Source organism: Ochotona curzoniae, unplaced genomic scaffold (genome assembly GCF_017591425.1).
Source record: "Ochotona curzoniae isolate NIBS_2020 unplaced genomic scaffold, NIBS_Ocur_1.0 contig_4838, whole genome shotgun sequence".
In the NCBI taxonomy this organism is placed as follows: Eukaryota; Metazoa; Chordata; class Mammalia; order Lagomorpha; family Ochotonidae; genus Ochotona; species Ochotona curzoniae.
Genome location: NW_024466399.1, coordinates 873,629 through 1,117,421, shown reverse-complemented (window position 1 = coordinate 1,117,421; position 243,793 = coordinate 873,629). Strand labels below are relative to the sequence as shown.

Below are 243,793 nucleotides of genomic sequence, written 5' to 3'. Positions count from 1 at the left end.
CAGACGAAAGAGCCTGTACAAGCTGCCCTCCCTACCAGGGCAGCCAGTGGCCAGAGGTGGCAGTACAAATTGCATTTACATTGCTTCCAATTAAAGATCCAGTTTCTCACGCACCCTAGCCACATTCTGAGTGTCCACAGGCCACAGGGCTGTGTTCTAGAATATTCCCGTCTTCCTGGAAAGTTTTCCTGGATCGTGCTGCAGGGGTAGAGAGAATGACAGAACCGCCTGAAGAAAACACTCACAAACAGCCCCAAGGCATGGTCCGAACATGAGCGGCTGCATCATATTATTTTTTTATTATAAAGATTAATTTATTTAACTTGGAAGTCAGAATTAGAGAGAGAGAGGGAGAGACAGAGAGATGCTTCGCCCACTGGTTCACTTCCCAAATGGCTGTAATAGCCAGAGCTGAATTGCTCTTAAGCTGGAAGCCAGGAGCTTCCTCCAGGTCTCCTACATGGGCCATCCTCTACTTCTTTCCCAGGCCACCAGCAGAGAGTGGGTTCGGAAGTGGAGCAGCTGGGCTTGAACTGGAATCTACATGCAAAGCTGGTGCCACAGGCAGCGATTAGCCTACGAGGCCACCACACTAGTCTCAGTCTGGTTATATATATATATATATTTTAAGATTTAGTCTTTTTTAAATTTTTATTGGAAAGGCGGATATACAGAGAGGAGAGACAGAGAGGAAGATCTTCCATCTGATGATTCACTCCCCAAGTGAGCGCAACGGCCGATACTATGCCGATCCGAAGCCAGGAGCCTCTTCCGGGTCTCCCACAGGGTGCAGGGTCCCAAGGCTTTGGGTCGTCCCCGACTGCTTTCCCGGGCCACAGGCAGGGAGCTGGATGGGAAGTGGAGCTGCGGGGATTAGAACCGGTGCCCATATGGGATCCCGGGTGTGCAAGGGGACCTTAACCACTTGCGCCACCGTGCCGGGCCCAGTCTGGTTATATTTTAAAAGACATGTCAAGTGATTTCCTCTAAATGTCTAGTATATTACAATAAAGAATAAATTGGGAAATGTATTAATGTTATGCTCCAATAAACTTTTCAACATGTTTATGAGGATTAGATGTCGCTTCACTGAAACTTTGTCCCTCCTCATTTATTCTGATGGAATGAGTGTGTTAAGCATGAGGGGTAAGCAGCAGGGATTTGGGAAGATGGCAGGTGTCTTAGTCCGTTTTCTGTTGCCTTTGAGGAATTCCTAACCGGGGTAATTTATCAACAGTAGATGCCCGTGTGGCTCATGGTTCCAGCAGCTGGAAAGTCCAGGATCCAGGGCCTGTCTCAGGTGAGGACTCCCTGGCTGTGCCCGCTCGTGACAGACAGAAGGCGTGAGAGAGAACAGAACGCACACTTTATCAGGGTCCCACCAAGTCACGCAAGAAGACAGCTCTCCTGACCTCATCATCTCTGTGGGTTCCCATTTCTCAACACTATGGCACTGGGGATTCTGACACCTGAGTCTGGTGTTGTGATGGGGTGGTTGAAGCCTTTACCTGCAGAGCTCGCTTGGATCCTGGCTGCTCCGCTTCCAATCCAACTCCGTGTGCAGGTGCCTGGGGAAGCAGCAGACGGTGCTTGGGCCCTTGCATTTTGCATGGCAGTCCTGACCAAAATTCCAGGCTCCTGGCTCTGATCTCATCCCATTGCAACTATTTGAGGTGTTAAACCAGTGGATGGTTTTTCTTTTGTGTCACTCTACCTTGCCAAAAAAGATAACACTCGAATTAAAAAAAAAAAAAAGTCTACTTGAAAGGTAAAAAGAAAAAGAGAGAGAGAGATCCCCCCATATGCTGGGTCATGTGTGGAAGATGGCCTACCCACCCCTAAACGGCCAACATGGCCAGAGCTAAGCTGGTCTAAAGCTAAGAGCTTCCTCAGGGTTATCCATGTGGGCGGTAGGACCCAAGGTCTTGGACCATCTTTTGTTGTTTTCCCAAGGTATTAACAGGGAGCTGGATTAGAAATGGAGCAGCTGGGATTAGAACTGGTACCCGTACAGGATGCCTGCACCGCAGGCTGGAGCTTAGCTTGCCTGCCCTCGCCTGACCCCGCCCCGCCATGAACTTTGGGGAGCACACGGGCATCATAGCCGCAGGCTTCTTTTGACATGGTTTATTTATTTCGACAAGCAGTTTTCTCTCTTTTTAAAATGAGGGTTTATGTATTAAATTATTAGTGAGGAAGCAAAGAGGATCTATTTCATTGCCAATGTGTCTTTACCCAGTGGCAGTTTTGCAAAGGATACCTAAGCAGTTCCTCTGAAACCCCGAGAAAACCAGGTCAGGGGTCACGCAGAGTGGGGCGTCCGTGATGTCTAATGAACCTGTTTCTTTTTTTTTTTTTTAACAGAGATAGGAAGAGGCATTTTATTTTATTATTTTTTTAAAGATTTATTTTTTATTTTTGTCACAAAGTCAGACATACAGAGAGGAGGAGAGACAGAGAAGAAAATCTTCCATCCAATGATTCACTCCCCAAGTGGCTGCAACGGCCGCAGCTGCGCTGATCTGAAGCCAGGAGCCAGGAGCTTCCTCCAGGTCTCCCACATGGGTGCATGGTCCCAAGGCTTTGGGCCGTCCTCGACTGCTTTCCCAGGCCACAGCAGGAAGCTAGGTGGAAGTGGGGCTGCCAGGATTAGAACTGGTACCCATATGGGATCCCGGTGCGTTTAAGGCGAGGACTCTAGCTGCTAGGCCACTGTTCCAGGCCCAACCCTATTTCTAAGAGCAAGATGATACACTTGTTGCCTTAGCTTCTCAGCTTCTCATTTGGGCGACTCACCCAATGGAAGATCCTCATCATCCATTCTCTTGTTCACCATCCCACCTTTCCCAAAGTCCTGAGCCTGGACCAGATCAAATCCACGAGAGGCTTCTTCTGTGAGTTCAAGATCATCTGGAAAGAAGTCACAATGAGTGCACGTCCCTATGATAAGATCTACCACGTATCTGGACGTAGCTGCGTCTCACCGTATCGGCATCCTTGGATAACGGCGGCACATCACAGCCTGTATCACACGTGGTCGCAGTAGAGGGTGTGACCCGGGCAAGAACACATTCACAGGAGTATGTGAATAACACAGGTCTAGAATGCGTTGCTACACACATTATACAATATAACCCAGGTGTTAGAACACACAGGAGTACAATGTGTCATTATATACACAGGTGTTATTCACATTGTAACACTGTCAGACTTGGTACTGATAACAAAAATAAAAACAGATTTCCAGAAGATGGCAGTAAAGTCTCTTCTAAAATACAAAGTTGAAACCAAAAAATTGATGACTATTTTCTGCAGATGGGAATACCATGCTTTGACGAAAAGGTGCCTTTTTCTGATTTAAAATGAAAGCATGGGTGGGTCGTCGAGACCCCCTGCTTGGCGGCTTTTTGAACCCAGCACAGGAACAGCAAGAAGAAACAGCAAACTTGGAAGTGATGAGTTCACCCAATTTTCCCTAAACCTCGATCCTTCCCACCCTGATCAACCATGTAATCATTATTAAAAAAATAAAATAAAAAAAAAATGAAAGCATGAAGTAAGTTATCCCTGGCTCCAGGGCCTACAAATAATCAACCCCGAGTGTTAGTGAAGGCAAACTGATGCCATTTAAGGTAAAGAAGAGGAAGAAGAGCTATGAATGGTGTTTGCCGAAAGTCTGACTTCCACACTACTGGTTCAGTGTCAAACCTCTGGGACCCAGATCAGGCTTCCGGTTTTAGCTCTGCCCAGGCCTGGCTGTTGCAGCCATTTGGAAAGTGAATCAGAAGATAAATTGTCTTTCTGTGTAACTTTGGTTTTCAAATAAAATAAATAATAATTTTTTTTTTAAAAGAACAGTAGCAATGGAGTCTGTTCTACACACTGGAAATCTTCGAGGGAGAGCTGCTGTGTAGGAATGACACGTGCAAATAGTTACCCAACCCTTCCGGTGCACCTGCTATGGTTATGACAGTGGGTTATGGCAGTTAGCATTTAGTCATCCATTGGCAAGGTGAGAGAGAACTCCTGTTTTGTCTTTTTCACCTCTGGGGAAAAAAAAACAAGTGGGATTTTAGGAACTAACAAGGTTAAGATACCCTAGAGTAAAAGGAGAATTTGAGATTCACATCTTGGGGGTCTGCCCCTGACTCCTTTGCCTTGGATGCTAACTGGTGTATTGTCACCCGTGTGGGCAGATGTTAAATTGAGGGTTACCGTAGATACATTGAAACAGTCACTGCATATGAAAACGAGTCTCACAGCCAAAGGGTACATTTCTTTCTTTCTTTTAAAGATGTATTTATTTATTTGAGAGGCAAAATGACAGAGGGAGAGGGAATGAGGAAAGGAAGAGGGGGAGACAGAATTTCTATCTGCTAGTTCACTCCCCAGATGGACTCAGTGAAGCCAGGAGCCTGGAACTCCATCCGGGTCTCTCAGGTGCTCAGAAGGGGACCAAGCACTCAGGCCGTCTTCTGCTGCTTTCCCAGCTGCATTGACAGGGAGCTGGATCAGAGGTGGGACAGCTAGGACTCAAGCAAGTGCTCATTTGAGAGCTAGCATCATAGGTTGTGTCTTAATCCCCTATGCCACCTTTTCAAAGCGATCAACAGTGTTTTCAAATGCTTTGGTCCTTACCACTTTGGGGGTGAAGGATGGCAGCTGGGATTTATAGGAGATGGGTAGAGAGTAGGCGGAGAGCATGGACCTAACTTTTAGCTGTATGGTGCCTAACTCGGCATTATTTTCCCTGTAGAACAATTGTAATGTGCTAAGCTTTGTTCCCAGGTCAGGGCATGCGCAGCTCACTATGGTCCCTGCAGTCTCAACGCTTTTGCCACACTGTATAAAATGGAAGCTGATTAAATCATGGAGTTCTTAATCCGCTGGCCATCAAGTCTGGGGGCTACTTGGACCTATCTTGGATGGAACCTGTTGGATGCTCCATTGTTGCAATGTACTAAGTCAGAAATGTGTTCACTCCCAGCTCAGTGCATGTGCAGTCCTGTCCTTAGCCTTTGCTTCCCTACACCAAATGACACCTTATTTGGCTCTAGGTGGCGTACTCGGCTGTGAAATTCACTCTATTCCTGCACTGCCTGTTTGGGACCTGCTGTTCTGTCTGCTCCTGGTAAAACCAAACAGACCAGCAGGACAGGCAGTTCTTTGGGCTGACCTCCTGAGTTCCTGGGTAACACCCCTTCCTACCTTGTTGCTAGTGGGGTTCTGGCTGCCAGTGGAGTTCAGATGGCTGCTTGCTGAATGCTGCTGGGATATTGGTCACTGCAACACCACACTGTTGTCCACTGCTTTCCTGTGTCTGTCAGTGTCCAGGTGCCCCCACCATCCTTCTGTCCTCTCCTGTTTCCTGGAACGTGCCCTCTCTGTTTCACCTTGGCTAATGATTCTCCATTTGTTTAAATGTGTCCTTATCCTATTCTGCCATGTTGATTCCCCTCGGAAGGGCATATTCGTGCAGGCGAGTCTAAGGACCTCAGCCAGGCAACCAGAACCCCCTGCAGATTACCCATCCCTGCAGCTCCCTGCCCACTTCACAGGTGGGCCCAAGGACACGAGCCAGGCCACCCAAGCCTCTCCAGATGCCCTACCTCCAGGGCTCACAAACCCAGCAACCACCTTACAGGGGCCTAGGTCAGGTGACCTTAGCCCCTCTGGACCCCAGACCTCTGGGGCTCATGAATCTGGTACCCACTGACCCCAGGCTGGCATGACTCACCTCACCTCAGCATCCACTATCGTATTGTGCTTACTGGCTCAGTACAGTCTGTCCCCATAATCCGCCTCCTGCTAACAGCCTGGGAAAGCAGCAGAATATGGCCCCTGTTCTTGGGCCCCTGCCCCCATGCAGGAGACCCAGAAGAAACTCCGGCAGTCTGGCTTTGGACCGACCCAGCTCTAACCATTGCGCATTGTGGCCATTTGGGAAGTGGACTAGTAGAGGGAAGATCTCTCTTTTTTTTTCTCCCTCTCTCTGTGTCTCCTTATCTCAAAGTAATTCTGGCTTGCAAATAAAAAGAAACAAATCTTTTTTCTTAAAAAAAGAAAAAAGACTGTATTTGTATTTGTTGCTTCAAGTCCCTTATGTTTTATCCCACAAATTTGGTCAGAAAAGCCAGGGACCTGCTTTTTCTTAAGGCACATCATTCACTCCCAGGCTGCCCGAGGGAACAAAGGCAGTCAGTTTTAGAGTCCCGAGTTGGGGATGAGCAGTGCACAAGCGAGCTCATGTGTGGGCCTCTAGTTGGGTCAGAGTGTGTGTGTGTAGCCTTGCTTTGAATGGTCGGTAATAATGGGCCAGCATGTTTCCTTTGGAATGCCAAAAAGCTGGGCTTTTTCATTGAGGCTTGATCCAATTCCTGAAAAACCTGTCAAAGTCTGACTGTGAAAATGCTGTTACAGGAGCGGGAAGGGAATGTGGAGGTTGGCGACCAGGAGCTCTGCCTCGGGGGTCTTGCACAAGCTCTCAGCGCAGAGGCCAGCATCGAGACGTTAGGTATGGTAACTAGGGACCATGATAAGGAATTACAAGCTAATGACTAAGAAGAGCCACTGGAACCTGAACAATCTACACTAAAGGCTGCTAGCGATGAACCTCACGGACCATCTCACAGCACCTCCACTGGACAAAACCTTCATTTCTTACCCACCAGGGCATGGGGTGGACAGATGCTGACTTGCCTGTGCAAGTCTTCATCTGGAGCTGCACTCCCAGGATGCAGCGCAGGAAGCAGAGTCCTGTGGACCTCAGCTGACTTCCTGGAGCGGGAGCATCCTGTATGCTGGGGTCCAGGGCCCAGCCGTGCTGCAAGGCCTGGACCCCGACTAGCCCCTTTCCACCCAGCTCTGCTTCCTTCCGGTCAGGTTGGAGAACTTGCTGACAGCAGTGCTGTTCTTTTCCTTGTAGCACCTCCTGCTCCACCAGGATAGCAGTTGTCTCTGTTTCAGGGCCGGAGGTTTATTTGTTTATTGTTTTTTAATTTGTTTGAAAGTCAGGGTTACTGAGAGAGAGAGAGAGGTGGAGAAGGAGGAGACAGAGAGAGAGAGAGAGAGAGAGAGAGAGAGCTCTTTCAGCCACTGGTTCTTTCCTCAAAAGGCCACAAGGCCCAGGGCTGGATCAGATGGAAACCAGGAGCCAGGTGCTTTAGTGCAGGGGCCGAAGTGCTTTGGCCATCCTCCACTGCTTCTCCAGGTTTATTGTCAGGGAGCTGGATCAGAAATGGAGCAGCTGGAACTCCAACTGGTACCCGCAAGGGATGGTGGCATTGCGAGTGGTGGCTTTACCAGATAGGTCATAGCACCAACCCCAGGGCTTGAGGTTGTAACATTCGGCAACATCTTAGTTTTCTACCATGGAGAGTTCAGGGTTGCATTCGTGTATAGAAAAGATGACTTGGGGTTTTACTTTTTATTTAAATGATTAATATTCAGACCATTTAGATACAACCTCAACATTAGATATATGAAGGTTTCTGGCAAATCTTTTTTCCTTTTTAAAGTGCCCCAGTAGTTTTTTAACTGTCGGTTGTAACAGGTCTATGAACTTACCAAGTAAAGTACTTTCACTTTAGCTGAATTGATACACTTGTGTTTGATTTCTTCTTTATGTGTCTCAATGTGTCTGACTAAGCAAAATCCTGTCGCTAAATAAGTTGAATCAATTTAATCATGTTTAGAAGTGATCCTAAAGTGCCCCTAGGGTTCTCTTGGATGATCCAAAAGGAAATAAGAGATTAAGAAACTCTAATCTTAGAATATTGTCTCGGTTGTTTTCTCACCTTGCTTTTACTAGCATCCACATAGTTATCTCTGAGATGGAAAGTGTTGAGCATTAAACATTACTAACTGAAAACCATAAATACTGTGGTCTATTCTCTGAAAGTTTCATATAAAGTGGTACTTCAAAAGTTCACACACACACACCCCAAATGGAATTAAAAGGTATATGTTTAGGGCCTGGTGCGATAGTGTAATGGTTGGGGTCCTCGCCTTGAATGCGCCTGGGATCCCATATCCCATATGGGTATTGGTTCTTGTTCCAGCAACTGTTCCAGCAACTCCACATCCCATCCAGCTCCCTGCTTGTGGCCTGGGAAAGCAGTTGAGGACGGCCCAAAGCCTTGGGACCCTGCACCCATGTGGGAGACCTGGAGGGAACTTCCTGGCTCCTGGAAGTGGCTCACCTTCACTGTTGCGGCCACTTGGGGATTGAATCATCATTGGAGGATCTTCCTCTCTGTTTCTCCTCCTCTCTGTATATCTGCCTTTCCAATAAAATAAATAAATAGACAAATAAATCATATATATATATATATATAGACACACCAGTATTGTGGTGCAGAGGGTTAAGCTGCTGCCTGCAGTGTCAGCTTCCTATGTGAGCAGCAGTTCAAGTCCTGGCTGCTCTGCTTCCCATCCTTCCCATCCAGCTCCTGCCGATGTGCCTAGGAGGCAGAGGACAGCTGTCCCAGTGCTTGGGCCCCTGCCACCCACATGGGAGATTGAGATGAAATTTGGAGCTCCTGGCTTCTGTCTGGACCAATCCCAGCCTTGTGGCCACTTGGGGAATGAATCAGAAGATGGAAGATCTGCCTTCCTCTCTCTCTGTCTGCCCTTCCATCCTTTTTGTCCATCCTTTTTGTTCCATCCTTCACTATGTGAAGTTAAATAAATCTTTTTTTTTAAAATGAATTTATTCTGGATTGCAGTTTTCTGGAATCAGACTGGTCCATTTAAGGTTCACATTTATTTTTAATTTATTTTTTTTTATTTCAAAGACAATTACAGAGAGACATGGAGAGGAACACACATACACTCACACACACACACCCCTTCCATTCATTGCTTCACTCCCTAAATGACTGCAAGAGCTGGGGCTGAGCCTATCTGAAGCTTGGTCCTCCCCTACTGTCTTCCCAGCTCATAACAAGGGAACTGGATTGGAAGTGATCTGCCAGGACTCAAACAAGTATCCCCATCAGCAGCTTAGCCTGTTCTGCCACAGTGCTGCTCCAAGGCCTGACTCTTTTCTGTGTTAAGATTTTATGTGAAAGGTAGAGTGGCAATGAGAGGGAGGGAGAGAGCGAGAGAAATTTACCTTTCATTTGCTGCCTTACTCCTCAAATGGCTACAACAGCCTTGTCTGCCTCCAAGTCAGGAGCAAGGAGCTCCATCCTGGTCTCCTACATGGCGTGCAGGGGCCCACACAGTTGCATCATCTGCCACTGCTTCCCAGGTATGCTAGCAGGAGGCTGGATCAGAAGTAGGTCATCCAGGGCTTAAACCAGCACTTCAATATGCCCCACCTTCAGGCGCCATACCTGGACCAGGTTCTCATCCTCTGCCTACCTTTAGCAAAGATTTGGGGAGAACCAACCTTTACACGGGGCCCTTTGGAGGACATTCAACAATGAAACTGATATCCACATCATAGGAATCTCTCGGGGTTATTTCCAAGAGCCCTTTGGGGTAGAAGGAATTTCGCTCCCCTACTCAAGCAGCCTGCGTCTGAGGATTCTGCCTCGTGTCCTTTGTATCATGAGCGCGTGCCACTCACTGATGGGACCGTGGATCTTCCCAGCCCTGTAAGAGCTCGTGGGTGTGTCTGGACTTCTGCTTTCTGGGGATTCTCATTCCTCCTTACAAGATACTGGAAGCTTGGGCCCCAGAGTGACAGTAGTAGAAGCAGGTGGAACCTGTAAGAGGTGGGGGTTAGAAGGAGGGCCAGATCACGGGACACCCACCCTTGCTGGACTAAGGTCCAGGGTGAGAGAGGGGGTTAGGTCATACAGGTCTGAATCAGTTGTTGCAGGAATGAGTGGGGACACCACCCCTTGTTTGCGGCCTCTCTCTGGTGCTGCTCAGTACCCAGGTATCCTGCCGGGTGACACTTTCCAACAGGTCAGGACCAAGCACAGAGCCCTTCCGGATGCACTTGCCCCCTGGTGAACTTCCTGACCTCTAGGGTACTAAGCAACATACACTTCTTTCTTACCTACCCAGCCTCTGGGTATCTTGTCAAAGCAACGCCTAAGACACCTGCGCAGTTCAATAGCAAGCCGAGGTCTTGCAGGACCTCCTCAGCGCGGCCCTGCCTAGAGCCCTCTCTCTGCACTCCGCCAAGAAACCGGGCTCTGGGGGAACTTTCCCATTTGACTGCTGCCTGTAGTTCGTCTGCGTCTCCTTCCTCAAGGATCACCAACTGGGATTGATCGAAATAGAGGTCACCGCTTTCATTGTTTCATGGGGGAGAGGAGAGGGAGAACTTCTAGTTGTTTAGGAAAAGAGTTCAAGTATTTTAAGCCAAGAAAGGACTATGGTGTTTTTTGTTGTTGTTTGTTTGTTTGTTTTTTGCCATGAGTGTAAAAGGATAAGCATTTTTTAAGCTCAAGCATTAAAGTCATGATGGAAAGTCATGGAAAGCATGGAAAGTCAGATTTACAGAGAGAAAGAGAGACAAAGATCTTCTGTCCGCTGATTCACTCCCCAACTGGCCACAATGGCTAGATCTGAGATGATCCAAAGCCAGGAGCCAGGGGCTTCTTTAAGATCTACTGTGCGGGTGCAGGGTTCCAAGGCTTTGGACCATCTTCAACTGCTTTCGCAGCCACAAACAGAAAGCTGGAAGGCAAGGGAAGCAGCCGGGATATGACGGGTGCCCATATGGGATCCTGGCACATGCAAGATGAGGACTTAAGTCATTGGGCTACCGCATTGGGCCCAAGATTTTTTTTTAAGGAAAAGATTCTTTTAAAAAGATTTATTTATTTATTCTTTGAAAGGCAGAATTATATAGAGAGAGGAGAGACAGGGAGATCTTACATCTGCTGGTTTATTTCCCAAATGGCCACAATAGCTGGAGGCGAGCTGATCCGATCTGCAGCCAGGAGCCAGGTCTCCCACTTGGGTGCAGGGACTCAAGAACTTGAACCGTCTTCTGCTGTCTTCCTAACCATTAGCAAGGAGCTGGGTGGGAAGTGAAGCTTCCAGGATGAACTGGTGCTCACTTCGGATGCTGGCATCACCGGCAGAGGCTTAGCTTGCTATGCCATGGTGTCAGCCCCAATAATTATGTTTTAAATTTATTTTTAAATTTGAGAGGTACAGAGAAACAGAGGAAGCCTGAGTGCTCCCATTCACTGGGTTACTCCTCAAATGTAGCCAGTCCTTGAAGAAGTCCCCTCTGCAGATCGCATACAGCAGCCACAAGGCATTGCAGAGGCCCATCCTGCACCTACGACAAGGTTGGCTATCTGAGTCTCGCTGCTCCCAGCAAGGAGACAATGGGGCCAAGTGCTCACCTTGCTGGGAATTTTTTTTTTTAATGCCTCTCTGTGAAGTTCTGAGTTTTCTGGTTGTCATAGCAACGCTGTGGTCTCCCAGATGCTGTGTTACTCAATTAAGGACATTACAGAGATCACCTTCGGCAAGGAGCGGGGCCAGGGCGTGAGGCTTCATGCCTTGCAGTGTGCTACCCTTGGTAGGTAACACATGGAGGATGTGTTCTGTTATCTGGAAGTTCCAGAATGAGGCTGTTACTTTGGCCCTTCGGGTGGGGTGGGTATTTGATGTGCAGTTACGACACTGAGACGCAGAGTGCCCAGGTCGAGTCCCAGCCATCATCCCAACAGAAGGCTGTAAGTGATGGCTCCAGTGCTTGGGACTCTGCTGTAGACAGAGCTCAGGCCTCACGGAGCTCTGACTGTCAGAGGCTTTGTGGAGGTCAACTAGTGGCTGGAAGATCTCTCTGTCTCTGGAACAAATAAATTAAAAAAAAAAATTCCTTCCTTCATCATGGGTACGGTATTTTTGCTCTGAAAGTCTCGCAGAGGGGAACAAGGCTGTGGCACGGTGGGTTAATGCCGGCATATCACACTGGAGATGTGTCTCTGCTTTCAAGCCAACTTGCTGCTAGTGCACCTGGGGGGCAACAGATCATAACCCAAGTCATCGGGTTTCTGCTAGTCACTTGAGATACAGAGTTCTAGACTCCTGGCTTCTGCCTGGTCCAGCCTTCGCTAGCGTGAGCATTGGGGAGTAACCTGGAGAAGGAGCAATCCCTGTGTCTCTCCTTCCAACACTGCCTTTTCAATGCATTAAGCATAAATAAATCTTTAAAAAATTTTCTATCTTTATATCCTTTTGATTGCTTCTGCACAATAGATCTCTAGAAGCAGAGTTGTTAAGTCAAACGATATGTACATGTTACATGTTGATGTGTGTGCCAAATACAAATTTACGTTAAAGATATTAACCAGATTTATTTTCCAGTCTAGAATTGAGCAATATTGCATTCCATAAAATGGAGCAAGAGATGTTATAGGGTGCGAGAGAGATCATGCCAGACAAGTCTAGGATGTATTAAGGAGTTTTTAATGAACCAAGTTTGGTGATGGCAGGGCCCACTAAAAAATTAGAAAACGACAAGTCACGTGGCAATCCAGTCTGAATCAAAACCCTGAGAGGCATAAACAGTCGTTGTGAAATGTGCCCGTTAAACTGAAGAGCGATACTCCAGCTTGCCCAGCAATGTAAGTTACCCTAAGAGACCTGAAGCAAAGAACCCGGACACACCAACCCAGATGCAGACCTCACGTTTCCCTGGCTTTTCTGTCCACATTGCATTGCGCTGGACCTCAGCTCTCCCAGACTTCCAACAGCACACACATTAGAAACACAAAGCAGCTTAGCACTGCTGTCTTCGCTGACACACCCAAGCAGTGAACAGAGGGTGAGGAATACAGACACACAGGGGCCCTGCTCAGGGGACACCTGTCCTCAGGGTCGGTCCAGCGGAAGCCAGACAGCAAGCAGGGACTGGGGAGTGCCAGAGCACAGAAGCACCACAACAGGAGAGCGAGCCCCTCCTTATCAGGACCTTTATGGGAGCTTTGCGGGGGGTAACAGTTATACAATGCTGTAATACTGCCCCTCTCAGGTTACCGGTGATAATAGGTCATTTGACTCTCCGGTGGCCAGAAAGGATTATGTTGGTGGGTGGGGAAGGCACGGCTTCCAAGCTCCTGACCTTGTACTAGCTGCCTAAGAGGAGCTGAGCGTGAGCATGGTGCTTGGTTTTAAACACAGGGTTATCATCAGGCTACTTCAGGTACTTGTTGAGGACTTCAGGGCATAAGGGACGTGAACTTCACTGTCATGATGATTGAAAGGAAACCGAAAGGGGGGTTGGTCGGGGAATTTTGGCCACCTCTCTGTCACTTGATTTTATTTTATTAATTTTTATTTAAAAAAAAATGGTCTCAATTTTAGTTTTTGATAATTTTTACATATTTGATTAGGGTGTGAAGGGTCAAGGGCTAGAGGAAAATGGGTGAGATAATTGTTTAACATTCTCTTTTTTTTTTTATTCCTGTATCTGGGGGAAGGGAAGAGAGAAGGGGAGAAGCCACACCCAGCCTCCCAACCATCCCAGGGTCCCAGTGTGGGGCAGGCTCCGAGGGCACTGCTCAAGTGTTTTTGACAATTCAATAGTTCTGTATTGTTGCCGATCTTGCCACTCTAATCATGATGAAATCTCTCCCCTTAGAGTTTCCGTTTGCCCAGGTGTTCACTGCCAACGTTTTGCTGGGGTAGTTGACCGATTTGTTCTGTCCTCCCTCCTCTGTTTTTTTATCAGGTGGCCTTCGCAGGTTCCAGTACACTGTCATATCCTCCATGTGCATCTGGGTATGCTGTCCACCGCTTCTTCTAAGCCACTGAGGCGGCCCAGCTGTGACACATGCATTCCACGGTCAGACCATGGAACCTGCAATTTTCTCCATGGTTGGGGTTCTGAGTCCAGCGGTTCAGTTGGGGGGATTCCCAGATGGGATGCAGGTGCTGCACGTGGAAGTTTAGCCTATGCTGTGCCATGGGTGCCTGCCATTTTGTGCTTTTATTGGTTCCCCGGTGATTGATGTGGTGCTAGTCCACTGTCTTGGCATTGGTTGGAGTGTCTGCATAGAAATGAGATTATGATGGAGAGTGAGAGCTTCGGCCGGATGCCTACAAGCATATAGCACCTGTCCAATTGTTGCCAGGGAGCCTCAGGAGGAAGCGTTGACTTTTTAAGCCAACAGTTGTCCAAGGAAAACAATGTTGTGGGGGTGAGGGGTGGAGAGAAGGAGGGGCTGAGGGGCAGAGGGGAGGAGGGGAGAGGGAAGGAGCTGAGTAGAAACTGTAGCAGCCTGCCAGTGCTACACCAGGAGACAGATGCCTTCTAGTCTTGTCTACTCCGAGGGAGCAAGTGAGCAGGGAAAGCAAGAGCCCACGGCCGGCTGCTCTCCCAACAGTAGGCAGGGGCCTTCTCTAGTCCACTGCCAGGGCAAGAATGTAAGACACCAGCTAGCTGCCTGCCTGCTTCCCACACTGTAGTGCCCGGGCTCCACGACACCCAGCTCTGCTCGGATTCCAGCATCCTGCCGACCTGCAGCCTGGACAGACACTGTGGCTCAAGTCATTGGGTCCCTGCCACCCAGAGGGGAGACCTGGGGTGAATTTTTGGTTCCAGCAAGGCCTATGTCCCGGATGGCAACGTTTTTTGGGCATTTGGAAGTTAACTAGTAATTGAGAGTTATCTGTCTCTCACTGCCTCCCACCCCATAATACTCTTGTAGGCTTTTTGACCCCGAATATGGCAGCAACCTCAATTCTTGTCTCTCAGGAAAGAATTTCCGTGCGGACACAGCTTAGTTTTAAAGCAAGATTTATTAGAAAAGTTGAGAAAGGAGACTCCCGTCCTAGTGACAGGAGGGGGCTCTGAGATGGAAAGGACCCTTACCCCCTGCCATAGTGCCAGGAGGAAAAGCAAAATGGTGGGGAAAAGCATCTTTTAAACCTTCCCCTGAAAGATGTTTCTCCATAAACAAAGAAAATTCCTGGTTTCCATGGTACCTGGCCTTGGGACGAAAGGCCAGAAAGGTGTCACTGGCCAACTCCCTTGGTCCCTTTTTAATGATAAAGAGGTCAGTCTGAAGCCCTCCCCCTTGGCAATGGCCAGAGACAGAATGGGGCTGAGGCTTCAGGTGGGAAATTGATATGCTAATATCGCCCTTGTCTCTTGGGGAAGCGTGTTAAAATATGCACTTGTCTCGGGAGAGAGTGCTCTGGTGAATCCAAGCCATGGTGGGGAAAATACCCCTTTCTCTTTGAGAAAAAACGATGGCTTGGGGACCCAGGGTGCCCTAACTGCCTACTGTCCAGTCTAACTCCTCTCTCAGTACTACGAAATGGAATGAAGAGATAAACTCACGTGGCTTGAAATCTTTTGGAGCTGTGCATTGTTTTTCATAAGATTTTAATGACTTTTTTTTGGGGGGGGGGAGTCCTCGTGTTTATGGGCTTTAAAAAAATTGTACCAAAATAAACTTCTTTGTTTCTCCATGTTACAGGATCCTAGTTCCTTGAGCAAACACTGATACATCTCAGGATCTGCATTGGTCAGCTGTAGCGCATTAACCCAAGTAGCTGCTATACAACTAGAGATTCTTTTTTCTAAAGATTCATTTTATTTTTATTTGAAGCCATATTTCAAGAGAAGGCGCGCGCGCGCACACACACACACACACACACACACACACACACATCTCTTCTATCCGTTGGCTCACTCCCAAAACGGCTGCAAAACTTCAGCCGCTCTGAAGCCAGCAGTCAGCTTACTCCGGATCTCCCACGTGGGTGCAGCGCCCCGAGGCCTTGGGCCATCCCCCTCTGCTTTCCCAGGCCATCAGCAGGGACCCGGCCCAGAAGTGGAGCCCCTGGGACAAGAATCGCGCCTCTATGCGTCGCTGGCGCCACTGGGCTGAGGATTAGCCGACGGCACCCCCTGCCAGCCTCTTCCATGGACATTATAAAGGACACTGACATACATAAATGATAAAATAGAAAAGTTACTCTTTCTTTCCATTCACTTGCATAAAGGGCTTTGACAAATGTAAAGGCCTTGGGGAGGTGGGAGAAGAGTGCGTGACTCTTCTGTTACTTATCTTATTTCCCTTAAAAAAGGGTTGATGCATTTAAAGTTTACTGACAATTTGTGGCATTTCCTTCAAAGTCTAACCCCCTTCCTCTAAGCCTTCTCTTTCCCGGTTTCTGACGGGGATACACGCAACAGGAAGAGCTCAGTTCATCATAGTTTTTGCTAGGCCGGGGGCAGCGGGCAACCTGGCACGTTTCCCTCCAGCGCGCGCCTACACGTCGTGCTCTGGGTCTGGCTGGCCGCGCCCCGCTTCATTTCCTCTGTCTGGTCAGCCTCGGGAAGGAGGAAGTAGGGCGCGCGTGCTCACGGCACGTGTGCTTCTCTGCCTCCCCTCCTCCCCGCAGGTCCCAGGCCTCAGTTCTCCCGGGAATCGGGCGGCACCCCTGATGTGAGCCCAGCGCGTCGTTCATGCCTGCGCTTGCGGGGTGCGCAGGGGCGCCTGCACCTTCCACAGTGGCAGTTCTCGGGTAGCTTTTCTGGCGTGCTTTCGCGTTTGTGCTCAAGGGCTCTGCCACGCAGCCCGCGGCCGGGGAGTGTCCCTGGGCGCATCCGCCCAGCCCAGCGTGCGCCCCGCCTCTCCAGCGGCCCGGGTCCACCCCCGGCGCCCGCGGAGCCAATGGGCCAGGAGCACGCCCTCCACCCTGTCCCTAGTGCCCGCCAGCCCCGCCGGCCCCAGCGCAGCTGCGCGCCTGACACCCGGCTCCGCGCTTAGTTTTCGCGCTCGCGGTACCGTGTCCGGGCCCAGCCTGACGCCGCGCCATGGCGTCCACAGCGGGCAGCGAGGTGCTGATCGTTGGCAGGTAAAGAGCTCCCAGCCGCTGCCCGCGGAGCCTCGGGGAGTCGCCGAGGACGCGGTGCCCCGCGAGTGGGTGGGCGCCCATCTTGTTCCTGAGCGCGGTGGGAGCAGAGTCTCTCGGCCTCCCCGCTTGCGCCCCTGGGGTTCCTGCTACACAGGCAGAGCTGGCGTGGCCCCGGGCCAGCGTCTGGCGGATCAGCGGTGGGTTTTGCAGGTGGAAGCTCCTTGCAAAGTTGCTTCTTGTTTCGCTTGGTGCAAGCTGCAGTGGCTCTGCTTTCGTGGAACCTGTGGAATGATGTTGGGGCTGCCAGCAAGGCCGTTTGAACATGCTCGGCATTACGTAGGAGCGAGGCGGATTGTGACATCCGGCCTTCAGGAACTGTGCCCTAATTCCCAGTTTACGAATAAGAAAACGGAGCTTAAGCAGTTTCCCCAGCTCGCGGTGAGATGAGGGGACTAGGAGCGTGCAGGGAAACAGGTGCACGCCCTGGGGACCCGCACGTCGCGGGTCTGTTGGGCATGGGGTTCCCAGGAAGTCCTGCAGGTGTTTGTGACCACACCGGGAAAAGCTGGAGCCGGCGAATACGGCCAGGAGGTCACGATTTGCTCTCTGCTATTTCTCGACTGGCTTCGGTTGCTTCCATCCCCACTCTTAGAACTTTCGCTATTTTCATTTTTCAAAACGAACGGTTTTGCGGAGCTTTCCATTGATTACCTATGGCAGCAATCTATTGAACGGTTACTACTTGCTATTGATATTTCAAAGCACCATATTCGGGCTGGTATTGTGGCCTAGCCGTGTAAGCTCCAGCTGATACCGGTTCGAGTCCTGGCTGCTCCACTTCCCATCCGGCGCCCTGTTAATGTGCCTGGAAAAGTAGTAGAGGACAGGCCAGACCCTTGGGACCCTCCACCTGCGTGGGAGACCCGGATGAAGCCCCAGACTTACATCTGGCCATTGCAGCCTCCTGGGGAGCGAACCGAAGGCATGGAAGACCCAACTCTCCCTCCCTCTCTTTGTATGATGCTGGCTTACAAATAAATAAAGTCTTCTTTTTAAAAAATGTGAGGTGTTGGCTTGAGTGCCTCCCCATTCTCCTCCTCCCCCCATCATTTGCAGCCCTGTTTGAGGGTCATTTCCAACGTCAGGGTTTTTCCTTTAGAGCCCAATGTTGCAGGGCCGTGGGAGGCTTGTCAGCTTGGTCAGCAGTGGGGTTAACTGCACCTTGACCTTTACAGACCCAAGGGAGCTCGTGGCCAAGTAGTGAGGGAGTAAAGAGTGCACTTTGCTCCCGTTGCAGTAATCAGGCTTGTCTTGGATTTGAGTTATGAAGGTCAAGGGCTGGAGTTTGTTTTCCGTTGTGCCTTGCCGTAGCACTCGGCCTGTGCCGGATCAGTGGCAAGTCGATGTCTGTTTGGATTGCACAGTTCTCTGGCAGTGGGTGGGTCAGCCTGCAGAGGAGGGGCTGCGATTGGCAGTTTATCTCTGATTCCTTGGGCAGGGGTTGATAAGGAAGTAGCGTATGGTGGGCACAACGCAGGGACCCCAGGAACGACACCGTGCCTTGGTTTGTGACCGTGCTGTGTGCCCACTCCCCTGGGTGCCTCCACGGAAACCCAGCTCCGCCTCTAGGGTCATGCAGGTGTCAGCCCCTGGTGCCAAAGGGCTGTCTCTTGAACAAGGGGTGCTTGGGGCGTGAATTAAACCCTGAATTGGTCTAAGTGTCAGTCTCTTCGCTTAGAACCCATTGAGTGTTTCTCCCCTGTCAATGTCAGTTTGTAGATTCCCTCTGGAAAACACTTGGTGCAGCTTGTCAGTGAATTTTATCCCAGCCTCACTCCTCAAGGCATTTGGCATTGTTGCCTGGGACGCAAGGAGCTTTAGGGGAGAGAAAGCCTTGCCTGTAGGCCAGTGAGAGCAAGAGGAGGGAAGGCCTTGTCACGGACTGGGGTGTCGCGAAGACAACCTTGCCTTGGAGCGGTGTTCTCAAGCCGGAGTATCTATGTGTGTGTATATGGGTCTGCCCACGTTTAGGCCTCAGCTGGTCTAACAGGGACAGCTGTCTGGGAGGAGGGCCATTTGCAGGTTGCTGCTGCCCGTTCGCCCATGCCCTTCTCAAGACACTTGCTCCTGCTTGAGGTCCTCCCCTCTGTCGCAACTCCTGCACAGAACTGCAGAGAAATTCTACCTTGGGGACTGTTTTGTCACCAGATGGCATGCCTATGTATTTAAACAAGGATACAGTAGGGGTTCGGTTTTGTCTTGTATCAAGCGAGACATCCCATAAACCGGAGTATCCTTTTTGTGAGTGCAAAGTTTCACTTTGGAGTGACTATATACATTTTATATAAGAAACTCCCTGAGGCATGAGGTTGCTTTATAGTGCTATATGGCAAAATTTCCTGACAGTTTTCCATTCACACACAGACACACACACACTGCTGTGGTTGTGTCTGGGCTCAAATTTAAATGTGATTTTCCTAGGAAATATTTAGTAGGTCTTCCTGGCAAGTTTTTCCATAGATGACTTAGATCAAGCGTATAGGAAATTTTGCGCAGTGAGTAAGTAGCCGTAGCCCGGGAAGGTACTTTTCAAAGCATCCGGGGCTCCGTGTGTAGCCCAGTGGTTCAGCCCTTCCTCTTCCCTCTCATGGAGCACCAGCACATGGTGCCGGAGTCTGCCTGCTTTCCTCCTACCCACATAGGAAACCTGGTTAGAGTTCCCATTTTCCTGTCCCAGCCCTGACCATTAGGGGCATTTGGGGAATGAACCAGCAGAATGAGAGTCCCTCTGTCGAACAAATCAGTTGAAAAGCAATGCATCTAGAGTGGATTAATCAAAAGCGTAGTGGCATTCATTAAAGCGCAACTCTTTTTTTTTTTTTTAAAGATTTATTTATTTTATTGGCAAGGCAGATATACAGAGAGGGGCAGAGACAGGGAGGAAGATGATTCATTCCCCAAGTGAGTGCAACGGCCGATGCTGTGCCGATCCGAAGCCAGGATCCAGGAACTTCTTCCAGGTCTCCCATGTGGGTGCAGGGTCCCAAAGCTTTGGGCCGTCCTCGACTGCTTTCCCAGGCCACAAGCAGGGAGCTGGATGGGAAGTGCAGCTGCCAGGATTAGAACCGGCGTCCATATGGGATCCCAGTTCGTTCAAGGCGAGGACTTTAGCCGCTAGGCCACGCTGCCGGGCCCTAAAGCGCAACTCTTGTGTACCTTTTGCTGATATTCAGAAATGAAATAAATGACCATTTGCCTTACTTTTTGGTAATGATTAAAGCTGATGAATTCAGAGGCTTGAGGCCTGCCAGGGTAGTCAGGATGCTGAGAACTTTAAATGCCCACATCGCTGGCTCTTATTGTGTTGTATGGATCATGAAATTTGCCTGCTAATGTGCCTGAGAAAAATAGTGGGTGCCAAGTGTTTGGCACCTGCACCCTCTGGGAGACCTGAAACTGCTGGCTCCATCTCTGGCCTTTGTGGCCGTCTAGGGAGTGAACCAGCAGCTTGAAGATTTCTTGACTCTTCTCTTCTTTAGAACTCTGCCTTACAAACAAGCAAATAAGTAAAAAAAAAAAAAAAAAAAAATTGTGGGGGAGGCGGGCTGGTGTGATAACCTAGTGGATAAAGTTCTCGCATTGCATGTGCCAGGATCCCGAATGGACTCCAGTTGGTGTCCCCGCTGCTCCACTTCCTTTTCCAGCTCCCAGCTTGTGGCCTGGGGAAGCAGTCAAGGACGGCCCAAAGCCTTGAGACCCTACACTCAAGTGGGACACCTGGAAGAAGCTTCTGGCTTTGGATCAGTTCAGCTCCGGCCATTGTGGCCACTTGGGGATTGAACCAGCGGATGGAAGATCTTCTTCTCTGTCTCTCCTCTCTGTAAACCTGCCTTTCCAATAAAAATAAATAAATCCTTAAGAAAGAAAGATTTTCAAGAAAGATTTTCAAAGAAGTTTTTTTTTTTTTTTTTTTTTTTCTTAAGAGGAAGAAATTGCCCACCATGTGGGAGACCTGGGTTGAGTTCCTGGTTCCCAGAGTCTGACCCAGCCCTGTAGTAACAGCATTGGAACAGTGAGCCAGCGGATGGGAGCTCTCTCAGACTTTGCTGCCTTTCAAAATGTAAAAATAGAAACAAAAAAAAGTAGGTGTAATTATATTTGCTTGCATACTTAAAATACACTATTTCCACAGGTAATTAATGTGTAATTTTTGGCATAAAATGGCATACATATATATGCGTATATATTGCATTGAATCTTCCAAACCCATGTATATTTGCTTGAGCAATCCTCTTTTTGTTTGCTCTGTAACCCCTTGATCATATGGGACATATGGGACAAGGCTGGTTCAAGCAACGATACAACTTCTGTTGACCAAGAAAACAGGTCTTCAGAGAGCCTCCTTCTCTCTCTCTCTCTCTCTCTCTCTGTTGCTCACCTTGCCATACAGTCTCCTTGGGAAATTGTGGGAGGTTTGCTTAGCGAGTGGGACTCATTTCACACTCCTGTGTAACAGGTCTTTGACCTTTGGCTTTTATAGATCAATCCAGGCTCCCCACCCTTCTGGCTTTGATAACCTCCAAGCACCTCCCATTCCCCTCACCTGGAATCTTCAGCTCCAGACCCTCTTCCTTCCCACTGTGTGGCAGGGACAGGATGTGTGGTGACTCAGGACTCAGAAACACCTATTGTAGCGTCAGGTGCTCGATTAGATGTGGCTGAAAGCTTTCATAGGTGTGGATGACATGGGTCATTTTGTGGGGTTGGGGTATTTCCTTAGTATTAGTGTTTGAAAGAGAGGGAGAGACGGAGAGAAAATAGAAATGCATTTATGGATTTAACGTATGTGCTGTGAAATGTAGAAATCGTTAAGAGTATAGGTGTTTTAAACATCACAGAGTGAACCCACTCCTGTAACCTCTACACTGCAGCTATTTTTCATCCCAGAGTTAGGCTGCATTAGTGCATTTTTATGGTTAGAAAGAAATCACTCAATGGTTGGACTCTATGGAATGTCCACAGGGGGAACAATATTTTGAAGTCCATAGCTGGCCATTTGGGAGCACACATTATGTTCTTTGGCCTTTGAACTCAAAAAGTTAAAAGTTTGCAGGTGGCTTTCTACAACCCTGAGAGAGGGAGAGGGGAGGGAGAGAGAGAGAGAGAGAGAGAGAGAGACCTGGAGCTGTATCTGATACTGTTGAACTAAGCTCTAGAGTGTACGTGCTATAACCTAGAGTCTACCTGGTTGATCAGCATGAGTCCAGAGTTCTGAGAAATAAAAAATTCATATGGATATACTGTGTACACAGCATGTTGCATAATTGTGAATGATTTCACTGCTGTTAGCTATGGCATTGAAGTGAATCCCTGATAAGGAGTTTGAGTAGAAGCTATTGAGTTCACCTGCTGTAGGACCTGACCCCCTGACATGCGGTGGGGGAATGGGGGCTGAAACATCCTCTGTGGCATGTTGCTGGTTCCACCAGAGCCCAGGCTGCTGGCAACAGTGGGCTCTGCTTGAGGCTGAAGTTGTAGCTGTGGATAAAAGGCAGACAGAAGCTGAGTCATTACACTCCGCCCTGTCCCCACTCTTCTGGCCCCCTTTCCAAAACAGCTCGTTCTGTTACTGCAGTGGGCCACCACCACATGGGGTGGTCCAGCAGCTTCCAAGGCAAGAAGCTGCCCCGCCACTGGTTCCTGTGTGCACCCAGAGGACCTGCCACTCCTGGGTCAAAGATAAGGGACCTCGCTAGACCCAATGACTCCAGTGAACAAACAAAAACCAAATTCATGCTGCCTGATGGGCATTGCTCTCCCAGACCCATGCACTTGGACAAACTTCACCGTGTTTTTCATTAATGTACTTTGATACCCATTATGAGCAATCCAGCAGTTCACAGCAAACATGTTAGCTTCCAGGCTTGAGAAATTAAGGGTGGTAGCAAGGTCTTGCATTTGTCCCTTGCCCCATCTTATTAAAATGGGGCCAGAGGGGGATAAAACTGCCTTCAGAAGATAGCCTACTGGGGGACCAAGGTTGCCCTTGAGACCCAAACTCCAGGAATACAAACAGACGGACCATCAAAACTGAGATTGGGAGAATGTAGAAAAATATGTTTTGAGGGCCAGTTTTTTGGCCTGGTAGGTAAAGCTGGCTGGCGCCTGCATCACCGGTATTCCTATGGGAAATGCAGAAAAAGTTGGCTGGGTCCCTGTTGCCAGTGCGGGAGACCTGGAAGAAGCTCCCAGCAACCTGTTCCTGGCTATTGTAACCATGTAGGGAGTGAACTGCTAAAAGATCTCTCTCTTTCCCTCTGTTTCTATAACTGTGACTTTTTCAAATTAATAAGTAAATCTTAAAAAATAAAAGTTTTTTTTGCTGATGTTGTGGTGTAGAACATGAAGCCACCACTTGCAATGCCAGTTTCCCGAATTAGAGTGTTTTCAAGTCCTGGCTTCTCCACTTTTTTTTTTTTTAAAGATTTATTTATTTTATTGGAAAGGCAGATGTACAGAGAGGAAGAGAGACAGAGAGGAAGATCGTCCATCCGATGATTCACTCCCCAAGTGAGCACAACGGCCGGTGCTGCGCTGATCCGAAGCCAGGAGCCAGGAACTTCCTTCCAGGATTCCCACACGGGTGCGGGGTCCCAAGGCTTTGGGCCATCCTCGACTGCTTTCCCAGGCCGCTAGCAGGGAGCTGGATGGGAAGTGGAGCTGCCAGGATTAGAACCGGTGCCCATGTGGGATCCCAGTGCGTTCAAGGCAAGGACCTTAATCATTAGGCTATCGCGCCGGGCCCGGCTTCTCCACTTCTAATCCAGCTCCCTGCTAATGATCCTGGAAAGCAACAGAAGATGGCCCAGCTCCTTGGACCACTGTCCCCCGTGTCGGAGATAGATGGAGCTTCTGGCTTCAGCCTGGCCCAGCCCTGGCCACTGTGGCAATCTGGGGAGAGATCCAGTGGATGGAGGATCCCTCTGCTACGCCCTTTCATTTTGTCACTGTGCCTTTCGAATAAATCTAAAAAGCAGATTTTCTAATGCAGTAAAAGGTATCTATCCAGTTGCCATCTGGTGGAGTGGGCAAATGTTATCCAAACTCAAACTCAACCTTTTGCAGGATAAGTTAATGTTTATTAAATTAAAAAAAATGTGTGGGGTCAGTGCTGTGTTATAACAGATAAAGCTGCTGCCTACAGTGCCAGCATCCCGAATGGGTGCTGATTTGAGTCTCTGCCAGTCCACTTCCCATCCAGCTCCCTGCTTATATAGCCTGGGAAAGCAGTCAAGGACGGCCCAAAGCCTTGGGCCCCTGCACCCAGGTGGGAGACCCAGAAGAAGCTCCTGGCTTCGGATCAGCTCAGCTCTAGCCGTTGTGACCATCTTGGGAATAAACCATCCAATGGCGGATCTCTGCCTGCTCTTCTCTCTCTCTTTCTCTGTAACTCTGTTTTTCTTTTTTTTTTAAAGATTTATTTTTATTATTTTTTTTATTGGAAAGGCGGATATACAGAGAGGAGAGACAGAGAGGAAGATCTTCCGTCCGATGATTCACTCCCCAAGTGAGCGCAGCGGCCGATACTATGCCGATCCGAAGCCAGGAGCCTCTTCCGGGTCTCCCACGCGGGTGCAGGGTCCCAGAGCTTTGGGCCGTCCTCGACTGCTTTCCCAGGCCACAGGCAGGGAGCTGGATGGGAAGCAGGGCTGCCGGGATTAGAACGGGCGCCCATATGGGATCCCGGGCGTGCAAGGTGAGGACCTTTAACCACTTGCGCCACCGCGCCGGGCCCAACTCTGTTTTTCAAATAAAACAAGTTAATCTTAAAAAAATGTGTAATTGCGGTAAATTACACTAAAAATGTGCTACCTTTGTAAGTTTACAGTTCAATAGTGTTAAGGACATTCACATCATTGTGCAACCAATTTCGCGAACTTTTTCATCTTGCAAAATTGAAACTCTGTACCCATTGAATAACAGCTCCTCATTTCCTTCCCCCACTGGCGCCCAGCATCCTACTTTCTATGAACTTGACTTTTCCAGGCGTCTTATGTAAGAGGAATCACATAGTATTTGTCCTTTTGTGACTTGCTTATTTTGCTTGGCATGCTGTCCTCCAAGTGGAGTCAGGTGACAGCTGTGTTTCTGTGTAAAGGCTGAGTTGGCATTCTTGCTGACCATTTAAGAGGCTGAATGGACCAGCAGTTCTTTGTTGTCACTGCCTCCTCAGCAGCCAGTGTGGTTTGTGTCCCCTCTTTCCCCTCTAGTGAACCAAATCTCGTTATTGCTTCGTGTGTGTGTGTGTGTGGCAGGAGTTAATTTTTTCTTTAAGATTTACTTGTTTTTATTGGAAATGCAGATTCACAGCAAGAAGGAGAGACAGAAAGATCTTCCACCTACTGATTCACTCCCCAAGTGGCCACAATGGCTGGAGCTGTTCCAAAGCCAGAAGCCAGGAGCCTGGATCTTCTTCCAGGTGTCCCACAGGGTGCAGGGTCCCAAGGCTTTGGGTGGTCCTTGACTGCTTCCCAGGCCACATCAGAGAGCTGGAAAGGCAGTGGAGCTCCTGGGACACGAACCGGCGCCCATATGGGATCCTGGGTATGCAAGGAAAAGACTTTATCCACTAGACTACTGCGCCAGGCCCATGGACTTGATTTTTAAAGCATGTTCTCATACGTTTATATATTTTTAGATGTGACGCACCCATTTCAAAGACTTAGGGACGTCTGTATGTGTTAATGATTTGGGGGTATTCCCTGTGCTGTGTGCCTGTCCCTGCAGTCAGATTTGGAGCATTTTTAGCCTCCAGAGTGACAGTTACTCCCCGTTCCTCTAACGCCCGATCTTGGGCAGTCCCACGTCTGCTTCCTGTCTCACGGAGTTACTTATTCTGTACCTTTCCAGCAATGTGTGGCCTGTGTCCACGACTTTCGCCTAACTTGATGCTTTCAACATTCACCCATGTAGCGATGATCAGATTGTCTTCCTAGCTGGAGTGTGGATATGCCACATTCTATTTATCTGTCGTATCAGTGGATGGCCATTTGGGTTATTTCCTATTAGCTATTATGAAGAAAGCTACTATATACTTTTCATGTACAAGGTATGCATGGACATAAATTTTCACTTTTGTTGGGTTTGGAATATAATTGTGGTTACATATATTCATTAAAAAAAACACTTTATTTTGTAGATAGAATTTACATTTACAGAAAAACTAATGCTAGCACAGAGACCACCACAAACAACACTGCCTGGGTTTGTTTCCCCTCTTATTAACATGTTACCTCTCAAAATAATATTGGTAACTAATAATAATATTAGAAGTTGCTAATGAGTCAGCGCCTTATTGTATAGTCGCAGCCATACTTGATTCAAACTCACAGTTTTTAGCTTGTATGTTTTTTTTTTAAGATTTTTTTTTAATTGGAAAGTCAGATATACAGAGAGGAGGAGAAACAGAGAGGAAGATCTTCCATCCGATGATTCATTCCCCAAGTGAGCACAACGGCCGGTGCTATGCCAATCCGAAGCCAGGATCCAGGAACTTCTTCCGGGTCTCCCACGTGGGTGCAGGGTCCCAAAGCTTTGGGCCGTCCTCGACTGCTTTCCCAGGCCACTAGCAGGGAGCTGGATGGGAAGTGGAGCTGCCAGGATTAGAACTGGCACCCATATGGGATCCCAGTGTGTTCAAGGCGAGGACTTTAGCCGCTAGGCCACGCTGCCGGGCCCTGACTTGTGTTTTGTTTTCTGTCTCAGGATCTCGGCTGGATTCCTCTGGATGGTGATGGTTACTCAGACTTTCCTTGTTTTCAGTGACATTAACAGTTGAAAAAAAAAATGTTAATCCCCAGCTGTAGGCAACTGCCCAGGTTGTATTGTACCTCAGCCAGTGTTACACTCCTGGGAGAAAAGCAGCTGATAGCCGGCAGGCATTCTGGGCCTGGCTGATGCCAAATTTGTGTTAACTATACCAGCATATCAACATAGTTACCTATTCTAAGTTTTTAAAAGATATGTGGGGGGATTGTGACCGCTGTGGGTGCCAGCCACTGCCATTGTGCCCGCCATGGGTGCATGGGTGCATGAGTGCATGGGTGCATGGGGGTCCAGAGCTGCGGGTTCCCAGGAGGCCTAGGGAAGGAATAGTGCCAGTGGGGCATGTGGAGACATGGGGGTCAAGCTGAGACAGCCAGAGTGAGCCTGGGGTTTCTCCATGTGCTTGGTCCCAGGAGGGGAGGGAAGTGTCCTAGATTAACAGGCAGCTGCAGTGTGCTGGTGGATCAGGCCTGGAGGACTTTGAATGGGCTATGAACCAGAGTGCGTGGAGGGGTGAGGTCCCAGGGCAGCACACATGCCAGCAGCTTGGGACCCTAGTGGGCAGGCAGAGCTCTGGGCCAGCACACCACCAGACTGGAAGACGGGGCTTCAGAGACTGGGTTGGGGCACAGGGACTGTAGGTAGGTGAGGGGGCCGAGACCAAATGGATTGGAGGGGGAATGGAGGAGATTTCCTGACAATAGGGGTCAGACCAGTGCACCAACCCACATAGGAGACCTGAGCTAGGCTAGTTAGCATTGACTACCGCTGACCACTGCTCACCAGTGCACACTAAAGCTAGGGCTGGGGGCATAGCTGGCATGATTAGATCACAGTACCTGACAGTGACAGTTGGTATAGGGGATGGGTGATGTTAGGTTGGGTCATGACACTAACCACCATATGAGAGAATCAGTTCTGGGGGCAGACTCTGTAGAGGATATGTGGGTCCACTCCTGTGGAACTGCAATTTCCACTGCTTTGCTGAAGAGCTGGGGGTGGTGATGGGCTGAGCTAGGCAAGACCATGGAATCCTCCAACACTCCTGGATACTGGGGTTGGGAATAGGCTGGGCTAGTCTAGGTTGCAGGGCCCACAGGCACACCCAAGTGTGGGAACTTGGTGGTCCGTAGTTTCTGCTGGTAAGCATGTGATTCAGGCCAGGCAAGGTAGCTCCACCCATGTGGGCCATGCCAGTCTGGGCTGCAGCACCCACTAGCACACATGAGACTTGGAGGGAGGGGTGCGAGCCTGATAAGGAGGCAGCATGGGCTCCCCTGCCGGGCCACTGCTCCCACTGGCGAGGGTGAAAATTGGGACTGAGGGCAGAGTAGGCCAGGCACAGGGCTACAACACCTGCTGGCCGGCATGAGAACTGGGTTGGGGGAGAGCCAGGCTGGGCTAACTGAATGTACACATTGGTGCATGCATGAACCAGAGTAAGGGCAGGCTGGGTGGGCTGTGCTGCAGCATCGGCTGGCAAGTGCTAGGACTAGGGGCAGATCTTGTCAAGCTAGACTGCAGAACCACCTGGGAAGTAGAAGATTCAGGACTGTAAATGGGCTCAGTAGGGAAACTGTGGCACCTCTCTGTTGGGCTGCAGCTCGCATTGGTGAACATGAGAACCGGGGTTGGGGAAGGGCCTGGCTAGACAGGTGGTAGTACCCGCTGGCATGAGTGTGAGCTGGATAGTGGAGTCAATTGGGCTGAGCTAGACTCATTGATGTGTACAAGAGCTGAATGGGGTGTGGGACAGACTGGGCCAGTCTGTTGTACAGGAACCAGAGCTGGGGGCAGACTTAGTGGGGTTACTTGGGGATCACTGCCATTAGGCTGCTGTTGCAGCTGATGTACATGAGTGCCAAGGGTATGGCGGACAGGGATGGTCTGGCCTGCAACACCATTGGTTTGTGTAAGAGATGGGACTGTGGACAGACCTGACTAAGCAACTACAACCACCAGTGTGTGTGTGTGTGTAGACTGCTGTGGGTGATGGACTGAGCTGGGCCATGCACTGGCTGGTACACATAGGAGTCAGGTCTGGGGTCACCTCTGGTGAGGTTTCTTGGGAGGATGCTACCAACTGGACCGCTGGACTCAGAGCTCCAACCACAGGGAGAATCATAGGATCTGTCGTCTGACTGTGGAGTGCACGGGTCAAAACTGGGTCTCCTCAGTTGTTGAAGGCTGTGCAGTGGACGGCATGCCCAGATGTACGTGGAGGACACGACAAACATTTCACTGAGGCCTGCAGATGCCTAGTACCGTGGAGGGCGGAACAAATTAGACAGCTCTCCTGGTCAAGCTTTGACAGCAAGTGTCTGGGTGAGTGAAGATTCTAAGGTGGATTATGTCAGCCGATGAATCTTGGCAGGATTTCCTCAACCTTGGAACAACAAAAGCAACCGCCTCTCAGAACTATCAGAAGCACTTAAGCAGCACCCTTGGAACATGGTCCACAGCAGGGACCTTGAATGACACTGGGTGGCCAGTACTGATGTGGTACCGGCCGTGGCTCTCTCCTCCTCTCCCCTCTTTTCAGAGGAGATTGGGTGCAGCGTCTTGTCCACTTTCCCTCATTTCTCAACCTTCCCCAGTCTAGTCAACCTCGTTGGGGAGCAGAACAGCCGCATGAAGATGTCTGGAAGTCTGCTCTGGTCTATTCAAGCATTTATTTGTATCGGCATGGACTCATGGACAGATGTACGCCATACTCGATGTGATGTTCTGGTGTTGCTGTGTTTGCTTTGTGGTGTAAGTCAGCTTTGGCCAGGTCCAGTGGACTCTAGCCAGCCTGCTTTTTTAAAAAAAAAAAAAAAGATTTATTTTTATTATTTTTTCATTGGAAAGGCGGATATACAGAGAGGAGAGACAGAGAGGAAGATCTTCCATCCGATGATTCACTCCCCAAGTGAGCGCAACGGCCGATGCTATGCCAATCCGAAGCCAGGAACCTCTTCCGGGTCTCCCACGTGGGTGCAGGGTCCCAAAGCTTTGGGCCGTCCTCGACTGCTTTCCCAGGCCACAGGCAGGGAGCTGGAAGGGAAGTGGGGCTGCCGGGATAGAACCGGCGCCCATATGGGATCCCGGGCGTGCAAGGTGAGGACCTTAACCACTTGCGCCACCGCGCCGGGCCCCAGCCTGCTTTTAATAGGGCCGCTGTGATATAGGATTGTTGGGTTGATTTATCTTTGAGCATCCCATTACTTTCTGGTGCTCCCAGCGCCTCTAAGCTCCTCTTGTGTCTCATGGTTTAATGTGACTTGGCCATTTCCCCGAGTAGTTTAGGTCCTTTGGTAAGAAGTCAGGATGTGGGCTCCAGGTGTGTTCTGCACATTTTTTTTAATTTTTAAGACTTATTAATTAATTTGTTTTTGAAAGGCAGATCTACACACACACACACACACACACACACACACACACACACATCTTCCATCCATCACTCCCCTTGTGATCACAACGACCAGAATTGAACTAATTTGATGCCAACAGTCTCTTCTAGGTCTGCCATGTGGATGCAGGGTCCCAAGGCTTTGGGCCATTCTCTGCTGCTTTTCCAGGCCATAAGCAGGGAGCTGGATGGGAAATGGAGCAGCGAGGACATGAACCGGTGCCCTTATGGGATCCTGGAGCTTAAAGGGGAAGGATTAGTCTATTGAGCCATCGTGCTGATCCCTGCACATTTGTTTTTAACCGTTGGAACAACCCTGTGTTAACTGGGATTCTTTTTTGTTTCCATTTTCCAGTAAGGCTGAAGTAGCAGGTGCAGTTTAGTTGCTAAGAGTTCAAGTTTAGTGGCTAAGGCTCAAGAGGCAGGTTCCTGGGCGTCATCAGTCCCCACACAGCTCTATAGGACATGTGTCACGGTTTCCCCAGGCTTGAGATGCAAATCACAGCATTACTTAGCTTGCCGAGTTGCCCTGAGGGTTAACTGTTCCGTGGTGCCTGACCCCACATCTGTGCTCACTCGTGATGGTGTTAGGTTTGGGGACGGGGAGATACAGCTGCCCTGGATGTGTCTGGTTTCAGAATCCCTGTGGATATACCAACATCTGAGGGTGCTCCACTGTACAGGGATAGCGTAGCATTTTCACGGAGCCTGTGCAGTTCTCCTCCGTACAGATTCCCCTCTGGATGCCTCAGGGAGCTGCCTACCGTGTAAGCGCTGCTGTGTAAGTGGCGTCTGTACCATCCTCCGGGACTGTTGGGAAGGACAAAAGTCCGTGTGCGTTTAGTTGCAGGCACAATTGTTGCCTAATATTTCCCGCCATTGGTTGAATCAGCAGACACAGAACCTGTGGGTGTCGAGGGCCACTCAACTCGTGGTATGTGACTTGCCTAAGACAGTGGTCCAGTGCCTTTTGCCGCCAGGACACCCGTTACACCTTGATTTCTGTCCTAATGTCCCAGTGCGTGATCAACACCTGCCATGTGCGTGGGCTTCCTGTGGCAGGCACACCAAGGGGGAACCAGATAAGTGTTGAAATCATCAATGGCATTAGCAAAAGGTTTAATTGCACGCCTGGGATCCCATATGGGCGCCGGTTCTATCCCGGCGGTCCAGCTTCCCATCCAGTTCCCTGCCTGTGGCCTGGGAAAGCAGTTGAGGATGGCCCAAAGCTTTGGGACCCTGCACCCGCGTGGGAGACCCGGAAGAGGCTCCTGGCTTCGGATTGGCATAGCATCGGCCATTGCACTCACTTGGGGAGTGAATCATCGGACGGAAGATCTTCCTCTCTGTCTCTCCTCTCTGTATATCCGCCTTTCCAATAAAAAATAAATCTTAAAAAAAAAAAAACTATCTGAAGATGAGAATGCTGAATAATTTCATGTTTAAAATAATTTATTTTGGAGTGTTGCATAATGAAAGAGTTCTGGGGTACAAATGCAAACGCTGCTATTGGTTAAGTTCATGTGACTCCTTTCTTTGCTTTCTTACCCTCAGTGGGCTCATTGGGCGAAGCTGGGCCATGCTGTTTGCCAGCGGAGGCTTCAAGGTCAAGCTCTATGACATTGAGCAGCAGCAGATAACCAACGCCCTGGAAAACATCAGGTGAGCAGGCAGCACCCTCTGCGAGGAGCTGAAGGGGCCCCCGGGTGTCTGGGTGGTCCCCGAGGCTGGCTGGGCGTGTCTGCGGTTTTACTGTTTAATTTGGGGACTGTTGCAGTGTCTGAGCTTAGAAGTGGCGAAGGGGAAAGTGCTAGAAGGGCACAGAGAAACCCGATGTGCAGCGTGGGCTCCCAGCCTCGCCGTGCGTGGGCCTCTCCCCTCTGCTGCACCCGGAAGGGCTGTGACTTCCCGCCATTTCCCTGGGGGAGGTTGAGTCTGCATCTGGCAGGTGCTGACCGGAGACGCCTGGCCACCCACTAACGTTCTGCGAGCAGAGTTTCTTGGTCTTGTCTGGGCCGGTGGATCTGATGATCCCAGGAGCGCACGCGTCTGGACGATCATCAGAGGTTTAGCATTGACGCAGAAACGGAGGTGCCTCGCTGGGTGCTGCTGTCACAGAGCTGGCAGAATGGAGGAGCTGACGGAATGTTGAGTGTGGACGCTGAGTGGCTAGGAGGACAAGAAGCAAAGAATTTGATGACTGTATTTCCTGCTTTTTGAAAAGATTGACCGCACAGGGTCTGTCAGGCTACAGATGTGAAGAAATTATAGGAGGGTCCTTGAGAACGTTCAGGACAGATGCGGTGTCGCAGTGTGGTGGGGTTCAGCCAGCCGCGCCTGCATCCTCTCTTACACATAGTACCTGCTGTGAGTTCTGGCTGTTCCATGTTTTGTTTCTTTTCCCATGAGAGTTTATTTCCATTTGAAAGGCAGGTGTACAGAGAGAAGAAGCAGCAGGGAAGGCTAAGCATGTAAGTCTTTGTGCCCCTGCACCCACCTGGGAGAGCTGGAAGAAGCGCCAGGCTCCTGGCTTCAGACTGTCTTAGCTCTAAATGTTGCGGCATTTGGGGAGTGAGCCAGCAGACAGAAGATCTCTCTCTCTCTCTTTCTGTGTGTAATTCTGCTTTTCCAATAAAAATAAATACATCTCTCTTTTTTAAAAAAAAATTATTGATTTATTTTTATTGAAAAGTCAGATATACAGAGAGAAGAGACAGAGAGGAAGATCTTCCGTCCGTTGGTTGGTTCACTCCCCAAGTGGCTGCAACAGCTGGAGCTGAGGCAGTCTGAAGCCAGGAGCCAGAAGCTTCTTCTGAGTCTCCCATGTGGGTGCAGGGTCCCAAGGCTTTGGACTGTCCTCGACTGCTTTCCAGGCCACAAGCAGGGAGCTGGATGTGAAGTGGAACCTCTGGGATTAGAACCAGTCCCCATATGGGATTCTGGTGCGTTCAAGGCAATGATTTTGGCCGCTAGGCTACTGCAACAGGCCCTTTTGAGCACTTTTAAAATCCATTCATGGAAGGGATATGAATACGTAAAAATGGCTGTTTCTTTCCTTTTCAAATCTAGTTGAAAACTTTCATATTAGAATACTACTTTGTTTAATTAAGAGCAAGTGTGCTAATGTCACTGGTAACCAATTAGATCAAACTTTTAGTCTGTAGTTTTTTTTTTTTTTTTTTTTAAGATTGTTTTTACTTGAAAAAGTTACAGAGAGGAACTGGCACAATGGCTCCACTGGCTAATCCTCCACCTCCAAGTGTTGTATCCCATATGGATACCAGTTCATGTTCTGGCTGCTTTACTTCCCATCCAGCTCCCTGCTTGGGGGCTGGGAAAGCAGTGGAAGATGGACCAAGACGTTGGGCTCCTCACCCACATGTAAGACCAGAAGAAGCTCCTGGCTCCTGGCTTCGGGTTGGCTCAGCTCTGGCCATTGTGGTCATTTGGGGAGTGAACCAGTGGATGGAAACTCTCTCTCTAAGACTCCTTCTCTCTCCGTAACTCTTCCTTTAAAAAATTTTTTTAAAAAAGTTAATGGTAAATGCATATTATGAAAATCCTATGCATGAATTTCAGATTGATTTTGCATTAAACGAAATGTATCTGTGAGAATTCCATTTTTTCCATGAACTTGAAAAATTCATTTATTTGAAAGCTAGCAAGACAAAGAACAACCTTTTATCACTGATAAACCTTTTATTACTGATTCAGTTCTGGTTGTAACAGCTGAGACTGGGCTAGGTGACAGCAGGTTCCCAGAATGAATCGGAGTTTCCCAGGGTGGCGGGGGGGGGGGGGGCGGGGGGGGGGCAGAATTAAACACTTGAGCCAATCGATTGCCTCCTAGGGCGAACGTTAGCAGGAAGTGGAATAAATAGCAGAGCTGAGGCTGGAGCCAGGCGCCCTAACGTGACGTGCAGGTGTTTAAAGCACCGTCTTCACTGCTGTGTCACAACCCTACCCTTCGAGAATGTTTTAAATCTGCTTGCACATTTAAACTAGATTAACCGAAACATGCAGGACTGGTTATGCTACTTTGGCAACAAGCAAGGATCTTGGGGGGGTATCAGATGACTAGCTTCCGCTTTCTTCTCAAATGATTGGTGGCACCCAACTTCAGGCAAATACAGTTGAGTTGTGTCGTGTTGCCCAGCCACACTGGGGGAGGGTGTTGGATTCTGGGTCTTGAATGAGCTGGGGTTAAAGCGCCCAGCTTCCCGTTCTGAAATCCAATCTCCTGCAGTACCATTCCCATGCAGAGAATTCCAGTTAGGGGGTTGGGACCAAATCTTACTGTTGCAAATATTCGCATCAGCGTGATGACTTTTTTTTTAAAAAAAATATTTGTTTTATTTATTTGAAAGCAAAGTCAGAGAGAAAAAGAAAAAGACCTTCCATCTGCTGGTTTACTCCCCAAATGGTTGCAATGGCTACAGCTGGGTCACTCTGAAGCTGGGTCTCCCACATGGGTGCAGAGGCCCAAGCACTTGAGCCATCCTCTGCTTCCTTCTCAGGTCATAAGCAGGGAGCTGGATGGAAGTGGGGCAGCCAGGACATGAACCGGTGCCCATATGGGCTGCTGGCACCGCAGGCAGCAGCTTAACCCACACACCACAGCATCAGTGTGAGATTTGCTTCCTGGAGCTTTGTGGTGCTGCTTTGGTCAGTGAGCAGAAGTTGTCAGCCAGCAGTTCAACCATGACGGAAGCTGCCGTGTAGCTGTGTGGTTGTATTTCGCTTGTGCTCCTCAGGTTGCCAGAAAGCCAAGGCTCAATGTCCCTGACTACATGTTAGGCAAAGGGACTGTCAGGAGACACACCTTTCTGTTGAAATGTAGACCCCACCTACCTACGGGGGATATGGCCCAAGATCTCCAGTGGATGCGTGAAAATACAGACAGCCCCCCAATTCTGTGTTTGATGATGCTTCAGAGAGTTCACAGGAAATGGACCTGAAAGATGTTTGGTTTTGGTGCAAGAAAACAGTGAAACCCGGGTCTGACGTGGTGTATCGGGCCAAGCCACTATCTGTGATGCCAGCATCCCAGGTGGGTGTTGGTTAGAGTCCAGGCTGCTCCACTTCTGATCTGGCTCCCTGCTAATGCGCCTTGGAAAGCAATGGAAAATGTCCCATGCCCTTGGGTCCCTGAAGAAGCTCCTGTCTCCTGGTCCAGCCCAGCCCTGCCAATGCTGCCATCTGGGTAGGGAGCCAGTGGCCAGTGCCCCTGCTCGCTCTCTCCGTAATTGTAACTTTCAAGTAAATATTAGATTCAAAAAAATCTTGCATACTGTTTTTCGTGTGTAGGTTGCACTCAATGACAGATGAGCCACAATCATTAATAAACCATGATAACAATGTCCTGTAATAAAATGGGAAGAGAGTCAAGGTGAGTGTTAGTATTTGTGAGCCACGGTGGACTGCATGGAACTGAAACCGCAGCCGCGACTGGAGGATGGTCCCTGATCGGGTCTGGGGGCCCGACAGAGCAGCACAGGAACTGGTGCCCCACAGGTGTCTCTCCTGTCAGCCTGTGGGCTCTGGGAGCCAGAGCCCCGTCCTTGCCCTCTCAGGCTGCATCCCTGTCCGGTGTCCACCATGGATGCAGAAATGACCAGCACGTCTCTTTGTCCCCTCAGCCGAACTGGACAAGAACTTTGAGTCACAGGAGCCTTTCTAGAGTCGCAAAAGCTACGAAGGTGTTCTTTATGTGAGTGAGAGGCGTGGGGTCCCCCATCCCCATGTGCACGCCCCTGATGCTTGGGAATGGGACAATGGGACACGGGGACCCAAGTGCTCACTGCTGCCGCCAGGAGCCGGCACGGGGTACTGCGGCTCAGCTCTCGCTGTGGGTGTCCGGGCCGCTGGCCCATCCCATACCCTTTATTTCCTGCCGTCTGTCCCACCGTTCGGATTGCCTCACATCCTCTACTCTGATTCTAGTTGATGTTATAGGGCAGCAAATAGCACGTGGTTGAAATTTTCACTGCTTCTCGTGGACAATTCCATGTGTGTTAGACCTGCTCAACATAAATCTTCTTAAATGGGAACAGTGGTCCAACTTGCTTGGGGATTTGTGAAAATGGAACTTAAACTGGATACAGTTGGTCTTTTTAAAGATGAAGACATGACAAAAGACATTACTAATCAGCAGCTGCACCATACCAAGGAGTCAGGGAATTGAAAGCAAACAAAACAAAACTGAAAGCCTGTCTTCTAGGATCAGCGTTGTCTTTGGCACAAGAAACTTGACACTCGTGTGTTAGCGTTTACACTGGAGAGGTAGCTTGCCTTGGGACGTGGTGGTAACAGGTGTGCCGCCCCATTGTCTTGTTCTCCATTCTGTACGTCATGCTTAGCCCATGTTAAGTCTCATGAGGGGCTGGCGTGGTGGCATAACAGGCTAGTGCTCTGTGTGTAGTGCCGACATCCCATAAGGATGCCAGTTCAAATCCTGGCTTCACATCCAGTTCCCTGCTTATGGCCAGGGAAGGCAGTGGAGGACGGCTCAAATCCTTGGGACCCTGCACCCGTGTGGGAGACCCAGGAGAAGCCCCTGACTTCGGATTGACTCAACTCTGGCTGTTGTGGCCATTTGGGGCGGGGGGGTGTGGTGTGTGGATAACCAGGAGATGAAAGATCTCTCTTCTCTCTCACTCTGTTTCGGTAACTTTGACCTTGAAGTAAAAATAAATCAGTCTTTTTAAAATACAGAAATTTGGAGGTTGACAGCAGTGTATTAGGAGCAAAAGTGGGAATCAAACAAGCGTGGCTGCGACGTGGCCCGTCTGTCTTCTTGTGGTTGGAGCTGGTCTCATGTGCACACAGCACACGGGCCTTCCCAGCCTCGAGGGGCCTCCCTGCTGTGCCTCCCAAGCCCCAGGGACAGTACAGGACACCCTGTCCACCAGTGTGCTGAGCTGGGAAGGCCACCACGTGGTCCCCCTACTCTCCCAGCCGTGCGTCTCTGCAGCCATCGCTGCTCCACCGGGCGCAGTCTCGGCCCTCAGCTCCGTCTGGAGATGACTCAGCTTTCTGCCCAGGCTGGGAGTTAATGAACCATCTGAGATGATCTCCGGAATGAGGTGGCCGCCCTGTGTGGCTGTCTCTTAAGTAAGTAAACCTGTTGGCCCTGAATTCAGGGTTCCAGGTGCCCCGGACACTGGCTTTTCACTTACTGCCCGGCCCTTGGCCCTGGCACAGACCTAGGTTCCATTTGGGTCCCTGTCCCTCTGGGTTGGCCTGTTCTCCTGGCCCGAGACAGTCTCCCACCTACCTTTGGCCTGGAGGATTATGATGGGTCACACACAGCCTGGATCTCCCCATCAGTCCACACTCCCCTTTGCCATGTGACCTGCTGCCTTCACCCATCAGCGTGGATAGGGCCTGTGCTGGCTGATGGGATGTTAGCAAGCAAGACGCAGCCCTAGATGTCCCCACAGCCCTCTCTAGGCTGGCCACACACACACACACACACACACACACACACACACACACACAGACAGCCCACCTGCCCTTGACATCTCCGGCTCCTGTGCAAGCATCCACAGCTGCCCCAGTCACCTGCTACAAACGGAGGCCACGTGGGTGAGCCCAGCTCGTTTCAGCCGCGAGTACCACACTCCCAGACGGTGGCAGTGAGTGGTAAGGTGTATCCATTGCTGGCTCCTTACATTTCAATGGTTAGAAATATTAGAATATTAGAGTGTTAGATGCAGATAGCCCAGGACCAGGCAGGGCCCCTCTGGCTGGGTGACAGCTCGGTGAAGGAACAGGAAGGGGAAGTCCTTGTGTGCGGAAGGGGCCGTGTGGAGGGAGGTGCTGCTTTCTGGAGAGAGCTTGCTCGCTGTGTGACCAGTGCAAGTCTCCTCTGCCCTGCCCCTGTGGACCCCCTGGCAGCCACAGCTCTTGCAGGTCCTGCAGCCTCAGCGTCACCACAGCCAGGGCTGAGCTCTAGCCGGGAAAGCCCTGGGGGACAGACCACATCTGGGCCTGAGCAGGTACCAACTGAGGCACTGAGACTCGGTTCCCTCGGGGCTGGGGACCGCGGCTGATGCTGGAGTCTGGGTGGACTTGGTTTGTCTTTCCACAGCCGTTTTCCTCCTGGGTGGATTCCACGCCATTGGAGGTGATGGTAGCTGGGGGCCTTGATCACCGTTTATTTGAAAGGCAGAGGGACAGGGAGAGACAGAGAGGGTAAGAGAAAGAGGGCGGGATCACCCATCTGCTGGTCCACTCTCCAAATGGCCACAACAGCCTTGGCCGTTTGGAGCCTGGAACTCCATCTTAGCCTCCCACCTGGGTAGCAGAAGCCCCCGACAGGTGCATCAGCAGAGAGCTGCATGTTAAGTGCAGTATCCAGGGCTCTGACGTAGGATGCTGGCATGAAAAGAGGCAGCTTCAAGCCCTGCACCGCACCATTAGCCCCATCCCCATCTTAAAGGGGGCAAAGCACACATCAAGTTTTACTGAAGTCCAGCCACGTGTGCAAGTTACGCTTGTCTGTAACTGCTTGTAGTCTATAATGAGTAGCCGTGACCAAGACCAGGTGACTCCCAAAAATGTAAAGAAAAAAAAAATAAATAAAAAAGATTGGTGATATTTGAGTGCTAACTGGTATACCAGGATTCAGGAGAAGTTGAGCAGTTGCAGTTACCCGGATAGTGAATGTATGAGAAAAGCAAACATTCAACAGAGACTTAGAGGTCAAATTCCAGGGATGCGTGTCAGGTGGAAGAGAAAGAAACCAAGTGTGTTTGTGACCGTGGGAAACACGATAACAGCGAGAGTACTGTGGAGCACACGTGCGTGGGCAGGCTTTCTCCAGCGGTTTTGGGGGGATAGCGAGGAAGCAGACGGAACCACATCTGCCTGTTGCCAAACAGGAGCCTGCTGCGTGGTACCAGGGGGGCGACTTGATGGCTGCTCCGTGGACCGGCGAGGCCGGGCACCACGTGAGGTCAGAGCGCCCGAGGGTCAGTCTGGTTGTTCACCCTGGCTTATCGCTGTGTTCACAGGTCCCCGAGTCACTTGGCCGTCATCAGGACAGTTCAAACCATTGCATCATTCCCCCTATTTGTTGATTTTGCTTCTCAAACACAGGTAGCTTTGCTTTTTGTGGTTTGTGAGAGTTATTTCAGGGAACTTTGGAAAAGTTCATGGGAAAACAGAATTCAAAGCCACGTGGGTTTTGTTCATTTGGGTACAAAACATTTTGAAATCAACACAAAGGTTTTTCATAAATTCCCCCCCCCCAAAAAAAACCTTCCTGTATGTGTAGATTTCAACATTTTCCTTGGGTACCAAAAATAAATGGCATCTTTACTTTAAAAAAAAATTCTTTTTTTTTTTAAGAGGCAGAGCCACAGAGCACTCTCAGCCACTGGTTCACTCCCTAAATGCCCACAGTGGTCCAGAGCCACAGGGAGTAAGGGCCGGGCCTGCCACGTGGGAGGCAGAACCCCAGGGGTTTGAGTCATCACGCTGCCTTGCAGGGTGTGCCTCGGCAGGAAGCTGGAGTTAGGGGCTGGAGGTGGGGACTGGATCAGGCTGCCCCACTGCTGGGGTGGGCTGGCTTGGGGGTCAGGCCGAATGCCTGCGCTCCCCATGCAGTCCCATTCCCTTGGGCTTTAGGCAACAGCCTTCATGTGTGCTCAGTGCTTGACTGCAGACCTGGGGAGAAGGAGACACCCCTGGGAGCTACTGCGGGTTCCTCAGGGAACAGGTGGGAGGTGTAGGTGTCCCTGGGAGCTACGTGGGTTCCTCAGGGAACATGTGGGAGGTATAGACGCCCCCCTGGGACTGCCCCAGGAAGTCAGGGTGGACCGACATGGAGAGTTCTGGATGTTATAGGGACCTTGGCCTTCATCCCTTGCATTTGTGCAAGTGGACAATGTAAAATGTTTGTGGGAAATGTAATGAAAAGACAAGTCTATTTCCAGAAAGGTGATTTGTTTTTGAAATCCACACATATGAGGGGGTCCTGAAAAAGTTCAAGGGCCTGGTCTGTTGGGAATGGACGCATGGACTGCGTGTGTAGATGCCTTGTAGCGTGGATGTGTGTGTGCATGCGGGGACAGTTATGTGCTATGGATAAGTTGAGGTGGTTGTGTGTATGGGGTGTGAGGTGTAGCATGTGTGGCATTTGTATGTTGGAGTGTGGTACATGGATTGTGCACATAAATGGTGCACACACGCTACATGAAGGGCATGTGTGTAGTGTGTGCTGTGTGAGGTATGTTGTGTATGTGGTATGTACAGTGAGTGTGTATGTTTGCATATGGGATGTATGGTGAACGTGTATGTGATATGAATGAGGAATGCATACGTGTGCTCAGTGTAACATGCTACACGATATATGTTCCATGCAGTGTAGCATGTGGTATACATACATGTAATACGTCACACGTGATACATGTGTGTTGTGTGTATGATTAGGTGTGTGCAATGTAGTATATATGATGACTATATGTATGTGTGTATAATGTGGTGTGCTGTGTGACACGTGTGTATGCTGTGTACAATGTGTGTGTGTGAGGCAGTGTGCTGTGTGGCACGTGTGTATGTTGTGTGTGTGTGAGGCAGTGTGCTGTGTGGCACGTGTGTATGTTGTGTGTGTGTGTGTGAGGCAGTGTGCTGTGTGCATGTGTGTATGTTGTGTGTGTGTGAGGCGGTGTGCTGTGTGGCACGTATGTATGTTGTGTGTGTGTGAGGCAGTGTGCTGTGTGGCACATGTGTATGTTGTGTACAATGTGTGTGTGAGACAGTGTGCTGTGTGGCACGTGTGTATGTTGTGTGTGTGTGAGGCAGTGTGCTGTGTGGCACGTGTGTATGTTGTGTGTGTGTGAGGCAGTGTGTTGTGTGGCACGTGTGTATGTTGTGTGTGAGGCAGTGTGCTGTGTGGCATGTGTGTATGTTGTGTGTGTACAATGTGTATGTGTGTGTTGTGTCCTGTGCTTGCGTGTGTGCCTGTGTGTCTGTAGTGTTGTCACCTGCTCCAAGTACTTTATCTCGGCCCTGGTTCTCACAGCCCATCGTCCCTGCCCTTCCTGCGTGGAGATGGGGGGCTCTGGTTTCTGTGGCTCTAGGAGGTGGTCCTGGGCTGGAGCCCTCTGCACCATCTCTGCCTGCTCCCCCCGCTGCCACAGCCTCTCTCAGGCTCTCCCAGGCAGCCTCTGTTTTCCCACCTGCATCTTCCTTTCCATGCCTGATCCTGTCCACTCCACCATGTCTCATCTTCACCACGCCTCTTCAGTGTAGTTTCTGCCTTTTATTTGTTTATTTTTAAACAAACTTACCTTTTATTTGTGCATTTATTTATTTTGAAAGGCAGAGTTACAGAGAGGAGAGACAGAGATCTTCTATCCATTGGCTTATTCCCTAAAAGGCCAAAATGGCTGGAGCTGCCCTGATTTGAAGCCAGGAACCAGGAGCTTCCTCTCAGTCTCCCGTGTGGGTACCCAAAGTCTTGGTTCAACTTCCACTGCTTTCCCAGGCCAGGAAGGTGAATTGGAACTGGAGCCGCTGGGGCATGAAGCAACATCCACATGGAATGCTCGTGCCATAGTCAGGGTGCCCATTCTGTCCAGGCCCCTGCCCCAATTGCAGTAATTTGAACTCCCACCCAGAGTAGAGGGTTCTGATTTCACCACTAACTCTTCAAATTTTTTTTTTCAAATTATTATTATCATTTTATGATACAGTTCCATAGGCCCTGGGATATCTCTGTCCGCTCCACAAGATCCCTCCTCCCACCCACTGAGTTCCGCTATATTATCATTATAGTATAGTTCTTCATAGACAGTCCTATGTCCATCATTGCGGGCATGGACAATGGCAGAGAGTCCAGCATCCTATTGTTACGATGTAGTAAACAGTTTCATTGGGAGTCCACCTTTGGAAGTAGAGATGCATACTGCACTGTATCCTCACATCTGGATATGATAGTCTCCATTACACAGTTACTGTACATCCCCTTAAGTGAAAAGCCACAAAACAAAATCAACAACAGGAAGAGAAGAAGAAATTAAAAATGCCGTGAAGTTAAATAACATGTTACTGAATGACTAATGTGTCATTGAAGAAATTAAAAAGAAAGCCAAGAACTTTCTTGAAGAAAGTGATGTTACTGTATGATCTATGAGTCAGTGAAGAATTTAGTGAGAAAGTGTTATGAAAAGGTGAAATTAAATAAAAAATCAAAATCCATGAGAGATAGTTTCTGCTGATCTTTGTTGGTGAGATATGTCTCCTGTAGGCAACAAATAGATGGGTTTTGAGTTTTTGATCCAGTTTACTAATCTATGATGTTTGATTGGTGAGTTTAAGCCATTTACATTCAGGGTAAATACAACTAGGTGGTAATTTGGTTCTGTCATTTTAGCAATGGGTTGTTCATTGGTTGAGTTCTCTGTTGTCATTTTACTGGGATGTTCTTCACATTTGCCTTTGGTTTTGGGAGGCGTTATTTCTTTCCTCTGTCAAGAGAACATCTTTAAGTATCCTTTGTAGGGCAGGTTTGGAAGAAGCATTTTTGAGCTTTTCTTTGCTGTGGAAGAATTTTATTTCATTTTCAAAGACAAAGGAAAGTGTTGCTGGGCATGTTATCCTGGGCCGACAATATTTTGCTTTTAGAATTTGGAATATGTCACTCCATTCTCTTCTTGCCTGTAGAATTTCTTGTGAGAGATCTCTTTTGTGAGTTTAATTGACATTCCTTTATATATCAGTTGATTTTTTTCACGTGCACATTTCAGGATCTTTTCCTTATGTTCAATTGAAGAGAGCTTGATGATCATGTGTCTTGGTGAAGATCGCTTTTGATCAAGCCTGTTGGGAGTTGTGTGCCCCTCCTGGATCTTGTTTCCCAATTCTTTCTCCAGATTAGGGAAGTTTTTCCTTATTTTTTCATTAAATACTTTTGTAAAACCAGCCTCTCTTTCTGCACCTTCTGCGACTCCTATAGCTCTTATATTTGGCCTTTTAATAGTGTTTTTCAATTCTTGAATACTTTGTTTTCGGCCTGATCCAGCTCCACTTCCAGCTTTCTGATTGTTTCCCCCTGGTGACAAGAAATACCTTTCAATTCTGAGATTCTTTCTTCTGCCTCCTTTATTCTATTTTGGAGACTCTCCACTGTAGTTTCAATTTTCTCCACTATATTCTTCATTTCTGATATGTCAGCTTTCATTTGATTCATTTCCAGTGTGACATGTTCCTTGAATTCCTTGGATGCCTGCTTTACGTGCTTCTCAGTGTTGATAAGAAGTGTTTTATAACACTTTATAACAGGCGTTTTGAATTCTGTATCCCCCATTTTCTTGATGTCTTCCTCAGTTAACTCTGAGGTTGGCAAAGGGTTTTGCTCCTTTGCAGGGGAGTCTTCAGTAACATTCATTGTGCCTCTGTTTCTTCTTTCGCTCTTGGTCATTGTACTTCTGGTTATCAGATTCTTCTCCTTGGGGCGGGTTTCTAAGCTCTGTCACCCACAGGTCTACAGTTCGATTTTACTTATTACAATTGGTACACGGTTCTTTGTTTGCAGTCAGTTGTGCCACTCCCTCCAGGTCTGGGTTTTTATGTTAGATTTTCACCATGGACTCTGTAGCCCCAGCTCCCGGCTCACCACTCTCCACCTCCTGTGATATTGTGCTGAGGCTGCACCATTGTCTGTACAGCCTTTCTCTCACTTCTTGTTGGAGCAGTTCCCAGGATTAGGGAGACACCAGGTGTCCTGTATAGCTATTTTGTTGGTGGTGCTGATGTTGCCAGAACCTGCTAGATGTTCGGTCTGAGGGCCACCCGGACTTATTTTGACTTGAACGATGCCAGTAGGTATTATTTTCCTGTGGGACCAGTGCAATGCGCTGAGCTCAGTCAGTTTGCTCCCAGCTCAGCACATGCGCAGCTCACTGTTGTCCCTGCAGTCTCAAAGCCTTTGCTACACCATACAAAATGGTGCCTGACGTGCCACTACTTGAGTTCTTGATCTGCTGGCCATCCGGTCTGGGGGCTACTTGGACCTATCTTGGGTGGAACCTGTAGGATGCCACGTTGATGCAGTTCACTGAGTCAGAAATGAGTTCACTCGCAGCTCAGCGCATGCGTAGCACTGTCCATAGTGGAGTTCAGATCGCCCCTCGCTGAATGCCGCTGGGGTATCAGTCACTGCAACACCACTCTGTTGTACCTGCTGCTTTCCTGTGTCTGTCAGTCTCCAGGTGCCCCTCTGCTGTTGTTCTGTCCTCTCCTATCTACTGGAACGTGCCCTCTCTGCTTACACTGCCTAACGTTTCTCCATCTGTTAAAACGTGTTCTTGCCCTGTTTTGCTGTCTTGATTCTCCCTCCACTAACTCTTGGAGTAAATCCTCCTTTTTAATAAAACTTCACAAACAAATCTAAAGGGTAAAACAAACACTCATATCCTATTTTACAGAAAGGATTGTGAGCACTTGTCCAATTTTCCTTAATTTGGGGAAATGCAAATACTGAGTTGTGTTGTTAGGCTGACCCCTACAGGTAGATCTGGCACACTGCAGCAGTTTACCAGGCAAAGCGCAGCAATATTTCAGAACGTGTGTGGCTTTTGAGGTTCCTACAGGTAGTTAGAAGTTCTCTGGGTATTTTTGCGTCTCTTCTTCAAAGCTCAAGGCAGAAGATCTTTCAAAATGCTCAGTCTTCTGCTTTGGAAAGGGTCTAGCCACTGAGCACAGCGGCTGGGTTTGGTAGAAGGCATGTAGATTTGAATTTCACGAGGAGGGGTCTGTCTGGATATCCTTGTGGAAACCCCTCCCAGCTCCTGGCTGGGCTTTTGCCACAGCAGGCCCTGGGGTCTGCATCTGCATTTTTCCAGCGGCCAGGTGTGCACCACAGCTCTGCCTTCAGGTCCCAGTTTGTCTGCCTAGCCCAGGTGCAAGGGCCCCGAGACCATCTGCTTCTTCGCTTCTTTGTCCAAGTCTTGTGTGCAGAAGGCCGGCGTTTGTAGCTCTTCCTGCCAAATTCTGTTTCCAGGGGCTTTCTTTTTGTTTACTTAAGAATGACAGGAAGCAAATGATGCCAGTGGTGGTAGTTAGTTCCAGATGACCGGGGGAAAAAAAAAGACATATGTGTTCTGTCTGCATTTTTTTTTTAAAATTAAAATAAGCTGTGACAAGAAAAATAATCTTAGAAAAATATTACTTGCAGGGGGCCCCCGCTGTGGCTACAGATTCAACCTCTGCTTTCAGTGCCGGCATCCCATATCGGTCCTGGTTCTAGTTCCAGTTGTTCTACTGCTAATGGTCTGGGAAATCAGCAGACAATGGCCCAAGTTTTTGGGCCCCTGCATCCTTGTGGGAGACCAAAAGAAGCTTCTGGCTCCTGGCTTTAGACTGGTCCAGTTCTGGCTATTGAGGCCATTTGGAGAGTGAACCAGAGATGGAAGATCTCTATGAACCAAATGAAAGTGAGATGTCTCCTCTGGTTGTGCTGATGGGTGGCGTGGTGACCAGCCAGGCGCGGTGGCTGCTGTGGGTCTAATGTACAGAAATCCCATGGCTCACAGCTGAGTGCTCACACGTGCAGGAATCTTCAGCCCTCAGCCCCTGTGATGCTCCACATCTAAGGGGCACTGGGTCTTGCCTGGTGGGTAAAGGGAGAGATTCTAGGCTTCTTTCCCCATCCCCCAAGCTGTGAGGATCCGCTGTGGGACCCCCTGCAACAGTGTCCTCGCTGTCACATGATTAGCAGTGGGTGGTCACGTGATAGGGCTCAGGCCCGTATGGCGGCCCCGCTGCACCTGTGCCGGCCTGTCTGCCTTTGATGGCGCTGCCCAGTGGGTCTTCACCTCCTACCATCCAGTGGCCATTTGGCTCAAGGTGCCTGGTCAGCCCACAGAGCTTGTGACAGGTTAGTGCTTGTCTCAGGCTTGTGGGAGCCATGTGCTGTGATTCAGAGGTGTCCCTCCAATGTTCCTGTCCCCACATTCCTATGTTGGGCCCTGGGAAGTGATGCTGAGGGCATGAGGGCCATTAGGGGTCTTGCCAGCGACCCTATGCCTCCCACCCATGGCTGGCTGCCACGCAGTATGGCAAGCAGGGGCCAAGCCGCTGATGGTCCTGCACTACCTGAAGGATGCCTTCTCCATAGCACCACCTGCCCCGTGGTTCTGCGTTACGGAAGCCTGTGTCTAGGGCAGGGATCCTGGGGTACCTGGAGGGGACAGTGAGAGAGTGAACTCATGAGGACACTGACGCCAGTGCGGCAGGCTGAGCTTGCTGTGTCACGGTGCTTGCGGCAGTGGGTGCTGCTCACCTGCGTCTCCCAGCTTTGACTCTGGCAGTCGGCCCCATCTTTGGGCGTTGGTTCCTTTGGCATCAAAATAAGTGGGCAAGACTGAAAAACAGAAGAAATATTCTTTCTGGTTGGACGTGTGTTATGAGTATTTCTAGTTGTTTTGAAAGCCAAATGGACTTACGTGGTTTTATTTTTTACACGTGGTAAAATTGGACATCAAAGGAGTTGGCGTTAACATCGATAGTCCTAAAAACCAGTCATGTTTGTCTTCTCTACATATGAGGTGTTCCCAAAAACTCGTGGGAAGATGGTATTAAAAGAGAGGCTAGGGCCATTGTGGTGGCGTGATGAGTTAAGCCATTACCTGTGTCCCACGTGGATGCCAGTTCATGCTGCATTCCTGATCCGGCTCCCTGTTAGTGGTGTGGGAGAAGCAGAAGATGGCCCAAGCGCTTGAACCTCTGCCACTCACATGGGGGACCCAGGTCAGTCTCCTGAGTCCTGGCTTTGCCTTCACCCAGCTCTGGCCACGGCAGCCATCTGGGGAGTGAGCCGGCAGATGGAGGATCTCTCTCTGTCTCTGTAATTCTTTCAAATAAATAAAGCTGGTTTTAAAGATTTATTTATTTATTTGAAGGATTACAGAGGCAGAGGTTAAGTAGAGCCCATCCCTTACGCCTGGGCTCTGGCCCCGATTCCGGCCTCCTGCTGCTGTGTGCCCTGGAAGGCGAGGCTGGAGACCTGGGCTGTGCTCAGCCGTGGCTGATGTAGGGGTTAAGGGGAACCAGCAGAGGGCGCTGTTTGCATCTCAGAGTCCAAAACATCAGGGAAAATGTAATGAATGTATGTGTTTCTGTAAGCTTCCCAGGGAACTGGCTCTGTTTTCAGGATCCACACTGATCCTGTGGGTCTCTACCCCAAGGAATCTGTTTTGCATAATTGTGGGAAAACGTGCGCGCCCTGGAGGTAGCCTTTACCTCTGAGGGCAGCCCCTTTGTGCTCATCCTCAAGATTTCTCCCAAACCAGGGAGTCGTTAGGGTTGTATATGAAGCAGAGAATATATATATTAGAGAGAGACAGAGAGAGCGCGCAAGCGAGCACTGCCATAAGTCGGTTCGTTCCCCAAATGCTGGCAGTGCCAGGGAGCAGGTTGGTGCTCAGAGCAGGGGCGCTAGGAGCTCCACCCAGGCTTCCCACGGCAGGGGCAGGGGCCCCGTGACTTGATGTGCCAGTGTGGTCCACAAGGGCTTGCATTTGTAGGAAGGAGAGGCAGGAGCTGGCTCTTGGAATCAGACCTGGGCACTTTGGTGTGAGACTCAGCCATCTTAACCAGCAGGTTAAACACCTCCTCCGGGGTTTTTAAAGCTATATTCCGCCAGTTTTCTTCCAAATTAATTTATATGAGGCAGCTCTCAAGATAGTGAGCCCTGCTCCTCTTGCTGTCCTTGCAAAGTCGCCCACCAAACCTTGAGTCTTGGAGAGGTTCTCTCTGGCCCCCTCTCGCTAAGGTGCCCTGTGCCCTCGGTGGCAGGCAGCTTCCTCGCTGTGTCATGCCAGCCTGATCCCATTGCAGGCCTTCAGCTGATGGGCACGGGCCACTGAAAGACACATGTAAATGTTATCTGACTTCCAGCAGGAAGCCCACGGCATTCCTTGCAAAGCAAGGCGAGCGTGTGTGTTCGTGTATGTGGCCTGCCTGATTGACCTGGCGTTGCAGGGTGGCGCAGTGGTTAAGGTCCTCGCCTTGCACGCCCGGGATCCCATATGGTCGCCAGTTCTATCCCGGCAGCCCCGCTTCCCATCCAGCTCCCTGCCTGTGGCCCGGGAAAGCAGTCAAGGACGGCCCAAAGCTTTGGGACCCTGCACCCGCATGGGAGACCCGGAAGAGGCTCCTGGCTTCGGATCAGCATAGCATCGGCCATTGCGCTCATTTGGGGAGTCAATCATTGGACGGAAGATCTTCCTCTCTGTCTCTCCTCTCTGTATATCCGCCTTTCCACTAAAAAATAATAAAAATAAATCTTTTTTTAAAAAAAAAGATGTATGTAGGGCAGGGCTACACGGGGGACACCGAGTGTGAGATCTGCCATTCAGTGGCTTACTTCTCTGATAGCCACAGTGGCCAGGGCTGGACCAGGCTGCTGCGTCCGGGTCTCCCATGTGGCTGAGGGGCCCGAGGACTTGGGCCATCCTCTGCCGTTTTCCTTGCTACACCACGATGCGGGGGGGCTGTTAATGGGCTCTGAGTTGCCGCCCTCTCTTGAACAGGGCATACCAGCATCTCTTCAAGGCTTGGCCTTCCATTCTTTGGATGCTTGCCCGATGCAGGGCTGCTGGCTGGCTTTGTGTCCACGTTCCCTTTTGAGTTGTTTTTCAAGCTCCCTGCTGTTTCGCGTGGTGGTTGCATCACGCCACCAGCTCAGCAAGGCTGCTCAAAGCATTCCAGTCCCCCCCACCCCCCTTAGCCAACGTTGGTTTGAGTGCTGTGATCCTGCAGGGGTGGTGGTGGGGTGCTGGTGAGGGTGGCCATTGTGATTTGGGGTTGCGTCTTTCCCGTTAGCGCCGTTGAGCCCGGTCTGCGTGTAGACGTTTGTCGGAGGCCTCGCAGTGACGGGTTGTCTGCCTTTTTGCAGGAAGGAGATGAAGGCGCTGGAGCAGGCGGGGTCTCTGAAGGGCTCGCTGAGCGCCGAGCAGCAGCTGTCGCTCATCAGCGGCTGCTCCAACCTCGCCGAAGCGATAGAGGGTGCTGTGCACATTCAGGTGAGCGGGCCTGGAGCGGCTGGGCAAGGCTCCCCGGGCGCCCTGCGGATGTGCAAGCGCGCGGTGGAGAAAGCCAGGCTCCCGGTGCGCGTTCTCGTTCAGCTACTGTGACTTGGGGGATGTTGAGGGTTTTCAGCCTAGCTTCTCTGGACTAAGAACACTGTATCATTATATGAAAGTTATCATCTTGTCTTAAGAGTTGGCAAAATCGTCCAAAAGCAAGTAAGGCTTTCCCTTGCATTTAGGTATTTTTCAACAAAAACTTAACAGAAGGGGAGTCCTCTCCAGCACGGTTTGTGTGGCTGGAAGCGTTTGGGGAGACGAAGCAACAGCTGCTGCAGGTCCGGCCCGGGACAGCCTGGCGCCCTGTCCCCGGCTCTGTGGGTCCTTCAAACACTGTGTGGGGCATGGAACTGAGAGATAAGCCTATTTTGGATGCAAACTGTCTTTGGAATTCGTGCATACAAGGTGTTTTTGGAGAAGTTCGTTGCAAAGTACATCTGAGAAACAATGCTTGGGTTCCAGCGAGATAAGCTCTTTATAAATTCTCCCTTTCCACGAACTTTCTGAAGTCTCCTGGACTCCCCCTGTCGCCCCCTCCCCGGCCCCTAGAAGCCCATCCCCACCCAGTGCGTGCCTGAGTCCCAGGGTCCAGCAGTGACAGCTGAGGGGTTCCATGAGCCCTCCTGTGAGTGAGGAAGGCACTGTCTCGTCCCCCACGTGTGTGCCGTGTGTCCCGAGAGCAGCACACCGTGACAGGATTCCAGGCGAGGCGTGGGGAGTCCGTGGAGGAGCCTGCTGATGGCCGAGTCAGGGCGGGTGCAGAGGTCCAGGTGGTGGGCTGGGGTGTGAGCGCGCGCTCAGCGTGGGCCACCGGCTTTGGGCTCTGACATTTGTCTGGTTCTGTGTGGAAACGGAAGCCAGGGCAGGGCCTGCTTGTCCATAGCTCATCCATGTCTAGCAGCTGGCCCTGTCCCTCTCCTGCTGAGTTCTTCCGCCTGCCCTGCCTTGCCCGGGGAGGGAAGGGCAGTTTGGGTTTGTGGCTCCTGGCAGTGCAAGCCTTGTCCCCTGGGGCAGGGCGGGTGGGCGCCCATCCTGCGGCCTGAGCCCCTTTGCACCTGCACCCCGAGGATGACCCCTGGGCGGGGGGTGTTGGCAGGACTTGCCTCAACGCCCTTCTTTCTGGTGAGCTTCACGACAGGTGCCAACGAGATTTAAAAAAATCAATTTCAGGGCCAGCTTCACACAATTGTCCTTTATGGGGACAGATAGTGGAATCCGGCCAGGTTCAAGTCCCTTGTCTAAGACTGGGTAGCGGTCTTATGAACCTGCACGCAGCGTCCTCTACTGCTGGGGTCATCTCCAGCCTCAGTGGCTAATTCTCAAACTTCTGGCTACTTTCCCCCATCTGTAATATTTTACTTGTGGATCCAAAGCATAACTACATGCTGTGTTACCTTTGGTTGAGAGACAGAGAGAGAGAGGGAGAGAGAGAGCAAGGGGGAGAGAGGGAGAGAGAGAGAGCAAGGGGGAGAGAGAGAGCACGCGCGCGCGCGCGAGAGAGGGTGGGGAGAGAGGGAGAGAGACAGGGAGAAAGAGAGAGCGAGGGGGAGAGAGAGAGAGAGGGAGAGAGACAGGGAGAGAGAAAGAGGGAGAGAGAGAGGGAAGGAGAGAGAGTACTTCTGTTCACTAGTCATTCCCCAGATGCCTGCGACAGTCAGGATGGGCAGGAACCACTTCTTGGTGCCGTCATTTGCTCCTTCCTGGGTCTGGCAGGGAGCTGGGCTCGGGGTTCAGAGCCAGGGCGTGGGACCCAGGCACTCTGCTGCCGGGTGCATCTTCTTGCTACCTGACACACACACTGGGCTGTTTAAGAGATGTTTATAAAGCTTACTTAGAAGTATTTTTTTTTTTTAGCAATAGACATTGTAAAATTCTAAGAATAATTCTATGTTAAAGTTTATTGTTTCTGCATTTCGCTTTAAAAAATTCTAGCAGATTATTTGTATAAGCATCAAAAACTAGCATGATGGAGTTAGCTCAGACCAAATACTGGTTTTTTTCAAACAGTATATGCTTTTTGCTGCTGCTGCTGCTTTTTTTGGTTAAGATTTACTTTTGCTTATCTGAAAGGCAGAGTTACACAGAGAGAGGAAAAGAGAGAGACTGGGGTTTTCCATTTGCTACCTCCCAGACGGCTACAATGGCAAGGCCTGGGCCAGTTCAAGCTAGGGGCCAGGAGCATCTTCCAGGTGCTTGGGTGCAGGAGTCCAGGCATTTGGGCCATCTTCCACTGCTTTCCCAGGCATATTAGCAGGGAGCTGGGTCAGAAGGGGAGCAGCTAGGACTTGAACCAGCACCCACATGGGAGGTGGACATCACAGATGGTGGCTTAACATGCTACACCACCCCAGCAGCCCTAATATATTATTTTTCAATAAGTGGAGAACTCTTAGGTATGCGGAAATAACGATGACTTGAAGGTGCATTTAGAGCAAGTCTGTTTAAGGAATAATTTTAGGGAAGGATATGCTAATTCATGTGTGCAGAGTGCTTAGCGCTGTGCTTGGCACACAGAAACCACTCAGTAAATGGTAATTATTTTGTAACAAGGCCACCTGTATGCAGTTTTGGGAGCAAGCAAATGACACATCTGTGGCGTCCTTGTGTGTGCGCCGCGCACGGCACGTATTTCGCTGGGGTCTGTGTTCCTTTGAGGATGAAAGGAATGCCTGTTAAGGCGTTTGGGTGCTGAGCAGGACCGATGGCGCAGGGCGTGCAGGGCGAGCAGCACGGGTAGAGGAGACGTTGATACACTTCCTGTAGGGCCTTCGGTTCTTCAGACGGGTCTGGTCTCTGGGCATTACCCAGAGTGATGGGCAGAGATGCCGGTGACTAGGAGGTTTGGGAAAGGTTTAATGAGGGTGGGAGCTGAGCTTGTCTTGGACAAGTGGCTTTGGAGGGGCCAGGAGGGTGGCAGGTGGGGACTGTATATCAGCCAGAGGTGAACAGAGGGTCGGTGTTTTGGCATAGCACGTTAGGCAACTGCCTGCACCTCTGCCATCCCATATTGGCATCAGTTCTAGTTCTAACTGCCCCAGTTCTGATCCAACTTCTTGCTAACGTGATTGGGAAAGTACAAGAAGCTTCTGGATGCTGGCTTCAGACCAGTCCACTCTAGCCATTGCAGCCATCTGGGGAGCGAACCAGTGGCTGGAGGACTCCCCTCCACCCTCCCAAACTCTGCCTTTCAAGTAAATGTTTTTTTTTTTTTTTTAAAGTAAGAAAGAGCTGACCAGAGGAGGAGGTAGAAGGGGCCTGGGAGGGAGGGCAGAGGCCCTTCCCGAGGGCTGCTTTGCTGTTTGGGATGTCACAGGCTTGCGTGGGACACATGAAAGCATTGTTGCGGTGCTTCCTGGGAGAAGCCAGGCCCGGGTTTCAGTCCCTGTGCAGGCTGGACTCCTGGAAGGAGAAGTTCAGAGGAGGGACAGGTCAGAACAAGCGCCCGTGGCTCATTGTGGCGGGCTGGCTGGGGCCGGGCTGAGCCCACGCGGCTCCCTCCTTGGCCCGGCCTGTTGGGTCTTGCGAGTCTCGCATGCTGGGGTCTTTCCTTGAAGTTGACCTAGCAAGGAAACCCAACCCCCTAAACAGCATGCACCTGCTAGAATGTGAGATGCTGGACAAAAATAGGGTGATGTTTCTAAAGAGCCACCACTGTTGAAAGCACACTGAAAGAATGAAACCCATGTATTCTGAAGAAAATTTGGGAGAATCTGGCTGAGGTCCATTAATCCACAAATATTTAGTCTTTTTGTGTGCTTGTGTTTCTTGCTATTTTCCCTAACCTACTAGGGAGTATAGTGTACGTAGAATATTGCTTTTTTTTCTTTAATGGCTTTAGGGCATTTGTTACTCTGTGGTTTGCATAGAGGTGTAATTTCGGGGCATAAATAATAGTGATTATTAACATTCAGTGTTATACCTGGAAGAACCTTCTAAGAATGTTCTTAGCTGCCCTTCCGAAAGCCTGGGGCCTCTATTGCTTCCCCTCACACCTGATTTTTTTCCTTAATTATTTTTGTATTTTACTTGAATCTAAGAGAGAGATAGAGATCTTGCGTCAGCTGGTTCACTCCACCAATGGCTGCAGTGCCTGGAACTGGACTAGTCAGAAGCCAGCACCCTGCAGGTGTAGGGGCTGAAGTGCTTGCACCATCCTCCATTGCTTCCCTAGACTGTTAGCAGGGAGCTGGATCAGAAGTGGAACAGGCACTCAAACTGGCGCTCATATGGGCTGATGGTGCCCTAGGCTGAGGGTTAGCCCGCTGTGGCACTGTGCCACCTGAGGGGCTCCCCATGCCCACACTTCATTTTAAATGATTTATTTTATTTGAGATGCAGAGCAGCGGGCAGCAGGCAGACCCCTAGCCTCTGGTTCCCTCTCCAGATGGTCACAGTGGGTAAGGCTGGGCCAGGGTGCAGCCAGCAGGCAGGGATCCCATGTGGGTCTCCCACGTGGGTGGCAGAGTTTGGGCACATTAGCAGGGTGCTAAGTTGGGAGCAGAGTAATCAGGCTGCAGGCTGGCGTTCCCACATGGGATGCCAGCATGCAAGCCCTGCTTTAACTCCCTGGACCCTCCCACATGCCCATAGAACTTCTTCCATGTTTCATTTGAGCAGGCGTGAACTTCTCCCTGGCTGTATCCGCCTATAGCAGTTCTTGTAGGAGGATGAATTTCAGCCATCTGGAAGCATTTTTTTTTTAATCCAAAGAAAAGAAGGAAAGAGAGAGAAAGGAAAGGAAGGAAGGAAAGAAGAATGGACAGAAGCAAAGATGTTCGTTGTTTAGAGAATTTTCTGAAGGTAGGAGGCTGAGCTGCGGCTCCATGCACACATGGGCGTGCACAGAAACACAAGTACACACAGCACACTCTCACTGCTTGCCGCAGCTGTCCAGCTAGGATAAGGCCCTGCACGGTTTGCTGTGTCCGGAGGGTCCTGGCCGCAGAGAGGTGAGTGTGAGGCTCCCCAGGCCGGCTGTGGCTCTCCAAGCGCGACCTGGAGGGCCTGGGCCTGAACTGCAGGGGCAGGCGAGACCGAAACCTGAGTTTCTACAACTTAGTGTGATTTTGAAATCCGATCTGCCTGGCAAGAATATCAACTCTATTAGAAAACTAAGTTTATTCTGAAAAGGCTGTGTGATCATCAACTCTTAAAAAAATGCACATTACGGACCTGGCGCAATAGCCTAGTGGCTGAAGTCCTCACTTTGCACACACTAGGATCCCATATGCAGGCCGCTTCATGTCCTGGCAGCCCCGCTTGCCACCCTGCTCCCTCTTTGTGGCCTGGGAAAGCAGTCGAGGATGGTCGGTCCAAAGCCTTGGGACCCTGCATCTGGCTCCTGGCTTCGGATCAGCACAGCTGTGACCATCGCGACCATTTGGGGAGTGAATCAGCTGATGGAAGAGCTTTCTGTCTGCTTTTCCTTCTCTCTATGTATCTGACTTTCCAATAATAATAATAATAATAATAAAGAATGGGGGATCTGGTGCAGTAGCCTGGCGCCTAAAGTCTTCGCCTTGCATATGCTAGGATCCCAGATTGGCACTGGTTCTAATCCCGGCAGCTCCACTTCCCATCCAGCTCCCTGCTTGTGGCCTGGGAAAGTAGTCGAGGACGGCCCAAAGTCTTGGGACCCTGCACCTGCGTGGGAGACCCAGACGAAGCTTTTTTCCTTTTGACTAGTCACAGGAATGGGAAAAGGACATAAAAACATAATCTTTATTATCTTGAGAACTATATTTCCATTTTTGATAAAATAATTGAGTATTTTATAAAATACGATACAATTTTATACTCTCAGTGCTAACTTCCACATGAGAGAAAGTATGTAATATTTGTCTTTCTGGGTCTGGCTCATTTCACTCAGCATAGTAACATTTTGGGTAAAACCCCGAACGCACAGGCAATGAAAGCAATGGACACACGGGATTGGATGACACGAAGACGCTTCTGCGCAGCAGAGAGACAACCAAAGGAATGGGAGACAGTGTTTTTGAACTATGCATCTGGTAAAGGGTTAATGCTAGCATATGTAAGGAGCTGAAGAAACTCCATCACAGCAAAGCAGAAATCCTACTCAGAAACGGGCCAAGGAGGCGAGGCGGCGTTTTGCAACGGAAGAGATGCAGGTGGCCGGAAACGCTCTGGACCACAGGCCGTCGGGAGAGGCAGCTGGAAACACAGTGAGGTGTCATCTCACTCTCGCAAGAATGGCGGTTATCCGAAAGCCGAAGACGCGCGAGCACTGGCGAGGGGGTGCAAAAGTGTCCTGGTACGCTGCTGGTGGGAGTGCAAAGTGGCACAGCTGTTACGGAAAACAGTATGGAGACTGGTCAAAAAAAACCCCTGAAAATGGACCCCCCGCCCCCGCACAGGAGCTAGCTGTCCCACTTCTGGGAATGGATGCGGAACCAAGCAGGTGTGGACCAGATGAAGGAAATGTGGCTCGTATTCACAATGGAGTCTTGCTCAGCCATCAAAGGAGGAAACTCCGATCTCTGCAGTGCAACGCGTGGGACGAAGGAACTTCTTTTGGAGAATGTCTGTTCATCTCCTTTGCCCGTGTCTTACCTGGATTGTTTGGTTGTTGTTGAGTGTCTTACCAATTCTGGCTATTAACCCTATATTAGAGTCCCCGATGTTCTAGTTAGTGTCTGGGTTATCTCTGATTCTGATTGCTATGTGTCAGACAAGAGGCAGTTTTTCTTGCTTAACTTTTTTTTTTCCTGCCCATCTGATAATTTTCCGTTTAGTGGTGACTTTGTATGCAGAGAAGAGGGGAGCTTGAGGTTCACAGCTCTGCCTGCAAACCCACCAGGCTGATGATTCCTGCTGGATGAAGCCAGTTAGCAAGCTGGCTGTTTCTGAAGTCCCCTTCCACCTACCAGCAACATCACATGCCTCTTCTGCTGGCTTCTTTTTTCTTAGCGTTTCTCTCCCTGGGTTTCCAACCTTCTCTTTGGCCTGCCCTGTGGTGGGATTCGCTTCAGAGGCAGCTGCTGTTGTGCGGGGCAGCGTCCATCTCTGGCGATCTGTGCTTGGACCTCAGGATGGAGCTTGCTCAGCACTCCCGTCTCTTCTCCCATGGCAGCCTCTTTCCCCCCTGCTGTGTCTTTGGTGCATCTCATAGAGTCGAGTCTCCTTCTGTCCCTCTGGGGTCAGATGCTTCTCAGCCAGGTACTGTGGGCATCCTCCTTTGGGTCTGGAGCTGCCCAGTGCACTGTAAGATGTTTACAGCATCCCTGACCTCTGCCCACCCCTACTCCATTTGTGCCCACCTGAAGTGTCTCTTGACCTTGTCCAGTGGCCTCTGCCTGGTCCACGTCTCTAAGGGCTTTGGCACAGGATCCATGGCCTAGGGCAGGATCTTCCTCTCCCCTGAGGGAGGACCTTCCTTCTGCCCTTCCCACTTTGCACCGGCTCTTCACCCAGGCCCTGGGAGAGCAAGTTTCTGGCTGTCCCGTTCAGGCTCCGTGTGGGAGTCAGAGTGTGTGTCACACGCAGCTTTGCAGCAGTGGAGACCTGGATGCCATGCCGCCCCCGAGGCAGATGCTGGCTGCTTTTCTGATTGTGCCCGGGGAGCCTGGGAACCCCTGAAGGAGAAGTGGTGCTGATGGGAGTGAGTGCTCTGTGATGCCTGCCCTCCAGGCAGCCTTCAGCTACCCGGAAGCATCGGCGCTGCCCTCTTGGCTGCCCGTGTCTGCAGCAGGCGGCCCGCCCAGCCTCTCCTCGGAGTGTCTCGCTTCGGATTTCAGCCTGTGGTCCTTGACCCACTTACCAGCAGTTGTGCATTGTGTGGTTGTAGTTACCCAGCGGTCAGCCATGGCCCCCCAAATACTAATGTCTGTGCTGATTCTTTTTAAAGGAAATGCATTTGAAAGGAGAATTTATTTCAAAACAAGAGAGAAAGGTCCTTATCTGCCATCCATCTGATGCCTGCAACAGCCAGGGTTGGGCCAGACCAAAGCCGGGAGCTGGGAGCTCAGGTCAGGTGGAGGGACTTGGATGGAAGGGACTCAAGTCTGTCTGTGCACCATCATCTGCTGCCTCCCAGGGCGCTCATTAGCATGACGCTGGAATGGGAAGCAGAGCTGGGATGCACACGCAGGCGCTGCGGTGTGTGGTGCAGGGGCTCCATATGCCAGCGTTGGTGTTGACTCTTTGAAGACAGATGGCACTCTATTTCCATAACTTTCGCAACAGTACAACTCAATCCAGGCTTGCCTCCAGGCGGCCTGCTGAATCTAAGGACTGGAGCCATCTTTACTGCCTTCAGAATCCGCATGAGCAGGATGTTGGAGTCAGCTTGCTAGGCAGGCATCACATCCAGGCGCTCTGGACTCGGATGCATTGTTCTTGACTGGGGTCTCTAAACCACCGGTAGGCCAAATGACTACCTCCCCCATGGACGGCTAACTTGGTTTCTGAGCTAAATATGGAAATGAATGAGGGGAGACACTATCGTCCGAACTTAATTGGAAGCGCAGTGTCCTATTGTGAAGGTGGCCTGGGAATCCTGCCACACCAGCAAGATCGCTGCCTCCACGCTCATTAGCTGTGCTAACCGGAAGTCCAGGTGCCCCTTTTGCTTTAGAAGTTGTAGGCTGTTAAATTAACACCCCAGGTCAAAACAAGTGGGTGTCTGAGATAAGCCTCTGTTTTATACAATCGGCCAAATGGGATAAATGCAAGCTGGCAGGATAGTTTTTTGATTTTAATCAGGTTAAAAGCATAGTAAGTTCATCTGGCAGTTGCCATGGCTTGCACATGCAGTACTTGGAGAACAGGTGCTTCCGCAGCTGTCTGCTGGCATCCGGCAGTTAGTGGTTGCTAGTTCCTGAGGCTGCTGGATCCTGGGTGTACAGGGAGCCTGCCTAGATAAGGAGTCTATCTGGGAATGTAGTATTCATGAAGATCCAGGATCCTCTGAGGCAGCACTTGAGCTGGTGCCAGTCTCAGGGTCTTGGCGTTGGGGGTGAGCACCGTGGAACATGTTCCCTGTTCCCTCTGCTCACCTTGGCCATTTGCAAGTTTGTGTTCAGAGGCTCATGGCTTGGATCACTGAGGAAGGAGCCAGAAGGACCTGGGTCCACACGGTGATCCCTGCTACCCAAGGGAAGCTGCTGGAAAGTTGCAGGTGCCGATTGGCTCAGGGTATCACGGGTGGTCCACCTGGGATACTCTGACAGCTGCTCTTGTTGTTGTGGCCGAGGGAGCAGCCACTGCCTGTCCCCTCCAATGGCCCATGTGTGGGGGAGGTGGGAGATGTTGTCTGCCCTCTCAGGGTCCAAACCAGCCCTGCCTGGGCGCTATGTAGGGTGGGGATGGAGGGGACCCGGTCTATTGTACAAACCATCCCCAAGGAGCTCTGACTGCTGCTTGTTCCTATGTTACCAGGGTAGGGTGCGGGATTTATATTTGCTCGTAACTTTGAGTGAACTGTCTCCCTTGTTACTTATTTGGGAGCCTTGTCAGAGCCCCCCAGGACCTTAGACCATTCTTCTTAGTGAGCCATCCACTTCCCCCATCCCGTGATGCTGTGGTAGCTGCTGCGTGTTGATCCCTGACGGTTTGCCAAGTCCTGGGCCAGGCACTTCACATAGAATGATGCAATTCAGTCCCTACTGTGACTTTTCTGTACCCTGTCCATTCTCCTGCCCCACCTCCAATAGTTACCACCTCTATATCTTAAGAATATTTGAAAAAGGATTTAATCATTTAAAGGCAGAGCGAGAGAGCGAGAGATCGAGAGAGCGAGAGCAAGAGAGTGAACCTTTTGTCCAAATGGCCACAATGCCTGGGACTGGCTTCTTGGGAGGTCTTCTGTCCATCAGGCCCCGAGACCACCAAGGAGGGGTGAGGCGACAGTGAGCTTTTGCAGCAGAAGCATTGGAGACAAACCAGTAGTGAAGGATGTCCATTTATTTGAGAGAAGTCACAAGCTTATACAGGAAAAGGAGGCAGGCAGAGGAGTGGTCCTGACAGTACTTCCACCCAACAACAACAACATTGTGACTGGCTAACAGATATGTCTGTCTCTCTGGATCCACCAATGGAATTAAAGATCAGGAGGCACAGGAAACTGTATCTCAGGGCAGACTTGTTGCCTGCTGAAAAGCAGGATAAACGTGACATTCGGCTTCCTAGAGTTGTTTATAATGAAGTTCTAGCAGAGTAGGGAAGAGAGACTGGAGAGGCACAGCCCTATGCTTTTGGTAGCCACCGGAAAGCCCCAGTCACAGAGGAAGAGCGAGATCTTCGTGTTTATGGGAAATCTAGGAAACAATGTCTTTTTCATCCATCCAGTGGAGATAACAGATTGAGCATCCTTAAAGTGAAATTCTGAAATCCAGAATGTTTCCAAATCGGAAGCTTCTCTGAGCTCAGACGATGCTGAAAGAGAATTCCATATCTGACCTCATGTGTGAAGTTCATTTCAGGGTGACTGCATAAAGGTTTGTGTGAAACATGGTGGATTTCCTGTTTAGGCCTGGGAAACATCTGAAGCCCATAACACACCTGGTCCCCAGCCTTGCAGGGAAGGGTAGACCCTGTAATAAACCCATCACCTGAGTCCACCGTGAGGCGGGAGAATGGGCTCCGTGTGCTTAGAAGGGCAAGGTGCCTGTGTTGGCTGTCAGCTCTTACAGCATGGCCGTTAACGCAGACAGGGGCACCTGCAAGCCTGCGTGTCTCTCTCTCTTTCTTTCTTTCTTTCTTTTTTTCTTTCTTTCTTTCTTTCCTTCCTTCCTTCCTTCCTTCCTTCCTTCCTTCCTTCCTTCCTTCCTTCTTCCCTTCCTTTCCCTTCCCTTCCCTTCCTTTTTTCTTTCCTTCTTTCCTCTTTCTTTCTAAGGCAGGTTTGCAGAGAGAGAGGGAAAGAGAAAAAAAGAGAGAAGAAAGAGAGAGAATCATTCATGCTTTGCTTCACTCACCAGTCGGGCCTACAGGAGCTTACTATGGGTCTCCCGTGTAGTTGCGGGGGCCCAAGCACGTGGGCTGTCCTCTGCTGCTTCCTAGGAACTTTGATGGGGTCCTGGTTGAAAGTGGAGCAGGTGGGTCATGAACCATGCCCCGTGTGGGGTGCTGATGTTGTGGACAGTGTCCTTACCTGTGATGTCACAGGTGTTGACCTGCTCCCCAAACCTGGCTTCTGAATACAACCACTACTGTCGGTCCAGAAGTTCAAATGTCCATTCCATCTATGTGGGTTTTGTTTCATTGTGTATGAAGTTAACATCAAAGTGAATGACTTATTGAATGTTAGTATTTTCTTGGCCATTTTTGCATTGGCCACATAATATTCACTCCAACTGAAACAATAATTTCTGTATGTGGCACTTTCGGTTTAATATTATTTTGCCCTGATAATACTTTTTTTTGTGGCCTGAGTGTTGCCTGTGTATTGAAGGTAATTAAAATATATATATATATATTTATTTATTTGAAAGACAGAATGACAGAGAGAGGGGAAGAAAGAGAGGGAGGAAAGGAGAGAAAGAGAGAGAGGAAAGAGAGGGAGAGAGAGAGATATCAACTGCTGGTTCACTGCCAGATAGCCGTCAAGCAGGATCTGGTTCAGGCCGGTCAGGAGTTGGGAAATCCATCTGTCTCCATGAGTGGCAGGGGCCCAGTTACTGGAGCCATCTCCCCAGGCTCGCAAGCAGGAAGCTGGATCAGAAGAGGAGTATTTGGGACTTGAACTTGCTCTTGAGTGTGGGATACCCATGTCTGAAGCAGCAACCTATTCCACTGCTACACAACAGCAACCCTTAAGATAATGTTCTTTCAGATATTGTTTCTATAGTGACACTTGAATCAGAAAATATGAGCTCTTCTTTTTCCTCTTCTTCTTTTTTGGAAAAGACCCAGTACCTTGTTTGCTTTCCAAAAGGGTGTGTCTGTGTAATGATTTTTATTATTTTTGTGTCCCAAGGCTCTGGAAGAAGGGACGTTTGGGTTTAAATATAGCTATTCAGGAATGCTCTCCTCCATCGCGTGTGTTCTTGTTGTTGTTGGAGAGAACAATGGGTTGGTTTTCTGTGGAGTCCCTGGAGACAGAGGTCCACCTGCTGGCTGTCCCACACCCCTGGCACCTGCTGGCTGGGCTGTCCCACACCCCTGACACCCTGCCGGGGGCTCTGAGCCCCTGGCACCTGCTGGTTGTCCCACACCCCTGATACCCCTTACAGGGGCTCTGAGCCCCTGGCACCTGCTGGCTGTCCCACACCCCTGACACCCCTTACGGGGGCTCTGATCCCTGGCACCTGCTGGCTGGGCTGTCCCACACCCCTGACACCCTGCCGGGGACTCTGAGCCCCTGGCACCTGTGGGTTGTCCCACACCCCTGACACCCCTTACGGGGGCTCTGATCCCTGGCACCTGCTGGCTGGGCTGTCCCACACCCCTGACACCCTGCCGGGGGCTCTGAGCCCCTGGCACCTGCTGGCTGGGCTGTCCCACACCCCTGACACCCCTTACAGGGGCTCTGAGCCCCTGGCACCTGCGGGCTGTCCCACACCCCTGACACCCTGCCGGGGGCTCTGAGCCCCTGGCTGAAGGCTCAGTCCTCCCTGAGGTGCCTGCTGCCACCCGCACTCCTCAGATGGCACATATCTGTGCAGTTATGCAGAGCAGTTCTAGAACCTGTGCTTGAACTTGACCCAGGGCCATGCCTCAGTTTTGGGGGGCAGAGAGAGTGTCCCTCAAGCCCTTCCCAAAGCTTCTCCTCCCTTTCTTTGAGGCTTCTTTGATTTTGTGCACACTGAGTGGCTTAGAGTATTTTCATTCTTGGGGTATGTCAGGGGGAGCGCGCAGTTAGCGTTACGCCCACAACCCAGGCTGCTGTGCCGCCCTGACCTCCTCAGGGCCCAGCAGGTGCAGGAGCCGAACTCATTCCTAACCTGTGGTTCCTCTAGTCGCATCTTTTCCACCTCCTACTTGTTACATTCCATTTGGTCAAGAGCATCAAACAGACAGATATGTAGAGACGAACCTCCTGTAAGGAGGATTTTATTTGGGATTAAACGAAGGAGAGCATTCCAGTGTGGGAGACACCTGCACGGTGGAGTGTGTACCCAGAGCACACAGGCGTGGCTGGGGGATTTATTTACACAGAGAAACCTACACAACCTACTTTGAATAGAGATTCATTGGCACTTCTGGTGCTTGCGGGAGCTGGCAAGCTCTGACGATGGCAATTACTGTGGCAGGCTGGTTATAAAGACAGCCTTGGCACAGTCGGGTTTTAGTAAAGACAATCTTAACAGCAGGGTAGGCTGTCTCATTGCATTGCTTGAGATACAAGGGGACTTTTAAAAAGTTCATAGAAAAAATGGAACTTGAAAGAGAAGTTAATTGGATGCACAAATGTTTTGAAAACACATGCCTGGTTTTTTTCGTAGTATGCTTTAAAAACAGATTTATTTATTTATTTGAAAGGCAAGTTACAGAGAGAAGATAGCAAGGGAGACAAAGAGAGGGAGGGAGGGAGAGATCTCCTGTCCCCAAAGGGTCGCAATGACCAGAACTTGGCAGGCTTGTGGCCAGGAGCTGGGAGCTCCGTGTTCATCCCCTGCGTGGGTGCCAGGGCCCGACTGCTTAGACAACCCTGTGCTGCTGTCACAGGTGCCTTCGTGGAGGACTGGATCAGAAAGGCGACAGTTGGTTGCAACTCATATGGGATGTTGGCACTGGTGTCAGCCTCTGATAGTGCACATTTTCATGAGCTTTTCGCATGTATGTGGATTTTAATTTTTTTTTTTAAGTTAGGAGGTACGCAAAACTTCCATCTGCTGATCCATCTGCCAGATGCCTGTGGCCCCTGGGTTTTGGGCAGAGCTGAAGCCAGTAGCTGGAACTGGCAGCTCGGAACTCAAGCATGGTCTCCCAGCTGCTTTGCTTTAGGTGAACAGCCCCTGCTGTCTGCTGGGAGTCAGGAGCCAGAGCTGTGAGTCAGTGTGGTACACCAACTTGGGCACCTTGATGGCGTCTTTAAGAAAAAGTATTTATTTGAAAAAGTTACAGAGAGAGAGAGGGAGAGATGGAGAAAAGGATTTTTTTTTTTTCATCCATTGATCCACTCCTTACATGATTTAAATGCCAAGCTGGAGCCAGGGGCCCCTTTCAGGTTTCCTGTGTGTGGGGGTGGGTTCAAGAAGTTGGGTTATAGTCCAGTGCTTTCCTCAGCCCATTAGCAGGAAGCTAGATCAGAAGTGAATTAGGACCCGTATGGGATGCGGGCATCATATTGCAGTAGTCCTACCTACCACGTCACAGTGCTGGTCCATCTTCACTATTAGGCTAAACACCTGCCTTGGTTTCATTTTTTTTAGATCATTCCTGGAGCAGGCATCCTTTACCAGGGTTTTCCCCTTTGCTTCCCATGGCCCCTCACCCTGCTTCACTGCACCGTGTCCCAAATGGCTGCAGAGTGAGTTTCCACAATGAAGTGGCCTCTGCTTGGTGGACAGGGCCTAGCTGACCTGAGCTGGTGGGGGCCTCTCTCTGTGAGGACAAGAAATCGTATAGCTATCCAGCAGCAGCCCAGGGATGCAGGGCTACGTGAACAGACACGTTGAGAAAATTCAGAGGGAAGACAAGCCCGGGCGCTATGTGCATTGACCCCTGGGCCTCCCTACCTCTGAACTCTGTGATGTCATTGCTTCAGTATTTAAGATGAATTGAATTTGGTGTCTGATTACTTATAGCTCAAAACATCCTGACTGGTGAATATGATAAATTACATGCTGACCCAGACTTGAACTTCTGAAAGACTTGCCAGTAGCTTTCAAAGCCTTACCGTACGTTTGGATCTGGAAAGCATGGCTTCATTTGTCTTCTGCAGATTCTTACAAGGAGGCTAAAAATAAATGCATAATTAGGAAAGACTGTGAACTTGAAGAATACGAGGAATTAAAAGGAAAGCATGTGAATTTGAGCCTATTGAAAAATATTTGTTTGGGCTGGCACAATGGCTCAATGGCTAAATCCTCATCTGGCAAGCTCTGGGATCCCATGTAGGCACTGGTTCTAATCCCAGTTGCTGCGTTTCTTATCTAGCTCCTGAGGATGGCCCCAAACCCTGGGATACTGCACATCCATGGGGGACCTGGAGAAAGTTCTAGCTCCCGGTTTTGGATCAGCTGCGCTCTAGCTGTTGCAGTCATTTTGGGAGTGAAGCAACGGATTGAAAATCTTGCTCGCTTTCTCTCTAAAAATCTGATCTGCCTTTCCAATAAAAATAAAAATAAATCTTAAGAAAGTATTTATTTATTTGAAGGCAGAGTGACAGAAAGAGAGGGAAAGAGGTCTTCTATCTGCCGGGTCACTGGGTACAGCAGCCGGGACTAGGTCAGGCTGAAGCTGGGAACCAGGGACTCCATCCTGGGATTTCACACGGATGTCAAGGGTCCACGTATTTGAGACATCCTCCAATGCCTTCCCAGGTGCATTGGCAGGAAGTTGGATCAGAAGTAGAGTGTGTGACACTTGAACTGTCAACTCGGATAACGGGAGCAGCTTAGCCCATTGCACCCCAATCTCACTTTTACTTCCAGCATCTTCAGATGTGGTTCACCTCCTGGAGGAGATAAGTTTTTCCAAAAAGTTAATTAAGAAGCAGAGAGACGGAGCTCCCAGTGGTTCACTCTCCAATGTCCGTAATAGGCAGGGCTAGAATGAGTCCAAAGCTGGAAGCCAAGAACTCAGTCCAGGTCTCTCCTGGGTGGCAGGGAACCCATCACTGGGCTCAGCATCTGTTGCCTTCCACGGTCTGCTTCAGCAGAAAGCTAGAGTCAGGAACCAAACTGAGAGCAGGAGGCGGGCATCTCGACTGCCATCGGGCCCACCTTGGCATACAGATTTCAAGAGGTCTGCCACTTGTCTTTCAGGCCTGAGATTCGCAGGGGCTTCAGGAAGCAGGTGATTGTCCCGTTTCCTGCAGGCATTTATTGCTTGTGCAGAAACCTGTTACTGTGGACGGAGTCACAAGAGTGGAGTTGATTTCTGTTTCTTACCTCACGGTTTAGTTTTTTAAAGGCTTGGGACTCAGCTCGCTGCCTCGGGGCAGTCGAAGCCGGAAGGCGGGCTGCAGAAGGAGGCGCTGTGAGTGTCTCCAGGACAAAGCCTTTGATGCGGGGTCATCCTTGTCCTGCTGACAGCCATGGAATGACTCTCAGCGGTGCTCACTGGGTTGTGCCAGAGACTGTTGCACAGCCGAAGTACAACTTCAATGGCAAAGACAAGGTCCAAGGAGGTATCTGGATCTGAGAAGACTGATCGTTGCTTGCAAAACTGGAACAATGCAAGCATTTAAAATAAATTCATGTATTTGTATTTGAAAGGCAGTTGCACTGAAAGAAGGAGAGACACAGAGAGGGTTTTCCCATCCACTGGTTCACTTCCTAAATGACTGTTATAGCCAAAGCTGAGCTGGTGAGAAACTGAGGCGGGAGCTTCTTCTAGGTCTCCCAGAGGGGACCAAGGGCTGGGGCCATCCTGTTTTCCCAGGTACTCCAGCAGGCAGCTGGAAGCAGAGCAGCCAGCACCACTGCCCACATGGAATGTCAGTGTCACAGGCAGAGTGTTAACTTGCTGTGTCATGGCGCCAGCCCCTGAGTTAAAGCATTTTCAACTCTTTCATACAAATCCAAATAATTACAGATTTTATTCTAGAAAAGTTCAGCTCAAAAGGGAAGAATCTTATTCAGATTCAGGTGCTGGTGATTTCCAGATATATATTTTTAAATATTTGTTTATTTATTTTTTATTGCAAAGTCAGATATGTACAGAGAGGAGGAGAGACAGAGAGGAAGATCTTCTGTCTGTTGATTCACTCCCCAAGTGACTGCAATGGCTGGAGCTGAGCTAATCCGAAGCCAGGAGCCAGGAACCTCTTCCAGGTCTCCCACATGGGTGCAGGGTCCCAAGGCTTTGGGCCATCCTCGACTGCTTTCCCAGGCCGCAAGCAGGGAGCTGGATGAGAAGTGGGGCCGCTGGGACACAAACCAGTGCCCATATGGGATCCTGGTGCGTTCAAGGCAAGGACTTTATCCACTAGGCTAACCATGCTGCGTCAGGGATTTTTAATACAAGTCCTATGACATTTTTCAGTGAAATATTTTGGTTTTGCAGAAAGACAGAATAATATTCATCCAATAAAAACCCCGTATGTATTCATCTAATTTAAAGAGAAAATCATTTCCCAAATGCCGCTCCCTATTGTAGTTTTTTGGCCCCCAGGGGTCCCTTGGGGAGTTTGTCACTTGTACTTTCTGTATGTTGTTTTACTATACGTAAACGAAGCTGTGACAAAACACGCCTTCTGTGTGTGTGAGTTCCTCCCCCGTGGACTCGATCAGCTGAGTGTGGACTGAAGCCTTTAGGAACGCGTCGTTCCGGGTGACTCCGCAGGGCTGCCTGGGACAGCCTGACCCCAGGCCAACCCCGGGACGCTGCTGACAGCCTAATGCTTTGGCTCATTGCTCAGTGGCTCCGGGTTTGTTTCCCCAGTGTTCAGGGGTCGGTAAGGCGCAGCGCCTGCGGCAGAGCACACAGCAGGTCGGCAGGGAGTGGGAGCAGCCCCGGGGTTCTGTGCCTCTCCCCTTAGTTTTGCAACAAGTCCCAAGCCCTTCCCTGCTGTGTATCTTTGTTTATCTGTCCCTTGTGCCTGTTGGCTTTCTGAATAGCTGTGATATTTAAAAGTCCGATGTCTTCAGTTGTAAATATTGTCCAGCACTAAAATGTTTGGAAGTGACTGTCAAATAAAGTATTTTGTTCCTCTTTATAAACTATAGATTTTTGAAAAATAAGAGCAGGGGTCCAGTGCAGCAGCCTAGTGGCTAAAGTCCTTGCTTTGCACACGCTGGGATCCTATGCTTTCACCGGTTTGTATCCTGGCTGCTCCATTTCCATCCAGCTCCCTGCTTGTGGCCTGGGAAAGCAGTCAAGCATGGCCCAAAGCCTTGGGACCCTGCACCCGGGTGGGAGACCCAGAGAGGCTTCTTGCTCCCGGTTTTGGATCAGCTCAGCTCCAACCTTTGGGACTGCTTAGGGAGTGAACCAGCGGATGGAAGATCTTTCTCTCTGTCTCTTCCTTCACTCTGTAAAAATCTGACTTTGCAGTAAAAGTAAATACATCTTTTTTTAAAAAAGAAAAATAAGAGCAAGTTTGATATGAAATAAACCCTTTAGAATCTTTTTGACCAACTAAGGATCCTTATTCTTTTATTTTTAATTGTGGGGTAACATTTGCAGGAATGCCGGAGCAGAGAACTCTGCAGCTGCTGCCCCCCGTCTGTCAACCCCACCCTGCTACAGGCCGCTCCTCTGGGGCACTGAGGCAGCTGACCACCTGAAGGCTCTGTGGGCGGGAGGGCGTACTCCGGAAATCCTGGGGCGCCTTCCCCAGCAGTAAGGATTCCTGCCGAGGGGCTCTGCAGCCGGACAGCCTCAGCAGGACCTGGCGTCCTGGCTCAGCTGCCGCTTGCATTGCTGGAGTCCCACGTCGGAGCACCAGTCCACATTCCAGCTACTCCACCTCTGATCCAGCGTCCTGCTGCTGTGCCTCGGCAGCCTGGGACCCTCGTCCCTCCTGTGGAAGGCTTTGATGGAGTTCCTGGCTCATGGCTTCAGCCTGGCCTTGTCTTTGCTGCTACAGGTGTTTGGGGAGTAAATCAGTGACTGGAGGCTCTCTCTACAGCCTCTCCCGCTCTCTGTCCCTCTGCCTTTTTGATACATAAGTGCATCTTTAAAATAAATCACACAGCAAATGACAGATTGGGAGAACATTTACAGCAGGAAAAAAAAAACCCACAAAAGATATCTAGAATATCAAAATTTCATGGAAGAAGTTTTGAAATGTGTGTATGGGAAAGAAGTGTTTTCCATGGATTTTTTTGAAGACTCCCTGTATGATGGATTTTTAAAAATTTTGACATCTGGAAAAAGCAGAAGAATTGGAGAATGAATATATTTTACTGCAAAAAATAGCCTTGAGTTGCACACATACTTTTTAATTTCTTAATACTGAATTTCCAGAAGCGATTTGAAATAGCCACATATGAAGAACTGCTACAGATTAAAAGAGACACAAGCAGCCAGTCCCAAGATGACCGGGAGTTAGAAACAGCTGATGAGCACACTCAGTGTGTGCAAAGCCCAAACGTGTGAATATCTGTGAGCCTTTGTGCTCCGGCAAATTGGAATGAAACAAGAGCTGCTGGGTGTTTGCCGTGTGGCTAAGAGGCCCACGCCCCACATCGGAATACTTGGGCTTGCTATTCCCGTCTGTTCCCGACTCCAGCTTCCTAGGAGTGGGCACTCTGGGAAGCAGCAGCTGATGGTCCTGTCACCCCGTGGGAGACCTGGATGGAATTCCTAGCTCCCAGCTTCCAGTCCTCAGGGTTGGAAGCGTTTTGGAGTAAACCAGTACTGGGAGAGCTCTCTCTCTCTCTCTCTCTTTCTCTCTCTCTTTCTCTCTCTGCTTCTGCTTCTAAATTGATAGATAATTTTTCGACAATTAGAAAGATGGGTAAAGCTTCCCTTGGGAGTGTGCACGTGTGAGTCTTGGTGTTAGATCTGGGGACCTGGGCCTGATTCCGGCTGCCCAGGTTTGCTAGGGCTGACATAGCAGAATTACCACAGACCTAAAACCACAGGAGTACATTTTGACTCTGTGTGTCAGCAGGGCCCTGCTCCCTCTGTGGGTGCCGAGAACAATCCTGCGTGGTCCATCCTGGGGTGCATTTGTGGCCCTCACTCCTGGGCACCGTGCACCTCACAACCACGTCGGTCACTCTCTGCCTGTGTCCCTGTGTGCCCCTGGGGTCCTGGTGCTCGGATCGCCCTCTCTTTTCTTGTAAGACGTGCTGGCCCCCGGCTTTAGGGCTCACTCTAATCTGTAACCTCAAATCTAACTTGATCCTATTTAACTTGATCGTGGCTGCCCCCCCAAAAGGTCCCGTTTCTAATAAGGTTATATTTGCACAAAACAGGGTAAAAATTTTAGCATATTTGGGGCAGGGGTGTGACCCATTTCAAGCTGCAACATGCCATTTGTGTGTGTGTGTTTAATTTAAAAGGCAAAGAGACAAGGATATCTCACCTGCTGGTGCACAGCCCAGGCTTGGCCAGACGGAGCTCAGACTCCAGCCGGGCTTTGCACGTGTGTGGCAGGACCCACGTCCATCAGCTGCTGTCTGTTGCCTCTCGGGGTGCAGGTTAGCAGGAAGCTGCCATTGGGAGTGGAACTGGGCCACGCATCTAGGGACTCCCGTATGAGGTGCTGGCATCCCGAGGCGGCCTTACCTTCCGTGCTGAATACCTTTCCCCCTCTTAAGATGTATTTATTTATCCAAAAGCAAGAGAGAGAGAGAGAGAGAGAGAGAGAGAATCTTCCATCTGTTGGTTGACTTCTCCAACTGCTGCAGTGGCCAGGACTGAACCAGGCTGAAGCCAGGAATCAGAAGCTTCCTCTGGGTCTCCCATGTGGGTGGCAGGGTCCCAAGCCCTTGGGTCACCCTCTGCCCTTCTGCTTCCTTTTGCAGCAGAGAGCTCAGCTGAACCTGGAGCAGTCAGGACTTGAACTGGTGCCCATGTGGGATGCCAGCATCTCAGGCGATGGCTTTTTTGCTACGCCACCATAACAACCCCCTGTTTCTAGTTTTAATACGTTTTTTCTAGCAACTAGCAAGTAATAGCAGCACTGTTTTTTGTATATAGACTTTTATTTGTTATGTGTCAACTGCATAACATACATGTTCATATATACAGAAATATACCTGTTTTTGCACTTTTTGAAATCTGATCTTATTGATCACGTTGAGTGCTTTGTATTCATGTTAGTCATTCATCTTCAGGTTGTTTCCTCTTACTGGCCACAGTTGTACAGTCTCCATGTTTGGACGCCTGGTTTGCCTCAGCGTCTTGCTGTCCCGCACAGTGGTTCCACCTGCTGCTCTCTGGCGCCTCCTGGTGGACCTGGGAGGCGTTCTCTGCCTGTGTACTTCCAAGTCGCCTGCCCTGGTGCATTTTCAGCTCTGCTGAGTGTTGTCCCAGGACATAATGTCAAATGCACATTTTATACACGTTTTTTCCAGCTGGAAATGGAGAGTTTGATTTCTCTGTGTCCATAAGTGATCAGCAGACAGCCTAGTGTGGGCCAGTTTTTTGGACGTAAAATGGTAAGTCACGCTTTCAATGCGCACTTCTAAAGTTTATACTAAAATTAAGCAACAGGGAGCTAGCTGACCTTGCTCAAGAATAGGGTAGCAGTGGGTTCTCAATGTAGCTGCAGTGACGAGGCGACATCACGGTCACCTTTGAGAATCCTCTACCTTTGTTGGGAAATAGGTGGGATTTTAAAAAAGTTTTTTTAATTTACTTATTTGAAAGGTAGAGTTACGCACACACACACACACACACACACACACACACATGAGCGAGTGTGAGAGAGAGGTGTCTCCTACCCCCTGGTTCACTCCCCAGTGGCCACAATGGCCAGGTCTGGGCTGCTCTGAAGCCAGAGCCGGGCGCTTCATCCAGGTCTCCCACATTGTGCAGGGGCCCGAGCACTTGGGCTGTTCCTTTGCTGCTTTTCTCGGGTGCATTAGCAGGACGCTGAATCAGAAGTGGAGCCAGCGCATCTCCAACTCGGGCTGTATGGGATGCCGGCGATGCTGCTGGCACGTGCCGCCTCCAGAAACGGGGTTGAGTCCGTTTGACAGCTGACTCAGCAAGGAGTTGGTGACTTTTCTCTACCCGGAAGAAAGCCAAGAGGAGCGGCTCACAAGACGTGTGTCACGTAGTTCTTCATTTGACGTCCTTCTGAGTCACCTGCTGGAGCAGGAAGGGTCTTGTGTCTTCTCGTTGGGGGAGATCCAGCTGGATGCGTCTTGTTTAGATTGCCTTGGCTCCAGCCCTCCGTGCTGCCGTGGAGGGAGTGCAGCTGACCACCAGCCCACATGCGCAATGAGCTTTGTGGGAAAACACTGGATGGGGCGGGGAGACCTGTGTCAGTGTTGATGATGTGTTGCAGGTGTAGCTTGGGGGCGGTTTATATGAGTTTTTAACAGTGAACAAATGCTACACTGGTAGGGATAGAGCGTGCTGTTTTGTCACAAGCCTCTTGCTTAGCTTTCAGGGTGCCGTGCAGTCATGGCCATGCTGGCCGTGTCAAGCTTGGGCGTGTGTCAGTCCAGACCGGGCCCTGGGAGCCAGGCAGATGTCTTCAGGTCCTATTCTTGCTTCCCCCTCACTCCAGGGCCTGTGTAAAAAGCAGATCATCATTTCCTAACACGTGGGAAGTTTAAGTCAATCCTTACTCAGAGAATTTACCAAGAAGTGATGTCGGGGTGCTGTTGGAGTTGCTCGGAATGACTGTCATGGCAATGACTTGGTTTTGGGGTGTCTTCTGACAGTTTTACTTACAATGTTTCACACTGAAGCACAATTTCAGTCCCCTTTGCTATGCTTCTGTTTCGGAAGGCGTGGGAAGATGGGGTTTCCAGCACGTATCCGAGGGGCTCCAACTCATGCCTGTTGCTTTAGGGAGGAGCTTCCTCCCCCGTAATTGACTGGAGTGAAGTGAGCTGCCAAGCCCAGGTTCCCACCCACGCTCCTTGGATCCAGGGAATAGCCACGGGCCTAAGCAAGGGCAGGTGTGCCAAACTTATGATATCCCCTTGAAAATATGGCCGAGAGTGAAACAACGGCTTGGGTGTGATGGTGCGTGTGGGCTGCCGAGTGAGTGCACGCTGTGGTCGACTTCCCAGAGGATGGCGGCCTCCAAGAAGACACACTGGTGCATCAGGAAAGATGCCGTTCTCTTCCCAAGAGGCCTGGCAGGGTTCCAGAACTTTCCACAGGGCAGTGCTCCAACCTGTCGCGGCTTAGGTTGTTGTGGTGGAATCAGGCAACAGATGTGGTCATTGCTTTTATTGTGCCAGGGCAGAAAGTGTGTCCTAAATATCCACCTACTCATGAGGTAGTCATCGGTAGCCGGCATCTCTAGAGAGTTCTACAGGTCCACTGCCCCTGCCAGACCACCCGTGCCAAGGCCTGGGAGTGATGCTGCACTCCGGACCAGCGCCTCCAACAAGACGCACTCAGCTTTGCAGGTCCTGCTAGAATCCGGCTCTCCCTCTCTTTCTCACCATTGCTTTAGGTTATTTCTGCAGGGCTTTCTGACCGGTCCTTGTTTGTTTTAAACCCTTCCACCGCTTCTTCCTGCCCACGGGATGCAGGTGGGGTCCCGGGCGTGGTCTCTGATGGAGCCCTGGCTGTGGCGTCGCTTGCCTGACTCCCGTGACATCACTTGCACCGCTGCCTCCCGCCAGATCAAGCCACCGGGAAACGGCTTCCTGTGGCCACACCCTTGGGTGCTGCCTTCTTCCCATAGGAAAAGTCTTGTTCATCCCAGACAACTTCGCTTTTTTGTGAAGCCTTTTTTTTTTTTTCCATTCAAGATGGAAATCTGTTTAGTAAATACTGGTAACTGGCTTCTAAGTAGCTTTCTGTTGCTGGAAACCAAGAAAAGCGTTCCATTCTTTAGAGACTTGGAAAAAGTTCATTCTTGTGTTTATATACTTTTACAACAACAAAATCAATTTATTCTATGTGTAATGATCCATGTCTTGCTAAGTATACGTTTTTTTAAACTCTTAATTGACACTCTTAATTGAATGTAGTCATTGCACCTATTTTGGGGTACAGTGCGATGTCTCGGCACGTAGGAACATCGCGTAAACATCAGATCGGGGTAATTAATGCTTCCGTCCCCTCGAGCATCTGTTTCCTTTTGCTGAGAACATTCACCCAGTGTCCCCCAGCTTCTCTGAATCCACGAGGTCCTCTTCAGCAGCCCCCTCCTCTTCCTCTCTGCGTACGTTGTGGGGCCCGGGGGTCCCCAGCTGCATTTAGCGTGAGAGTCCAAGCCAGAGACTTAGGTAATAAGGTGCGTGTAAGGGAGCAGGACTGGTCTAAAGAGGCAGGACCCATTTAGAAGTGAATGTGGAGGCCCGGTGTTGTAGCATAGCACATTAAGCTGCTGCCTGTGTGTGTAAAAATTCTGCTTTGTAAATAAATGCATCTTAAAAAAAGAAGTGAATGCAGGAAGCCCTCTCCCCCGCCCCCCGAGGGGCATCTGGCCGGCATGCCCATTACTGGGCATGTATAAATGGGCGCAGTCTGGGTGATCTCTGGGGAAAATTATGGCGTCTCCATCTTGAGCTCAGCATACATGTGATCATCATTAGGGTGTCAGGTGCGTGATAGGAGAATGAGATCAGGGGTATCGTGGGGAGCAGCGTGCTGAGCCCACACCCCTGCAGGGTGGGTGATGTTCCAGCAGGGCACAGAGAGAGCTGGAAGTCTGTCCGCTCCCTGGCCAGCTGAGCTCTTCCGCCAGAAGCAGTCTGGTTGTCTCGGCCTACGGGCAGAGCCACTGGTTGCTGTGGCCTGTCTGAATGTGCCCCTCTCTCATTTATTATTTTGTTTTACGACACAGTTTAAAAGATGCTGGGATTTCCCATCCCCCCCCCCCCAAGGTCCCTCCCGCTCGAATGATTTCCCCCCTAGTTTTACAATGGATGTCTCATGAATGTTCATAAGTCCATCATACTGCCATTGCAGTGTCTCGGGACATTGTAGGCACGGAGCACGTTGGAAAGTCCAGCGTCCTACCGTCATGTTGCCTTCAGCCATCACACCGGAAGTCCATCCTTGTTCTGTACGTGCAGGGACATTCTGCTCTCTGTGTCCACCACTGAACCGATCAGCTTCCGCTACACGTGCATCATGCAGAGCCGGTGTGCACAGTCCACAATGGGGAGTTAACCAACATCTCTGCCTGCTCCCGAGCTGCCTGAGGCTAGCCCAGGTCTGCTCGTGGCTAGCAAGGCCAGCGTTGGCCCCAGGGCTCTTGTTGCTTGTATCAGGGGTGGTCGGTATCCTGAGATCTTTTTACTGAAGATGAATAAACTTTACTGTATACTATATAAAATAAATCTACGCTGGAAGGAAGCTCTACGCGACAGATTAAATAAATAAGCATTTAAATGCCAAAATGGACTAGGTGGGTGACGGCAAAGGTCCTAGAGGAAGAGGAAGGGCTCGATATGAAAGCCACAGGTGTAAAAGCACGTGCTGGGTTTGTGCAAAGGAAACTTGCCAATGCAGGAGAGAGTGCAGCCCAGGTCAGACAGAAGCTGCCGCGCTGGGCCCTGCTCCTGCTCCGGCATCCTGCCCCCGCTGACCCCGAGAGGTCACGGGATGGTTCAGGTCGTCGGGTCTCTGCCATCCACATGCAGGAACGAGACTGACTTCTCGACTTCCGTTTTCAGCTTGGTCTGGCCTCAGCTGCTTTGGCCGTTTGGGGGGTGGAACAGCGGGTGGAAGGGCTGCGTTTCTCTGATAAGTAGGTGATATATTTTTGGAAAAGAAGCCAAGCAGAGGAGCAGGAATGAACATTTTCAATGTCTAAGCTATAATAATAAAAAAGAAAGACTCCAATAGAAAAATGGTCAAAGAATAGCAATTCACAAAGAGAAAAACCACATGGCCAGCACACCCAGGAAAAGGTGGTGAGCTAATGAAGATTGACGTAACAGCTGGCTTGGTGGTGAGGGCAGCGGCTGCTGGGGGTGGCAGAGGCAACGACGATGCCACGTCCGCCTGTGGCACAGTGTCCCTGGCGCAGCCCGTCTAGCTGTGTGCTCACTGCATGCGTGTTCCTGTGTGTGCAGGTGTCGGTCCTCAGCAGCAGAGTGAGTTACTGAGTTCCTAGCACGGGGCTGTGCCAACCTGGAGCTGCTTTTGAGATATTAAAGCGTGAGGGACAAGTATTTGGACTCAGTATTTTTTTTTCTTTTAAGATTTACTTATTTCTATTGGAAAGGCAGATACACAGAAGAAGACACAGAGAGAAAGCTCTTCCATCCACTGGTTCACTCCCCGAGTGGCCACAATGGTTGGAGCTGCGCCGATCCAAAGCCAGGAGCCAGGAGCTTCTTCCGGGTCTGCCACGCAGGTGCAGGGTCCCGAGGCTTTGGGTCGTTCTCCATTACCAGAAGCAGTACGGACTATTGCAGGCCATGAACAGGGATGCCCGGAGCTGGGACATGACTGGCACCCATGTGGGATCCCAGTGCTTGCAAGGTGAGGATTTAGCCTTTGGGCCATCGCACCAGGCCCAGTGCCGTGGGTTTTGGCAGATGTGTGGGGTCGTGTGTCTACCACAGTTACCCCTCACTGAGCAGTCCCATGATCCCCAAAGGATGTCACTTCCTCGTGCACGCTACCTGCCCATCCCTGTGACAGCTGACCCATTTGCTGTCCCTGTAGTTTTCCAGAAGGTGAAATACGATACGTCATCTTTTGGTTCTTATTTTTTTTTTTCCCATGAGCTAAGTGAATGCTAGCTTCAGGCGCGTTGCATCCATCAGAAGCCTGAATCTTCTCACTGCTGAAGAGTAAGCCGTGGTACACACGGTAACATGGTTGGTTGATCTAGTCACCAGGTCAGTGGACTGTCACTGTGGCTAGTTCCATCTTTTGAATGATATTTACTAAAGTGACTATGAATACTCCACCCAGGTTCTTGTTTGATCATAAACTGTCTGTCGTGGTGGGTTAATTCCTGAGAATGAGATTACGCGTGTGTGTTTAACCTTAGTAGAACGGACGGGAGTGTTGTTCAAGATGGTAGTAGTCTCATGGTCCCCCTAATGATGTAACAAAGCTCTTGGTCTGCGGCTTTGCCCGACTTGTTACCGCATGTCTGCTTCTGCGTTCTAATTTCATTTGGGATCTGTCAGTGTGGCTTTAGGTTGTGTGCTCCTAACCACAAACAATAGATCTTTTCAGACACTTTTTGCCATCTATGTACCTTCTGTAGTGAGGTGTCTATTAGATCTTATGCTTACTTTAAAAAAACCTAGGGTTTTTTGTTCAATTTCATAAGGAATTTCTAAATGGAGACCTTTTGTCACCAGTATGATTTGGAAACATCTCTTAAGTTTTGGGCATTCATGTTTTTTTTTTAGCGGTTATAGCACAGATGTTTTTTGTTTCAGTGGAGTTAAGCTGGTGGATTTCTTGCTTGCTTGCTTGCTTGCTTTGATACTCGAATCATATCTAAAATTTCCTGTGTAACCTAATGCCACATAGACTTGCTGTTTTGTTCCAGAACATCTGTAGTGTAGAAGTTTACATTTGTGGCTATGATCCACTGGGCTAAGCTGAGGCAGGAGGCGGGAATTCCGTTCAAGCATGTCATACAGGTGGCTGGGCTGGGTCACCATCCGGTGCCTTCCCAGGCACTTTAGCAGGGAGCTGGATTGGAAACAGAACAGGTGGGACTCGAACCAGTATTCTGATTGGGATGCTGGCGGTACAAGCTGTGGCTTAACCCACTTCGCCTCTTTAGTTTGCTTGGCCATATCCATGTTCTTTCTATTTTCTCAGTCTGCTTTGATATGAACCAATCATATATTTTTTTCCCCAGAAACAAAATTTGATGTTCTTTATCATTTGGAGTTTCAATTTCATGCGCTTTCTGCAACAATTTTTATTTACTTTAGATGTGGGGAAGGTGGGAGAGAAAAGAGAGAATATCTTTGGCATTCACTTATTTATTCCCCAATTGCCCAGAGGGACCCAGGGCTGGGCTAGGCCAGGGTCCAGGGTCTAGGGACCCAGTCCAGGTCTTCCATGGTGGCGACAGGGTCAGAGTCAGACACTGGAGCTGTGGGCTGAATCCAAGTGCTCCAGTTTGGGGCACAAGCATCCTACATAGGGCTCTCACTGCTAGAAGCTGCCTCCATCTCTTCTGCTTTCCTTGCATGGGTATCTGTTCTTCTTCCTAAAGGTAGCGTCTTGGATTAAAGACCCGAGACCTTTATCCATGTCAACAGGCAAGGATGCATACTGCCCTCTCAGCGCTGCTTTAGTGAAACCATCTTTACATTTTCATTTTGATCAAATTCAGAATATCCGTACTCCCCATGAGAATCCCACTTTGACCCTGGATTATTTAACAAGTGTTTCATGTACTTTCCAAGCATTGGGGGATTTTCCAGGCATCCTTCCTGTTAGGGATTCGTGCTTTCATTTCCTCACAGCTAGACAGTATCCTTTACATGATTTCTGCTCTTGCACATTTAGGCTTTGTTTCATAACTGGCGTGTGTCTTGGTGAACACGCCAGGTGCCTTTGGGCAGAGCGTGTGTGTGTTGGGTAGGGTAGGCTGGCGCGAAGGAGGGCAGGTCACTTGATGTCACCCGGGTTGTCTTTAACCTGCTTTTCTGTGCTGTGTGAGAGAGTTGCTGAGGCGCCCAGCAAAAGCTGTGGATTGATCTATTTCTCCTTTCAGTTCTCATGGATTAAAAAAAAAAAAATAGCGATTAGTATCGAATTTTAAAAATATGTTAAAAATCGATTATATATATATATATATTTTTTTTTTTTTCAGAGCAGTCTTGGCTTCACAGCAAAATAAGGGGAAAATGCAAGTTTCCCTAACCTTCTCCCCGACCTGCCCTGTTATCAGCCCCCTGCCCCCCGAAGCAGTATGTTGTCACAGCTGTTGACCCAGCAGGGTCCCCCAGTGTTTGTAGTTGATGTTGGGGTTCTCTTGGGGTTCCGGATGACTGCGTAGTGACACGCGTCATCACGGCATCGTGCAAGGTTCCCACCCCCACTTCACGTGTTCTGTGGTCGTTTTGTTAGGCCGTGATGACTTCTCGGTCCTGATGGAGTGTCTCTCTTCGTGTCTGACCACAGTCCTTGCTTTAGGTCTGCCGCTTCCAGTGTTAATCTGATGAACTCCACCAGGTTCCCATATTGTTAGCCAGCGAGATGTTTTTCCCATTCTTTTATCTTAACCTAGCTAAGACTTTATATGTTTTTTTTTGAAAGATCTATCTGTTTATCTGAAAGGCAGAGGACCAGAGATAGAGAGAGCGAGAGAGCAAGAGAGCGAGTTTTCTTCCACTGGCTCACCCCTGACCGGCTGCCGCAGCCTGGAAGGGCCAGACTGAAGGCAGGAGTGAGAAGTTGCATCCAGGCCTCCCTCCTCGGCAGGGATGGGTCGTCATCTGTTGCTTTCCGAGGCACATTAACAGGGAGCTGGTTCGGAAGCACAGCAGTGTATCCAAACCTTGCTTCTAGATGGGATGCCAAGTGTTGCAGGCGGCAGCTTAAGCTACTGTGCCACAACACTGGTCCTGTAACTGGTTGACATTTAAAATAAATTTTTTTTTTTGTCTTGTTAGAGTTGAGTCTTGATTTTTAAAAACTCGGTCACTGTCTCTGCCAAGTTGATAAATTAGAACACTTAGAAGTCATCTGATTATTAATACAGAGGTCTTAAAATATGACCTGCTTAGCTTGGCCCTTAATTATTTCTTGTTCTGGTATCTTTTTATCCTTTTTGCCTATAGAATTCCCTTGAAATTTTCTTCGAGGTTAATTATATCTGTTGAGGATGAAATGTTGAAGTTGTTTCTCTTAAGAAACTTTTTTATTTCTATTTTTTTTCTTGCTTTTCTAATATTGATTATGTGAGTGGGGGGGGGTTGCAGACCCAGGTGGGCCCCCAGTTAGGGTGGACAGGGCTGGGCTTGGGGGCAGGTGGCCCGTACGGTAATTCCTCCTGTGCTGGGGAGGGTGTGGGGGTGTCTGTAACATAGTCGCCATCCTAGTTCATTGATAGTTACAACCACATTGTTGCAGGATTGAATTCTATCTGAGTGTGAGCCTCGGTTCGTCTCTTGGGTTGTGTCTTCTTTTACCGCTTTCTTGCGTTCCTCAGGCATTTTTACCTTGCACCGTAGACACTGGGGTACACGGTTTTCTGTCTGCAAGTTGGCATACTTTTCCTCCTGGCAGACTCTCATCGTGAGGGTTTGAGTTGGTCTCGTGAGACGTTGAGCACCGGCTGAGGTTTGTAATTGTTATGGCTACCCTGGACGCACCGAAAAGGCTTCCCACCTGCCCCCTGGTGCTGTTCCGTGTTTCAGGGGGCAGATTGGTTGGCGGGAGAGTCGTTGGTGTGTGTTTTCCGCCTTAAGTATCTGCTCCACCTTCAGCTTCCAGCGTCTTCCTCGCCCCTCCGTGGAGGATCTGCTTCCCCGTGCCTCTCCGTTGAGCGCGCTCCCACAGGATTCTTGGGTTACTTACTCAGTCCTTGTCAGCCTGGGAGAGTTGTGGCTTAGCCTCAGCCCTGGGCAGGCCCTCGGTCCCCGGGGGGCAGGGCTGGCACTCCCGACATCTATTCTCGCTCCTTGCCCGGCCATAAGGATTCTGGTTTCAGTTCCCTTCGCCACACAATGGGTTTTCAGAATGCCAGTTTTTGCGCTCCTGTCTCCGTTGGCTTACGTCACCTGTTGAAGGAGTCAGATGTTGCGTTGCCCGACGTGTCCACAGAACCCCAGCCATGCCTGATTATTAGCCTTGAATTTTGAGCTCTGAGAAATTTGTTTCTGCGCTCGCAGCCCTCCGGTGGGGTAGGAAATCAGTAGGCCTGTGCTGGCGGGTTTGCCGCAGAGCTGTCGGTCTGTTCTCAGCACGGAAAGCTACTGTCGCATGGACCGACTCAGCCGTCGAGCTTAAAAACAATGATGGCTGGAAACACTTCAGACGAGCTTCCCACAAAGGAAGGACTCCTTCCTTTTTAGTGTTTAGTAATCAGTAAAAGGGAACTTGTAAATTTCATGGAGAAGTGGCATAAAAAGATACATTCGTTTTGCTGCAATTTTTTTTTTTTTTGCCAAAATCCCATTCACATATTTGAATAATGTACGTTTTTGAATACCTTGCATGTTTAGGTGGCATGCCATGGCGGGATCAAGCAATTTTCCCGACTTTCTGTTGGAGTAGGGAGCAGGCAGGTGTGTGGGCAGTATTAAGGACTGGCTTCCTGGAGATGCTTCCCCGTCAGCAGTCTCCCAGGCAGTGTGGTGGGACCCACAGCTCTGCACAACCCTACCTGGAACACAGTAGCAGTCCGTGTCAATGATTGCCTTTTTCTAAATCAGAAATGGTTTTTAGTAGATAAAAAAAACATCCTCTGATGGACTGGTTTGGGTGACATAGCTAGCTGGGTAAAGTGGGTAAGGTCCTCGCCCACTGGTTCTCTTCCTTGCGTCTTTCTGAAAGGAGTGGCTTTTTGCTGAGAAATGTGGATCTTCCATGGAGCAGAGAGCGGAACCGGCCAGGCTAGCGAATCAACTGATGACCCCTGGGCTGCCTCGCAAGTTGCTGACACCTCAAGTCTCCATTCTTACAATAGGATTTATTCCTTTCAAATGTAGCAGCATTACTCATGATATCCCAAAGCTCCCCTTACCCCCACCTTCACTCAAGAAATGTTGCAACTTTGTTAATCCAGGCTCCCTGACTATTTCAGAGGGTGCCCGTAGGGTGTATGCGCCCATGTGCTGTCCTGCCCAGATGGGTGATGTGTTTTTAACTTGGGGCTACTTAGTGCTAAAGAAATCTTTCCAAGCTGAGTGAGAAGACTGAGGGTTTGGGAGTTGTATAGAATGTTTTGGCCCCCAATTTTTTTTTTTTTTATCATCTAGGCTAAGACTCTATATCTTTTTTATTCTCCTTGGTGCCCCTGGGTAAAAGGGACCAGGAAGCCCCTCACTCAGTAGCATGGAGGCCCCTGTGCGCTGGGCAGTCTTTCCTGGGATATTTGAATGGTAATTCTCTGCCCTCCCCCATGCCCTCCTTATCTGCAGTTCAGTTAAGCATGAACTAGAAATATTCTAATATGAAATAGAAAATTCTGGAAAGAGGAATAAACAGCTCACAAGCTATAACTTACACGCCTTCCCAAGTCACCTGTTGAAATCGCACTGTCCTGCTCCATTCCACCTAGGACGGGAGCCATGCCATTGTCCAGTGTGTCCACACAGCGCGCACCCCTCCCCCGGCCCGCGAGTTTCGGTTGCTGCGTTGATTGTCATGGTTTCACAGTGCTGGTGTTGAAGTAACCTCATGGTATTTGACTCCACTATGGCCCCAGAACGCAAGCCTAGTGGCGCTGGGAATTCAGAAAGAACCAAGAGAAGCTGTGAGGGACTCCCTTTCAGTGGAAAGGCGCAGGTTCTCAGTAGCAACAAATGCAAACCATATGATGAGGTTGTTAAGGTCAACTCTGTTACCGTTGTTCACCTCTGCCTGCGGCCAGTTTATGAGATAAACGTCATCACACGTGTGCACCTATAGGAAAAAACATGGCATATACAGGGTTCAGGACTGTCCCCACTTTCAAGCATCCATATGCTTGAGGTGTAACCCCATGGCTAAGAGGGGATTATTATTTATTGCACCATAGGAGATAGTGTATCCTTGGGACGCAAGACTGGTAGGTTTATTCTAAAGTCAACGATAGAATCTAGTGTTCTCTCAGCTCAAGGTTCCTCATCTGACAGATCCAGAGTCCCTCTGGGTGCCCAGCTCATGTTCCCCGCTACCGTGGAAGGGTAGGAGACCAATCTGCCTAACAGCGCCAGCCTCTGACCTCAGGAGCTCGCTCCATGTTTGGACTCTGTGGAGCTTGGCCGGGATAGCTTATAAGTAGGGTACAATCCCAGCCTATTCATTAATTCTTGACACTGCCCTAAACCATTGCTCTGTTTTTTTTTTAAAAAAATAATAATATAAAATAACTTGAAAACAGGAGAAAAACACTTTTACCCTGTCATTTTAGAATTATCTTGTTTTGAAAGTGTTTTGGATGATGTTTACATGGTCGATTAGAGTGGGAAGGGCCGAGGATTAGGGAAAAGTGGGTGAGACTATTGTTTCCAAATTTTCCTTTTCTTCTTCCTGTCTCTGGGGTAAAGGGGAAGATTAAAGGAGAAGCCGCGCCCAGTCTCCCAACCACCTCATTACCTAGGGATGGGAACAGCTGCCTGATGTCACCCCAGAGTCCCCGACATGGGGCATGCTGAGTGCTCTGCTCAAGTGGTTTCAATACTTCTGAACTGCTGTCAATCTCACCAATCCAAGGATGAGGAAATGCTTCCGAGGTCCATTGGCTGGCATCATCCACCTTGGAGTCTTTATTGGCACAGATGTTTGCTGTCAGTGTTTGGTTGGGGTAGTTGTCAAATTTGTTCTGTTCTTTCTCTGTTATGGTACCGGGTGTCCTCTGCAGGCCCCAAATGACCGCCATGTCCTCCATGCGCATCTGGAAGTGCTGTGCATTGTTCCATCGTAGCCACTGAGAAGGCCCAGCTCTGACACACGCACTCCACAGTCAGACCACAGATCCTGCAATTCTCTCCATGGTTGGAGTTCTGAGTCCAGTGGTTCATTTGGGGGGGGGGGGATCCCCAAGGAAACCTCACCTGAGGGGATCCTAGACCTGATTCTTGTGTGTACTTGCCAATACAGGGTCCAGCTCAGTCCGTCACCCATTGCAGCCTACACACACACTGGTATTTACAATTACTGGGTCAGTTCTATCTCCAGCCCTGTCTCCTACATAAGCCAATAGATGCTGCAGCCCAGCCCTGCCCAGCACACACTTGACGCTCATGTACATCAGTGGGAGCTGTAGTCTAGTTGGAATGACACCCAAAATTCCTACTAGGCCCACCCCCAGCTTGCCAGTATGTGCAGCAGACTGGCCCAGTCTGCCTCGCATTCCATTCAGCCCTCATATATATCAGAGGGCTTTGAAGCCTTGCTCAACTCAACCAACCCCACCATCCAGCCCACACTCATGTCATGCCCTTTCCACAACCCTGATTCTTATTCTCACCAAGGGGAGTTGCAACCCATCAGAGAGGTACCCACAGTTTTCCTATAGAGCCCACTCCCAGCCCCAACTGTTACACTCTGCAGGTCGTTCTGCAGTCTAGCTTGACAGGACTTGCCCCCAGTCCCAGCCTTTGCCAGCTGATATTGTGGCAAAGCACAACCAGTCTGTATTTACTCTGACCTACGCATGCACCAATGGCTACAAGTGGTTAGCCCAGCCTGGCTCTCCCTCTAACCCAGTTCTCATGCCGGCCAGCAAGTATTGTAGCCATGCCTGACTGATTTGTTCTCAGTTGCAGTTCTCACACTCACCAGTGGGAGCAGCGGCCCAGCAGGAGTCCTTGAAACTCCACATGTTCTGGTGGGTACTGTAGCCCAGACTGGCATGCCTCACCTCACCTTGGCATTTGCCGGTGGATGCTGTGGCCTGGCCTCACCCAGGTTTCACCCAGTTCCAGCTTATGCTGGTGAGTGCATGTGACCTTGTGAATTGAAGCCCCTCAGAAGTCACTGTTCTCCTGTAACATACTCCCTTAGTGGTCCTCTCTGTCACACATCTCCTTACCCCCTTTCCTAATCAGTCCATAGTCCCTGTGCCTAGGAAGGCAGGAGTTCCCCAGCCCAGTCTTCTGGTGGTGTGGTGTGCTGGCTTGGAGCTCTGCCTGCCCACTAGGGTCCCAAGCTGCTGGCACTTGTGCTGGCCTGGGACCTTACCCCTCTGCACACCCAAGTTTCAGGTCCATTTAAAGTTCCCCAAACCCGGTCCACCACACAGACCAAGCCAGCATGCAATCTGGGGCTCTCCCCTCCTCCCCCAACACTGCCTGGGACCAAACACATGGGGACGTACCCAGGCTCGCTCTGCCTGCCTGGCCCCCACATGAGCCCACTTGTGCCATCTCCGAGGCCCCCTACCAACCCAGCTAGCGCAAAGGCACCTGGGTGCCATGTCACTGGAAATTGCAAGATGACCATCTTGACAACATTTTTGTATACTTCCTTCTTTCAATGTACACTTTCATATAATTTTAATATGACTATAGTTTTTAAAGTTGTGTATTGCTTTTGCGAATCAACGTGCTGGGGCAGGTGTTGGATGTAGCTGTTAAGACCCCTGTGTCCCGTCTCATATCAGCGTGCCGGATGGAGTCCCTGCTGCACTCCCAACTCTGACTTTTGGGATGGGAACCAGGACAGGAAATCTCTGTATGTATGTCTAGGTTTCTGTCTTTCTCTACCTCTTCAAAGAAAGAAATAAAAATTTGAAAAATCATTCTTGGTAGTTTACCAGTTCTCAACCTTGTGTTTATTCCACTTTGAACATTTTGCTTCAAAAGTATATTTCATAGTTTCACTTTTTTTACCTTGAGAGAAAGAGCAGGTAAACTGCGCAACACGTGCAAGCTGGCGTTGTTTCTCATGGTGTGTGGTTTGGACCTAGTTCTGAAGGAGTTGTTTTGTAAGAGGTCAGCATCAAAGAAAGTGATTCGTGTGGAGATGGGAGTGGACACATAGTCAGCATTGCAGGCTTGGCCTGTGCGCGCTCGGGGTGGCCACCCGAGACAGGCCTGCTGCTCTTCAAAGCACACAGCCCTCATCGTCTCACCTGAAACCTCCCTGGGCCCTGGAGGCCACATTCCTAGAGATTTTAAGTGCTGATTTTTGCTCTGAAAAGTCTCTCTTGATTGTGCGTAGTTGGCTTTAGGATCACTTAGTGTAGGATTCTGTTTAGGAATTGTAATATGTCTGGATGTTCAAGTGAGGCCCTGGTTAGGGCATAGGCGAGCCTGTTGCCTGGGATGCTGAAAACGGATGCACTTCTGCTGATGTCTGTGTTTCCTGCACCTGTGCTGTTTGTCCTGGTGGATTTCAGCATCTTTCTGCTGGTTGTGCAGTGTCTCCATCTTGGGAGGGATGACCATGCTGTCTGTGAGTCTGGTGCATTCTCAAGGGGGGGGCATTGTGACCCTGGTGAGACAGGTTGGAGCTGAGACGTCAGTAACGCTCACTGACAAGCGCTCAGCCACTCCGTTCCAGCCTGAAGCTGGCTTTCCTTTGTTCGTGCTTCCTGTTCTTGCCACATCTTCCCGCCTGGAACTACCCAATAGGACTTCCTTGTTTGTAAAGTACCCTAAGCACTGGAGTCTTGCCATTACCATACTGAAGATTATATCCAAATCTTTTGCATTAGCAAATGTAAATTTTCCAGTGACCGGGATGCCTACTAAAATGCCTGGATAGATTTTTGAAGACTCCTCAGCAAAATTTCATTGGCAGTGTAGAAATAGGTGCTGGCAAGTAGATGTGACCAAGAAAGGGATGAAATTCAGGAGCGAGAGCAGGTGCTCTCCCTGGAATGACCCAGTAAGCTGACTGTGGCTGTGCCGGCTTCCTAAAAGCATTGGTGAATTGAATTCATCACAGAAGTAATTTTTTACTAATGATGAGAACACTGAGGCTTATGCATGAGAATTGAAGGCATTACAGGATGACCTGGAATGCCATCCTTCACTGTTCTTCCTTTGAAAAAGAGAGGAAAGGGACAACGTTGAAACATACTGTCACTTCTTAGCTGCCAAGTTTGTTTGACAGGCAGAGACACACACGGATGTCCACCCATTGGTTCACTCCCCGAATATTGACAACAGCTTGAGTTGGATCAGGCCAAGCCAAGAGCCAGGAACTCTCCAAGATGGCAGGGTGTGCACTAGCAGGGAGCTAGGATTGGAGATGATGCCAGAATCGTTGCCCAGGCACTCTGACACGGGCTGCCCGCATCCCTCGCGCTGTCTCACCACTCCCTTTGAGAAGAGTTCACCTCCCTTAGCCATGGCTTCACTTTGTGTGGTTTTAGTTACTTGCTGGCAAACTGTGACTCCAAAAGAGTGACTGGAAAGTTCCAGAAAGAATTCAGAAGTTTTAAATAACTTAGAAATGCTTTCAATTTTAAACACATATTTGCGGGGAAAGGTGTGATAATATGATATATTTCTACGATGTGTATTGATGGAAGGTAATAAGCATTTCCATCTTATAAATGTTATCACACTATATTTTTTACAGTTGTCCTTTTTGTTATTGTCAGTTTCTCACTATGACTAATATAGAAATGAAACTTTATTGTAACTATCCAGGCACAGGAAAACAAACAAGCAGTATGTGTAGGGTTGGGCATGCAACGTAGTTTCCGGTGTCTGGGACTGAATCCCCAGAACGAAGAGGGACAGCTACGCCATTGGAGGCTGTGATTCAGGACGTGTTGTTGAGCTTTGCTCTTCCGCGAGGTTTGTTCTGTTTGTCCAAATCTGGGCAAGCCTGTGGTGGTGTCTGTGCATGAAAATATTACAAACATGTCACGTCTCCTACCTGCCGGATGGGAGCAGGACTGACCCCAGCAGAAGCCGGTGCTCAGCGGGGTGCTGTCCCAGTGACAACTGAACCCAGCCTTGGGCCGGGACACAACGCGGCACTTCACCCACTCTTCCTCTGCTGGACTGTGGGTGCGCTTGTGGCTTCCCCGCTGAGGCTCAAGGGAGCCGGTACAGTGAGTTCTCCGATGTCATTGTATCAGGGGCTCTGTCCCCTTCTTCCCAGTCCCTTAGTGCACAGAGCACAGCCCAGTCCCCTAGGAGTTGCCTCCTTCCATCTCCTCCACACACACACACTTGCACGTGTACACACACACACACACACACCCCTTCTCAGGCCACAGGGATTCAAATGAATGGCAAGGAAATGAACTCAGGTGTGACACGGATAGATGGATGGACGCTTAGAATTTTGGCCCCCTGCATCCCACACAATCGGGTTATTTATTTATTTATTTTTTAATAGCAGCAACAACAAAACCTCAAGCCAAAGTGCCATTAAAAACCTTTACATAATTGTAGCAGGTTTGGGTTTCCTCTGGTTCGAGTTTTCTTGCCTCTTTGATAATCAGACGATCTGAAGAAAAGCATAGGATTTCAGGGGAGAATGCGCATGACAGACTCACAATGGGCCCATTCAAGGAGGTCTCTTTCAGGAGCTTAAACAGGATCTGCACCACTCTGAATCTCTGGCTTTGCTACAAGGCTCCATTTAAACTTAACCCAACTTGCAGACTTAACTGATCCAGGAAAAACTCAATGCAGGCAGCCAGCTTCGGTAGCTCTTTCCCCGCTGATAAGCGACCTGGGCACAATGGGCTTTAACAGTTCTTAAATGACTCCATTTTTCTTCTGTCTTTGAGATGTGCTGCTTATGTGGCCTTTTGTTCTTAATAAAATTTCACATGACTTGATCACGTTTTTTTTTTGAGAGTATAAAGCAAGCACAATGTTGACTCCCTAACTTCAGAGCGGATGGTGCGGAAGTGAAAATCATAGGTTGTGTTACCAAAGTTGAATTTAAGATAGTCTATATTCTTGATGATTAGATTATTGTTAGACCTGAAAATAGGAGACTTTGGAAAGTTCTTGAAGAATGAAAAAAAAAAAAAGTGCACTTCGCTGCTCTTGGTGCAAGACATTTTTGAAATACATAACTTTTTAATACTTTGTATTCTCCATGGCCTTTTTAAAGACTTGTGTTATTTCTTTAAGTTAGAGGGAAATAAGCTCTGGTTAGCACATCAGCACCAATATCTGAACACTTTTGGTCCTTTTCACTGCTTTACATGCAATGGCAGTTTAGCTAACAGTTCAGTGAAACTGACCAGGTCATCAACAACTCTGAAATGACCAAAGTGCTAATATGAGGGAACGTCCAAAAAGTGAAATTAAAACATAAGATTTTTTTTTGGTGCAAAACAAACATAGAAATAATAGAAATCCATGCACAGTGTTTTCATAATGAATACACATTTCCTTGACCTTTCCCAGGACCCACTATTCTACTGTTTCCTGTCAGGGCATACGCGGTTGTCCCAGAGTAGCTGGGGCGGGGGGAGGATCTCTGAGATTAAATTGGAGTGGAGACTCCTCTGGGATATATCCGTTCATCACCCCCCTGAGCACAGGAATACCCACACTTGGCTTGCCTCTAAGGAGTGGTCCCCAAACTTTAGTTGGAACAGGAATCACTGGGATGCATGTTAAACATGCAACTGCCTGGCCCTTATCCTGGAGACGGATTCGCTCCATCGGGATGGGACCTGAGAATATGCATTTTTTAACAAGCACCCCATTGAGGACCCTCGGGTGATTATACAACTGTGGTAGGCCTCGCTATTCTAACCTCACGAGGAACCATTTGGGAGCCACACTGCCTCTCTTGCGGCACCTGTTGCCCCCAGATGAGCAGGGACCCCCTTCAGCAGGAGAGACTCCTGGGCTGATCTTCAGGGGTTGCAAATGCAGGAGGTATGGGCAATGCCAGCTCCCTCTGTCCACTGCCCACCCTCCTATTCCCAGGAGCCTGCCTTGCCTGGACTGGCTGGGACTTGAGGATTCCTCTCACGTCCGCCCCAGCTGTGTAATTAGAATTTCAGAGCGGTGTTATCTGTAGCAATTAATCCAACCGATTTCACTCCCTGCCTCCCCCAGCCCCATTAAATGTAATTTTAGCCTTTCAGAAGCACAGGCCTTTTCCAAAACGGATTTCCAATTAGAAGCGGATTCTTGAGAAATCTTTTGGACAACGACACGTCAAAAGTGTGTGTCCATTTGGTGAGGATGGGAATTTTTCCTTGGAGATTGGTTGCTTGGTGGTCAGGCAGACAGGGAAAACAGGTGCTGGTGATGGGTGTGGGTGTCCACCGCCTTTGCCTCGGGGGGCTGTTATGTGTTCAGTTTGCGGCATCCACCCCCGGATGGTTGGCGGACTTGATAATTATGAGAACTTAAGATTTTTTTTTTTTTTTTTAATGATGAGAATGTTCAGAGCTACGTCAGGCTGGAAAGAATGGCAAACTCCCATACAGTCATCACTCACCGGCAATGTTATCAACTTGTATCGTCTCCTCAGCAGTTTTTTCCCTTGTTCTTGGGTGTTGCAGGTGGTTTTCTAATGCCGTGAAAGTGCTGGAATGGGTTGGTGGATGTGACGGGATGTGCTTGGCGCCTGAGTGCAGGGGCCAAGGGTGGTAACACACTGTGTCCTCCTCAGGAATGCGTTCCGGAAAACCTGGACCTGAAAAAGAAGATTTTTGCTCAGTTGGATCGCATGGTGGACGACCGAGTAGTTCTGAGCAGCTCCAGCTCTTGCCTCCTGCCTTCCAAGCTGTTCGCCGGCCTGGCGCACGTGAAGCAATGCATCGTGGCCCACCCCGTGAGTGTGTCCTTCAAAGAGCCGCTTGTTGGTGGTGCACAATGATTTTTTGAAGTGACGCCCCCTCCCATCCCTGGCACAAAAAGTTTTCTTCCGAAAGTTTATGGAAATGTGTATTATGAGAAAAAAAAAAATGCTTGGATAGCAAACATTTTTGTATCAAAACTTACATCTTCATCTTACGTTTCTATGAACCTTTAAGAAAGTTCATTTAAGAAGTAGGAAAAGAGAGTGAGAGAGAAAGGACAGGAGAGGGAGAGAGAGTGAGCGAGCTGGTGAGATCTTAATCCACTGGTTCATTGCTCAGATACCTACACCAGCTGGGTTGGGGCTGGAGCTGGGAGCCGGCAGTGCAGTCTGGGCCTCCTGCCTGGTGGCAGCTTGTTGAGCTGTCATTTTCTGTCTGCCACGGTGCAGAGTCAGGAGCTAAGTGTCCAGCCCAGGCACACGGGTGTGGAACATGAATTAGAGCTGGCAGGCCAAGTACCCACCCCTCATGGCTGTCTTCTTAGAGTACAATAGTTTTTAGTACGCATGCAGTTATGTGTTACCAGCATTTTACAAAAAAAAAAAAAAGAGTTTGATCCAAAACTGTTGGAGTGAATGCATGAGGGCATGGAAAAAGCCAGAGTTTGAGCCCTTCATGGTCCCGTCCTTGACCAGGTAGCCGTGGGGGTTGACTGCTAGACAGTTTCGACTTTACTCTCCAAGGTAAAGGGCTTTGTGAAGCTCGCACAGCCCAGTGGGATGTCAGGGAGCTGCTGTGACAAGTATCGATAACAAAAAGTACAAAAACTGAACAAAAACAAAACTGGACAAAATTGTGTTCGGTTCAGTAAATGCAATCCACAGTGCTGCCAGTCTTGTAAAATGCCCACTCTGCCTTCCACTCCTTGGGTTCTGATCCAGGCAGTGGGACTTCCTCCTGCCCTCTTCCTTCCTCTTCCATCCCTCCATTCAAGTTTACTTGGCCCTGTAATTCATTGGGAGCATTTTATTGGAAAGGCAGATTTTGCAAAAAATAGAAGGAGAGGCAGAGAGATTTTCCATCTACTGGTTAACTCCCCAAATTGGCCACAATGGCCAGAGCTGAGCTGATCTAAAACCAGGAGCCAGGAGCTTCTTCCTGGTCTCCCATGAGGGTGCAGGGTCCCTGAGCCATCCCCCAGTGCTCTCCCAGGCCATAAACAGAGCGCTAAATCAGAAGTAGAGCAGCCAGGATATGAACACGTGTCCATATGGGATGCCGACACTTGTAGCAGAGGCTTAGCGTGACAAGCCACCGTGCTTCCCCAGGGAGCACTTTGTCCTCACACTGGACAATGAGCTCCCCCACTGACCTGCAGGCACTCGGCGAATGTTCTTGAGGTTGATGTACTGATGTGAGCAAAGAGTAGCAAGAACAGACATGTGTGCCCTGATGTGAGCTCAGCCTGACCTCGGGAAACCAGGACAGCCTGTTAGGGCGGGAAAGGAAACAGCTCAGTCTGTGCCAATCGTGGTAGTGTATAATGGTGGCCTCACCCCTGGCGTCATCAGGTCATCAGAGGTCAAGGCTGGGGAGAAGGAATGCAGAGGAGCCTGGGTAGGATCTGGTGGGCCTGATAAAGGGAAGGATGTTTTTGGACTGGGCAAGGGCCAAGCCGAGACTTGAGGCCAAGGCGTGGGGAGTTGTGATCAGACCTGTGCGGCTGGAAAAACAGCCGTGCTCCGACTTGAGGAGCAGTGGGAGGATGCCAGGAGGTGGGAGTATCCAGAAATGTGTGGGACCAGGAAGGTTCCAGAGCTTAGAAATATATGTATGGAGTTCCCTGCTTTGGGAGACCCTAACCAGAAGACCCAGACCCTGAGCTTCTCCAGGACCTGTGGCTTTCTGAGCATCATGCTGGTACTCAGCTGGTTTTTTAAATTTTGGAACATCTGAGTCATTGGATTCCCTAGTTAGGGATACCCACCAGTGGCCATAGAAGACCCAGAGAATCACTCTAAGAATGGACTCCAGCTCAGACAGTGAGCCGAGCCTAGGGTGCTGGGAGACCTGCTTTGGGAGGGAGGTGAGGGCCTTTCTTAGGAGGAAGGTGGGGAAGGGACGGACGTGGGGGTCACACACACAAGGCAGGGGGATTTGTAAGGAACGAGTGACCAGGGTCAGGAATGGCTGTGTCTGAGTAGGAGCAGTCGAAGGACCTGGAGAGAAAGGGCGGAACATGGATTCCTAGCACGTATTGCATGCTGTGGAGCACACATACAGCTGTCTGATTCTGGATGTGACCACCTATGGATATACAGGGAAAGAGTGAAGGATGCTTATACAGTGCACGGAGACCCGGACCATGGACTGTTGAAGAGGGCCAGCCAAAGATACAACTCAGGTGCCAAGAGGGGCCAAATTGAAAGCACCCAAATATCAAGTCCACGAAACTTGCTCTCTGATCCCTCGATGTACATGAGGGTATTTCAGAAAGTTCACTGGGGGACAAGGGAGAAGGGCAGTGCTGTGGTACCGTGGCTAAAGTTTCTGCCTGAAGTGCTAGCTTCCCATATGGGTTCCAGTTCGAATTTCTGCTGCTCTAACTTCCGATTCAGCTCTCTGCGAATGTGCCTGGGAAAGTAGTGGAGGATGGCCCAAGTGTTTGTGGACTCCTGCACCCACATGGAGGAGTTGAAGGCAGCTCCTGGCTTCAGACTGGCCCAGCCCCAGCCATTAGCTAGTTTGGATACAGAATACTTGCCCATGCTTTCCCATGGAGTGTGTGCCATGCTCTCGTGGGTGCCCGCAGGAGGGACTGTTACAAGCTGTGAGCCACTTACCAGGTTGTAATGCCTGATTACAGTGTTGACACTTGGCCACTTCTGGTTTCGAATCAGTGTTTTTACTTTTAACATAAGTTAAAAAAAAATTAGCTGAATCAGATTATTTAAAAGTTACGATCCACATTCCTTCACAACTTTGGCCACGTTCGATTCTGAACCACCCAATGGGTGAGACGACACCTGGTCACTTTCCCTTTGGTCACACCCAGCCCAGTGCTCTGTTGGGTAGTAAGCTTTCTCTCCTCCTAGCCCAAGGTAAACCGCCTTTCAAGTTTCATCCCACCAGCCTCTGGGGGTGCCAGGGAGGAAAACACCTCCCGGAAACCGGCCAGGCGGTTACTAGGTAACCCGGAACCCTTCCGTGGTTCCAAGGAGGGGCACGGACAGTTGGCCAAGGCGCAGCCCTCAGCGCTGGGCCTCTGCACGGGGCAAGGGATGAGGGAGAGGTCCCAGCACGATGGCTGTTCCCTGTCCCCACCCTGCACAGGCTCCCCGACACATCATCCAGATGTTCTCTTGGGCCCTCGTGCAGGGATAGAGCCTGGATTTTCGGGTGTCCCGGGGCAGGCACATCTGCTCAACCGCAAGGTAGTCCAGATCAGGCTTAGTACAGGCGGGGCTAGCACAGAGCTGGGGAGGGTGGCTGAACACTCTGCCGAGCCGAAGGCCCCGTGGACAGGCATGTTGGTTGAGAACTGTCTGGAAGTTACCTTGGATCCCAGGTTGTTGTCACCTGGAGTATGTCGGGCTAAGCTCAGAGCAGCAGTGGGTTCAGGATGGGCCTTAGACCTGAGTTTGGAACAGGATGGGCCTCTGCCTGCTGGATGAGCCAGGCTGGGTGGGCTCCCTGCAGCTCCGACCCACTAGGCCAGGACCTACCTACTTGCGTTGGGCAGGCCCCAAATGTACCCCAAAGCATATTTTTTTTGACTCCACCTCCTGCCTGACCCAGAAACCATCTGCCTTTGTGTTGGCGGAAGATTAAATATTTGGCAGGCTTGTTGTCTGCGGAGCACATATGGGGTTGTGTGGCCATTGTGACTAGGGTTATGGGTGATGCATAAGGGTAACTACAGAATACTAAGCTCATGAGACATTATATGTATAATTATTCATAGTATAACTGTGTATTATTGTAATGTTATTATATGATAATGTTATATCTGTAAATGTCCCTTGAACTCATTCCTATATAGAGTGATAAAACGCACATAGCATCAAATGTAACTCTTCAGCCATTCTTAGGAGACCAGTTTAGTTCCCTGTCCACCTGCAAAGTGTTTGCCTCTTGGTCAGCCTGAGACTGTGAGCCCAATAGGCCCCAGCCAGGGCGACTACCCTTCTTTCTGTTTCCTGTCCCTGAGGATGGGACAGGCTCCTGTCTCAGAAATGACAGCTCCTGCTGGGATGAGTCATGGGGGCCAAGACCCAGGTCTGGAGCGGCTCTGAGCAGCTACAGGGTGGCTGTGGCAATGGCTGCTTGGAGAGATGTGGGTGGAAGTTGCATGGCTATACTCCCTGAAGATGGGATGGGAAGATGGGAGGCGAGGCAGAGTCAGGGCCCAAGGATGTGTCTGCTGGTTCTGACTTGGGTTGGGGATGCCGCACATGCTCACTGCGACATGGAGCTGGGAGGGGTTTCTGGGGGCAAGGGTGCAGGTTAAAATGACCTCAGTGGGCTTTCATCTCATGGTGTGTCCACAGGAGGGGGTCTGGTGCCTGGGTGAGACCTGTGTGGGACTTGAGAGTATCACCCGATTGCCCTCGTGTCTTGGTGCTGGTGCAGACAGATGCCAGTGACAGCTGTCGCCCAGGGACGGAATGGGCAGAGGCTGTAGAGCCAAGCCCAGGGCACCAATGGGCTGCATGTACAAATGCTCTGGCATCGTTTACCTTGGCCTGAGTTTGCTTCCTGTGTTGAAAAGACCACGAACCCAGCTTATACAGTTTACAGGCATGTGTCCTGTTTATCATTCCATTTGCTTTAAATAAGTTGCTTATTTGAAAGGTGGAGTCTCTCTCTCTCTCTCACACACACACACACATACACACACCCCTCCTCTTGTTCACTTCCCAAATGCTTGCAATGACTGGGAAGTGCAGGGAGGCAGTGTTGAGGTTGGGAACTGGGAACTTAGTAGGTCTTCATGTGAGCGGCAGGGACCCAAGGACCTGAGCCATCACTCCTGCTTTCCAGGGTCTGTGTTAACCCTGGGGATCAAAGCCGGGCATTCTGATATATGGGATGCAGGCAGCTTATTCCACATCATAACCACTAAGCTAAATGCTTGCTCCCATCCTGATTTTTTAAAAAAGATTTATTTTGCTTATTTGAAAGGCTAAGTGACAGAGAAAAAAAAGAGAGAAGAGAGAGAGAAAGAATGAGAATGTACTTCCATCTATTGGTTCATTCTCCAAATAGCCACAGCAGCCTGAGCTGAACCAGGCAGAAGCCAGGAGCCTAGAACTCCATCTGTGGGTGGCAGGATCCCAAGCCCTTGGGCTGTCTTTCACTGCTTTAGTAGGAAGCTAGATTGGAAGAGGAGCAGCCAGAACACAAGCCACCACTTTGCGTAGGAATGGGCATCGCAAGCAATGGCTTAATCCTGCGTGCCCCAGGGATGGCCAGGCCAGCCTGACTTGTAGAAAGACTAGAGATGGAAGATTTTTCTAAAAATCCAGCCAGAGGCTGGGGACGTGGCTGTGGCACCGACTTGGAATGCATTTGCTTGGACAGCGAGGGCTTGGAATGCATTTGCTTGTTTCTGAAAGGGCTTGAGCTAGTGACAGAGTCAGGCTGGGCAGAGAGCCCCTGCAGGCGGAGTTAAACAAATGTGGAAGAAAAAAAGCAGTGAAGAACATCTTCACTGTTGACTGCAGTCACGTGGCTCTGCAGAGAGCTTGGGGTGCAGGCAGTGCCTCCCTGAGGTGCTTCATTATTCTCTGGGGGACATTACCCAGTGCGGTTTCTCAGAGGGAAGCCAGGAAATCAGAAGAGTGGAAGGTTGGGCAGCCCCGGGGGGGCCCGTCCCTGTGTGACGGTGCCCTCCCCCGTGGACGGATGCCTTCGCTTGGTGGCAGGTGCTTTCCCTCTGGGTGTGTGGTCTCACTGCCCGAGGCTGGCCGTGGGGTGAGACTACACGGTGCTGTGTTGCCTCTGGTGTCAAGAGCTAGATTTGGGGAGCAGATGTGAGAGGCGCAGCATGAAGGGACTTCGGGAAGTGCCGAGTTCTGGGCAGGTGTGTGTGTGTGCGCGCTCTGAGCGATGACACAGGCAGCTGTCAGAGCCTGTAGGATTCTGAGGTGACCCTGGGGACAGAGACAATTGGCAGCAGAGGAACCTGTGGGAGACGAGGAATCTGGGTGAACAGTCACAGCTGTCTAGGGTGCTAAGTAGCACCTCTAAATTCCCAGATTACACAATCCAGTGCTCAAGCTCCCAAATCCATTTTCTTTTTAGTGGTTTTATTTGTGATTCTTGCATGAGAACCAAAGAAGTTTTCTTCCCCAAACATGCATCCATGTGCCCCATTTCCCGCCACCCCCCCCCCCACCGCCCCGCCGCCCCAGGGCCATTTGAGGCAGGTGAGTGAAGACCCCCTATCCAGGACCCTCTCCTTGACTCTCTTCTCTGCTTTCTCCCAGGTGAACCCACCGTACTATGTCCCGCTGGTCGAGCTGGTCCCGCACCCAGAGACATCTCCCGCGACGATGGACAGGACCTACGCGCTGATGAGGAAGATCGGACAGTCCCCCGTGAGGGTCCTGAAGGAGGTCGATGGCTTCGTGCTCAATCGCCTGCAGTACGCCATCATCTCCGAGGCCTGGCGCTTGGTGGAGGTACCAGTGCTGCGTTCCCTCCCCAACCCTGATGCCAGGCAGGGCAGTGGAAGCAGCACCCCAGAGCTGGGAAGGTCTTGCTCCTGAGTCCCAGGCCAAGCTTCGGGAGCAAATGGGCTCAAGCAGTGTATGCTGCTGCTCTCCTCCGTGTGCTGTTCCTGAATGCTCAGGCGTTACAGGTAGTGCTTGTTCCCAAGTACAAGAAAAATTGGATTTTGCATACATTGGAGTGGCCTGAAAGGATCCAGTTGGAATTCAGGAGCTTGAGGAAGAAATGAAGCGTCAGCATTGGATTTTTTTTTGGCAGTAGAGCTTGATTTTTTTTTGTTTTCTCACTGTGGCTCCTTTGACAGGACAGGATGCCACCTGTTTACATAGCATTTGCATAGTCATGAATGCTTAGAAGTCATCTGAAGGTGACTTAAGGATATAGAAGGATTGTGTGTGTCCTATGCAAACACTGTGCTGTCTCCTAGAGGAACCAGAGCTAACCAGAACCCCATGGATGTTGGGGTCCATGGGGGGCGGGGGTCTGGAGCCAGCTCCCCAGGCCCGTGAAGGAATGACTGACTATATAAATATATGACTAGCTTGATCCATTACTGGCAGGATTCTACACACAACAGTTAAGAAAGTGTGTTTTTTTGTGTGTGAAGGATGTGGTGCCCGGCTGGAGAGAGGTCATGGCAGCTCCAGGAGGTGGAGTGCAAAGGCTCAAGTCTGGGGCTTAAGCCATCAGGTACCCATTCTAGTTTCTGCCTGTACTGCAGAAATGGGGGACACTGGGAGATGAGGAGGTCTTCTGCAGGTGTGTGCACCTGGCAGGGCTGGCAGCTCCCTGCTGTGGCTTGGAGGAACCAGGAAGCTGGCTGGGCCCCACCTTCCTTGGGCATAGTGTTTCAGCTCCCGCAGCCCTGGCAGGTGTGCGTGACCCTCGTGCTCCGTGTGCTGCTGACATGTGTCACATCCCTGAGCGTTCATCCTCCCACCCAGCCGCCCTCACACTGGCCGCACGACAGCGTCTGTGGACTCACTGGTTAAATCCGCCTATTGTCTCTGAACCTGCAAGATGTGGCACTGGGATTTCCCGTGTCTGCTGGCAGCTTTCCCTTCTTAGTCATCATAGAATGCCTGTATGAGGCGGCGCTGGGGCATCTTAAACAGACACTGACTGACCAGTTTCTCCTTGGTGCTCCATTGACAATACTTCTCTGTAATAGGAGAATAATGTAACAGACCAGAAGAAAAATTCAGTAAAGCACTGTAAATATTTATTTGTTTGGCAGTGCCAGAGACAGAGAGAAGCAGAAAGAGAAAGAGATTGTTTATTCTCTGGTGGCCCCCCCAAGTGGCCACAGTGACTGGGGCTGGACCATGCTGAAGGCAGGAACCTAGAAGGCCATCTCCGCTTTCCACATGTGTGGTTGGCCCAAGCACAAGCTATTCTACTAGTTTCCATGGAATTGAAACGAGATCAGAACAGCCAGGAATCCGATGGATGCCCGGATACGGAATGTTGGTATTACCAGAAGCTTAACTTGCTGCACCACAACATGGGCCCCTGATTGTAGTGTTGTTTTGTTTTGTTTTGTTTTTTACATTTTGTTGGTGAGCTACTTTAGTGCTCCGAGTTCCTCTTGCCTTCACTGACCTGAAAGATGAGAGCCAGCTGCAGGACACTGACCAAAGGGAATTAGGTGGGAGCATTCGTACAGAACTGTGTCTGCAGAAATTGGTTCTCTCCCCACTTTCTCCAGATATAGGGAGAATAGAAAGGAGGATTGGGGGCAGTTATCTCATCCACTTTTCCCATTCCTTGACCCTTCCTGTCTAATTGGTGGTCCACAATGGCCTGCATCTTTCTGAACTATGTAAACATCATCCAAAATAAAATAAATCTATTTTTTTAAAGGAAAAACATGGTGGGGCCTGGTGCAGTTGGAAGCTCCAAGTGGGATTCTGGCATCTCCCTGGACCCTGGGAGCCACGCAGGAGTCCAGCTGCCCATCTCCCAGGAGTCCTGGCTTCACCCGGGGTCCAGGACACACTGCGTGCAGCTATTGGCTGGAAGCAATGTTCTTGCTTCTGGTGCTCAGGGGTTGCTAACCTCCTGAGAAAGCCGATCTGGTGTTGGCTGGTTTGGAAACTGGTGGGTCTGCAGTTCCTGTAAGGAACCAAGTGCTCTAATCTAGTAGAATACAGGTAGTGGCAAATCTCAAGGGTGCGACCGACACCAGCGAGTTGCCTTGGGTGAAGCTCTGGATCTGCTTGTTACATGCATTCATTTATATTTGAAAGGCAGAATTCCAGAAGCAGGAGGAGAGATGGAGGAGAGGGTTTCTGGTTTACACCCCAAAGGACTGCAATGGCTGGAGCTGGGCTGCGCTGGAGCCAGGAGCCTGGAGCTTCCTCTGGGTCTCCCACATGGGTGCAGAGGCCCAAGGACTTAGGCCATCTTTCACTACGTTCTCAGGCACACTAGCAGGGAGCTAGATTGGAAGCAGAGCAGCTGGGACGTGAACCAGTGCCCATATGGAATGCTGGCAAGGCAGGTGGAGACTTAATTTGCCATGCCATGGCTCCAGTTTGATAGATCATATGTTTCCAGGAGGATAAAGACACTCTACACATGATGAGGAGGAAGGCGCGGTTAGAAGCTGAAGGGACATCCTTTTTTTTTTTTTTTTTTTTAAAGATCTATTTATGTTTATTGGAAAGGCAGATACACAGAGAGGAGGAGAGACAGAGAGGAAAATCTATCTGTTGATTCACTCCCCAAGTGGCTGCAGTGGCCAGAGCTGTGACTATCCGAAGCCAGGAGCCAGGATCCTCTTCCTGGTCTCCCGCGAGATTGCAGGGTCCAAAGCTTTGGGCCGTCCTTGACTGCTTTCCCAGGCCACAATCAGGGAGCTGGATGGGAAGTGGGGCCACCTGGATTAGAACTGGTGCTCATATGGGATCCTGGCATGTGCAAGGTGAGGACTTCAGCCACTAGGCCACTGCACGGGCCCTGAAGCGGCAGTTTTTTTTTGAGGTTGGGTGTCAATAACACAAGGACAGCCCTGAGCTCCCAGGGTGGGGCATGCTGTCAGAGGGGGTATGGGAGAAGGGCGAAGTCTCTGTCCTGGAACCTCCTCTTGCCATCACAGCTTGGCCACCCAGAGGCTTCGGCAGGTGCAGGAGGGCCAGGGCTTCTGAACCTCCAGGAGGGCCCAGTTTCGTGGAGCTTCCAGGGCTGACAGACAGAGCCATGTCCAGTCCCACGGCTGCTGGAAAGAAGTATTTCCCACACATAGTGTACTAGCTACAGAGCACCTGCCACTTGGCAGTGCCCGGTGTGCCCGGCACAGTGCCAGCAGGTGGGTTGGTTTAGGGATACCTGACTTCACTGTGTACATTTCTTGGAAGAGAGCCCTGTGCCTCTCAGGCCATTTCCTGCTCAGATCCTGCCAGTCAGCAAAGGCAAGCACCCTCGCAGAACCCCACCCTTGCCCGCTGCAGGCATGCCCACGCCATGGTACAGTGAAGGTTCATGACGCCCCTCTGACTCACAGCTTCAGAGCCAGCAGAGCTCGAGTTGATACCTTGGGGTGTTTCAACACTTGAATGTAGAATTGGGGTGTTCCAGGTTTAACCACAAACCTTGAAACTGACCTATCGAAGGAGATGAACTAGGGGAATTTTACACGAAAATATTTTATACATTTTTAAATTCAAAAAAAAAAATCCAAAGGCCTTGTGTCAGTTGCGTTTCTTTGGGGTCAGGGGAGTGGAAGAAAAAGGCCCGGGCTGGACTCTACTTGCAGCCAGAGCACCAGCCTGCCCCTTGAGCCTTGATCGGCGAGGACAAAGTGGGTCTTGCCATGGGGGGTTGCCCTCTCCCCCGAGCTGGCTGTGTTAGTGTCTGCAATCACAGAGCTTGCCACTGTCCTTGAGCTGGGCACCCTCAGCGGTGTGGGCTGGGGCACTTGGATGGCAGGAGAGGACCAGGTGAGCGATAGCAGGGTGCTGACCCCCTAGCCTGTTAGCCCATGTGCCTCTGTCCGGGTGGTGGGTGAGCTGTGGGGAGGCAGGCATGACCATCCCTGTCGCGTGTACATGAATAGCTCTGTGCAAGCCATACCCAAGCGTGGATTTCCAGGGCTTCAACTCCAAGTGAGCTGGGTTAGGAGGGACAGTGTTCATAACAACGGCTTATTTTATATTTATATTCCTCCCAGCATGGATGGGGCAGTGCAGGCTGTTCCGCCACTCACGTTGATTGCTTGTCACTTATTGAAGTGTCCTTGCCTACGTGGAGGATCCCATTTGATCTTGGTGTGTCACTGTACATTTTTATTTTATTATTTTATCTTAAAGATTTATTTATTTTTATTGGAAAGGCAAATTTACACAGAGAAGGAGAGACAAAGATCTTCCATCCACCGGTTCACTCCACAAGTGGTCACCATAGCCAAGCTAATCTTATCTGGAGCCAGGAGCCAGGAGCCTCTTCCAGATCTCCCACATGGGTGCAGATTCCCGAGGCATGGGTCATTCTTGACTGCTTTCCGAGGCCACAAGTAGGGAGCTGGATGGGAAGTGGAGCAGCTGGGACACGAATCGGTGCCCATATAGGATCAGGTGCATGTAAGGTGAGGATTTAGCCACTGAACTATTGCACCGGGCCCATAACTGTATACTTTTTATTTCTAAAGATGTATAATTTTTATTGGAATGTCAGATTTACAGAGAGGAGAGACAGAGAGAAAGATCTTTCATCCACTGATTCACTCCCCAAGTGGCCACAATGGCAGAAACTGAGCTGAGCCAAAGCCAGGAACCAGGAGCCTCTTCCAGGTCTCCCACGCAGCTGCAGGGTCCCAAGGCTTAGGGCCGTCCTCGACTGCTTTCCCAGGCCACAAGCAGGGAGCTGGATGGGAATTGAAGCAGTTGGGACAGGAACCAGTGCCCATATGGGATCCCTGGCATGCAAGGTGAGGACTGTAGCCACTAGGCTACTGCGCCAGGTCGGTCACTGTGTTTTTAAAAAGTATTTATTCAAGTGGCAGAGAGAGAGAAAGAGAGAGAGACAGAGAGAGAGATCTTCCATCAGTCTGTTCATCCCATAAATGGCTTCAACAGCTCACACTGGACAGGCTAAGGCTAGGAGCTAGGAACTTCATCTCAGGCCCAGGAACCAACGATATGAGCCCCCACTGTATTAACTGGAGGCTGCAGTCAGAGGTTGGAGTTGGATACTAAGCCCAGGCAATCCAGGCCGAGACGTGGACATCCTATGCGGGTCGTTAGCCCACGAACCTACATCCCGCTTCTAATTGATAGATAATAATTGTATATATCAGGCTCAGTGTGATTATGCACATGTATATATATTGTGACGCAATCGTATCAAGGTGATTAACATATCCGTGACCTCATGTACTTAGAGAATAGTGAGACCGTTTTAAATCTGAGCAGTTTTGAATTAGACAGCACAGCATTACTAACCGTGGCTGCCATTCTGTGCAGTAGACCTTGAAGACCTGTGCCTTTTGCCAAACTGAGGCTTGTAGCTCAGGTGACACCTTCGTATTTGTCCCCCAGTCCCCGCTGCCCTGTGCGTGTGTACACTGTGAACAGTGGTCCCACCGTTAACTGGGATTGCTGGCTCATGAAATGATCTATTGCTAATGTTTTGGGTCTTCGTGGTTTGTCCTCCATGTTTGACCCAATGTACATTCTCCCACATGCTATGTTAGTCTTAGACATTGCAGAATTTAATTTGCTTGTTTATGTTTTTATAAGGTTTTTTTTTTTTAACTCTGGTTTCATAGAAGAATTTGTCTGAGGCTATCTTTATTGTACGTGTTTTGAAATCTGGATAGCAAGGTAATACTGGCTGCATAAAATTGGTGTGACGTTTTTGCTCCTGTTTTCTGGAAGAAATTGTGTTGATTTTTCTTAATTCTTTTAAGTGTTTCCTGAAGTTCTTCAGTTGAACGAGCTGGGCCTGCAGAGCCATGGACCCGGTCTCTTCAGTGGTTGTGCATCTATTTGGATTGCCCTGGTGACTTCGGAAAGATCTGTGCACTCCTTCTCGGCTGTTGAGTTACACGTGTGCAGCTGTCACGACTGTGTTCTTGCTGTCCCTTGGTGGCTATGGGGTCTGTGGTGACATCTCGGGTCTTTGGTGGCTGTGGGGTCTGTGGTGACATCTCTGGGGTTCCACTTTCCATCTCTGGGCTCTCATCTTTCCTGACTTGGTACTATTCATTCATTTTCTTTTTGAGAAACAACTTTGTGTTTCATTGGTTTTGCTCTGTTGTTCTCCTGTTTCCAGTACAAGTCACTAACTCTGCAGGGCATCACAGAGAAATTCTAAGAAAGATGATGGTGGGAGCTACAGAGGGGATCCCCAAGGAGGGGGACTCATGGGTGGGAGCTACAGAGGGGATCCCCAAGGAGGGGGACTCGTGGGTGGGAGCTACACTGCTGACATTGTTTCTAGGGCAGAAGAAGGTGGGTGGACTAAGAGGCACTTTCTGCCTTATTGATGCGTCTGCTGCCTGTTGGCTGTTTCTCCCCACGTAGCCCTGTGGGTGCCTCAGGCAGTGAAATGGGCACGCAGGGTGTCCATGGGGCAAAGGGCTGGGTTCTGGCTCACAGATGTTTACCCCATTTTTTCCTCTTTGAGGTTGGCTTCAGATTGAGGACAGAGAGGCCCTTGGCCAGATGGAATCGTCTGGCCACAGTCTGGCCACATTTACTTCCTATGCCAGAGAGGGGGTCCTAGGAATGGGAGTGTCATTTCAAGCCGTTGCTCTTGCGTTAACCCAGTGAAGAGGCGCATGGTGATGAGCTGGCTGAGTTGGTTGTCTGTGTATGTTTCCCCACCAGGGCAGTTGGGTGGAGGTGCCGGGGTGAGTCATGAAGCCATGGGCAGGTTCCCAGCCTGCCTGTGTGTTCCGGGGTGAGCTTGGGAAACTGGGTTTTGTGCATCCTTCAGGGTCCTGTACTGGCCACACTGGATCTCTGTTCCCGGGGTCCTGTGAGGGCCAAGGGGACGCATCCCTTCTGCCCTGCGCAAGTTCACTGAAACAAACTTCTGATCAATTCAAAAGAGGAAACTCAAGCACACATGGGCAGGTGGGCACCCCGTGGCTCCCTGAGACTCCCAGGCTCAGGGTCCCTTCTGCAGGGAGGAGCGGTGTGGGCCATTTCTGAGGGGTTGCGAGTGAACAGTAAGGGATGTGGATGGTCCCTGTCACTAAACATGACTTTGAAAATGGCTCCTTTTGGAAGTTGAGTTGCTTTTGGAACAGCTTGTGATGGAGTCTGTCCTGGTGCACTGCCGTCTCCCTCCTACTGTGTGAGCTGGGTTACTGTGACCGCAGGGAGGGCACCGAGGACAGGCGGCTTCCCTTTTGGTAAGCCCCTTTGGGGAGTCAAGGCTCTTCCAGCACCTGCGAATCTCCCAGGGCCTTCAGTTTACAATAACCACACACAAGGTGGTGCATTTTGGAGTATGCTTCTGCAGGCTCTGTGGCTTCAAGCTGTAGCAATTGAGCCTCCTGCTTTGCAAGGGAGAGCATGCTGTATGGTGTGAGGACAAGACTTTCAAGGATTCCAGAACTTTTGCACTGAGCGCAATGCCACAGCTGTCACCAAGGATGGTGCCAGTGGGACAGGCCAGGCCATAAAGCTGTCTCATGGTCAGCCCGTTCATGGGGTTCTTGGGGAATGTTGTGTTTGGCAAGATCCGTCAGGAGGCAGGGAGACTTGTCAGAGCCTTGCGGCAACCCCGGACTGGCTAAGATCTCAGAGCTTACAGAGTACTTCCTGTTTCACATCACTTTTGGAGAATTCCAGATGGGTTAGACCAGGAGCGGATGCAAACCAAGAAGCAGCCAGCACAGCCAGGTGGGTGGTCCAGGGAACGCTCTGCTCCAGTGCCCATGTTCAGGAAGCAGGGGCCAGAGCGGGCTGCATCTTGTCCGCATCAGATGAGAGCACAGGGGGACTCTAGACCAATATTTGTCACGTGGGTGTGAGTTAGGGCATGGGGCAGATCGTGGTGTGAAAGTAATGATGAGCAAGACAACAGTATCAGGACACTCCTCCCGTCTGCGCAGGTGTGGGTCTCCCTGGCAGACCTGCTGCAGGTGGAGCCCCCCAGGTCCTGTCACAGGGCCTTAAATCAGAATCTGTGCTTAAGTAAGCCCTGGAGGTCCTTGTGTATGTCCCTGTAGGAGGAACCCTGGCTGCCATGATTCCCAAAGCCCTGGCTCGGGTTTTTGATCTATTGAGCGTCACATGTCCTAAGGCAGACTTCTGTTTGGGTTCATTTGAACACCTCAAAGCCTCATATATGTTGCATTTCAGTGATATATCTTCATTTGACAAACAACATTTTTTCTTCCTTCACTGAACACTATATATGCACGCAGCTTTCCGCTTCTCGTTTCATTGCGCTGTGGTGTTTTTCGCCTGCCCTGTTGGGTGTCTCTTCGGGCTCTGTTCTTCCTGCCCCTGTGGCTGCCTCCCTTGGTTCTCCCACTTTCCATAGAAGACAGGTATGCCAGCTTTGGTTGAAGGCCCTCCCCTGGTCACTACACAGCTGTGATTCACAGTCCTGGCTGAAGAGAGTGAAGGTCTCTGGTTATCCCCCAGCAGGAGTGTGGGTGTGTTGTACTCACTCCTCCTTAAAGCACAGATGCAACTCAAACACAGACACGGTGGCTGGCAGTGCTGCGGGACTGAGATGCGCTTCCAAGCTGAAGACACTCCTGGCTTGACCCTGGCTCCTGGTGCATCTGTTGGGTTACCCCAGCAGGGATGCAGAGGATGACCGGGCTTTCAGGAGTCAGGGGCCTGCGTGGGCAGAAACAGCTCCCTGGCAGAGGAGCAGAGCAGAAGGGCACTGCCAGGCAGCAGGCTGGCCATCCTGATGGCTGTGCCCTGGGCGTGTCCTGCCTGCAGCTCAGAGGGGCCAGACCGTGCACCAGTGGCATGGGCCTGAAGACCAGTTATCTCTCTGTTATGGATTGTGATGCTTCCACTGTAAAGTAGGTCAGAATGTGCTTTTACCAGTCAGGAGGTGGCACAAGGGGAGCTGTTGAGGGGATGCAGGCCTCCCAGTTTTACCTGTGCTGCTGCAAATGCCTCCTCTGTTTGTCTCCTCTGTGTTCACTCAAGAGTAGGTGTCCTTGGTTTGCGTGTGTCCCCTTAGGAGCCACTGACAGTGTGCATTCTGTTCCCCGTGTTCACGGGAGCCTTCTGAGCAGGAAGCTGCCCATGCGGGCTGGCCTTCCCCGGCAGCCCCCAGGAAGCCCCATCTTTCCTGTGATGGCATCCACTGTGCAGCAGGGGCCGTGGAACACATGGAGTAAGGCGCACCCACTGCCGGTTACTTCAACTTCACATGCTGGCAGGAAACAGGAGGGGCAGAAGGTGCTGGGGGCGGGCGCAAGCTCCAACCTGCTCCTCTGGCTGTGGGTTCAGGGAGAGTGGCGGCAGCCTTCCGTGGGTCAGCAGGAGCAGGTGTGTTCCACACAGCTGCGTGCAGGCCTCCACAGGTGGGGCCGAGCCGGAAGCATTGTTGTAGAGAGAAGAATCCTAGCAATGCCGTGCAGTGCTCGGGGCTGCGGCTCAGCTGGGCTGTGCCGAGCTGGGAGATGTCGAGGCTTGAGCGAACTCTTACAGCAGCGACCCGGGCAATGTCTGTCTATGTGCCTCATGGCAAGAGTCACGTCGGGGCCCCGGTCCTGCACAGCATACCCTCAGCTGGAAGGTTTTATGGATTTTTAACATGAAAACTTCGCACACCTAGGGTTCCCTCCTCACCAAAATAATGTATAAAATGTCAGGGTGAGTTTCTTCTTGTGAGGCTTTCTCACCAAGCTGCCTCTCTTCCCACTGCTGGAAGCCTCACTCCCTGCCCATGCAGGTGACAATCGTCCCTCCGGAGCCTCCGGGAACTAATGCCAGGACTCCCGTCCCCAATGACACCAGAACCCACAGCTGCTCCCTTTTTGTGAAAAGGTATAGTCTCTGCAGAGAATGTGGCCACATCCTCCGCAGACTTCACATCACCTCCAGATGTCTTACCAGGCCTAACACAACGTCAAGGTCAAGTTCTTGGTTGCTGTGCAGTGTTGGCTGAGGAATGCTGGCAACAAAAAGTGGCCATGTATGACCAGTGCAGACACGACTTTTTGAACATTTTTGGTTGGGGATTGGTTGAACCTGCAGACCTATGGCAATGGAGAAATGACTTGGTGGAGTCATTTGGTTATTCTTTGTATGCACCCAGCTGTGATAAGGTTTAATTTATAAATGAGACACAGGAAGAGACAAACCACATTGACAGCAAAGGAGGCCTTTTCTAACCGCGTACTGTGATTGTTATTTAAAAACATGAGTATTGTTTGTTTCTGGCGTCTTCCACCTAATATTTTGGACCTCAGTTGACAGGTGATCCCAACCACGGGAGGCAAGAGTTATGGCTGAGGAATGCCCTCGGTACCCGTTTGCCCAAGGCTGGTGCCACCTGGATGAGATCCCCACGTTCCCAGCTGCAGTGTGCCTGGGGCTGCTGAACCTGTGTCTTTCCTTCCTCCCTGGCAAAATCCACCCGGAGCAAGATCTTCTAGACTGTTTGTGCACCATCCCTGCATGCCTTATTCCATCTCCTGAAAGTATAACCAGGACCGATGGCAGCATGCTCGCCTGTCTAACTCTGCCGCACACGTCCCAGGCCCAGCCTCCAGTGTCCATCTGTCCTCCGTATTTCCCACTTCCCTGAGTCAGCATGGCCAGTGCATCTGTGCCAGTGTGCGTGGCCAGAGGGGCATGAGGGAGTTTTCTTGACTTAAACTTCTCCCTGGGAAGTAGGCTGCAGCCCAGCCTGGATCCATCATGATTATCATTTTTGTTACATCGTCGTGGCAGAATCCATGTGCCATTTCTTTTTTTTTTTTCTTCTTCCTAAAGACTTACTTATTTGTATTTGGCAGCTATACATCAGAGAGAGAAGTAGAGAAATGGAGAGGGAGAGAGAGAGAGAGATTTTCTATTTACTTCATTCTCCAAATGGCTGCAACGGCCAGAGCTGGGCTAGAGTGAAGTCAGGAGCTTCTGGGACTCCCATGTGGGTGCAGGGGCCCAGGAACTTGGGGAATCCCCTGCTGCTTTTCCAGGCCATTAGCAGGGAGCTGGACTGGAAGTGGAGCATCTGGGACTCTAAATCGGTGCCTTTATGGGATGCCAGCCCACAGGCAGAGGCTTAACTTGCTATGCCACAGAGCCAGCCCCCCATGTGTCACTCTTAGTCAGCCTGATGACACAGCAGTATATTTTGGTCAGACTATAGGGCCGTGAGAGTGAATGCATTGGCAGGACCCGCTGCCCGGGCAACAGACCTGGATTCTCATTGGCTACCAATACAGAAACATCGCTATGAATGACCTGCCACCTTTTGTTCAAGCGCTGAGACGGTGCTACTCATCCTTTGCAAGGCAGCTCTCCGCACCTGGAGGGGAGGCCCAGGAACTGAATGGAAGCCCACACCCAAGAATCCACGAGTACACGGAGCCCTGAGACAAGCTCTGTTTCAGTAGGGAGGCTGTTTGACCCTCTGAAAAGCCCAACTGAGAACCAGCAAACGAAACGCAACAGTGCATTGAAAGGGCCATGTGCCACGGTCCCAGGGATGGAGGATGAATCTGTAAATGTGGTCCACGGCGTTCATTGAATGAAGGGCAGAAGGCGTACGTACTGTAGTTGCCGCAAAGGTATTTGACAAAAATCAACACGGTCCCGTGTGAAAAAGCCTGAGTGAGTTAGGTACGGGAGGGACATGCCTTACACTGTAGGCCGTGTGTGTCAGACACACAGCTAACATCATACTTAAACTGAGTAGCTGGAACCTTTTTCCAGGATGGCTTTTTGACGCAATGGTTGTGATATTGTCTGGATGCCTACATAGCCTGCCCACATGCCTGGGTCTGTGTTTTAAAGTTCAATTCCAGTATCCTGCTAATATGCATGCTAGAAGGCAGCAGGAGATGCTCAAGTCCTTAGGTCCCCCACGTGAGAGACCCGGATGGAGCTCCTTCCTGGCTCATGATTTCTGCCCGGCCCGGCCCTTGTTATTGTGGGAAGTTGGGAAATGAACCAGCAGACCTCTCGACCCCTCTCTTCTCATACATTAAATGAATAAGAATTGTAAAATAAGCTAATAAAGATAGATTTTCTGCTAAGATCAAGAAGAGTACAAGGGACCATGGCATAGCATATTAAGCCTCCACTCATAGTGCTGGCACCTGTTCACATCCCAACTGCCGTCCATCCAATCCAGCTCCCTGCTAATGGCTTGGGAAAGCAGCAGAAGGCAGCCCAAGGCCTTGGGCTCCTGTCCCCATGTAGGAGACCTGGAAAAAGTTCCTGGCTCTTGGCTTCGGACTAGCCCAGCTCTGGCTGTAGTGGTCACTCAAGGAGTGAGCCAGAAGATGGAAGATTCTAGCTCTCCTACTCTTTGTAACTCTGACTTTCCAATAAAGACACATAAATCTTTAAAACTATAAAAAGAATAGGGTAAGGATGGCAACTGAAAGCTCTTAGCTGGTCTGCCCACCACTCCCTCGCCATGCATGGCAGCAGCCCCTAGCTGCCCTGCCTGCCTGCTGCTCTCCTGCATCAAATCTCACCGGTGCTTTTACGAAAGAAACAGGACAGGGATGCCCACTCCTGCCCTCTTTATAGTGTATTGAAAATTCCTAGCCAGAATAGCCAGGCAAGAGAGAGAAAGAAAATACATGAAAAGTACCTGTTGCCAGGAACATGATCTTATTTATAGAAAAGTCAGGGGCCACAAACAGTGGATTTTAGCTTCTCCAGCTTGAAGCTGGGACAGATAGGCGTGAAACAGAGAAGCGAGGAAGGATGGAGTCCACAGGAGACAAAGAGGAGAGGCTGGGGTGACACACGGAACTGTGCAGTTCTGTTTCCTTGCGGGGTCCAGCCTCCCTTGCCACCTGTCAGCCTCAGACAGAAGCTGGGCGTAGGTCCACAGAGGCGCGAGGCGCTCTCTGCAGGGTTATTGTGCAGGGAGCATGGGTGTGTGCGGCGCTGCCTTTTTCTTTTCTCTTTAAGATGTATTTATTTATTTAAAACGATAGTCACAAAGAGAGGGAGAGAGAGAGCTTCCATCCAGTGATTCCCACCAATGGTGGCAAGGGCTGGGCTAAGCTGAACACAGGAGCCAGGAGGAGCGTCATCTGGTCTCCTACATGGGCAACAGGACACGAACGCTTGGGCCCCACTCCTGTGCTTTTCCAGGCCAATAGCCTGGAAGTGGAATAGCGCATCTGCGATGATGTGGCTGGCTGAGGCGTAGCACATCCCCTGTGCTAGCTTTGGGTCGAGTGGACACTCACACTATTTGGTCCACGTTTCTGTAAGAAGCTCTGTCTCCAGTGGACCTGTCCATCATGGGTATTCCTGCTCTTGTCACTGAGAGCAAGCTTGCTCACGTCCCTACTAGGGGACGGACCCTTTTGGAGGTTGTGTTTGGCTTCAAGGTCAAGTTCTACCCTTTCTCTTAGAATCTGTACATACTGTTGTTTGTCCCTGGGAAAAACGCTGCCATGCGCATTGTAAACTGTGAAACATTATACCCAGGAACTACTACTGTTGGGGCCTAGAAAGCTCTGGAACATTCCTCATTAGCACAGCATCTTTTTCTCATTCCCTCCTATTTTTTTGTTTGTTTCTAGTTTAATATTTGATGTTAAAGAAAAGTCAAAAGGGGGAAAAATGCTTACTGTGTGTTCCCTTCCTTGAGTTCAAACTACTTTCTCTCTCTTTTTTTTTTTTTTTTTTTTATTTCCGTTCATGTCTAGTCTTGGCTAGGAACATTTTGCTTGTCTGTTCATTCATTCTCAGTGACATCATGGTAAGTCATTTAACTGATTTGTTTAAGGCTAGTTTTTCCTCTGTTGGGAGTTGTTTTGAGGTAGTTCCAGGTTTTCGGATGCCTCCGTGAGTCCCTTTGTACCCACAGCCTGTGCTTCTGCAGACCTACCAGGGACCCTGCATCCTAGGCAGGGCCACCTGCTGCTTGGGAAGGGTGTGGCTGTTGCCTGGCAGCCTGCCTGGCAGGGGCTTCTCTCCCCTGACTGGAGGCTGCAGACAGCACAGCTGTTTTATGGGTCTGAGTCAGGAACGGCCCTGTTGCATCAGGTAAATGCTGTAAAAGCCAACTCTCCCAGGGCTGGCAGAACTTGCCCGAGTCACTCTGCAGGAATGTCTGCGCCCTGGTAGACCTTGGCAGGGGGCCTGGTGCTCACACACCTGACCGCAGGCCTGTGAGTAACGGTGGGGCGGGCAGCCCTCAGCCAGTCTTTAGTTTCTCCTTATTAAACGCTCCTCGGTGCCCCACCTCGCGCCTGGACGGTGCTGTGGGTGCTCTTGGTTGGCTCAGGCCCTTAGGGTCTTGCTAAGGAGTCAGTTTCTTATAAGAGATGCCCAGCCTGTACAGGTTGTGTGCATTGAATGCACTGAATGAGAGTGGTCTTTAAAAAGATGGTTTAGTGTGTGATGAGGAGCTTGGACCATGAAGCTTTGCAAGGCTCTGCCTGGTTCTGCTTAGCTGCTCCTGAGAACCCCTAGAAGCAGCATGAGGGGTTCTCCTTCCCCCCAGGTCTGGAACGCTGCTCTTCTGGCTCCATCTGCGATGACTCTGACATTGGAGGTCTCCGAGAGGAGTGGGGCAGTAGCCTGGCTCACACTTGAGTTGCATCTTGGTGTTCCGCAGGTCCTCGGATGTCTCTGGAGATGGGGAAGCAGTAGCTGCATCCCAGGTCTCGCTGCACACAGGTGTAACCGTGGCCGGTTCTCCTGAGCTTAGAAGCCAGAGCTGGAGGGAGCGAGCCCAGCACCTCCCTCACGCCCCGCTCAGATGATGGAAGACCACCACGTCCTCTTCTCACTGTCGCACTTCCCTCTCACTCGGACCCGAGATCAAGCTTTTTCCACTTCCTCACTTGCTGTCTTTCTGTCTTTCTTGTCTTGGAGACAATAGGCCTATGCCCAGGCACTCATTAAAGAGCCCTGGAAGGACGCGCATAGAACAGAACTGCATCTACTTTCCTAGGTGGCAAGTCAGCTCCTGGTGGTGGCTTAAGTTACAACAGGAGTATTTGCACAAGAGGAGCTTGAAAACTTGGAAGCAAATACGGGGAAATGTAAAACAAAACAGAAGAGCCAGTGCAAGGAATTGGTAAACAAACAATTGAACAAGGAAAGATGGCATGAACCAGAATGCTAGCAACAAATGAGGACATGCAAGGGAAATATAAAGAATGAATAAGAAGGGCCTGGTGTGGTAGCTTAGCAGTGAAAGTCCTCGCCTTGCACGCGCAGGGATCCCACGTAGGTACCTGTTCTATTCCCAGTGGCTTCACTTCCCATCCAGCTCCCTGCTTGTGGCCTGGGAAAGCAGTCGAGGATGGCCCAAAGCTTTGGGACCCTGCACCTGCGTGGGAGACCTGGAAGAGGCTCCTGGTTCCTGGCTTTGGATCAGCTCAGCTCCAGCTGTTGCAGCCGCTTGAGGAGAGAATCATTGAACCAAAAATCTTTCTGTCTCTCCTCCTCTGTGTATGTTGGACTCTCCAATAAATAAGTAAATCTTTATTAAAAATAAAAAGAATGAATAAGACATTTAAATAGAGGGGGCAATGTGATGGAGTGGGTTAAGCTTCTGCCTGGGATACCCACATCCCATCTCTGGGTTCCTAGGGTTAAGTCTCATCTCTGCATTGAACCCAGATTCCTATCATTGTACCTGGAAGGCATCAGATGATGGGCCCAGTGCTTGGAGAGCCAAGTGAGTTTCTGGCTCCTGGTTTCAGCCTGGCGCAGCCCTGACTGGTGTAGGTATCTGGAGAGTGAAGCAGAGGATGAAAGACCCCCTTCCCTACCAGCTCTGCCTTTCGAATATGTGAGCCACACATCAAAAATGAAATGTGAGAACAGACACGGGGTAGATATGGGTGTGGAGGCGTTATGGACCAGCTCGCCCTGAGCAGAGGAGCTCATTGTGTATTGCCTTGGCGGGCTGTGTGGTCCACTGAGAGGCCTTGCAAGACAGCCCAGGTTTCCCCGAGAAGGGAGACATGCTGCCTGGGCTGGCATCCGAGCGCCCAGCCACACGAGGCCGGCCATGCCCTTCCAAGGGCCTGTCCTGCAAAGCTCAGGCTCGTCGGCCCCTCGGTCTCAGAAGTCAAGTCCTTGAAAGAGATCTTTGTATATCCACTTGTGTATGCACTTGGTCCTCCATATCTGTGGGCTCTGCTTCCGTGAGTTCAGCTGCAGATCTGCAAGAGTCTTCCTGGGAAATTGTATCTATACCAGCACACACAGCCTCTATGCTGCCCGTTCTTCTATGCAGCACGCGACAGCTGCTTCATGTGGCATGTACCTTGCTCTGGGTGTTTGTTGTAAGTCATCCAGAGCTGGATTAATGTATGCAGGGGTCGATGGATAGTTTCTCCACCCAGGGCAATGCCATTGCGGCTGGGACGCTGGAACGTATGTGGGTTTTGGTGTCTGGAGAGGGTCCTGAAGCCAAGGAGGCAGCGTGTCTGTGTTTCCCACGGATTCTGCTCCCGTAGGACCCTGACTGATACATCCCTAAGCCTTTTGTTGTGTTGCAGGTTGCAGCCTGGTAATTGAGTACTTTGGTTTTGTTGTATTTTCTCCTCTTTTTTTAGGAGAGAGTCCTGTGGTCCCTCTCAGACTAAGTATTTGCTTATAGCGTACAGGTGCAAAAGATGTGGTCCAGTCACATGTGGATGTCAATGGCTATGCTAAGTATCAGATTATTATTATTATTATTATTATTATTATTATTATGGGCCTGGTGTGGTAGCCTAGTGACTGAAGTCCTCGCTTGCACGTGCCAGGAAAACCATATGGACGCCGGTTCTAATCCTAGTGGCCCAGCTGCATCACTTCTCATCCAGCTCCCTGCTTGTGGCCTGGGAAAGCAGTCAAGGACGGCCCAAAGGCTTGGGACCCTGAACCCATGTGGGAGAGCTAGAAGAAGCTCCGGGCTCCTGGCTGCAAATTGGCTCAGTTCCAGCCATTGTGGCTGCTTGGGGAGTGACGCATCTGAAGCATGATCATCCTCTCTGTCTCTCCTCCTCTCTCTATGTATGTCTGACTTTACAATAAAAATAAATAAATCTTTTACAAATTATTATTATTATTAGAAAGGTAGAGTTACTCGGAGAGGGAGATCTTCCATCTGCTGGTTTACTTCCTGAATGGCTGGGCCAGCTAGGGCTGGCCAAAGCTGAAGCCAGGAGCTTGGACTTCATGGGGTCTGCCATGTGGACCACAGGGACCCAGGCACTTGGGCCTCTTCTGCTTTCCTATGAACTAGATTAGAAGTGGAGCAACCCAGTGCTCACCCGGGAGGCCAACATTGTGGCCAGCAGCCTAGGTCTCCAATTGGAACTGAAGGAAGTAGAGGCGAGAAGTTTTCCAATGACCGGGCTGCCTTACAGTCTGTTGGGCTCTCCTTACTCCGTGAGTTTTCAGGGCCTGGTGTAGAACCTTCGCTTTGGGCTGACCGTGATCTTGGTGTTCATTGCTTTACAGGAGTTTTTAGGACTCTTCAAGCCACACTGAGTATGTGTGGCTTGACGACTGTACTGCTCAATGGAGAGCAAGCTGATAGCTTTAACCACAGAAGCACCAGACTAGGGGAGGGTGCCAGTCTCGGCTGAGGCACACACCATCTCCCTGAGCACGGTGCCAGTCTCGGCTGAGGCACACCCCATCTCCCCCAGGAGGGTGCCAGTCTCAGCTCAGGTACACACCATCTCCCCGAGAAGGGTGCCAGTCTCGGCTCAGGCACACACCACCTCCCCGAAGAGTCCCTTGTTGGTCCCTGTTCCAACAGAGCGCTTGTTTCTGCTCGCTCTTCCTGCACAGTTGCTCACTGTATTTGTCATGCTGGTGTGAGGTCACAGAGGCGATGGGCTGGGGGTGAAGTTCAGCTCCAACAGCAGAGTTGAGCAACCTGAGCTTGACCGTTCACTAGACATGAGAGCTGTTGGCCAGGCCCCACGGGAGCAGGGCGGAGTGCAGTACCTCCCGGCCAGGGCACTGCGGCCATTTTCTTCTCCCAGCCTTAGCTTCCTGGTGAAAAGTCAAGCTTTGAGAGTCACACTTGAGGAGTTCCAAACAGGCAGGAAAAGGACGTGTCAGAGCAGCTCCTTTGTCTGGTGTGCCCACTGCTGAAGCTGGGCTGCCTTGTCCAGCCTGGGTAGGAAGGAGCAGAGATCCGACACATCTGAGGTTGGGGGGAGTGTGGCCCCTTGTGCAGCGACACAGCCTGGAGAGTCCCTCTCGGGCTTGAGCTGGGGTGCAGGGTGCAGTTGGCACAGGGAGAGGAATCACTCATGGTGGTTCACCCTCTGGATATATATATTTTTAAAGCGTGTATTGTCATTGCCCCCCCCCTTTTTTTTCTTTTAGTTTTTCCATATTTGTTTCTATTTCATTTGAAAAGTAGAACATCAGAGAGAGAGAGAGATGTTCCATGTGCTGGTTCACTCCCCAAATGCCCTTAGTATTTGATGCTGGGCCAGGCCAAAGCCAGGAGCCAGGAACTCCATCTGGGTCTTCCATGTGGGTGGCAGGGACCCAAAGGCCCGAGCTACCCCCCGCTGCTGCTGGCTGTGGTGCATGTTAGCAGGGAGCTGGCATTGGGAACAGGGAGCTGGCATTGGAAACAGGAAGCTGGCTTTGGGAACAGGGAGCTGGGACTCAACCAGGCACTCTCCTAGGGGCTATGGTGTCCCAAGAGCCTCCTTAATTCCTGCTCCAGTGTTTGGCCCCTGCTTTAGATAGTTAGTTTGACATCCCCAAAAAATCAGCTCTAAAAATACTAAATCCAGTTTCGTAAGGACAGAGCCAAGCCAAGTAGCACCACGAGCAGGGATGGCTTCCAGGTTTACATCCTTCACAGTGTGACCACTACAATGCAAACTTGGCGCTTCCTGGGAATGTTGATTTGGAAACTCAGGCTGAGGGAGAGTCAACAGGGCCTGCCTGGCTGCCTCAGACAGCATTCCAGAACCCAGGGGGGTGTGGAGGAAGGAGCAGCCAAGGCCATCAGGCAGCCTGGAAGGAGCCGCTCTCGCTGTGCCCTCAGAGCCAGTGTGCAGGGTGAGGAGGCTGGCCAGGAAGGCCTGTGGCTCCTGGAGGGCTCTTGCAGAGGTCTGAACACTCCCCAGGGACTGTCTACAGATGATGTCCTCCGCTGTGACATGCCTTCCTCTCTCAAGCTTCGCAGTTAGAACAGAAAGGAAAGCACTGGCAGTTGAGCAAACACCATCGATTCATTAGCCGTGCTTAGCGGTCCAGACAAGCAGGTGGTAGGAGGATTTAGAACTAACAGGAAACCCAAGGTGGCGCTGCCACACCCATTTGGTGCCCCACACCCAGTGCCTCTGGAGAGGACAAAGCCAGATGTGCGGGGAGCTCTTCCATCCACTGTGCGTGGACCTGGGGTGGACACTTTTCAGGGCAGCAGGAGGGAGAAGACTTTTTGCCCTAAGCCCAGGGTCTCTCCTCCCACACACCTGGAGAAGGCTCCTGGCTACCCAATGTGTGGGAGCCGCACCCCAGAAACAACTGTTCATCAGTCAAGGAGGGGACTTTCATCCACCAACAAGATTTGCCCAATCAGGGCTGACACTGTGGCACAGCACGTTAAACTTCTGAGGCACTGGTGCTCCACTGGATGCCGGTTTGAGTCCCAGCGATTCCACTTCCAATCCAGCTCCCTGTAGCACATCTAGGAATGCTGCAGGCCCCTGCCATCCATGTGGGGGATCCTGAAGGAACTACCGGCTCCTGGCTTCAGATTGGCCTGGCTCCAGGCATTGTGGCCATTGTGGCCATTGTGGTCATTGGGGGAGTGGACGAATGGATGGACGCTCTTTCTCTCTGTTTGTTGTAACTCTGAGTGGCGTGGAGACACAGAGGCGCCACGTGAGTACGTGTGCTACGCGACTGCATGGAAGGGAGGCCAGGGACAGGCAGGTAGCAAGCTGCTGAGGAATGCAGATGGAACATCTTTGAAGTAAGGAAGTGATGATGACAGAGACCCGGATGTTTACCTGCAGGCAAGAGGGAGGAGGGTGCCGTGACCAAGAGGGGTGTGCTAGTTCCAGGGTTGGCTTTGTAATCACTCGTGGGAGTGGGTTGGGGAGGGGAGACTCATGACTGTCTTGTGTGTTTATGTCTCACACATGCACACACACACACAGAACTATAGTATAAAATGACTCCTCAAAGCCGAGCTGCCCGGGCAGGTTGGTCAGACTTGCCCCTTGCTGGCGGCAAGACTCTTTGTTCTTGACTCCTCCCTCTGCCTCTCCTCCCCACTGCAGATGGACTGGGTGATCCAGTGCCCATCAGATCCGAGACTGCCTGCGTGGCTGCCTTGGTGGGTGGGGTGCCAAATCCCACTCCTCTCTCAACTTTGGGGGCAAGTTCTTTGGCTGTCTTAGACGTTGGAACTGGGGAGGTCCCAGGGAGCTAGGACAGCCTTCTGGAGCTTCCTGGAGGGCAGAGAGCATCCCTGGGCCACAGGGCCGTGGTAACTCCTCCGAACCCTCCACTAGGCTGAGGGTCTTCCTCCATAGTAGGACACCAAGTGGCCTTTTCAGGAAAGGCAAAAAAAAGTGCTAATAGCCCAGGGGATAGAAGCACCTGGTAGATGCTGATCTCAGCCAGTTAGGTCTGTGGGTCCCACAGCTGTCAACCAGAGAGGACGCATCTGTGCCCCCCAACAAGGCCTGCCTCGGGCCCCACAGTGCCAACTGCAGGAGCAGTGGCTCAAAGAAGCTGAGCTGTGGTGACAGAATGCCCAGCAGGCTGCCGGTCTCACTGTCTGATGGCTTCCCTCTTGTCTCTCCTCCTAACGGGTGGAACCCCAAGATGATAATGTCCCCAGGTGCAGTGAGCGCACAGCCACTGCATCTTCCCAATGTTGATTTACACACACCTTCCCATGTGAGACAGTGCCTGTTCAGGACCTGGCCAGGAAGCACAGGACACTGGACCTCTAACATGAGCACACAGCCACCGACCTGCCTCTGTGCAGTTCCCGTTTGTGGAGGAGCTGGGGGTGGGGGCCCTACCTGGACTTAAATTTGTGCGTGTTCTTAGGTGGTGCTAATCCCACTGCTGTGCCTTCCCCCGCCCCAGATCCTGGGTGAATATCTGGAAGGTTCTTGCCAGCCATCTTCACTCCCATGACCTTGGGCCCCTCCCACCGACCAAGCTAGGTTGTCAGGAAGCCATGAGGAAGCAGGAAGTGGAAAGCACAGGAGGGTAGAAAGGTGCATGGCAGGCATGGAACGTGTGAGCAGGTGTTAGGAGTCTCCTGTTAGGAAAGTATTGCCGTGCACAGTCCAATCAGAATGTGGTAACGATGCTCTACGGTCCTGTCCCGCAGAAGTTGGGAAGGAATTGTAGAAAACTCATCCGTGTCTGCCTTGTTGTCTTTGACAGGATGGAATCGTGTCCCCGGGTGACCTGGACCTCGTCATGTCGGATGGTCTGGGCATGCGGTATGCGTTCATTGGTCCCCTGGAGACAATGCACCTCAACGCCGAAGGTGGGCCTGGGGCAGGGGTGGCACGCCTGTGCTCCTGTTTCTGTGGGTCTCCTTGAGTTTTCCCTTTTCTAATAGCATCTCCAGATGATAGCCGGTCCCGGGGTTCAGGTTTGGGTTGGGGCGCAGAGCACTGCGTGTTGAGGGGTACGGCAGTTCCCACTTCTCTGTTGGGGACACATTCCAAGAGCACCCATGCCTAAGACTGAATCCCAGGGACACCACATTTTTTTCTTACACAGATGAAAGTGCTCGAAGAAATTCCTGGAAAAGTGGAATGAAAAGATGAGTTTATTTTGGCACAATGAGATTTGACACTGCATTCATTTTTTTTTTTTTCATAATGAACATTTCCCATGAACTTTTTGGAGAAATAAGCATAGATTTCAAGATTTTTTGCACCAAAAACAAATTTTATTTTATCTTATTTAAAAAAACCCTACGAATCTTTGTTTGAAAGAGGTGGATATCTTCCTTTTGTGGTTTACTCCCTAAGTGGCCAGGGTTGAGCCAGGCTGAAGCCGGGAGCCAGGAGCCTCATCTGGGTCTCCCGCATGGCTGGCAGGGTCCCAAAAGCCTGGGGCTTTTTCGGTTGCTTTTCTCAGACCGTTAATAGGGAGCTGGATCAGAGGTGGGGCTTCTGTGACACACACCGACACCCACAAGGAATGTTGATGTCACAGCTGGCAGCACTACACATATGCCACCATGCCATCGCCCAATTTTGATTTTAGACCACTTTCCCCCAAACATGCAGAAGGATGCTTATACAGACCTATGGTAAAGTTTAATTTAAAACAACGTTGATAAAATGGAACAATTATACCAGCATACTATGGTAAACATCACTTAAACCACATGAACTAGTTGGAGCTAGAATTTTGCATTTACCTTGGGAGCATGGTAGACTGCAGGTGGCTGAGTGATGGAAGGCAGGACCTCGGGCCGGGTGTGAGAGTTGGTGAACTGCAGGCTCTGGGTGGCACAGGGCCTTCGGGGCAAGGCCGTGACCTTGCTGTGTGGCATCCAGCCTGTTGGAAAAGAAAGTTGTATTTTCCTGAGGAGGAACGAAACACCAAGAGGAAACTCTGCTGGAGGCCTCTCCCGCCTAGATGGGAGTGACATCTGAGTGTGCTCTAGCACCCAGAGGGTCCTTTTGCAGAGGGCAGGGAGTTACCAGGCGGCCACACACACACACACACACACACACACACACAGCCTGCTTGGGGTAGCTGCAGTGTCTGGAGCTGACTTCAGAAGTGGGAGTGGATCCTGATCCAATAACCATACAAGAGAGACAAGTCAGGCAGGTTCCAAGAGCTCCACTGACCAGGCTCCAGATGATCCAAAAAGAGGCATCAGCAATTAGAATCTATTTAATTCGGCAATTAAAAATAAATCTAAGGAATGATGGTTAAGAATCTGGTAAGCCGTCACATAGATGCTGTGATTCCGTACTGTATCTTACTGTTGAGGTTAGAAGTAATTTTCACTACCTGCTTGCTTTATTGCCTGCCTCATTTTATGACCTTTTTTTTTTGTTGTTGTGAATTTCTGCAATGACCATGTATTGCTTTAATAATATAACTAACTAATAAAGCAGGAGAATACTCCAAAAAAAAAAAAAAAAGGTTGTGGGAAATGGAATTAAAAGGTGCCTATTTTCAGTGCAAACATATCTTGAAATCCATGCATGGTTTCTCATAAGATGTGTTTGTCATGGACTTGCTGGTGCAGAACGAGAGGACAGGCTGCACTTCACAGAGGATGTTGAGAGACTGGGGCTGATGTAGACAGAGCTGGCCAGAGTGGTGTGTCTGTCACCCATGTCTTCTATGGTGGCGGAACCAGAATGAAAGCCTGAAATGGCAGGCACTTGGATTTGGGCTCAGCACATGACAGGAGGAACATTCTAGTAACCAGAGCCTGGGTCGAGGGAGGGCTTCACTTTGGAGTGTGTGGGTGGAGCCAGGGTGGCTGGTTGCCTGCCGGTTGGGCTGTAGGAGTCAGTAGTTGGCCCCTTAGAGTCTGCTTGAGTTCAGGTCTGTCATTCCACAGGGCTCCACTGATGGTTCAGTCCACTTCCCCGCTCCGGGATAAAGGGAATGTCCCTGCCAGTGTGGAATCCAAGGTGGTTTCGTGAGAGGCGTTCTCACGCACAGCAGACACACACAGGATTTCCCAAGTGGATTGGCTCTCTGGGCCATGAGAATGCAGTCTGATAACTGATTTGATTGGTTCTTCAAAACATCTGGTGTTGCTCAGAGGAGCTGCTAAGAGAGGGAGGGAGTCCTCGGCTAGCACCAGGATGTTGGTTTCATGACACTCGTAGTGATGCAGGAAGATTATGTAAGGGAGTGAAGGGTTTTGAAGTGTCATTAAAGTAAAATCTCAGAGGCATGCGTTTAGCCAGTAGTTAAGGTCCAGGTAAGACACCTATGCACCATGCTGGAGTACCTGGGTTCAATACCTGGCACCAGCTCCTGCCCTCAGCTTCATGCTCATGGGTCGTTGTAATGGCGCATGTCCCTGGGTTCCTGTCATGCGCATGGGATTGAATGTCTGCTTCCCAGCTGTGGCCCTGGCCATTGCAAACATTTGGAGAGTAAGGCAGCAAATGGGAGGGGTGTGTGTGTGTGTGTGTGTGTGTGTGTGTGTACGCGTGTGCCTCTTAAATTAAAATAAAACCATCTTGGATCATTTTTAATGTTTTCTCAGCCAGAACTTCCAAAGTGATGGCCTTACGTATTTGAATTGTGTGTAGACAACACTGCCTGATGACCACCATGTGATTCTCTTTTCGTTATTTTTTTTTTCCCTTGAGAAAAATAGGATAATTGAGCTATCATGAGATGCTGATAGGGAGAAAACTGAGAACTGATGTAACTCGCAAACACACAGAAGCAGAGGCCAAGGAAATCAGAAACTGCAGGATAAAACGAGGTGGCAGACAGGAAGGAGGCTCATAACAATTTTTTCAGACAAAGTAGATATGATAAGAAAGGCTAATTGGCTTAGTAGACCGTGGTGGGTGGATGCAGCTTTCATCTTCAGAGCATTCCGACGAGTAGGGGTAGACAGCTGTAAGATCTGGCTTGGAGCCGCTGCAAGTACTCACCACTCTACAGTGTTCCCTAACACCCATCAAGATTGGAGCCAGGAGAATTCTTCCCATTTTCTGATCTTCTTTCCAGAAAGCCAACCTCTCAGGTCAAAGGATATAAGTAGTCTCAAAAGCTCCTGGTTACCTTAGACCCAGCACAAATGTTTTAGGATTTGTTTTGAAATGAGTCAAATAGACCTGAGAAACCGGGAGCCAGCATGCTGGCTTGGCCACCTTCTGCCTCCTTTGTCACCACTTTGCTACCCCCACGGGGAGCAAACTCACAGGATGGAGTGGGGCCGGCCCCTCCCGACTGTGGACTGGGCCAGCTGTCCGGCCATCACACCTGCTGGGACAGGCACTTGAGGTCAGCATCCCCTTGGCTTCCTGGATGGAGTGTGGCAATAACAAGGGAACAGAACCGGGTGGGAGCCACTCTTGCTTTGCCCTGCTCCTTTTTGGAGTGAGCACCTGTCTTTCCTCAAATCAGGGGCCTGCTTGCTGGGTTTGGCTCCTTTTGTGACCTGGGAACCAGGTCTTGCTTGGGAAACTTGATCCCGGAGGAGGCTCTGGGCTGTCGGGCCATTTTAATCTTCCTTAGAGCCTGACTGGGAAAGCAGGTGGATTCAGTAGTTATGGGACCACAGGCTGTGCGCAAACCAGATTCCTCTACCATGGGCAGTGTCCATGGCCCTCGAGAAACCAAATACCCACCCAGCAAACCTCAACTGGGGCCGTGTCCCTGGGTGAGGCTGAAGTCACCACCCATGCCTGCTGCGTGAATGGGATGACAGGAAGCTCCATGGTGCGCACCTGCGGGGCTGCTGTTAGGAAAAGATAGCCCATGACCTCACCCCTGGGGGCTGGGGACTGAGTGGGCACAAGGAGAAAGTCAGCAAGATGAGCTTCATCTACATTGTTGGGTTTTTTAAATTTGTTTTTCTTTTCCCATATTAGCTTTTTGTTGTTGTTGTTGTTGCAAAATTGGGCCCAGGGGCTTGTATGGAGCTGAGCTCTCAAAGGGTTTCAGAAGGACAAAGCTCTTGGAACAGAGGACGGAATGAACTAGCGGGCTACAAGGCAGGGGCGGTGGCTCGTGCTTGCTTTCTTGTTCTTTTTGAGTAGTAACAACTCCAGTCTCCTCTGATGGCAAGGCCAAATTACTACTGGAAGTAAAATCCCCTCTTTGTGCCTCTTAAATGGAAGGGGGTTGTGTCAAACGGCAGTAACAGAAACATACTGGGAGGCCCTGGGGAAGGATGAGGTAGGAGGCAGGTTGTGAGTCCATACTGCTGGCCGTTCTTGTGTCGGGAGCACGCCGGGGAAGGAGGCCACGCACAGCTGGGTCACAGCATGTGCTGTTCATGCCTTCACCTTGCCATGTGCGGGGCAACCCCGCACCCCCAAATCCCTGGAGGATGTGTTCCAGAAAAGGCTCTTACACTGGGATAATGACAGTCTTGACTGGTTTCCTGGACAAAGGCCAGGTAATGGTGCAATGAATTTGACAAGATTTTATCAAATTTTGGAAGAAGCAGTGTCCCTTTAAAACTACAAATTCTTGGGCCGGTACACAGCAAGTGAAGCTGCCACCTGCCATGCCAGCATCCCGTATTTGGAGCGCACATTCAAGTCCCAGCTGTCCCGCTTCCAGTCCTGCCCCTCTGTAACATGCATGGGAAGGCAGTGGGGAATGGCCCACGAACCTGGACCCCTGCCATCCATCCTAGCTTCCACCTGGCCCAGCCCAAACTGTTAGCGCCGTTTAGAAACTGAACTAGCAGGTGGAAGATTCTTTCTCTCTTTCTCTCTGTCATTCTGAGTTTCAAATAGATTAAATCATTAGATCACACTTTTTCTTTTTTTGCAAAATAAAACTTTGCAAGTAATGCAAAAGGCAGTAGGAGAGGGGGAAGACATTTCTAGAAGCCCATGGAGCTCTTGTCCAGAGGTGAATGGTGCACGCGGCACTGCTGCCCCATGGGAGAGGGAGAGAAAGAGGAAGAGGAAGTTGGCAGCCAAGGAGGACACAGCCACTGAGCATCTTAGCTTCGCCTGGAGTCTCCACCCCTCTAGCAGGTTAAACCGCATCTCGATGCTTCGTGTTTCGTTGGAATAAGTAGGGGGACACTTAAAAAGCTGAAGAACTACTCTTTCATTTTGTTGCAAAAGAGTTCTGGAATTCATAGCACACATTATCCGCATACTTTCAAAGATCCCTAGCGTGTCTGGTGTTCAGGAGTGTTCTTGTTTCGGGTTTTGACATCAAAATGGGCTTATCTGTAAATTCCACTTTGCACAAATGTTTTTGAAGTAGCTTGTGAGTGAGCAGAGGTGAGGTAAGCACTTTGTTGTTGAAGGCAGATAATGATGTGGATTCCTTTCCGTCGGGGCTGAGCCCTCCGGGATGACCAAGAGCTGGGACATTGAGGGATCCTTCCAGAATTCTCAACTGCAAAGTTCACACATGCCTTTAAAGGAACCACCCCCACCTTTTTTTCTTTTTTTAGAGCTTTTGTCTGTTGTTTCATCGTAGGTACCAATGTCAGAAAAGTGGGTACATTTTAACTTTTTATCCCTCCATGAAATATCCCTTCTTGGGGAATTTGAGCATGCTGTGAGCCAGGAAGTGTTGAAAGCTAATGAACGCAGGTTTCTGCATCTGGGGAGGTCAGTGACAACGATAGCCAAGTGCAGAGGACATTTGTCGGCCCTTTTTTTTTTTTTTTTAAGTGAACAACACTGATTATTTGTATACCCAGTTAGCCATACAGTTTTTGTGGGGGTAGAAGGAAGAACCAAGCTTGCTATAGTTTCACTGGTTCTCTTGTTCTCTTTTTAATCCAGAAGACCCATTGCTATTTGGCTCTGGCTTGGTGTTGGATATGTGCCAGAGCTGGGGTGGGGCGTGCACTGGGCTGGGTGGGTTTGCAGGCCGACTGCAGGTGGGCTGGGTCTATGAACTCCCCTGTTCCCGTCTCATTTTGTCTCTCCTTCAGCCCTGCACGGCTGCGTGGGGGTGGAGCGTGGATTGTGCCTCTCTTTTCCTCTCCCTGCGGGCTGAGCCTGTGTCTCGCCGCACGTATCCTTAGGGAGCTGTCTGGAGAATGGGTGCGTTGTGGCTCACCTGGGTTCCAGAGCACCTAAGCAGAGTTAAAGCAAGCGATAAATATATAGCTTAGGTTCAAGTAGCGGCTGCCTTGCCTGGAATTCCTGGAGGAAGGGTGAAATAAGTGACAGGCTGACGGCTGCCGTCTTTGGTTCTTAGAGAAAACACTCGAATCAGGCACACAAATAGCTTTCCGTGGTCCATCGTCCAAGGGGGTGCTTTCGGTGCAGTTAGACACCGTGCTGGCAGCAGACAGTGCGCATGGCCTGCCTCCACCTTCACCCGTATCAGCAGCGTTGCAGGGAGAATGGGAAGAATCTGACTCCAGGGCAGAACCGGCACAGGTGCGCACACACCCTGCGCGGCCCGGAGTTCCTGGGCACACGTGCGCACACACCCCGCGGGGCTCGGAGTTCCTGACATTCTTGTTGATGCGGTTTCTTCTTTGTTGGTGCCATCTCAGGTATGCTGAGCTACTGTGACAGATACAGTGAAGGCATGAAACGTGTCCTCAAGACTTTTGGATCCATTCCAGAGTTTTCCGGAGCCACAGTGGAAAAGGTCAACCAGGTACGCAGACGCCACTCGCTGCTTTGTCTGTCACGGGGGAGCCTTGACCCCTGGTTCCTGTGATTCTTTTTTTTCCTAATTCTGTTATGAGGAGAGCTTGCAAAACATGTGCCTTAGACCTATGTCTGTAGGGACATAGGTCTCTAAGGACTTGGAAAGTTTATATTCATTGAAATCTTTTGTCTTTGAAAGCAGTGGATGGGCGGTCGGCATGCGCAAGAACAACACCTGCACCCCTAATTGTTTTTTTCTTTGTGCTTCTTTTTACTTCTTTGTCTGTTCCCAGGCCATGTGTGTGAAGGTTCCTGCCGACCCAGAGCACTTGGCTGCCCGGAGAGAGTGGAGGGACGAGTGCCTCATGAGACTAGCCAAGTTGAAAAGTCAGATACAACCTCAATAAATGTCATCCATGCTTTCATCACTCCTGTCAGCGCGAGTCCTAGCCAAGGAAATGACAAGCACTTAATCCAGTGTCTCCAAGACAACGGGGAGCCTGGAAGTGGCCAGCCTGGTGGCTCCGGGTGGTGGCCTGTGTCAGCCCTGGAAGGCACAGAGTCCGCGTTGGGATGCCGTAGCAGTACTCGGGTTCTGGGGCTGTGGATTCTTCTGCCACCTGCGTAGTCTGAAGGATTTCATCTTTTCATATGGTGCGATTACCTAGGAATGCACTTCGCAGCCAACGATCCGTTTGATTTAGATCTATGGCAGAATATTTTCAGAATTAATTGTGTTTCCAATCTCTGAGTGCTCCACGACCCCCATTAATTAACAACTACGCTCACTTACTAATGCTTATTCTGAATAAAAGGTTTTGGTTGCATAAAGATGTCTGTTTTCTTCTGATTTTTTTTTTTTTAGTGAGTTATTTATATCTATTTGAAAGGCAGGTGTGTGCGTGTGCTGCAGCCTCACTCCTCGCTGTTTCGCCTTTGGGAGGTGGTGGGACCTGTAGGAGGTAGGGTCTGGGAGGTCCCTAGGTTACGGGGTCGCAGGTGCTGTCCCGTCACTGGTGGTGGCCACCTGAGGCGCGTTCTCAGAGGAGAAGGCGCTCGTACAGTATGTCTCTCCTGCACTTGGCTCTTTCCCACTGTTCTCTATGTTGGGATGCAGGCAACGACGGGGACTTTCAACCCCCAACTTGTGAGCTAAATAAATGCTTTTCTCTCTTTAAGATGTATTTATTTGAAAGGGACAGAGAGAGAGAGAGAGACTCATTCCCCAAATGGCCACAGCAGGCTGGAGCTGGGCCAGGCCAGAGGCAGGAGCCAGGAGCTGCTTCCTCATCTCCTGCATGTGTAGCAGGGTATCAAGCACTTAGATCACCGTCTCTTGTCCTCTCTGCTCTTTTTCGTTTTTAAAAGTCTATTTATTTTTATTGCAAGAAGCAGACTTACAGAGAGAGAGAGAGAGAATGGACAGAAAGAACAATCGTCCACCCACTGGTTTACTCCCCAAGTGGCCACGACGGCCAGAGCTGAGCCGATCCAAAGCTAGTAACCAGTAGCCTCCTCCAGGTATCCCAGGAGCATTAGCAGGGAGCTGGATTAGAAGTGGAGCAGATGATGGCTTAACCCACTGTGCCACAACAATGGTCCCTATCTTGACTCTCTTCATCACGAAGCCTTTCCCAGCATTAGCCTGCAAAGCAGTCCATAAATGCCACGCATGCACTCCCACCCCAGGCGCAAGGCTGCCACAGCTCCGTGTGATATCTGGGGTTCGCTGCAGGTGTCCCTGCCAGCCCTGGCCCCCCAAGGATGTACCAGCCCTGCAGTTCCTGCTGAGCAGCTGCCCTGGTTCACCTGGTAGGGAGGTGCCTTTCTCCATGCCGAGGATGGAAGCAGGCTCCCTGCTTAGGAAGGGATCATTTCAGCCATTGCATGCATGGACCCCGTCATAACAATCACGTACCCCCACAGCACTCACTGAGCGTCGGTGATGTGCCAGCCGTGCTGTGCGTGGTCCCGCCCTTCCCCAAGTTACTGTAAACAACACAGTGGGAATGAAGCAGGCACCGGGGATAGAGGAGGGGCACCACATGACACCCTGCCTTCAGGTGCATTGACAACCAGGCTTGCGCAACAGGGAGGAGGCGGGCATCGCTTACTGGCAGAGGGAGGAGAGGGCCCAGCAACCCTAAGAGGGGGCTCACTGTGGTGGGAAGCGAACTCTGTAAGGAGGCCCCAGCATGGGGAGCCTTCCTCCTAGGGTCGGGGCCTGCTGTCCGTCCGTCGGTGGGAGGCTCGGTGTTAGGATCGCAGCTGGGAGCCTGCTGGAGGCAGAGGCAGTGTAGGCTGTGAAGTCTGGGAAAGCATCCTGAGCAGGAAGCAACAGGAAGGGGTGACAGCCAGGCCAGTCTGCTGCCCAGGAACTGACGTCACTGTACCAGGAAAGGCCACGTGGATTGGGGCAGGGCCAAGTTCCAGCCTTGGAAGAGGCCCTCCTCCTGGTCGTCCTGGAAGCCCCTGCAGGCTCCTTGCTGGCTGACGATGGAGCCCCTCACACTTCCCCAGGGGGTCTCCCCTTGCACCCTGTTCCCTGGCTTTGACTTTTGCACATCCCGGGGAGTCCTTGCTCTGCCTCACCGCCTGCCTCCTCTTCCTCCTTGGATCCCACAGAGGGTGACCACACTGCGAACATGGGATGTGGGTGGGCCCCACATGTGGCCTGTTGGGCTGCTGGCATCTGGAAGGAAGGGGCCGCCGGAACCAGGGCTGCAGAGGTGAGGTGGGGCTGGTGCCGGGCCAGGAGCAGGTAGAGTTTGGGAGTGCATCCGCAGTACTGCTGTGTATTTTGTTTTCGCACTTTCGCTGTCAGAATATTTTTGCATGGGTGTCAGGCATGTTCTGAGACATAGGTGGCTGGCTGTGTCCAAAGGTTCTATGGGAACGCTGAGAGATTCTCACTAATGGGCAAAAAAAATTTGTCAAGTTTAAGAATAGCAGGGAGGAGCCCAGCATGATGGCTCAATTGGCTAATGCTCCACCTCCAAGTGCCAGGATCCCATGTGGGCGTTGGTTTGTGTGCCAGCAGCTCCATATCCATTCAGCTTTCTGCTTGTGGCTTGGGAAAAAAAAAAAAACCAAAAAACAAAAAACCAGAGGATGGCCCAAAAGCCTTGAGAGCCTGCACCCATGTGGGATACCTGGAGGAGGCTCCTGGTTCCTGGCTTTGGATCGGCTCAGCTCTGGCCATCGTGACCACTTGGGGAGTAAACCAGTGGGTGGACGATTGTTCTTTCTGTCCATTCTCTCTCTCTCTCTCTGTAAGTCTGCTTCTTGCAATAAAAATAAATAGACTTTTAAAAAAGAAAAAGAGCAGAGAGGACAACAGTTGGTGGAGCGGTTGAAGCCACTGAAGAGTGTTGCATCAACTGTCCAACTGCCTGATTTGGAGTCTCATTTTTCCATTTCCAATCCAGCTCCCTGCTACCGCACATGCTGGGAGGCAGGAAGAGTTTGGGTCCTTGCCCCCCGTGTTGCACACCTGGGCTGTGTTCGGGGACGCCTGGTTTGGCCCTGACCCACTCCTGTCTGTCGAGGGGATTTGCTAGCCGATGGAAGATCTCTTCCTGCTTTCTCTCCCTTCTAAATAAAAAGTGAAGAGTTGGAAATAAAACAGCGAGGGGCACATTGTAGTTGTAGGAGCGGCTTTGGGAAGACAGTCCTGGAAATAGAGCCAGGTACTGCTCTGACATGGAGCTTGAGAAGGAGCCGAGGATATGCACCCCCCACACAAGGCCCGGGGATCACAGCATTTAGATAGAAGTTGGCAGACTTCATTAGGAGCAGCCCAACCAGTGGAGGGGCCTTTCTGCTTTCCATTTTGCCATACCCTGGGTCTGCTCCTGGGGACTTGGTTATCCATCCATAGCCTCTCTCTGCTGCAGGACCTGCACTGGGCTTCCTGCTCGTGGCCCCCAGCCTCCCTGGTTGGTGCTACTGTGTTCAGTTTGTATCACTTGTTAGGCCCTTGGCAGTGCTGAGGAAGCCGGGCTGGGTGCCCTGTGGAATGTCTCTCTGGTCTGCTGTTTTCTCAGGGTTGGGATTAGGTTTGGAATTTGGCAAGGTGCCCTTCTTGTCCAATCGTAGCGGGGGTACATGGCATTCTTGGCTGACGCGGTGTTCAGGTGACACTGTGGAGGGTCGTGGGCCTTCATGCCCAGAGCTTCTGGGTTACTCCACCATGAGTTACGATCAGAGAACAGGAAGTTAATTACAAGGAGCCGCTCATCAGATAAGGTCCTGACTGGTTTCTGAGTTCTTTTCTCAGAACTGCAAAGCTGTAGATCTTCACCCACGCTGTGTGCTGCTTGCCCAGACACCGTGTTTCCTATACCATGTATTCCTGGGCGCAAGAACTCAAGTCGTCACCCTGTTGCTTGCATGCTTCTCTAAGGAGCTGGGTGTGGGTCTGGCACTGTTCACCCTTGGTTCTTAACTTGGTTTGGAGGAGGTCTAGAGACTATTTGGACGGTACTTGTGTTAGTCCATTTCTCATTGCTTTGTGGAATACCTACAGCAATGAAGGAAAGAGGGCACAGGTGTGTGGTGTAGCAGTTAGGGTAACACATGTGCCTATGTCTCATGCCAGACTGCCCAGGTTTGACTCCCAGCTCTAGCTCCTGACTCCAATTTCCTGCTGAGGCAGGCCGTGGCCAATGGCTTCCTGCCATGGGAGCCCTTGGAGGGAGTTCCCACCTCCAGATTTTGGCTCCAGCCATTTGGAGAATGAACCAGCAAATGGGGGCTTTCTCTTCCTCCTCCCTCAAATATGTAAACACCAATTTTGAAAAAGGAGAAAGGTTTACTTGGCTCACTGATTGATGGCATGCCTAGGCTCTGGCCAGGGCGCCCTGATTGCGGCTTGTGGTGGCATGTTCCCCTGCGTATCTGTGTGCACGTGCTTCCTCCCTTTGTAAAGCTGCTCGGACAGAAGCGTGGGGCTCCACCCTGACCCACCAACTCTGCAGAGGCCTCACCTCTGAAGCCCACAGTTGTAAGAAACTCCCCCACCCCACTGTACAATAAATATTAGACTTTGGTGATGAACTCTAGCCTGTACTTGGGACAGATCACTCAAGTTGTAGGAGTCTGTGTCCCACGGACGAGGACATTGTCTCATACCTGCAGTACTTACAAGCCTGATGGAGATGCTGCAATTCCCATTTCATTGATATTTTATCTTTTTTTTTTTTCCTAGAATGCACGCCTTTTGCACCTGCTGTGTGCCTGGCACTGACCATGTGTTGAAGATACAGCCCTGGATGAAACAGAATACAAATAGCTGCCCTTGCGGAGCTTAGGCCATGGTTCTGGGGGCGGGGGGGGAAATAGAGCATGACCACCATCAGCAGGAGTAGACTCTCAGATAATGTTGAGCGTTGTGGTAAAGTAAAGTAATGGGGAGTGACACAGGTGTGTGTGTGTGTGTGTGTGTGTGTGTGTGTGTGTGTGTGTGTGTGTGTGTGAAAGTCACAGAGTTCCCCCATCTTAGCCTAAGGGGGTTAGCCAGCAGGTATCCAACTGTCTGTTGTTGCAGTTGTTGATCTAGAAGTCTGAGTTTTCTAGGGCTAAATTTAACAGCCTGATTTGCAAATGCTACACCCTTGCTTGAAAGCAAATGGAGATTATAGATGCATATGTCCCCTACTTAAGAGAGAGAGAGAGAGAGAGAGAGTGTGTTCATCTGTGCACTGAGATCTTCCATTCGCTGCCTCACTCCCCGCATACGTTAACTGGGGTTTGACATCCAGGCTGTAGCCAGGAGCCCAGAATTCCATCGAGGTCTCGCACATGGGTGGCCAGGACCCAAGTATGTGAGCCATTACCTGCTGTTTCCCAGGTGCTCGGTGACAGGAAGCTGTATTGAAAGTAAATCTGGGTCTTGAACCCATGCACTCCAATATGGTCCTTGTGCATCCCAAGCAAAATGTCTTAGTCATTCACCTGTACAGGAAGCTGTGAGCATGTGAAACTCCCAGTGCCACAGGGACACTTGACACTCTGCTTTGAGGATCTTCCCCCATCTCCATCCTCAAGGGAAGGACTGGGTGGGGCAGGGGGGAAGCAGAGTCACAGTGGTAAGCTTTGACTTCCTTGGTGGAAAGGCAAGCCCAGTGAGAGACATGGCTTTAGGCACAGGTGAGCACTCTCTCCCCTTTGCTTTGGCTTATGTGCGGTATTAGATAGCCAGGCCCATGTTTGGGTTCACCCCTACCCTGCACACCCACCAAGAATCAGTTCCCCCTGCTGGAATTCTGGTTCTTTCCACCCCTTAGCACCTGCCAGCCCCAGCATCCCCCAGTGGAGCGCAGAAAGGCACTGGAGCCTTGTTGGGCTCCCAGCCATCCCCAGCCCCAGGGAACCAGGCTTTTCGCTCAGTCTTGTGTGTGAGGCAAACCTTTTCCTTCTTTCACCACAAAGAACTAAAACTATTTGTTTACCTTTTTGAGAAAGTCATCTTTTTATTTCATGCCCTCAGATAAAGTGTGCTACTTTGGTTTTTGGTTTTCTCTTGAATAATCCCCCATACAATTCTGTTCCCTCTGTTTTCCTCCATGGGCAATGGTAAAAGTTTATGTGAGATCCACACTTACCTGCACCTCCCACCCCCTATACACACACCCCCATCCTCCCGAGAGACCCCTCGGAAAGGCATGCAGGCAGGGGGCCTCTCCTCTTCCACGCTGTGCTCTGCTGGCTGCTCACATAGACCGGAACACTGGAGCTAGGAGCGGTCAGAACCTTCTCTGCAGTAGGCTCCCATCTGAGACCTGTGAGAAACTGTTGCCACCCTGTGTTGCATCCCACCAAAGGGGAAGAGGACAATGCCTTCCCCACATCAAAGCACGCCGATCCTGCTGGAGGTGCCCATGTGGCTTCCTCTGTGAAGCCTGCCCCATCTCTCTGCCAGTACCCCTGAAATGTGGCTTGAATTTACACACGTCAGGACTTCCCTTGCCCAGCAACCTCTGTGCTCAGACGTCTGACTGCCCAGCCAACTGCACCTTCTTGGAAGATGGCGATGTGTCTGATTCATCCATTATTCCCCACAGCACCTAGTGCATTACAGGTGCTCAGCAGAAAACTGTTAAATAACCCACTGAGCAGGTGTCTGTATTCATGGGAAGGATCAAGAGCTGCCAGCCGGGGCATCTGCACCCCATGTGGGAGTGCCTAGGTCGGCATCTGTGCTCTGAAGTCTAGTTTCTGCTAATGTGGACCCTGAGAGGCAGTGATGCTGATGAGAGGGGCTGGGGCTCTGCCACCCACGTGGGAGCTGTAGACATGCAGTGTTTCCTACTCCTGGCATTGGCCTGGCCCAGCCTGGGCATCTGAGGAGAGAACCAGTGAGTGGCAACTCCCTTTTTGTATCTCTCAATCTTCTTTGTGAATAAATAAATTAAAACATTCAAAAGCCAAGCCTCAACAAGCAGCAAATGAAAACCTGGACAACACAGAGGGGCTGAAACAAGATGGAGAGGAAGTTCTGGTCCATTTGGTAAGCACACGCCATTGAACGGCTCAAAAACGAATGGGAAGATATGTCACTGACCAAAGAGGGAGTGATGGCAGCATCTATCAGAAAGATCACTGCGACATGTTACAGCACATACAATCGTGTGCCAGTATCCTTGAGTGCTCAATGATTCTCATTAGTAGATCTCTTCACTGTTTAGCTTGAAGCTGCTGCAGACTCCAAAAACAAAACAAAGCAAAACAAAACAACAGCAAGAGAGGCTCAAGCATTCAACCTACTTTTCATGTACAAAATACATCTCCAGAGTAACCAGTTACTTGAGGAGGTTATAATTTACTCTATGTATTCAAGTAGTAAGTGAACAATGAGGAATTGGGGTCTTCACTGTGGCCCAGAGCGTTGTCACCACCTGCAATGCTGACATTCTGTGTGGGTTCGAGTCCTAGCTGCTCTGCTTTCAGTCTAGCTCCCTGCTTATGTACCTGGGGACCCAGTAGAAGATGGCCGAGGTGCCTGGACCTCTGTTACCTGTGTGGGAGAGCCACATGGCCTGCCAGAATCCTGGCTTCAGCTGGCTGTTACAGTAACTTGGGGGTAATCCAGCAGATGGAAGATATTTTTCTATTACTATGCCTTTCAAATAAATCAAGTAAAAATATTTTTTAATAGGATGAAGGGCTCATAAAACTGCCATTTTGTGAAATATTGCTAATGTACAACAATCCAGGAGCTGTTAGCATCACAGGCAGACCAAGACCGCTCAGTAGAGATTCTACAGTCATTCAGAATAATTTTGATGTGCTAACTAAAATCTAGAAATCTAGAACAATTTCCTAGAAAATGAAATTTTATCCAAACTTGGTCTAAAAACAAAATTTAAAAACCTGGGAAGTTGTGTAACTGTTTGCAAAATTGACTGTGGCCAAACACCTTCCAGTTGGGACATATCGGGCCCAGGAGGTTTCTCTGGGAAGTGAAATCCGCATTTATAAAAAGAGTAGTCGAAATCCTTCATACACTCTTCTAGAGAAATTTTGTAAAGCAAGATAACGTCGGGACAAAACCTGATAAGAACAGTAAGAGAAAATACAATTTTCAATTGCCAATGTCAGGACAAAATATTAACAAGACAAGTCTAGGTTGGATAAGCAGCGTACAATCTTACCAGCAAGTTGACACTGTACCACAGATGCAAGATTGGTTAGCACCAGAAAACCAGTACCCATCACTTCCCACAGTTTCAACCCACTCTCTATTGTTATAAGGAAATAGCAGAGATCAGGCAGTTTATAAAGAATAAAAAGAAGTTTATCCGGCTTGTGGTTTTAAAGGCTGGGAGTCTAAGCACCCAGGGTTTGCGTCAGCTTGGCATTTGGCGAGCACCTGCTTAATGCTGTTACCTGGCAGAGGGCATCTCACGGACAATGCAAGCATGCTTCCTTGGGTCTCGCTTGTTCCTTTCGACAACCACAAAGGCCATCATTACGGGGGCCCTATCCTCAAAACCCACCTCCAAATACCATTCACACGTGAATTTGAAGATTATATTCCAACACACAAGATTCAGGGGGAAGCATAAAAGCTATAATTGCTCCCCCAAAGGAGCGAGAGCCTCTCACTTGTTGCAGGAAATGTGTGCTGAAATTCTCTTAGCCAACGAGGAACTTCTCTAAAGAAATCAAAATGTGTTGGAAGCATTCCTTCTGCGACTCACAGACAAGGATGCCATATCCAAGTGGCATTTCCCTGAAGATTTTTAACAAGTGCAGTTGGGCCAGGAGGAGGAAGAAAATGTTGGATTTGGACGAGAATGGACAGTGCTGCCTTTTGCCCCATGGTACAATTCTGAACACAGAAAATCAAAAGCATTTACAGACACATGTTTATAGAGTTCATTTGAGAATTAGAGAAAGTTGGTCAGCAAACAAATCAATATGTAGAAGCTGGTTTATAGTAACAGCCACAAATGAGGCAGAGGAGCTATTGTTTCTCATAGCATCAAAAAGAGCAAGTGAAATTTGCAGGAAAAGACAAGTAAAGAGATGAAACGCATGTTATAGACCTGTATAAAATTACAGAGCTGATTTGACATATATTAAAAAAGACTTTATTCTATGGAAGTGTATACCATGTTTATCTATCAGAAAACCCACACTGCTCTGTGGACTTGATGCCATCCCAATGCTGTTGTGTTCCTTGTGAAGTTGTTTTAAATTTTACCTGGAGATGCAAATGTTAAAAAAAAAGAATCAAGCCATCATTAGCGAGAGAGAGAGAGGGAGAGATGATGTGTTCTACCAGATGCCAAGATTTACCATAACAATTTATCATTTATTTATTATTAGTGAAAATGGTTTACTTTTGGAACACAGGTAGTGCTGCGGGACATGCAAAAACCAGGGTTTGCTTGCCTGGCACAAAGCAGGCTGACCCTTGACACCAGGTGGAAAAAATTATGGGTTGATTGCATAGCCCAGTGCAAAGAGCTAGGCGGGCATCACTCAATTCCCAGACTCCCCAAGGGGTCAGGGGTGTTGCTTCTTACAGACAGAGACTGGGGTTGAGGGTTCTCTCATGGGCTGCCTGTGATTGGTCTGCAGTACTTACGGCCTTCCCCTGATTGTGCAGTCTTAGGAATTCTGATGATGGCAAAGTGACCTTCCAACGGTCAGACGGTATTTACTTCTTGCTCAGGGCCAGGGTTTTTCTCAAACAAAACAAAACAAAACAAAAACAAAAAAAAAACCCCTCAGAACAAGATCAAACATCAAGATGTTATCTATGGGGCTAAGTGACGTCATGAGTCTTGTGATCCAGGCCCCTGTGGAGTGCCTGCACAACTCCTGGAGTTCAGAGAGCTGATGGTATGCAAAGAGATTGTCAACTGAGGCAGGGAGATGGAGAGCAGAAGTCTGAGGCCTGAGAAGGACTAGGAACAGAGACCCCAGTTTCTGTAGGTCACTGCAGCAGACACAGCCCACAAGAGCACACTCTGTCTCTTTGACTCAACTAAGTGTAAATGTTAAGAAAAAACCAAAGCAACCTTGCACTTTATCATGAGAAACAAAGTGTACCAAAGTGGAAGCAACAATGCTGTCCTAGACGATTCTGCTATCTCAGACTAGCCTGCAGTTCTCATCCCATCAGCTGGTGGGGTTCTAACTACTCCATTCTAGGTTCCAAAACTTCCAAATTTTGGTGATACTGAGAATAAAATGCCTGACATCTGTGAGAGGTGGAGTAAAAAACACCCAGACCAAGAAGAGTTGAGTTTTGCATCTGTGGGTTCTACACGCATGGCTTCAACAAATCACCGATCAAACATGCATTTTGAAAAGTCGCATCTATATCAAAAGAAATAAAACTCACCTATCTGTTGCCTCCAGGAGTCGCATCTCACCGACAAAGATTTGCAAAAGCTGAAAGTGAAGGGATGGAAACAGCTATTCCAGGCTAATGGAAAGGAACAATGAGCCGAATGGAGCCATTCTTACATCAGATAGACTTTGGAGTGAAAAATATTAAAAGCAGTAAAGAGGGGCATCACAAAATGATCAAAGGATCCATTGAGTGAGAAGAGGTCACCTTACTGAGTATTTTCTTTTCCATCCCTAATTTTACATGGTCTTTTCTTTGCTAGTCTGCCTAAAGTTTGTTTTACTCATGTTAAAAAATGGTTTTCTTGATGCAATTTGTAGTTTTTTTTTTAATTTCAATTCCACTTATTTTAGCTGTGATTTTTTTTTTTTTATCATTTCTTGCTTCCTGTTCGTGTTTTCTTCTTAAATAAATTCTTGGGTGCCTCATTAGGCCATTTACTTGAGATACTTCTATTTTTTGCAAACACCTGATGTTATAAGTGTCCCCCTCAACACTCTTTCTGCTACATCTCATGGGTTTTAATATTTTTGTTCTTATTTTCACTTCCTCAAAAAATTTTTTTTGTCTTATTAATTTCTTCAGTGACACATAGATCATAAAGTGGTAACATTTTCTTCAAGAAGGCTTTTGATTTTCCTTTTCATTTCTTCAGCGACACATTGGTCACTCAGTAAGATTGTTACTTCGTGTTGTTGTAAGCTCTCTGTTTTTCTTCCTTTTGTTACTTTTGTTTTTATAGCTTTTTCATTTAAGAGGATGTAGAGTAGCTGTGTAATGGCGACTATCATATCCAGATGTGAGGGTACAATGCAGTGTGCATCTCCACTTCCAAAGCCAAGATGGACTCCGGATGAAAACTGTGAAATACATCTTGGCATAGGATGTTGAACTCTGCGTGTCAGGATACACTTAAATAGCAGGATGATGGACTTACGACTATTTATGAAGGCCTATAGCATTGTAACAATTTAGGGCAAATCATTCGGGGTAGGGGATGTGGGGAGAGGAAGGAGGAAATCCCAAAGCCTATGGAACTGTATCATAAAATAATAAAAAGAAATGCAAAAGAGTGTACGGACTTGTTTTTCCTCGTCTTAATTCCCTAAACAATGCAATGTAACAGCTATTTACATAGCATTTACATGATATCATCTATTGTAGTTATCTAGAAATGATTACGTTATGTGGGAGGAACAGCATAAGTTCTTTTCTTCTAGTAGTTTTAAAATTTTTGAATGTTGTTTACATAGTTCAGAGGGATGCATACCCATGTGGGCTTCGGATTAAGGTGAGTAGTGTCGAGATACGGAGAAAGCTGGATAAATGTTTCAATTTTTTTCCTCCTGTATCTGTGGGATGGGGTGGGGTATGGAGGAAAGGAAAGAGGGTAACTCCTTGTAGTCAAACTACATCAGTACCCAAGGCAGGGGGACAGTCATTTTATGATGTCTTGGAGACCCCCATGTGGGATTTCATTGTTTCAGGGTTGAGAAAATCATTCCGAGATCTAACGGTTTACAAAGTCCACCTCAGTGCATCCACAGACCCAGACACTTGCTGCTAAGCTTGGCCAGGAGAGCTGTCCAATCTGCTCTACATTTCCATCCTCTGACAAGACTCCACATCTGCTGGCCTTGCTGAGCTGGCTGTCATGTCCCCTGTATGCATCTGGGCATGCTGTCCACTGCGGAGCCATCAGCAACTGAGGAGGCCCACTCCTGGTACATACACTCCAAGATCAGACCACATATTTTGTGATTTTCACTGTGGCTGGGGTTTGAGTCCAGCAATCTGGTTGGGGAGTCCCGCAAGAAACCTCTCCTGGGGTGACCTCAGACTTGATTCTTATTTGCACAGGCTAGTGCAGGGTCAGGCTCATCTGTTACCTGCACCAACCAATGCACACACTGGTGGATGCAGCTGCCTGGTCAACTCACCCCAAGTCCTGTGTCTCATGTGAACTAAGAATGGGTGCTGCAGCCTAGCCCATCCCAGCCAACTACAGGGCAGGTCTTCATGCACACCAGCAGGTGCCATGGCCTAGTCGAGCTGAACCCCCACACCCCCAACAGATGGGCCTCCAGCCCTGGTGTCAGCATGTGTTGGGATGTGCCGTGGACCAACCTGGCCTATTCCAAGTCCCACCCAGCTCTTTTACATGCTCATGGATGCTGTGGCTTAGCTCAGCCTTACCTGCCCTTAGACTCATACAAATGCCTACGATTGCTGTCCCTTGTTCAGCCTGGCCCACTCCCAGCCCTGGCTCTCATTTTTGTTAATGGGAGCTGTAGCCTAGCAGGGCAATGCCCACAGTTCTCCTTCCTTGCTTGCTCCCAGCCTGGGATCTTGCATTTGCAAGGGGATACCATGGTCCAGCCTGACATTACTTATACTCAGTGCTGGTTCTTCCTAGCCAATACTGGTGGTAAAGCCCGGCTGCCCCACCCCGCTCTAGCTCTTGCATGCCGCAGTCAGCATAGAGGTCCAGTCCAGCCTGGCCCTCCTTCAGATCTAGCCCACATTCAAGGTAACAGGTACTATAACCCTGCATGGCCTTGTCTGTACCCAATCCAAGCTCTCACACTCAACAGTAGAAGCAGCAGCCTCGTAGAGGAGTCCCTGAAGCTTCCCTACCGGGCATACTCCCAGCCCCAGGTCTTGTGCATGCCTGTGGGTGCTATGGCCCATTCTGGCATGGCCAGCTCAATCTGGACATTCACTGGTGAGTGCTGCAGTCTGGCTCTTCTTTGCCTGTCCCCAGTCCCAGCTCACTCTGCTGGATGTGCTGCATGGGTTCTAAGCAGATAACATGCCATTGTACATACAGGACTAGGGCATCCTTGGATTTTAGTATCCTCAGGAGGATACAGAGGAACGGTTTTTATGAATAAAATTACCTACCCCTTCCTGCCAAAGTAACTTGGGTCCACTGGGGCACTTTTAAAAATATGCATCCTCTCTCCCAGATCTGCTAGGTTAGAGTCGCCACAAAATTTGTATACTAAACAGTAACTCCAAGTAATTTTGGCTACCTGACATCTCCAGAAATTTCTGCAGAGATAAGCTCTTGCTTTCTCCCAGGGTGCCTATTTCATTTTGGATAACCTGGATTTAGACAATTCTGTCTCATATGGAGCTTCCCCTGTCTCCTGGTGCCACACACCCGGATCTGAGCTCCATTCCTCCAAGGCCTGTTTTATCCTGCCCAGGCCTACCCCTTCTGTTAAGGTATTACTTAAACCCTGAACCTCAGAGTGTTCCTCTATCATCATTTTATGATTTCCATGATACAATTTAAAGGCCCGCCATTGCTTAAAAAAAAAAGTAATATTTTCCATCAGGAAAAAAATGTAAAACTTTTACATATATGCTTAATTTCTTCTGAAAAAAGTCATAAAATGATAAACTTGCCATGAAAGACTTATTCCACTAATTCAAAATTAGATTTTCCTTTTTTCTTTCTTTTTTTCTTTTTTCTTTGTCCAAGATTCTGCTAAAGATCTTCACATTCGGGTTCTACACAGCTGCCACGGAGACCCTGTGACGCTGTGGGGCCTGGTTGGGGCATGGCAGGCTGCTCTAAGATGGAGTAGTTGGACGTGACCTCATTTTTGGCTTCCATTATGTTCATGCAGCCCAGCAGGGATGACTCGGGGCCAATCTTGCCACTTGGATTCCAGGACAGTATGGTCTTCGCTTTGATGTGCAGTAACCTTGTTTGAACAGGATGGCTGCAATGGCCAGAGCTGAGCCAATCCAAAAACCAGAAGCCAGGAGCCTCTTCCAGGTCTCCCATGCGGGTGCAGGGTTCAAAGCTTTGGGTCATTCTCAACTGCTTTTCTAGGCTACAAGCAGGGAGCTGGATGGGAAATGAAGCAGCTGGGATATAAATCGGTGCCCATATGGGATCCCGTCGCATGCAAGGCGAGAACTTTAGCCACCAGGTTACCACGTTGGGCTCCACAGCAATTATCTTTGGTCAGCTCCAAGCACAAAAATCCAGGCCGGCTTTGAAGATGCCATCAGCCACAAACTTCCTCATTTTGGAAATCTGTGTTGTCCGTCTTGCCACCCCACACAGCTGAAGAAGAACCAACATTAGATGTTCATGGGGAACATGGGCAGTACCTCTTTAGAAACAGTGTAGCGAAGTGTTTCTTTGCTATTCTGGGACCTGGAACTAGTACCCACATCCGTACTCAGAAGCTGTCTTGGCAAAGTCAGGGAGTTCACCTTTCATACATAGCAGAAGCTGGATATTAGTTCACCTTTGAAAACAGAGCCAATGAATCCTTGCATAATGCTGGGAATGGAGAAAACTGTTTCTGACATAGTGTTGGGAAATGCATGCGGCTTGGGTCGGGCGTCCTTCCAAGAATGAGGGCCACTGCTGTGCCTGTGCCCAAGATAACACTCAAAGCAAGCCTTCAGAAAATGCTTATCCATTCACATATTCTCTACAGCTGAGTAAACGACCCCTGGCTGAGGACTTTAGGGGAAATGTTTGAACTCTTGCAGGAGAGGGAGTGACATTCTCTTCCATTTTTCCAAGAACTGAATATGATATATACTAAGGAGCTTCAAAGAACTGGTGCAACATATAATTAAAAGATGAGCTTACTTTTGTATGAAACGTTCTGGAAAGCCATGCATAATTGTTTTCTTCCTAGACACTTCCTGTGGACATGTTGTTTGGATGTCAAGGAGACAGAGCACCTTCACCCTCTGGGTTATCCCCCAGGTGCCTACAATGGCTGGGCTGAGCTGGGCCATGCAGATGCTGGGAGCCAGAGCTTAACCTGGTCTCCCATACACGTCGCAGGGCTTCTTCTGCTTGTCTTAGTTCCCTGTGTTTCCTTTCATTTTTAGGAATAATGTAGATGTGTTTCCATTGTGAATAGCCAGACAGACTGGGGAGGGCTAAGAGCATAGCTGGGAGACTCCTAGCAATGGTGTACCGTGTGTCCACCTGCTTGCCATTTATAGGCATCATAAAGGGGCTTCTGTGCTGTGGGTTGAGTCTGTGTTTCTGCAGTAAATTCTTCTCTAGGAATTGATAACATCATGTCATAATTTCTGGGAATTGTTCTTTAAAATTTAGCATCTTTTCTACTGCAGAGACGTTTTTAACTGGATTCCTAAAACCATGCCTTGGCATGAAGGTGGATGAAGACTGAACAAGCAGCACAAGAATTCATGCCAGGGTAGACAGTTCAGATTCCTTTTTGTGGATTTGGGTTTAACTGTACAATTTCTAGGAACATCTTAAGAATAAGCATTTTTGGAATTCATACTCCACTCTGGGCTTGCTGATTCCTATTCCCCCCTTTTTTCTTTTCTTTCTTTATTTTTAAAGATTTATTTATTTTACATGAAGGTCAGAGTTACAGAGAGAGGGAGAGTCAGAAAGAGATGCAAAGATTGAAAGAGAGGTCTTCCACCTGCTGGTCAACTGCTAATGGTCACAATGGCCAAAGCTAGGGTGATCTGAACTCGGGAGCCAGGGAGTTTCTTCCAGGTCTCCCACGCAGGTGCAGGCTCCCAAAGCTTGGACCATTCTCTGCTGAGTTCCCAGGCCACAAGCAGGCAGCTGGATTGGGAAAAGGAGCAGCTGGGACTCAAACCAGGGCCCATATGGGATGCTGGTATTGCAGGTGGAGGACTAACTCAATATGCCATTTATTTATTTGCTTTAAAGAGAGAAAGAGATCTTCCATCGACTGGATCACTCCCCAGATGCCCACAACAGCCATGGCTGCACTAGGTTCAAGTTAAGATTTGGGAACTTTACCAGGTTCTCACAAGCAAAGCAAGAACCCAAATGTGGCCATCCATCACTGCTGCCCTTTAGGCACAGTAGCAGGAAGTGGGATCAGAAGTGTGGCATAGCTGGGACTTGAATTGGCATTTCAGAGTGGGAAACTGGCATTCAAGGCACCCGTTTAACCTACTGTGACACAACGCGTGCTTCAATGAACTTAGAAACACTCTCTCATGGGCACAATGTAGGAAAGATGCATTAGGTCACTGACCAAAACTGAACATCACCGTCACACAAATACTGGTTTTGTGGCCTTTCTTGGGGCTGGGTTACCGTTGCTGCAACAAGAGTGCTCTGAGTGACTGTGGGTGAAACCTTGGAGAAACTCGCTTCTGTGGAGGGTGCTGTGTGCCTTCCATGGCAGGCACTGTGTTGCGAGTGATTCTTTTAAAAGAATCACTAATTTATTTGAATGGCAGAGTTACAGAGAAGGAGAAGCAGAGAAAGGAGGCAGACAGACAGATCTTCGACCACTCATTCACTCTCCTAATGGCCACAAGGCCATGGCTGGGCTAGATGTAAGCCAGAAGTCAGGAGCTTCATCCAAGCTTTCCAAGGACTTGAGCCGTATTCTGCTGCTTTGCCAGGCTCATTGGCAGGGAGCTGGGTTGGCAGTGGAGCAGCCAGGATGCTAGCAACGCAGGCAGTGGCTTAATGCGCTACGCCACAATGTCAGCTCTGTGAGTGATTCTGCTTGTCCAATTCTGTATAATTACATGTAATTGACACCCAGCTGAAGGCAAGTTTGGCAGAAATAGAGCTTGGTAGGTCAGTTACTCTTCAAATTTAGGGCTTCCAGGTTAAAAAAAAATGTGTAATAGTGAATGCCATGGCTAGGAAGATTGAGCAAAGGAGGTAACTTTGTGCTTCAAGAAACAAAGCACAAATGATACTTCTTCATGAGTTACCAATGGGCGGGTAAACAAGTGGGCTCAAACTGCAGGGCTTCCGTGTCTGTTTCTGTTGCCTTGTGCTGCTGGAATGCCTTTCTCCAAACTGGGGGATTTCACAGGAATCTCTCTCCCAATGCTGGATGCCAGGGCAAGCCCCAAGTCAGGGATTCGGGGGGTCACACCCTATGAGAGCTCCTCACGTCTCCAGCTTCTAGGAGTTCCAGGCATCCTTAGCTTGTGGTCACATCACTCTCCGGTCCACCTCCATCTGCCTGGAGATCCTCTCAGGACACCTTCCCTTCCGAATCTCTGCTCTCCTCCCACTCAGCTCTCATAAGGATGCCTGCCTTGGGACCTGGGCCCATCAGGCAGTCCAGGGCAATCTCATTGCAAAATCCCCAGTTATATTTGCAAAGATCCCTTTTTTTCCAAAAAAAAAAAAATAATAATAATAAGATCACATTCTTAGATTCTGGAAGTTAGGATTTCTGTTTTTGAGGGGTTGGGAGCGGGAAAAACAATATTCACTCCTCTAGAATATCAGATAAAACTCAATTCAGGCTCTTGGCATTGCATATACCAATCACTTAACTAGTAGCTTCTAACCATTATTAGTACTCTTTTAAAGACTTCTTTAGTTATTTGAAAGGTGGAGTTACAGAGAGAAAGTGAAGATCTTCCATCCACTGGTTCACTCTCCAAATTGCCACAATGGGCAGGACTGAATGCAGGAACTTGGAACCCCATGCATGCCTCCCATGTGGATGACAGGGCTCCAAGGACTTGGGACATCTTCCACTACTTTCGCAGGTGCCTCAGCAGGGACCTGGATCAAAAGTGGAGCAGCCGGGTTGGCGCTCTTATGAGCTGTCAGCACAGCAAGGAGTAACTTCACGTGCTGTGCCACAATGCCAACCCCTGTTCTCACCCTTATAACTTAGAACTCATTTCTTCTGTGTGAAGTGGAGCTATCAAAAGGGCGCATCTACCAGGACCGTATGAAGAGCAAAGATGACGCACGAAAGGCATTCGTAGTGCAGCCAGCGTGCATGTTAGCAGTCAGCCTCATGGTTCCACAAGTGGTGTGCCGTTTACACAGATGGACGTTTTACTTTCAAATTTCTAGCAGGTGTCATCGCTTTTGCCATATTTTATTATAGTTCCCCTTGAGCTTTCCCTTCAGCCTGCCCAGGTAGGTCCCGTTGTCCCCACTTTCTGATTGGAAAGCTGAGACTCTGCGAGGCTGGGGACGTGGCTCAGTGTTGGAAGGTCAGCTTGGAATCCCACTGGAAAGAAAAGTCAAGGATAAAAAATTTCAAGGCTACATTTTAAAAAAAGGTTTATTAAAAAAAATTTTTTTTTTCCTTAGGAAAGGCAGAGAGAAGAGACAAAGAGAGCCTTCCCATCTGTTGGTTAGAGCTGGTTCCAGGAATGAACTGATGTCAGATGGTGTAGGCAGAGGGGAGTGGAGATGACAGATAGGGCTGGGATGGGGAACGGTGCCCATGGGGCACATGGCGATTTCAACCTATAGACAGCAGCAAGCAGTTGTAGGCCATGTGTCAAGGTGAGCCCCGCATGTGACCTGGTTCACTGTGTGAACCAGGAAGAGCTGCATCGGGGGTAGGAATCCTTGAGAAGGCAACCCAGATCACACTGAGGCAGGCAGCCTGGATCGAACCAGCAGGTGGTGAGGTAGCTGTATTTTGGAAAGAGTTATTTATATGAAAGGCAGGATGCCAGAGAGAGAACATCCATTTGCTAGTTTACTCCCCAAATAGTCACAACTGCTGAGCCTGGGCTAAACTGAAACTGGAAGCCTGGAACTCCATCCATGCTTTCCCTGCTGGGGGCAGGGTCCCAAACATTTCTGCCATCTTCTGCTGCTTTGCCAGGTGCAATATCAGGAAGTTGGTTTAAAAGGAGAGAAGCCAGGATATGAACTAGCTCTAAATGGGGTGCCCATGCTTCAGGCAGCAGCTTAACTCGCTATGTCACAATACCAGCTTTCCATTTGCCTGTCGAGACGGGGAGTTGTTTTCACCTTTAAGAATAACGTTGTTGTGAACATTCTTGTAGAATTTTTGATCCGGGATGGACTAGAGCTAGGAGTAAATAGCTCAATTCAGGTTTTCCAGGTGACTGGCTCTGAGCACTTGAACCATGGCCTGCTCAGGGATCTGAGCACTTGAACCAGGGCCTGCTATTTCCCAGAGTCTGTATCAGCAGGGTGTTGTAATTTGGGGCTGGAGCTGGGCTCTGAGCCTAGGGACTCCAGTCCAGGGGGGAGCCATCCTCTTCACTGCTGTCATTCAACAGGCCAAGACCCAGCCTGGACCGGCTCGAGGGGCTCTGAACTACTGTGCAAAGCAGTGGGATCCCTTGAGCTTGATGTGGCTTCCATTTGTATTTCACTGATGACGAAAGCTCTTACACACTTTCATGTACATGTTGTCTGGCTACAAACCTCTGTAAAATGTATAGTTTGCTTGGATTTTTCTAAACAGATTTGAAGGAATCCTTGATGTATTCTGAACAGAAGTCCTGATTTTATTTTTTTCAGTGGAATAGATGTATCGCAAATATTTTCTTCCGGTCAATAGCTTGTATTTTCAATGTCTTCATAGAGTCTGTATGACATTTACAATAATGTTTCTGAGCAGATCATTTTCTTTCTTCTTTTTCAGTCTGGAAACCTTTTTCTTTGTCTGCGTCCTGCCTTGTTTCAGGAAAAGGGCAACGTTAGCTGGTAAGGGTGAGAGCCTATATTCTTGTCTTGAGGGCGGGACAGCTAGTCTTCCAGCACTGCGGATGCTGTTCATCGTTTAATTGCTGTTGATGTTCTTTGTGGGATGGGGAGAGCTCCCTTGTGCTCCAAGTTGGTGGCAAGGCTTTTTATCAAGAATTGATGCCAAATTTCTCAAAATAGTTTTTCTACACCTGTGGTTTTATGCACACACACACACTTATACACACATCTATATATTACATAGCATAGAATATATTATAGTATAATACACTATAATATAATGAATTATATATTTTCCTGGAACAAATTCATAATATATAGTCATGATAATTATATTACCTTTTTACATGTGGTTAAACTTAATTTGCTATCATGTGGGTGACCCATTGTCTGCTGCCTCCTGGAGGCACGTTAGCTAGAAATTGGATTGGAAGTTGAGGCGCCGGGCTGCAGGCAGGCATTCTGAGATGAACGTGGGGGTCCCAAGCAGCATTTAACCTGCTGCGCAAACCCCCACTCCAGGAAATCCATACTGCCTGTTCACCTGTTCCCAAGCTCATGATTCCTATTCCTTCTTGTTATGTCATGTCTTCACTGGAGCCCACCCAATGAGTTTTTTAAAATTCTAGAACTGTATGGAAAACACAAGTTCTAAAAGTTTCATTTTTTTCCTTTTTTATTTCTCTGATGACATTTTCTGTTTTCCTTACCTATTTCTTCTGTCCTTTCTTATATATCTCCTAACATTTTTCTATTTTCTGGTAATATTTTTTTCCTTCTTGTAAATCTTCAACATCTATGAGCAAGTTAGCTGGTTGAAATTGAGCACCTTCTGAGGTCTTGGTCTAGTAAGCCTAATTGTTAGACCATCTGTTTCTATTATCTTGATTGTAAGTGACTTTTTTTTCCCCCCTCTTCATTGTCTTTTCTTTCAAAACTGTTATGGTTTAAAATCACTTTGAACCATAACCACTTTGAGGGAATGTTGTAGATTCTATCTTCCTCTAAAATGTGCTGTTTTGTTCTGGAAGTTACTGAAGACTGGTAGATTGTCCTGATCCTGTGATGGCTTGGTTTCAATTTAGGCTGGGTGATTTTGGCTTTGTGGTCAGGCCAGGCAGTCTTTAGTCTTACTCCTAAGGTGTGATCTTTCGAGTTTTTCAAGACAAGCAGGCAGTGTTTGTCAAACCCTATCTTAGCTAACTGGGACTCGAACTCAGACCTCTGAGCCTTCTGTTCTCCTGGTTGCTACTTAGGGCTGGGTGCCCTTGGCATACATGCGCATGCGTCTTCTGTAAGTTACCCGGGGATCTGGGGGAGTTGGCTGTCGATGTTGTGATTCCTCCTCCAATTTCTAGCTGCTGTTTTGAACTTGAACTTGGTCATTTTAGGCAAGGAAGCTCACCTCTTTCCATTGTGCCACCTGTTTTACTTTGCACAGGTCAGCTAGATCACGCCCTGGAGAGCAAGGCTGGTTGATGTGGAGCTCATGGGTGAGGCTCTCTTCTTGCAGAAGGTGGCTCTGTGCCTTCAAACTGGTGCTCTCTGTATGCTGACCAAGGTTGGTCAAGGTTGTCATTACTCTTAGCATGATGGTTAGTCCAGCACACGGATTCCCATGCTTGCCATCAGACTCGCTGAAGGAGCTTGGACAAATCCGGATTGTTGAGCCGACAACCCAGACCAGTTACCTTAATTTCTGGGTGTGGGAGCCAACCCCAGTGTTTCTTAAAGGACTCCAGGGGATTTCTGTGTATGATCCGAGTGAGTCCCAGCAACGTTAAGCTCTAATTATGTCAGCACTTTTCATTAGTTGCTTTACTTAATTCCATGCTAGTCTTATTTACATATGAGAAAATTAAGGCTTAGGGAAGTTAGGTAAATGTGGCAGTGTAACAGGGTTGGAATGTTCCAGAGGCAGAATTTGAGTGTTGCTAGGATAACCTCAGAAGTGCTACGAAGCATACAACTTTACTGCAGTGTGAAGAACACAGCTTTAGAGGTGAAAACCACAAATCTAGGGTCTTGGTCTTTTTTTTTTTTAATGAATAGCATTACCTGTTGCTGTAATTTATTTTTAAAGTTTCCTGGATTATTGTACAGCTAGAGTGGTACCGATATTTTTAGGTTTATAGAGCAGTCTGCATAGACCATAGTGTTCATGAAGTGAATTTCTGTTTACTTAGAATAAAACGTTAGAAGAGGAAGTAGTTGGAAACAGGAAGTTTAAAAGACCTTGGTCGATATTGCCACAACGTGTAGGAACAATGGCGTAGTCTGGATATGAGTAAACCTTGGGTTGGGACATATATAATAGGATTGTTTTAAGTCTCCCATTTGGCTTCTCTTGTGCTTTCCTGGATAAATTGACATTAAATCCCTTGAGACTCATTTCTGTCCTGTGCAGAGCCCCCTTTGCTCTCTGCCAGTAAGTTGCAGAGGCCAGAAGAGGATGCTGGCATCATGTCTGAGAGCCACAGCACAGGGTCAAGCAGGTGCTTCTGCAGCTGAGCCGACTCTCGTTCCAGCTCGGTTGGCTCTTACCCCACCCCAGACTGTCCCTGCCTTACCTTGTCATCCTTATCCCTGTAGCAACTTGTGAGGACTTATGAAGAATGAAGATGAGATTTAAAAAAAAAATCAGAACCTGCCACTGCTTTTCTGGATTGACAGCTGTGCCCAGCGGTGACAGGGCAGGGGAAGGTGAACATGTGTTGGGACCTGCCCGAGCCCTCCAGCCCTGGGCTGGAGCAGAAGCAGCGGGACTGATTGATGGCCTCAGCATTTGCTGTTTATGGCAGCCCGGTGATACAGCCCTGGCAGTGTTTTCAAAGTGTTATTTCAGATAGTAAATACCCTAGAAATTGAGGCCAAAAAATTCAACATACACACAGAACTCTGTAATTCAGTGTCCTGCTTTTCTCTCATTCCCCCGCCCCCCACCCATTTTGTTTTTTCAAAATACCTGCTTCTGGGACAGGCATTTGGTAGAACAGTTCAGCTGCCATTCAGATCACCTGAGAGTGCCTGGGTTCAAGTCCCAGCCCTGCGCTTGAGTCTAACATTCTGTAATGGGCACCCGGGGAGGCAACAGGTGGCGGCTCTAGCAATCGGTCCCCTGCTACCCATGTGGGAGATGTGGACTGAATTCCAGGCTGCTGGCTTCAGCCTGGCCCAGACCTGGATGTTGAACTCGAGGATGGATGCGAGGTTTGTCTGTTCTTCTTCCTGTCCGTCTCCTCTGTCTCCCTTTCAAATAAAATAGAAGATACATGAATAGTAGTTTCAGAGGCAGGAGGGCTTTCGTTGTCCTGCACTGGATTCAGACCATCTATTTCATCACACGGAGGGCAGGAAGCTCCTCCTTTCCTGCTGGACGTAGCTGCAGATGTATGTCAAGTCCCACCAGAAGGGCCCTGTTCCCTCTGCAGGTGCCCCGGGAAATGTCAACACCTCCTACAGGGCGGGGCTCAGCTGGGGAGGCAAGAAGATGTGACCCAGTTGAAAAACGGAAGCCCTTCAATGGAAAGCTCTCATTTTCCCCTTGATGCAACCCCAGAGTCAGGTAGCGAAGGCTGCCGTGGCCGCATGATTGCTTTGTGGCTCAGTCCTCGTTGAGTATACCAGCAGCCACTTTCAGCCCTGTTTGAGTGCGGTCAACAGCCACAGGCCTGCAGTTTGCGGATGGAACATTATTGTAAAGCCTATGTAGCCTTGAATACCGGCTGGACACCCCAAGTGCCAGAGCCAAAGGGACTGCTCAGCTTCTCGCTGGACAATGTCATCTCCTGGGCCACAGTTATTTTCTTGGGACAACCGCTCGAAAAGTTGCTGTCAAGAATTTTCCAGTTCCTGCCTGTCCCCTGGGGTTTGCTAGTCACAGCCGCTCAGAAGATCTCTTATCACATTATGCTGTACCTGATGGCGGGGGGCCCCGGAAGCAGCGGTATAAATAAGCCTGTGTGTGGTGGGCATTTGGCCTAGCAATTAAGGTGACAGTTAAAACACCCACGTTCTTGTTGGAGTACCTGGATTTGAGCCCCGGCTCCTCTCCTGGTCCCAGCTTCATGTCAGTGCACACCCGGAAGGCAGTGTGTGCAAGACCAGCTTGATGCAGCATTGGCACTCGGGGGCATAAACCAATGATGACAGCTCTAATTTCCTCATCCTGACTCTCAAATATGGAAGTATGTAAATAAGTAAAACTTTCACAAAAGATTCATCTCACTGAAAGGCAGAAGTGACAGGGAGAGAGACAGAAAGAGGGAGAGCGAGAGAGAGCAGAGACAGAAATTGTTTGTCTACTGACTCTCTCTCCAAATGGCTCCATCAGCCAGGTCTTGGGCCAAGCCCAAGTCAGGAGCCAGAAACCTCTTCCAAGTCTCCCACATGGGTAGCAGTGCATCAGCAGGAACCAGATTGGAAGCAGAGCAGCTCGACTTCAACCAGCTCTCTGATACATTGTCAGTGTTGCAAGTGGTCGCTTAACCCACTGTGCCACAATGCCACCCCCAATGAATGCTTTTTTAAAATATTAATTTATTTTTATTTGAAAGGCAGATTTAACAGAAACAGAAGGAAGAGTAGACACAGAGAGACCTTGCATCTGCTGATTTAGTCTCCAACTGGCATGTGTTTAGGCACTAGTGAAGGTAAAATGAGAAACAGGGAGAAGTAAGTCCTCACGCAGGCGGTACAGGGACAGACTCACAGTGAGATGGCTCATTATCTCCTACGTGGTTGGGAGGCACCTCTGTGGCAGCATGATGGACCTGTGAAAATTCACAAAAGACATTGTAAAACTGCAGGGGAGAGCCGAGGGGAAGAGAGGGAACTTGGGGGGAGGGAAGGGAAACCCCAGTGCCTATTAAACTGTACCATAAAACAATAAAATAAAATAAAGGATGCAAAAAAAAAAAAAAAGGCATTTGCGTAGTGTAGGCTGCAATGAGCCAGGAGTTGATTTCAGAAAAGCTGTTAATTCCAGCTCAGCGTCACAATGAGACACTGTTTTGTCTGCCATGGGATAGACGGGGCAAAGGGCTGTGGGTGGCTGCGGCCTTGTCCAACTGGCCCTGCTCTCCGTGGGCTCTCAGGGTGTGTCTCAGCCGGGCACTCCGAGCAACACTGCACTGACCTTTCTGGACAAAGTGTTCTCTGGTGACAATGCAAGGCAAATGGAAAGAACCTGAGTACATTCAGGTTTGTGTTGGAGACAGAGGCCCCAAACTCACCCCAAACCCCTGTGTCCTCTGCTGCGGTTCCCACCAAAACCCTTGCTGAGGCTTGGTCCCCAGGGTGGCGGGATGAGAGCTGTTTGGGGTCGTGAAGGATCTAATGTAATCTCCTGACAGTGGGTTAGCTGTCTTGAGAACAGGCTGTTGGAAAGTGAGCCTTTTAGCTCCCCTAGATGTGTGTCTGTTTAATCTGCTGGTTTACTGTCCAAATGCCCACACCGGCCAGGGCTGGGCCAGTCTGAAACCAGGAAGCAATCTGGGTCTTCCAAGTGCGCGGCAGGCACTCAGCCATCCTGCACTGCCTCCCAGGATGCTCACTGGTCGGAAGCTGGAATTGGGAATGGAGCTGGAACTTGAACTCAGCACTCTGCCTGGGCATGAGAGTGTCCAAGCTGTACGCTAATTGCTGTGGCAAAGGACCAGTCCTCCGGTTGGTCTCTCCTGCACATGTGCCCTCCCCCATATACCCGCCATCCACCACAAGGCCCCTACAAGAGCCGCGCAGACATTGGCCCTGCACTCTAGGACCTCGAACTGTGGGCTCCACGCACCTCTCCATCACGTGTGCGGCTGGAGACGCTTGACAACAAAACAGCTGAGCACACCTCTTCTGCTTTCCCAGGGCTGAACAGAGTGACCCGGAGAACCACTAAAGCTGCCGACGCCTCCTCCTCTCCCACCCCTGAAGACAACCTCCCAGCCCTTCTGGTGTGTGGTGCTGGGTGCTGTGCGCACAGCCAGCTCGACTGACTTCGTGGGTGTCAGGGCTGCCTGCGCCAAAATGGCCGCTTCCATGGCTGCTCCCAGGACCTCCCAGAAGAAGCAGAGGAGGGGGAGAACTCAGGGGCGGGATGGCCTCTTTCCCAACTCTATTTGTTTTGGAGGAGCTAGAAAAAAAAAAAAGAAGCTTGCATTTGCGCCAGCCCTAATTAATTCCTGCCGCCAAGCCCAAACCGCAGGTCCGTGCCTCGTTCCGTCTTTGTCAAGGTCTCGCATGTCTCGGCAGAACACTGCAGACGGACTGCACCTGCGGCTGACCCCCCAGGCTCCCTGCAGCTCTCCTGTAGAGAGTCCAGGGGACAAGGCCCTCTGCTGGGCCTTAACCCTTTCCATGCCAAGCCCAGCAAGCTAGGCACAGCAGCAGAACTGCCTTACCAAGGAAACCAGCTTTCCTGGGCAGAGAGGGGAGTGACCTCACTGTTTTTGGGACTCCACTGCAGAGCTGTCAGGGCTAGGAGAGAAGCAATAGAGCTGGTCCTACTTCTTTCTAGAGGATCCTTGGTCTAACTGGAACTTCAAGCTTCTTCCTCAGAAGGAATGGCTTATCTGTTGTCACATACACACAGACGCACACAGAGGCCCTGGGAGGAGAGGCCTTGAGGACAAAGAGCTGAAGGTTGGGTAAGACTCTTTGGACTGTGGAGTGCTGGGCAGGATGCCATGGGGGCGAGGGTGCCACATGGTGCCCTAACACAATGTATGTGAGGTGGGACCACCAGCCCCCAGGCCACATGTGGCTGGGGTGTGGTGACAAGACAGGTTGTGCACAGCTCCAAGCTGTGGGAACTGCCCTAAGGGCCTCCATCGTGCCCCTGGTCCACAGGGCCCCTTGGATGGAGCCCGGGCCAGGTCTTCCTGCAGAGACCCAATGTGGCGCACCATCTGGAGGCTCATTGTGGTTGGGGACCTGACTCTGAGCTGTGATCAGCTGATCAGGCACCTAGATGCCCCTGCGAGGAGGGGTTTGAGACCCTGCAGCTCCAGAAAGTGCGTGGTACAGGTGTTGGCTCAGGACGAGCCAGTGGCTGTGAAGTTGAAAGGTAGACCCCACTGTCAATCGCAGTGGGCATGACTTGGTTCTGGAGCCAAGACCAGATGGAGGCACAAGGGGCATGGGGCTGGAAACATCTGGATTCTAGGAAAGCCAGTAGATTCCTGGGGGGCCTGGGAATCTTTAACCCCTACATATTGTGTGCTGCCTAATGCCCTATGAATCGCCCGTTCCTGCAGAAACTTACCCGTCTTGGCTTTGTTGCCTGCTCTCATCTCACACTTGTCATATGAGGGTGCTTTGCAAGTGCGTGTGAAATGGAGTGAAAACATGTCCAGGTGGCACACACACAAAGGCAATGTTCTGTCATCACACGCTTTTTCGTGTACTTTGCATGAATTTCAAACTTTTCTGCACCAACATAAACTTGTCTTTTAATTCCATTTGGAGTCCCATCTTACGCTGGGAGCACTTAGCGTGTGTTTTTAGCGGATGAGAGCAAATAGTTGCAGGTGAAGCTGCCTTCCACAGAAAGAAGAACACCCCCTTTGAAAGATTTATTTATTTTTATTTGAAAGGCAGAGTTTTACAGAGACAGAGAGATCTTCCATCCATTGGTCTAGTCCCCAAATGGCTACAACAATTGGAGCTGAGCTGATCAGAAACTGGGAGCCAGGAACTTCTTCTTGGTCTCCCACATGGATGCAGAGGTCCAAGGACTTGAGCTGTCCTCAGCTGCCTTCTCGGGTCACAGCAGGGAGCTGGATCAGAAGTGGAGCAGGCAGAACATGAACCAGGGTCCATATGGGATGCTGGTGCTTGCAGGCAGAGAATTAGCTTGCTAATCCAGTACGCTGGCCCCAGAGTAGCCTTTTTTGATGAGAACTCTTGAGTGCTGTGGAAGCCAAGCACTAGGAGTGGTGTCCCGAGCCATCAGTTCCATGCCAGAAAGAGCATTGGCATGCTGGGTGCATGGCCAAAGGCTTCTGCAGTGGCAGCACAAGGCAACCTGTCCTCTCTTGGGTTTTAGTGACCAGTTCAGCACCGAGATGGTTCCATGCACCCGAGAAGCCATTGCCCTGAGATAGAGCTGAGTGTGTCTCCTCGTCGCTCACCGTGTCGTTTACATCTCATTTAACCCCAGGAGAAACAGGCTTCCTCAACTCCTTCACTGTCCAAGCACAGGTCGGTCTGTCTGGCATTCTGGAAGAACAAGTGAGCCTGAAAGACGCCTCTGGCATCATCCCCCACCATGCAGCTGTGTGAATGGACAAGACATGAGAAGCCAGCAGATGGGATGGCTGGGGCTCATGTGCCGTGTCCTCCCTGGCTTCCTGGCCTTGGCGTGAGCACAACAGTATTTGCATACAACCCCAGCCCCAGCCGACGGGGCTAGCTCCTCACTCTGCTAGAAGTGGAGCTGTTTCCTCCAGCACTCATGGTTCACCTCTGTGGTGGTTCCCACCGTACACACAGAGGATACCCAAGTTTTGCATAACTGAATTGCACATGAAATGCCCCATGTGGGGCATCATCAAGGCTCCTGGCCTGAACTAGTGCAGTAGCCCCTTGCTATCTCCAGGCTCCCTTTCCTTCTGGAACCATACACAGTCATGTCCGTCAGCCTCCACCATGGCTCATGGCGAGTGTTGTGCATCCATGCCCTGTGGTCATTGGAGGTGCCCTGCGCACACATTAGTCCTACCCGTGAGCCATCCCCCTCCTCCTGAATCCGCTGGCTCAAGATCGGGTCAAAGGCCTCCCATGCCTCAAGGCTGTCCCCTCCACAATGCAACACTTATTCTTGCCTCCCTTATAACACAGGTAGAGCAGCTCCAATCTGAGACCCAAAGTCTAAAATGCTTCCAAATCTGAAACTTGCTGGATGCATTACATTGTGCAAAAGTTTGGATTTCAAAGTGTTTCAGATTGCAAAGTTTTGGATTGCAAATGTTCAACCCATAAATCTAAGCATATATTCCCAAAGCTGGAGAAGTCTGAACCCCAAAACACCTATGGTCCCAAGGACTTTGTGTACCTCGCAGAACTAGCCTCTGGTTGAGAACGTGTGGCTGCCTGGAGTCACAGCTGGTGTCCTCTCATGGGGTGTGGTCAGGCCACAGGAACACTTACAGGGGAGGTGTGAGCTATGTGGACACAGCTGTTCCAGGTCACTCCAGGGAACAGAGCTGGGTCAGCCAGAGAAGCTGGACGCAAACTTAACTTTTGGAAATAAAAATTCACTTTTTGGGGCCAGCATACAGGTACAGCAAGTCAAGCCGCAACCTGGGTCAATAGCATCCTATGTGGATGCGGGTTCGTGTGCCAGCTGATCCATTTCCAACGTGCTTCCCTGCTAATGAGCTGAGAGAGGCAGCACAAGAAAGCCCAAGTGCTTGGGCACCTGCCACTGGTGTGGGAAACCTTGGTGGAGCTCCAGGTTCCTGGTTTAGCCACTGGCTCTTGTGCTTGTCTAGGGAGTAAATTAGTGGGTGGAATCTCTCTCTCTCCTCTCTGTGCAACTCCGTCCTTCAAGTAAATAGAAGAAAAAAAAAAAGAAGAAGGGAAAAAAACCCTCACCTTTCACCAGTTTCACGTGTTAGTTAATTGGTTGCTCTTTAACTTGTGGCATTTCCTAGTGAAAAAAAAAAAAAATCTATGTCCCTTACCAGGTTGTACTTTCTCTGTTTATGGTTTTGAGTGACACCTGCCAGCCTGTCCCGCATTTTTCCAACAGAATCCCCTGTGTCTCCCAGTTCTGGGATCCAGAGGCACTCCATGTTCCATGAGACTCACCCATCGTGAGTTGTTGGGGCAACTTCCAGAGCTACTGCTTGCTCTGTGAGCTGAGCCCAAGGGTCCCCAGTGTTTTATGTGAGTGTCAACATCCCTGGGTGACTTGGTAGAGTCCTGTAGCCATGGTCCCGCCTATGAGGGGCTGGGAGCCTCGTCAGCCAGCAGGTGAGTCTGTTGTACAGTGAGCTTCAAAGCAGAGATGTTACTGGGGACCCTGTAAAAGCAGAAGTGTGATCAGCTGCTTTGAGACCAAGGCCGCATCCTATTCAAGAGCAGGTGTGTCGTGGAGGTCAGAGGGATGGCTGAGGGCCCTGGCACCTCTCCCAGCGGACAGGACGGTGTGAACTTTGGCCAGTGGAGGGTGGAAGTCCCAGGACTGGCTGCTGGGAAGCGAAGCCCAGGTGAAAACAGGTCGATGGAGAGAGAGGGCCCTGGGAGTCATGACTGCGGTAGTCCCAGCGTGGCCGTTGGTGAGTCATTAAAGTTCTCTCTTGCCATGGACTTGGTCTTGCTCGTTCCTAAGAAAACATGGAGCCACCACTGACTCCCAGGGGTAATTAGGATAGCAAGTGGAGACAAAACCGATGGTTTGTTTTCAGGTTAATGTGCCAGGAAGGAAGGATTCCAAGGTTAATAATGAAGAGCAGCTATTCTTGAGACTGTCTTAGATGGATACAGGAGAAAGAATGTGTAAATAAATAGTAATATAATGTGATAATGCCCTCTGGAAAAATTAGCACATTTAAATAAAGCTGGCTTTGCAAAGGCTGTCTGAAATGAACCAGCAACCAGGCTCTACATTAATTGTTTTTTTTTTTTTTTTGAAAGGCAGAGAGAGACAGAGACAGGGGGAGAGAGAGTGTGAGAGAGAGTTTTTACCTATTCCTTCAGTGCCCAAATGCTGGCCATGGCCCAGGCTGGGTAAGCCAAAGCCAGGAGCCGTCACCACTGCTTCTCCGAGTCTGCATTAGCAAAAAGCTGGAGTCAGAGGCAGCACAGAATACGAGACTTAGATACTTGGACATGTAATGTGGGCATTATTTAACCACTAGGCTAAATGCCCACTCCCCATGCTGCATGTTCTGGCCAGTGAGTCTCTGCTTCCTTGTCTATGTAGCCCACAGACAAGGAAGTCTCAGTTGCCAGGCTGCATAAAGGCTGACATCTTTGCATCTTTTGTTTTGTCCATCACTGGCTCCAAGCTTGAGGGAGGACATCAGCTCATGGAAAGTTCTAGAATGGGTGTGAGGCTTGGTGGATTCAAAGGAGCCCCTGGGAGAAGGATGATTTCTAGAAAAAGATGGAAAGGGCAGAGATTGTGACTGTCCCATTTCCTGCTGGGTCCCAGTACCTGGAGCGTGGTGGTTACTTAACATGCTGTGGGATGATGCTATGACGCTTAAAGAAATTCCACAGATGTGTAGCAAGGAGTTCCCACAGAACTTCAAGTGGTTCTGTGCGGGCAGTGTCCCTAGCTCGAGAGTGTTGGGTGCAACTGAAGAACTAGCCACATCATTCCTGATAAAGTGTACCTGCTTCCCCCACAGGTGGCCAAACCCCACTGTGAGGTTAAGGTGGGAAGGTGACCATGTTGCAGTTAGCATTTTAGGTAAGTTGCCTTAGCATCTGGATGAGTTTAGGGTGGGTGACTAGTCACAAGATTTCTGGAAAACCAGGGGCCTGGTCAAGGTGTGGTCAGACAAGGCCAGGGCCTCGCTCAGCCATGCATCAGGGGTACAGATAGTATGTCAGGTGCTCTGCCACTGGTCTTGACCTTGACTCCAATTCAGAGCACAGAAGGGATTGGGCTATGCTTCCGGAATATTCATCTGCAGCTGCACATGTGACAGGAAGGTGACACATTCGTGGTGGCACTCTTCTCTAAGATTGGCAGCAGCCCAGCGATTCTACCCTGGGAAGGCCTTGCCATGGACTGAACGGGAGATGCAATGTTTGGGAGTGTTTTACTCAAGAGGGATTGGATAAGAGTGGGTGAATCCTCCCTGTTTGGGAACGGGCTGGTCCTTGGGAGAGGAATGTATTAGCAAGCTAGACCATCCTGTCTGTGCACGGCCATCTCCACTTCTGCTTCTGTGCCCTGTGCGAGCAGCTCATGCAACTTGCCAGAGCTGGAGTCTTGCACATCCAGAACAGTGAGCACAGGAACCTCTTTATAAACCATCTAGCCTTGGGTGCTTTGTTATAGCAACTAACAGGAAACAATCACAGGATGACCTCACTGCAGATGTGCACAGCAGCCCAACCCATCATAGCTCCCAAACAGAAACAACCCAATTGTCCACCTTGGGACAAAGGGAGCAAATTGATCACCTACATGTGGCCCATCCATCCAATGGGATGTTATTCATCCTTGAAGAGAAATGTGTTAGTACATACGTGGGAACAGGGATAACCCTTCAAACATTCTGCTAGAAGCCAGGCATTAGGCTGGCCTTATGGTACGGCCTGCGGGGGTCAGTGTGGTGGCTTAAAAGGCTTTTTTTTTTTTTTTTTTTGCTTGATAGTGACTGTGTACCACTCGGGCACACATTCGAGTTTCGGCTGCTCCGCTTCTGAGCCAGCTCCAGCCTTATGGCCTGGGAAAGCAGAAATGGATGGCTCAAAGCCTTGGGTCCCTGCCACTTGTATGGAAGACATGGATGGAGTTTGAGAATCCTGACTTTGGCCTGGCCCAGCTCAGGTCATTGTAACCATTTGGGGAGTGAATCAGCTGATGGAAGATCCTTTCTCTCTGTAGCTCTGCCTTCAAAATAAATAAACAGATGTTAGATAGATAGATAGATAGATAGATACATAGATAGATAATTTAAGAACAGGCAAGTAGGGCCTGGCACAGTGGCCTAAAGGCTACAGTCCTTGCCTTGAACACGCCAGGATCCCATATGGGTGCTGGTTCTAATACTGGCAGCCCTGCTTCCCATCCAGCTCCCTGCCTGTAGCCTGGGAAAGCGGTCAAAGACAGCCCAAAGCCTTGGGCCCCTGCACCCACATGGGAAGCCTGGAGGAAGTTCCTGGCTCCTGGCTTCACATAGGCTTGGCACCGGCCATTGTGATCACTTGGGGAGTGAATCATCGGATAGAAGATCTTCCTCTCTGTCTCTCATCCTGTCTGTATATATGGCTTTGCAATTAAAAAAATAAATAAATCTTAAAAAAAAAAACAGGCAAGTAAAGCATCAAACTAGGCATAAAAGGACAAGTGGTAAATACTTCCCTTTATATGAAACATCAGATTGATTGATTCATAGCAACAAAGAAACGATCTATGGTTCCTGAGGAGAGGGCAGAGTGGTGGGTACAGGGACTCTATTTAGAGAAATGAAGTATTCTGATTTTAGACAGTGGCCCAGGCTTTGTACAGTGGCTCAAATGGCTAATCATCCCCTTGCGAGCACCAGATCCCGTGTGAGCACCAGTTCATGTCCCAGCTGCAACACTTCCCATCCAGCTTTCTGCTTGTGGCCTGGGAAAGCGGCAGAGGATGGCCCAAAGCTCTTGAATTCAGCCTGGGCCAAGCCTGGCCATTGTATGCATTGGGAGAGTGAACCAGTAGATGAAAGATCTCTCTGTACCAGATCTGGGAGAGGAGTCTGTAGGGCACTTTTGGGCTGCCTCTGTGAGACTGCAGTACACACCACTTTGTGCAGAGAGCTAGGGGTGTTAACAGGATGAGCCAGCCTGGACTGTAGAACTCACCTGTCACTCATAGGTGCTGAGGTTGGAAGAAGGCTGGGCTGGGCTTGGCTGCAGCAGCCGCTGGCACATTCAAAGACCGGGAGCGAGGGCAGACCATACCAAGCAGGGACATGACACCAGCTGGCACACGTGAGACTGGGGCTTGGAGCAGGCCTGGTAGAGGAAATTGGGAAACTCTCCTGCTGGGCTGCATATCCATAGGATATGTCTGACTGGGCTAGGCTGCAACAGTAGCCAGCAAGAGCAGAGGCTGTGGGTGGGTGATGCCAGGCTGGGTTGAAAAGCAGCTGCCAAAAGTGCAAAATTTGGGCCCGAGAACATGTCTGGTAGGGTAACTTTGGGGACTCCCCTGCTAGGCTGCAGCTCCCATTAGTGAGTGCTGGGGCTGTAGAAGGATTGTGTGTGGGCTGGGTTTGGTAATAGGCCAGACGAGGCTAGGCTCCAGCACCTGCTGGTGCTAATGAGAGCCAGAATGTTGCAGGAACAGGCTGGGCTAGGCTGCAGCACCTGCTGGTTCACGAGAGCTAGGTTTGAGGATGGGCCAGGCTGGGCTAGGCTATAGCACCCATCGGTGAGAGTTAGAATGGCTGTGTGCTAATTGGGCTAGGACACAGGACCTGTTAGTTGGTGAGCGCCAGGACTGGGGTTACACCATGTCGGGCTGAACCACAGAATCCATTGTCATTCACAAGACCAAGGTTTGGAGCAGGCCAGAGAGGGGAACTTTGAGGACTCCCCTTGGTAGGTCCTAGTTTCCACTTGTGTGTTTGTGAGCTAAAACTAGGGTGGCTGGTCTGCAGTCAGGCCAGGCTGGGCTAGGCTGTCATACCTACTGGCATGCACAAGAGGCAGAATGTGTGCGAGGACCAGCAGCACATGCTGGCAAGTGCCAGGACTGGGTGTGAGTAATGTCAGGCTTGATCACAGGCACAATCCAGGGCTGGGAGCAGGCCTGGTAGGGGAACTGTGGGTACTCACCTACTGGGTGGCACCTCCCCCTGGTGAGCATGAGAGCCAGGGCTGGGAGTGGGCCAGGCTGAGCTAAGTCAATGGGTTTGCACAAGAGTGTCCATGGGTTGTGGGACAGATTAAGCTAGGTTGCAGCACATGCTGACACACATAAAAACATGTAAAAACTGGTGGCAGGCCTGGTAGGGGTCTTGGGGGTCACCTCAACTAGGTCATGGCACCTGCTGGTGTGTATGAAGACCTGCCCTGTGGTTGGCTGGGATGGGCTAGGCTGCAGCACCCATTCTTAGTTCACATGAGACACAGGACTTGGGGTGAGTTGACCAGGCAGCTGCATCCACCAGTGTGTGCATTGGTTGGTGCAGGTAACAGATGAGCCTGACCCTGCACTAGCCTGTGCAAATAAGAATCAAGTCTGAGGTCACCCCAGGAGAGGTTTCTTGCGGGACTCCCCAACCAGATTGCTGGACTCAAACCCCAGCCACAGTGAAAATCACAAAGTATGTGGTCTGATCTTGGAGTGTGTGTATCAAGAATGGGCCTCTTCAGTTGCTGATGGCTTCGCAGTGGACAGCATGCCCAGATGTATACAGGCGACATGACAGCCAGCTCGCCAAGGCAGGCAGGGGAGTGTCTTGTCAGAGGATGGAAAGCAGGACAGGTTAAACCACTCTTCAGGCAAAGCTTAGCAGCAAGTGTCTGGGTCTGTGGATGCACTGAGGTGGACTTTGTCAGTCTTACACCTTGGAAAGATTTTCTCAGCCCTGGTACCACAAAGCCAATATCTTCTCAGAACTATCAAAACCATTCCAGTAACACCCTCAACGCTCTTACCGAAATCAAAATCTCTAAGGTGTCATCAAATGACTGCTCCCCATCCCTGGGTGCTGATGTAGTTTGGCACCAAGGAGTGGTCTCCTCTCCTCCCCTCCCTGCAGACAGGAGGAAAAAAGAAACATTTATCCCACCCACCTTCCTCCAAACTTTAACCCTCCCACCTTAATCAGAAATTCACAAGGATATTCATCCCTCTCAACTATGTAAGCAATAAATTTAAAAGAGAGAGATCTTTGTTTCTCTGCCTTCTAAATGAATTATTTTTTTTAAAGAGTGTGTTTTGTGGCCAGCATCGTTATACAATGGGTAAAGCTGTTGCCTGAGACTCCAGCGTACCCAGTTCAAGTCCCAGCTGCTTGACATTGGATCCAGTTCCCTGCCAATGCACTGGGCAAGCAGGAGAAGATGGAAAACTTTGATAGAGTTACCGGCTCCTGGCTTTGCCTGGCCCAGCCCTGGCCTCTGGTGAGTGAACCAGCAAATGGAAGCTTTTTCTCTCTCCCTCCTCCCTCTCTCTATCTGGAAGTCTTTATAGTAAAAGTGATGTGAGGCAATGCTTTCTGATGCTCAGTAAGGAATACCTCAGTACCCCTTTCTGTTGCACCTGGGGTCTGCCTTGTTATGACCCGTAGTAACCTGGGCAGGCAGATGGCACGAAGGCCAGTCTCTCCTGCCCCTTTGAACCTTCATGAGGACACATAGTAGGCTATGTCCCACATGGCAGATGGCTCTGTGCTGGGAGCACAGGTGACAACACAGGAAGGAGAGTGGGAGCCAGAGGGAGTCAGGGTCCAGATTTGCTTATACAACTTTTTAAAGGTTTATTTATTTTTATTTGAAAGGCAGTTATAGAGAGAAGTAGGAGAAGAAGGAGGAGAAAGGGGAGGGAGGGAGGGAAGGAGAGAGATAGATTTTCCATTTGCTGGTTCACTATCCACATTGTCTCAACAGCTGGACTGGTCCAGTTCAAAGCCAGGAGCTTCTGCATCTTTCATATGGATGCAAGGACCCAAGCACTTGGGCCATCTTCTGCTGCTTCAGTAGAGAGAGATGAATTAGAAGTGGAGCAGCTGGGACACAAACCAGCATCCATATGGGATATTGGTGCCATGGAGAAGGCTTAACCAGCTACTTCCCTACACCAATACCTATTTGTTTGTTTTTAACAACCTGGTTTCTCAGGAACTGTCACAGAGCGGTATCCCCAAGGATCTAGCCACCTGCTACTAGCTCCCACCTCAACAGAGTTACATTGAGAACCACGCATTTCAGACACGAACCTCGGAGGGCAACGACATCCAAACTGGAATGGACATCCAAACTGGTCAGTGGAGGGGTGAAAACACCTGCCAATCCTCAGAAGGTGGGCTTGTAACTGCCTTTCTGGGCCCTGTTAGAAGATCAGTGCTACCACACCTGCTTAGGCTGACACTTGCCCATCTGCGGTAGTAAGACGTTAGGTGAGCCATGGACACCCCCGCATCTGGGCCTTCCACCCAGCTAGTAACGCTGTTCTTTGGGCATGTGATGCCATGAAAAGGCTGCTGGCCGACTGTAATGTTGCTAAGATCCCTGCATCGTGGAGCCTCCTACTTGTCGGGTTCTGATGCAAATTTGACTGTGATGAATGTGTAAGGACCAGAGGCACTTCAAGAAAGGCATGGGGGCCGAGGCAGCCCTGGAATGTGGTGGGCCCACGGCCAGGGGCTCAGCAAAGTGACTGCCAGGTGCTGCTGATCCCAACGTGCTGGGGGGAAGCAATCCCATCAATCACGTTGAGTTCAAAGATGATCCAGACTCGTATTTGAGACTAAAGGTATTTATAAAAACAAGGCAATGAATAATGGAGCCATTTTTGATTCATGGAGGGCTGTTAAGACTAAAAAAGGCCTGGCTTGAGGGGAAGCAGGGGTGCACAGACAATGGCGCACAGTGTATCTTCAAGGCAGTGGAGTTGCTGTGTGTGATACTGCAGTGTGACACACAACACAAGGTGTTTACCAGAACCCACAGAACTTACAACACAGTGTAAACAGTGGGTGTCAATGAGCCACAAGGTTTCGGCTCTGGGTCATCTACGCTAACATCATCAGTAAGAGAGGAGCCAGGAGGGAGGGGCGGGGGGAGTTCATTGCATTTCCTGCTCAAATTTTCTTAAAAAGGTTGATTTATTTCCATTGAAAGATCCACCAAGAGAAGGAGACACAGAGATCTTCCGTCCACTGGTTCACTCCCCAAATGACTGCAGTGACCAGAGTTGAGCTGATCCAAAGTCAGGAGCCAGGAACCTCCCCTGGGTTTCACACTTGGGTGCAGGGTCCCAATCAAATTTTTCTTTCTTTCATCTGAAGCTGCTCTTCAAAAAGAAGTGTTCAGGAGCTAGCGCTGTAGCAAAGCACATGAACCTGCTGTCTGCAGCACCAGCATCCCACTTGGGTGCTGGTTTAAGTCCTGGCTGCTCCATTTCCCATCCAGTTCTCTGCTTATAGCCTGGGAGAGCAGCAGATAATGGCTTATGCGTGAGGCCCAGAAGAAGCCCCTGGCTCCTGGCTTTGACCTCTCCCAGCCCAGGTTGTTACAAACGTTTGTGAATCAGTAGCTGGGATCTCTGCGTGTTTCTGTCTCTCTGTCTCTGTCTCTCTCTCTATATATATAACTCTGCCTTTGAAATAAATGAATATGCATTCAAAGCAGAAGAGGAGGAGTTAAAACCATCCTTGGGCAAAATGTAGTAACTCGATTTTATTCTATAATTAATAAATTAATATGAAGAGGAGAATGTTCTTGTAAACAATGGTACTGGAGACAGAGACATCCACTATTCCGACAGGCTGGAGCTCCAGCGAGGTCTGTTTTGGAAGAGATCAGGGTCAGACATAGAGGACGTGAGGACACCAGCCAGCATCACAGGGCAGCATGTACAATAGGAGATTGCTTCCTGATTTAAAATGTTCTGTAGTTTAAGTAGGCATGAGAGTAGAAAGGTGACATGCGCTTTGTTAATAATCCACAGGAAGGACACACGAAAGGGTCCAGGATCTTACAATCTGATTAAATCCATCAGAATTGGGAGTAATATCTGAGGCTGTTGCTTAGTAAAGAAAATGTGGCCCATATGCTTCCTTCTCCGAAGTGGACGCATGAGTTTCAGCTCCAGATTTGAACTTGTCAGTGCTGGGAGCCAGGGCTAGGGATCCTGGAATAATTTAGTGGATATAAAGCTTTGAGTGTTTCTGGATTCAGTGATTTTGATGAAACTCTCATCAAGAATAGCATGAGTTCTAACTACCAAGAATCGGAGAAAATTGGTTCAACAAGAGAATGTTAACCACAACTTATTTCAGGTGCATTGGCTTTCTTATTTACTTAAAAAAGTTTACCGAGAACCAACTACGTCCTAGATGTTAAGAACACACCTGGGTACAGAAAGACAAACAAGGTCCTCACTCTCATGACGCTTATAGGAAGGAAACAGAAGATAAACAGCAAAGTGAATGACACATCTTCGAAGGAAACAGAGCAGGGTTCAGGTGGAAACACTGCTTCGACTTGGTGGTCAAAGCAGGTCTCTGTGGCAGGTTGGTACTTGACCTGAGAGCAGAAGCCATAAGCAGCCATCCTTCTGAAGACCCAGGGCAGGACCCTCAGCAGGTGCAAAGGCTCTTAGGCACATTCTAGGGCCACAAAGAAGCTGGCGAGGAAGGGAGAGGGAAGTGAGAAGGAATTTAAAGAAGAAAGGAGTCAGGACTGTGTTCAAGTGCACCCTAAGTCACCAGAAACTTTAAAGAGGGGAGGCACACACTTAGGTGTGACATTCTGCCAGTTTTTCAGTTAAGGAGTTGGTTCAAATGTGTTACTTTGTTATCAGGTTTGTATACATCAACATTATACACATCACATCGTGTTACTATTTTGGCTTTTGTAGTTGGCAAGTTATAAGGTATAATGTATAGAATATTGACAGTACGGAATATTTTATAACTTTTGAATTCCCTGTATTATCCTTAGGCAATGTTAAGAGAAGGGTAAGAGACATGTGGGCAAAGCTACAGGAAGCTCAGTTAGAGCAGCTGTGGGGGGCTTGGACTCGGAGGGCAGCAGTGGAGGTGGAGGGAATCAGATTCGGATTCGGTTTTGGAGATGCAAGCACAGAACTTTCTGATGAGCAGGACATGGAGGGATGGTGAAAATGAAGAGAGTTGGAGGTGACAGGGCTTTGGCCTAGAACGACTAGGTAATGTGGAAATATTTCTTGATAACGAGAAGGCTGAGGTAGAAGGGAATCGGAAAGCACGTTTGGGGAAGGAATTGGAGTTCATTTTTTATGGTGTTGAACTTAAGATCCCTATAATTCTCCTAAATGGAGATGTTAAATAGGAACTCAGATATGAAAGTCAGGATACTAGTGAAGATTTAAATATGAAAGATTGGATTAGGAATGTTTCAGGCTTGGAGTCCTTTTTTTTAAACTAGGGAGTTTAGTCCATTTATATTTATTACCACTACTGATACATACTTATAAATTATACAATAACCATTTAGCCAAAGATAACCTACATATGTGATAGTGGTCCCCTAAGATTATAATGGAGCTGAAAAATTCCTATCAGCTAGTCATGTGTAGCCATCATGACATCATAGCATAAAGCATATCCCATGTTTGTGTTAATGACGAGATAAACTTGTCATTGTGCTGCCAGCTCTGTAAAAGTATAGCGCAGGGACCAGCATTGTAGCACAGGGGTTTAAGACACTGCTTGTAATGCTGACATCCCATATTGGAGGGTTAACTAGAGTCCCAGAAGTTCTGCTTTTAGTGCAGCTCTCTGCTAATGCACCTGAGAAAGCAATGGAAGATGCACCAAGTACTTGAGTCTCTGCTCACACACGTGGGAGATTCTGACAGGGCTCTAGGCTCCTGACTTCATTTTGGTCCAGCTTTGGCTGTTGTAGCCATTTAGGGAATGAGATAGTGGATGGAAAATTGGAAAATTCTCGCTCGCTCTCTCTCCCACCTCACTCCATAACTCTGCCTTTCAAATAAATAAAATCTAAAATTAGCACAATGGAGGAGCTCGGCGTGATAGCCTAGTGGCTAAATCCTCACCTTGCTCCTGCTGGGATCCCATATGGGTGCTAACTCATACCCTGGCTGCTCCACTTCCCATCCAGCTCCCTGCTAGTGGCCTGGGAAAGCAGTCGAGGATGGCCCAAAGCCTTGGGACCCTGCACCCACGTGGGAGACCCCAAAGAAGTTCTTGGCTCCTGGCCATATTGGTTCAGCTCTAGCCATTGTGTCCACCTGGGGAGTGAACCAGTGGATGGAAGATTTTTCTGTCTCTCCTTCTCTTTGTAGCTCTGACTTTCCAATAAAAATAAATAAATCTTTAAAATACAGCAAAGTTCTGTACAACAGAATGATAACTCACAGTAGGTAACTATGTTACTGGTTTATGTATTTTCTATGCTATATACCTTTTAATTTAGGGTGTACTTCTTTCACTTGTCAAAACAAATATTTACCGCGAAACAATATGCCGTGCTACGCTCAGCAGCCTCGGCCACCTTGTATTTACCAAAGCTTCTGACTACATCAAGAGCCCATGTCACGACATCTCGTGTGAATTCCTGTGTGACATTTGTGCAGCTATGCAATCACTTAACGACGCATTTCTCAGGCCAAGACATTTACTTGCACCTGCTTTCTTCACCATGTCATTGTTCCACTCCCTTTTATTGCTTTCTTTTTATTCTCCTTGTCCATTCTGATGCTTTGAAAATTTCTGATTTATCTTTATTCTTTTAGTGTTTACTCTTATTTGGACTGTTTTTATCATGGAAAAATATGGAGACATACATTTACCTACCATTTTAGCGATCTTTGGTTCTGCCTGGTGCCTTGCAGTAATACATACTGTTACACAGTCATCACTATCTTCTTTCTCCAGAACGTGATCACTGCAATTGGAAACTCAGCAGTGACCGTCTCCTCAACCCACAGCCCTGTCCACTTCCTCCATCCCAAGAAGCAATGACTGATGACCCCATGTACCGCATACAGTACTTATCCTCTTGTGACTGGCTCATTCACTAAGGCTCATTCATGTTGGAGCAGGGAGCAACATTTTGCTCCTTTCTCTTGCATAATATGTGCTCATCACTTTTTGTTTCTCCATTTATCTGTGGATGGACAGTTGGCTATTTCCACCTTCTAGTTTAATTCTTCTGGGCATGTGCCTAGAGTAGAATAGCTGCATCATGGGTGGTTCTGGTTTTAACAAGTTGCTTTCTGAAGCTGCTGCACTGTATCACATTTCAGCTGGGAAGCGCGTCTCACCACATCCTTGTCATCCACACAGACACTTGGCACTTTTTGGTTTTCTGATCTAGCAATCCCATATGAGGTTCTCTAATGATTAGGGGTGCTAAGCATCTCTCTGTCTACTTAAGGTCTATTTATCTGTCTTTGGATAAAATTCATTTGCCCATTATTGGATTAGGTCATGTGTCTTTTGCCTTGTTTGTATGATTTCTTTTTATATTCTGCTTATTTTTAAAATTTATTTAAAAATTTTTAAAAATTTTTGATGAGTTCACACAATTGACCAGGGTGGGAAGGGTCAAGGAAGTGTGGGAGAAATGATTGTTTTCAAATCCCCCCCCTTCCTCCTGTATCTGAGATTAGGCATGAAATTAGGGGAGAAGCTGCACCCAGCCTCCCTGCCACCCTTGCACCCAGAGATGGGGAATGGCACCTGATGTCATCTAGAGTCCCCAGTGTGGAACCTGCTCAAAGCATTCCGATCAGGTGGTTTTGATAGTTGTGAAATGCTTGCTCTCAGCACTCCAAGGATCAGGAAAGCTTTCCAAGGTCCATGGCTGACACAGTGCACCTCAGAGTCTCCATTCACTCAGATATTTGCTGTCAAGGCTTAGTTGGGGTAGTTGTGCAGTTTGTTCTACCCTCCTTCCTCTGTTATGGCACCAGGTGTCCTCTGCAGGCCCCGATGGACTGCCATGTCCTCCATGTGCATCTGGGCATGCCGTCCACTGCTCTATCTTAGCCAACAAAGAGACACAGTTCTGACGCATGCGCTCCATGGACAGATCACAGATCCTCTGGTTCTCCCCAGGGTTGGAGTTCTGAGTCCAGCACTTCAGTTGGGGTGATAACCATAGAAACCTCATCTGAAGTGATCGCAGACCTGACTCTTGTGTGTGTGTGCCAGTATGGGCAGGATGGCCCGATCTGTCATACATCCTATTCAGCTCTCGTACCCATCAATGTCATTAAAACCTAGCTCAACCCAACTGACCCCACTATCCAGCCCACATTCATGGTGGCAGGTGCCACCATCTGTCTAGCCAGGCTCACCCCAAGCCCTGGTTTTCGTGCTCACCAGTGGAAGCTGCAGCCCATCAGAGAAGTGCCCACAGTTTCTGTAACAGGCTCACTCCCAGCCCTGGCTCTTGTACTTTCTGGGTGGTTATGCAGTCTAGCTTGACAGGATTTATCTATTTTTATTGGAAAGTCAGATCTACAGAGAGAAGGACAGGCAGAGAGAAAGATCCTCCATACACTGGTTCACTCCCCAAGTGGTTGCAATGGCCAGGACTGAGCCAATCCCTAGCCAGGAGCCAGGAGCTTCTTCCAGGTCTCCCATGTGGGTGCAGGGTCCCAAGACCCCAGACCATCCTCTAACTGCTTTTCTAGGCTACAGGCAGGGAGCTGGATAGGAAGTGGAACAACCAGACATGAGCTGGTGCCCACATGGGATCTCGACAGGTGCAAGGTGAGGATTTAGCCACCATGCTATGGAACAAGGCCCTCTGTATTCTGCTTGTTAACCTATTGTCAGATAATATAATCTGTAGGTATTTCCTAGCATGCTGTGAGTTGTACTTTTCCTGTCTTGACAACATCCTTTGATTCACAATCTTTTAATTTTAAAAATATTTATTTATTTTTATTGGAAAGTCAGATTTATAGAGAAGGGGAAATACAGAGAGAAAGATCTTCCATCCACTGGTTCACTTCCCAAGTAGCCATAACTGCTGGAGCTGAGCTGATCCAAAGTCAGGAGCCAGGAGCCTCCTCTGGGTCTTCCACGCAGGTGCAGGATCCCAAGGCTTTGGGCTGTCCTTGACTGCTCTCCCAGGCCACAAGCAGGGAGCTGGATGGGAAGCAGGGCTGCTGGGATTAGAACCAGAGCCCATATAGAATCCCGGCGCATGCAAGGCGAGGACTTTAACTGCTAGGCTAGCACGCTGGGCTCAGATCTTTTAATTTTGATAAAGTGTAAATTCATCTAACTTTTTCCTTTTTCCTTTGCTTTTGCATTATATCTGAGAAATCATCGCTAGATGCAAGATCATGAAGTTTTCCCTCTGTTTTTGTGTAAGAATTTTGTAGTTTTAACTTTCATGTTTAGGTAGTTGATTCATCTTAGGTTTATTTTTCTTTATAGTGTGAGTTAAATAAGTCTAAGCTAATCTTAAATGTAACACAAATTCTTTGCTAATCACAATCTACAATTAAACCCTATGCTTAAAAAAATCAAATTGCTACCTAGACTACTTTCTATTCCGATGACCGCATTTTTGTGTAATTTTTGTCCAACCTGTTCATCTTCACCTTGGTTTTATAATCCTAAATTAGAACCCAGTCATTTCTTACATAGTCGTCACTTGTTTATCTTCTTCAAATATTTATTTCTTTGAAAAACAGAGCCAGAAGGTGAGAAAGAGAAGCCCTTCACCCACTGGTTCACTCCATAAATGGGGCAATCAACAAAACAGGGTCAGTCTGAAGCTAGAAGCCTCCTCTGGGTCTCCCACGTGGGTGCAGGGACCCACGGACCTGGGCCATCTTATATTGCCTGCTCAGGTCCACCAGCAAGGAGTTGAACTGGCAGTGGAGCAACCAGATCCAAACCAGTGCCCACGTGGCACGCTGGCATCACTGGTAGTGGCCTCATTCACTTCGTCTCAATGCCAGTCCTGGTTATCACTTCTTTGCTATAACACCACAGGTTAACCTTTTCCTGGGTTCTCTGCCTACATTCCATTAATGCTGTACTCTGCCTAGGGCTCATCTCTCCTGGAACTTTTGAAAGTTTGCAAACTTGGAATATCAAACATCTTAGCATTTGCATCTTCTCTGACTTGCTCAAGCGGTAAACAGAAGGTGGGGAATGCAGACATAGGTGGGCCGTGTTTGGGGGCTACCTCTATCCTCAGGGACCATCCATGAGATGCAGGAGAGTCAAGAGACCGAGCTGCGATGCATGCCACGAGGCATGACAGTAAGACAGACTCTTTTTACTTATTTATTTCCTTTAAGGATACATCGATTTGTTTGAACGGCAGAGTTCTCGTGAGCGAGAGGGCGAGAGATCTTCACTCTTCAAATGGCCACTAAGGCCAGGGCTGAACCAGGCTGAAATCAGGAACTTGGGATCCTATTCAAGTGTCTCATTCGAGTGACCACGTACTTGGGCCATCTTCCGCTGCTTTCCTAGGCATGTTAGCGGTGAGCTTGATTGGAAGCGGAACAGCTGGGACTTGAGCTGGTTTCACACGGGATCCTGACCTTATAGCTTAGTTCACTGGACCACAATCCACCTGTAAAAATATACTCATAGAGCTGACCGATCATTATCACAGTTAGTTTTAGAATGAACCATTTTAAATCTCTGCGTGTGAGTGTGTGGGTGAGAGAGAGAGAGAGAGAGAGAGAGAGAGAGGGAGGCATCTCCAGACGCCTCCAGGGCCAATCTAGAACTTTGCCTCTTCCCCCAGGATGCGCCCAAATCATTAGCAGCCAAGCTCATCCTCTCCGTCCCTTCCCCAGCAAGCAACGATGACCTTTCTCTGCCTGTGGGTGGACCAACCCTGGGCCTGCCCTATGCATAGAATCACGCAGTCAATGCCTTTTCCCATTGGAGTTCTTTTACTTATTGTAACATCTCCATTTTTCAGCAAGTGTTAGTACATGTCTCCTGTTTTGGATAAATAGTATTCCACTGGATGGATCTGCCCTCCCACCACTTTTTGTTGTTGTTGCTGTTGTTTATTTTTCAAAGGATGGGTACTTGGATGGCTTCTACTTTTAAGTAGTAGGGGTTTTAAAGAATTATTTATTTTTATTGGAAAGGCAGATATATACAGAGAGGAAGAGAGACAAAGAGGAAGATCTTCCGTCTGCTGATTCACTCCCCAAGTAGCCATAACTGCTGGAGCCAGGAACCTCCTCTGGGTCTCCCATGTGGGTGCAGGGTCCCAATGCTCTGGGCAGTCCTCGACTGCTTTCCCAGGCCACAGTCAGGGAGCTGGATGGGAAGTGGGGCTGCTGGGATTAGAACCGATGCCCATATGGGATACTGGGTGCATTCAAGGTGAGGAATTTAGCCACTAGGCCATTGTGCCAGGTCCAGTAGTAGGGGTTTTAAAAACAATCTGAGTGGAGTTTCTCAGTTCACTGTTGCAGGGGGCATCCAAGTCCCCTAGGAAGCCTGGGTTTGGGACTCTGCTGCTAGGAGTTTGCTCCGCACCCCCAGCCATGCTGGCAAGCAGGAATGAGATCCAATTAAGACTGCACGCTGAGCTGAGTGGGAGCTTGGCTTTTCTTGGCATATTGGCCACTTTGGCACTTAACTCTACCCTGGGGACATGACACTCTAAGCTGACAAGCCACAATCTAGCTTTAGTGCATCCGTTTTCCTTTTCTTTTTTAAAGTCTTGACTCAGTGTTGCCCCATTGTGCAACTTTTTCTAATTTGATGAATTGGCTTCTATTGTGTGATCAGAGAGTGACATGAGAACCATTGATCTTGGTGACAGATGACAGCTGCATCTCGCAGCCATTCTAATGCCAGCTGCAGGAGAGAAAACTTAGCGTGCACTAATTCAGAGCAACTTTCCCCAAATGTGCCAGGAGCCCATGGGAGAGCAGGGTGCCCTGGGATCAGACAGGTGCCCAGGCAGCAGACACCAATGAGAGGTCTAGGCTGGGGAGCCACAGCCTGGGGCCCTGCCTTTCCCAACTGTGGGTGTTGGGACGATAAGGTAACCGCAGTGTCAAGCCTCAACCCACTAGAGAAAGAAAAACAGAAGCGATGTGTTCTCTGCAGGGCAGGGCTCTGAGTACAGAGCGTCTCATGTTTTCAAAGCAGGAACACATCCACCGTTAATATTTGGATGGGCCCACACTGCGTGTCTTTCTCACGGAGGCCGGGCCTGTCTCATCACGGACAAAGGGCCCTTGCTGTGCACCTGTGGAGCACGAGGGCAGGCAGGGCTGGCCTCTCTGTGCTCCTCTTGTTTTCTGTGGAGTTTTGCAAAGGGAGTGGTTTTGGAAGCAAAGCAGAGCATGCAGTGTGTCCAAGCCTGGGTTCTTTGAAATGCATCTGCTCCCAGGACCTTCCACCACTGGCCTTCTGTGCACACTTGGCCCCAGGTGCAAGGAGACTCCTGGACAACAAGTGCTTTCTGGTCTCTGAGCTGGGGCAACAGGAAGGAAGTGGAAGGAAGGCAGAGAGTAACAACGGGATGGCACCTGCCACTATGGGGCATCTGGCTGGGCATGGCGCTGGGCAGGCTGTGTTCTGCACTGTTTTTTGGGAGAGCGGAGGCAGGCTGGAGGCCTGTGACAAGGAATTGATCCACAGTCCACGGTGGAGATGTGGGCAAGGACAGAAGCAACTGAGAGAGGACTTGGGAGCCAGGTACAGTGCCAGAGGGACAACAAGTAGGAATAGCTGCATCAACAGGCCAGCACAGGACGTTTAGAGGCAAATTCGAGTCTATATTGTAGTTTAATTACTGGAGCAGGGTCTGAATGCACAGTGCTGTGGTAGCTGACCCATCATTTGGGAACCCATGCTTCTTAATGGCTAGAGTCCTAGTTTACTTGGCACACACAGCAAATCCCCCCTGCCCATTCATTAGGAAGTACAATGCCCTTTCAGGGCCAGGGGGCACTGAGTATGCAATGGTTTTGAGTGTGGTTTGAATGACCTCCAAGGGTCCAATGTGACTGAATACTTGGTCCCTGGGTGGTAACATTGGGTGGTGGTGGGGGGACCTCCTATTTTTAAGATTTATTTATTTACTTGAAAGGCTGAGCAACAGAAAGAGGGAGAGACACTGAGAGAAAGAGACCTCCTATCTGCCGATTCTCTCCCCAAAGGCATGCAAAAGCCAGGGCTGGGCCAGGCTGAAGCCAGGAATTACAGCCTGGACTCCCATATGAGTAGCAGGGACCCAAGTACTCGATCCATCTTCTGCTGCTTTCCCAGGCGTATTAGCAGAGAGCTGGACTAAAAGTTGAGCAGCTGGACTCTGATGGGCACTCATATGGGATGCCACTGTTACAGGCCACGGCTTAACCCCTACCCCATAATGCAAGCCTGAAGTGGAGACTTTTGAGATGTGGTGCTAGCATGAGGTCATTGGGTCAGCTGGGCTGTGGACCTCTCTTCCTGCTTTCTCCCTCACCACGTGAAGGTGCAACCCCCGTGTCCTGCCTCCTGACATTCCACAGACCCTCACAGGAGCCAGAGCCTGCAACCACCATCTGGACTTTGAACCTCCAAAACTATCAACCAAATAAGCTTCTTTTCTTCATAGGTAGCTGGTCCCAGGCATTTCATCATAGTGATGCAAAGTTGACCGAACACGACATGCAGGAAGGAGTAAAATGTGTCTTCCAGATACTGGCCCACCACAGTCTTGTGGGAGAGTGGGAGGGAGTGTCTTCAGTTGTCAGTCTAGGAATTTCAGGTTGTCTGAGTCCCTTTTTTGAACACGTGGAATTCAGTGATAAATGTCCCGGCTCGTTTACAGAGAGAGTGGAATGGTTCTCCTTGGAGAGGAAAGACGTCATCAAGGACAGATGCAAGTGGAAAGCGGCTTGCCAGGAATTCATGGGTGTGAGTTTTGGAAGAGAGAGCCTCTTCCCTCTGCAGGCTTCAAAAGGAAAGATTTTGCAGAATTGCCTCAGTGCACCAAATAAAACACTAAATTCTGCTATGACTAGTGAAATGCCTAGAAAGGCAAAGAAAAGAGGACGCCTTCACAGAGCTCTGGGGACAGTGTTGAGGCTTGCACAGTGCTGCCAGTGTACCGCATAGCACTGAGCCGTGAGCTTGAGAGTGGCTCAAGTGTCAGACTGTGCCACATCTACTTTGCCACATGCAATACCCTTCCGAGTGCCAGCGGAGAGCGCAGTGGCTGAGGCTGCGTTCCCTCTGCACGCAGGGGTCCAACACCACTCCCGTGTCTCCCTGCAACTGACCAGGGTTCAGTATCTCAAGCTCAAAGTGTCCTCTCGGGGGCCAGCATTGCGGTGCAGTGCGTTAAACCACCGCTGTGGAAACCGACATCCCATAGAACGGTGCTGGATCAAGTCCCGACTGCTCTGCTTGCAATGTGGTGCCTGAGAACACATCAGAAGATGGGCCAAGTATATGGACCCTGCCACCTGTGTAGGAGACCCAGATGAAGCTCTGGACTCCTAGCTTTGGCCTGGACCAGCCCTAACTGTTGAAGCCACTTAAGTAATGAATCAGCAGAGAGAAGTTCTGTCTCTGTCCCTCTGTGTGTGTGTGTGTGTGTGTGTGTGTGTGTGTGTGTGTGTGTGTGTGCCCCTCCCCCTCTCCCTCTGCCTTTCAAATAAATAAATTTAAAAACAAACAAATAGAAAACCTCCTCCTAGGGGCCACCAGGACCTGGCAGTCTCAAGACTGTTCAATGTACCAAAAATCGAGTTTCATAAAAATGATCTGTTCGTGGCAGTGGGGCCTGGTGCTGACCATGCCATGCTTCCTCAACCTGCTGCACTAACCTGGTTGGCCAGCTGCTGGGGCAGAACATGTTCCCCTGCACATGGGTTGAAGTGGGGGTCCCTGGGCACTTATGTGAGATACACAGAATGATTGCTATGGGCTCCCATAGACCAGGCCACTATATCCCCTGGTTATTGAGAGAGCTAGGACTGGGTAGGAGAGTGGGCTAAGGCATGCAGAGGGCCTCCTAAGATCTGGCTGAGGTACCTGTTAACACACACCAGAACCATATCAGGGAACCAGTCTGGTGTGGCTCCTTGAATTGGTTACTACATCCACTGATGAGCATGGGAGCCAGTACTAGGGACAGGCCAGGACCAGGTGCTACATCTGCTACATCTCCTGACACACAGGAGAACAGAGCCTGAGGGGGAACCAGTGGAGGAGTCTTGGAGGATTTCCTGGGCTAGCCCATTGCACCTGCAAGCTCACATGGCTGGAGCTGGGGGTAGACTGGGCCAAGCTGCAGTGCCCACCAGTAGGCATGCAAGCTGGGCCTGGGGCGGGTCAAACTGGGCCTGTGGGTGGGCAAGCCTGGCCTGGGGATGGGCAAGCCTGGCCTGGGGGTGGGCAAGCCGGAGTTGGATTTGAGGACTGGCCCAGTGGGGGTTCTTAAGAGTCTTCTCAACTAGACCCGATGCCTGACCTCAGGAAATATCACATCAATGTGTGGTCCAGCCTTGAAGCACATGTTGCTAGAGTAGGCCACCTCCATTGCTGACTCCTGTGTGAGAATAAAGGACATACCCAGATGTACACAAAAGGCACAGCTCATCTAAGCCAAGAGAAGCACTTCTCAAAGGATCGAAAGAAAAGGCTAAATGACACTGTGGGTCTAGTTCTACAGTGGACACACCGAGGAAGACATGGACAGCCAGCAGGCCTTAGAAGTAATTCCTCATCTCTGATACAACGAAGCCAACAGCTCCTCAGAACAACCAGACCACTGAAGAAACATCCTCAGGACATTCTCCCCCATCTGGGTCTCTATGGTGACCTTTAAGAACCATCCCTGTCCTCCGGCACTGATGTAGCCTGACAGTAGAGTGGCACGCCATCCTCCCCCTTCGTCCCCAGCCCTTCTCCCCATGGATATTGGAGGGAAAGTAGAAACTTCTCTCACCTTTCCTATTCCCTCTCCACCCTAATCAGTAACCAACATGGTTCTGTAAGCCACTCACCTTTATAATCAATAATAAATAAAGCATTTTATGAAAGTATCTTCTTTCTGTTTTAAATTGCCACTCCCAGATAAATACTGCTTGCATTCTTCTGATGATACAAGGAGTTTGGGATGAATCTAGCTAGGTGTCTCAGGTCTATCCCCCAACCACTGTACGCATTAAATGCCAACAGGCCCAGCTCTACTAAACAACTGGTATACTTAATGAACAATTATTGAGCACCTACTGCATACCAGAAATCATGACCAGGTCACCTGATCTGCCGCCTTCCAGCTAGAGAGAGCTCGTAACCTCTGCAGGGGCCACAGCAAACGTCAAACACGTCGTGGGGGCCACTTGCAAAAGATTGTAGAAATGAGATTCAGAGTAAGTTTATTTTGACAATTTTGAAATCCATCTGAACATTTTTCATGATTTACACTTTCAACCAACTTTTGGAGGACCTCTCAATGTGCAGATTTGAAAACTTTTTGCACAAAAGTAATCACGCCTACCTGAACTTTTGGAAGTCCCTCCGTGTGTGTTTTGATGTGTGAAATCACGGCACCATCTGGCCTCTAGAAAGACTTCTCAGAAACAAGGTCCGAGTCTTTATCAAGATTTAGGAGGGGGAAAAGACTTCATCATTATACTCTTGGTCATGTTTTAAACGATCAGCCAGAAATAATAGAACATCAGCTGGAGATGACTACAGTTCTCTCCGCTCGTTGAAGCCAAGGGCATCGGCTTTGAAGTGGTGTCAGAGGCCTGGATTCTGGTTTGCCCCTGCCTGGGGCAGTGTGTGACACCGCCTGAATCACTCAATATCCCTAAACTGCCTTCCTCATTTGGAAGACAGGAATGCTTCTGTGCCCCGCCTGCTTTGCAAGGTTGTCATTAGGGTTATTAATAATGATAAAAAAAAAAAAGCCCTCGCTGCTATTGGGATTTGCATTTCCAACACTCTTTCACAACCAGCCTGATGGGCCGGAAGGGCAGTTGTAATTACCCCTAATTAAAGATGAGAAACCCAAGGCTCAGAGAAGTGAAGTAACCTACCAGTGGACACCCAGCTAGAAAGTGCTGGGTGCGGGCCTGGAGCTTCTTGCTTTCTCTGTTGGCGTGTCCCTCCTGCTGCCCCTTGGAGCATGGGTGGGGCCCTCCTGAGCCTGTGGGGTTGAGAGCCCCCCCCTTCACAAATCATCACTGTTCCAAGGACATAAGGGCTTTGGTGGTGGCAGCTGCGTCTCCAGGCAACACATCAGGAGCTCAGGAAGTACCTGAACGGCGCTTGGTGAGGTGTTTAGGTGTGGAAAGGAGGACAGGACACTTTGAGCAAGGGACCTGCTGCGCTGGGCATTGGCTACTTTCGCCTGCTCTGCTTCTACCCTACGGCTGTGGCTTGTAGGTACCCCAAGTGCAGATATCTAAAAGCAAAGTCCAAACACACACACACACACACACACACACACACACACACACACACACACACACACGCTCAATGGCAAACTCCTAAGTTTCAACAGTGACCCCATGTTAAAATCCTTAGAAAAGCAACCACGGCCTCAGAGCATCGAGCAGCCCTGTGCCATGATCGACCTTTGAAGCACAGTGCTAGGAAAGCTCAGAAGACGTAGTTGACACACCAGTGTATGTCTGTATTGTAGATCCCCATAATCCTAGGCCAATCACTGGCATTAGGGTAGAGGAAGAAAGTAGGTATATGCTGTAATGGGTGGAGCAAGAAGTTGTACAGCCATCACTCCATTCTTGAACTCTCCAAGTGCGGTGAATCACAGATTAAAGCTGGTGTTGAACAGTGTGAGGTCAGCTCTGTTGCTTGTCACCGGTTGGGCCACGTCGCTCATGGCCTTCCTTTGGACGGTCAGTGATAGCAGGCTGGTGTGTGGTTTGTGGTGGCAGAGTGAGTTCCTGTCTGGGGTCTATGGGCAGATTAGCTATTCCTTTGTTTGCCTGGATTCCTTGTCTCACAAGCTAGGTGTTAGGTTTAGAGGTGATAATGGGATGTTGAGTCCTGTGACCTAGGATGTTGTAAGGGCAGCCTGACCCCTGTCCCGCTGTCTTCATTCATTGAGTTAATTATTTGTAAGGAGTTGACTTGTGATGGTTACATTGAAGACCAGGGAACTATAAAACGAAGAAGAAGCCTTTGGGTATTGGCTTTAGGGGAGGGGATTTAGTTTCACTGTGGAGCTGGCAAGCACCAATGACAGTGGAAGGGGCCGGAAAGCACAGCCTGTCTCTTTACCCCTTGTGAATCTGTGCTCAGAGAAATCATAAGGTTTTTATGTGTTTACAGAGAACACTGGACGCTCAGCCTTGCCCCAGTGGGCCCCCATAGGCTACCTGTGACAAGTGGCCACAGAGCACCCAGGTGAGGGTCTTCACTGTGAGGTGGGACCAGGGACGCTTAAGCAATGGCTTACAAAGGTTTAAAATGTGTGCATATGTGTGTGCACGTGTGTATATGTGTGTGGGCACATGAGACCAAATACTGCTCTTTCTACTTGTCATATACTTCGAGATTTTCTGCATGATTCTACTTCATGTAAGGTTGAGTATCCCTTATCTGAAGTTACAGGGACAACAAGTATTCTCAGGTGTCATTTTAAAAATTTCACATTTTGGAATATTTGTATAGATACAATGAGATACTTGGAGGATATGACCCAAGTCCAAATAGAAAATCCACTCCTCTCTTAGAATTGCTTAAAAAGTTTTCTTCAGGAGCTGTCACGGTGGAGTCACAGGCTCATCTGCTTACAGCACCAACGTCCTATATGGGAATCCATTCTAGTCCTGGCTGCTTCGTACCTGATCCATCTCCCTGTTTACGGCCTGGGAAAGCAGTGGAGGATGGACTAGGTCCCTGAGTCCCTGCACCATGTGGGATATCTGAAAGAAATTCCTGGTTACCAGATTCAGACCGGTCCAACACTGGCCATTTCAGCCATTTCGGGGAGTGAACCAGCAGATGGAAGATCTCTTTCTGTCTCTCTCTCCTTCTCTTTCTCTCTCCTTCTCTCTCTGTTACTCTATCTTTCCAAGTTCCCTTCACTGGTTCACTCGCAGATGCTCCCAAAGGCTGCAGTCAGAGTCTGGATGCGGGAAGTCAGCAGAGCTCTCCCGCACGGGTGGCGGGAGCCCAACTCCTGAAGCACGCCTGCTGCCTTCCAGGATCCACAGCAGCAGGAAGCTGGAGTCAGGCATGGAGCCAGCCGTCAATCCTAGGCACTCCAATGATGCAAGAATCCCAGCTTAACTGCCACACCAAGTGCTCACCTCAAGGGGTCCTAATATTTTTTTGCTGATTTTGTGTGTTCCAGTAGTAACCCATCAAAAAGGGTGTACAGTTTTTCACCATGGCATCATGTCCGTACTCAAAAAGTTTCCGATGTTGAAGTATTTACAGCATCTTTCACTTCATAGTTTGGGATCAGGAATGCCCAGACTGGTTGCGACCTAGTATGTTGATGATCTGACCCTCTGTGAGTCAGGACCCACAGCTTGGGGAACACTCCTCAGTGGTGCCTTTCTGAGGACAACCCAGCAGCCCCTTGCACACAAGAGGCACATCGTGACTGCCCAGCGGTGGATGCTTGGGCTGCTTACCGCAGCTCATTCCTCCACTCTCCCTTGCCAAACCCAGGCTCCGCACAGGCGCCTCTGCGCCAAGCTGCGCCCACTCCAGGCTGCACTGGCCACCAGGAGTTTTCTGAAACAGAAATCTGCCCCCTTCGCATTTCCTAAAAGCCCCCAGCACCACTTGGCTCCAGCACCTGAAGGGGCAGTGTAGGCTCTTAGGAGTGTTCAGAAGGCCTGGTGTGCCTTTCCCCTCTGTGGGCCCTCTCTTAGACTCTCCATTCTCTGAGCTGCCATCCCCACCACTGCCTCTGATGGCCTGGGGGCCCAATCCTCCCCTAGCTGCCTCCCCAAGGTCAGCATGGCACTAGACAGTACAGCAGCTCCATCAGGAAGCAGGTCCAGGGGCTCCAGGCTGACCAGACAGCTGCTTGGCACACTCCTGCAACACTCGGACCCCCTGTGTAAGCAAAGCAAGGGTCTGCTTTGCTAGAACCCTTCTGGAGCAGTGTAACAGGTGGCAGAAGAGGGGCTGGATCTGGGACAGGGCTGAAACAGCTGCAATGTGCTGCTTAGGAAAGAGTCTTGGGCTGTGCCTTAGGAGAGAAGAAAATCAGAGCCAGAAAGATGGGCTGGTTGAGTAATCCGTGACACGAAGCCAGCAGGCAGGGAGGGTACAGGGCCAAGGTGAGCCTTAGACTCCAAGCAAGCCCTGAGAGCAAAGACACCAAGAGCCTCCATTCTGGATGCTCAAAGTCTGGTCTGCAGACCCGGATGAAACACAGCTCCTCGTGGATGCCCGGGGATGGACGGGAGAAGCTCAGGGGATTCATTGGAAGCAGGTGCCCCACACTGGCTGGGGAGTGCTGGTCTAAGGGTTCTTGGGCCACACAAACCTTCTTTTGGGCCTGGGACAAAACTAGTTCCCACAAATCTCCCCAGTTGGCTTTTGAGGGGAGAACCTCTCCTTTAACTTTTGATCCCATTTCTGCTTCTTCTAGTTGCCGTAAAATCAAGACTTAGTCATTGTGAATATTTCAGAAAACAAACAAGAGATAACAATATTTACCCATAGTCTCACAACTGAGAGACAGCCACTACTACTTTTTTTAATAGCATTTCTTTCTTTACAAGAATCCTCTGCATATGTGTTCTATTCCTTTGGAGTAATTCGCATGTCTGTGCGATGGTTTGAAATCCATCAGAGGTAAGAATGACTGAGTGTGACCTTCAAATGCCCATGGTCCATATTAAGAGAGATTCTTCTGCACCCTCGTTCATATGTATAAAGAAATAATTTCTGGGCCTGGCAAGATAACCTTGTGGCTAAATCTTTGCTTTGTATCTACCAGGATCCCATATGGGCACAGGTTCATGTCCTGGCTGTTCCACTTCCCATCCAGCTCCCTGCTTGTGGCCTGGGAAAGCAGTGGAGGACGGCCCAAAGCCTTGGGACCCTATGCCAGTGTGGGAGACCTGGAAGAAGCTCCTGGCTCCTGGCTGCAGATTGGCTCAGTTCTGACTATTGTGGCTACTTGGGGAGTGAACCGCGGATGGAAGAACTTCCGCTCAGTCCCTCCTCCTCTCTGCATATCTGACTTTCTGATAAAAATAAGTAAATCTTTACACACACACACACACAGAAAGAAAATTTTTCTCTCTTAAAAACAAAAAAGAAAGAAGTTCTTTTAAATAGTTCTCATCCCTACTAAATGCCACGTACTTCGGTGTTTCCTACCACATCACAATCTTCCCTGGTTCGTGCAAGTAGAATGGCTAATCCACGTAGCGAAGTGGAGCCCGACCGATGCATCTGTGATCATTTCTGCTAGCGAAGTGCAGCCCAGTCGATGCATCTGTGATCATTTCTGCTCCACTGCAGGAAAAAATAACTCAACCTCATATGATTTAAAATCCTGTCTCAGAGGGGTTTTACGGGCAAGCCAAAATACATCATTTTAACCACTGTTAGAGATGCGATTCCGAGGCCTTGACTGTGTCCACACTGCCGTGCTGCCGTCACCACGGTCTGCATCCAGCACAATTTTCTTTCTTTTTAAAGATTTATTTATTATTTTTATTGGAAAGATAGATTTACAAAGAGGAGGAGAGACAGAGAGGAAGATCTTCCATCTGCTGGTTCACTCCCCAAGTAGCCACAATGGTCAGAACTGAGCCAATCTGCAGCCTGGAGCCAGGAACCTCCTCGGGATCTTCCATGCGGATGCAGGATTCCCAGGTTATGGGCTGTCCTTGACTGCCTTCCTAGGCCACAAGCAGGGAGCTGGATGGGAACTGGAGCAGGGAGCTGGATGGGAACTGGAGCAGGTGGGATATGAACTGTTGCCCATATGGGATGCCGGCATATATAAGGTGAGGTCTTTTAATCCACTAGGCTACCACGCTGGACCCAGAACTAATGCCCTATGAGCCCTTCCCCAGCCGTCCTTTCAGCAGCAACAGCCACTACCCTTAATAACTGCTTCCTCCCTCATTTTAACCCATCTGTTTCTAGAATGTTCTGTTTTCCCTCCCGCTTGCTCTGGGTACCTATTAAAAAAATACTAATAGGGCAGCTTTGCCTTTGTGACTGGCTTATTTCGTGTAACCTAACGTCTTCAGGCTGTGGCACGCGTGGGAACTTCCTTCCCTTTTATAGCAGGTTAATATTCCTCTCTATTCCCACCGTGACTTATTCATCGAGTCCTGCACGGAGGAACACGGTTCCGTTCACTGCATGCCTGTGGTTCTGTGGACACAGTGCATGGACACCTGTGCATGCCCCGGCTTTCTCTGCTTGGGGCGTGTGCCCAGAAGCAGAGCTGCTGGCTTACGCGGCCTGGGAGCACATTCCATCTTTTTGCAGGGCCACTCTGCCACTTTCCATCGCACATCCGCGGCGGCAGTGCCCAAGGCTTCAGCGTCTTCCCCTTCTCGCCCATGCTGCTCCCCTCATTTGTGGATGACAGGCATCGCTTCCAAGGTGTGAAGTGATATCATGATTTTGATTTGCATCTCATTAATAACTGGTGACTCAGAGCGTATTTTCATGTGTGTTTTGATTCCTTGTATGTCTTCCTTGGAGAAATGACTCCGTCTTTTCCCCCATACACACCGAGACACACCCTCTATGGTTCCATCACAGCACAAGCCCGTTTCTTGTTCTCGCCCGGTGCCCCCCACACTCTCTAGGCAGGCAGTGAAATGTCCCCATAGATAATCCAGGGACAGGCTCCACCTATCATGTGGCACTAAAGTCACCACTGTCAACATCCAACTGTGTAGTCAGGGCATGCGAGACTAGGGGCTCACCTGCTTCTCTGAAGTCTTGGTCCAGAAGTGCAAGCATCATGCCTGCTCTTCCGGGGTGCTGGACCCCAGCACCTCGCAACACTACCTATAATAAGACACAAAGATCTCACCCCTCTTCCGGAAGAAGAGGAAATGGTTGGGAGGGGGAAGCCTTGTTCTACAGAGGCAGGGAGGGAGTCTCATTTCATGTGCTCCCAACCCTCCGTGAGAGATTGCTCTGTGCGCCTGCTGTCCGTCCTTGCTGGTCCTACCTGGCTTCTTGACTCAGATCATCGCCTAGGCTGGCACTCAGTCCTCAGGCACTGTTGAAACTGATGCACAGTGGGGGCCACTAAGCATGCGCATGCTACAAAGAATGCTATGGTAATGTAAGCTAACATAAGATTCAAAATGACCAGAGAGTGTATTAATAGGATAAAGCGTAAGAAGATATGGAGACCAATTACAGAAAAGAGAAGAAAATAAAGCAGAAATATAAATCACCAAGTAGATCCAGGGACAGGGATGGTGTTTAAAGATATAAGTCAGCTCCCACGTGTTAAAAGTGGATACTTAGAACTGCCATTTAAGGATTTAGGGGAGTACTTGCCAACACACGGTGTACAGTTCATGGGAAGTACGGCAGACACGTTAGCGCACATGTATTCTTTAATGAAGGTCTGAGAACATGACCCCGCATTAGGCCACGGGGTCCAAGTCCCAGCCGATTCACTGCCTTGGGACACGAACGTTGTTCAGCATATTAACTGCTGCACTGGTTTTCCCAGTTTGCAAACGCGCATAATAATAGTCCCTAGTTCAAATCCCCATTGAGAATTGAGTTAGGTAAGAGAATCCGAAAATGTCCTGGAAAATAAAATTAAAGAAAATATTGGGTAGCAAACAGTATTGTTAAATCAATGCCTGATATTTTATAATACGGGTTGTCCACAAACCTTTTAAATACTCCTGGTACATTAAAGCAGGTAAAGTAGCTGGCGCAAGCGTATTGGACAGCAAGATCCTTGGAGTTAGAGCCCACGTGTTGGTCATTTTTGTATTCACCTTGTGTAATGGCTTACTACTAGCAAGTGTTCATTACATGTTCAATGTTGAGTGTTAAGACTGACATTGACTTGGTGGCCTTAGGTTGAGCAGAGTAAGGACCACTAGCCTATTCTTTGGAAACAACCTTTTAAAACCAACAAATAAAAATTGAACATATTTATGGTTATTGTTAGAGCTGTTTGGTTTTTTTTTTTTCTATAATCTTGAGGCAAATGTTCAGGCAACTTCTAAATTTCCATTCTTAGTTTTTCCTGGCAATGGCCAAGAAGATCAAGTAACTCAATATATGACCTAGATTTTACAAAAAAAGATGATATCACTTGAGATGCTGAAAGCTGAGATATTCCGAAGAGGTATAAACATATCAAAACACAGAGTTCCCAGGACCAACACGGTGGTGGATTAGGCTAATTCTCCACCTGCAGTATTGGTATCCCTCCAGGCACTGGTTCTAGTCCCAGCTGCTCCATCTCCAATCCAACTTTGTGCTTGTAAGCTGGGAAGTCAGCGGAGGATGGCTTAAGTCCATGGGCACCTGCATCCATGTGGGAGACCCAGAAGAGGCTCCTGACTCTTGGCTTCCGATCAGTTCAGCTCTAGCCATTGCAGCCTTTTGGGAAGTGAGCCAGCAGATGGAAAGTCTCTCTCTGTGTCTCTCCTTCTTTCTATAAATTTGCCTTTCAAATTTAAAAAAAAAATAAATTACAAAAACACATAATAACTATCACAATGGTAATTTATATTTTTGCAGACAATAAGGAAAGACATCTAACGAAATGCAGCTGTACAGACTCTGACAAGGGGGGATTTTAAAGGGATGTGAAATGGTAAGAAGGGATCCTGGCCCTCTGTCTCCACGGGCTCTGCCTTGGAGGAGCCAACCAACAGCTGATCCAAAACGGTTGGAAACCAAAAAGTGCAGTAGCTTTCGTCATCAGTCCACAAACAATATACTTGGTACCAGTGCCCTGAGGGTGCTGTGAGATGACTCACATCGGCTGCCATCTCTTCTAGCCTCTTACCCCTCACCCAGAAAGAACAGGAAACAGCCACGGGCCAGCCTCCCGGGTCAGAAGGCAAACACACCTGCAGAGAGTCAAGGAGTCATCCTGGCATCAGGGCTGCAGGTAGGAATACAAGAATCAGGAAACGCGGGTCGGCCCTTCAAGTATGTTTCAGTAAACAAGAGGGGGAAGACCAGGGGAGCAGAGACAAACGAGAGAGAGAGAGAGAGAGAGAGAGAGAGAGAGAGAGAGAGAGAGAGAGAGAAAGAGAGAGAGAGAGAGAGAGAGAGAGAGAGAGAGAGAGAGAGAGATCAGCCTAAGGGAAAACAAGGCCTCAGGAGCATTCCTCACAGCTGTTTCACTTCCAAAACAAAAGTCGACAAAACAGTCCATGTTGAAAGGCAGTTACAGAGCAAGGTTCAAAGACAGACTGCCAGCTAGGGAAACAAGCTGGGATCTGTCCCTCACTGCCGGCAGGCACAGGGCCAGCCCCTTGGAGTGTTCACATCTTGTAGTGGAGTCCCAGCTTGGCTCTCCATTCCAGCCTCCTGCTAGTGCGTACCCTACGGGGCAGCAAATAACGGCTCAAGTACCTGCATCCCTGTAACCCATGTGGGAAGAGCCAGGTGGAGTTCCTGGCTTCTGGATTCAGTCTGACCCAGACCTGCGTTTTCTGTTTCTCTCTTTTTACCCCACCCTGGATTCTCTCTTTCTTTCTCTCTCTTCCCTGAGACTCTCCCCATCTCTCTCTCTCTCTCTGCATCTAGAAAATAAATGCACAGGCCTGAGTTTAAATTCTACCTTCACTTCCTGGCCTCAGAGAGCTATTCCCCTACCAGCAAAAGGATCGCTACAGGGTTACACAAAAAGGGGACTTGGGGTGCTCAGTCCAGTACTGGACAAAGGCTGGGCACTCAGGAGATGGTCAACTGGTGGCAGGTGGACATTCTTTGAGGGGAATCACCCAAGTGGAGACTTCCATTTCTAGTTCAAGCACCAACTTTGATGGATAAGTGAGAATACATCGTGAAACAATGTGCATCATTAAGAACATGTGGACTTCGGCTCTTGATTGCCAAGTGAATTTTCATCTCATCAATATTTTTTAACAGGTGTGTGACGACGTGCTGGGGTGACGTGAGAAGACAGCCATCTTCACGTTCCTTGTTCGTTTGGAATCGTGATTGGCCCACAGCTCAGCACGTGGTTCTGCTGAACTCCCACGTGTTGTTGTAAATGCCACTCGACATTTTCATGGCTTTCGGTTTCTGTGGTCATTTGTGTAAAAGGAACCCTTTGTTCAGTTGTTCTGAACATAAAGGTTGTCATTAGCTTATGACAACTAAGCTGTTTATCATTTAGAATGATGCTGTGCAGGGTCCCAAGGCTTTAGGCCATCCTCTATTATTTCCCAGTCCATAGGCCCAGAGCTGGATGGAAGGCCATTGGGACACAAACCAGTGCCCACATGGAATCCCGGTGTGCAAGGCGAGGACTTTAGCCACTAGGCTACTGTGCCAGGCCCTGGAATCTCTTCTGAAAACCATAAAATGTTCCCCAGAATTTGCCTGTTAGGCCACAGCTCCAGCTCAGAGTTGCAGCTATGAGCAGGCCAGAGCAGGCTGGGTTGCAGCACCTGCCAGGATGCGTGTGAGCCATGTCTGCAGGTGGGCCTGGCAGGATCAGTCCACAGCACACTCTGGCATGAGTGAGAGCTGTAGCGAAATACAGGTCAGGCTGAGCAGGACCACAACATCCACCAGTTCACGTGAGCGTTGGGAGTGGGCCAGGATGGATTAGGTTGCTGCGCCTGCTGGCAGGAGCTGGAACTGGGGACAGGCTGGGCAGAGCCAGGCTGTAGCACCTGAGTGAATGCCAAGGCTCAGAGCCATCTCAGACTGGGCCTCAGTACCTGTTGGCATACACAAGACCTGGGGCTGGGAGTGGACCTGATAGAGGAACATCCGGGATTCCTTTGCTGAGCTGCTGCTTTCACAGGTGAGTGTGTGAGCTAGGACTTGGGGCGGGCTAGGCTGGGCTAGGCTGGGCTAGGCTCTCCACTTGCTGGTGTTCATGAGAGCAAGAATGGGTGCGGGCCAGACAAGAATCAAGTCTGACGTCACCACAGTGAGTTTTTAGGGAACTCCCCAACTAGCCTGCTGGACTCAGACCCTGGCCACAGGGGAAAAAACCCATAGAATATGTAGTCTAACCTTGGAGTGCATATATCAGGGCTGGGCCTCCTCAGTTGATGCCTGTGTAATGAATAGCATGCCCAGTTGCATACGGGGGTGGTGATGCCCTAAAGTGGGCTTTGTCAACCAACAGACCCCAAAAGATTTTCTCAACCTTGGAGCAACAAAATCAACAACTTCTTCGAACTATCATAACACCTCAAGTAGCACCCTCAAAACACTCTTCCCCATGTCGGGGGTCTCTAAGGCGTCATCAAATGACCACCCCCCATCCCCAAGTGCTGATGCATTTTGACAGCAAGGAGGAGCCTCCCCCCAGTTCTCGCCCTGCAGTCTCAGAAGAGAACAATAATAAAATCCAAACATTTGTCTCACCCACCTTCTTCCATACCTGACCTTATCCTGCCTGATGTGAGGCCCATATGGGCATGCATCCCTTCTCAACTCTAAACAATATTACAAGAAAAGAAAAACACAAAAACAAAACATGTTCTCCAGAAATAGTATGTAAGCAACAGGGAGTAGTCTGCCTTCCTGAGGAGGCTCCACAGCCCTCACATAGAGGCGGTTACTGTGGAAGGGCAGTCTGTGAAGACCCCCTGCAGCCTGGCACACCGTTACTGTGGGGGGGCAGTCCGTGAGGACCCCCGCAGCCTGGCACACCGTTATGTGGAGGGGCAGTCTGTGAAGATCCCCGCAGCCTGGCACACCGTTACTGTGGGGGGGCAGTCCGTGAGGACCCCCGCAGCCTGGCACACCGTTATGTGGAGGGGCAGTCCGTGAGGACCCCCTCAGCCTGGCACACCGTTATGTGGACGGGCCCTGGTAGTGCCCTGAGGATGAAGACAGTGGCATCCCTGGCATCCCAGTTGTTAGACTCTTTCCTCAAGTTATCCGGTTTCCATTATTCATCAAATGATTTGAATATACAATATAGTTTTATCACTTAGTTAATTAATGATTGAGGAGAAAAATCCTCTATTGCAGAGGGAAAAAGACAGATAGGATATCCCCCTTGTGCTTCAGGTTGCAGTTTCCAGGTGCCTCCCTTAGGTACCACTCTTGCATATCCATTGCCTATGCTGGCAAGTTTGCCAGGACCGCCCAGGGTCTGTCTTCTTCACTGCTGAAAGCTGATTACCTACGTGCCCAGTACAGAATTGAAAATGAGCTTTAAAAGTATTGGAAAGGCGGAGTTACAGAGACAGAACTGGGGTGGGGAGAGAGAGAGAGAGAGAATCTTTTATCCATTGGTTTACTCCCCAAATGTCCAGAGTGGCTGGGCTGGTCCAGGCTGCAGCTTGGAGCCTGGAATGCCATCTGGGTCTTCCATAGAAGGGACAGGGCTCCAGTATCTGAGCTTCCTTCTGTTGCTTCCCCAGGAGTGTTAGCAGGGCAGCGGCTGGATGCCGTACGGGATGCCAACACTGCAAGCGTCAGGTTAACCTGCTTGCCACAGCAGCCGCCCCAAAGATGAATTTCTAAATGGTATTCATGGAAATGACACTGCTAGGAGACAGCTGGCTGATCCATAAACTCGGGTGGCAGAATAACCTGCGGACAGGGCATCCAGAGAGCGGCAGCTGAAGAGGGGTATGAAGCTCCTGCCATTCTGTAAATCAGACATTTCTGTTAAAGGGGCACTCTGTATAAGGGGGCGAGCGGAGGCTTCATTCTAAGGAACAGACTCAGCGTGTCAACACTGAGTTCTGTTGAGGTGGCTGAGTTCTTCATACCCATGAGTAAAGTTTCTATTATTTTATTACTTTATTTTTAAAAGGTTTATTTTATTTGTATTAGAAAGTCAAATCTACAGAGAGGAGGAGAGACAGAGAGGAAGATCTTCCATCTGCTGGTTCAATCCCCAAGTGACCGCGACAGCCAGAGCTGGGCTGATCCAAAGCCAGGAGCCAGGAGCCCCCTCAGGCTCTCCACATGAGTGCAAGGTCCCAAGGCTTTGGGCTATCCTTGACTGCTTTCCCAGGCCACAAGCAGGGAGCTGGATGGGAAGAGGAGCAGTCGGGGCACAAACCAGCACCCATATGGGATTCCAGTGCATGCAAGGCAAGGACTTCAGCCACTAGGCTATTGCGCCAAGCACAAGTTTCCTTTTAAAACAATGTTAAGGAATTGGCCTCATGACAAAACAGATTCCCATTCCACATGGGTGCCCTTTCAATTTCCGGTTGCTCCATTTCTGACCCCAGGATCTAGTACTGGAAAAGAAATGGAAGCCGGTCCACGTGCTTGGACCCCTGCACCCACAGAGGAGACCCAGAGGAAGCTGCTGGCTTCTAGCTTCGGCCTGGCCCAGTTCGGCCATTATGGCCATCTGGGCAGTGGGGCAGAAGACTTCTCCATGTGTAAGTCTGCCAATTCATCTTTAGAAATAAAAATAAATAAATCTTGGGAAAAGCATGCAGCAGGAATGGCTCCTGTCTGGGACCACAGGTGGGAGGAGTGAAATACCGGAACCAAGTGGAAAGTTCCAGTGTCCCGCCCTGTGTCCAGCTGGGGTCTGGCATCCATAGAAACTGAGTCAGAGGCCTTCACGCAGCAAGGCTGCAACAGGTGGCTGCCAACATGCGGAGAATCTCATGCCAGGCTTACAGGGGGCCAAAGGCCTTGCTCCCTATCCACACGTGAGAGTTTGAAAAATGACTCCGTGGCAGGCTTCCTGCGTAGGAGACAGCAGAGGGTCAAGATAAGGCCCACTGTCAGATCAAGGGCACAACTTGGTCCCAGCCAGGGAAAACCCAGACACAGAAGCCTCATCTCCTTAAGCTGTTCTGACCAGAGCCAATGAACAGCGGTCGCTGAGCTGGCACAGGCCAGGGGGAACAGCGGGGAGGGCAGATGTCTGGGTCTGTTTAGTGCTGCTGTAGCTGAATATGAATATAAACTTCACAAGAAGTTTAAGAAGATCAGAGGCCAAGGTCATGGTTGAGAAGTCCAACAGCATGGGGCTGGCAGTGTGGTAATGACCTTGCACTGCAGCAGAACGTGGTGGGTGGTGCCACAAGAAGACACAGACAGAGCCAGGGCGCCAGCACCGGGCTCTCCTTGTAAGGTCATTGATGCTCTCTGGTGACCCCACCCTCCTGACCACATCTAAGCCCAATTACCTCTCACAGACCCCACCTCCAAATTCCCTTAGCATAGGAATAAGCTTAGGTTTCCAACAAGTGAACTTTGGGGAACAAGTGTAAATCCAAGCAGAAGGTATCATAGAGAAGGTTTGTTGGGGCAGAGCTTGTTAAGATCTGTGATGTCCCAGCTTCCTGCTTGTGGCCTGGGAAAGCAGTCGAGGACGGCCCAATACTTTGGGACCCTGCACCCATGTGGGAGACCCAGAAGAGGTTCCTGGTTCCTGGATTCCGGATCGGCACAGCACCGACTGTTGCGCTCACTTGGGGAGTGAACCATCGGACAGAAGATCTTCCTCTCTGTCTCTCCTCCTCTCTGTATATCTGACTTTGTAATAAAAATAAATAAATCTTAAAAAAAAAATCTGTGATGTTAGTCTGCAAAATAGATCGCCAGGGTCATCTGTAGCCCATGGGGGTTATTGCTGCAGCAACAGCAGCCTGCAGGAGCTCCAGTTCTAGCCCAGGCTGCTCTGCTTCCAGCCAGCTCCTTGCTTAGGTACCAGGGAAAGTAGCAGAGGATGGCCCCAGGGCTCAGGCCCTGCCAGACAGGGGGCTGAGAAGCAGCCAATCCCAGCCCTGGCTGTTGGAACCTGTGGCAGTGAACCAGTGGATGGAGGATGTTTCTGTCTGGCTCCTTCTCTCCCTGTCATCAGGCTTTCAAATAAATTAAAAAAAAAATTTTTTTAAGGCAGATCACTAATTGTAGAGTGAGATTTACAGCATTTTTAAAATGGGTGCAAAGCGAAAGCATTTTCACCCGTTACTCTTGGCTGCATTTAAAATCCAGTAGGGGTGCTGGTTTAAAAATGAAGATTCAGATGTCCCACCAGGCAGTTAAGCACCCCACAGCATCTGCTACAGGGAGCTGTGCGAGCCATGTTCTGACCAATGGGGGCGGCCGGGCATCTGCCCCCATACTCACTGTGGGTAGTAATTGTGCCACTCTCACCCCACGGGTGTTTTCCTGGAGTAAGTGCTTGACTTTGGAGTATCTTAAACATATCTTGATGAGGCTGACATTGCTTCCTACTAAAAAAAAAAAAAAGGTTGGCAAGAATCTTGTTTTGCTTTGGGGTGAAATGAATAGTAACTGGATCTTTTATTTTCTCTATCTCAATTGTCCATTTTTCCAAGAAAGTGGATCCCAATCAAAATAGACAGAGACCTAGGAAATCCTGCCGAGCTCAGCGATGACTTTAAAAGTAAACACAGAGATGCAAATAGAAAACCTCTGGGTTCCACACCAGGCCACTCGCCACCACCAGAAAACCTCTGGGTCCCACACCGGGCCACTCGCCACCAGAAAACCTCTGGGTCCCACACCGGGCCACTCGCCACCAGAAAACCTCTGGGTCCCACACCGGGCCACTCACCACCAGAAAACCTCTGGGTCCCACACCGGGCCACTCACCACCAAATTGGAGCGTGCTCCTTCTGGAGGGCCCCTCTCTTTTCTTTCTTTCTTTTTTGTATATTTTTATTGCTGTTATTATTTTCCATGATACGGTTTTGTAGGCATAGGGATACCCCCATCCGCCTCTCCTTCCCTGGCCCCCTTCGTCTCCACTCTCGCTATTTTCCCTCATGTTACAATAGCATAGTCCTTCAGCAACGGTCACAAGTCCAACATTCTGGTACTGAAGTGTATAATGGCATTATAGGGCTAAGCAGTGGAAGAAGATCTAGTATCCTATTGTCCAGGTGTATTTAACAGTTCCATTGGGAGCCCTACTTTTATTTGGGAGTGGAGATGGACACTGCAATGTATGTATAATTCCCAGTATGCTCGTTTCCATTGTATAGTTCATCTATGAGAATATATACATATGCTTGTTTACCTGTATATCTATTTATTTTGTATTTTGCACGAATGTTGCCTTATATAAGAGAGAATATATGATATTTGTCCTTTTGGGATTGGTGTAGTTCACTGAGCACAGTGGTCTCTAGTTGGGACCATTTTGTTGCAAATGGTAGAAGTTCATTCTTTTTAATGGCTGAGTAGTATTCCACGGGAGAGATCTATTCGTTTCTTTATTCCTCTTTTGATGGGCATCTTGTTTGTTTTCATATCTTTGCCATTGTGGATTGCACTGCTATAAAAACAGGTTTCAACGCAGGTTCTCATGTGTAAATTTCACTTCCTTTGAGTGTATTCCCTGGAGTGGCATAGCTGGGTCGTATGGTAGATGAATTTTCAGTTGTCTGAGCACTCTCCGTGCTGATTTCTATATTGGCTGCACTAGCCTAGGCTCCCACCAGCAGTGGAGTAGGTGCCTTTCTCCCCACATCCACGCCAGCAGGTGCTGCTAGTGGAGTTCTGACAGTAGGCCAGTCCCACTGGAGTAAGGGTGGTTTTCATTTGTATTTCCCTAACAGCTAGGGAGTCTAAAAGCGCTTTTTCATGCCTATGAGCCATTTGAATTGGTTCTTTTGAAAAATGCCTGCTCGTTTATTCTGCTTGTTGCTCCACGGAGTTGTTTATGTTGCTATTTTGGAGTTTCTGAAGCTCTTTGTAAATCCTGGCTCTGACTCCTCTATCTATTGCCTGATGTGCAAAAATGTTTTTCGCATTCTTTTGGTTGCTTCTTCACTTCGTTGGTCATTTCCTTCGCTGTGCAGAAGCTTCTTAGTTTGATGTAGTCCCATTTGATTATTTCGGCTTTGACTGCCTGTACTTTTGGTGACTTTTCTAAGAAGTCATTACCAAGGCCTGTATCTTGCAGAATGTCTTCTGTTTTCCTCTAATAGTTTGATGGTTTCTGGGTTCAGATTTTTAGCTCCTTGATCCATTTAAAACTCATTGTTGTTTAAGGTGACAGGTTGGGGGTCTTGCTTCTTACTTCTGCAGGCTGATAGCCAATTGTTCCAACAGCGTTTGTTAAAGAGACCCAGCACTTACTCTGCATTATTTTCAGTTCTCTTATTAAAGATTACTTGGCTATACTTGTATGGCTCACTCCTGGAGTTTCTATTCTCTTCCATGGAAATTCCTTTCTGATTCTGTACCAGCACCAAACTGCTTTGATTGCCACTGTCCTATAGTGTGTTTTGAGGTAAATTAACTTATACAGTCTGATTGAGGAATCAGACTCAAAGCTGATTTCTCAAAGGAAATCTTTCAGGCCAGAAGACAATGGAGTGACATATTCCAGATCCTAAAAGGAAAAAAAAAAAAAAAAAGGCCAGCCTGGAATAACATACCCAGCAAAGCTTTCCTTGGTATTTGAAAATAAAGTAAAATACTTCCAGGTTCTGGTGTGATGGCTCAATTGGCTAGTCCTCCACCTCCAAGTGCCAGGATCCCCGTGTGGGAGCCAGTTTGTGTCCTGGCTGCTCCACTTGCCATCCAGCTCCCTGCTTGTGGCCTGGGGAAACATTAGAGGATGACCCAAAGCTTTGGGACCCTGCACCCCCATGGGAGACCTGGAGGGGATTCTGGATCCTGGCTTCGGATTGGCTCAGCTCCAGCCACTACATTCATTTTTGGAGGGTGAACTAGAGGATGGAAGATCTTTCTCTGGCTCTCCTTCTCTCACATCTTCCCTCCCCAAGCCATGACAAGTCCCAAGCTGTCATCTCTGTTTCTAATTAGAGTTTCCCACAAATCCTCCTTGGGTTTGATAATTTCCCACAGCACCTCACAAAGATCAGGGAGTACTTGTCCATGTTTGTCAGGTTATCACAGGGGCGGGCAGAAGGGGGCACAGAGCCCTTGTGCCTTCTGCAGGGTACCACCCTTCAGGAATCTTCGAGGGATGAGAAGTCTAGAAGCTGTTCGAACTCTGCCCTCTGGAATCTGTGTGGCACCTTCACCGCAGGCATGGTGGATGACATCGTTCAGTCTTCAGCTCACTCCTCCTCCGCAGAGGTCATGGGTGAGGGTTCAAAGTTGCAACTCTCTAAGCACATACATGGCTCACTTGGCGAGCATCCCCCATCCTGAGGCCCCTTCCAGGAGCCCATAGCCCCAGTCCTCTCATGAGCATATAAAAGACACCTCTAGCCTATTGGGATCCCTATCGCAGAATCCCAAACCAGAGACCCACTACCTGGCTCCAGTCCCTGCTAATGCTGAGAGCAGTGATGACGGCTCAGGAAATGGAGTTTGTGCTACCCACATGGGAGCTGTAGATGAAGTGTTGGGCTCTCAGCTTCCTCTGGGGCCAGTCCTGCACAGGCCATTTCAGACACTTAAGGAATGAACCTGCAGAGGAGCTTTGTCTGTCTCTTTATCTGTCTCTCAAATAGACATATCACTGCTGAGGTTCCAAGAGTTTGGGCAGCTCTGTGCCAAAAGCAGGTAAATATTTGTTTCTGACTATGGTTAGAATCCCTGTACGTGTATCCCTCTGTAGACAAACAGTTGAGTTGTCACCTTTTGGCTAAAAGATACTGTTGTTCCCAAGACAAGTACCTGTTCAAGTTATTGTTTTCAGCTTTTTCAGGTTTAGCTTTGGGAGTGGAATTGCTGAATGATTTTGCAATTCTATGATTAATTACTTAGCGAAACCCCAAACTGGCTCACACAGCGGCCATTCCATGTTACATTTCCACTAGCGATGTGTGATAGTTTCCTAATTTTCCCATATCCTCACTAACTTCATTTTAACGTACACATAACATTCACAATCTTAATGGCTGTGAACTGGTATCTTATGGCTTTGATTTGAGTTTCTTTAGTGCTATTGAGTATCTTTTCCTAAGTTTATTGTCCATTTTTATATCTATTTAATTTTTTTATTTATTTTTATTGCAAAGTCAAATATATATATATAGAGAGAGAGGAGGAGAGACAGAGAGGAAGATCTTCCATCTGTTGATTCACTGCCCAAGTGGCCACAATGGCTGGAGCTGAGCCAATCCAAAGCCAGGATCTCTCATGTGGGTGCAGGGAACCAAGGCTTTGGGCATCCTGTTCACTTCTGTAGTGTGTGGTAACAAAAGGAATTTGTAAGCCGCTCTAACTAACCTGGTTCACATTAGGAAAAAAAAGCCAATGGATTTCCTTCAGACTGATAATATTGTAAGAAGTCAAGAGTGATCTTTGCCCTATCTTTTCAAACTTGACTATATATATATATATATATATATATATATATATATGACACATTCCAACGTGGTAACCATAAAAATTAATCCTTAGGAGTAGTTTGTCCAAGTAGGCAAGCAATGGTCGGGTATAGGACTTCTGAGCTGCCCTGGTCCTGCAAGATGAAATCCTGTCTGGGCTGAAAGCAAAAATGACTTCATTCTGTCGCAGCCCCTAGGAGGCAGGGAGCGCAGGAGAGCGCAGGCAGGTGCTGGCTGGGTCCTTAGACTGCGTTAGGACTTTGTGCCCCCAGGAGGGAAGCTGCAGCTCGTTCTCGGCCACAGGGGGCGCTCTCGGTCCCCTAGCTCCCTCCAGTGTCACTCCTGCTCCGAAAGGCTGCAACGCCCTTAACCCAGTCCACCCACGGTTGCAGGTGAACCCAGCAGGAAAGAATAGATGACTTACTCAAACTGGCATCCTGTGAAGTCGCAAAACCTGCTGCTGGAGCCTGATGATCTTGCAGTCATCTCGTGTTGAGGTTGCCTTTTCTGTTGTTTCCCAGCCCTTTCGGTCCATGCGCGTAGGAAGAAACGTTTGAATACCAGAGTACTTCAAGAAGTTCCTGGGAAGTAGGATCCAAAGGGAAGGTTATCTCAGTATGAATGTCTTTGAAATCTATGCATAGCTTTCCCCTCATAATACACATTTTCCATGAAGTCGAACATTTACAAAGTGATTTATTACTTGGCAGAAATAAAAGGCATAAGGAAACGTAGTTCACAATGAAAATAAACTCATTTCTAAAGGAGAAAAGCAGTTTGGTATTCCAGTGTTCTGGGATTTGTAGGGATATTAATTCCCAGTTCAAGTCTATGGATCTGAGTTACATTTTCCCCAGGTCCCTGACAGCTTTTCCCATTCTCTTTCCCAAGTTCTTCTGTGGCAGCTCGCATTCCCTTCTTGACTCTACATATTCGCCCTTGGACCTTCTCGTTTCACCTGTGGAGTTATCAACCAGCTCTTTTCTGCTGCCTGCTAAATCGATTTCCTCAGTCTGGGCTTCACGACTTGGCAACCTGGCTGTTCCACGAGACCCTCCGGCTCATTACCACCAAAACCAAACTCATCCCTGCCTTCCCGGGACCTCGCATGTTCATTTCCACCATAGATGTCCCACTACCCACCAGTATTTCCCAGGACTGAATCACTTGCACATTTCATTGGTCCCCAGGTTTTGGTCCACTAGCTGCCGTGTAAGCTTAAATGCTCCCCGACATTCTCTGCTGCTCTCGCTCACCTGCTCCCTTGGCATTTTACAAAAGCCTCCTAATTGATCACCAGGCCTCACCTGCCATCCTCCAGCCTAGCACCCCTCCCTAGAGATTTCCAGAAAGAGGCAACAGGCTGACCACTCACTTCATATGCGGAATCTTTCAGCGACTGCTCACTGATACCGAATGACGTGACCTCCTCACGTGGCATACACCTGCCTTCAGACGCAGTCCCATTTCGCTAGCCTTGTGAAAGAGCGTGCTCCTGTACCTCACCACATTTTCAACAGGATTGTAGTTTGTCTCTGAAAACAGTTGCGTTCATGCTGCAAACCTTTCTCTTGGGACCAGCCATTGTAATGTGGTGGAGAAGCCATCCTAGATGAGCACAGGTTTGAGTCCTGGCTGCTCCACTTCTGATCCAGCTCCCAGCTAATGCTCCTGAGAAGGCAGCAAAGGATGCTTCAAGACTTTGTGTCCCTGAACCCATGTGGGAGACCCTAATGAAACTCCTGGCTCCTGGCTTAGGACTGGCTCAGCTCTAACCCTTGAGATAATATGGGGGAGTGAACTGGCAGATGAAAAATCTCTCTCTCCCCCTCCCGCCCTCTCCCTTCCTGCTTCCCTCCTTCTCTCTCCCTCCCACACCCAGCTCAGCATTTCTGATAAATGAATAAGTCTTTTTCTTAAAAGCACTCCATTCCTTCCTGATCTGATCGTTTTGTGTCCACGTGCACATACGTGTGTATGAGCTGCTCTCGCTGAGCAAATTTCGAAGAAGATTATGCTTTGTCTCTGAAACAATTCTATTCATGCTGGAACATTTCTCCCTAATCTGATCACCCAGTGTATACACACAAGCATTAAAGTGTCACACCGTAAAATGTGTGCAAATGTGTATACACCTATGTGCAACCATTATGGGTCAATTAAAAAGAAAAATACATCAGCATGTTCTAACATGGATCATCACATGGCTTGCATCTTTTCAAACAGATCACTCTATACTGTCTTGCCCCTGATGGCTCAGTTCTCTGCCGTGGACCCAGGTCCTGCGCTGGTTTGTTACAGGGAAGGCCTTAGGGCACACTGGGTACATAGCTCTTCATTTGACTCCCAGCAATGCAGCCAGCCGATCTGCAGGTGCCGTGGCTGCTTTGTTTTCAGAGCCAATCTGCCAGGTCTAGCAGCACTCCTTCCATCCATCGTTCTCTACAGAGATCATCACTTGCAGAGCATCAGATTTCTTTTTGTTGTGGCTAAGATTTGTTTATTTATTTATTTGTATTGGAAAGGCAGAACTACAGAGAAGGAAAGTCCACTGGCCCTCCACATCAGGTGGCCACCACGGCCGGAGCTGAGCCAATCCGAAGCCAGGAACCAGGAGTCAGGACCTTCCTCCAGGTCTCCCACGCAGGTGCAGGGTCCCAAGGCCTTGGGTTATCCTTCACTGCCCTCCCAGACCACAAGCAGGGAGCTGGATGGGAAGTAGAACAGCCGGGACACAAACTGGCGCCCACATCGGATCCCAGTATGTGCAAGGTTAGGATGCCAGATGCCAGGCCACCATGCCAGGCCCCAGATTTCTTATTTTTACAGAAAATGTTCAATCAGCAGGTGCCCATCTGAGGGCTGGGGGCTGAGTTGGGTGTTTTCTAAGGAACTACCTACTGTGTGTGGTTGCTTGCTTTCTCTCTGCTTATAATCCTGTATGACTGGGTCCCTGGGAGCTGGTGGTATCTTATATTTAAGGCTTGGTGGGCTGATTTAAGAAAGCATCCAAGCATTCACAAAAGAACAAGGACTGGGACTTCAGCCCTCCCAGTCTTGGTTTCCATGTGAAGAGTTCTCCTCAAATAAACTTGAAGGTCACTGTGGCCGTGACCCGAGGCCAGGGAGCCCTAGCAGGCAGCCATTAGGACAGTGGATATTATATGGACGGCTCTGAATTTCAGGAAGTTTGCCCTCTTAATCTCCAGACATACGGAGTGGGTCACAGGTTAGGGGCTGCACTCAAGACATCAAGATAGTTCCCAGATGAAGCCGGGGAACTTGGGGGGTCCACTGGCTCAGTTGGCAGTGTTCAGCTCAGCAGGCTTGTCGCTGTAATTGTAGGAGGAGCCAAGAGCTAGTCACACTTGCAGCTCTTGGTCCTGTAGTCCAAACACCTTGAGGTGTGCATGTATTTCTTTTTATTTTCTACTACATATATATGTATATACATGTATACATGTATATATGTATATATGTAATTGTTATTATTTTCCGTAATACATTTTTGTAGGTATAAGGATTCCCCTCCCTTTCCTCCATCCCAGTCTCCCATCTACCATATCCCCATGTTATTACATTAATATAATCCTTCTTTGATACTGGATTTTCTATCATTGTCTATATCTACAATGCCATGAGACACTTCATGCTGGGCTTGTGATTGTTGCTGAAGGACTATTTTCTGCCTCTTAAACTAACTCCTTAAAGTGTTGTATTATGTTACAGCTCAAATTGTGTTCCAAATACAAGACACACCTGAACTGTCTCCCTAGACGTGCGGGTGGGTGGTTCACGTTACATCTGATAAAAAGAACCATTTGATGCAAAACTTCAGAGGTGCAGCCTGGGAAGTCAAGTGGGTCTCAGAGTTGCCGGAACAAAGCTGTTCTTCCTGTCAGGAAATCTGGGTTCCTAACTGACTCAAAGGCATCACCCACTTACTGAGTCATGCAACCCCTCTTGCAATACCTACATTTTCTCAATCGCAGCCCGCCTCAGACTGGATCCTTTGATGAGTATTAGCTGTCGATGAAGAAATCCTTTTAAATGAGGTATCAGAAGTGTATTAGTCAGCTTTTGGCCACTTCAATGAGATACCAGTAAGGTGCTCACTCACATGAGAACAGGCTTATGTTACTTCATGGCTTTGGAGCTCTGCAGACCAAAGTTGGGCCGCCTTGGTTGTCAGTTTGGCATCTGATACTGGTGCTCTTGCTGCTAGCAGAATCCTGAGGCCAGGCATAGTGTGCCACGGCAAGAGAGCATGCTCGTGGATGGGGTCACACGCTGAGCCAGGAGGCGGGTGGGGGAGAGGGGGCAGCCTAAGTTGGTTTTTACAACAAACCTTGTCATGACAAGAACATGTCCCCTGTGCCCTAAGCACCCCCAACAAGGCCTGCTTCCTAATTTCCACCCTCTTGGTATAACTATGACTGTAAGGTGATTAAATGTCTATACACAGCAGCCAAATCATGCTGAGACCACAGAAAGAGGAGCAGAGAATAAAAACATCACTAACTGATGGAGAAGACAGGAGCTCAGGAGAGGAAGGACTTGGCAATGAGAGAAAGAAAAGAAGTTGATGAAGGACCACAAGGGTGGTGTAGCTTCTTTAGGGGGCAGGTGCACCTTGGTCCAAGGGCTCCATGACTGTGCAAGGGACCAGACAGAAAGAGACTGTCGTGGGGACGGGCAGTCAGCCAAGGAGCTAAGACACTCTCATTCTGCACTGTTGAAGACCTTGAGAGGGAGCAGGTGATGGCTCAGATGACTGCTTCCTGCCAGCTTCTGGAAAGAGCCAAGGTCCACTTGCCACTTTGGGGGCATTTGGGGAGTGAGCCAGCAGAATGTCTGCCTCTGAAACAAATGATTCAAAAGAGAGAGAGAGAGAGAGTGCATGTGCTTCATGGAGGTTCGGTGTGTGGCAGGTTGATCCAAGGCAGAGAACACAAGAGGAAAAGCAAGCCAAGGTCCTTCCCTGGTGACTTGCTACCTGTAAGTGGCAAATGCAATGATGGCCACTGCGCCAGCAGGGAAGGGGCTGTCTTGCCGTCCACATCTTGTGCCTTCTGCCTGCCTGGCTAGACAAGTGCGGGGGGCCTGGGAGAAGAAGACTTCCAAGCAACAGGTACTAAAATGGGGGTGGTTGTAAAGTTTTCCTTCCTTCTATTTTCTTTCTTGGACTGCCACTCCTCAATCTATGCATTATCTTTGCAATTTTGCCTAAATTCAAGTGACTCCCAAAGCGAACATTCCGGCCTAGCTCTCAATGTGGGTTTGCCGATGTCTACCAGAAACTTCTGCTTAACCATATCCTTGTTGCAGCAAGAGGGGAAGACACAGAACTCGCCATTCCCTTGCCCCCACTGAAGCAGCTCCTTCTTGCAGTCAGCACCGGGCCGTGACTCCTCCACTGCCAAGGCCAGAACCTGCGGTACCAGTTTGATCTCACCGCTCGTCTTCCTCCTCATGCTAGTCAGGCAAGGATGGTTGACCCTTCCTCTATGCTCTCTTTCCTTTCTCTCATTCCACTGCCCTGTACAAAGCAGCTTCTGCCCCCAGGCTCAGATCCCTAGTCTGGCCTGACTGGATTGTATGATTACCGTGTCTCTATTCTTCAATGCAGCCCCCACACCACCCTCCAGTTCCCCCCCCCCATACAGTACTGCTTGTGTAGTGCCGGAACCCCAAGTGGCCACATTACTGCAAGCCATAAAGTTCTGACAGGAGGCTATGAACAGCCTCCACAAGGTGGCCCACAGTGCTGCTTCCCAAAGCTGCCTTGTGTGTACCCTCTCACCCTCCAGGTTGGCTCCAAAACCAAGCCCCATCATTTGGTGATCTCAAATGCCCCATCCTCACACCTTTCTAGGAAACTTCTAGCATGTTCGATCACCGGAATTCACACTGCACCTGCCTTCTTTGTTGATCTTGATCCTCCTTAAAGCAAACACCCGATGGGGATTATACAGCAAGGCTTTCATCAGGGGACATGTTTTTGCAGGGATGAGGAGGAGGAGGGGAAATGAGGAGCGAGCCTGTGAGGTTTGACCCTGAGTGAAGGAGGCAGGGAGGAAAGAAAGGGGCAACCCTCCCAGACTTCTCTTAGTCACTGGCCCGGAGCAGCGCACGGGCACTCTTGGCATTGGTGCAGACACTGGCCTGCATTTCCGAGCTCAGCTGCCGGAGTCCGGGCTGATGATGCGTCTGTGGAAGTTCTGCAAGGTATGTTGTCATGGCCGTACGCCTGGTTTACCTCCTTGGGCTCTTCATTCTGTTGATTCATTCTGCACCGAGTTGATATCAACCTCATCTAGAGTTTACTATGCTTGCTTCAGGCTTTATGCTCTTTCTCTCAAGTTTCTTTTATCATGCCACATTTTTTTTTTTTATTTCTTTGGTACTCATTCTAATCTCTGTAAATGTTTAATACATTGCTGTGAAAACAGATGTTCATCATGTACATTTAAAATCAGAGTCAAGCATTCATTACTTATTTTTAGAAGGCGGTGATTAATGGACTGTAAAAATCTCTTCCACAGGTTGTATTCAAAATTCCATTTCAGATTTAGGATGGCAGTGGGGAGATCGGGATATTTGCATATACATAATAAGATTGTGAATGTGACCCCAAGCCGAAACACAGAATTTGACTGGATTGTGGCACACCACGTAAAGCCATTGCCTGTGACATCAGCATCCCATAGATGGCCCCATTTGAGTCCCCATGCAGCTGTCTGCTAATGGCCTGAGAAAGCACTGCAAAATGGCCCAAATGTCTGGGTCCCTGCCACCCATGTGGGAGACCCAGATGAAGCTCCTGACTTGTGACTTTGGCCTGGCCCAGCTCCCATGATCTCAACCATTTGGGAAGTGAATGGCAAAAGAAAGAAATGTTTTCTCTCTGTCTCTATCGCTATCTGTAACTCTTTGAAAGTAAAGAAATAAAGAAATGTTTAAAAATCCACAAAATTTGTTTGTGTTACATATACACTCCAACATATCGTCAGAGGGTGATTTTAGAGACCAATGCTGTGGTACAATGAGTTAGGCCATCACTTGCAACAACAGTGTCCTATTTCAGAACACTGGTCGGAGTCCCAGCTGCTCTGCTTCCGATCCAGCTTCCTGCTGATGCCTCGTGAGAAGTCAGCAGAAGACGGCCCATGTACTTGGGCTCCTGCCACGTAGGTGGAAGAGACTGACGGAGTTCCTGGCTTCTGGCTTCAGCCTTTGGGGAGTCAATCTGTGGATGGTTAGTCTCTCTGTCTCTCTCTGTCATTTTGACATTCATTTTTTGAAAGTATTTTTTTTATTATAAATACTTCTTACAATCTTTTTCTTACTAAAAAAAAAGAAGATAATTTTTTTAAAGATTTATTTTTATTGCAAAGTCAGATATACAGAGAGGAGGAGAGAGAGAGAGAGGAAGATCTTCCATCCGATGATTCACTCCCCAAGTGAGCACAACGGCCGATGCTATGCCGATCCTAAGCCAGGATCCAGGAACTTCTTCCGGGTCTCCCACGCGGGCACAGGGTCCCAAAGCTTTGGGCCGTCCCCGACTGCTTTCCCAGGCCACAAGCAGGAAGCTGGATGGGAAGTGGAGCTGCCAGGATTAGAACCGGCGCCCATATGGGATCCCAGTGCGTTCAAGGTGAGGACTTTAGCCCCTAGGCCACGCTGCCGGACCCAAGAAAATAATTTTATACAATAAAAATTTTGAACAATTATTTTTACTCTGGGAGAGACAGAAGGGAGCAGCAAGTGGTTAGTTCTCGCTGTGGTGTTTTTTTTTTTTAAGAAGACACAGAAATGCACTCCCTCTTGCCTTTGACACACTGCCCTGCCCCAGGCAGCAACCTCACGGTCCGTGCTGAACCTGTGGGGCCAGCGGGGCCACCTGAGCTCGACCTCCGAGCCTCCACGATGAAGTGGAACCTTCTGCTTCCATTAACACCCGGTCTCAGGTGTTCTGTGTTAGAGTGACCAACCTAATGGATCAACCTTGCTAGATGTCTATTCGTTCTCTACAGTTCAATTGTTCATTGTTTTATCAGGTTTTTCCTTTTACATACTTCAGATTTAATTTTGTTTTACAGGTAGAAATTCAGATCATTTATATTAATCTCTTTTTTTAAGTATGAAAGTTCTGAATTTTCCTTTAAGCCCTGGTTTACCTGCATCTCACACATTTTTCAGAGGCTTTCCTTACCATGTAATTGAAATATTCTATCATTTTTTTTAAAAAGAAAATATGTATTTATTTGAAAGACAGAGTGAGAGGGAGACAACTCTTTTGTCTGCTAATTCATTCCCCAAATGTCCTATTTTGTTATAAATACGTTTTTTTCCAAAGAAACGAAGAGCAGGGGCCAGCACTGGCATGGTGGGTGACTCGCAGCCCTGGCATCCCATATGGATACTGATTCCAGTTCCGGCTGCTCCACTTCCAAGCCACTTCCTTGCTAACGACCTGGGAAAGCAGTGGGGAATGGACCAAGCCTTCGTACCTCTGTACCAATGTGGCAGACCTAGAAGAAACTCCTGGCTTCACACTGGCCCAGGACCAACTATCGCAGGTATTTGGGGAGTGAACCATTGGGTGGAAGATTTCTCTGGCTCCCTCCTCTTCTCTGTATCTCTGACTTTCAAATAAGTAAATGATTTTCCTAAAGATCGATTTGTTTTTTATGAGAAGGGAAGATTTACATTATCTGCTGTTTCACTGCCCAAATGATTGCAGCAGCCTGAGTTGAGCTGATCCAAAGCCAGGAACCAGAAATCTCTTGCAGGTCTGTTACATGGGTGCAGGGTCCCAAGGCTTTGGGTCATCCTTGACAGCTTTCCCAGACCACAAGCAGGGAGCTGAGTGGAAACTGGAGCAGCCGGGACATGAACTGGTGTTCAGATGGGATGCTGAGGATTAGCTAACTAAGAGAGCATATCAGCCCCAATAAGTAAATAAATATTTTTTTAAAAGAAGAAGCAAAGAATAGAAGATACTCCTTCATTTTTGCACATTTTGCATGCACAAATACCCTTTTCTATTGTTCTTTATTCCTCCCTGAGAATCCAAGTTTCCCACCTAACACCACTTCCCTTTAGCCTGAAGAATTTTCTTTAGCGCTTTTTTTTTAAAAAAGTAGCATCAGTGTGGTTGAGATGAATACTATCAGATTTAAGAAAATTGTTTTACTCTCAATTTTAAAGGATATTTCTATCTAAAGATGGAATTCTGGACTGGCAAGGATCTTGCCTTTTGGCATTTGGAAATGCCACTCTGCGGACAGGAAACCTCCTAGGAGAGGCGCGGCTCCTGCACAGGTGCAGGCCTGGACCTCAGAACACCCCGGGCTGGGGAGAATGCTCAGCTCTGTTACCTGAGAAGGACATGCTGGGCCGGTCTGCGGATTTCTTCTTTTAAGTAATCCATTTACGCTCCCCCACCCACCCCAAACACTTTTTTTTTTTTCCTTGCATGTTCCACCTTTTCTAGGGAAAAAGAGAATAAGGAAACACCAATGCCCCTCCCTAACAAATCAACATCACCCATTATAAAAATCTTAAGAATGTGAATCTGAATCCGGGGAAGTTTCCGTAGTAGCGACCTACAGATAACAGGATGCTTCTGTTAGCCGCTGTTTTTCTTCATGAATGGTCGCAGTTGACTTTTTCACAGCCTTGTCATTTTACGTCTCACAGTGCGTAGCGTGGATGAGGTACCATAGGTAACACAGATTGGTCATCCTTTGCTAGAGAGTGCCCAGTCTTTCTGGCCCAGTCAGGTGTGGTTCGGTTCCTCATGAGGGCGGGTCTGTTTTGGTTCTGAACTTAATTGTAGGGTGTTGCCTCCCCCCCCCCACCCCAGGATGTGACCTTCCTGGAGTGGGTTCTTTACTCAACTTAGAAATTTAAACAAACACAGAAATCACTTGTAAAATTTTATTTGAGAAGTGACCAGGTGGACGTGGAAAGACAAGAGGAGGTGCCTCTTGAAAAGGGTTTGGGGATTTTAAGTGGTCCGGGTCTCCTCCTTGCCTGGGCGGGAACCTAAGGAGAAGGCATTCCCCATTGGTGGTCTCTCAACCAATTAGAGCATGGCTGGGCAATTCCTGTGCCACCCACTTGAAGGTGTGGCCAAGATTTCAGCAGCCTGGACCGTCTCAGGTCTCAGCATCTTCACTGCTGATGTGCTGGCCTGTGAAGTCCTGCCCTGCACACACCAGCCTGCGGGCTGGGAACCACAGTCCACACAGCCAGCTACCCTCTCCGGTTTAATTCCCTGTTCCCCAGGCCCTCTGCCCGCACCTTCCAGCTGCCTCACTGTGAACAAAGGCCAGTAGGCAGTCAGGGTCAGGTCCCGCTGGAATGAGAGAAGGGGGAGTGTTTTAATAAATGTATGAGACTCTTGCTTCTACCTGGAAGGTGCTATTAGCAAGACACAGTGGTATGCCACCCTTCTGGGTTCCCAGTGTTCTGAGAATGGAAAGAAACCACCAGTCACACCCTCGTGATGGCTTTATGTTTCATCCTGAGCGAGGCAGACAGGGTTACACTTCTGGCCTTTTCATGGTCTTCGTCCCCACCCTTTTGTTGGCTGACGGCTTGGTTTGTACTTTGAGACCACTTCCACCATGTTCTTGAGTCTTTCCTCTGTTGGAGCCCCCTCCTGATGCTAGGGCAGATTTTTATCTTCAATAAATTTTGCTTTGCCCACTGAGATTGTCTGCATGAAAATTCTTATTTCCTGGGAGACAGGAGCTGAGGCTGTGTGCATCCTTCATGTCATTTCCTCCATAACCCGAGCTCCAGCTGCTGCCTGTTCACCCAGTCGGAGCCATGGCAGATGCGGTCCTTCGTGCAGGGAGCTGAGGAGGGGAGGAGCATGTCGCATGTGCTGAGTCCCCTCTGGCTGAGGCCACCATCCTGCGTCTCCAGTTGCTCCATCACAAGCATTGTCCGTTTTTAGAGTTGCCTGGGACAGGATGGCTGTCCTTCCCCGGCTACTCTGCTATAGCTAAACACGGAAGCAGAGTTTCCCACAAGCTCCGTTCTTGTCTCAGAGGATAAAAGCATTTTCATGTGGACAGTTTCAGCGAGCAGAGCAGGAACATCATGCCACCGCAGCATGAAAGGGCTTCAGGAGAGGAAAGCCCAAGAAAGCGTTGCGAGTGGTATCTGTTAACTCGGGTGAGCTATCGATCAACAAAGCCAGAATTGCAATCCTGTCTAGTTTATCAGGATGAAACAAAAAGCCATCAGAAGCATATGACTGGTAACTTCTCATGATAAGCTAAAAACTTGGAGGCGTTAAAAGCTATGTTTACTTAAAGTAACTCTGGGCTGAAGCAAGCATTTTGTGTACTATTAAATGGGCTCCCTCTTCTCCTGTTCCAACAGGGACCTGACGCCAGCACCCTATTAGCCCCTCTGTTGTGGTCTAGGTTGGAGCCAAATATTTACTTCCTAGATTTCTGCTTCTTACTTAAAAAGCTTCTCGAGCACAGGCACCTGCTTAAGTAAGTGGCAAAGTTTACTCTGATGATGAGGAGTACAGCCGTATGTGCGCCACGTTCAGGGAGAGTGAGCCAGAAGGCTAAAGCGTAAGGAAGAGGTTGCTACCTCTGTGCTCAGAGTCCATCCATGGAAAGCAAGAGGGCAAGCAGGTGCCAAGTGGCCAGGAGCTCAGACAGTGATGCAACTAGCAGAGCAAGCAAGCGAGTAAGCGAAAGGATGGGAGCCCCTCCCCACATGCACTGTAGGCGGTTGGGGAGGGGAGTGGTTGTGTAACAAAGCGGCACCGCTCCCCATGCCCATCAGGTTCCAGGTAGTGATAAGTGAGTGTCCTTTGAGTTACAGTTGGGCAAAGAGGATTGCCTAGGCAGGGCGGGAGGAGGGGAGTAGCTTCCAAACTCGTGATCCTGGACCAGCCTCCTATGACCATACCACATCCATCACACTGGAAGCTGAGATCATTCTTTTACTGACCAACACAGTTTTGTAGTGCAAGAAATGGTTACCTGTTTTAGAACAGAAACTTTAAATGTCTCTGGTTTCTCATATCTCTTAATTATGGATGTTTGTCACAGCAACACAGTTTTTTCTTCAACCAAGAGTTATTATTATTATTTTTAAGATTTATTTATTTTATTGGAAAGGCAGATGTACAGAGAGGAGGAGAGACAGAGAAGATCTTCTGTCCGATGATTAATTCCCCAAGTGGCTGCAACAGCTGGTGCTGCACCGAACTGAAGCCAGGAGCCAGGAACTTCTTTCTGGGTCTCCCACGTGGGCGCAGGGTCCCAAGGCTTTGGGCCATCCTCGACTGCTTTCCCAGGCCACAAGCAGGGAGCTGGATGGGAAGTGGGAGCTGCCGGGATTAGAACCAGGGCCCATATGGGATCCTGGCATGTGCAAGACGAGGACTTTTAGCTGCTAGGCTACCATGCGGGGCCCCTACGGCCTTTCTTCTAAAAAGACATGAAGAGAACATGTATATTTTGGTTGGCTTCCTAAGCATTATACTCAAGCCCTACTATTTATTGAAGAAATGAGTGGATTCCCTCCAATTTTATACAGCTAAAGAATGTCTAACCTGTGTGGCTGACAGCGGAGGGAGATGGGATTTAAAGTCACAGAGCCCAAGGCACCTGCTGTCTCTGGGATCTGCTGGATTCCTAGGAAGAATTTAATCGCACATCTTTGTTCTGCCTTCGGAATGCGATACGAGAGCCGGGAGTTGATGTGTTTCCATCTTGATCTCACAAGGTACCATAGGATTCTGCCATTTTTTTTTTTTCACTAAAGACAAGACATGCGGCCTGCATGGTGGCATAACAGGTTAATCCTTAACCTGCGGCAGCAACATCCCATATGGGCCACTGGTTCATGCCCCGGAAGTTCCACTTTTGATCTAGCTCTGAACTTATGGCCTGAGAAAGCAGTGGAGGATGGCTCAAGTCCTTGGGCCCATGCACCCACGTGGGAGACACAGAGAAGTTCCTGGCTCCTGGCTTCAGATAGGCTTAACTCTGGGTGTTGCAGTCATTTGACTAGTGATCCAGTGGATGGAAGATATCTGCCTCTGTGTGTGTGTGTGTGTGTGTGTGTGTGTGTGTGTGTGTGTGTGTGTGTCCTTCTATCTCTCTAAGTCTGCCTTTCCAATATAAAATAAACAATTTTTTAAAGTAAAAGAAAAAGGTCTAACCTGGTTGAACATCAGGCTTCATTTGATAGTTGGAGAGACTGGGATTGGATGGGCACACTCCATGCAGAAAGCTGGACGTGCCTCAGTTTCCCAGTCTGTAAAAGGGCAAAGGGGGAAAGATGGAAAGACAGTTGACCTCAGCCACCCGAGACTCCTCTGTGTCTCCGCTCTCGTTGCTGCTGTCCTTTCTTCCAGGCTTGTCTTCATCGTCACATCTGTCTTCTCTAGCAGATGGGTAGCATTACAAGGTGAAACACCATGCCTGCCTCCTTCTGCTCCCAATGCTCGTTGCCCAGTGCGGTACTCGGCATCCGGAGGTTAAAGACAGCTTGTTGGGGGCTGGTGTTGCGGAAGGGAGATCGAGCCACTGCCTGCAGAGCCAGCATCCCACATGCAGCTCCCTGCTGATGCACTTGTGAAAGCAGCAGAAGTGGTCCAAGGCTTGGGTCCCTGACACCCACGGGGCAGGCTGGGTGGAAGCTCCTGGCTCCTAGGTTTGGCTTTGCCTGGTCCTGACCATTGCTGTCACTTGGGGAGTGAACCAGCTGGTGGAGGATCTCTCTTACTGCTTCTCTCTGTGTGTCACTCTGCCTTTCAATAAGATAAAGCAAATCTTACACAAAACAAAACAAAAAAAACAGCTATTTAATGAGGATTTAACGATTTAATGACGAGGCTCCAAAATGTTGGGAGGTGGGGTGTTTAAAATAAGCTGTTGTCCGTATAATTAATTTTAGTAAAGATAACAATTAGAAAAAATATTTTATTAGGAGTAGACCAAGATGCAATGTACCTAGGCTCATTTCATTCTTTACTTCTTACTGAAAATCTGTGTTCATGCTGACACTGAGCTGCTGGCTGCTACCTTCAAGGTGTACTCTTGGTGCCAACGTGAGGCAGGCGTGCAGTCACATGCTGTTATGGGCTCATTTGTTTCAGAGGATTGTTCTGAATATTAATAGATTTCGAAGTCTTTCTGTCAACTACCCATTCTAAGGGCCAGTGGTCAGTGTCCCGATGCTGCAGCCCTTGTGGGTCCTGTTTGAGTCCCTGCTGCTCCATGTCTGATCCAGCTAGTGGTGTGGGGAAGGAAACAACGGATGATCCAAGTGCTTGGGCCCCTGCCACCCACTGGCAGACCTGGGCAGAGTTGCTGGCTCTTGGCTTAAGCCATTGGAGACATGTTGGTTTGGAGGGAGCGAACCAGCAGATGGAAGATTCCTCCCTCTTTGTGTGTGCCTCTGTAACTGTTGCCTTTCAGATAAATACATGGGTCTTTGCAAAGACCTATCAGGCTGTTCTCTGTCCTAAAATGTCTCAGGAGCTAGGAGCATTGCTGGAGAACACACAGTAGGGCCTGCCCAGGCAAAGACTCTGTCACCAGAAAGCCTAACAACACCTGGGGGGAGGGTGTAGCTGGCATCATGGTTAGTGGGTTAAGCCACCACTTACCATGATGCTATTCCATACGGGCACCAGTTTAAATTCCTGCTGTTCCACTTCTGGTCCAGTTTGTTGCTAACGCACTTGGGAAACGTGGTGGAAGATGGCTTCTTGTTCCCATGTGGGAGACCCAGAACAAGTTCCTCTCCATTATACCTAGGCAGCAGACATGAAAGAAGCTCCTGGTTTCTGGCTTCAGATGGCTGCCTCTTCCTCTTTCTCTGTAGCTATCTTTCAAATGAATAAACTAAATCTTTAGAAAAAAGCAGAACAACCTACAGGAAAGCTGAGGGTATCGCCGCCAAATTGAGGAAAGATGACAGGACGCGGCACATTTATTTTGGTGCAAAGGATCTTAAAATCTGTATAACTTCTACGTAATGCGTGTTTTCCAAACACTTTTTGAAAACCCTTCATATACGCGGAGTTCAAAACTTTTTCACAGCAAATAAATACATTCCGATTGCATGATTCATGACGATTAGGAGGCAACGGGGCTGATATTCTACAGACAGCATCCAATCCCCAGCCCCCCCTTGGCAGGAATCAGCATGAGGTACATTTCCACCTGGGGCCTCCGTGATAAAGAGAATCCAACAACAGCCGTGGGCTAGGGAATCAAAGGAACAAGCAGACCTGAGCAGAGGTGGCAGGCAGACACACACTGAGCTAGGGGTAATGACAGCCTGGACAGTCCCTGGGGAGAATCTGCACACTAATGAAGGAGTGAGAGGTGACACCCTAATTTGGACAACACCTGGTTGTGGTACGGGGACAGCCTGCAGCGGTAGAAGCACCTACACCTTGATGGTGGATGGATCTGAACCCCAGCTTCCTCTGCCACGATACGGGGGTGACATGACCTACTTGATGACATAGAATGTCCAGAGCGAGCTCTGGCATGGGCTTGGTCCTCAGCAAGTGACCCTCTGGGATCTCCTGCTATTAGGGTTCATGACCTTTCACTGGGTCAGACTTTGGGGCAAACCAAATGATGGGTGACCACACCTCCTGTCCCATTTCCTTGGGCATGAACCCTACCAGGGCAATTTGCATGGTAGTGTCCACAGCATAGGCCAGAGTTGGCTCAAACCTACCCTTTGGTTGAGGAATTGGAATCCTGGTTTTGGTGCTGATGTGAATAGAATGTGGTACCATGGGGCCAGCACAGTGGCTCAGTGGTCTAACTTTCTGCCTTGCAGAGCTGGCATCCCATGCGGGTGCTGGTTCTAGTCCTGGCTACTCCACTTCCAATCCAGGTCCTTGCTTACAGACTGGGAGAGCAGCAAGGAGCAGCTCAGCAATCTCTTTGTCTCTCCTTCTCTCTCTAAATATGCCTTTCAAATAAAATAAATATATAAATAAAATCTTAAAAATGAAAAAAAAGAAAAGAAAGAAATTGTGCCACCCCTAGAGAACACAGATGTGTGGCTCTTCGAAAACCTAAACCTGTTATTATCGTAGTACGTAGCAATTCAGTCCCTGGGTATGTAGATCATTAAAGACATGGATGCCAATGCATGCCTGTGTGTTTATAGCATTATTCACAATGTCTGAAAGGTGGAAACCACTGAAACATACGTTAACAGATGACTGGATGAACAAAATGTGATGTTTAAAAGACAGCCAGGAATGAGTTTGAAACATACTATCTCAAAAACCTTACAAGCATTATGTTAAGCAAGATAAGGAAGACACAGGAGACACCCACAGTGCGTGGCTTCACCTAGATGAAATATTGGGAATAGAACTTGTAGAGATGCAGGCTTTCGCAGGGACTTGGGAAAGGAATACGGGCGCTGTCCCTTAATGGGTGGGTGGTTTCTGACTGGAGTAATGAGAAAGTTTTGAAAGTATATAGTTGGAGCTGGTGTGGTGGTGTTGCAAACCAATCCTCCACCCGTGGGGGCTGATATCCCATAGGGGTGCCAGTTTAAGGGTTGGCTGCTCCACTTCCAATCCTGCTCCTTGCTAATATGCCTGGGGAAGCAGCAGAGGCTGGCACAAGTGCTTGGACCCTGTATCCACACAGAACACCTGCACGAAGCTTCTGTCTCTTGGCTTTGGACCAGTCCAGTTCTGGATATTGTAGCCATTTGGGGAGTGACTCAGTGAATGAAAGCTCTTTCTCTCTCCCCTTCTGTCTCTATAACTCTGCCTTTTAAATTTATATGTGTGTGTGTGTGTATTAAAAGTAGATGGTTGCGATGGTTATATAGGATTGCAAGTATCAATAATGCCACTGAACTGTAAACTCAGAACTGGTTGAAATGGCTAACATTGCACACTGCATCCACAGTCAGCCTTCCAGATCCTTGAGTTCTGCCTGCATGGATCCAGCCTAAATGCCACTCGAAACTTTCGGTTCTGAACATGTACAGGCTATTGTTCTGTCCTTTTGAAAAAAGATATGTGTATTTGAAAGGCAGGGTGATTCACACAGAGAGAGAAGGGGAAGAAAAAAGAGAGACCTTCATTTCCTGTTCCTCAAATGACCTCAGTGGCTGGAGCTGGGCTGGGAGTCGGGAACTCCATCTGGGCCTCACACATGGGGCACAGGGGCCCAAGGAGTTGAACCATCTTCTGTCTTCATAGGCATATTAGCAGGAAGCTGGATCCAAAGAGAAGCCAGAACTCAAACTTACACTTTGACATGGGATATACCACAAGCAGTAGCTTGTAATGCTAGTCTCAGCTTTTCTTGTCATCGTTCCTTAAACAATGCATGTGTATTCCTAACAATTTGTGTATAAAGATTACATCATTGTGTATTTTAAATAACCAAGAGATGCTCTAACGTGTACGGGGGCCTAGCAGTCAAGACATTTGCATCCCACAACAGCACATCTGCATTCAGTTCTGGCTCCGGATCCTGACTCCAGTTCCCTGCCAAGGCAGACCACAGGAGGCCGCAGTGATGGCTCAGATAACTGGGCTCCTGACACCAATATGAGAGACAGCGTTGAGTCTTGGCAGTGCAGCCCAGCCCCAGCCACCAAGGGTGCGTGTGAGTGAGCCGGTGGATGGAAGATCTCTCTCTCACTCTCTAAAAACATAATAATAATAAAATAAAAAGTGGGGCTGGTGTGGCTTAACCCGCTAGTCCTCTACCTTCAAGTGCCAGCATCCCATATGGGTGCCAGTTTGCGTCCACTCGCTCATGTCCCATCCAGCTCCCTGCTGTGGCTTGGGAAAGCAGACAAGGACAGCCTCGTACCTATGTGGGAGACCCAGAAGAGGTCTGGGCTCCGACTTTGGATCGGCTCAGCTCCAGCCATTGCAGCCATCTGGGGAGTGAACCAGCAGATGGAAGATCTTTTCCTCTCTTTCTCGTCTCTTCATAAAAATCTGCCTTTCCAAAAAAAAAAAAAAAAAGAAAGAAAGAAATTAAAAAAAAAACTTTTTAAAGTATATGAAAATACCATTCTGTATCAGGTACTTGAGCAGATATTCACTTGCATGGAGGCTCCTGGAGCCTTCCCTCTGTGGATTTTAATTTATGGCTGTAGAGCTATAATAAACATAAAGAGATAATAGGAAGAACGACCAAGACCAAAGAGATAAAATGGATCATGTAAGAGAAATCAGGCTTTAAAAAAAAAATGAGTAGTTAGTCCCAGCTATCCACAACTGGACTAACACAAGTTCTCCGAATAGATTTAGGGGAAGAGAGGAAGCAGGACATTTTCTGAAACTCTGAAACTTTAGAGCTTCACTATCCCCAAACGCTTTGGAGATGGCAGATGAGGTTGGACAGAAGGAACAAGAGGCCAGAATGACGCTGGAGAAGTCAGTTGTGTAAGCAGAAGAGAAGTACAGGGCAAAGAAGTGATGGGTTCCGGGAACGGTAACCATCCCAATGTGCAAAGAAGCTCCTTCAGCCTCTGAAAACAACAGAGATCATGAGACGATCAGGTAAACAGTTCCCAAACCAGCCAGTGCATGGGCAGGTGGATACCCTGGCAGAGCAGGGTGAGAGAGAGATGGTTGCCAGCTGCAAACATCAGCTCAAGATTTCCTGCATCTTCAAGGCCAAGGGTGGACAGGCATGTCAGTTGACAGGAAAGCCAAGTCCAGATACCAGGGATATCTGTACTCACTTAGCTGTATCATTGGCCTAGAGGCATCAGGAGGATAGAGAAATAGAGGGTTTTCTGCCAGGGGAGAAAAAGGAACGGGTAGGTTGCCTAACGTATTTGACCACTGAGAGAAGTTTTTATAATCCGTGTGTATGTCTAGGGCCAAGGTTGTGAAAAGTACATTAGAAAACTATGCCAGCGTGAGCCTCTGTGTGGCTGAACCACAGACTCATGATGTGACTAGCCCACGGTGAAAGGCAGCAGGCTGTGGCTCAAGTGTTGAACCCCTGCCGCCCATGAGGGAGATCCTGACCAAGTTTCAGGCTCCTGGCATCAGCCTGACCTAGCCTCAAATGTTGTGGGCATATGGGGGGTAAATCAGTGGAAGGAAGTTTTCTCTCTGTCTCTCCCTCTCTACATTTCAAATGATTATAAGGAATAAATTCTTAAAAATAAGTGAGCATGGGACAGACACAATGGCTCAATTGTCTGATCCTTCGTCTACATATGGGCTCTGGTTCCTGTCCTGGCTGCTCCACATTCCATCCAGCTCTCTGCTTGTGGCCTTTGGAAGCAGAGGAGTATGACCCAAAAGCCCTGGGACCCTGCACCGGTGTGGGAGACATGGAAGAAGCTCCAGGCTTCGGGCTTCAGATCAGCTCAGCTCCATCCATTGCACCATTGGGAAGTGAACCAGCAGATTCAAGTTCTTTCTGCCTCTCCCTCTCTCTGTGTAAATCTGCTTTTTCAGTAAAAAATAAATATATTTATTAAAGTGAGGGAGAGAGACATGAGAGTGATGCCCTGCAGGATAAGGAGCATCAAGGATCCATGGCCAGGAGCTCGAGTTAGCAAGAGACAAAGAGATTTAGCCCAGAGTCTCAGATGTATCATGGCCCAACTGGCACCTGCACTTGAGGATTCTGGCCTCCAGAACGTGACCGAATTTGTGCCTGCAGCCTCTTGGTTTTGGGGACCCTAGGCAACTAACCCATCACTAGTGTGTGACTGGTAATGCTTGCTCCCAGCAACTCTCATTCATCCACTGTCCAACTGGCCAACACTCTTGAGTTGATGACCTGGCTGGCAAACAGCCTGACACTAGCCCCGCCTCCCCCACCTCCACTGTCTCTGTCAGCAGAGCCACACCTTGGACTTGGTTGCATCACGGATCTCCTGAAAGGCCTTTGCAGGAGAAGGTGTTCAGGAGGGGACACACGTCATCTGACAGCTGAGCCCTCCCAGCTTGGCAGGAGCAGTTTCCCCAGCCCTGGTCAATCAATCCCCAAGCTCATTTCCCACAGGAGCTGCTCTAGCTGAAGGCGTTCTTCCCCCGGAGCCCTCCGCCAGGACTGTGACCCCCTGCTCTGCTCCAGTCCTGCCCCTGCACCTTCAGGGCCCTGAGACCCCAGCCAAAGGCTCCATGTCTCCACAACATGATGACTGGCTACCCTCTTCCCGCCCTTGCCTCTTCTCCCATCACCTTACTGTCCTATTCTAAGGTCACCCATGATGCCCTCTGGAGCTGTCAGTAGCAGAAGCTACACATGAGAGTTGAGAGTTCCCTAGGACACTTTCTATTAAGGAAAGTGCTTTCACTGGTAAGTTGTGCTACTGTACTGCATTTACTTACAGAGGTAGAAGGCTCCTTGGCCAAATCAGCCACCAGCCAGCTGTCATACAAGTTGACTTTATCAACTCCGCAGAGCGACACCTCACTCCCTCAACCAGCCACCAGCAGTGGGACAAATTTCCTTTTTTGTGAAGGAGAGAGAGAGACAGACAGACAGACAGACAAAGGAAGAGAGAACTTTCAACCTCCGGTATCAATCCAAGGTCTGCCAAAGCCAGAGATGAGCCAGACTGAAGCTGGGCACGTGGAACACCATCCAGGTTTCCCGTGGGGGTGACAGGGACCCACAAACTTGAGCCATTACCTGCTGCCTCCCGAGGTGCTCATTCATCAGGAACAGAGCTGGCACCCAATCCAAGCACTCTGACATGGAGGTGAGCATCCCAGCAGAGGCTTAATCAATGCACCAATTGGCCACCCCATCACATCACTTTTAAGTTATTTCATTTGGCAGACAGAGAGAGAGCAAGAGGGAGTACCCCCATCTGCTGAATCACTGTCCGGATGCCTGCAACAGCCAGCTCAGACCAAAGTGGCAGCCGGGAACACTCCAACCTGGAAGGCAGAGACCCATTCACCTGAAGCATTATCACTGCCTCCTGAGGTCTACGTGAACACTGGAGTCAGGAGCCGGTTCCACGATTCAAACTCAGGCACTGATCTGCTGGGCTAAATGTCTGCGGCCAGCAGTGTCGCGTACGCCCAGTGTCACGTTGTCATTGCTTTGGCTTGCTCCTTCTTCAGGACCTCCCTGTGAGGAGGGGTGTTGTCTGGCAGAACCTTTCTGACTTCTGCCCTCCCACCTGCTCACACTCCTTGCACCTGCTCTCCCTCCTCCTCTGAGCCTGCCCTTCATCCCTCTCTATTCTCCTCCTCTCTGCCCTCCCCTGTGAAGGTGTTCATCTGTTTCCCTTCCCACTCAGAATTAGACACTATGGGTTAAGACGCTATGAGTTCATCATAATTGCATCTGAATTATAGTTTTAATGAGTTAAGCTTGACTTTGGAATTCAGGTGAAACTGTTTCTGTCATTTACAAGTCTTAGATGACCATGATAAAGAAGCGGAAAATGAACAATGTCAATACAAAAGGATTACTAATAACCACCCCAGTTATTCTCCAGCAGAGTTTTCATGGCAAAGGGCTCTGGACAAAGGTTATAAGAGGGAGTGTTCCAGGGTCTCCATAGCTCCAGGAGCTGCGTGAAGACCACGCTCCCATGACCAACCTCCAGAGAACCATATAGAACAGCAGCTTCCAGGACGTGGAAGAAGTTCAAGAACTAGATGGATAGAGTGGAAGGCAAAAGAAAGCAGCTGACCCAGAAAAAACAGCCCAAAGAAAATCTGGTAGTCGGTTATGTCAGGATGGACATGGGTCGCATTGCTCAAATTTATATTTTTCAGCAGTTTTTTTTTTTAATTAAATGGAGGCAAAAGCAAAACTGATTAAATTTGAGGCCAGGGGTTGGAGGTCTATTACCAGCCCCATGGTCTTACGAAGTGATTTTGAAGCCTCTTTATAGAAACACAAAGAAGGGAGATGGTTTGAAAATCGCTTTTCTGGAAAACCGGCCTCCCCTAACCTAACGACTGTTAGCAAGAGTCATAACCAACTGTGAAGTACAGGATTGTGATGCACTATTTCTGCTGAACTGCCTGAATACAAACACGGAGTTACAACGTCTAGTAAACAATTGAATCTGGCACTTGGTTTTATTTGTGATTAATTTTCCCTGGGAAACTTTCTCTAATTCATGCATATTAAACGCACTGCTACATTTACTTTTAACGATTAGACATTCAAGGTTGGGATTATTGGTGTTACTCTCTTTAGTCCTTCCCTTAATCATTTATCTATTCATTAAACATGTCATAAATCATTGTTAATTGTACATAAAAGAATTAGGGAACATATTTGAATCACACATCACCTCTGCCATCAGGAAGTGTGCAGTCGAATGGAAGAGATGGAAGACACATATGAAAAAGGCTAATGAGAGAGATCCAATTCGCTACTTCACTTCTTTAAGACCCATGATGGCTGCTGAGCCAGGGCCAACGCCAGGCCTCCCACAAGAATGATAGGAACTTAATTACCAGAGCCATCTCCAGTGTAGTCAGGAGTCAGAGCTGGGAATTGAACTCAAGCACTCCAGTTGTGCTTTGGGCATCTTCACCGGTGTCTTAACTGCTAGGACAGGTGCTCACACTAAGCCACTCCACAGTTAGGACAAGCTAATTGGATCTCTCAAGTCAATAGCAATACATCAAATTGAAATTTCAAATTAACATTTGTACAAATGCATGTGGAATATCAAATAATTCATCTTCCTTATTTGCAGTAGTTAGAGTCTGTAACATTATCACAAACACTGAATTAGATTCCTGCTCTCCTCTGGTAATATATATTTTTTTCTTTTTCTTTTTTCTGAATAAAAAGCTTTATTTTCTTTTTATCAGAAAGGCAGATCTACAGAGAGAAAGAAAGAGAGGGAAAAAAAAAATTTCCATCCATTGGTTCACACCCTAAATGGCCGCAACGGCCAGAGCTGAATCAATCTGAAACCAGGAGCCAAGAGCTTCTTTGGGGTCTCCCATATTGAGTGCAAGTTCCCAAGGCTTTGAGCTTTCCCAGGCCACCAGCGGGGAGCTGGGTGGGAAGTGGAGCAGCTGGGACATGAACAGGTACCCATAAGGGATCCTGGCACTTGCAAAATGAAGATTTAGCCATTGAGCCATTGCACTGGGCCCTGGTCACCTTTTCATCCATCTGTTGATATGCAATTTGATTTTATGTGCATTCCTATTTAAAGACATTTGGTTTAGTATTTATAGATTTATCAACGTTGAACTAACCAACAACACTATACTTCATGCCTGGATAAGCTTACCTTTTTCCATAAGACACATCACAGTCTCCTTGGCCTTAGGAATATTGGACAGTGATTCAGTACTGTGTTGAGGACACTTTAAACGACACAGCCACCCTCCCCAATCCCTCTAACATGAGAAAACTGCTTCCAATGGACCTGTCTTCTTGTCCAACCTCAGAAGGGCAGCTATACATTCAGAAGCTCAAATTGCTTACCGCTCTGACAGTCTGCAAAAGCATGAAAGCAACCCAATACAGATTTGGGTATTAAAAGTATTTACAAATATTGAATCCACAAGCACAGAAGATTCGTTCGTCTTATAGTGGCTGTAACAAAAGGAACTCAGCACCTCTACATAGCTCTGCTACTGAGAAGAAATGAAAGTAGAAACTGTAAATATACAAGAGATATGTCATATGCTGAAACAAAAGACTCAATATTGTAATGACCAGTCTCCTCCCAAAATATTCTGATACAATGTCACTGGAAATTCAGTAGATGTCCGATGAAAATTGGCAAGCTGATTCCATGACTGGAGGGAAATGGAGGGATGCTGGATGAAGGGACATGAACCGGTGTCCATGTGAGATCCCGGCCCTAGTAAGATGAGGATTAATCACTAAGCCATCGGGCCAGGCCCTTAACATTCTTTTAAATGTTCATTTGGGAGGTGGAGAAAAAGAGATCTTCCATCTGTTGGCTTATTCCCTAAATGCTTGCACAGCCCACAGTTTGGCCAGATCTAAATGGAAAGCCAGGAAGCCGGTCTGGTCCTCCTATACAGGTGGCAGGGATCTGGGTACTCAAGTTTGTGCTGCTCTCTCCCAGGATCTGCGTTAGCAGGAAGTTAGAGTCAGGAGTCACCCAGGAATCGAACCTAGGCACCCCAATATGAAAAGAAGGCATTCAAAAACAACGTAACCACCAGGCTAGATTCTCTCCTGAAGTCCTGAAGAAGCTGCATTGCATAAATTTCAGACATTCTGCACCAAAATAATTTCATCTTTTATTTTCATTGTGTCCTGAGATTTTTTAAATAGTTCTGTAGCTTTGAAATTTGCTGACAGCAACAACTTCTTCCCCAGCTCCCCAGGCAACCTATGTGAAGTGATGGGTGCATGATTTAGCTTGATGGCGGTAATCATTTCATAATGTGTGATTGTATCAGAATGTCAAATCATACACCCTGGGTATGCAATTTCCTATTATTAATTATACCTCAGTAAAGCTGCAAAAATTACATGAAAATGCAAAGAGCCAAAAATAACAATAACATTTTTAAAGAAGGCTGAAGCTGGAGAACTCGTCCCACCGGGTATGACGTTGACACGGGGACAGGCAACTTGCCCAACAGAATGGAATATAGTCGGATGCCTGGCTTATCACCAAGCAGATATTACAAGCAGGCAATTTTATTTTGAAAAAAAAAAAATTCAATTAATATCCACATGTAAAAATATACATCTTAGCCCTTGTTTCACAGTTAGTAAAAATTATTCTAGGTAAACTATAGTTCTGAATGTGAAAGGCAAGAGAATGTAACAAAGAAAAAAACCAAGTTGGACAATTTTAATACGTAAATATTTACTTAAGACGACTTAAATTATTGTTTAAACAGTTTATTGATTTTCAAATTTAACTTAAGATTTTAGTTTATCAAGACACCAGGATTTCATTAAGAGACCAAACAAGCCACAGAGTTGGGAATGTATTTGCCATGCTGTCATTTAAAAGAACTCCTATCAAGATTATATTGTAAAATGCCAACAACCATAACTTAAAAAAGAAAAATGACAAGCCAAGTAACAGAAGGACAAGAAGCTTGAAGCAGCTTGGTTGCAAAGACATTCAATCGGCCTATAACTACATATAAAGAACTCAACTTTACTAACAGACAAGTAAATGAATATTAAAACCACAGCGAGACACCACTAAAAAGCTGAGAAAACAGACAGCTTGGGGGCCGGCACTGCAGCATGTCCGGTTAAGCCATCGCGTGCAATGCCACCGTCCCATATCAGCGCTGGTTTGAGTCCTGGCTGCTATACAATCACACTCTATGCTAACATGCCAGGGAAAGTGGTGGAAGCCAACCCAAGCCCTCAGGCCCTTCTACTCATGGGGGTGAGACCCAAAATTCCATGGAGATGGAAGATCGCCCCTTCCCAAGTCTGCCTTCCAAATATATAAATCTTAAAAGAAAAGAAGAAGACATAGGTGACAAAATTAGGATAGGAGGCATGAGAAACTTCCTCCACGGCAGATAACCATTGGGAAAATCATGGCGTGTCACCTGCCAATACTGAGTACAGGCATGCCCCTGTGTTAGGGCTGACATAATTACTACAGGCTGGGTCACTTAAAATAGAAATGAGCTGATTTACAGCTCTGGAGGCTGGAAGGCTGAGATCAAGGTGTTGACAGGGTTGCTTTCTCCTGAGGCCCCACTCTTTGGCTTGCAGATGGAATTTTCTGGCTGGGTCCTTGTGTGGCCTCAACTCCGTGCTGGCATCCCTGTTATCTCTGTGTGTCCTAAGGACCACCATCCTGGTGCCTGCTGTGGCTGGGTGGGAACCAGGCCATGGTTGAGGCCAGGAGCTAGGAACCCACGTCTCCCACATGTGCGGCTGACACCCAATCATTGGAACCTTCACCTGTTGCCCTCTGGAGTGTGTGCTAATAGGAAGCTGGAATCCAGAGTGGTGCAGGTTCAAAGCCAGGCACTCCAGTAGGCATCTTCACTGTCAGGCACAGCACCCACCCAAGGCCTGCAAACTCTTAGCCCCTTCCAACATCAATTCCAAGTCCAAAGTTTTGCCTAAATCAGGTATGGATGTGGACGAGGTCACAGGTATGATTAATCTTGAGATAAATTTTTCTCTGCCCTGGGCAACCGGACTAATTACTTGCTTTCAAAGCTTCACAGTGGGATTGGTCTAGGTAAGATATACCACTTCGAAAAGGGAAGAATCAGAAACTGGAGAACAGTGGTGGGTTTCCCACTAGGGGGGCACTCCAGCCATCTAGGTCCATTGAAGTGGCAGTGTCCACTCTGATGCCTTGATTTGGGCACTTTTTTAGATTTTAAAAAGGTTAAAGAAATGTTAAGACCAGTCTTTCTCAAAACAGTTGCTGGAAGTGGAGTTAGATTCTTCTTTCCATTCTTTCAGCATTGAAGAGAATGATTCCCTGTTAAGAGTAACATTTCATCTGGAAGAAAAATGGAGATAGATTTCAACTTGTATCATATGCAGGAGGGCTTTGAAATAACCATGGGAAATGAAATTAAAAGATAATGTGCAGTCTCCATGGACTTTCTTTTTTTTTGTTGTTCTATTTTGTTTTATTTTTAGCATTGTTTACATAGTTGAGAGGGATACATACCCACGTGGGTCTCCAATTAGGGTGGGGAGGGTAGAGGCATAGAGGAAGGTGGGTGAGACAGATGTTTCCATTTTTTTTTCCCCTATGTCCTTGGTGCAGGGTGGCAGGCAGGGAAGATGGGATGGAGGCCACTCCTTGCTGTCAAACTACAGCAGCAGCCTGGGAAGAGCGGAACAATCATTTGGGGACACTTTGAAGGTCCTGATCTGGGGAAGAATGCTCTGAGGGTGTTACCTGTGTGGTTTTAATAGTTTTGAGATGTCGTTGGCTTCAGTGCACGAGGGTTGAGAAAAATCTTTCCAAAATCTATTGGTTGACCGAAGTTCACCACACTACATTCACAGACCCAGACACTTGCTACAAAGCTTGCCCAGGAGAGCTGTCCAAACTGTTTTACTTTCCACCCTCTGAGGAGGCACTCAATGTCCTCTGCTTGCCCAGATGAGCTAAACAACATATTCCCTGTGTGCACCCCCATGTGCAGGGCTGTCCACTGCACAGGCATCAGCAGCTGAGGAGGCCAGACCCGACACACGCACTCCAAGATCAGATCACATACCCTGTGGTTTTCCCTGTGGGGAGGGTTTAAGTGCAGTGACATGGTTGGGGGTCCCTCAAGAAACCTAAGCTCGACTCTAATGTGTGCCAGCTAGTGCAGGGTCAGATTTGGTCTGTCACTTGTGCACACTGGTGGTACACCCAGCACCATCTCTCACACAAACTGATGGGTGCTGGGACTAACTCATCATAAGCTGAGCCTGCACCCACATCAGTGTGTGTGTAATCTGGTAGGGGTAACCCGCAGTAACCTCTACTAGGTCTGCCCTCAGCCCCAGTTTTTGTATGCGCTGGCATGTGCTGTGCCCTAGCCTGGTCTGTCTCACAACCCATTTGGCTCTCATGCAGCTTAGCTCAGCCCCTCCTGCTCTCAGGCCCGGTCCGCATGTATGCCCATGGGTGCTGCTACATTGATCAGCATGGACTGCCCCCAGCCCTGGTTCTCATGCCCACCAGTGGGAGCTACAGCCCAGAAGGAGAGTGCCCACAGCTACCTTGCCATGCTCACCCCCAGACTCAGATCTTGTGCCTGCCAGGGGATATTGCAGATCAGCCTGACATGATTTGCACCCAGTCCTGGCACTCAGCAGCAGATGCTGTGGTACAGCTTGGCTGGCCTGCACCCATTCTGGCTCTCGTGCATGCCTGTGGGCATGGGACCCTAGCCAACCTGGCCTGCTGCTAGTCCCAGCTCTCATTCTCACCGGTGGAAGCAATGGCCCAGAAAGGAAGTCCCCAAAGTTGCCTTACCAGTCCTGATATAGGATGCCAGACTCACAAGCAGGAGCTTAACTATGCCCAAACATGAGCTGCTTCATGAGCTTTTTGAAAGCTCCTGGTACTGTAACAAATTTCAACTGTAGTAATATTCTAAATATAAACACAAGTAAAAAAAAAAAAACTCAGATGAGAAAAAGCAAGTATACCTTTGTAATTTTAACTGAAAGAAAAGTAGCCAAGCATGATTAAGAACTAGCAGATGCAGCAAATTCCTTATTTCAGGTACTAGAATGCCAGCTCCATCTCAAATACAGGATTAGGCAAATGGAATTGAGGCAGAATCAAGAATAATCACTCATAGGAAACAAGTAAGAATGCCAGAGTAACACTTTTGAAAATGTTTTCCTAACTAAAACAAGAATGTTTAGACTACAGGATTTGCCACAGGATTATTCTAAAGAGAAGCTCAAATATTTCATTGTTGATTGTTTCGGTAACACAGCCGGATGCAGACAAAGGCAGGCTCTTCTAAGCCACTACAACTAAAGGTGTGGCTCTGGTTAGGATGCTATTTTAGCTAAAGGAGCTCTTGGACTTAAATGCGATAGGGCAGACCAGTCAAACCACCAAGAGTTAGAAATATCGAATGTGAGAAATGCATTTAATACCTGCAGACCTCACCATGTTCACCAAAGGTTTTATAATTTTTTATTTCATTTTTTTCTGCACATTTTAAGAAACCGCCTGATTATACCTAACTGTAGACAATCTTGGCTCATTCACGTGACACGTTGTAGAATGTCAACTGTGTCCCTGAAGGCCATATCCCTATGTCTACATGAAGCTTTGTTCCCTTGAATATCGTCTCATTCAACCCACACTCCCCCAGCCTCCGGTAACCAGCACTCTGCTATCTGTTTTGCAGTTCAGTTATTTTAGATTCCACGTTATAAGTGAGAGCATGCAGTGTGTGTGTATCTGGATGATTTTATTTATCTTAATATCTTAGTTGACCTGATGTGATCGTTCCACATTGCTAAAAATTTGTAACATCACTTTGCATTTCTGTGTGCTGGAAAAATAAGTTTTTTCTTTGGTCCCAAGGCAGTATCAACACAAAAAACTCCAGGGGTCTAGAAGGAATGCGGATTTCTCCCCACCCTTCCATTCCCCCACTTCTGCAGTGACCAACCTCGCTGGATGTTACTGCTGATGCTGTCTGCCTGGAGCTAGTGAAGAGGCAATACTCTGAGCTTTGAATGATTAGTTAGGAATGAGCTACTTACAGACCTTCTTCTCAGGTTTGATTTATTTTCTCCAGGAGCTCATCAAACTCGCAGAAGCAACCAATGGCTAGCTGGCTTACAACTACAGCTGCTACACCAGATACGGATGAAGATGCACAGAGGGCAGGTTTCATGGGAAGGGGCACTATGCTTCCAAGCCTCTGGGACGGAAGTTGGGTACCATGCTCCATGCACCCCTAGGAGCTCTTGGAACCCCATCTTATGGTGGTTTGATGGAGGCTCCATGGAATAGCCCTGATTCACAAAACAACTAGGTGGGGAACCCAGACTCCTCAGCATTGCTTCCTTCTGAGTAGGGGCAAGAGCTCTTCTCAACTAGGGGTCTTAGGATCTACAACATAGATAAAAGACTCGAGTTTCTGTGGCCAGCTTTGGGGAGGATGTTATGAGTCAGAAACCATGGACAAAAGTCAATATGTATCAAAATAGCATGGTACCTTAGAATTAGACACAGCTAAAATTACAAATATTTTACAGGTGCTTTCTAGAAAAGATGTATTCACCTCTTTGAACAGCAGGGCAAATTTTTATTTAAAAAAGAAAAGAACAAAAGAGAGGGAGAGAGAGAGAGCTTTCCTTCTATCATTGGTTCTTTGGCCCCACATACCTACCACAGCTGGAATTGAGCCAGAATGAAGTTAGAAACCAGGAACTCCATGCTGACCTCCTAGCCACATTAGCAGGGAATTGGATGGGAAGCAGAGCAGCCGGGATTTGAACCCAGCACTCTGATATGGGATGGTGGCTTTATGAATAGCAGATTAACACACTGCACCACAACGCCAGCCCTTCTAAGATGCTTTTTACAGAATAATTAACTATGGACCCTTCTTAGCACAGAGCACTCTACGGTGTGTGATAATTTAAGGAATGCAAGTTTAATGCCATGAAAGATTTAACTCTGCAGGAAGTTGAGCCAATATCTTCAATTTATCCTGTAGCTATACCATATGAAATATTGTAACTTACCATTGTATAATAGAAATACACATTTCAAATTAAACTACTAAAGCATAGTCCTTTTCGAGAGACCAATTGTTTGTCGTGGTTTCATATGATCAATTGAAGAAGTGTTAGATACACTTTACTTTTTTCCAGAAGTTGTAACTCTACTTTTTTTTTTTTTTACCGTATAGAATCCCTTATTTACTTATTTTCTTTTTGTGTTTAGCAGTCAGCTTTATTTTTATTATTGTTTACACAGCTGTGAGGGATGCACGTGCATGTGGGCCCCTAGTTAGGGTGGGGATGGGGGCCGGGGCTGGGTGAAGGGTAGGTGAGAGATGGAGTCTCATCTTCCTGGCAAGCATCCATAGCTTCCTCTCCAGCTCTGTCCCCCAGACTTGCTCAGCACTGGACATGGCCACTTACAGTAGACAGCTGGGATTCCATTCTCCTGTAAACCTCAGGAGGCAATGACAGGTATTTGATGTCAGCATTGGCTGGGCTCCCTGTGCCACGGAAAGCAGGTGCACTAGCTTTTATCACTGTGATGGGTGAAAAGGTTTACTGTTTAGCTCAAGTTTCAGAGGCGGAAGTCCAAATCTGGGCAGCTCTGTCATCTTAACATCTGGTCAGAGTGGCAAACTGGGCAGCAGAGAGTGGCTAGGCTAGGCCTAACTTGGCTTTTGCAACGGACCCTGTCATGAGAACTTCCTTCTGGATGCACAGCTTCAATCACCTTGGGTCCTCTCGGTCTCACTTCTCAAACACTATCATTAGATTAATTTGTAGCTGTTACAATGCCATTAACTTTGCGGGGGGTAAAGAGGCCTTTTTGGTCCTGGAACCAACCATGCTCAAATCATGTCAGCAGGCCACCCATCTCGAGCATGCCCTTCTGCCTCAGTCACAGACCCCTGGTTTTAGCCTGGGCCATGGCCACCTTGACTGAAGATGACTCATTCTAGTCTTGCTTCCTATTGCCTGTGCTGACTCAATCCTGGCCAAGGCAGTGAAGGTGAGTGTGTTGCAAGGGGCTTGTTGGAAGTTTCCTGAGGGAGGGCTCATCAGCTAGGAGGTGTTTCCTGTCGGTTCTTCCCTTCTACCCCCTGCTCTGCTGCTTGAAATATGCATGTGATGGGCATCTGCACTGTGGCACAGTGGGTTAAGAAACAGACTGGGTGCCTGTATATTACAGTAGTATAGTCCATTATTAAGCAGTCATAAGTCCATCACTATTTAAGTGTATCTTAACATTGGGGGTTCAGACGGTGGCACACAGTCCAGCATCCTATTGTCAAGCTATGTCTAACAGTTTCATTGGGAGTCCATCTTTGATTTGGAAGTAGAGATGCATACTGGCCAGAGCTGAGCTGATCTGAAGCCAGGAGCCAGCGGTCTCCCATGCGGGTACAGGATCCCAAGGCTTTGGGCTGTCCTCCAAGGCCACAAGCAGGGCAGCTGGATGGGAAGTGGAGCAGCCAGGACTCAAATCAGAGTCCATATGGGACCCCAAGTGTGCAAGACGAGGACTTAGCCACTAGACTATTGTACCAGGCCCACATAAATCTTTAAAAGACATTGAGGGAAAATAAAATTGGTGTCTGTGCTGTGGACTTGGTCCTTGCAGGTCTGAATTCTTAGATAGCTCTCTCCAGCAAAACTTTCTGCCAGCACAGAAATGCTGCCCCTTGGTTCCTTGGGAAGCTTGTAGGAATGTGAAAGCCTTTCCTTTCAATCCACGTCTCCACCAACGTTCTGAAGCCCACTCTAACACTGTGCTATCTTTGCTGGGGGCTGACAGCCATACATGAGGATTGGGCACTTGCTGTGTGGTTTGTGGGATTGAGGCACAGGATTTAAATTTGATATAATTTTAATAAATTCAAGTTCAAGCATCAAAGTCACCGGTGACTAGTGGCTCCACATAAAGCAGATATGGAAAACGGAAAGACGTCTTGTTTTATCTGAGGAAAGGCGGGCTGTTGTGCAGTGGCTGTAAAGGCAGGTGTCTTCATGGGCACTGCTGCCAAGCCAGAGCCCAGACAGGGCCAGGGGACTGAGACTCCCTCGTTTCCACCTGAGCATCCACGGGAGGCTTGCTGATTCCAAACTCTTTCAAGCAAAGCAGTCACTAGTACACCAATAAGCATGAAACAGGAAAAGACCCAGACAAGTATACCTCTATATCATCATTTCATCCTCTCAAAGAAGCATCTTGGGAGTTTTTATACACAAACAATGAGAAGGACAATTTTCAAAATCAAACCATAACGTCAGGGCAACACACTGACGTGTGGTTCAGTAAGACGCTGTGTCTAACGATGGCTAAACGCACTCTCAGAACTTGATGTAAATGATGGCACCTTGGGCAAGCTGTTTAGCCTGTCTAAGCCTCAGTGTATTGATCTGTAAAAATGGGACTGGTAGCCCGGCACGGTGGCGCAGTGGTTAAGGTCCTCACCTTGCATGCCCGGGATCCCATATGGGCGCTGGTTCTAATCCCGGCAGCCCTGCTTCCCATCCAGCTCCCTGCCTGTGGCCCGGGAAAGCAGCAGAGGACGGCCCAAAGCTTTGGGACCATGCACTCGCGTGTGGGAGACCCGGAAGAGACTCCTGGCTTCGGACCGGCATAGCAACGGCCGTTGCGCTCACTTGCGGAGTGAATCATCGGACGGAAGATCTTCCTCTCTGTCTCTCCTCTCTGTATATCCGCCTTTCCGATAAAAAAAAATAATAATAATAAAATAAATCTTTAAAAAAAATGGGACTGGTGATGGTGTTTACGTCTTAGGTTGGTCATGAGGAGGGAGGAAGATGCTTATTGATATGCTTATTAAATATTCAATAATGGTGGCTGACTTTGTTTTGTGGTTACTTTCTGTAAAGTAAAGAGTAGTAAGAGAGAGGCTTGCTGGTGCTTTCCAGCAGTAGTAAGACACTAATGTTCTTAATTTAGAAATTTGGGAATGGCCATACTAGACTTGCTAATATGATTAGAAAATCATTTATTCATGTTATATGATCTAGAAGAATCTCAGTTTGTCTACCAAGGGCTATGCCTTAGCAAATAGAAAATGTCATTTGGATATGAGAAACCACCGAACTGAAGAAAGAAATTAAAAGATGAAGCAGAAATGTGTTTCTAAATGCTCAAGTCTTAAAGGATGGATGTGTCTAATTATTAAAGTAGGTGTGTGTTATATACTTTGCTTTCAGGATCACCAACAGCTGAAATCTGAATAGGACATTGAATCCCAAACTTGTTTTTAAAAATAAGGTTAGAACTTATGCTCAGATTTCCATTTTATTTACTGGTCCTATTTAGAAGAGAAAGCCTGCAGAGAAACAATATGGCAGAATAGGGAAAGGACATGTTTAAGAAGATGGAGAATGATCAGCCAGGGTGAAGTAGAAAGGGTGCAATCCTGTGGGAGAGGACAGACTAATGGCAGAGGGACACTTGGAGACCCATGGACACAGGGAAGCAGCAGAGACAGCGGGAGGTGTTAGGGTGACCAGATATCCCAGCAACAAGTAGCGACCGGTGATCAGAGCTCTACCAGCAGCCAGGTGGGAAGGGGTTCTGACCAGGAGCTCAGGAGGTGTACCGAGGCATCCTGCTGATTTGCTTGATTCGACTATAAGCAGAAGTAGAGTGGCAGAGCCCCAGGCAGGCAGGTGCAGGAACAGGGGGGATTTCACAGCTCACCCTCACCAGTGCCACTTCTGGTGCCCTCCTGTGTACCGAGGAAAATGCTATAGCGGCTGGAGGAACAACATGAACTGTGCATGTGCTAACCCGGGAGTGAGATAATTTCTGGATCAGTGCATTGCACTGACCCCTCTGGGAAGACAGTACAGACTTGGCATCCTACAGGTTCCAAACAAGACAGGTCTGGGTGGCCCCAGACCTAATAGCCAGGAGGCCCAAACCTCCACCTATGCCATACTAGGCTTCATTTCGTGTACTGAGGAAAAGGCGTGAGGGTGAGGCGGGGCTGCGCAGGCACTGAGCCAGGAGAGAACTCCCTTCCATTCAACCCAATGCACCGGCCTCAAAGGGAAAATAGTACCTACTTAGCATCCTACGGGTTTCACCCAAAATAGATCCAGGTGGCCCTCTGACTTAACAGCCAGCAGGTTCTGGCAAGAGCAGCACCACTGACACCCTGTGATTTAGAACAGCTGGTGTTACCTTAACCCCAGGCACTGCTCAAGTGGGAGAATGGCTGTGCAGGCAGTGGTGTGGCCATAGCACAGGACCACTGCGAGAAGCAAAGCAGCTGGAGCCTTGGAGGTGGTGCTGAAAGTCTACTGCAAGAGACCGGAACTGCAGTTTGCTGGAGGAAGTGTCACAAGTGATGACAAATAAAGAATGTCATCAGTGATATTGATCTACGGACCCGTGAGCCACACACGTTAGAAACTGAGCTGAAGTAAGGGGATCTGCTACCCAGAACAGCGATGAAGAATAGGATGGCAAAAGAAGAGACAGGTGCACAACGAATATTACTGCTGCCTCCCCCACAATGGAGCAAAAGTCTTGGTTAATCTCAGCGTTAATTTAGCAAGACATCGAGGAAACGGAGGATAAAAACAATTTTTGAAACTTGTCATAAAGGTTCTTAGCAGCAAGAAGAACACACAGGAGTCAAAGGAATTTGAGGACCGTGTTATACAGGAAATAGCATCAATAAATCAAATGAAAGCTGATATGTTAGAAATTAAGAGCACAATGGAGGCCCCGGCGTGGTAGCCTAGCAGCTAACGTCCTCACCTTGAACGCGCCGGGTGTCCCATATGGGGGCCAGTTCTAATCCCAGCAGCTTTGCTTCCCATCTTTGCTTCCCTTCTTGTGGCCTGAGAAAGCAGTCGAGAATGGCCCAAAGATTTGGGACCCTGTGCCCACGTGGGAGACCCGAAAGAGGCTTCAGGCTCCTGGTTTCAGGTTGGCTTAGCTCCAGCTGTTGCAGCCAATGGGGAGTGAATCATCAGATGGAAGATCTTCTTCTCTGTCTCTTCTCCTCTCTGTGTATCTGACTTGACAATAAAAGTAAAATCTTTTTTAAACAATGTAGTAAATTAAAAATTTAGTGGAAAGCCTCAATGATAGAATGAATGAGGCTGAGAAAAAAAAAATCTCAAAATTAGAAGATATTTCTTGCCACAATGGGGAAATAATTAAAAAGCTAGAAGTGAAACTGAGTTAAGCTAAGAAAAGAATCAAAGGACACTATTAAAAGGCCTAATATAAGAGTTATGGGAGTTTAGGCCCAGCACGGTGACCTAGTGGATAAAGTCCTCCCCTTGCACATGCTGGGATCATATATGGGTGCCTGTTTGTGTCCCAACTGTTCCATTTCCCATCCAGCACCCTGCTTGTGACCTGGGACAGCAGTCAAGGACAGTCCAAGGCCTTGGGATTCTGCACATGTGTGGGAGACCTGGAGAAAATTCCTGACTCCTGGCTTCAGATTGGCTCAGCTCTAGCCATTATGGGCACTTGGGGAGTGAACCAGAGGATGGATAGAAGCTCTTTCTCTCTGCTTCCCCTCTCTGTAAATCTGGTTTTCCAGTAAAAATAAAATAAATCTTTAGAAAAAAAAAAGTATGGGAGTTCCAGAAGTTGAAGAAAGAGAAGCTGGGTTTAAAAAAGCAGCCAGGGCTGGGCTCTTGGCTCTGGCTGGGCACACAAACAGGACCCTTAACCTCACCAACTCCTTTTGGCCAGTGGGGGTGAGGCACAGCCTAGCCTGACTGCTTAAAAGCAGCTGGTGCCATCTTGGCTCAGATGGCCAGGGTCCCAACAGTGCCAAGCGAAGCCCTCTGGCAGCCCTGCAACAAGCTCTGGGGACTTGGGATGTGGAATTACTGCCTAGGGACATCCATTGTATGTGTAGGTAAGGAATGAATCCTGATGGACTCCCAAAGAGAGGGCTACCGTACTTGCAGGTAAGAGAGGGACTGAGACCTGGTGATTTGAAGGGGAGAGTCCAAAAGATCTGTATGGATCAGAACGATACGCCAGCCTACATGGGAGAATTGAGAAGGGCTTGTTAGCATGGGACATTGCTGACCCCCACACACCAGCCCACACAAAAGCTAGGGCTCAGGGCTTGTCTTAGCAGGGCTAGATCCCAGGACCTGACTGAGTGTTGGAACAGGGGATGGATCACATTAGGCAGAGCCACGACACTGACCAGCACACAAAAAAACCAGATCTGGGGTTTAATTCTGTGGAGAAAATGTGGGTCAAACCCTGTGGAAATGCAAGTCCCACTGGTTAGCTTAAAAGTTGGGGTGGTGATGGACTGAACAAGGTGTGACCATGGAACCCACCAACACTCAACGAGTACTGGGGCCAAGAATAGGCTGGGCAGGCCCAGGCTGCAGCATCCACGTGTGCATCCTAAAACAGGGTATGGGGTGGACCAGGCTGCAACATTCACCAGCTCATACAAGGCCAAGATGGAGGAGCAGGCTATGCTGGGCAAGGGCCTAGCAGCACTCACTGCTGTGCCAGAGATCTGGGTCTGGAAGTGGGCCAAGTGGAAGTTGGGAAACTCCCCTAGTGGGTCGTAGCTCCTGCTGGTGAGCACACGGTCCAGGCCTGGGAGTCAGGAAAGCTGGGCAACGTAGCTCCAACTGTTGGCTAATGTGTGGGTTGGTTATGAAAGGGGCGGCAGACCAGGCAGGACTGAGCAAACCATAGCTTACCAACAAGTACAGAAACCAGGCTGGAGCGCAGGTCATGCCAGGTTAGGCTGTCTCATCTACCGGTTTACCTGAGCCAGGGAAGGGAGCAGACTGTGCAGGGCCAGGTTCTAGCATCTGCCAGCAAGAGTTGGGACTGGGGGAAGGCCAGGTCAGGCCAGGCTACAGCATTCGAAGTCAAAGGTCATGACAGTTAGGGACTATGCCAACCTGGATCAGAGCAAGCACAGATTTGGAACAATCAAGATCTGGCTGGGAACAGGCCTGGTTGGTGAGCAAAGGGGTGCTCTGGCTGAGTTGTGGTTCCCACTGATGAGTGTGAAGGACAGAATGGGAGCTGCTGTCTAGTCTGGACATGGCTGCAGTGTCCCTCAGGGCAAGTGTGGACTGAATCTGAGGTGTGTCAGACTGGTACTCATGAAAACCAGAGTAAGTGTAAGATGGGCTAAGCTAGGTCTCTGTCCCTGTTGAGCTATGTGGGAACTGTGTATGAGTGTGGATTAGGCTTGGATGGAATGTAACACCCAGTAGTAAAAACTGGAATGGATGAAGGATGGTCAGGAAAGGCCACTGTTCCTGCTAGGACAGGAGATGAACTAAGTAGGGCTTTTCTGTGGACCCACCAATGGGTGTGAGATGTGGCACTGGGAGAGGTTCTGATGGAGGAGCTTGGGCAACTCCTCTGTCGGGACACAGTTCCTGCAGGTAAGCACAAGAACCACAATAGGGAGCAGCCCAGACCAGGCCAGGGAATGTACCTACCGGCATACATTTGATGCAGGTCAGGGGTCAGTCAGGCTGGGCCATTTCCTATCACCTGTTGGCAAATCCAAGCACCAGAATGGAGTATGCGTCGAGCTGGATCAGTCCACAACACAAGCCAGTTCACATGAGGGCCAGGACTGGGGGCCAGCTGGGATAGGTTAGGCTATAACCCTCACCAGCGTGAGCAGGAATTGGAGGTGGTCCAGGCCCAATCAAGCTACAGCACCCATTGGATAATGCTGAGGTGAGGTGGGTCATGCCACAGTGGGCCTCAACACCCAACCAGCACATGTGAGACCCAGCCTGGGAGGGGGCAAACCCAGTAGGGGAGCTGCTTGGGGCTCCCCTGCTGGACTACTGCTCCCACTGATGAGCATGAGAGTTGGGAGGGGGGCAGGCCAGGCTGGGCATGGCTACAATACTGTTGGCCTCATGTGAGCTGGATCAGGGGAAAGCCAGGCTGATCTGATGGTTCCTACTGTGCATGTATAAGTCAGAGTGAGTGTGGGTTAGATTGAGCTTTGCTGCAACATCAGCTGGCAGATGCTGGCATGGGAAGAAAATTCTATCAAGTTAAACTACAGAACCACCTGGAGAGTACAAGACCCAGGCAAGGGAGTGGGCCCAGTATGGAAACAGTAGGCACCTCTCTCTTTGTTTGCTACTCTGACTGGTGAGCATGAGAGCCAAGACTGAGACAGGCGTGGGTAGACAGAGAGTGGCACCTGCTGGCATGTGTGTGGGCTGGATAGTGTCGCTGGTTGGGTTGAATGAAGATTCAGTGCCCATTGACATGTATGAGAGCTGAATGGGATGTGGGACAGACTGGACCAGACTGCTGTACATACTGGCAAGCACAGGAACCAGGACAGGGGTTTGGCCTAGTGGGGGTTATTGTGGGTTGTTCCAAATAGGCTGCAACTCCCACTGATGTACATGAGGGCTGAGTGTGTGGTGGGCAGGATTGGGCTGGACTGCAATTGACCTAGCAATTGCAACCACCAGCATGTGCATAAGCTGACTGGGGCAACAGATTGAGCTGGGCCCTGTACTGGCAAGCACACATAAGAATCAGGTCTGGGATCACCTCAGATGAAGTTCCTTCAGGAATCCCCCAAACTGAATTGCTGGACTAAGAACCCCAACCATAGAGAGAATCATATGTTCTATGGCCTGACCATGGAGTCCATGTGTCAAAGCTGAGCCTTCTCAGTGGTTCAGACAGAGAGGTGGACAGCATACCCAACTGCACATGCAGGATATAGCAGTACATTGGAGTCTACGGAGGGTGTCTGGTACCATAACCGAGGACAGAGGACAGAAAAAAACTGGTCAACTACACCAGCCAAGTGTTGGTAAAGAATATCTGGGCAAACAGAGACTGTAAGGTAGACTATGTCAGCCAGTGGTTTCTGGAGAGATTTCATCATGCTTGGAATAGCGAGATCAGCAGTAATTCAGAACTGTTGGACTATCAAAACCTCTTGAGCAGGACCCTCGGAGCGTGTCCCACATCGGGGACCCTGGGATGGTTGGGAGGCTGGGTGGGGCTTTTCTCGTTATCTCCCTCCTCTCCCCCCCCCAGATACAGAAAGGAAAAATGAATGTGGAGAAGATGGTGTCACCCACCCTCCTGTAGCCCTTGACTCTTTGCATCCTAATCTGCTATGTAAAAATTCTTGAAAGGTAAAAATAATTATCTTTAAAAATGTATTCAATAAAATATTAAAGGAAAACTTCCCTTATTTGGAGAAAGAATTGGAAAGAATGAACAAGAGTGGCACAGAACTCCCAATAGGGTTGACCAAAAGCAATCTTCACCACAACACATGATAATCAAGCTTTCTTCAGTTGAACATGAAGAAATGATACTTAAATATGCACATAAAATAAATTGACATATAGAGGAACCCCAGTCAGACTCATAGCTGAGCTCTCACAGGAAACTTTACAGGCCAGAAGAGAATGAAGTGACACATTCCGGATCCTGAAGGGAAAAAATTGCCATCCCAAATTGCCAGCAAAGCTTTTGTTTGTCTTTGAAGATGAAAGAAAATTCTTTCACATTAAGAAAACCCGAAAGAATTCACCTCTTCCAGACCTGCTCTATATATGATACTTAAAGATGGTCTATTGACAGAGAAAAGGTATAACACCTACCAAAACCCAAGGCAAACGTGAAGACCATCCCAATAAAACAGCGAAAGAAGGCTAAAACAATGAATAACCAATTGCTCTAATGACAAGACTAAATTATACATATCAACATTAACCCTGAATGCAAACGGCTTAAACTCATCAAACACCATAGTTCCATTAACAGACCAGATCAAAAAATAAAACCCACCCATCTGTCGCCTACAGGAGACGTATTTCACCAACAAAGATATGCTGAAACTGAAAGTGATATGATGGGAGAAGATATTCCAGGCTACTGGAAAACAGACCCGAGCTGGTATAGCCATTTTATATCAGATAATATAGACTTTGATGTGAAAAATATTAAGAGATTAACAGGGAACATTTAATGATCAAAGAATCCATTCAGAAAAAAAGAGATCACCTTACTAGCACCTTGGGGTGTCTTCTTTTTTCATCTCTAATTTTATTGGGTTTTTCTCTCTTGCTTTTCTTTGCTAATCTGGCTAAAAGTTTGTTTTGCTCATCTTAAAAAATGGCTCTTTCTTGTTGCAATTTGCAGGTATTTTTAGCTTCAATGTCATTTGTCTTTGCTATGATTTTAATCATTTTTGCTTCCTGTTCATTTTTTCATTTTTACTTTTTCTTTTTAAATGCATATTGAGATGTATTATTAGATCATTTACTTGAAATATTTCTATTTTATGTCAGCACCTGATGTTACACAAATGTCCCTTTCAATACTGTTTTTGCTACATCTCATAGGTTTTGATATTTTTGCTTTTATTTTCATTTCTTCAAGAAAATTTTTGAATTTCATTTCTTCGGTGACACATCAATCATTCAGTAGTATATTATGTAACTTCATCTTGTAAATTTTTAAACTCTATTTCTGTTGTTGATTTTGTTTTATGGCTTTTCATTAGAGGGGATGTATAGTAGCTGTGTGAGGGAGACCATCATATTGAGATGTGAAGGTACAATGCAGTGTGCATCTCTACTTCCAAGTCAAAGATAGACTCACAATGAAACTGTTAAATAATCTTAGTAACAGGGCTGTGTGCCATTGTCTGTACCCCCAGTGTCAGGATACACTTAAATAGTGGAATGATGGACTTATGACTGCTTACAAAGGACTGTAACAATACAGGGAAAATCAGTTGGGGGATGCATTTCGGAGGGGAGGGGGAAATCCCAGAGCCTATGGAACTGTATTATAAAATAATTTTTAAAATTATAAATTGGGAAAAATGATTTAAAAAAAATAGTTTTAGCTAAAGAAAGAAAAAAAAAGAAGAAAACCCAAATATATTGGATAAGTCACAAGAAGAATCCTTGTCCTGACTCAGCAAGTTTAACACCTAGTGTATGCACACACACGCGCACACACACACGCACACACGTGTGTGTATGCCTTTCCTACTGCTCTGGAATGCTTTAGGTGGGGATGAGAGGGAGATAGCAAAAAATTTAAATATGAAAGCTTACTGGAAATTTTTGAATCTCATTTTGATTAAAGCCACCAGATTTTGTTATTTCTTGCTCCCGAATCAACCCTTCCTCCGAAGGCCCCTGGCGGAGCGGCTCAGCAGGAAAGCACGTGAGCCCTGAGACCGTCCCCTGCGCCCCCTTGTCATCCTTCTGAGGTCAACGCTGGAAAACTCTGACATAGGTTTGAAAAGCTTTGTTCTAATGTTTATCCAAAGTCAGGAAAAGAAACAATCTGCATCGCGATGCAATAAAATAAAAATGTTTTTCCATCCTTGCTTTGGGATACCGCCAGGACTGGAAGAGACCACATGAGTGACCTGTGCTGCCCAGTCGAGCAGGACATCACAAAAGGCCAGTGAGTGTTCGTGTCTAAGCAGCAAGTGCTGAATACCCAGGATCCTAGAACGGCGGAGACCCCATCCCCAGGCCCGTGGCCTTTCCCCTCCCTCCCTATCTCCACCCAGTCACTGTTTACTGATGACAGTATGAGATGTAGGGATTAAAATGGTGACTGGGAGGGTAAGCCCCGCTCTTGCAGAGGCCGCAGCCTAAGCAAGGATAGAGATACGGCAGAAGCTGAGCATCACCAGCTAGGGTCTAACTCAGCCAGCAGTCACACTGGTGCGCAAGGCCAGGAGCCTGGGGCCAGGGGTGGGACGGGGAGGGTGGGTTCCTCCCAGAATGCTGAAAGCAGTGCATTCTTTCAAGACGTGCATAAACTCGGCCCGCAGAGCACTGTTCCCTACGGGGCTCTGGTCTACAGAGCTGACCCTGTCCCCAGATGGCCCAGCATTTAAGTGGGAACCTGGGGAGAGGAGGTATGTGGGACTGTGCCACACAGGCAGGTGCTTCAAAAAGTTCATGGAAACTCATACTATGGCAAGACTGTCAGTGCTCTCCAGATATTTTCCGGCACCAAAATAAACTTATCTTGCAACTCAGTCTGTCCACCAGCGTTGAGAAGTGCCCTTAGATTTTTTAATGTGGATCTGCATCCTGAAAACGGGACTGCCTTTAGACGCCTCTATAAATTAGATCAGGAAAACAGAATCTTCAAGAAAGTTCAACCTGAATTCCTTTTCTGTAGGAGAAAAACATAGCCAGGATAACGAAGTAATGAGAGCCACGCTCTCGCTGCCATCCCATTGGCAAAGCTTGGAATAAAGCGTGGTGGTGATCAGAAGCTTGGGGCTGGGGTGTGTGTGTGTGTGTGTGTGTGTGTGTGTGTGTGTGTTGCTCTGTGTTTGACATTTGTCTTGGAGTTGTTCGGAGAAGAAGTTTTTGCTTATTTCGTAATTTTTATAATAATGAATAACAGTTGGCAACAGAAAAACGTCAGTATTGTCTTGACACAGCAGTCAAGTTCTCAAACAGTCTTCGGCTGCCTCTGAACTTGAACGTAAGCATCTTCACAGAGGAAAAGAAAAACAGCAGCCGTCCCAGCGCCAGCACCGCCACAAAGCCGGGATGTTCTTTGCAGAAGTCCAGTGTTCACGGGGAGCCTCCTTGCGTGACCTGCATCTGCTGACTGGTGATCTGTCGCCCAGGTTAACGCGAAACAGAAGTAAGCATTGTTCTGATCCCCCGGCCCAGTTACATCCCGAGAAAACTCCTGGCAGCAGAGGAGAGCAGATAATGGTCAGAACCGTCACTGGAGTTTTAAAAACATGGTGATTTTGCTCTTAAAGAAACAGCTTCAGTTTTCAAGGCCATATGCACGGTTCCTAACTACAGTGTAAAATTTTCCACTGGACCTGCTTTTGCAAGCCCAGAGTCAAGCTGTGCAACTGCTTGGCCCCAGGCAAACAAGCCTTCCCAGACCAGCCTCCTGGTGCCTCCAGACAGCCACTGCTCTCTCTAAGCTGGTAAGGAGAATGTGTTAAGTGTCTTAACGTTCACAAAATGTACCTTTCACTTCTGTCATTAAGTCCTTCACCTGCTCCTTCAAGAGCTCCTCCAAGAGCCTGCTCTGCCTCATCTCTGTGGCCACCCTGTTCCTCCATGCTACAGCTGAGTCCTCAACGCCTGCTGCTGCTCACCCTGCCTGCAAGCTCACTGCTCACGTGGCCCAACCTCTCCTTGGCCTCATCCCGGAGCCCACCCACCCACACTGAGCTGTGGTATGGTCTGTGCTATCCACTCACTGCAGGTATGCCCTTGTCTCTCAGGCTCCCTCCCATCCGTGGCTCCCACAAGGACTAGGGCTTGATTGACATTTGGTTTGGAATCTTAGTTACCGCATCAAGAAGTATGTGGCCTTGGGAAAGTTTCTTTAGGCCTGGGAATACCAGCACTGGTGCCCACCCCATCGGGCTTTCCCAGCAACTTGCACAGGACTCAACATAAATAGAGGAGTTAAAAACAACAGGGTCATGGAACAGACAGGTACACGTACCTGGGGACTTGTGCCTTGCTAAGGTGACACACAGGTGTGGGTCTTCCACCGCACATGTCAATTAGATGATGAGGCAGATCAACAGTATCAGCTGGAAGGAGCACAGCAGGTGGACCAGGAAGGACAGCTTGCCTTCACATCCTTCATTTGAGAACACATTAGAAGACGTGCTTCAGCCACATCCGGTTATAAATTAGGACTGAAGACATGGAATCCGAAAAGTAGCAGTTCATACCCAGAACACAGGAAAAGGAGCCCAGGTAACCCTGCTAGGTCCCTGAACCAAGAGACTGCCAAGCTGAAGCCAGAGAAGTGGGGGAGATTAACAAGAAGAAAACGGAACAGCTGGAGGCTTGGAACCACATCTGGACATTTGAAACGCTTATTTCTGAGCAGGTGACAGATGTGTAGGAAAAGTAGGAGAAACATGAGCGACAGACAAAGGAAGCTAAAAATATTGAAAAAGGCAGCCATGGTTTACAGCATGGTGGAGGGAGCTGTGAGAGAAAGAACAAAAACACAGAATATTATTTGTCCAAAAGTTGTTAAGTGCAGAGGTAAAATCATGTAAATATCTAACAGTCATTGAGCTAAAATGTGAGCTGGGGAGGGATGTGCGGCTTAGGCAGGAGTAGTGAGATAACAAAACAAACATGACAGCAGGTGTAAAGCCCACGAATCTGTTAGCAGTGTGAGGGGAACAATAGAAATAGAGGGAGACACTGGAAGAGCTAACAGACAGGAAAGCTGCTGACTATCCCTGGAGTAAAGTATTGCAAGGAGTAGAAAAGTTAGGTAAAGGCCGAAATATTACCTGGCAAATCTTTTAGCTCCACTTGAATTTTTGAACATTGTATACATACTACTTTGAGAACAATCCAAGTGGCAATACTTCAGTTAATAGCTACATGAGAGGGTGAAATACAGTGAAAGCTTTTATTAAGTGCATTTCATGAAATGATTCCGCAACATGGTCAGCAGGGTTTGCTTTTCAGTGAGACAAAACTAGGACATAGAATCTTCCAGATAAAATGACCCTTAGCCTTCCCTGACGTGGGCTGCTCCTGAGAGTACTGCCAGCTCTCGGATCTGCAAGGCCCTCTTCTCCAATCCAGCCAGCCAAGGACAGAAGATGATTTGCTTCTTGTCTTTATTGCCTAGACCATGTAAAATAATGACCATTTTAGAGAGCTTATTTAAGTATCAAAATGCTAGGAAGGCATATTACACTTCATATACAGGACCTGATCACTCATGGGTCTCAGTATGAAAAGGAACTGGAACCGATCCCCTGGGGTACCATGGGACAGCTGTGCTGTTACTGTGGGTGCTGTGATAGCATCTTCTGACACTCTTTGACCCTGAGACTTAAGGACTTGAAAATCCAGACTTCTAAAGACTTCAATTGTAGCTATTATTCCTGTTTTCGCAGTGGAGAAGAAATGACCCATGATCTCAAACACTCAGGCGAGCTGTCTACTTCAGCTCAAGCCTTTTGCCTGCTCCTGCGTTCACAAGGCCTTAGAAAGCGCATGCTTTGGGCAAGCCAGGAAGGCCATCGCGCTAAGTGCCCTGCTTTCATAGAAAAGACGTCATGGTTTTCTCTGAGGCTGCTGAAAACACAGTAGCGATATTCTTCTCATTAACATGTTGGAGTCACATTCCACTCTCACCCAGGAGTGAACTGAGATTCAAAGGCTTTGAACCCCGCTGCAGAACACGTGGTTGTCAGAAAAGTTTCTAAAGGATCTCATCAATGAGCAGTTGTGGTTGTGTAAGATGATTCTGTACCCTGTACTCCAAGGACGGGTGGGGCGTTCTAGCCTCACTGGAATAAAATCCAAACACCAGTCAGGTGAGCTGTAAGAACGAAGGGGAGAGATCTGTAGAAGGAAGAAATTGTTGTCCCTAAGGAAAAGTTGGGTATCCACACAAGTTACCAAACTAACTGCACAATGGGTGTCTAAAAGAACAGTGCGCAGGGTGCAATTTTCTGCAGGATTGCTCCATGAAGGCCTTGCAGCAAGGGAAGGGAAGTCCATGACTGTCGGCCCCCAGGCTCAGCTCATTCCAAGATGAGGCAAAGGACTTCGACCCTTTCTCAGAGCTGGCTGCCCCCCTTCCTGCTGCTGCTCTGTCATCCAATTGCCATACAATCAAAGAGCATCTAGACTGAAACGGACATCATAGCAAGTAACAAACTACCTAATCATACTGCAATTTTTATGTTGCGAAAAATACAGAGAATATTTTGGGGCTCAACAAATGTCTTACCATGACATCTGGGGTGGGTGTATCAGGGAGTAGTTCGGGCACCCATCCCCTATGCCACCGTGCCCAGTTTGAGTCCTGCCTCCGCTTCCTGCGGGTGCACAACTCTGAAAAGCATCATTTGGTAACTCAGTACTTGACCCCTTGCCACTCTCGTTGGGGACTCAGGTTGAGCTCTGTGCTCCTGGCTTCAGTCTGGTATAGCTCAGGTTGTAGTGGGCATTTGGATAACGAGCCAGTGGATGGAAGATCTTTTTTCTCTTTGTTTCTCTGTCTTTGAATTAATAAAAATAAATCAATATCCACTTTTAGAAAACATGTATCTTATTTTAAAGGTAGAGTGACAGAGAGAGAGAACAAAAGAACAGAGATCTTTCGCTTACTGGTTCACCCTCGCAAAGGCTACAACATCCAGGATTGGGTCAGGCAGAAGCCAAGAACTTTGAGCATCACCCCAGTCTCCCACACGGATTGCCAGTGTTCAAGTATTTGGGTCATCTTTTACTACTTTGCCGGGCACATTAGCAGAAAACAATTGGGACTGAAGCAGCATCCATCTGGGATGCCATGGAATGTCAGTGTGCCAATAGTGGCTTAATCCACTGGGCTGCAGGGCAAGCCCCTAAATTTAATTTTAATCTTTTTTAATAATGTCTTATAAAAAGTGAGAGGCTGGAGTGAGGCCTGGGACAGAATCATTGTCGCAGGGGTATCCTAAGGCTCTCTGCATGAAGCAGGTTGGGGACTAATGAGTGCTCCCAACCCCCATGGAGAATGAAATCCTGGCCCGTGGGAGCAGTGCTAGGAGAAGCTGTTCATCTGAGCATCTCACAGAAGGATCTGTTTGTAGCATGGAGATGACAGAAGGTAATTTAGGAGAGTCAGGGGCAAGAAGGAAATAAAAGAACAACCAGAGCGACCTGTTGAGGGAGGAGAAGATAAAAGGTTTGAATTTCAAAGCTTCCTTCTTTCTCGTCCTTTTTTTTTTTTTTTTCCTAAAGCCAGGTCTGCAAAGAAAGCAACGTAACTGCAAACCAATCTGGTGGCCACAGAGTTCACAGAGGCAGGGCTGGAAATGGCCCAGAGCCCCCACCAGCTCTGCACCTGTCCTGCTGCCTGGCGCCTCCGGCTCAGCTGGGAAAGTGGCCTGTGTCTATTGCCAAGCACCTGTGCCTCCCAGAGTGAGGTCCAGCCCTGGCCAAGGCCCCCTGCATACCATGCATCAACTCAAGAGGCATTTAGGAGCCACTCCAGAAAATGCATGTGACCAAGCTCAGGGAATCACTTTATTCCTAAAACCAAATCTGTTATAGAACATTCAGACATTTGCAGTTAGCAAAAATCCACTCGCCCTGGGAAAGCAGCTGCTGCAGGCCCACCGCCAGAAGTCAGAAGACTCCAGCCCTTACTGTCAATGAGACCCAGAGCAACTCACAGCCCGCTCGGAGAGGTGGGCTTTCTCCAATGTGAGATCATCCTCGCCCTGCAGATTGGGTTAGACAATACTCCTCATGCCCCATAAACAGGCAATATTAGCACATGCTTGGAAAACAGATGACCATGGAGGACAACCGAGGATGACAGCAGACAAGCCAAGTCCCCACTGCCTGATGTGGGCTTGCTGGACACTTGCTTGGGGCAATACAACGTAGCCACCTCCCTACTGGGACAGCTCATCATTAGCTGCCTTGTGAGTAATTTGGGCTAACAGCTGCATGCTGGGAGACCACAAGGAGAGGACCCTGACGGGAGTCCTGACACATCCCAGATGTGCCAGCCCAGCCCTGAACATGGCAGCACAGGAGATCCCGTAGAAACAGCAGCACCAACCTATTTAATTGTGAGATAATGACCACGAGAAGTAGTAATTTCTGGGCTTCCTAGAGCCATGCGGGGCAAATGCACCTTGCATAATGACTTGCAAAAGGAAAGTTCTAAAGCAGTTTCTGTTGCTAAAACCTTGTGCTTCCTACAAGGAGTCTTCAAAAAAAACTAATGAACATACGTCTTATGAAAAAGTGATGGATGGATTTCACAATGTTTTACATGCAAATAAATCTGTCTTTCCATTTCATTTTCCCACAAGCTTCCTGACATCCTCACCTAGGAGGAAGGACAGTCCTTGTTCAAAGGCACCGGCCCTCTTGGGCCATTTGTGGTCCAGGTCGTCTCTGCTGGTTGGAGAGAGGGCAGGGGGCAGAAGGAACGCGTGCCATCTCTTGGGTTTGGGGGATGGCTCAGTTCCTAGAACTGCAGCCACATTCTCTGATCTCCCAAGTTCCACAAACATTTGACAGTTGGTTGTTGTTTTTTATTTAAAATTTTTTTAATAAAAACTTTTATTGGAAAGGCAGATTTACATGACGTAGGTCAGTGCTGACTGCTGTTAATGGGGTACAGACAGCTTTCTCAGTCACTGTCAGCCAGAGGCCATAGCATCCACTGGAAGAGGCAATAGAGACAAACAGAAAAAATGTGGCCCGCCAGAGCCACAGATTCTGCTTCCTTGAATTCAAGCAATCACAAATGAGAAATATTAATTTAAAAAAAATGCTTCTGTACTGAAATGTACAGACTTTGAGGGGAGATCATTATTCCAGAAACACCAAAGTCTAACAACAGCTCGCATGGCATTTTCACCTTAGGTATGAGCAACGAGAGATGATTTGAAGCATATGAAGGAACGGGAGTCTTCAGAGGAGTGAGGGTCTACGGGACCCCACAGTTTGCTCTCATGTTATACCGCGGCTGTGAAGGACAGAAATGACAGGTGAATAGGCGTCCTTCATCACTTTCAGGCTGTGAGGATTAAATGAAACAGTGTTAGCAGGAAGAACTGAGTCAACTAGGAAGGTACCAAAAATAACCAGATTTTGGGGGGGTGGGGGCGGGAACCTGGAGGAATGAAGCTAATCCAAGAAACACACTGTGGCATAGCAAGTAAAGACTCCCCCTGCAACACTAACTTCGCATGCCTGGATGCTCCACTGCCAATTCACCTCCTGGCTAGTGGCCTGAGGACAACAGCTGAAGATGGTCCAAGCACTTGGGCCCTGTCATCACCTGGGAGACCTGAAGGAAGCTCCCGGTGCCTGGCTTTGACCTAGCCCAGCCTTGGCTGCTACACAGCCAGCTAGGGAGTAAACCAGCAGATGACTTTGAAAATAACTAAAGAGGAAGAAGAAGAAGAGAAAGGAGGAGGAGAGAAGGAGGAAGAACTTCAGTATCCCTGGGTATAGGGGGCAGGGTATTTCACAAAGCAACTCAACTTCGTTCAATATTCCTGTCTTCTTTCCTCCATCCATTGAAAGCACCGTCAGTCACTCCAGTTTAACAGATCACACACTGGCTTTGACTTCACTTTTCTTATCACATTTTGGCTTTACTTTACCTTTCTTCCTTGAGAAGCCACAAGCTGCTCACTCCACTTGCTCTTCCTGCGTCACGCCGTCCCATTCCCTGGGGTGCTTCAGCTGGGACATACATCCCTGCCTTCCCAAACTAAAGCATGATGCTCTTGAGGGTGGATGTTGTGTTTAATCTGTAATCCATACCCCCAAGCATTGTGT

The 243,793-nt window shown here is 49.0% G+C and overlaps 1 protein-coding gene across 1 annotated transcript; it reads left to right on the top strand.

Moving 5' to 3' along the window:
• The first annotated feature begins 16,667 nt into the window (after positions 1-16,667).
• CRYL1 (crystallin lambda 1) lies at positions 16,668-125,065 on the top strand. Its single transcript, XM_040988356.1, has 8 exons — positions 16,668-16,794; positions 31,565-31,672; positions 48,918-49,044; positions 88,969-89,130; positions 95,590-95,784; positions 117,361-117,466; positions 124,139-124,245; positions 124,532-125,065. The coding sequence occupies exons 1-8, from the start codon at positions 16,754-16,756 to the stop codon at positions 124,643-124,645; spliced, it is 960 nt and encodes a 319-aa protein (XP_040844290.1). The 5' UTR covers positions 16,668-16,753; the 3' UTR covers positions 124,646-125,065.
• Positions 125,066-243,793: the final 118,728 nt, after the last annotated feature.

Excerpts from the sequence above, each read along its gene's own strand:
- CRYL1 (XM_040988356.1), top strand. The coding sequence starts at position 16,754 with ATGGCGTCCACAGCGGGCAGCGAGGTGCTGATCGTTGGCAG. Across the intron at positions 16,795-31,564 it reads GAGGTGCTGATCGTTGGCAG|TGGGCTCATTGGGCGAAGCT; the intron begins GTAAAGAGCTCC and ends TCTTACCCTCAG. Across the intron at positions 117,467-124,138 it reads AATGCACCTCAACGCCGAAG|GTATGCTGAGCTACTGTGAC; the intron begins GTGGGCCTGGGG and ends GTGCCATCTCAG.